Source organism: Orcinus orca, chromosome 8 (genome assembly GCF_937001465.1).
Source record: "Orcinus orca chromosome 8, mOrcOrc1.1, whole genome shotgun sequence".
In the NCBI taxonomy this organism is placed as follows: domain Eukaryota; kingdom Metazoa; phylum Chordata; class Mammalia; order Artiodactyla; family Delphinidae; genus Orcinus; species Orcinus orca.
Genome location: NC_064566.1, coordinates 91,419,672 through 91,708,029, shown reverse-complemented (window position 1 = coordinate 91,708,029; position 288,358 = coordinate 91,419,672). Strand labels below are relative to the sequence as shown.

The window sequence follows — 288,358 nt, the reverse complement described above, 5'->3', positions numbered from 1 at the left end:
TCTGCTTTCCTAGCCCATGCTCTGCCTGCTCTGTCCACAAACTCTTAGGCAGCCTTCCTCCAGCAGATCTTCTTAGACTTCACTTTTCTGAGTGATGCTCTCTGTTATACGTCCGCATATCACAGTCAGCACTTAACCACACTGTAACGTAACTGGCTTGTTACTTGTCTGTTTCCGCCTACTGGACTGTTTGCTCTGTGAGGAAAAGGACCAGGAATATTTGTCCATCCTTGCCTTCCCAGCAAGTAGCACAAAGCCTGGCATAAATTAGGTTCTTAGGGGATATTTGTTAGATAAATAAATAGACAGGAATTTTATACAAGTCAGTGGTTCACTATGTCTTCAGGTTACTAGTGTTGGATATTGGACACAGAAAAGGGACACAGAGATTTATTTGAATCTCAGAGGAAAGGGTCGACCACTTCTTCATTCCACTAGCTTCTAAATTTTTCTAAGAATTTCCCTCTAAGTCATTCCCTGATATTTATTTTCAGTTTCTAAGCTGTAAGGTAATAACTAATATACATAAAATGTTACCCCTCCCTTGGATATTTGAAATTAAAATGTGGTTCTGAAAGGTAAAAAGTCTTCCAAGGCTGAATTAATGAAGAACAATAATAATTAATATGTGCACAGAGCTTTAGGATTTTCAAAAAGAGTCCAACTTATTTTTATTTGCTTCCTACAAGAAAATGAGGCCCAGAAAGCTTAATGAGCTCTCCGAGGTCACAAAGACAGAAAGAACAGAGCCAGGGATCAAAGATGGGTGGATCTTTCCAATCTAAATTCTACACCCTTTCTTCCACAATCACAACTTCCTCTAGACACTGAACAGAAGTGTGAGAGAGCTATTTGGAGATAGGGTAGGTCTGCATGGTACCATCCAAATCACACCATGTAAGTTACTTCCTCCTCTGCCTACTGTGAAACTGTCCCTGGGGAGAAGATACGGCAATGACCCCTCTTTCTTGAAAATTCGCTAGTGAATTCCAACCTAGGGTCAATGCTAAGCTGGTTGAGTGGGTGCAGGACACTACACTGAAGGTTTATGCCCTAAGATGAGTACAAGACAAGCACAGGTACATGGTTGCCAGAGATAGAACAGTTTACATGCCAGGGCATCAACCTAACTAGAAAAGAGTGGTCTCACTCAAGGGCTGTCTTGGATGCCAATTGATGGCAGATGTGAACTCATGTCCTGGCAGGATGAGGTCCCTTCAGGATATTTATGCTGCCGGGGGAGTGCCAAAGCTAAGTTGGGCATTGGGGCCTGAAGAGATGGGGAGAGATGGATCAAGAGTTAATCCAAAGTTGGAAACCAGGTATTATTTAAATGTAAGAGACATACTATATCTAAGAGACTGGGACCAGTGAATGAAGGGGAATTATGAAGTAGGCAGGCAAGGGCCAAATGAAGGGGTATAGGCAGGATTCTGTTGTGCTGGGATTCTTTGGGAAAGTTTAAACCTTATAAACCTGAAAGGCATCTGTTCTGATCAGAGCCTCAGACAGCTGACTGGGCTGTCTGAGAATGAGAAGGTAGCCTTCTCCATTACTAATGACTCCAAACTCTAAAAAAATTCCTGGAGTCTTTTCCTGGGCCCCCTGCACAGACTAGACCCAGCCTTCCTCCGCTTCCCATTTCATACATTTGCAACCTGGAAGGCTCTCTCCTCCTTCCTTCAGCTCCTGGGATTGGCAACACACGAGAACTTGCTCTTCTGTCTGTCACTTACCCTTCCCCTACCTCGGGGAGAAAACTGCCATTGATTACAACCTTCCAAATTAAAGCTTCAGGAGACTTAAGTGAGCAATTATTATCAGCTACAAAATGCTGGGAATTTGTTATTAGGCAGCATCTCGTTGTACTCTGACGGCTTCTCAGCTACTCTGTGAAAGAGGAGGATGATGCCAAACCAGTCTGATGGGTTTCCTGAATTTGCAGAGTTCACAGCTGAGATGGAGTTACCCCTTAGAATTCAGGACAGTCAATTCTTTCATCCTCCTGTCTCAAAGCAGGCTCTGAATTAAGAAAGTAGGAGTCTGGAAAATAAAAGAATATAGGAATCCCCTAATTTAAAGTTGCCTATGCGGAATAGAAAGGCAGACGTAGAGAATGGACGTGTGGACACAGCGGGGTAAGGGGAGGGTGGGATGAATTGGGAGATTAGGTTTGACATAAGTACACTACCATTTGTAAAACAGATGGCTAGTGGGAACGTGCTGTATAGCATAGGGAGCTATGCTATGTTCTGTGATGACTTAGATGGGTGGGATGGAGGGAGGAGAGAGGGGGTCCAAGAGGGAGGGGATATATGTATACATATAGCTGCTTCACTTCACTGTACAGCAGAAATTAACACAGCATTGTAAAGCAATTTTACTCCAATAAAAAAATAAAATAAAAGAGAAATCATAAGAAAAATAAATAAAGTTGCCCATGAATGGGAATTCCTAAATATCTTTGTGTCATGGTGTGAACACTTGGAGGTCAAGTCCATCCCTGTGGCTGCACACATGACAGATTGTGTCTAGAGCATGACCTTTCCTATGGTCCTGCAGTCAAACTCCTGAGTTTCACTGGATTCCTGCTTATTTCTCCAGCCTTGTTCCCCAGGTTGATGCAGTGAGTCTCTGTCAGCTTTTCAATAAAGATGAGACAACCTAACTGGCTTCCATCGCCTCTTGCCCAGTGTGGTCAGGGCACATTCATGCCCAGTGTCCTGAGTGCTCATGAAATGCCCAAGATGCTCATTCAGCTCGAGTGGGCCAATGAGGTGTCTTCCGAGGTCACACAAAGCTGGATCTTGAAGGATATTATTGCAAGGAGAATAAGGGGGGAAGGGTGTCCTGTGGAGAATGAGCAACGAGTGCAAAGCCAGGAAAATGAGAGAGAATTCGGTATGATGAAGCAATTAAAATGTTTGAGGCACTCCTGAGCATAGGGTTAATAGGTGGAGTAGTTGGAAATGAGACTGGAAAAGTGGTCAGGAGGCGTGAATCCATTGAGAGCCAATAGGAGGGACTAAGCAGGAAGTGCTACGTTAGGTGCTCAGAAGTAGAGGCAGGAGGCGGGCAGGTATCTCAGAGCAGTCATCCTGGCAGGAGGACAGGAGGAGTCTGACTGCAGGCAGACAGCACTTTTCAGGTGAAGTGGCAAAGGTAAAGAAAAAGGAACAGGCTCTAACTGAAATCGACAGGGACAGAGAAGCCAGCTGGGGGTAGATTGGAATGGTGATAGAAATTAGAATAGGTGCCCTGCAGAGAAATCCTGAGGCTGCAGAAGTGAGATATATGAAAGACTGGACTGAATGAAATGCCCTTACAATAACCTCCTTCTCTTGCCCTGATTCCACATTCACATACGTATAAATCCTGGAGCTTAATAGTCAAGATTTCTCCATCTTTATCCTCATTTCCATCTAAACTTTCAATCTTCCCTATCCTCATTTCCCAGATTCTCTCTGCAGAGCCATTCTTCCTCTTTCCTCCAACACACAACCTGCAATTTTTCCATGCCATTTACCACCTGGAATCCCCTCTGTTCTGCTGTTCATTTAGCTCCCACTGACACCCAGGTGAAGCCACAAATATTCCAGAAAGACTCCCCCGATGGCTCCTGCCTTCTCCTGTCCCTCTTACTGGATGTTTCATCTGTCTATAGTCAGATGCACACAATAAACAGTTTACTAAATATACTTCCTTATTATTTCTCATCCAAGAAAACAATAACATTTTAGCTTGAGGGCAAGGACTTTGTCTTCTATATGTTTTGCTGAGCCTGTAAATTTAGCACAGGAGAGAAAAAAATAGTGGTAACCCAGAAAATACAATAGAATCTATCATTAGTATCTACAATACAATTATTAGGGCCTTATCTTGGGTACCACAGTTGAAGGCAAATTGGAGCAAATGGACAGCATCAAAAAGTCATACGAGAGAAAGTTGAAGAGAAACGTGCGGGATGTGGTGTTTGGAGAGCTGTCATGTGGTGGAGGCATTTAGACTTGTTCTGTCTTACTAAGGTGTAAAACTAGGGCATGGTTGAAAATGATAGGAAGAGGGTTTTTAGGTCAACATAAGGGGGTACTTTCTCAAGGTCAGAGCTGTCAAAGAGAGAGCTAGATGCCCCAAGAAGTTGTGAGTTCCTCTCTACTGGAGGCATCTAAGCAGAATCTTCAGGACCAATAGGAAGGGGTGTCAATATGGGATACTGGTTCAGAGCATGGGCTTTGTTTCCTGAACTATACAATGAGGATGACAGTGTTTTTCCTCAGAGAATTGATGTCAGGACTAAGTGAGATAATATATATAATGTGTTTAGCAGAGTCCATTAATGGTAGCTCTTATTATTTTGAAACAATTAATATAATAAGGAAATTTGCACAACTAATAGGGAGACATCAGATTAGATACCCTTGGAGTCTCTCCCAAACCTAAATGTTTATGACTGTAACATAAGGAGTACTTACTGGTGAATTTGGATTCACAGAGATGATACATCTTCAGTGCGGGCTGGTATCGCACAGCTTCCACTTCCCCAGTGACTTACAATGATCATTTTGGGCCCCAAGTACTAGCAAGGCAAGAATTACCAGAAATACACTGGATCTAGAAGAGCTGATCTGTAGCTTGGAGCAGGGTTATTATAATATACATACAGGTAAGAAACCAGAAATCAAAGTTACCAAGTCAAAAGCCTAATGTCAGGAATAGATTTGGGGTCAGAATCCAGACTGGTAAGACACAGATTTAAGAGCATCCAGAAATAAGAGTTTCTAGGAGACCAAATGTAAAAACCAGGCAGATAGGGCTGGTGGAGTCAGTAATGATCATTATGATAAAAATAGAAACTTCATTATGAGCAAGAGTTGCTCTACCCAGGACCCAGTGACATATTTCCGGATAGAACAGGGTTCTGGGTACCCCAGTTTAATTTGCTGATGTGCTTACTCTCCCTAGTCTGACCTTGACTCAGCCCCTGATTTTTGTTTCTCCACTCCAGTAGAAGCACTGACATCTTGAAAGGGCATGACATCTGCCACTCTGCCTGAGTTACACCTACCAATCCGGGGGCACAGAAAGCTCTTCCGACAGTAGTGCTTGGGTGGCCCAGTCACCCAAGGCAGCTCCCCAGAGTGGTCTCATTTCAGCCAGAAGAGTGGCTTGGATACATGTACATCCTGGACCTTTCTATCCCACAGCTGCAAACAGCAGAGGATTTGGAAGAGTTCATGAGAAGACATGGCCTGTATCAGCTCAGTGAAATGGGAACCCTGTTAATAGCCCAAGGTTTCTTCCCACCTTCTCTCACTTATTTTTTTTTTTGAAGTGAAATCACCCTGTTATCAACGTTGGTGAGGGTTAGCCTGTTTGACTGAAGTGGTAACTTGACAAGACATGTCTTCACTGTCATTCAAATTGTGGAATAGAGCTCTTAGCATATGCTGGGTTCATTCTCTCTGCCACCTCCATCTCCTCTTTGTGAAACTTTGCCTACCCCTTGGATATATGCCTCCTTAAAGATTAAGAAGAAGATGGGGCTTCCCTGGTGGCGCAGTGGTTGAGAGTCCGCCTGCTGATGCAGGGGACACGGGTTCGTGCCCCGGTCCGGGAAGATCCCACATGCCGCGGAGCGGCTGGGCCTGTGAGCCATGGCCGCTGAGCCTGCGCGTCCGGCGCCTGTGCTCCGCAACGGGAGAGGCCACAACAGTGAGAGGCCCATGTACCGCAAAAAAAAAAAAAAGATTAAGAAGAAGAAGAAAAAAACCATAATCCTGAAAGTCAAGAGGGCACGTGCTTAAATCTACAATGAGTTGGTGAGTTCCTAGGAGTCAAGACAATCTTCAGTGTCAGCAGGAGCTCTCTGGGGACAGGAAGGGGCAAGAAATCAAGACAGAGTAGCACACATTCTGCTGGCAGAGGCCCCTGCCTATTTCTATAAATCAATTCCAAAGAGTTAATTCCTCATTGAGAATGATTACTGAAAGGCCCATAGACCTGGCACGACACTGGCTGATGAGGGACCAAGTCTGCTAAAATGTTTATATGATTTGTCCCAAAGGTTGAAAGCAGGGGATCAAAAACAGGGAAGACTCCTTTGTGCACTTCTGGCCGTGGGTGCTGCCCTGGCCACCCAAAACCCCAGACAAACATGCTGAACTCCAGACATTCTGGGAAACTGGGGCCAGCCAAAATCTGGATTTTGTACCAATAAAACTTAGTGATAAAGAGTATGAATTTTAAGATGATGTGGTGTGTGTGTTTGTGTGTGTGTATATATATATATACACACACACACACAAACACACACACACACAATAGAATATTACTCAGCCATTAAAAAGAATGAAATAATGCCATTTGCAACAACATGGAAGGACCTGGAAGTTATCATACAAAGTAAAGTAAGCCAGACAAAGACAAATATCATATGATATGACTTATATGTGGAATCTAAAAAAATGATACAAATGAACTTATTTGCAAAACAGATATAGACTCACAGACATAAAAATCAAACTAATGGAGCATGAGAGGTGGAGCCCTGGGTGCTCAAGGATTGTGATGAGTTGTGGCAGTGATAGGGGAGGATGGGGGTGTCAGCTGCTTCTTCTAGATGCTAGGGAATGCAGCTGGACCTGGATCCAAAGCTTTCTCTCCATATCAACAAGGCCCAGAGGACAACACCTGGCTGGAGGACCAAACAGAGTGCAGAAGGCCAGCCACCCTGTGCCTTTGGATTGGGGAATTTAACACATTTACATGTAAGCCGTGTGGCTGACGGGGTCTTGGTACTCCTGTCAGGTGTCAGATCTAAGCCTCTGAGGTGGGAGAGCTGAGTTCAGGATATGGGACCACCAGAGAACTCTGGACCCCAAGTAATATCAATCAGTGAGGGCTCTCCCAGAGATCTCTGTCTCAGTGCTAAGACCCAGCTCCACCCAATGGCCAGCAAGCTCCAGTGCTGGACACCCCATGCCAAACAAATAGCAAGACAGGAACACAAACCCACCCATTAGCAGAGAGTCTGCCTAAAATCATAATAAGTTCACAGACACCCCAAAACACACCACCGGACATGGTCCTGCCCACTAGAAAGACAGGATCCAGCCTCATCCACCAGAACTCAGGCACTAGTCCCCTCCACCAGGAAGCCTACACAACCTACTGAATAAACCTTACCCATTGGGGGCAGACACCAAAAACAATGGGAACTACAAACTGCAGCCTGTGAAAAGAGACCCCAAACACAGTAAGTTAAGCAAAATGAGAAGACAGAGATATACATAGCAGATTAAGGAGCAAGGTAAAAATCCACCAGACCAAACAAAGGATGAAGAAATAGGCAGTCTACCTGAAAAAGAATTCAGAGTAATGAGAGCAAAGATGATCTAAAATCTTGGAAAATTTTCTCCAAAATACAAGAAATGTTTAACAAGGACCTAGAAGAACTAAAGAGCAAACAAACAATGGTGAACAACACAATAAATGAAATTTAAAATTATCTGGAAGGAATCAATAGCAGAATAAATGAGGCAGAAGAATGGATAAGTGACCTGGAAGACAAAATAGTGGAAATAACTACTGCAGAGCAGAATAAAGAAAAAAGAATGAAAAGAATTGAGGACAATCTCAGAGAACTCTGGGACAACATTAAATGCATCAATATTTGACTTATAGGGGTCCCAGAAGAAGAAGAGAAAAAGAAAGGAATGGAGAAAACATTTGAAGAGATTTTAGTTGAAAACTTCCCTAATATGGGAAAGGAAATAGTTAATCAAGTCCAGAAAGCACAGAGATACCCATACAGAGTAAATCCAAGGAGAAACACACCAAGACAAATATTAATCAAACTATAAAAAATTAAATGCAAAGAAAAAATATTGAAAGCAGCAAGGGAAAAGCAACAAACAACATACAAGGGAATCCCCATAAAGTTATCAGCTGATCTTTCAGCAGAACCTCCGCAAGCCAGAAGAGAATGGCAGGACATATTTAAAGTGATGAAAGGGAAAACCTATGACCGAGATTACTCTACCCAGCAAGGACCTCATTCAGATTCAATGGAGAAATTAAAACCTTTATAGACAAGCAAAAGCTAAGAGAATTCAGCACCACCAAACCAGCTTTACAACAAATGTTAAAGGAAATTCTCTAGGAACAGACCTACAATAACAAACCTAAAACAGTTAAGAAAATGGTAATAGGAACATACATATCAATAATTACCTTAAATGCAAATGGATTAAATGCTCCAACCAAAACACATAGACTGGCTGAATGGATACAAAAACAAGACCCGTAAATATGCTGTATACAAGAGACCAACTTCAGACCTAGTGACACACACAGACTGAAAGTGAGGGGATGGAAAAGGATATTCCATGCAAAGGGAAATCAAAAGAAAGCTGACATAGCAATATTCATATCAGATAAAATAGACTTTAAAATAAAGACTATTACAAGAGACAAAAAAGGACACTACGTAATGATCAAGGGATCTATCCAATAAGAAGATATAACAATTGTAAATATTTATGCATCCAACATGGAGCACCTCAGTACATAAGGCAAATGCTGACAACCATAAAAGGGGAAATCGACAATAACACAATAATAGTAGGCGACTTAGCACCCCACTTTCACCAATGAGCAGATCATGCAAAGTGAAATAAACAAGGAAACACAAGCTTTACATAACACATTAAACAAGATGGACTTAATTGATATTTATAGGACATTCCATCCAAAAACAACAGAATACACTTTCTTCTCAAGTGCTCATGGAACATTCTCCAGGATAGATCATATCTCAGGTCACAAATCAAGCCTTGGTAAATTTAAGAAAATTGAAATCATTCAAGTATCTTTCCCAACCACAACGCTATGAGACTAGATGTCCATTACAGGAAAAAAACTGTAAAAAATACAAACACATGGAGGCTAAACAATGTACTACTAAATAATCAAGAGATCAGTGTAGAAATCAATGAGGAAATAAAAAAATACATAGAAACAAATGACAATGAAAACACGACAACCCAAAACCTATGGACTGCAGCAAAAGCAGTTCGAAGAGGGAAGTTTATAGCATTACAATCCTACCTCAGAAAACAAGAAAAATCTCAAATAAACAACCTAACCTTACACCTAAAACAATTAGAGAAAGAAGAAGAAAAATACCCCTCAAAGATAGCATAAGGAAAAAAACATAAAAATCAGATCAGAAATAAATGAAAAAGAAATGAAGGAAACAATAGCAAAGATCAATAAAACTATAAGCTGGTTCTGTGAGAAAATTAAAAAAATTGATAAACCATTATCCAGACTCATCAAAAAAAAAAAGGGAGAAGACTCAAAGCAACAGAATTAGGAATGAAAAAGGAGAAGTAATAACTGACACTGTAGAAATACAAAGGATCATGAGAGATTACTACAAGCAACTATTTGCCAATAAAATGGACACCCTGGAAGAAATAGACACATTCGTAGAAAAGCACAACCTTCCGAGACTGAAACAGGAAGAAATAGAAAATACAAACAGACCAATCACAAGCACTGAAATTGAGACTGTGATTAAAAATTTTCCAACAAACAAAAGCTCAGGACCAGATGGCTTCACAGGCGAATTCTATCAAACATTTAGAGAAGAGCTAACACCTATCCTTCTCAAACTTTTCCAAAATATAACAGAGGAAGGAACACTCACAATCTCATTCTACGAGGCCACCATCACCCTGATACCAAAACCAGACAAAGATGTCACAGAAAAAGAAAACTACAGGCCAATATGACTGATGAACATAGATGCAAAAATCCTCAACAAAATACTAGCAAACAGAATCCAACAGCACAATAAAAGGATTATAGACCATGATCAAATGGGGTTTATCATAGAAATGAAAGGATTCTTCAATATAAGCAAATCAATCAATGTGATACACCATATTAACAAACTGAAGGATAAAAACCATATGATCATCTCAATAGATGCAGAAAAAGCTTTCGACAATATTCAACACACATTTATGAAAAAAACCCACCAGAATGTCGGCATAGTGGGAACTTACCTCAACATAATAAAGGCTGTATATGACAAACCCACAGCCAGCATCATCCTCAGTGGTGAAAAACTGAAACCATTTCCTCTAAGATCAGGAACAAGACAAGGTTGTCCACTCTCACCACTATTATTCAACATAGTTTTGGAAGTTTTAGCCATAGCAATGAGAGAAGAAATAAAAGGAATCCAAATCAGAAAAGAAGAAGTAAAACTGTCACTGTTTACATATGACATGATACTATACATAGAAAAACCTAAAGATGCTACAGAAAACTAATAGAGCTAATCAATGAATTTGGTAAAGTAGCAGGATATAAAATTAATGCACAGAAAGCTCTTGTATTCCTGTACACTAATGATGAAAAATCTGAAAGAGAAATTAAGGAAACACTCCCGTTTACCATTGCAACATATAGAATAAAAAAATACCTAGGAATAAACCTAGCTAAGGAGGTAAAAGACCTGTACTCAGAAAAACATAAGACACTGATGAAAGAAATTAAAGATGATGCAAACAGATGGAGTGATATACCATGTTCTTGGATTAGAAGAATCAACATTGTGCAAATGACTCTACTACCCAAAGAAATCTACAGATTCAATGCAATCCCTATCAAACTACCAATGGCATTTTTCAAAGAACTAGAACAAAAAAGTTTCAGTTTATATGGAAACCCAAAAGACCCCGAATAGCCAAAGAAATCTTGAGAAAGAAAAACGGAGCTGGAGGAATCAGATGTCCCTGACTTCAGACTATACTACAAAACTGCAGTAATAAAGACAGTATGGTACTGGCACAAAAACAGAAATATAGATCAATGGAAAACGATAGAAAGCTCAGAGGTAAACCCACATACATATGATCACATTATCTTTGATAAAGAAGGACAGAATATACAATGGAGAAAAGACAGCCCCTTCAATAAGTGGTGCTGGGAAAACTGGAATGAAATTAGAACACTCCCTAACAGCATACACAAAAATAAACTAAAAATGGATTAAAGACTGAAATGTAAAGCCAGACACTATAAAACTCTTAGAGAAAAACACAGGCACAACACTCTATGACATAAATCACAGCAAGATCCTTTTTGACCCACCTCCTAGAGGAATGGGAATAAAAACAGAAGTGAACAAATGGGACCTAATGAAACTTAAAAGCTTTTGCACAGGGCTTTCCTGGTGGCTCAGTGGTTGAGAGCCCGCCTGCCGATGCAGGGGACACAGGTTCGTACCCTGGTCCAGGAAGATCCCACATGCCACGGACTGGCTGGGCCCGTGAGCCATGGCCGCTGAGCCTGTGCGTCGGAGCCTGTGTTCCCCAACGGGAGAGGCCACAACAGTGAGAAGCTCGCGTACCGCAAAAAAAAAAAAAAAAAAAGCTTTTGCACAGCAAAGGAAACTATAAACAAGATGAAAAGTCAACCCTCAGAATGGGAGAAAATATTTGCAAATGAAGCAACTGATGAAGGATTAATCTCCAAAATACACAAGCAGCTCATGCAGCTCAATATCAAAGAAACAAACAACCCAATCCAAAACTGGGCAGAAAACCTAAATAGACATTTCTCCAAAGAAGATATGCAGATTGCCAACAAACACATGAAAGGATGCTCAACATCACTAATCATTAGAGAAATGCAAGTCAAAACTACAATGAGGTATCACCTCACACCGGTAAGAATAGCCGTCATCAAAAATTTATGAACAATAATGCTGGAGAGGATGTGGAGAAAAGGGAACCCTTTTGCACTGTTGGTGGGAATGTAAATTGATACAGTCACTATGGAGAACAGTATGGAGGTTCCTTAAAAAACTAAAAATAGAACTACCATACGACTCAGCAATCCCACTACTGAGCATATACCCTGAGAAAACCATAATTCAAAAAGAGTCATGTACCACAATGTTCATTGCAACACTATTTACAATAACCAGGACATGGAAGCAACCTAACTGTCCATGAACAGATGAATGGATAAAGAAGATGTGGCACATATATACAATGGAATATTACTCAGCCATATAAAGAAATGAAATTGAGGTATTTGTAGTGAGGTAGATGGACCTAGAGTCTGTCATACAGAGTGAAGTAAGTCAGAAAGTGAAAAACAAATACTGTACGCTAACACATATATATGGAGTCAAAAGAAAACCCAAAAAGGTTCTGAAGAACGAAGGAGAAGGACAGGAATAAAGATGCAGACGTAGAGAATGGACTTGAGGAATGGGGAGAGGAAAGGGTAAGCTGGGACGAAGTGAGAGAGTGGCATGGACATATATACACTACCATATGTAAAATAGATAGCTATTGGGAAGCAGCTGCATAGCACAGGGAGATCAACTCCGTGCTTTGTGACCACCTAGAGAGGTGGGATAGGGAGGGCATGTGGGAGTCACAAGAGGGAGGAGATATGGGGATATATGTATACGTATAGCTGATTCACTTTGTTATACAGCAGCAACTAACGTAACAATATAAAGCAATTATACTCCAATAAAGATGTTAAAAAAAAACACAACTTATGGTTACTAAAGGGGAATAGGGGAGGGATAAATTAGGAGTTTGGGATTAACATATACACATTAGTATATATAAAATAGATAACCAACAAGGTCCTACTGTATAGCCCTTGGAACTATACTCAATATCTTGTAATAACCTATAAGTGAAAAGAATCTGAAAAAGAATATATATATATATACACACATATATATATAAAACTGAAATACTTTGCTGTACACCTGAAACTAATACAACATTGTAAATCAACTCTACTTCATTAAAAAAAAAAAAGTATGGGTTTTAAAACCAGAACCACCAGGAATTTTAGCTTGTAACCTTGGGCAAGGTATATGTCTTCTCCATCTGTAAAATGGGGATGATAATACCTATCTTGGAGTGCTCAGTGAATGGTAGCTGTTATTAATGAGCATATCAGGCATCTTCCCGGTCCCTATGGGAGACAACTGTATGAACTGGAATTGAGGGTTTATGTAAGAATCGTGTTGACCAGCCAGGGAAACAGGAAACGAAAAAAAGGATTCGACTATTAATGCTTATTTGAAATTGTGATCCTCTCCTGGGACTCATCCTCCTTAATGCTTGGCTCAGCCCTGTTGGACCCTATCCTCTAGAGCCCTTGTAAGCACACAGGTCCCTTGGTGGGGAGGCTGGAGAGCAGGTGCATATCTGCCTCTGAGAAATCTTTGAATTTGTTGTTGGAATTCACTGCATGGTCTTCTCTGTATACATTCCCAACAAACATTTGAGTAAACAGTGTGTCAGGCATCACTCTGCACAGAAGGATACAAAGATGAAGGTGAGGTGACCCCTGTCCTGAGGACCTGCCCAGGGTGTAGGATGGATACAGACAGGGAAATGAATAGCAGGGAAGCCAGGTGAGGAGTGCTGTGATGGAGGTAAGCAGAGTGTGTACTCCATGGGACAAAGGAGGGTGTACCTCATGTGACGTAGGCTGACTCCAGAAGCCTGCCCTTCAGGGCTGGCTGAAGCTCACCTTCATTATGAAGCCTTTACCAGCCAAATAAGACTTTTTTCCCATCCCACTGTCCCCACAGTACCACCCACCTTAGCATTTAAATATTTTGTTTCTTTTATGTTTATTTTTTTCTTCTGAACCAGAATCAAATGAGGAGTAAACTAAATGAGATGATATTCATAAAGTACCTGACACCCAGCTGATGTGCAACAAAAGCTAGTTTCCTTTTATTCCTTCCCTCCTTGAGGGCGGTGTCTATGTCATAGATTTGGTTGAACCATATGAAATTACCATTTTTGTAGGTCTAAGGTAGTTGAATGTTGGTAGTTTCATATGGTTCAAGTTCATATTTTAATCATTGACCCAAAGCTGCTTGATGGATTAATGGATTTAGCTTAGAAGAAAAAGTTTCTTCCTGGCAATGACTGAGGGAAGATGAGCGGCCTTGTTCTATATATCCAGCATGATATGAACATCAAATACATGTGAGGTATACTCCAATAAAGATGTTTAAAAAACAAAACAAAACAAAACAAAAAAAAACCCCAACTACTTACATAACTTACATAAAAAAAAAAATACATGTGAGGCACCATAAAAGGACCTGGGGGTGTAGAGACAGAAGGTGCCTGCTCTGCAGAAGCTGACCATCCAAAGAAGAGATAGGCAAGGAAGGTTGCAGTTCAACATGGTGACTAATGTATCCAAACTCCAAATAATGTGCTATGGAAATGCAAGAAGGGGAGCTTGATCTTGGGAAAATCTTACAGAAGGGCAGGCAGGGGGGTGTGGGAACTGAGCCTAAGAGCTGCAGAGGCATCCTTCTTAGCAAAGCTGGGCATCCGGGCACAGGGAGTAACAGAGATGGGAGAGCCACAGGCAGCAGTGTTAAGGAACAAGTGGACAAATGTCTCCAAAAAAATATGAAATCACAAATCCAAGTATGCTCTTATAGATCTTTAAAAAGAAACCAGGGCTTCTAACTGGAGAAACTCAGGATCCGGCTTGCTAGGAAGATGAAGATCCCTCTCCCACTTGCAAAGGAGTTGATGTGCCCTCCCCCCAGGCAGAGAGTCTTCGAGGAGCTCCAGGCTGTCAGTGGCTGGAATTTCCACAGGGCCACCCTTTCCCTCCACCCTCCCATTAACTGCAAGCAATGAGCTCTGCTCCTACAGGAAAGAGGTAGTTTCTTTGTTCTCCTTCTCATGGCCACACTGCAAGCCCAGGCTCGGGATAGCAACTCTATGTCTTATTGATGTTTCCCTGGGTGGGCGAGGCAGGGGACTGGTGGCGTTCTGTCGGACACAGGCTGGATAAACCATAAATTGCTCTGGGTCATTTGTACTGGCTTCTGCCCTCCCTGCATCTCACCTCCCATCTCCAAGGGCTTCGTTAATGCAGGCAGGCTATCCCTCATCCTGACTGTCCTGGGGCCGGGCTGCATTCCTCCAACCAGGCTGAGGTTGCAGAACCTCCAAGGCGGTGACTGGAAAGGCACAGATATAGGGAGAAATGTAGAAACTGGGAGAGTCAAGTCCCAGGGAAGAGGGGTCCCAGGCAACCCCTGGAGCATATGCATTTCCTGAGTGTGGGACAGAGTTGGGGAAGAGGCCTGAGAAAGGAGGCAGGTCTCTTTATAAGTTCCTCCTGTGTGGCTGACTCTTGGAATTTTTGTATAGAATAACTACATATATACAAAATAGCATCTGTATTTTCCTAATGAAGCATTTTGTCAAAGGACTTTTAGCCCGAGCTGAACAGTCCATTGCTTCTCAGCCCCTCCTCTTCCCCACCACCCTCATCCCAGATGAATATTTCAGCAGGGTGCCCGTGCTCTCAGTAAATATACCGGGATCAATTGTTTGCTATAGCCCCTGCTCAAATCCACCTTACATGGTAATATTTTAAAGTTGATTGGATCTTAAAATTGTAAGAGGTTCCTGGTGTCATGACTTTGCTGGCATTATCAGCTCAGCCATTGTCTTACCAAGCAATCTCTTACTGAAGCACAGGGCTCCCAGACCCCACCCCAAGCAAAGGCTGCCCAGAGGGAGCTGCACCAGGCACCCACTGGGCAAGGCTCACTTAAGAATCAAGAAATGGTAAAGAATGAGGCTGCCTCTCGTAGCCCACACGCGTGACCTTGGGAGTGCAGAACTCTCCTTGCAACATCAAAGGATGCTCCAGGCATTTTTCCTCCTCTCCCTCCTTTTTCCTTTCTTTTTTTTTTTTTTGGATATGCCCATTGACAGTGTCATCTCTCAACTTGATAAACTTGTCAGAAGAGGAGCTCTGGGAAAGTGTGACACGGAGGTTGGAGTGATTGCAGAGTATGCAGGGAGAAGGGGCTGGGGAGATGTGGGAGGCGCCGGGACATTAACCCGGGGACAGGCAGCTGTTCTGGGGTGTTCCTGGGCTGGAGGGCAATGCACTTCACCCCCATGGTGCACTCTTAGCAGGCCAGGACGAGGGAAAGAGAGCTTCAGGGACGAAAATGTGATGGGAATGAAGGGAGGTGTGGGTGGACAGTGCCCGCCAAAAAGCATGTGAGCCTGCATGTGCAGGCTCCGGTGTTGTGACACTGTGTGTTGCGTGTGGGGGGCATGCAGAAGACAGGCCATGTGAGGCTGTGGGGAGGTAGCTGGGCATAAAGGCAGGATGGAAGGTGAAAGGCAAAGGGCAGTAGAACTCTCTTGATAAAGCAAACTGGAAACTATGACTTGGGTGTCTTTTTGGAACCCTTCTACTAATTTCTCCCTGAAAGATCTTTTCGGATACCCACCTGGAATCCATAATCTTCCATAATCGTGGAAGTTTACACTAAAAATTCTCCTTTGAGTATAGAGTGTAAGGAAGCTAGTGATCGCTGGACTTCCGAGCCTTACACGTTGTTTTATGTCATGGCATTTTGTTGACATTAATCGAAGAACAAAGGTTGATTCAATGAATGAAACTAACAACCTCACTTTTGCCTGACCTAATGTGCCAGGACGTGGGAAAAATCCACACTAAATGAGTAATATGGGGGAGGGGGTAGAAAGATCTGAATTTGAATACCAGCTTTGTCCAAATTACCTCTCCTCTTCAGTCCTCAGTTTTCTCATCTGTACAATGGGAGATCTGAAAATTCATCACAGAGGACATTATCCAATACTCTAACTAGTCGATAAAAATCCCAAATGCTGTCCTGGGGATCAGTGCAACAATGCAAATGAAAGACACTTGTAAATTGCAAGCACCGTACAAATTCAGGAAGACAGTCCGATCTCCTCCACTGGGATGGATTCCCCTTATTATGGGCTCTTACAGCACCCTGTACTAACCCCCTCATTGCACTGACAACCCACCCCACCTTCACTTTTTTCTCTCTGGAGGGAAGGACCTGGAGATCTGTCAAAAGAACAGGTGCCCTCTTTTCTCCTGTACACTTTAGTAGTATTAAACTTCTGCCCCAGTGCCTCCAAGTGATTAGAACACATCTCAGAGGCTGCCTTGAAGAGTCGAGGTCAAGTAATTCACCTCACCTGGGAAGTGCAATAATTGCTCTATGATGCTCTGCCTAGAGTGTGATATTTATATTATAAGATAGGATTTAGGTCTAAAAATAAGGGAAGTTGTCAGAGTTCAGGATTATTGATACAAGTGTGAGTGACAACACTGACAGCTAATGTGAAGAGCTTTAGTTGTGTCCAGGTTTCTAAATTGGGAGGGAGGTAAAATTAATAAATTAGGTCACTGACAAAACCCCGGGATGGAAGGAATCCTCATCCCAGCTCACTGACTCACCTTTTTGGCCTTCGCATAAAGAGAACTGCATTTTGGAAGCACCATGGAACTAAATACACACACCTAACACACAGGGATAAAGTGGCTACTGTCATTAATATATTAAAAGTCATTGATGAGTTCTACTTAATCTATATGGTTCAATCAATAATATGGTTTAAGAAAAGTGACCCCATTATTCTCTGGAGATAACCCATGTGCAAATTATTATAACACCACGGAGTCTGGGTTGTCAGTGTGCTGTAACAGGAAACAGCAGTCAGAAGGTGGAGACTTGGGACCGTGTTCCCACTTTTGATCAACCAGTCTCGTGACCTCTGTGCCTCAGTTTCCTCAACCGCAAAATGAGGAGGTTGGACCAGAGGACCTCTAAGGTCCCATCCAGTTTTGAGATTCTGAGGTTCAATTTTGAGTATGATTTCACTGGCCTTTTTGATGCAGACGGCATTTCAGGATCCTGCGGTGCATGTGGTCGCCATTTTGAACATCAGTGGCCTTTGTCTGGGAGACTGTCAGCTGATGGAGAGGACTGATTAATAGGACGAGAGATCACAGGGCTGACTGTTGTCACTTTCTTCTTTTCTGCAGCACTTCTCTCCTTGGGGAGCTAAATAAGACTGGTCAGTTTGGCTTTCTTTTTCTTTTTTTTTCTTATTTTCTAGTTTTTATCGACACCTCCAGCAGAGATTTTGGTTTTTCATTTCCTTTCACTGCAGGTTTCAATCTTCCCCACTCCCAAAACAGTATTTCCTATCCTATTGCATTTAAAAAAAAGAAAAAGAAAAAGCTTCAAATTGGCTCTGCCTCCTTAAGCTTTTGGAAACTTTTACTGTGCATGTCTACAAAACCTAAATTTGGAGACTGCACTATTTGGTGGTATCTCTTTGCCTCAGAGAAATCTTCTAGCTTTTTTCCATTTCAAAGCCCTTGGGTCCATACAAATTCTCTTGGAGAGAGAGTTTTTTTCCCCCCTTAGCAAAAATTCAGGTTTGTCACCAGGAGAGAAGAGGGTTTTCAGTGGAAAATCTTCCTCATGCTGGTTATAAAGTCACTCACATCTCAGTGTGAACTCTGCTAACTTGCCCCCGTTGTCTTTGTGAGTGAGAAGTGAAATCCACACAAAGGTATAAAGAGCTGATCCATATAAAGATTGTTCTCTGGATTTCCATTGGGCAGCAGCTTTCTGATGACTGCATCTTTGCTGCAGACAGCTGTGTAATTTAGACAACAGCAGGGCTCCAGATGTGCTGGGACTTGCTAGGCAACAGACTTAGAAGTTTGGCCAAATCAGCCCCAGATCATCACCAGAGAAGGGGAAAATAATGCGGGGCTGGTTCAGAGTTTTTGTGGCATTCAGGGGCTGGAGGATTAACCCAGTGGACAGAAAGGCAACGAATTGGGATAGAAAGTCTATTTCTCATCCAATGTGTGAAGTATCTTCTTTGCCTGTAAGAAACTCTCATTGGAGGATAGAGCTGAAAGGGCCCACCTAGAGAGGTAGAATAGCACAATGGTTATAAGTCTGGGCTCATGAGTCCAGCAGACCTCAGTTTGAATCTTGGCCCTGCCTCTGACTAGTTGTGTGACCTTGGGCTACTTTCTAGAGTTGATGCTTACAAGGCAATTAGATCATGCTTAACACATTTAATCATAGTAGCCCCTTCTTTTACAAGGAGGAATTTAACAACCAGCAAGACATTGTGTCTAGATGAAGATGAGCTAGTAGGAAGTAAAGATTGGTGTAAAATCCAGTTCTCCTAACTCCCCATTCAGTGTTCTTCCACTATACCAGTCTCCAAAATGGTTGAGTAACTCTCCTGAGGCATCTGGAATTGGTCCCAAGTGAGTCTTAAGATGGAAAAGACAAATTCAAGAAAGACCCTCACTGCACTACAGTACCCAAGATGGAATTTCTCCAAGTAAGGCTCTTGTTCCTTCTGTATCTCTTCTATCCATACAGAGGATGGGAATAAAGGAACCACTAATCTTGAGAGGTAACAAGGATCCCAGAAAGAGTCATCTAAACAGTTCTCGGTGGTGTTTTTGCATAAACAAAGTAACTATTCACAGAAGTTCAGGAGAGAAAATCTGTGTGTCCTTCTTACATGAGATCTCTAACAGGGATGGTTGAGAAGATGTGTAATGGTTCTCTCTTGGGCATATTTTAGTGAGATCAGTCTGCTTCAGGGTGACCTGGCTTTTCCTTGGACTTTGCTAGAAATCAGGGAGCTATTTGGGGCTTGTACAATTCCGGCATTCAAAGGGGAACACAGGAAAAGAGCCCCTCAGGTGGGAACAGTAGAGGAGCAGATGGTAAAAAGTGTTCTTGGTGTCTCTTGAACATTAACACCCTGGAAACTTTGTTTTAACTTGGGTTTTTATGGTTACTTTGGGCAACCACAAAGGATAACAGAACGGTGGCAGCAGCAATGCTCGGAGAGAAGAAGCACGTGTCCTAAAGCACTTTAGGTACAAAGGCAGGTGGCTTCAGATCGACTGCAGGTTACGAAATGGAAAAACCCATTGTCGTTTTGGACTTTGCGGGGAGCCAGGAGTAAATAATACTTCTCATATAGCTTTAGCCCCATGCTATCTTAATTGCAATCTCTGGTGAGATTTGGAGTTATGCGTTTTTAACAAGCAAACCATAAAATAAGGTTTAATCTCCCCAGAGCCCTGGAGTTAATTTATCTGCCCACAGGCCAAGATCTTTTTAAAGGTTAAGAATGCTTGGATTTTCTTTCTAGGTCTCTGGGTTGGCTGGAACGCCTGCAGCTTTCTCCTATGGCTGGCAGCTGGAATCTGGCTTTCATCAGCGCTGAAGACCCAGCCCTTAGGAAACCCTGCAATAAGAATCAGGTGTTGGATCCTAGTATCCACAAACTGGCCTGCCTCCGGATACGGAGGAATTGGTATTCATCAGAAATATGTCTGTAGCAGAAAATACATTTGATTTAGCCTCAGAAGGCCAGGGATTATCTTTGCTCTGTAATTAGGAGCTGTGGGATGTAGGGGAAATTATTTAACCTCTCTGAGCTTTAGTTTCCTCATCTGTAAAATGGGTATAATCACATCTACCCTAAAATCTTCACGGAAATCTGTGAACGTTAAATGGAACGTGAGTGGCTTTTTCTTTAATAGTAAAGCACAAAATAGTTGTTAAGCTAACTTTCCTGTGTAGCTATTCAAGCAAGTGGAATTTGCTGCTTTCATCAAAGGAAGTATTTTCCATGGAGCCATGCTGCAGAAAGAAGTCCCAGAGTATTCAGAGGACGCCTAAAACACAATCCTGGCTCCCAGCTGGCCAGCATAAGTTCACTGCCAAAATATAAAGAGCACAGGTTATCACACAGCTCTAGGGTCTAACTGCAGAATTAGTACACATATATCATCTCCATCACTCAGCTCGGCAGGGCCACCTTCCCTGGTCAGAACATCTTTCCTGCCCTTCCCAACCTCAGAGGGATGCAATGACTAGTCCGAGGGACTAGAGGGATGGGGATGTACTCTCATCCCTCTGCAAGGCTGTGTCTCAAGGGAACAAAATCAAGGGAGGCTGCCTGCACTCTGGATGGAGGCAGAAGTGGAGGAGCTCTGGAGAATGGGTTGATGTGGCCCATTATTGACAAACCACTCTGGGGTACCCCATCACCCAGAATTCATACCCCGTGGAATATGGCATCTCCACCTTCAAGTCATGTTACAAACTACCCACCTCTCCTTCCTCTCAACACATCCAATTCTTCCCCCCCACCCCAGAAACACCTGCTGTCCTCAGCTCTGATGAATCTTCTTTCTGGACTGCCTCTCTCTTTTTTTTCCTGCCAAATCATTCACTTATGATATCTCGATCACAAGGCCACAGTTTCGGGAAGCCTTCCCAATTAACCACATCCCTCTATTGTCCTCATCACCCTTTACGTGCAGGGTCCCCTGGCATCTGTATCTTGAGTTGGGTTATTATGATACCCATGTACTGAAAGTCAGCATGGCCGGGGATGGGAATGGGATGGTGCTTGATCAAGGGTCCTCAGGAAAAGCCATTCTGTAGTCCATGCCATGCTCGTTGGAGCTTTGCTGAAATTGTCCACAGGGCCAGGTGCAGGAGGTAAAGAAGTTCATGCCATGGTTCTGGATTTCTCCTAAGTCACACACTGTAGTTTGTTTAAGTGTTCCTAGCTTTTTTGATGGCAAGCCGTGTGGTGAGGATAAAGGATTAGGGAGCATGTGCCGAAAGGGAGCAGAGCTGTTCCTCTAAAATATCTGTCTAATCCCATCACTCCACGTCTCGTAAGTCTTCCATGATGCCCTGTGACACAAAAAAGAAAGGCTGGCTCTTCAGCCTAGTAGACCAGGTCTCGCTCTGCTGCGGCGGCCTCTCTGCAGGGCCTCTCTGTCCCTCCCCTCAGCTCCCCTTGGCCCCCAACAATACTTTCAGGGTTAAAGTACCCCAGACTTGCTGCTACACGAGGCATAGCCCCCATCAGCAACTTCCGCCTGTTGCCTCTCTGTCTGGAACATTCCTCTTGCCATCTTTCCAGCCTCCCAAATGTCATGCAGAAATGACACATCCCCGAGGCTTTTATCAGGCCTCCCCAAGCAGGAATCAGATCTGCCTTCCTGATGCTCCCGGAGCGTGTGGTTTTTTTCTCGTACATTTGGGCACCACCACCGGCGAGGCTGGGAACCTCTGGCATTCAGGGACTCCTTCCCACCTCCCAGCCTGATGCCCGGCACCCAGGAGTCGTCATCACATCCCATGTATGGAGTTGAGTTGCAGTTGCTGAATTAAGCTGCAGGACCTCAGGATAAACCCCGCTACCTGCCCAGCTCTGCTACGCCACCCTGCCCTTCCCATCCCTGTTTCAGCACCTATTTCTTCAGGGATTTGCAGGCCAGGTGGGAAGCTAAGGTCTCCTGTTGGAGACCTGCTCCTGCCTCCTTGGCCTGAGACAGGAGGGGGCAGCTGCTGAAGGAGGGACCAGGAGAAGGGAACCTGCATCCTTCTCTACCTCCTTCTATGCCTCTTCCATTTGCCTTTGTCTGTGGCTTCGGAGCTATTTGAGAGACACCTTGAGACAGCTGGAGAAACAGCAATAATCCAATTAGAGCGTCTGACACTCTGGGCTGGTGGCAGTTTGGTGGGGAGGAAGTGGACATACCAGGGCTGTTTCTGGTTTGGTCTGTGATATGTTTTCCTGGCTGTCGATACCTACAGGGAAAACACCAGCAGTCAGATTCGCAGATAAAAACCAGTGGCCTCTGCTTCCTCCCTGGGGTGTTCTCATGAGAAATTGGTTTCTGGGCAAGGAGGAGACAAGATGCCTTCCTTTTCTTTCCCCACCTCCATGGCATTCAGAGGGGCTTGAAAGAGAAACTCTTGGAGGGAGGGAAAGAGTAAATCAGAGGAACCAGCAGGTTTGAAAGTCAAAACTGTCTCCCCGGCTGAGGGAGTTTTTTCAGGGTGAGGGACTGATTCCTCCCTCCTTTCCTGATCATCCCTCTCCACTGCTGCTACCCGTGCTGCACTTTCCCACTTTCTTCTCTTCCTTTCTCCTTACATCTTTGGTCACTGTTCCCTCTCTGAGAATTTCAGGGGGTCCTCTGGGCCCAAACGAAGCACAGGAACTGTCCCCTGGAAATTAGAACAGAAGAACCCACGATCCAACCGCTACACTTTTCATTAAGGATATCAAAGCTCATGGTGAAAAGTCGTTGATGGATTTGTTATCTCCCGGGAGCAGTGTGCTGCCACTCCCCCAATCATCCCCGGCTCCCAGCACCCCTCCCATTCCAACTTATGTCCCCCTCACCCAGCTTTCAGCCCTGTCACCCCATCAACCCCTTCCCAGATGCACCTGAGCTGTCGCCTCCAGCCCCGCAACCTGCCTGCGGCCACGGCTCCCCCACATCCCACGCCAGGCGGGCTTGACTGTGTGGTAGCTGGGAAAAGGGAAATGCTCTTCCCTTCATTATCAGAAAGAGTTTTATTCTGACTGAAGTGAACAATATGAAGAGACACTACAGAGCCCTGGCGGAGGATGAAAAGTTTCTTATATCCACAGAGCCGCACTTCAAAGTGTCCTGTGAGAAGGTTCCACTTTAATTAGGGGGAGGAAATTGCCATGTAACTTAATTAATATCAAAAACATTTTTTTTACTTAAATACAAGAAAAAGAGATGGCTCCATAGAGAGGGAGAAAGGAACTGACAGCAAATCTGGACATGCCTGTGCATGGACAGCATAACAATAAACTTTGTTTTGAATGACTCCACGTACATTTTAGGTTGATTAAGAACTTGAAAACCACAGTGGGTTCTCTGTGGAATGGAGGTTTTCATTTTCTATGCCAGGGCTGGCCTTTGTACAAAATAAAGTGAAGACCTGAGATAGTTATCTGGACATCTCAGAAGAGAAACACAGAGATCCTGTTTTATTTCAATGATTTAAGAAGTACTTGGAGAGAGTGGTTTGGAGAGCTGCGTCATCTGGCTCCTTCATACCCTCCCAGGAGTCTTTTATGGGCACTGCCCCTCCTGCAGGGCTCTGCAGCCCTGTCATCACATCAGACCTTCCTTCCTCCCAACCCTTCTGGGAAGACTTCTGGGCATTTGCCTGGTTTTTCCTCTCTTTCCACAATCAACCCATCATATCCATTCAGGCTCCTAATTACCTCTCAAATCTGTCCTCTTTGCTGTTGCCATCATAGGCAGGGCCACCTCCTATCTCTCCCAAAGGATCTCCAAGTAGGCTCCTAGCTGGTCTTTCTGTTTTCCCTCTTGTCCTCTGGAGTCTATTCTCTACCCAGCAGCCAGAGTGATCTTTTATAAGACAAAGTCATGCCATTCCTCTGCTCAAATCATTTCAATGGCTTCCCATCACTCTTAAGATTCCTTAACAAGGACCACAAGGCATCATATGGTTTGGCTTCTGCCTAAGCCTTTCACCCTTGTTTTCACCGTAGCAGGAGTCTTAGTGTCTTGGTCACAGTGTTCCTTCTGTTTGGAATATTCTCCACACCTCCTCCACCCACTGGACCTTGGCCTAACTTCTTCTATACATCTTTTGAGTCACAACTTAAGTATCATTTACTCTGGGAGGAATTCGAGACACTCACGCCCCCCCAACACACACACACACACACACACACACACACACCCCAAAGTGAAATCCCCATGTGGCAATGCTCACGTGGGCTACTACATTTCTTCTCAACACACATTGGAACTGTAATCAACTAATTGTTTGCACCAACAGGGTTTGATATTTATCTTTTGCCCTGGACTGTAAGCCAGGGAGAAACAGAGATAAAGTCTATCTTGTGACACGTGTTTGGTGAGCTGCCTGCACGTCATCATAGCAGACACTGATCTAATCTCTCTCAGGGCATTTCAATCTCATAACAAACTGATAAAGTATGTAATTCTGCTAAACCCATTTTACAGAAGTAGAATATTAAGCACAGAGGTTAGATGTTAGCCAAAGTCACACATGGTAGCAGATGGTGGGTAGTCTGGCTCCTGGGTCCTGCTTTTTTTTTTTTTTGCGGTACGTGGGCCTCTCACTGTTGTGGCTTCTCCCGTTGCCGAGCACAGGCTCCAGAAGTGCAGGCTCAGCGGCCATGGCTCACGGGCCCAGCCGCTCCGCGGCATGTGGGATCCTCCCGGACCGGGGCACGAACCCGAGTACCCTGCATCGGCAGGCGGACTCTCAACCACCGCATCACCAGGGAAGCCCTGCGTCCTGCTTTTTATCACTGGGGTATGCTCACATGGAGGAGAATATTCATTTGTGGAAAGCAAGGAAGGAGGGAGGGAGGGAGGGTGTTAGAGGGGGAGGGTAGAAGTAAGGAAGGAATAACTGGCCTAGCAATAGTTGCAGAAGTAACCAGTGGTACCAGGCATAATCCTATGGACCCAGTCCTCAACTCATGGAGGTACCCATTCCTACTTAGCACAATATGTCTTTAACATTCCCAGGAAAGATCCCAGCCTCATGAGTTTTCCTAGATACACCTCTTTATAGAATGAGCATAATCTGAGGATGTCTTGAGAAAGTTAAGACGATTTTTCTCAGCAATTTTTCTCTCCCCGTTCTTTGCCTTCATCCCAACTTCTAGCCCACAAATTTCCTCCAACATGAGGAGAGGCAATAAATTTATACAGTTGGACCAACAGTTTCCAAACTGTGCACCAAGGTGTCCTGGGTCACACAGTGAACAGTGAACTCACACAGGATGTCTTAATTTTTGGAGGGTAACACAGAGATACTCAGCACCTGCCAGATGCTGAGCAAATTGCTAATGCAAGGAAGTTTATAGTTTTGGCATTAGATCTCACAATTTCCTTTCAATTGGGTCATATCTTTGGGAGGGCAGGATTTCTGTGGTTGTTGTGATAAAAAGCAAGTACTGCACAAAAATCAATGTACAACAACAAGTAAAGGCAGCAGTGTCCAAGGTTCAAAAAGTTGTGGAGTTCTCAACAAGTACACACATCCCATTAGTAAATAATTATAATTATTTAAGAACAAAATAACCAACAAACAAAAGTCCAGGACCAGATGGCTTCACAAGTGAATTCTATCAAACATTTAGAGAAGAGCTAAAACCCATCCTTGTCAAACTCTTCCAAAAAATTGCAGAGGAAGGAACACTCCCAAACTCATTTGACAAGGCCACCATCACCCTGATACAAAAATCAGACAGGGCTTCCCTGGTGGCGCAGTGGTTGAGAGTCCACCTGCCGATGCAGGGGACACAGGTTCGTGCCCTGGTCTGGGAAGATCCCACATGCCGCAGAGCGGCTGGGCCCGTGAGCCATGGCCACTGAGCCTGTGCGTCCGGAGCCTGTGCTCCGCAACAGGAGAGGCCACAACAATGAGAGGCCCGCATACCGCAAAAAAAAAAAAAAAAAAAAAATTAGACAAAGATACTACAAAAAAAAAAAAGAAAATTACAGACCAATATCACTGATGAATATAGATGCAAAAATCCTTAACAAAATACTAGCAAACAGAATCCAATAAAATATTAAAAGGATCATATACCATGATCAAGTGGGATTATCCCAGGGATGTAAGCATTCTTCAATAAATGCAAATCAATCAGTGTGATACACCGTATTAATAAATTGAAGGATAAAAACCATATGATCATCTCAATAGATGCAGAAAAAGCTCTTGACAAAATTCAACACCCATTTATGATAAAAACTCTCCAGGAACTAGGTATAGAGGGAAACTACCTCAACATAATAAAGGCCATATATGACAAAACCACAGCCAACATCATTCTCAATGGTGAAAAACTGAAAGCATTTCCTCTAAGATCAGGAACAAGAAAAGGATGTCCACACTTTCCACTATTATTCAACATAGTTTTGGAAGTCCCAGCCATGGCAATCAGAGAAGAAAAAGAAATAAAAGGAATCCAAATTGGAAAAGAAGAAGTAAAACTGTTACAGTTTGCAGATGACATGATACTAACAAAAGATCAGAAAGAAATATTAAGGAAATAATCTCATTCATCATTGCAACAAAAAGAATAAAACACCTAGAATAAACCTACCTAAGGAGGTAAAAGACCTGTACTCAGAAAACTATAAGACACTGATGAAAGAAATCAAAGATGACACAAACAGATGGAGAGATATACCATGTTCTTGGATTAGAAGAATCAACATTGTGAAAATGACTATACTACCCAAAGCAATCTACAGGCTCAATGCAATCCCTATCAAACTACCAATGGCATATTTTACAGAACTAGAACAAAAAATCTTAAAATTTGTATGGAGACATGAAAGACCCTGAATAGCCAAAGCAGTCTTGAGGGAATAAAAAATGCAGCTGAAGGAATCAGACTCCCTGACTTCAGACTATACTACAAAGCTACAGTAATCAAAACAGTACAGTACTGGCACAAAAACAGAAATATAGATCAATGGAACAGGATAGAAAGCCCAGAGATAAACCCATACACATATGGTCACCTTATTTTTGATAAAGAAGGCAAGAATATACAGTGGAGAAAAGACAGCCTCTTCCATAAATGGTGCTGGGAAAACTGGACAGCTACATGTAAAAGAATGAATTTAGAACACTCCCTAACACCATACACAAAAATAAACTCAAAATGGATCAAAGACTGAAATGTAAGGTCAGACACTATAAAACTCTTCGAGGAAAACACAGGCAGAACACTCTATGACATAAATCACAGCAAGATCCTCTTGATCCACCTCCTAGAGAAATGGAAATAAAAACAAAAATAAACAAATGGGACCTAATGAAACTTAAAATCTTTTGCACAGCAAAGGAAACCATAAACAAGACCAAAAGACAACCCTCAGGGGCTTCCCTGGTGGTGCAGTGGTTGAGTCCACCTGTCGATGCAGGGGACATGGGTTTGTGCCCCAGTCCGGGAAGATCCCACATGCCGTGGAGCCGTTGGGCCTGTGAGCCATGGCCACTGAGCCTGCGCATCTGGAGCCTGTGCTCCACAATGGGAGAGGCCACAACAGTGAGAGGCCCACATACAGCAAATAAAAACAAAAAACAACAACAAAAAAACAAACTAAAAATTGAATTACCGTATGACCCAGCAATCCCACTACTGGGCATATACCCAGAGAAAACCATAATTCAAAAAGACACATGCACCCCAGTATTCATTGCAGCACTATTTACAATAGCCAGATCATGGAAGCAACCTAAATGCCCATCGACAGACAAATGGATAAAGAAGTTGTGGTACATATATACAACTACAATTACTCAACTATAAAAAGGAACGATTGGAGTCTTTCGGAGAGATGTGGATGGACCTAGAGACTGTCATACAGAGTGAAGTAAGTAAGAAAGAGAAAAAAATGTATCATATATTAAAGCATATATGTAGAATCTAGAAAAATGGTACAGATGAACAGGGTTACAAGGCAGAAATAGAGACACAGAAGTACAGAACAAAGGTATGGACCCCAATGGGGGAAAGTGGGGTAGGGGGGATGAATTGTGAGATTGGGATTAACATATATACACTAATATGAATAAAATAGATAACTAATAAGAACCTGCTGTAGGGGAGACCTTCAATATGGTGGAGGAGTAAGACATGGAGATCACCTTCCTCCCCACAAATACATCAAAACTGCATCTACATGTGGAACAACTCCTACAGAACACCTACTGAACACTGTCAGAAGAACTCAGACTTCCCAAAAGGCAAGAAACTCCCCTGTACCTGGGTAGGGCAAAAGAAAAAATAAAAAACGGAGACAAAGGAATAAGGACAGGACTTGCACCAGTGGGAGGGAACTGTGAAGGAGGAATGGTTTCCACACACTAGGAAGCCACTTCGCAGGCAGAGACTGCGGGTGGTGGAGGGGGGAAGCTTCAGAGCCACAGAGGAGAGCACAGCAACAGGGGTGTGGAGGGCAAAGCAGAGAGATTCCCGCACAGAGGATCAGTGCCAACCAACACTCCCCAGCCTGAGAGGCTTGTCTGCTCATCTGCCGGGGCAGGTGGGGGCTTGGAGCGGAGGCTCGGGCTTCGGAGGTCAGAACCCAGGAAGAGGACTGGGGTTGGCTGCGTGAACACAGCCTGAAGGGGGCTACTGCGCCACAGCTAGCCGGGAGGGAGTCCAGGAAAGTCTGGAGCTGCCTAAGAGGCAAGAGACCATTGTTTCAGGGTGTAGGAGGAGAGGAGATTCAGAGCACTGCCTAAATGAGCTCCAGAGATGGGTGCGAGCCGTGGCAATCAGCGCAAACACCAGAAATGGGCATGAGATGCTAAGGCTGCTGCTGCAGCCACCAAAAAGCTGTGTGACTTGTGTAAGCACAAGTCACTATCCACATCTCCCCTCCTGGGAGCCTGTGTAGCCCACCACTGCCAGGGTCCCACGATCCAGGGAAAACTTCCCCAGGGGAACACATGGTGCGCCTCAGGCTAGTGCAAAGTCACGTCAGCCTCTGCTGCTGCAGGCTCACCCAGCATCCATATTCCTCCCCCCCCACCCCCCGCCTGAGGGAGCCAGAGCCCCCTAATCAGCTGCTCCTTTAACGCCATCCTGTCCGAGCAAAGAACAGATGCCCTCAGGGGACCTACACGCAGAGGCAGGCCCAAATCCAAAGCTGAACCCCAGGAGCTGAGCGAACAAAGAAGAGAAAGGGAAATTTTTCCCAGCAACCTCAGGAGCAGCAGATTAAATCTCCACAATCAACTTGATGTATGCTACATCTGTGGAATACCTGAAAAGACAACGAATCAACCCAAAATTGAGATGGTGGACTTGGGGAGCAAAGATATATATATTTTTTTCTTTCTTCTCTTTTTGCGAGTGTGTATGTGTATGCTTCTTTGTGTGATTTTGTCTGTATAGCTTTGCTTTTACCATTTGTCTTAGGGTTCTGTCTGTCTTTTTTTCTTTTTTTCTTTTTTTTAGTATAGCTTTTAGCACTTATCATTGGTGGATTTGTTTTATGCTTTGGTTGCTCTCTTCTTTCTTTTTTTCCTTTTTTATTGCTTTTTTATTTTTAATAATTACTTTTATTTTAATAACTTTATTTTATTTTTTCTTTCTTTCTTTCTTTTTTTCCCACTTTTCTTCTGAGACGTGCGGCTGACAGGATATTGGTGTTCTGGCTGGGTGTCAGGCCTGTGCCTCTGAGGTGGGAGAACCAAATTCAGGACATTGGTAGACCAGAGACCTCCTGGCTCCACATGATATCAAATGGCAAAAGCTCTCCCAGAGATCTCCATCTCAATGATACGACCCAGCTCCACTCAATGACCAGCAAGCTACAGTGCTGGACACCCTATGCCAAACAACTAGCAAGGCAGGAACACAACCCCACCCATAAGCAGAGAGACTGCCTAATATCATGATAATTTATGTTTGGGGTCACAGACACCCCAAAATACATCTTCGGACGTGGTCCTGCCCACCAGAAAGGCAAGATCCAGCCTCATCCACCAGAACACAGGCACTAGTCTCCTCCACCAGGAAGCCTACAAAACCCACTAAACCAACCTTAGCCACTGGGGGCAGACACCAAAAATAACAGGAACTATGAGCATGCAGCCTGTGACAAAGAGACCCCAAATGCAGTAACTTAAGTAAAATGAGAAGACAGACAAACAAACAGCAGATGAAGGAGCAAGGTAAAAACCCACCAGACCAAACAAATGAAGAGGAAATAGCAGTCTACCTGAAAAAGAATTCAGAGTAATGATAGTAAAGATGATCCAAAATCTTGGAACTAGAATGGAGAAAATATAAGAAACGTTTAACAAGAACCTAGAAGAAGAGCAAACAAACAGTGATGAACAACCCAATAAATGAAATTAAAAATTCTCTAGAAGGAATCAATAGCAGAATAACTGAGGCAGAAGAACGGATAAGGGACCTGGAAGATAAAATAGTGGAAATAACTACCACAGAGCAGAATAAAGATAAAAGAATCAAAAGAATTGAGAACAGTCTCAGAGACCTCTGGGACAACATTAAAAGCACCAACATTGGAATTGTAGGGGTCCCAGAAGAGGAAGCGAAAAAGAAAGAGACTGAGAAAATATTTGAAGAGATTATAGTTGGAAACTTCCCTATATAGGAAAGGAAATAGTTAATCAAGTCCAGGAAGCACAGAGAGTCCCATACAGGATAAATCCAAGGAGAAACACTCCAAGACACATATTAATCAAACTATCAAAAATTAAATACAAAGAAAAATTAAAATCAGCAAGGAAAAAGCAGCAAGTAACATAAAAGGGATTCCCCATAAGGTTATCAGCTGATTGTTCAGCAGAAACTCTGCAAACCAGAAGAGAGAGGCAGAACATATTTAAAATGATGAAAGGTAAAAACCTACAACTGAGATTACTCTACCTAGCAAGGATCTCATTCAGATTTGAGGGAGAAATTAAAACCTTGCAGACAAGCAAAAGCTAAGAGAATTCAGCACCACAAAACCAACTTTACAACAAACGCTAAAGGAACTTCTCTAGGCAGGAAACACAGGAGAAGGAAAAGACCTACAATAACAAATCCAAAATAATTAAGAAAATGGTAATAGGAACATGCATATCGATAACTATCTTAAATGTAAACGGATTAGGGGCTTCCCTGGTGGTGCAGTGGTTGAGAGTCCGCCTGCTGATGCAGGGGACACGGGTTCGTGCCCCGGTCCAGGAAGATCCCATGTGCGGTGGAGCGGCTGGGCCCATGAGCCATGGCCACTGAGCCTGCGCGTCTGGAGCCTATGCTCTGCAATGGGAGAGACCACAACAGTGAGAGGCCTGCATACCACACACACACACACACACACACACACACACACACAAAATATATATATATGGATTAAATGTTCCAACCAAAAGAAATAGACTGGCTGAATGGATAACAAAAACAAGACCCATATATATGCTGCCTACAGGAGACCCACTTCAGACCTAGGGACACATACAGACTGAAAGTGAGGGGATCAAAAAAAATATTCCATGCAAATGGAAATCAAAAGAATGCTGGAGTAGAAATTCTAATATCAGAAAAAATAGACTTTAAAATAAAGACTATTACAAGAGACAAAGAAGGGCACTATAATGATCAAGGGATCAATCCAAGAAGAAGTTATAACAATTGTAAATATTTATGCACCTGACATAGGAGCACCTTAATACATAAGGCAAATGCTAACAGCCATAAAAGGGGAAGTTGACAGTAACACAACCATAGTAGGGGAGTTTAATATCACACTTTCAACAATGGACAGATCATCCAAAATGAAAATAAATAAGGAACACAAGCTTTAAATGATACATTAAACAAAATGGGCTTAATTGATATTTATAGGACATTCCATTCAAAAACAACAGAATACACTTTATTCTCAAGTGCTCATGGAACATTCTCCAGGATAGATCATATCTTGGGTGACAAATCAAGCCTTGGTGAATTTAAGAAAATTGAAATCATATCAAGTGTCTTTTCTGACCACAACGTTATGAGACTAGATATCAATTACAGGAAAGAGTCTGTAAAAAATACAAACACATGAAGGCTAAATACACTACTTAATAACCAAGAGATCACTGAAGAAATCAAAGAAGAAATAAAAAAAAATACCTAGAAAAAAATGACAATGAAAACACGATGACCCAAAACCTATGGGATGCAGCAAAAGCAGTTCGAAGAAGGAAGTTTATAGCAGTATAATCCTACCTCAGGAAACAAGAAACATCTCAAATAAACAACCTAACCTCACACATAAAACAATCAGAGAAAGAAGAACCAAAAACACAAAGTTAGCAGAAGAAAAGAAATCATAAAGATCAGATCAGAAATAAATGAAAAAGAAATGAGGGGAAACAAGAGCAAAGAAAAATAAAACTAAAAGCTGATTTTTTAAGAAGATCAACAAAATTGATAAACCATTAGCCAGACTCACCAAGAAAAAAAAGGGAGAAGACTCAAATCAACAGAATTAGAAATGAAGACATAGAAGTAAAAACTGACACTGCAGAAATACAAAGAATCATGAGAGATTACTACAAGCAACTATATGCCAATAAAATGGACACCCTGGAAGAAATGGACAAATTCTTAGGAAAACAAAACCTTCCAAAACTGAACCAGGAAGATATAGAAAATATAAACAGACCAATCACAAGCACTGAAATTGAGACTGTGATTAAAAATCTTCCAACATGGGCTTCGCTGGTGGCGCAGTGGTTGAGAGTCTGCCTGCGGATGCAGGGGACATGGGTTTGTGTCCCGGTCCAGGAGGATCCCACATGCCGTGGAGTGGCTGGGCCCGTGAGCCCTGGATGCTGGGCCTGCGCGTCCGGAGCCTGTGCTCTGCAACGGGAGAGGCCACAACAGTGAGAGGCAGGCGTACCGCAAAAAAAAAAAAAAAAAAAAAAAAATCTTCCAATAAAAAAAGCCCAGGACCAGATGGCTTCACAGACGAATTCCATCAAACATTTAGAGAAGAGCTATCACCTATCCTTCTCAAAGTCCTGCAAAATATAGCAGAGGAAGGAACTCTCCCAAAATCATTCTATGAAGCCACCATCACCCTGATACCAAAAACAGAAAAAGATGTCACAAACAAAGAAAACTATAGGCCAATATCACTGATCAACATAGATGCAAAAATCCTACTAGCAAACAGAATCCAACAGCACAATGAAAGGATCATAGACCATGATCAAGTGGGAATGCAAGGATTCTTGTGCACCTGACATAGGAGCACCTTAATACATAAGGGAAATGCTAACAGCCATAAAAGGGGGAATTGACAGTAACACAACCATAGTAGGGGAGTTTAATACCACACTTTCACCAATGGACAGATCATCCAAAATGAAAATAAATAAGGAACACAAGTTTTAAATGAAGGAATGCAAGGATTCTTCCATATACGCAAATCAATCAATGTGATACACCATATTGAAGGTTAAAACTGAAGGATAAAAACCATATGATCATCTCAATAGATGCAGAAAAAGCTTTCAAACAAAACTCAACACTGATATATCATAAAAACCCTCCAGAAAGTAAGCATACAGGGAACTTATCTCAACATAATAAAGGCCATATATGACAAGCCCGCAGCCAACATCATTCTCAATGGTGAAAAACTGAAACCATTTCCACTAAGATCCAGAACAAGACAAGGTTGCCCACTCTCTACACTATTATTCAAAATACTTTTGGAATTGTTAACCACAGCAATCAGAGAAGAAAAAGAAAGAAAAAGAATCCAAATTGGAAAAGAAGTGAAACTGTCACTGTTTGCAGATGACATGATACTATACATAGAGAATCCTAAAGATGCTACCAGAAAACTACTAGAGCTAATCAGTGAACTTGGTAAAGTAGCAGGATACAAAATTAATGCACAGAAATCCCTTGCATTCCTATACACTAATGATGAAAAATCTGAAGGAGAAATTAAGGAAACACTCCCATTTACCATTGCAACAAAAAGAATAATATACCTAGGAATAAACCTACCTAAGGAGACAAAAGACCCATATGCAGAAAACTATAAGACACTGATGAAAGAAATTAAAGATGATACAAACAGATAGAGAGTTATACCATGTTCTTGGATTGGAAGAATCAACATTGTGAAAATGACTATACTACCTAAAGCAATCTACAGGCTCAATGCAATCCCTATCAAACTACCAATGGCATTTTTCACAGACATAGAACAAAAAATTTCACAATTTGTATGGAAACACAAAAGACCCCAAATAGCCAAAGCAATCTTGAGAAAGAAAAATGGAGCTGGAGGAATCAGGTTCCCTGACTTCAGACTATACTACAAAGCTACAGTAATCAAAACAGTATGGTACTGGCACAAAAACAGAAATATAGATCAATGGAACAGGATAGAAAGCCCAGAGATAAACCCATGCACATATGGTCACCTTATTTTTGATAAAGAAGGCAAGAATATACAGTGGAGAAAAGACAGCCTCTTCAATAAATGGTGCTGGGAAAACTGGACAGTTACATGTAAAAGAATGAAATTAGAGCGCTCCCTAACACCATACACAAAAATAAACTCAAAATGGATTAAAGACTGAAATGTAAGGCCAGACACTATAAAACTCTTAGAGGAAAACATAGGCAGAACACTCTATGATATAAATAACAGCAAAATTCTTTTTGACCCACTTCCCAGAGAAATGGAAATAAAAACAAAAATAAACAAATGGGACCTAATGAAACTTAAAAGCTTTCACACAGCAAAGGAAACCATAAACAAGATGAAAAGGCGACCTTCAGAATGGGAGAAAATATTTGCAAATGAAGCAACTGAAAAAGGATTAATCTCCAAATTTTCAAGCAGCTCATGCAGCTCAATATCAAAAAAACAAAAAACTCAAACCAAAAATGGACAGAAGACCTAAACAGACATTTCTCCAACGAAGATATACAGATTGCCGACAAACATATGAAAGAATGCTCAACATCACTAATCATTAGAGAAATGCAAATCAAAAGCACAGTAAGGTTTTACCTCACACCAGTCAGAATGGCCATCATCAAAAATCTACAAACAATAAAGCTGGAGATGGTGTGGAGTAAAGGGAACACTCTTGCACTGTTGGTGGTACTGTAAATTGATACAGCCACTATGGAGAACAGTATGAAGGTTTCTTAAAAAGCTAAAAATAGAACTACCATACGACCTAGCAATCCCACTACTGGGCATATACCCTGAGAATACCATAATTCAAAAAGAGTCATGTACCACAATGTTCATTGCAGCTCTATTTACAGTAGCAAGGACATGGAAGCAACCTAAGTGTCCATTGACAGATGAATGGATAAAGAAGATGTGGCATATATATGCAATGGAATATTACTTAGCCATCAAAAGAAACGAAATTGAGTTATTTGTAGTGAGGTGGATTTACTTAGAGTCTGTCATACAGAGTGAAGTAAGTCAGAAAGAGAAAAACAAATACAATATGCTAACACATATATATGGAATCTAAAAAAACAAAAAAACAAAAAAAGTCATGAAGAACCTAGGGGCAGGATGGGAAAAAAGAAGCAGACCTAGTAGAGAATGGACTTGAGGACACAGGGAGGGGGAAGGATAAGCTGGGACAAAGTGAGAGAGTGGTATGTACATATATACACTACCAAATGTAAAACCGATAGCCAATGGGAAGCAGCCGCATAGCACAGGAAGATCAGCTCAGTGCTTTGTGACCACCTAGAGGGGTGGGATAGGAAGGGTGGGAGGGAGGGAGACCCAAGAGGGAAGAGATATGGGGATATATGTATATGTATAGCTGATTCACTTTGTTATAAATCAGAAACTAACACACCATTGTAAAGCAATTGTACTCCAATAAAGATGTTAAAAATCAATCAATCAATCAATCAATCTAAGGACATGAATTTGAAAAGAAAAAACAAAGACCAACAACAAACTTGCTGTATAAAAAATAAAATAAAATTCTCAAAATTTTTTCAAAAAAACAAAAAGAACAAAATAAAAATGTTTTTCCCTTTCTTTTGTATTTTTTCAAATTGTTATTACGTTCTTAGGACATTAATACTTATTACGTTGTTTGACCCTAGCTACTTAAAAAATGGAACTGTTAGTTCTTTTGGCCTCCAGGTACCATAAAAACTAGTGAGACCAAAGATGCTGTGAACCAAGAAAGGATTGTGATCTATGCGGTAGAGGGTCCAAGGAATTGGTGTTGAGATTGACATACTAATATGGTAGAGGGGGAAAAGACCACTCCCCTTACATAGGACCACCTGGAAGAGGACACAATTGTCCTCGAGGGTGACATCATCTTGACAGATTACAGTACTTTACAGTGAGTTAAGGGGGAAGGGAAGAAGTAGGCCTACTGGGGGCCTCGCCCACCTGCTCTGTGCACCAGGCTCCTCTCTGGACATGTGCACACCCATCTGCAGGCAGACCCCACAGCCACCCAGCTCGAGGCTTGAAGGACTGTTTTGTAATTGACACTATCTCCAGTGCCCTCGGGGAGCACTGCCTCGAGCCAGAGGTCTCTCCACAACAGCAAAGAAAAGCCTCTTAATCTCCTGCGCTTCACGCAAGGCCAGTCTGTTATCGGCTCCGATGTGAGGTCGGCCACCTCCCACTCCAGAGTGCTCATTGGAAACAGGCTTAGCAGGTGGACAAAACCGACAAGATGACAAGCGCTGGTAAACTGCAGCACGCAGGTTGTCGTAACACATGCTTAGGACCTTCCTTCTCCTGGGTTCCCCGAGCCGCTAGTGTGGCCGCCAGAGGAGCAACCTTGCACCTCCCCATTCCAGAAGCTGCTGTGCGATCCCCGGTGCTCTGAGGCCTCGGCCAGAATGGAGACAAGGACTGGCGAGTACTTCCGGGTCCTCCAAGGCTCTCTCCTAGTGGGGCTTCTCCTTCAAAGCCTGGGTCCTCCCAGATAGGGAGACAAAGACCCACAAGAGGGAAAGCTTTGGGTTGATTTCAGATGCCTATCCACTCAGGCATTCCCACGTGCCAGGCACTATTCACCTTTCTCAGCACCTCTTCCCCAGGAGTTCAGTGACGCCCTACCCCAGATGCTTGGTTTAAAGCAGCTGTAGTCTCTCAGTTGTTTCTCATGGTGCCCTGCACACCTGAAAGGTAATAAATGGAGAGAAGTGAGTGGTCGGATCCCGTGAAGGTGTCCGCTTAGCCTCCTATAACAGCTTTCTCCCTTCTCCAGTCCAGGAGGGCTTAGAATGAGCTGTTCAGATCCTCATTCTCTCTTCCCCCACCTTGAAGGACCTGGGTCAAGCCGAGGGAGGCCAACCCAGACCAGGATCTCACCCTGCACTGCCCCAAAGCCGAAAGTCTGGTTCTGTTTCCTGCCTGGGAGGCACAGACCTAGAGGGAAGTGGAGAGGAAGGGCGAGACAGACGGGGCAACAGCTGTCAGTGCCCCAGAGGCCTGCATTCAGGAGACCCATAGTTCGGCATCCCACCAGAGTGGACCTACTACCGGGAGAATCTACCTCATTTCATCAGAGCCAGAGATGTCTGTCTCCAGCTGCCATATCGTCATCCTCCCAGCTGTAGGACTTACTATAATTTCATACAGTTCTGTAGACAGATATTGAAAAGGCATCTGGAAAAATTGATAGCATATCAAGGCAAAGATTTCATAAAAGTCATTTTTTAAATATCCAGCCATAGGTACCAGCATGCAGTCCTCGCAGACACACGTTCAAGGTCCCCAAAGGCCTTTTTCCTGATCTCAGAGCGCCCCCTTTGGAAATGAGGCTCCTACTACAACTGGCCTGGCAACCTTCCCTGCACAAGTTTGAGCTTGGGGAAGGCAAGGAGAAAGACCAGGGAGCGGGCAGGAAGAAGGGGGGTAGGGGCAGAGGGAAAGGGACCTGACCTCTAGGGGGCCCCGTGGGTACACGTTCTGCTGTGCTGAGAACACTCAACATACGTAGTCTCATTAAAAGCTCACACACAAAATAAGCCCCTAGTCCCAGTTTAGTAATGAAGGCTAAGGGGCACAGGAGAATCCAAAGGACACAGGAAGAGTGGCTGTCAGGGCCAATGGTCCTGGGAAAACCAAATCCATGCTCTTTGACTAGCTCTATTCTCATCTCCACAAATACTTTTCAAATTCTCCGCTAAAATCACAATGAGAAGAAACAACTGCGTTCAAGGGACTAACACAAGAAGTTTCAGAGGGCTTTGGCTGGAAGTGGAGAGTGCACCTGAAGTAAAAATAGTCAAGGCCAGGTTTCACAAGTGTCCCCTCTCCCCTGTAGTTTCATCTTGTTTTGCTTCCTCCTGGTCTCAGTGATCGAAAACAGGTGGCAGCCGCTGGGGCATGAAAAGAGCCCCGGACTTGGTATCAGAAACCTGCACTGGCACATCGGGCTTGGCCTCAGCAGGGTTTGGTTAGTAAGGAGGGAAACTGCAAGGCTTCAGGTTTGGATGGGCAGCCAGGAGGCAGTTTCAAGGGCTGTAGAGCAGTATCTGGTAATCACACAAAGAGCAACAGGGAGCTAGTCAAAAGTGCAGGGAGAAATCCAGGATCCCAGGGTAAGAGGTCAAGTCAGGGGGTGACCAATATTGGAGCTAGAAACAGGAGAAGAGAAAAAAGGGCAGCTCTCCAGAAGGGAGTCCTTTGTTGAGTCAAGGGCAAAGGGGGAGCTCTTATCTGGAAACATCTTAAAGATACGTTCCTTTGAGTGGGTCTGGGGATGCAGAGAGCCAGAGGAAGATCTGTGAGTGCTCAGGATGCAGTGGGGTACACAGGGTGTGAGCTTGACCTTGAACCCAAAACTCTCTTTTGGAGTCTCTTTTGAAGGAGTCTGGGATGAGAACAGAGGAAGTTGTGCACTAAGGTATCTCTTTGGCAGAAATGTGCTTCCCCGTGGACCTGTGCTTGAGTGGAAGCCCAGCTCCCCTATATTTTCATGGCAGGGAGTGAATCTCAGGATTAGTGAGCCTGAGATCACTTTATTCATTCCTCTGCCTCCATGCCCCACTGCCTTCCAATCCTTTCAACCACACCTAAGTCAATTCTACTTTGAATACGAGAGAGGGCTAGAAAGAGATGTATGTCCTCCCCAAATAGCACACTGAAAAGTCAGGAGAAGAACGAGAGGAGCCCGCTCTGGCTCAGTAATGCCGTGGTGAAGGGGGACAGAAGATTACACTGGTCTACAAGGGGTGAGACCCCTCAACCTCTGCTCTTCAAAGTGCTGAACCCCTGTTTCTGTCTGATGACTATCTTAATGAGCAAACATGTCAGTGGGGTTGGGCAGAGAAGGCAGGTCTGTTTTATAGGGGCAAAGAGTTGGGGTACTTTTTCAGAAGGACCTTGTTAGGGAGTCAGACGTGATAGGAATCAGTGGCCTTCCCTCCCACCCCTGCTTAAACCCGTGAGTTGACATGATCTCTTCTGATAGAATACTGTACCAAATAATAAAGCTAAGGTCACCATTGGAGCCCTATGTGGGCAACTTAACCCTTCACAGAAGAAAACACTATTCTGAAGCCCTGGACGTTCAGCACCTTGCTTGTCAAATGTGAGACAATGTTCAATACATTGTCTATCATGCAACGTCTCCTAAAATAAGCCCCACGTTCTTTCAGAATTTAGAACCAGGACATTTTTTTTTTTATGCCCTAAGAATAAGGGATAGTGGGGAAGTGCACTTCCCTGTTTTAAATGATGAGAGCTATGGTAATTTGCCATGTTTCCTTTTTTGCCTTAGCTACCAGGAAGTTCCAATTAGATTTTCTGTTAATTGCAATAATATGCAATTAATCCTTTGGATTAATATGTTTGATAATGCCCTTCTTCAATCTTGGTTTCCCTCTTTGATTTCTATTATTGTAGGTGTCCTTTGTGCAAGCTGTTCAAACCATCTTTGGAAAGAGGTAGCTATTTCTATAAAGGACAACAGACTCCTTAATGCATGTTCATGGTCACAGCTGGGTAAGCCATGCAAAGAGTACATTTTTTTGGCAGGAACCCACATTATATCAGCACCATCTTCAGAGATAAAGGACAGCCTTCTGTGTTCCTTCCCTGCCTCTTCCCCTGCCACCACCTTCACAAAGACAAAGTGTCGAGGGAATTCTTTAATCTCTTCTCTTTTAATTGGTGAGAGAAAGTAGTGCCACTCATCAGTGCTCTAAGTTGGAGGGATTTAATTAGATCTAATGACCAGATAAGTGGAGAATTCTCAGTAAGGATCTTTGGGGACTGAATGGTATGAAGAGGATTATGTTGTTATATTTCCCTGTACTTGTTGCCATGGCTGAGGCCACAGTGGAAAGAGAAGCAGGGCACTAACAAGCGTCAGATGTGGATGCTGTTGGTGGAATAAGGTCATCTTTGCGCCATGGTGGAGAAGGCACTCAGAGCAAAGTGTAAGGTGGGAGTGAGCCCTCAAGAGGATGAAATATTTGATTATACTGCCTGAGTCATTCTCACTTTCAGGCGATCTTGCCTTCTATTTGGTCTGTTTCCCAGACTTTCTATCTCCCTGTGACCCTGGCATCTTTCTCACCCTTGAGAAGAGCCACCACTTGGCCCTAGAATGGGTGGAAGTGTTCCCTTGTCAGACTTCCCATGAGCTGCTGCTAAAGCGACCTGTCCCCTTTTGACAAGTCGCCTTTATCTAGTCTGAACAGGATCATTTTGAATATCCGTGTGCTGTCACTTAGGGCCTGGAGTGTCAGATTTCTCTCCCCTCCAAGACCATCTGTCACAGTGAGTGGGGTATTCTAGTCCCAAGAGCCCCGCGGGAAAGTTCTGGGGGCTGAAGGGAAACGTGGGGGAGAAAGGGATTGAAGTCAGTCTGCAAATACTCCAGGTCTGACTCATTCTCAAATGGGGGGATGGGGATGAATTCTTCCCTAGAGAAAGGTCAGTTGAAGCCATGAGGCTTGAGAGGAGGAGAAAGAACTTTCATTGAGTTTTCACCGTAAGTTCAGCATTTGGTCAGAAACTCACACCTGTAATATCATTTCATTCTTATAATATCAGAGCCTGGTGCATAATATATCTTTAATAAGCATAAGTAAAGTGGATGAATAATTGAATTATCCTGAGAGGTATCACTGTCCTTATCAAATAGTAGAGAAAACCAAGGTTTAGGAAAAAATGAACAATTTGCTGAAGTTTACTCACCAGTGGAGCTAGGATTTGAACCTAGGTCTTTCTTTCTGATGCCAAAGATCACTCTCTTTCCAGTTCAACATGAGTGCAAGACATTGGCCACAGCCCTCTCTGGGCCCTCTCCAGGCCCTCTCCAAACCAGAGCCCATTCAAACAAGGTTTGTGTGTGGTGACCTCAGTTTGCTCACCGATAAAATGGACTGGCTAGGGCAGTGCTTTTTGATGAAGGAAATGGCCACCATTTTTCTTCTTCTCAGAGATACAGTAAAACTGAGATAATTTGTATGGAGGCCACCTTTCCTCTAAATCCAAACCCCCATGCTTGGTGATAAACAGCATTAATGTGATAACTCTATGTATATGGCTCTCTGTGCCAGGAGATGGATTTGCATATGTGTTAAATATCTTTCACCAGTACCTAAAAGTGATGCTTTATATCAATGTCGCTGGACACCTGGTAGCAGCAGCTCATGTCATTAAGGAAACAAAACAGACACACACACACACACACACACACACACACACAAACACACACACACAAAGCAAGCACTCTGGGAACACAGTAATGATAGGAGATAGATGGGGAGGACTCTGGAAGGAAGGTCCCACTTACAAATATAAATGGCAAATAACCTCTTGTTCCAACTCTCTGTAAGGTTCTTAGAGATGCTGAAAAGGACCTGTCAGGGTTATCTTATCCCTTTACTTCTCAGAATTATTCAAATGGAAGTAGAGTTTAGGGCCAAATTATTTGAATTGGCTACATCTTCTGGTTTCATTTGGCCAAGGAAAGACCTCTGTGGTTTTGAAGCTGAAAAATTCCAGTTGGTGAGCCCTATGTTATAGCCTAGGGGGTTCCTGAAATACACCGATCACCCTTCCCCAGAATAATTGTTAACTTTCATCAAGCAAGTTATTATGTTCCAGGACTTATACCGAGGGCTTCAAATAAATGATCCCACTGACTTCTCACACCAACTCTATGAATTTTATCATGCCCATTTTACAGATGAGGATATTGAAACTTAAGAGATTAACAACTTGTCCACAGATGCTCAACTAGCTAGTAATCAACAGAAGAAAGGTGTGAACCCAAGACTGCCTGAGTCTTAAATACGCAAGACCACAGACTTCAGTGAGTTTTATGTTTTTGAGGATACTGGTCTGCTGGGATAAAGGGGATAGGTAAGGAGATTTAAGAGAAAGAAATTCCACAAATTTTTTACAATCATGTACAATGTACCACGGAGAGTACACAGTCATGTGACATCTTGGACTAAGTTCTCTAAAAAGCAGACAGAAACAGAACAAGCCACAATTCTCTTTCGTTCATGCATTCATTCATTTATGCCTTAATTCAGACATTGAAACAACATGTCCTGTGCTATTCACTGGAAATAAGAAATTAAATAACACCTGGTCTCTACAGTCAGGAAGCTCACAGTCTAATCTGGGGAGGCCAATTTGTAAATTAATGATGACACTGCCATTACATGCTTTGGTGGATGGAAACTATGCAAGCCCAGAGGAGGGACATCCAGACTAGAAAGAAAGTAAAGTGATGGAAGGAGTAAAAGCCTTTGAATTTAAGGGAAAAAAACTGGATTTGAGTTCTGTTAGTGTGATTCTGAGCCAGTTCAAACTCTTTTTTTTTGCTAGATTACAAAAATACCAGTCTAATGATATGACCAATCATAAAAGAGCTAGGTAGAGGATACAATGAGTTAATGTAAATGAAAGCACTATTATTCATCACCATAATCACAAAGATAGAAAATATGGGAAAGGTAAGTATGAAAAGGCATAAAAACAATGTACATGTTTCTATAATACAGGATTAAGTAGCAGTATAATAAAACAGGTATGGATTCTCCAAGGAAATGAGAAATCCCTGGAACTTTGAAATCACCAGCCACCTTTTTAGGGGCCAGAGTTGTCCATTTGGGATTGAAGAGAAAAAGTATTTTCAGAAATTGGCAGGTGTAAGTCTCCCTAGAGTAGGAGGCTGAAAAAACATAATTATATCTCAGAGAAATCCATCAATCAAATCCTAAGTATCTACTGACCACAGCCATATGCCCAGCACTGTGGTGATTTCTGTGTAGAATTTCAAACAGCTAGTGAGTTAGTTGGAAGGAGAAGAATAACAAATATTAAATAATTAACTATTATACCAAACTGCAACTAACTCTGGTCACTGTGGGAGGAGGAAAAATCTAGTGTAAAGTCAAGCAGTGACAGATGCTTTCATGGAAGAGAAGAGAACTAAATTACATCTTAAAGAAAAGCTAGGGACTTCCCTAGTGGTGCAGTGGTTAAGAATCTGCCTGCCAAAGCAAGGACATGGGTTCTATCGCTGGTCCGGGAAGATCCCACATGCCGTGGAGCAATTAAGCCCATGCACTACAACTACTGAGCCTGTGCTCTAGAGCCCGTGAGCCACAACTACTGAGCCCATATGCCGCAAGTACTGAAGCCCACACGCCTAGAGCCAGTGCTCCGCAACAAAGGAAGCCACTGCAATGAGAAGCCTGTGTACCACAATGAAGAGTAGCCCCTGCTCTCCACAACTAGAGAAAGCCTGCTCACAGCAATGAAAACCCAATGCAGCCAAAAATAAATAAATTTATTTTTAAAAAAGAAAAGCTAAGATTTGGAAAAGCAGACAGGAAAGTAAAAGAGGACGAGGAAAAGAATGAAGGGGAAAGAAGGAAGGGGGAGAGGGTAGAAAAAATGGAGAGAAATCATGAAAAGTAGAAACAAAGGGAAGAGAGGAGTGAAGAGAGGGAAAAGCTCAAATAGAAGATTTAGAGCATTTGCAGGAGAGGCTGGAATGGATCTGGAAGGGCTTGGCTGCAAGATTATTGAAGCAGAGTCAGTGACAGCAGAATAGGTTGGATGAAACCAAATTATATTCTGAGCTGAGGCATCTGGATTTGATGCTTCTTGTCAGTTCATACCAGGGATTGTCGTGATAGAAGAAGTTTTGCTTGGTAACAGAATGAGAGGTAGCTTGGGGGTAAGCAAGAACAAGAAGTAGAAAGCCCGAATCACAGACTCAGTGATCCCTGCTCCATTAATGAGGGTGCATCTGCAAGAACAAAGAGGAAAGGGCAGATCTGAGGGAAAATGATAGGGCTGGGAGTATTAGAAATAAAAATGAGAAATGGAGAAGAAGAAAAAGTCAAAGAATCCTGCCAAGAGGCTACGAGGCTGGGAAACCAGAAGAAAAATGGTACTTCTGGGGGGAAAATTAAGCCTTTGGAAATAAGAAATGTGGTGACTTTAAGTTAGGATGTGTCAGTCTGAGGTGATGGGAAAGTCACTCCAATGGAAAAAATCCTATCATATAAGCAGTTGGGATAATGAGATTGAAATGGTAGTGGTGAGATCAGGGCTGGACATGTACACAAGAGAGATGTACTGAAGGTGATAGTCAACAAGCTCTTGGAGAAAGGGGTTAGAGGGACAAAGGAGAAGGGCTAAAAAGGTCCCCAGAGAATCCTCATGTTTAGGAAGACACGATAAAAAGGAAACATTAGAGAAGACAGATAAGGAGCAATTCCAGAGGATGAGAGCAGAACCCCCAAAATCTGATATACAAAGATCAAAGTAGAGGAGAATATTACAAATGAGAGAATTGTCCATAGTGCCACACAGCAGAGATCAAGAATGATGGAGCAGAGAGCTAAAAATGCTATTTTTTCTGCACGAAGGCATTTCAGTCTAATTTGAGAGCAAACACCATCTTGTATGAAAACCAAGATTAGGATGTCAGGAAGTGACAACACCTGAAAAGAACAAAAGCTTGACAAGTTTACCAGGAAAAAGGAAGAGGGGAAATTAGAAGGTATGGTAGGATCAAACACAGGACTTTCTGAGATATGGAGACTATAGCACATGGAGAGAAAGAGACTGAAGCTGTCGGAGATGGAGGAACCAGCGAGATCTCATGGAAGCAAAATTCCACAGGAGACATGGGTCCAGAGTTCACAGGAAGCAGTTATCTTTAAATAAGAGGAAAGAAGCCTTTTCCTTTGAGGATAAAGGGGAAAAGTCCACTTCAGAAACAGAGCTTTTATATTGTGAGAATGAGTACATGAGATGTTCCCAAAGATGGCTTTAATCTCCCGCTGATCTGAAATGACCATGTGACACAAGTGAGGAGGAAAGCTTTGATGGGTTAAGTTACCGAGATCTTCAGATTGTTATTGCAGCATAACCCAGCCCATCCTGGCTGAACACAAGGAGAAAGTTGCCTCCTGAGAATAGAACAGCAGGAGTAATTGGGGTTTTAAGGGGGAAAAGGGTATGAAATTACAACTGCAGTAGTATCCAAGTGATTCCAAAAGATTCTTTTTCCCAACATGTGTTTCCAAAATTTCAAACCTATAGAAAAGTTAGGAAACTGGTATAATGACCACCCATAGACCCTTCACCCAGATTCATCAACTGCTAAAGTTTTGCCACATTTTCTTTCTCTCTTTGTGTACAATGTATGTAGACACACACACACACACACACACACACACACACACACACCTTTTTTCCCTTTCTTTCCTTCCTTTTTCTTTTTTTCTTTAAAAAGAACATTTGAAAGTAAGTAGCAGACATCACACCAGTTCACTCTGAGTATTTCAGCACATGTTTTTCAAGAATAAGGATGTTCTTCTATAGAACTACCATACTATTATTATACCAAGAAAATTTAATATTAATACAATAATTTTATCTAGTATACATCCATATTCAAACTTTCCAACTGTTCTTAAATTTACTTTATAGCTGTCCCCCCACCCCCCAAAGAGACCTGGCCACCCCATTCTTTATGCCACCTTGTTCCCAGAGCAGACATTTTTCCACTGCGAAACTTTCTTCAACTTCTTTGTGTTACACGTCAGTCTTTACCTACAAGATCTTACGTATAATACCTTGAAGGCAAAGGCCTTACCTTCTGTGTTACCAGTCCTTATGAGCCCATTAAGGATCACACATTATATTTGGGACATATATATGTACCCAAAAGCAGTAAGGTTGCCTAGGCAGAATTTGGATAGTCTGACCCTTTAATGAGCCAGATTTGCCCTTTGGGGAAATAGGAGCTATAGTGTGTACAGAAATCTGCTTGGTTGGAGAACACAGGCCTTTGCCTGAAGTTATCTGTAAATGTATCGTTGTAGTGGTGGTAGTGATGAGAAGATGATGATAAGGAAGAAAAGGAAGATGAACGGGCCATAGCATCAAAGGAAAATGATAATTTTTAGACATTAAAGGACCAAAAAAGAAAAAAATTAGAAATATGATTTGGCAATATAAAAATTAATATTAATTAGACTCTTCATATGCTACCAAAAATGTTTAAATACCATGCATTAAATAAGAAATCATTAAATGTATGTGAAATTAATTTGTTCTAAGTTCTCTCCACATATATGCTCAATTTGCAAGTAGCAACACCTCCCAACTTTAATTAGAGTTGACATTGGTGATGGAATATTTATTTATGGACCAGGTACCATTAAAGAAGAATGAGCTATGGGCTTCCCTGGTGGCGCAATGGTTGAGAGTCTGCCTGCTGATTCAGGGGACGCGGGTTCGTGCCCCGGTCCGGGATGATCCCACACGCCGCGGAGCGGCTGGGCCCGTGAGCCATGGTCGCTGAGCCTGCGCGTCCGGAGCCTGTGCTCTGCAAAGAATGGGCTATGTTCATTGTAGGGAATTCTAAGGGGGATTTAAGATATAAGAGATTGAGAAACCTAGAATCTCAGAGCTAGTGTGACCTTTGTGGTTATTTCTTTCAATAGATCCCTTTATATCACAGGGATCTGTAATGGCTATAATACAAGGCTATGTGGTACTCTCAGTATTTCAAGAAGACTAACAGAAATGCTACATATACTCATGATAAGGGTGCACAGTCTAGATAAAATATCAGCGTTTTTTTTATTTTTTTGTTTTATCTTTGCCTGGAATTAGATTAGCTCTTTACAGTAACATCAGTGATCTTCCGCTTACCAAATGTCCAATAGCAGTTAAACATGTCTTTGATGGATAAAAAAGATGGATAACAAATAAACTTTTCTTTAATCAATGAGTTTATTTTGGTAGAAGAGATTTTTTGAAACAAGGGAAAAGGGCAGAGTGCTGAGGGAACTCATAGTATAAGTCCTCAGAGTGAAAAGATAGAAAACCCCTCTTCTTGTTCCCAAACCCTCATTTTATAAGATGACGAGATTGCCCAAGTGACATACATAAGTTCATGCAGTTATTTACCAGAAGCAATTAATAGCAATCCTTCCAGCATATCAAAGGTTAGTTGAGGAATAAATTTAGTGAGCTAAGATGGGATGTCCCTGGTGACAGAAAGTCTCGAGCAGGGAAGCCAGACAGGAAATCTTTGCTTACAAACCAAGCAGGGTGACCGTGTCCTGATTTCAAGCAGCAGATGGATTGTAGCGTTTATGTAGGTGGTACGATCAGTAGGTCTCAGTGACTGAGCAGCTCTTGGCTTGGGGACTTGAGAATGGTGGGGAAGAGAGGAAGCATCAAAAATGACATTCAAAAAAAAAAAAATGACATTCAGATTCTAAATGGCGGCTTTTGTGGAAGTTGCATGAGAGGAGAAATAGAATTGAAGACAAATATTAGAAAATTACCTAAGAAGACCTAGGAAGGCTGAGATTCTAAGATTCACTTCTGGTCCTAAAGGATTCTTGGGTCTTTCTGAAACCAGGGACAGGAAGATTAAGAAGCCTAATATACAGTTCTGGGCAGTTAGAGGCCTCTGCTCAAGGTAGACGCCAGGGGTCAGTGCAACCCCAGATTCTCTATAAGGAGACATTAGTCCCTTTCCTTGAGTGTCTGTTCATTACCAAGAGAATTTAAGAGAACACCAAAAGGCAAATTCGTTTATGATAACAGCATTTACAAGCAGTTGTAATTATAGTGTATAGAAAACAATTATTCCCTCCTAAAATTGCTCTTTTAATTTTCTCTTATTTTTCCCATAGCGAATGTTAAATAAGCCTAATTGTCTCACATAATGCCTTGCACAGGCGCACTGAGGCTCCTGAACATTAGATTAGGAAACACACACCATACTCATGCCCACATTACACAGACTGGCTCTGGGACAGCATGATAGGTGCCCCTGATGGAACCCCCAACCCAGCCCCATCCCGGGCACAGCTCCCAGAGATGCATAACTCAAGTGGAACCCCAAACCCAGCCCCATCCCGGGCACAGCTCCCAGAGATGCATAACTTAAGCCCTGCCCAGCCACGTGGAGAACAACACTCCTCTCCCAAAATCTACCTCAAGAGCCACCTCTGCTATGAAACCTTTCCTTCCCGACCCCGCAAAGATACCTGGCCACCCCATTCTTTATGCAGCCTTGTTCCCAGAGCAGACATTTTTCCACTGCAAAACTTTCATCAACTTCTTTGTTTACACGTCAGTCTTTACCTACAAGATCTTACGTATAACACCTTGAAGGCAAAGGCCTTACCTTCTGTGTTACCAGTCCCCAGTGCCTGGCACCCAAAAAAGCTTAATAAATCAGTTTGGGGTTAATAAATGAATGATTAATTCTGAAGAGGCCTGGATAGTGTATATGGAGAGACAAGGAAGAAAGCAAGGATATAGCACCAATGAAGACCTTTGGTGCAAAGGAAAAATCACGAGGTTCCTGGCTTGGTCTGAGGTCCTTCTCGAGACGTAATAGACACGATGCACAAGATTGCATCGTGAGGTGCTCTGGATGTCAGGCAGAGAAATTTAAACTTCATGAGACAAACGATAGAAGATCATGGTGGATTTGGGTTCTGGTAAGTGTGAAAAATAGCTGACTTTTGATTTCTCTCTCAGGCCATAGCTGACACAATACTCTCCTAACTCATCCAGTTTTGGCCACAAAACTGGATGCATTCCCAAAATGTCGGCTTGCAAATAGCGCAGTTTCCATATTTCCAACCTCTGCCGAGGAAAGTGGGAGAAGCAACGGGAGTCAGGAGTTGAGTGTACCTGCTTCCTGAGGACTTCAGGGACAATCTGGTGCTTTTGCAGAAATGCATCCCATTTCAAAATGAGAGATCTTGATGGGGATGCAGAGAAACTGTGCACAACAGGGTCTCTAATTCTACCTTTCAAGAGAATAGGTGTCCAGAGGAGATGGGCAGGGATGAGAAACAAAACAAGTCTTCACAATCACGAGCAATGACATTTAATAAAGTGATTAGTCAGTGACATTAAGTAAGTTCTCAGGTCATGTTGGAGTGATTAATGTGGGTGGATGGAGGCCAGGATCTGTTAGGGGAGGGATGTGGAGGGCTGTTCTTTTGAATAAAAAGGGTATGTTTGGGGGAGGGCTTGAAATTTCAGGGAAGTGTTATTAATTGGTTGTCCTTGGCCTTAAGATGGTCTTGACTATTAAATAGCTCTCTCTTTTCACAGTGAGAGGGAGGAGTTCCAGGTGAGGGACAGAAGGAAAGTGCTGGCACCAAGAGTCCTTTGCTGGAATCAGATACTTTGTGGTTTGCAGACACTTTGGACTCTTCTCTATCCACTGACGTTTCCTTGTCTTGGCCCAAATGCTAAAGGAGCTTCTTCTGTATTGCTCTTCCCTTATTTTCCCTTTTGCTACCAGTGGATGGACAGTCCTGAGAATCACTGTAGCTTCATATTTGAGTGCCTATCTATAACCCCCCTGCTGTTGAGAATGGAGAAAAGAGGCCCAAGTTTTCATTCTCCATCTGGTTTAGGAGCTCCATGAAAAAATCAAGGGAGATAAAGGAAGATGGGTAGAAGTTTTGTTAAGCCAAGCCTCCAGTACCTCGTTGAAAGCAGTGACCCTTAGAAAAGTGCTTATGTCTACAGACTTTCAGTATTAATGGGAAACCAATGATTCCCAGGATTTGGGATTTCATGAACCAGTGAAAGTTTCTGGATTTCATGAGTCAATAAAATTTTTTTTAAAAAAGGAATGTCAATTCTTTATATCACCAAATAAAGCAATAACAAATAAATTACCATTTACCACTAACAAAATTACATATGATATAAAAGGTAGGAAAAACATAAAATGATTAAAGGAAATTAAATATAATATAATTTGCTTTATGAAAAACTTACTCTTTATGTTAATTTTTCTCATTTTATAGCTTACTTCTTAGAATTTATTTTTTATTGAAGTATAGTTGAATTACAACATTGTGTTAATTACTGCTGTACAAAAAGTGACTCAGTTATACACATATATACATTCTTTCTCATATTCTTTTCCATTATAGTTTATCACAGGATATTGAATATAGTTCCCTGTGCTATACAGTAGGACCTTGTTGTTTATCCATTCTATATATACCAGTTTTCATCTGCCAATCCCAAATTCCCAATCCAACCTGCTCCTACCCTCTTCCCCCTTGGCAACCACCAGTCTATTCTCTATGTCCCTGATTGTGTTTCTGGTTCATAGATAGGTTCATTTGTGTCATATTTTAGATTCCACATATAGGTGATATCATATGGTATTTGTATTTCTGACTTACTTCACTTAGTATGATAATTTCTAGTTGCATCCATGTTACTGCAAATTTCATTCTTTTTTATGGCTGAGTAGTATTCCATTGTGTATATGTACCACAGCTTCTTTATTCATTCATCTGTCAATGAATATTTGGGTTGTTTCCATGTTTTGGCTATTGTAAATAGTGCTGTTATGAACATAGGGGTGCATGTACCTTTTTGAATTATAGTTTTGTCTGGTTATGCCCAGGAGTGGGATTGATGAATCACATGGTAGTTCTATTTTTAGTTGTAGCTTACTTTTTGACCAACAAAATACTCATCCACATAACTGGGAGAAGGCTTAGCATAAACACAAGGTCTGACACACCAGCAGAAGCTGACTTGTTATGCAGACAGCAATAGCTGACACTCCATGAGCACTCACTAGGTGTTGGTAAAATGGAAGTAGTAAAACTTACAATGATTTACTTTATATGGATTTTTACATGTATTAATTCATTTCATCTTCACAACACCCCTAGAAGTGACTATTATTATTACCCTTATTTTACAGAGAAGAAACTGACAAATAGATGCATTAAATAACTTGCCCAAGTCTTACAGCAGGGCCTGGTAGAGCCAGAATTCAAACACAGGCCATCTGGAGGAGGTATAGAGGAGGCATAGAGCACCGCTGTGTGTTACCTGACTGAAGCGGAAACAACCTGCATGGGAAGAGCCAACTAATCAGTGTGAATTCTAGATTGGAATTAGAAAGAGAAGTGTGTGTGTGTGTGTGTGTGTGTGTGTGTGTGTGTGTGTGTACAGGAGATAGGATGTGGACCTGTGTACATGCCCTTCTTCCGGTGATTAAAAGACATCTTCATAGCCATGTAAATGTTATCATCTCATTTGATTCTTCAAAAACCCTTGTGAGTATGAGAGACTATATTTTATGACATCCATTTTAAGATGGGGAAATCTGTAGGAAAATCAGATATTATTATTAATAACTATAATAGCTAATATTTACTATCACTGTCACATGCATCAACATTAGCCCTGACAATAACCTAAGTAGTTTCATAAGATTGTTACACAGATTAGTGCTGCTTTATTATTTAACAGATGGGTGCTGTTTTACAGATCGAACTGGGACTCAGACGGGTAAAGTGAGGTGCCCAAGATCACAGAGTTAGTGAATGGTGCTAGGATTCCAGTCAGAGATGGGTATGAGTTCCTTGGGGCCTGGATCTTCTGGGGTTTTCTGGAAGAAAAAGAATACATAATTTAAAAGACAAAATTAGGTGTCAAAGTAAAGACTTATTTAGAACAAGAAAGGAAATCATAACAAATTTGCACATCTTTAAAAGCTGATACATACCAAGCATCATAAAATCCAGAAAAAATAACTGATTTTTATTAATTAACTCCCTGACACATCTCTATCTCCTCCCTCATTTTTTTTTTTGGTTATCCAGTCTTTGGTTTTGTGGTTTTGCTTTGTGTGTGCGTGTGTGTGTGTGTGTGTTTAATTATACCAGAGAGACTTTTTTTCTTAAGCTTTTTTATGATGTGGACAATTTTTAAAGTCTTTATTGAACTTGTTACAATATTGCTTCTGTTTTATGTTTTGGGTTTTTTTGGCCATGAGGCATGTGGGATCTTAGCTCCCCTACCAGGGATCGAACCCACACCCCCTGCGTTGGAAGGCGAAGTCTTAACCACTGGACTGCCAGGGAAGTTCCCAGAGAGACTTTATTCAATGAAGAGCAACACATATATGGATTTGTAACAGGACTTTGATCTTACACATTTGTGGAAGCTGACTAAGTATTTTGCAAGGTTCATTCTTTACATCTCGGGCTGGAGATTACAGGCCACTGGGGAGACACTTGGGAAGGGACAATGGATGTAAAGAGGGAGATCCAGGACAAAGTGGGGCCAACATAAGGAGTTGAAAACTCATGAGATGGACAGAAAATCATGTTTGTTCTTGTCGCCTCTGACATAGTGGTATGGATATCTGGCAGACCTGAGGTCTTTCATCTTGGAGTTTATCATGCATACGTGCCCCTGGTTGTTGTAGAAGCTGGCAGCATGTCCAGGGCACGGTGGAGTCATTGCAGTCCACCTGCTGCATTAATGCCAAGTTGACTCAGCAGATCACCAACAGCATGCTGCTGCTTCAATTCCACCTTCTAAATCTTCCACAAGAATCTCCCTGTGGCCCATCACAATCACAAATACGTAAGAGTGAATATTCTGGGGAATGTATTTCAGCCTATTCAAGCTGACACACAACAAAGAAGTGTCATGTTTTCTGCTGATGTTGGTTAGCTGTTTGATAAATGGCAAATGTGTCTAGTTGGTTGATAGTGTTAAGTACTTTACATCAACACTGATTATCTGTCTACATACGAAGTCAATTTTTGAGAGAGTGGTGTTGAGTTCTCTAACTATATTTGTATTTTTTTCCTACTTCCCCTTCTCTGTACATTTCAAAATATTTCCAATAAAGATATAAAATAGTGACCTCACTTATATGTGGAGTCTAAACAGCAAAACAAACAAAACAGAACAGAAACAGACTTATAGATCCAGAGAGAAAACTGATGGCTGCCAGAGGGGAGGAGAGCAGGGGATTCAGTGAAATAGATGAAGGGGATCAAGAGATACAAATTTCCAGTTATAAATTAAATAAGTCACAGGGATGTAATACATACTGTAAGGAATAGAGTCAATTATACTGTAATTATACTGTAATAATTTTGTATGGTGATAGACAGTTACTGGACTCGTGGTGATACTTCTGTAATGTATTTGATTGTCGGATCACTATGTTGTACACCTGAAACTAACTTAATATTGTACATTAATTATATTTCAATAAAAAATATATTTGTATATACATATATATATATATATATATATATATATATATAGCCACTTAATGTCTGTTGTTTTAGTGGTTATTTACTCTTTGATTGCCTCTTCACATAAAATCCGGGTGGAAAGAGCCCTTAGGCTTAACTGATTGCAGTTTTATTTATATATATATATATATATATATATATATATAAAATAACTAAATATATATTTATAAAATCTAAGTTTTTATATGATTTGTATATATTTATCTCTATATAAATACATATATAATATATATAGATTTTTCTTTTACTAAAATATATAGCCATGTGACTGTATTGCTAGGGCTTCTCCCAGGGCCTTGGAAGGAACCCATGCAAATGAAGGACCCTGGCTTACACTTTCTCCTGATTCTAGTCCAGGTTTGTCTCCAAAGCCCAACCTCTTGACCACTCTACTGCCTCTTCAGTGAGAGAGTCAGGACCAGAATTCTGGTATGACACAAATACACCTGCTCTCTGCTCTGGTTAAAGAATAACTGTGTATCCCAGACTTCCCCTGTGACCCAGCTAATGCATCAGCATATCTAAGTTCACTCATACTTGTCCAAGAACACGTCCTGCTTATTGCTCAAGAAAAATGTGAACCTTCAACCAAACCTCTCAATCTCATGTTAAAGGAGAAGCAGATGAACATTTGAAAGAAAGCTGAGATTGTGATTCCTGCTTTAAGTAGGAAGTTGGACCAGATAATCCCATATTGCCTTCCAACAGAGTAACTCCACTTTCCTCTACCTTCCCCAGCAGCAAGAATTCTGCCTGAGTGGAATTTGTCCATCTAATTTTCATTCACCTGTGAATTCTGCACACATTAGGTTCATTCAACAAGCATCTATTATATACTTGATACAATAGTGAATTAGACAAGTACGGTTGATGGTAAACTCAAGTGTCTTCTTATACTTTACCACTGGGTTAGAATGTAGAGACAGAGCCCCATGGGTATAAGCTGTTGGTATAAGCTGTCACAAATATTTCCATTCCTCCAGAGGCTTTATCCTCTCCACCCTGTAGCAGGGAGGGGGAGAAGTCTTTTTAATAATCAATGTCATTTAATGCCAAGGACAATCAAACAAAACTTCCCATGAAATTTTTACCACCGTTGCTTGCAATTTTTAGTCAAGAAAAACATCCCTCTATTCCTTCCCCAATGAAGCCTGGCCTCCATCCACGCACATTAATCACTTCAAAATGTCCTGAGAACTTATTTAATGTCAATGCTTAATCACTTTATTAAATGCCACTGCTCCTGAGTGTGAATATTTGTTTTTGTGTTATCTCTGACATCTTCCATAGAGCCCTAATCTAAGAACCCCAACCCTTTTCCAAAATAACATGAGTTTCCCACTGTGCACCCCTTTTGTCACTTTTTGCTGTTAAGACCAAATACTACAATCTGAGGTACATTAGAAAAACAGCTTTTTCTGACATATCTCCCATTTGGTCTTATTGTCTGAAATCTATCATAGAAAATTCTTGTTACAGATTAAGCACAGCCCTTTCCAAATCCCTCCCTTATAGGGGTAACAATATTTTTTTTTCATTTTTAATTAGTATTCTTTGATCTGAGGAGAGAAATTCCCATTTTTAACTAGTATTCTCTGGTCTGAGAAGAAAAAGGGCCATGAAAGTTCTGGAAACTTCAGGAATGAGTGGTTACAGAGGGAAAAAGAGTGAAAAACAGAGAAAAAGCTTCTGTCACCAATAGAAATGTTGCCAAAATAGAGCTTTCGCTCCATTGACTAAAACCAAAATGTTGTCCCATGATTGGCATAAGACATGTCCTGCCCACCCTCAGGAGGAAGGTAGAAACGTGGAAAGACAGCGGGTTACACAGTTGGTACAGGAAGGATCTGCTCTGGAGGGGGAGGATGGTTTCACCATAGTCGATATATTTTTTTTTTCAGAGTCAGTATTATCTTGGAGCAAAAAAGGAAACTACACTCTACTAAGTGTTTCCTATATGTTGTGAAGACAAACTCTCTGGAACAAATATTTTTGTTCCAGGGATGAAACATTGGTTCCCATGTGCAGGCCAATGCCAAGTGATTGGTAATGGCTTGTTGCAGAACTGTGTTGAGAAGGATTCTGAGACCTCATCAAGCAGAGCTGGAAAAAGCTGTGATGCATTAACAAGGTCTATTGTGGAGAGAAAAAAGAATGTCATGACTTCCAAGTACCTGCTAACCCTGTATTGACATACCAGTTAAACCCCATGCTGCTTTGAGGAGAAGAGAAACGCAAGTAGTAGACCATCACCAAGGCCTCACCTTATAGTTCATTCAATGCTTAAATCTCCTTCCTGACGGAAACTGGTATTGTTGGTTGCATATATTTAAAAAGGATCTTAGAAATCCTCTGTATTTCACTCCTCACTTTATGAATAAGGAAACTAAAAGTAGGAGAAGTGGTTTGCTTATTATATCTTTAGGTTCCAGGGTTTTTTTAATGTACCTTTCTGCAAGTAGGGTCATTTCACTGTATAAAATAAAACTGATTTCTGAGAGGGTCACTACAAAATAAAGATTTCAGAATGTTAAGTTTTTCTGTTGACATCCATTATAGCAATACATACGGCTTTCTTGATGGAGAAAAATTATTGGCTGTTGAGAGAATTATACTTATTGTTAAGGATTTAGAAATATGGGAAGAAATCACGTTTTAGAAACTCAAAACTAAGTATGAAACTCATAATGAAGCAGAAATCTTTTACTACAGAACGTAAACAAGGACTTGTTTTAATGCTAAGAACTTTACTTTTTTTTCCTCATTCGGTACACAACCCTAATAAAGCATTATGATTTCATCCCCATTTAACAGGGAACATGCTGCACAGAGCTAGTCAGTACAGGGCTGAGACTTATATGCAGGCTTGTCTTATTCAATGGTTTGGGCTCTTAACTCCTCTGTTATTGCCTCCTTCTGTGACCTTTGGAAAAGAAGCAGCATCTCATCCTCTATGGAATAATAAAGAGAATTCACAAGTATTACAGAGTCTGAGAAATCCACTTACTGGGCCCAGGGAAAAAAGAAACCATCGACTGGAGAGCACGGAGGAAACACTAAATGGTGGATGTGAGAAGTCAAGAGGGGGCTGGCTGTCTCTGGTGCAGACGAATCCACGATGTGATGGACAATAAACAGAATTTATCACTCTTTCATCCCCAACCACTTTAACTCATTCCTGGAAGGATGGAGGTGTGGGACATGGGGAAATACTCTAAAGAAAGGATGTCTTATCATAAAACTATAAAACTTGGGGGTTCAGGTAGGTAGTATTTTTCATTTCAACTAAGATTGGGATTTGAGGAAAGAAATTAGTTCAACAAACAGCCAAGTAGTTTAATTTCTTTCTAGAACTAGATGATAGAGGAGAGATAGATAGATACAGACAGACAGACAGACAGACATAATACATAGAGAGAGATGCAAGGAAGGTAGCTGTCTGCAAAACTAGTATTATGGGATGACATTTGGTTTTGGCTTTCTAGGTTGTGGTTTAAGATACTGAAATGTTGGTCTCTTGGCAGAGAAAAGAGCACACATCCAGTATATGCAGGCTACCTAGGTGCTTATTGATTTATCAAGCAGACTTTACACTAAAAATAGAGGCAGAGAAAGAAAAATTCCCAGATATGAATCAGGGCAGCATCTATAACAAGAGAAGAAAAAATAATAGTGAGAGGGATGCCTGGTACTTCATAATGGAAATAATGGGAAGAAAAGCTGAGCATAATACTGAAAAAAAATATGTGTAGCCTTAGTACATCACACACACAGCTCCTGGGTAATAAACAAAGACAGACATCATCTCTCTGCAAAAGCGTTCTCATCAACAGCAAACATACTATTAATTCTCCTACTTTAAGAAAACCGTCCTTTGATCCCCTCATCCCCAACCCCATTTCTCTACTCCTCTTTATAGCAAAATCCCTTGAAAGAGTCACCAATTTTCCTTGCATTTTCCTCTGTACTTACTCAGTCAAACTCATACCCTTATTGGCTCACCAAAACATCAATGACGTCCACGTTATAAAATCTAAGTCAGTTTTCAGCTTGCTTGAACTAAGAGCAGAGCAAATATCCAACCATATGCATAGCTATAGCCATTCTAGTTGTTAAAATACTAAACTATTCCCACACCATTGATAAATAGTCACATTTCTGAGCTCTCTGAGTGCTCCTGCCAACCATTGCTACTCCCTGGAATCCATTCATTACCTTCTCAAAATCCAGAAATTAAAGACTTCATCCTAGGCACTGGAGGTGGCTCTAGGTCCCTGCTCCAGCACTAAGGCCAGATTCTTTTCTCATTGATCGATAGTGTAAGTGCCACTTATATTCCCCAAGGGTCCTGACTCCCTGGCATTGCCATCCTTCCAACCCCAAGCAGAGTAGACCATGCCCTGCTCACACTGTGCACAGGCCTGAGGATCTCTGAGTGATAATGTTTGGGAGGCTCCTGGAATGCCAGCCCACCCACCATGGCTCCCGTGAGCCAACCTTAGATTCTGGCTCTAGTTGGCCCAGAGATTTGTAGGAAGTGTCCCTGGTGGCACTGGTATTCACGTAAGAAAATGCCTAAAGCTCCGTCTGGCCCCCAAAGCTCTGGCCTAGTGCTGCTGGTGCTTATCCTGGTGTCACTTTCACATCGCTACTAGGACTGTAGTCTCCATGGGACTTTACCTCAGAAAGGATCTGGAATGCAAACTATTATATATAGGATGGAGAAACAAGGTCCTACAGTATGGCACAGGGAACTATATTCAAAATCCTGTGACAAACCGTAATGGAAAATATGAAAAAGCATATATATATGTATGGGCTTCCCTGGTGGCGCAGTGGTTGAGAGTACGTCTGCCGATGCAGGGGACACGGGTTCATGCCCCGGTCCAGGAAGATCCCACATGCTGCGGAGCGGCTGGGCCCATGAGCCATGGCCGCTGAGCCTGCGCGTCCAGAGCCTGTGCTCTGCAATGGGAGAGGCCACAACAGTGAGAGGCCAGCGTACCACAAAAAAAAAAAAAAAGAATATATATATGTATAACTGAAAAAAAATAAAAATAAAACTGAAACACTTAAAAAAAGAAAGAAAGGATCTGGGAGATGCTGGGAGAACAGGTAAGCAGGAAGGAATGGATGGGACACGTGGGGACAGTTTGAGGTCTAGGATACCCAGAGTATAGATCACTGTTGAATTTCACCTTCATCTAATTGGATCAGCTCATTAAAATCCATCAAACACTCACCCATCACAAGAATTAGCAGCAATAATTTTATTAATAAAAATGAGAGCAATCACTTACAATATTTGCTTTGTCTGGTAAATATCAACTCATTTAGGTACTTAATGCTCATTATCATCTCCAGTTTTACAGATAAGATAACTGAGACACAGAGAGGTTATTTAAAACTTAAATGGCAGAACTAAGATTCAAACTTAGTCTGGCACATAGCCAATGCTCTTAACTGCTGTAGTGCTTTGCCTCTTCTTTGGCCGGAAGGATTGCGTTCCACCCAATTAAATGTGACATTCCAAAATGCTTTTCTTGATTTAGTTGATAATACAGATTTTTAATACACAAAATCTCAGTATTATAAGGACTAAAACATTTAGGAGGGTAGAACATTTTTAATATAATTGCATTTCAATAGAAGCTGAGAGGATTCGGCATCATAATCTATATTATCGACGTTAATTTGACACTCTAAGTCACCAATGACTATTAATTTAGCAGGGAAATTTTTGTGTGTTGGATTTAATCTCTTTTATTACAGCATAGCTCACAGACAGAGGCATCATTTAGCTAATGACAACCTCTTCAAATGAAAGATCACACCAACAATTTCTAAACATTAACAAATGATTTGGAATTTATTGTAATGATTTGATGAACAATTTACACCATGACTATTGCACGTGATGGAATTATAATATATTTAGCTTAGCTTTTTGAAGGATAAAGGGGGTTTTCTTTTTGGTTGTTATATATGCACTTTTACATTAATTTATTTTACCCAGGTGATCACCTCACCTTCCACATCTCCAAACCTTAGATGGCACTTGCATTCCTTGAGTCCTGCCCCCTTCAAAGTCAGCCACGTAGCATCTTCATATCTCCCTTCCTCTGACTTCTGCTTCCACTGTCATTGTCTTTTCTGACTCTGACCCTCCTACCACCCTCATATAAAGACCCTTGTCACTTGATCCAACCAACTTAATCCAGGATAATCTTTCCTTTTCATGATCCTTAATCACCTCTGCAAAGTCTCTTTTGCTATAAAAGGTAACACGTTCACAGGTTCTGGGAATGAAATCGTGGACATCTTTGGGTGCCATTATTCAGCCAACTACAGTGACTTTCTTAGTAGACCTTCTCCAACTGAAATATTCAAGCTTACAGATCTCATTCCCCCACCAGAAAGCCCTAGCCTCCTTTTCTGTTTAATTTTTCTCCACAGCATTTATCACCACCTGACACATTGTATATTTAAAATTTGTCTGTCTAGAATAAGGGTAAGTGGGCTTTGTCTCTTCTGTTCACTGCTATATGACCAGTGCCTAGAAGAGTACCTAGAAAATAATAGGAACTCAATAAATATCTGCTGAATGAGTGTGAAGGACACTTCATAAATAATAACCATGTTGGAATGAGACACAACTGAAATCTGCTAGTGAAATGTACATGCAGAAGATACTAGTGTTTGCCAATATCTAGTTCTGCCCCTGTTGGCATATGAAGGGCCACTTTCAGCTTCTTCATGGTTGATTGGGACCCTATGACTAATTCTGGCTATTGAAATGTGGCCATAAGTGATGTATGTCATATCCAGTGTGAGGTGATGGAAAGTCCATGCACTCTTCACCATTCCCCATCACCCTGTTGAGGCAACTAGGGAGCTAGTTGTTTCAGATGGTGTAGATACAGATGGCAGAACATCTGACAGACTGGGTTTCTGAGTGGCTATGCCAAACAGAGCCTTCCCTTTATCCCCACCAACCAGAACAGGACATACGATGTGATCAAGAAATCAACTTTTGTTGTATTAAGACACTGAAACTTTGGATTGTTTGTTATCAGAACATAACCTCACCCATTCCTATTAATGCAGAATTTCCTGCCAGAAATTGGGTGCCTTTGTAAAAAAAATAATAATAATAACTCAAAATACGTGGTGGCCCATGTTTCACAGTTAGATGGTCATTGGCAAGGACACTGATAACAGAGGCTAGAAAGGCTGTAAACCATGGTTTATAGTGACCAAATATTTCGTAGAACTCTCATTCATGTAACTTGAGAAATAGATCGTGATTTGAGTGAACCTACAGCTCTAGGGGGAAATACGTTAGAATGTTTGTTTAGTGATATTTGTCATGTTTGGCTAGGTATTATAATAAAGACATAAGCCCAGGAAAAAATTGCTTAATTTGAAAGCACAAATGAAAGGAAATTGAGAGATTTAGGAATTGGGGCTTTGCAAGGTCAAAAAAACCCAACTGCTTCTAGGTTCCAAATAGTAAAATATAAGAGTCAGAAAGCAATTTTAAGGAAGATGATAAAATCTGTCAACAGATTATATTACCTAAGGGCAAGGATCAGATTACAGATATATTGCTCAGTAAATCTTTTTCAGCTTTATAAAATTACTCATGTCAAATATTAAGGGTAAAACTTGCCCCCAGAAGTGGAATAGAGAAAGAGAGCTTTGGGAAGGAAAATGCAAAGAAACACACCAGATATGAGAAATTTGTCCCAAAAGGAACAATGGGATCTTTCTCTTCTCTTTCCTTTCCTTCTTGAAGAATTTGGCCCTAAAGCCAAATTGGGCAAAGGCAGGTGGGCCATCCATGCCTGGTGCGGGGTGGGGGCAGCCACAGTGGCCCAGAGGAGGGTACTGGAGTCTGAGCTGAATAAGGAGGGCATCTGCATAGGACAGCTGCCCAGGTCTGAGCCTGACTGTGGCGAGGAGGTTGTCCACCTGGAGGAGGGAGTGTCGGCGTCAGAGCCTCAGAATGGTGAGGAGGGTGTCCCTGTGGAGGGAAATGTCCTGGCAAGTGGCGTCAGAGCCTGAGGAGGCTGAAGAGTCTTGCTGGAGGAGTGGGCTGGCGTGGGGTATCAGAGGACATCCCTGTGGGAAGCACACACTAGCAAAGAGAGTCAGAGACCCATGGGAACCGAGGTGACCATCCGTGGTGATGGGGGAGGGGGAGTTGGCACATCAGACACAAGATGGCAAACCCTGAGCTGGGTGCAGAAGACCCCACGTGGAGGATGGCTTGTCATGGGCTTTTGGAGCCCAGAGTGAAAAGGACATTCCAAGTATGGGAGTTAGAGACCCAGCAGGGTTAAGAAGGGGTCTTTGTGGAGTGGCAGCCTAGCATGGGTATCAGCTCTTGAGTTGGCTGAGGGTGGCATCCACACGAGAAGGGCAGATCGAGTCAGGCTGTCAGAGCCTAAGTGCAGTGAGGAGGGCATTTGTGCAGGGAAGGGGCAGTAAAAATGGATGATTACCAAGGGATTGATGAAATAAGGATAATGGGAGATGGGTTTCTCATTGTCAGAGAAGGGCACTTTAAATATGAAAAGGGAGAAAATTAGAATCAGCCCTGTGATACATCATAAGAGCTTGTGGAGATTTTATATATATGTTATATGTAATATTAGATAGATGATAGATAGTTGATAGATTGATAGATAGAGAGATAGAAGTAAATGTGTATGTTTATGTGTGTGTGTGTGTGTGTGTGTGTGTGTGTATACATACATCCACTGATTCCCTAACTCTATCCTCTGAGAGAGCTTAAGAAGAGTGACACTGCAATGAACATACCAGTGCCTAGATCATGGTTTCTACATACTCATTCTCTACCAAGAGGAACCAGGGCTCCTTGGAGAAACATCTGATTCCAGAGCTGGGGCAAGAAAAGTATAAAATGAGCTTGGGTACCTTCTTGTCCTAGAAAACAAGGAGTAGCTCAAAGAATGATAAAGACATGTGAAAAGAACACAGATGCCTGCTTGAAGGGACACTTGCTGATCAAATCTAGGACAATTTAATTATCAAAATAATAATGATGGCAATGGATTATAATTCATTAAATAAAATGGAAAACATATGTATTCTAAATACAAATTAATAAATGAATCAACTGAAAGTTTGATGACAAATGGGGTATACACGTAGTTCCAAAGTGCCTTCCCACGACAGTTATTAGTTACAAATGGAAAAAGAATAGCTTTACAGTGGAGAAGCATGGTAGACATCAACTCATTCAAGTGAGCAAAGTGAAAGAATCAAACTGTCACCCAACGGCACAAACACAGCATCATCTCTGTGATATTCTTGACAAAACGTACAACCTGAATCTGATAATGGGCAAACATGAAACAAATGCAAATCAGGGGACACAGAACAAAGTAATCGGTCTATAATCTTCCAAAGTGTCAATGTAATGAAAATGAAGGGAAGACTGAGGAGCTGGGCCACAGTGAGGGACACTAAGAAGATACGAGAATGGAAAACAACTCATGATTCTGAACTGAATTCTTTTGCTGTAAAGGACATTTTTGAAATATCAGGCAAAATGTGAATGTGTCTGAGGTTTCTTTTTTTTTTTTTAATTGGAGTATAGTCGCTTTACAATGTGTTCATTTCTGTTGTATAACAAAGTGAATCAGCTATATGTAAACATATATCCCCTCCCTCTTGTAGTAACATAGCAATGTTGACTTCCTGATTTTGATGATTATATTTTGGTTACGTAGGAGAACATCCTTGTTAGTAGGAAATGCACACACAAGGGGACGAGGGGGCATCAGATCAGCAACTTGCTGTCAAATGGCTCAGAAAAAAGAACGTTCTTTGTGCCATATTTGCAGCTTTTCTATGTGCTTGAGATTGTTTTAAAATAAAATAATAATAAGCAAAAAAAGAATTGTGAATATGGGTGTGGTTTCTGGCACATGAAGATGACTGGAATCAAATGGCAAGAAGCTCTATACGTTTTTGAAAGATTGTGAGAAATTGTTTGCTCCTGACCTTTTCTAGCTAGAACATGGGCTGTGAAATCTGCATAGCCCTCATAGAGCGCCTATTTCCCAAAGTCATCATCGGCTGTGGCTGAAGAAGAAAACAGTAAAAGAAAAATCTCCCAAAGCCTGGGGCCAAAAAAACAAAGGACTAGGAAGCTTCCAAGGTAGAAGACCCTCACAACGCCTGCCAGTGAGACTGAAGAATTCCCGTAGACCGGGGATTTCTTCCCCTTCCTGTATTTTGGGTCCATGGCAGACAGATGACTTGCCTTTCTCATTCATTATTTCCAGATAAAGAGGAGCCAGGCCTGGATCTGAAGTAGAGGCTATGATCCTTCCTGAAGAGGTCCTGGGCTTTGAGCTCAAAACCATAACTGGCTAACATTTCAGGTTGTCTCCCTTGGGGAGGGTTGTTAGAGAAGAGTGAACTGAATATTTGGTGACTAGAAGAGAGAATGTGGTAGCCATTATTCGTATCCATCAAAATCTAACTTTCCTCCCCTTCTGTGTGTACAAAACATTGTAATTATTAGTCCATGTGACTTGTGACTATTTCAGGCCAAAGAAAGGTGAGCAGAAATAACACATACCACTTCTATACAGATGCAGTGAAGGGTCTAGATGTTTTGCCCCCATCTCTCTTTCCCTGCTGTGGTGATTGAAGAAGGCATGTGCTCAGATGCTGCAGCTACAAGATGACAGATTCTCTACCAGCCTGAATCTGGGCATCACCGTGGAGTCAGACACCTAATGGAACCTAGAAATAAAGGAGGCAAGTAGGGCAAGTAAAAGACTTTTGTGAGGGATTAAACCACTAAGTTTAGAGGTTGTTCATTACTATAGTGTAATCTAGCCTACATAGATACTTCATTCCTAGAAAGAACCTGGGTAGAGGGAAGGGAAAAGACATGAGCATCACTTTGAAGATAAAAGGGGTCAGAGTGATATCTTTGTGGAATACGACTATGAATCAACCAAAGAGATAGGGAATCTGGATTTTCTGATGGACATAACAATGCTAACATAGGAACAAGACATAAAAATTTGCTATCTTTAGACATAGGGTGATAAAAGAGGAAAATGCACTCTTTTGATTCCTAGCCCTTTAAATGCTTGGATTCTTGGCACCTGAAGTGGATCTCCTACTAGTTCTTGGTCTTAGGATTTCTGTCCTCTCACCCATCTCCCGTCTTGGTAACAATCCTCAAATGGTTTATATCTCTGGATTTGGCATACTGAATTTCTTTTTTTTTTTTTTTTTTGCAGTACATGGGCCTCTCACTGTTGTGGTCTCTCCCGTTGCATAGCACAGGCTCCAGACGCGCAGGCTCAGTGGCCGTGGCTCACGGACCCAGCCGCTCTGCGGCATGTGGGATCTTCCCGGACCGGGGCACGAACCCATGTCCCCTGCATCGGCAGGCGGACTCTCAACCACTGCGCCACCAGGGAAGCCCCATACTGAATTTCTTATAATACTTAACTCCTACTAGGAGGTTTGCTTCTAGTTTTGTTTTGTTTTTAGTTTATTTGATATTCTTGACAAAAAATCCTGGCTCAGTTAACAGAAATAAAGATACTATAATAATATCCATCATCATAACTAGTTACCCCACATAGTAGGAATACTCACTTAATGAGGTTCAGCACCCCACTGCTGAGGGTACAACATGGTTGCCAAAATTATACAAGATCGTTTGTAGTAGAAGTTCACCAAATATAGATTTTAGCCAAATGCCCAAAGGTCAAGTGTGAAAACCACTATTCAGCTAAAGCCAAGCCAAATAGACATTATAGAAGGCAGTTGTGGGATGTAAAATATATTACTTTATGTGTACACAAAATTTATATTTATACAAAATCTATTATATTTTTATAATATAGAAAAAATATTATTATTGCAATTTTATCACTAAACTTAAAAGTGAAATTTGACATTTTAAGCTTATCGTGTGACCACAGGAGCAGTATTTGCTTAGCGTGGTCAGCTCCTATATAGCACATTTGTGAGATAAAGTAACTCATTAAAATTGGTGAAAGAGGGCTTCCCTGGTGGGGCAGTGGTTGAGAGTCCACCTGCCGATGCAGGGGACACGGGTTCGTGCCCCGGTCAGGGAAGGTCCCACATGCTGTGGAGCGGCTGGGCCCGTGAGCCATGGACGCTGAGTCTGCTCGTCCGGAGCCTGTGCTCAGCAACGGGAGAGGCCACAACAGTGAGAGGCCCAAGTACCGCAAAAAAAAAAAAAAAAAAAAAAAAAAAAGGTAAAAGAACAAGAAATTGAGAGACATCTAATTTTTCCTTAGTGTTTCCTTCTTGTATTCTACTCTATTATTCTTTATTATAACTAGTTTTTCTATGTGATTTTGGAGTTTTCTCTTCTCGTGAAATTTGAAGGTCACAAAGTTGACATTCGTACTTCATTCTCACAAGACATAAAGAATTCCCAAAAGAAACTTTCCTTGAGAGAATCATGGCCTAAATGGAATTACAAAACTAAGATTTAAATATGGTTCTTAAAGCCTATTTTAATATCTAGTCATGTTATAAATATTAGAACTATGGCATAATCATATTTTTATTATTCTGCTTTGTATTATTTAAATTCTTATAAGTAGTTATTTGCCGACCAAGGATAACTTCCTGAAGTTACCCAGCTTCCCTTAATTTTTGTATTAACTACTAACTTATATCTTTATATTTAAATATTCTTAATTATTTTTGTACAAAAAGTGAAGAGCCTTCATAATTGTTCCATTTTATAATTGCAATAATAAATATGCCTTCATAACTTTAATGGGCTGAAAATGTTCGTATATAAAATACACAGAGATTTTCATTCTACGTAACATCTTGAATGCTCACTTACATTTAAAGGTATCAGCGAAAAATCTGAATAACACGTCATGTTTGTATTACTCACATTGCTAAACCATTTAGACATAATAGTAAACCACAGGACGAAGCTGTTATTGATCATGGACAAGTTAAAGGTGGCAAAAGTTACGTTTAAACATATATCTAGTCTACTCTAACATACAAAGGCTAAGACTAATGATGAAGCCAAGGCTGAATACCAGTTTTTTTGGCCAGATTCCTAGGGTAAAGTCAAACTTTGGTGTATATCTAGTGTGTACAAATGATATTTTGAAGACAAAGTCTCTATCTAGAATTTACAGGAAAGTGAATGCCAAAGACCACATTCACACCAGGCACAATTTAATAGGGGAAGCACTCCTGCTCTCTCAGCAAATCAGCTCATGTACAAAGGGCTCCAGGAGCAGCTAAGAAAGCAAAATCCACAGAAACAAAGAAAGGATGGAGAAACACACTCTTTCCTAGCTTTGGTAAAGAAAAATATTTACACTAACTAAATAGAAAGCATATCTAAAATGCCCAGCCAAAAAGAAAAATAAAAAGGAATAGGAACATTGTAAAGTAATTATACTCCAATAAAGATGTTTAAAAAAAAAAAGGAAATAGATGATGAGGCAAAGGTCTGGACTATCTTTCCACCTCTGCTATGTATTGACTGTTCCACTTTAGCCCACCTAATCCACCTGAGCCTGAGTTTCCCATCTAGAAATTGTAGGTAACAGTATCTACATTACCAAATTGGTAAAGGTATTAGAAAGATGAAAGTCTTGTCAATTCTAAATTTCTGCATAAAATAAATGGATTTTAAACATCCAAGTAAGCTCCTCACTAAAAACTCTTATTCTCTTCTGCTAACTCTCTCACCTTTCCAGTTTGATTGGTACTATTTCAATCATGCTTACATGTTACACTATAAAAACAATATTAGAAAATATGACCATAATTCCCATTTTACAGATAAGGAAACTGAGGCACAGAGCTAAGATTACATAGCTAGGAAGCATCATAACACATAATTTACTGACAAGATCAAATTTTCTTTAGTAATAGAAATAGTATACAAGAAGTTACTCTCTATTTTTCCCATCTCCAACCTACAGTGATATAAGGCAGCAGGCTGGTCAGGTGTGTCTGCCCTGCAGAATCAAACTTTCCCATGATCTTACTTGAGGGGCACTGAGAAGTGGGAAGCCAATTTTTGCTGCATAAGCCATGCCCTCCAGTCCAACTTATATCAGTAAAAGAGCCAATCTTTGATCTCCATCTTTCTGACTATTTTATTCCTCTCGGTTTAGAATTCAAGAGGGAAGCATAGGGGAGCAAATTATTAGAGGCCCTCAAAACCTAGACTTGTGTCCAGGATTCACTGCTCAACAGATGTGTGTGATCATGAGTTAGTGATTTAATCCATCCACAACTCTGTTTCTTCATCCGTAAAATGGAGAAAATAAGAGAAACTACTTCAAGGATTGTTTGGCAGGATGACAAGGTATAAGCCAAAAAAAGGGTTTAGCTGAGTGCCTGGCACATTTTAAGCACTCAAGAAATGTTACTATTATATTTATAATTTAATATTTTAATTCATTTCATACTTTATTATTATAATTTTTATCTTTGCTGCAGAAACGTATTGCTCTATTTCTTTTTTAAAAACATTCTTCCAGCATTGATATCAGCTAACGCCCCAAACCCACCTGCGCCCAATCCATGTGGAAAGGAATTTGAAGCATTAGCTGATATTGGTGAAGATGGGTTTGAGCATTAACTGATGTTGGTGGAGATGGGATTGGGATATTACTGATATCAGCAGAGATGAGTTTGGGGCCTTGGCCGATATCAGTGCTGACAGAACTGGTTTAAAAGGAAAACACAGCACTAAAATTCTGGGGCAAAGATCGAAATCAGACTATTGTCAGAACACAGAAAATAAGAGAAATCCAATTGTGTAAAGGAAGAAACAAGTTTTACCATGTGTATGTCTGTTCTAGGAGGGAGTGCAGGAGTCAGGGAAATCAATACCTTGCAAATTGCTAGCACTCAGAGGTTGGCAGTTTATCACTTCCAGAGAGAGAAGGGAAGAAGTAGGTTTTAGAAGCACGCTTTCCAGGAACACCACAAACAGACACAGATGGTGACCACATACGACCACTTAGATAAAGCTCAAATTCAGAGAGACAGATATTTGTAACAAAGGCCTGTAGGACAGTGTGCCATGGTTACTTTCCTGTTGCAGGTGATCACTCCAGATACCTCTTGCAAGTTTAAGCTGGAGTTTCTGCTTGATATCAGAGGAAAGTAACTGAAATATAAATGGCAACAATGATGATGATTATGACTGACAGTACCACCTAATGTTTATTGATTCCTGTGTGCCACGCTAAGCAATGTGCATTCATTATCTCATTTCATCTTCGCAATAATCCTACGAGATGGAAATAATTTTAACTCCTCCATTTTTCTAAGGAGGAAACTGTGGTCACAGAAATTAAGTGGGTTTGCCTACATTCACAAAGCTAGAAACTCATAGATTTGGACTACAAACCTGGCTTATCAGTGAGGAAGAAAAATTCTCACATAAGATATAAGAAATCCTTTTGTAAAAATACAGTGATAGAAGGAAACAACTCATAAGAAGTGGATTTGGAAAGATCCCAAACAGCAGAGGTAAAAAAAGAGAAACCTTTATATTCTTATAAATATAGAATTGAGGCTCTTTTGTAGAAGATTATTCTGAATATGCTAAAAAAAAAGAAAAACTATACTATGCTTTTAGAAATGCCAAGAAAAGAAAAAACTTCCCAAACACCACAGGAAGATGAGACATGCAAAACTCCCTGCTACACTTCAGAGAAGCGACCATTGAATCACACAGGGACATGTGCTTATTTTTCCTGGAGCGTGTATCCAAGAGAAGCTGAAGAGTCTTAGCAACCCTATGAGGGTACAAATAACCTATTCGAAAGATGATGTAATTGTGAAATGAAGCAAATGGAAGATTATGCTAACAACTTTCATTACTTCCTACTGACAGCCATAACTTTAAAGACGAGCAGTGTATAGGAAAGTGAATTATTAGCCACACACCTGGCATTGGCCAAAGTCTTGGTCTCCTGAACCATGACCAATGCCAGTACAATGAACATTTTGAAAGGGATTAAAAAGAAAACTAAACAAATATATAAAGCCCTGTGCTCGTACACTGTGGAGGAAACAAGATGAATTAGCTTTGCCCTAAAAGTTGCTCATTACACAAGTAAGCAGTATTTGGAAGACATATCTGTAGATACATAGGGGAGTTTTAAAGTTATAATAAGAATTTACTATGTCAAATTTGTATCAGATTAAAAGATCTATGTGAAAAGATGGGTTTTTAAAAAAAATACAAATGATCAAAATTGACCAAGATAAGAATTATTATAGGTAGTCAAAACTCTGCCACTAATTCAGGTTCAGGGGGTTTCTTTAAGATACGTTCTATCAAGACTTAAAATAACAAATAATTCTGGTGCTACTTAAACTATTCCAGAGCATAGTAAAAGATAAAAAATTGGAGAATGGATTGACCACAAACTCCTGTCTCCACTTCCTGACCTAAATCCTTAAAAATGGCATAAAAGATATTATTTAAAGGAATAAATTCATAAACACACTATAAAACAGAAACGTATACCAGTGATCATGAGGAAGCCATGAAAACTAGAATATACACATGGGGTTGGATCAACAGAAGAAATCATTGTCCAAAACATATAAGAGGACTCTTAGGAAAGGTGGCAATGACTTTGGAAGTATCAATACTTCAAGTTGAAGGTGTAGACACAGGGGTCAGGGAGGATCCCTGGCGAAACACCTAGATGATTAAAGAAATATATTTTGAATGTCCAGATGAGTTGACACCATAGGACAATGACATCCCATGTCCATTTATACCAAGGAACAGCCAACAGGACATTAGCCTCTGGGCTAAAACTATGAATATGGGTACCTGGGCAAGAGAGGAAGGACAACATATTAGGCTACTTGCAGCACCCAGGAAGAAGCAGGAAACCCATGTTCCCCAAATAAATATTTTTACCTCCTTGAAATATAGCCTACTGTTTCAGTACCACAATCGCTTAAGGCAGCATTGTTCACCCCCAAAATTAGCAGCCACTGAAATTAGAATAGGGAAACTCTCATACAAGATGAGTATGCAGCAAGAAGCACCTAACATTCTGGAAATTCACTACATAAAACAGCACCAAACTCAACAAACAGGACACTCAATAAGATAATTAAAGGAACCGGACATTTTTTTTTAAATCAAAGTAATATTCTCAGAGGAACAGGACAGAATATTATATCAATTAAATAAGAACAGGCTAAAAAATTAGGAATGAAGAAATAATATTACAGAATTGCTGTAAAGACATAATTGATGGGTGGCATAAACAGTAGAAATTTATTTCTCAAAATTCTGGAGGCTAGATGTCCAAGGTCAAAATGTTGGCAAAGTTGGTTTCCCCTAAGGCCTCTCTGCTTGGCTTGTAGATGGCCGTCTTCTCTATGACTCTTCAAATAGTTTTACCTCTATACCAACCTGTGTCCTAGTCTCCTCTTACAAAGACATCATTCTTTATTACTGGAAATAGAGTCATTAGTGTCTTTAAATCTAATCAGATCAGAGAACCTATTCCAGATACCCCAGAACCAATTCAGAAAACTCATCCTTAAGATTCTGTTCCTCTAGAACCACTGTCAATACAAAAATCTGTATTAGTCAGGATTTTCCAGAGAAACAGAACCAAGAGGATGTGTATATAGCCAGAGGGAGAGAGAGAGAGATTTATTGGCTCACAAGATTGTGCAGGCTTGGAACATCCAAAATCTGCAGGGTAGGCTGTCAGGCTGGAGACCCAGGGAAGAGTTGCAGTTTGAGGACAAAGGTAGTCTGCTGGAAAATTCCCACTTCTTGAGGAAAGGTCAGTCTTTTTCTATTAAGGCCTTCAAATAATTGGATGAGGCCCACCCATATTATGAAGGGTAATCTGCTTTAATCAGAGTCTATGGATTTAATGTTAATTTCATGTTAAAAATATTACAAAAAACATCTAGAATAATGTTTGACCAAATACCTGGGTACTGTGGCCTAGTCAAGCTGACACAAAATTAACCATCACAGGAACTAGTAGTTTACCCAAAGTGTTTGACATATTAAAGAGAGTTTTATTATTCTAACATAGAGTATAGGAAAAAAATGTGTAAGTACATAGAAAATTAAGCAAACAACAAAAGATAATTATCAAAATAAATTATATACGTAATGAAAATTTAATCATAGTATACCACGTGATTCATTTATAGAAAGATTTATATAATCCTAGTATAGTAGGCAAAATTATGCCAAGCCCCTGCCCCAGATGGCCACATCTTAATCCCTGGAACCTGTGAATATATTAACTTACACTGTAAAGGGACCTATAGATGTGGTTAAGTTAAGGATCTTAAAATGGGAGATTTTCCAAGTAAGCCCAAAGTAATCAAAAGGATCCTTATAAGAGGGAGGCAGGAGGGTTGGCATGAGAGAAAATGATGGGCAACTAAAGCAAAGGTCAAAGAGTCAGAGAGATTTAAAGATGTTACACTGCTGGTCTGGAAAATGAAGGAAGGGACCATGAGCTAAGGAATGCAGGTGGTCTCTAGAAGCTGGAAAACACAGGGAGCTTCCAGAAGGAACCAGCCCTGCTAACATCTTCCCTTTACTCCAGTGAGACTGGTATTTTACTTCTGACCTACAGGATGTAAGGTAATAAATTTGTGTTCATTTACGCCCCTAGTTTCTGGTAATCTGTTACAGCAGTAATAGGAAACTAATACACCCAGTAATATGAAATCCTGAGTAATTAATCAAAATCATAGTCTTCTGTGAGGAAGAGAAGGGGAAAGATGTGTGTGTGTGTGTGTGTGTGTGTGTGTGTGTGTATGGGAGGGCAGTAGGGTAAGAGAAATGAACACTTATCTCCCTATCTAATAAGCTAATGAATATATCAAAAATAGATAATAAGTCTAGAAAGCAGAACTTAAGTAGTAAGGATGTAGGGGATTGCTCTTATGCATTACAAGCTTTGTCAGACAAATGCCATTAATCTATGTACCTTTATGTTTAATTAAAAAATTAAACTAAATCAAAAGGGTTACCAACTTCATACTCTGCAAGAATTATTAGAGGATATACTCCAAAAGGAGAAATAAATGAATTCAGAGAAGACACACGTCATAAGAAGCAAGGGCAAGCAAAGAAACTAAAGAAGCCTAAATGTAAAAGGTTAATAATCTATATTGAGAATCCCAGATGATCTCAATATAGATGATGGTGAAGTAAAGAAGATAGAAACAAGCCCTGCTAAGGTTCTTGGTGTTTGTTCTGCTTTTGGCAAGCCACAGATACTGATTAACTCTAGATATTAATGCCTAAATAAAAATTCAAGGTATATTAACATTTTTAGTGTTAATATTAAAATGAGAAATAGAATGCATACTTTTCAAATCACTAGAGGAGGTTCTAGTTCTAGTATGGCTAAGTAAGCTTATAATGAGCAGATTTTCACACAAATAACTATTATAAAATCTAGCGTGGAAGGAAGAGAAACTAAAAGTAGGCAGAGTCTGGAAAGGGGTTGATATTTGAAAAACAAGAACAGTACTGGTGTGTTTCTTGTCTTCACAGCTTTGAGCCTAAGGAAAATTTTAGACTGTACTACACAGGGCATCTAAAACCCCTAAAGCAAATCTTCCACTTTTCTGACTTGAAGAGCCAGAAAAGATAGCCAATAGAAAGAAACTGGAAAGTAAGAGGAGAACCCTAGAAATGAGAGAGATAGAGGGAGATATCCCCCAAATGCTGTGTACAGTCTTTAAACAAATCTCTGGCTGTCCCCAGACCATGCATGTACAAGGCAGATTCCAAGCTGCTCAGCAAAGGATAAAGAACTGAACTGAGATTTGAACTGCTTCCCAAGGAACAGGTTTGCAGTGTGAGTCCAACCAAGTCAAATGAGTGCTAAAACAATAAGAATAAATAAGCAATACTTATCAGAGGAATATAACAGAATCCATAGTCTTTACAACATAATATTTACAATATCTAGAATTCAATCCCAGACATTTCTATTAATGAAAGAACAGGAAAATGTGACTCATTTTCAGGAGGAAAAAAAATTCAGTGGAGACTAACCCTAAGATGACTCAGATGTTGGAATGAGCAGATTTTAAACTATTCTCAATGACATGAAGAAAAAATCCTTGCAATACATAAAAACATAGGAAATACTAGCAGAGAAATAGACACTAATTTTTTAATGTAAATTTTAGAACTAAGATTTGTTTAAAAAGTCACTGATGTACTCAAAAGCAGGATGACGCTTATAGAGGAAAGTCAGTGAACTTAAAGATAAATCAATAGTTATCCAGTACATTAAAAAAAAATTTTAGATGAACCAAGACTCAGGGACAGTATCATAAAGTTTAACATAGATGCAGTTGGAATCTGTCAAAAGTTCAGAAACAGCCAAGGTAAAACCAATGAATCACCAAAGTAGTAATTAGTAAAAGTTTATTATGTACACAGCAAAAAGACAGTTTGTGAACCTGGAGCATTCAAATCAAACATGGGATGAGGCTCCAGGGTAAGGAGACAGTGACTGTTTATTCTTCACATGATTAATTATAACATTAGAATTTTCTTAAATGATAGGGAATTGGTCAGTGGTTACCTCATATCAACAGTTTAAGTTTTGCTTATGATTTCCAGAGTCATAAACAAGAAATGACCTAGGTCAAGTTATTCTTGTAAAGTAAGCTAAATTAAACTTTGCTTGTATGACTAAAGTAGTTTTGTCTGCTCAGGGAATTTCAAGGCTGGTCTCCATTTGCTTTTTATTTTAAAAAGTCCCATAAGGAAAGGAGAGAGTGAATAAAGAAAATAAGGGGGGGGTAAAGAAATCACAACCCAAAATGTCCTAAGCTTAGAAAAAGAAATAAACTTATAGATTCAAGTACTTCATAGAGCCCCAGGCAGGATAGATTTGAAGAAAACCACTCCTAAGCACATTAGAAATAAACTGCTGAAAACTAAAGATAAAGAGAACATCTTCAAAGTAGACAGAGGAAACTGACACAATACATAAAAAGTGAATAATGACTCAAATGATAGCTGACTTCTTATTGTATATAACAGAGGCCAGTAAACAGAGGAACAACAGCTTTGAAATGCTTATGAATAACAACTGTCAACACAGAATTCTATACCAGGCAAAAGATATCCTTCAGGAATGAAGGTAAAATAAAGCATATTCAGGTAAAATAAAGCATTTTCAGGTAAAATAAGCTAAGAAAATTTGTTGTCGGTACACACTGCAAGAAACACTTGTGACTTAACAAGCTTTCCAGGTGATTCTGATACACATTAAAGTTTGAAAACCACTGATTTAAATGGGAATTTGGCACCACGTACGAGGTTAACACAGAAGCTCTTCACCATCCCCTTTAACTCTGAGTCCTATGATTGCATGATTTAATAACATGCAGCAAGGAATTTTGCCTGGCTGAGCTAGACCTCAGATGTTGTCGTGTGGACAAAATACTTTTGTGAGCTATGGCACAAACAATGCTGCTACAGGACCCCAGTGCAAAAGTGTAGCATAGAGTTTTAGGGTATTCTCCTGACCTGTAACCTGAAATCTAGCACAACTGCGGCAAGCCAAGGATCACTAGCTTTATTAGCATTAGGAGGAGACAGTTTCTGAAGGCAACATTACCCAGAGTGTAAAATAAAGCCATGGAAGTCCCAATGATGCTCCTTCAAGTACCTTTGCAAGCATTGCTTGTCAGCAGGCATGAACCAAAACAGAGAGGGGTGGAAGAGGCAAACACAGAAAAGACCAGCAGATGGTTCATAGGCACACATGAGGCACCCATTTGAGGATGTTCAGAAACAGATGGGAAGACTTCTTGTTCAGAGGTAGTGCAATGGAGGATTATGAAGTTCCTGCTTGGGCTAGTAGAAAGTTCAGAGGTACTTAACTATGGTAACAGGGTATGCAAGTCTCTTCATTTGGTGTAGCCAGGTAACATTTGGACTTCAAAGGCCTGTGTATGGCAAAAGACTGGCCGAGTGGTAGGAAAAAGATGGTGGAAAAAGAATGCAAAGATAGACCCTAACTGTTGGCTATAGCATTACAAGCAGAAGTGAATGGAATATTTTCAATGTCAACATGTTGAAGCTCTATGGTGTCACACACTCTGGTGGGATAAGGGGAAAGAGACTTCCACTCTGCAGTTGACTCAAGGTTGAGAGTGTAACTGGGAAGTGGGCTGTCATAATGGCATGAGAAACAGAACAGTGTTGTGGTTAAGATCTGTACAGATTTGGGATTAAATCTCAGGTTACTGATTTACCCTTCATGTGACCTTGACTATTTTATTTATCGTATTTGAATTTTCAGTTCCTCATCTGTCAAATGGAGATAGTAATGGTCTCTCATCCTTAGGATTGTGTATGTTGTCTCCAACCAGTTTGACATTTTATTTTTCTAGAGGAAATTTAGGAAGTTTCTTCATTTCTCATTTTCCCCTTCTATAGAAAGCATTGTTGATAAATTCAGAGCTACAAAGAGATGACAGCTGGGAAGAACTGGGAAGAACTTGGAACCAGTCAGGAGAGGGTTCTGAGCACAAGAGATCTAATGGAAAGGGGCAGTGTCAGCACCAAGGGGTGTCATGTTACTTGTAATTGTTCATGAAATTTCTTTCATATTTACCTATAATAAGATTCATACCATGTATTGTACACTGGAAGGAAACATACATTATCTTCCATACTGATGTTTGTACTAGTTGCCTGGATCATTTTTGTGACCCCTTCCTTGCCCCCCAAAGACTTTGTAAAGCGAGGAAGTGTTTGCTTACTCACTATATTAGATGTTTTAATCCAGTTTCATAACAATCTCTCTGGGCAGGCCAAAGTAAATCACCTTATGAAGATAACTCAGATTTGGGGATATAGCTGGTACATGCCCAGGGGAATTAATAACTGCGTACAAAATCCATTGTGAGACTCTTTCCTTCTGAAGCCCTCAGGAAATTTTGCCATATGATGTAACCTTGAATTGTTCTCCCTCTTCCTGACCAAATGGATCATTTATTACTGTGTTTTTGGTAACACTTTTCCAACTCTATGCTTTCCACACTTTGGGATTTCAAAAATTAGTAATCCTTCCCTCCCTCTCCCCTTCCTTCCATGCTTTCCTTCCTTTTTTTCTCTCCCTCCCTTCCTTTCTTCTTTTCACTTCCTTCTTTCCTTCCTTTCCTCCTCACAATTCTTAAATAAATTGCAAATTTTCTGTAAAGGTTAGGGAATGATGTGTTGTCTCATAAACAGAACTCCTTAAACTATGTAGGAAAATTAAGCTTAAATAGAAGTTTTGCTAATAAATGCAAGAACAGGGATCTTCCAGGTACAATATATAAACAAGGGTTGAAACTGCAGACTTTCTTTCCACTTCCTTCCTATCTCCTCCTCTTTTTAATGCTATCTCCTTCTAGTCAAACTTTTCCTCTATGCTGCTCGCATTTCTGGGATACCATTATTTTGTACCCTCTATTTCCTTTTTCTTTTGGCATGCCTTTCTCTTTTCTACTTAATCCTCTATCCTAATTCTATTCATGGGCAGGAAATACAGTTGTTAAAGGAAAACACTCTAAAGTCAGACCTCTCAAATCTGGTCCAAGCTACTGACCATTGCTGTGATTTTGGGCAGATTATTTAACCTCCTTCTGTGTCCGTTTTCTCATCAGTAAAATGGGATGGTCTTACTACCTCCCTCAGGGGTGATTATGGGAAGAGAAATAATATCAATACTAAAAATCTTTCATAAGTGGTAGGTATGCAGTCAACTCCCCAGACCCCCCATGGCCTGAACTCACCCTGGGCATCCTGGGTAGCCACTTGACCTTGCAGGCTTCCTCCTTTGTCAGGAACAGTGCAAAGCCATGGGGGGTCAGACACGGGGCACAGGCTCACTCATAGCTGTCACAGCCAGGCTGTCTCCAGTGTGTCACCTGCATTAGGGGAGAGCCACTCGGGTACCAATGAGAAGTATGGGGCTTCCAGAAGGACCTGGTGTGGGGGGGATGGCATCAGAGAGGGCTGGGACCACAGACTACTTGTCTTGAGAGGTTCTCAGCTGAGGAACAAGGCCAGGAAACTGCTTGAGAGGAGACGCGTGACATGCACGCTGTGGCCCGAGACCCCCAGCAGCCACAGCCACCGGAAGCAGGCTGAGCCCTGGGTCAGGTGGTCACATGAGGCTCGATGCACTCACTCTGCAGGCCCTCCACCAGATCTGGGGAGGCAGAAACTGTGTGTAACTCTTCTAAACACTTTCCCTGACCAAGTGGATCCAATGGTTCTGACGGGCACTGCCACCCCTGACTCATACCTGGGACCTGTAGTGATGACAGAATGGGCAAGAGTCCACCCAAAGCAATGTGGAGAAGAACAAAGGCACAACCAGACAGCTCCCCCACTCCCCAGGGTCCTTGGCACCCAAGCTTCTCCTGCACTAAGCTGCTGCCTCCCATACCCCTGAGGAGTGACCTTGTTTTCTGACTTTCAGAAAATGCTCAAAAATTTTCCATCTGCTGTTGGTTCTCTTCCTTGTTTCCTAAAATTGTTATTAATTTATTCATTAAAAATATTATTTCTGCCATTTCTTTGGTTGGGTTGGGAGAGAGGTGAAAGGAAGGAAGAAGTAGTGGCGTATTATTATTTATCGTACCTGCTGGCAGTGAAGACATACTGACTACAGGTGATCTAACATGAAATAGAGGTTTGACTGTATTATCTAACGTAATAAAAAAAACAATCCACAGAAGCACTAAAAGTAGTAATATAAGGAACAAATCTTACAGTGGAAGAAAGAAGCTGGAAGTGATCTAGATTCCTCATCTTTCCCAATAACAACTCAATGAATTCCATCTAATGTCAGTATAATCAATAAGAAGTATGAACTTAAATGTATGGTATACCACCTGCCAACCTAAAACAGAAATAATTAACTCTTTGGAGGGAGTGGTATTCCATGTGATACCATTCTATTGTACTTAGCCTTGTTTTTAGCGTATATATGTGTTATATATTTATATATATCTTTATTTCAAATTTTTTAAAAATAGGATTTGTGACATGTAATTTTTGTCACAGATAAATGAAGCCTGAACATCTCAGTTACACTAATGACTATACGTACCTATAATCACAGCAATTTCATTGGAAATTCTGCCAGATTTACTACCTTTATTGTGGATTTCAACTCACCATGAGAAAAGCAATGATGGATGTGACTTCATCCATTTCCTTGTAACAAAGGGATTATGGACCCTCATATTCTTTTTCACTTTTTATTGAACATTTTCAAACATTTATATAAATAGGTAGAATGGACTAATATAATTAATCCTCAGATACCTAACATCTGGTTTTAACAATGATTAGAATTTTACTATATTTTTTCCATCTATTTAGTTTTGTCCCATTTGTTTTCCACTTGTTTTGTTTTGGCAAAAGTATTTTAAAGTAAATGTCAGACAAATGAAACTTAATTTCCAAATGTGTGTGTATGCCTCTCCTTTTTAAAACATGGCATTTCTTACTTAAGATCAATGCCATTATCATTCCCAACAAGATTTACAGTATTATCTTAGTTCTATCAAGTATCCTGTTCATATTCAAAATTCCCCAATTGTCCCCAAAACATCTTTTACAAGTTCAGGCCAGGATTCAATAAATAATCATACATTTTAATAATTGGATCTTACAACTCTTAAATTTTTCTTTCTTTAAACAGTTTTATTGATGTATAATTGGTATACAAAAAACTGTAAATATTTAATGTGTACAATTTGAGCTTGGACATATTGTGACCGAATTCTGGTCTCTGTACACCAGCACCAAATTGAATCTCGGAGACAAAGTTTTGAGTGAAGCAGAAAGGAATAGCTTTATTTCTTTGCCAAGCAAAGGGGGGCCACAGCAGGATAATGCACTCAAAACTGTGTGTCCCAGCCCGGGGAAGGGGGCTGTTTTGAGGAGTCTTATAGTAATGGTTCAGGGAACAGGGTTGTTGATTAGGATCAGGGTACGTGCAGGGCCTGCATTCCTTCCATCCAGAGATCATCTGGAGATCGTCAGGACTTGGTCTTGTGATGGGCTTCTGTGGTTCTCAAGATTATCGAACTGTGACCTTCTCTCTGGAATGAAGAATGCTTACAAAGAAGGGAGTGTAAAGGCGAGTGTTCTTAAAAGAGAAAAATACCAGGTGTGGATATGCAACTAAGCAGAAAAACACGTCGTCTGTAAAAAACAAGTCAGAGTGAATTAGATCAGAGTATAATGGGGGTTGTTTCGACTAGACTTTATAAATTTATCTGGAACAAAATGTGTAACACTCATGAAGCCATCACCACAATCAATGTAATAAACATATCCATTACCTCTAAAAGTTTCCTTGTGCAAATTGGTTATTTTTGTTTAGTTTGTGGTGTGTGTGTGTGTGTGTGTTAACATGAGATCTACTCTCTTAATTTTTTAACTGCACATTGTAGGATTAACTATAGGCATGATATTGTACAGAAGTTCTCTGGAATTTATTCATCTGGTGCAACTGAAACTTTATACCCACTGAACAACTTCACGTTGCTCCACCCCCCACCCCTGGCAACCACCATTCTACTTCTTAAATCTCTTTTAGGCTAGAACAGTTATCTCACAACTTCCTTTGCTTTTTTGACATTGACTTGTTGAAAAATGAGGCAGTTGTTCTGCAGAATAACCCATCTTCTGAATTTTCTTATTGCTTCCCCAAGGTGTTAGTTAATTTGTTTCATTACACTTCTAGGTTTCCTATAAAATAGAAATAGATCTGAAGTCTCAATTAGATTCTGGTTCAACATTTTGGACAAAAACGCTTCATGTTGCATGAAGTGTTCAGAAGGCATGTAGTTGCCTACTGTCCCGCTTATAGTGATGCTGAGTGGGTTTGGGTGGTGGCAGGCTGACTTCCCCATTGTGTAGATGCACTTTCCTCTTACAGCCAGTAAGTAATTTGTGGGGCAATGTTTGGGCACTTTGTGAATATCTGTAATTACTTTAGCATCTATTAATAATTATTATCTAAATAGACAAATTCATTAGGAGCTTAAAAGCTGGTGATTTTCTAATTCTTTCCACATTTGTTCCCTAGAACAATTCTGTTAAGTAGAACTTTCCTTCATCAGTTCAAGCTCTTTGATTTCCCTGAATATAATTCACACAGGAAAAGCAAGATGAATGCGAATTCTTTAACTTTAATTATCAACATTTAGAGTAAGGTGTTTCTGTGCTTCCTACCTCCAGTGATGACAAATGAGATTTCTTCTCTCTCTCATTCCCTCTCCCTCTCTCCCATAAACTCGGAGACTTTTATATATTCAATGTGCTTCAAACAATTGCAGTCATTCTTTTCGGAGTTCACATTGCCCCATATTTGACCAGTGAGAGCCCCTTGAATTCCTTTTCAGACCCCTAAATGGAAGGGGACCTCAGTTTTTATTGTACAATTTCTGTTTATAAAAAGAGTTAAGTATTACATGTGAAAGTTTATTCATGGCTGCTAGAACCCTGCAAAAAAAAAAAAACAGGAGAGAGGTGAACTCAGAATTACCTTCCAACGTAAAAAGAATAGTGTGTGATATTGAGTGTAGGGGACTAGGAAAAAAACTGTTAAGAAATGTCAGTTAGACATTGCAGGGATGGAAAAGTATTGGATATAAGTAAATCAAAAAGCAAACACAAATAACCTCAGGACAATTTTTAGAATGTAGATAAAAATTTTAAAAGTTGGTTTTAGGTTACATTTTGACATTTACATATGCCTGTCCACCAAAAGGGAGGAGAGAGAGAGTCAGAGAGACAGAGACGAAAAGAGAGAAACAGAGAAAGAGAGGGGAGAGGGAGGGAGGAAAGGGGTGAGGGAGAGGGAGAGAGAAAGAAAGAAACAGAGGCAGACTAGCTTGGTTCTTTCAAAAGCTTTTATGTGCGAGTAAAATTGCTACCAAATTCATCCATCACCTGTAACCTATCTGCAAGTCCCAACTCTGAGAGTTACCTTGCCCTTACTTTATTCCATGTCCGACTCTTGATTCATTTCTTAGTTTTGAAATGGCCTTTGATTTCTGTTATACTTTTTTCCACTAGTGACATCAATAAGGATTATTTCTTCTATTTTTATGGATGAAAATTTGAAGAATTATGCCACATTTCCCAGAATATTTTCTACTGTTTTGCTAATGGAGCAAGACAATTGTCCTAAGCCAAAGTGGTTCAAGACATTGGGTATTTTATGGTGCCAGTTGTTACACAAGGTACAGCCCAACTCAAAAGCAAGAAAGCCACAAATTTAAGCCAAAATCTAAATCCAGTTACTTAATTATAAACCAAAGATTAATTGCAGGATTTAACAGCAAGTTGCCCACAATAAAGTTGGCATTAGTAAAATATTTGGACTACGGGTCAGGAATGAGACTATGTCCAGATGTGGGGTGAAGGCTGGCCATCCTGGGAGAAGATTCATTTCTCACATTAGTTACTGAGAGAAATAAAGGCTAAAAGTCGAATGCTACCCCATACTACCGCTTCCACAAAGCATCAAAATGACCATATCATAATATTTACAGAAGAACATTCTGTTTCTTAACCATTATCTCTCCTATATCTTACCCAAGGTATAAAGTCTAAGAATTAAGAATAGTGACATAGATGAGATAAGAGCAGACATGTCTGTGAGGCAGAGAACATTTCAGAGGCAAGAGTGGGCATCAGGATTTAACATCTTTTGCTGCTGTAATTCAGACTTGTTTTGATTTCATCACAGCCTTTGCTTCTTAAATCGGATGAGCATGAGAGACCAAAAGAATAGAAATATTTGGCTACGATGAATCTGTTCTATTAAAATTAGGCATCTTGACATATTAGAGTGGTACTATTGTACTGTGGCCTCCTTTCCTTGAAATGATGAACCGACAAATAGATTAAAAGAAGAGCATGAGGCATAGGGGGTATCAATGAGTGTTAGTTGTTAACATTGACTTTGATGAGAAAGATAATAATAGCTTACATTGTTGAGCACTTATATTGTTCCAGACTTATTTTAGTAAATACTTTAAATCAATTCTTGAAAGTAGATACTATTATCTGTTTTATAGATGATGAAACTGAAGTCCACAGAGGTTAAGTAAGTTGTCCAAAGATACAGAGCTTGTAAGGGACAAAGCTGTATTCAAATTCAGACTGTTCACAGCCCAGTCTCTTAATCGGTATTCGATCAGGATTGCATTCATGTATTGGCAGATACAATCAGCATTCATTCACTCATCCAGCAATTATATATTGAATGGCTCCTATTTCCATGCAATTGTGCCAGCCATGGTAGATACAGAGCAAAATAAGACTGGAACTCAGCCCTTAAAGTGGAATCCAGTGACTATTTTCTCTTTTGAAGGACATCCTCAGGACAACTCACCCAAAGTTTTGTGCTTGTCCCGCTCATAAGGCCCCAGCCAACTCTCTCAGACCTCAAACTTTTCCTGGGGCCCAAACACCTCCACAACAGACCCAGAAGGAGGATCCACTGGACTCCCATCCAGTTCTGGCCTAAGCAGAGTGAGCTGTAGAGAAGATGGAGGAGGGAAGAGGAAACCTCCACCCTACTATGGGGCCAGTGGAGGAAAAGTGGGGAAGGTGTGTCCCAAATGCTGTGTGGTATGTTTGCTTGTACACTCTTCCCAAATCCTTCTCTCTGAGATAATAATGTAGCATTATTTCAAATTTGCACATGAAAAAACAAGCTCGTTGACATTAAGTGAATTTTTGAAGGTCATCCAACTAGTTAAGTAGTGATGACTTGATTTGAATTTAAGAATATTTAACCAGGGAATGATTCTCTTTCCAGTAATCCAGATGCCTCACACCTCTCAGGACTGGGCAGTGGTTGCTGGAGTCAGCTCCTACCATCTAGTGAGATCTGATGTGTGCCTTTCTTCCCAATTCTGTGCTCAGTAACATCATGCTGGTAGCTTGAAACCAGCCGTGGAGGAGAGTATTTACACCACAGAAACCGGCAGATGCTACAAATCAGGGCTTTTTTGTTCTGATTGCTGGTTGTTGAACATTTACTTGCACACCAGAGGGATTTGGTAAATGGAGGACAGGTATGTGAACTAGGTCAGAAATGACTCTCCGTTGGTCTTCATGGTAGATCCAGGGAGAGTCCAATTAAGAGGAGGGCCAGCCAGGAAGTTACCAGGTACACCAGTCTCAAAGGACTCTAAGCCAAAGGTCAGCAAATTTTTCGGTAAAGGGCCAGATGGTAACTATCTTAGGTTTTGTGGGTCATATATTCTTCTTTGTTTTATTTTTACAAACCTAAAAAGGCAAACACCATACTTAGCCCCTGTCCCCCAGGCTGTATAAATACGGGCTGCAGGCTGGGTTTGGCTGGCAGCCATCAATTTGCTGATTCCTAAACTAGCAGCAGATATGCAAAAAGGCAGAACCTATTTATTTATTTCCATTCTCCTTATTGAAAGTGCTCTTTGCAGGTGGAAGGAATACTTTCACCAACTGCTTAAAGTATGGAACACCACCTACCTCCTCCCTAAGTGTATAACCTAGTGACAATGACCTGATACCAAACAGCCTTCTGAGTAGGGCAGATCTTTTCAATCACAGAGCTCTCATTTGGCTTAGTGAGATTTGCAGCTTGGGGGTCAGAGCTGAATTGCTTAAGACTATAGAAGCAGCACTGACCATTCCCTGCTTGGCCACCAGGAAGCCCTCAGCTTGCATCTCAATATATGCTGGCCAAATCCTTGAAAAGTGCCACTTACTTATTTCTCTGCCCAGGTTGTACTTTGCAGGAAGGACATATTGTGTAATATATCCGAGACCCAGATAATGAAGACAGAGATGAATAGAAGAGACAAGAAACATGTACCCACCTATATTTCAGAGCATTTTTATTTCATCCCTCATCACCCCTCCCCTATTCCTAGAGTAACTTTTATGTAGGAAATGGAGTGACCTTCCTTGAGCACCAGAATTCCTTTCTTCATGAAGTGCAGTAGAAGAAGAGGCATAGACAACTAGTTTTATTGGATCCAGAGCAGGTGAGGGTAAAGACAAACTGCCTGGTGATCAGGCCCCCTAAAGCTGCTTTTCCTTGTCCTACCTGCTGATAAAACTTCCACAAGGATTATGAGTTACCTCTTTGGGGGACTGCTTCCCACAGTATCCTGTGGTGAGGACTCAGCCATGTGATAGGTTTAGATGAGAACCGAGGAGGGATACAGACAGGGCAAATGGACAAGTTAAGTTGCTTGACCTCAGGGAATAGAGTGGAGAGAGAATACTTTAGGGTGTGATTCCTAAATTAATCCCATTGCCAGATGCCAAGATGGGTATGTTACAGTGACTATTTAAAAATAGAGACTTCTGAGCATCACCCAGGAAAAGCCTTATTTGGTTAGTCAGAATTAAGTCTGTCAATCAATGTCTTTTATAAGCTTCACAGATAGTTGTGGTACCCAAGCTCTTGGAGGAGGTGACTTTGAAAATACCCTTGTAGGAGAAAGCACTAATTCTCAGAGTGTGGCTTGTGGTAGTTTAGCAAGAGGTCAGGAGGTGTTTGAGTAGTTCTCAAAGAAAAACACTTAGATATTTTCTTTACTTATATTTCATAGATTTGAAATGAAATGCATTTTATCCTACCCCTCCTTAGGCTAGTTTGAGGTTGATTTCTATCACCCGTTTAAAAAAAAGTCTTGTCTAATAGAGAGGACTAAAGCCATTAAAGACTTGATATAATTATCAGGCAAAATTATGATTTTCCCCAAATTTCTCCATATTCTTAATAAAAATCTCTTACTCAAAGTTGGTGCATGAGTCATAAGGTCTGTTTGGTCACTTAATTTTGACTAATATTCAGTTAGCATGGTGCAGTTTGGGATTCGTAAACATATTTTTATATCATTTCAGAGTATTTTTGTTTATGTTAAATTTATATTTTATTGGTTTCTATTATATAATTTTAGATTCTCACTACACAAATAAATAACTCAAAGGTTTAAGAGTGGATTACTGAAATTAAATGTTGTGGAAAAATTAGTGACAAATACTTCAACTCAAAATAATTTTAGACATAAAGTGAAGAGCTTCTTTCCAAATATCTGTGAATGTGGTGATTTTATGCAATTAAGTAAAAAAGAAAGTACAAAAAAATACAACCACAAATCTCTGATAATTAAATTTTACAGAATCAGTAATCTATTTGCCCCTTGGGTATTATTTTTTATTTGTATTATTTTTTATGAGACTTCATCAAATACATCTGCAGTGGACAGGAATAAAGACGCAGATGTAGAGACTGGACTTGAGGACACAGGGAAGGGAAAGGGTAAGCTGGGACAAAGTGAGAGAGTGGCATGGACATATATACACTACCAAACGTAAAATAGATAGCTAGTGGGAAGCAGCCGCATAGCACAGGGAGATCAGCTCGGTGCTTTGTGACCACCTAGAGGGGTGGGTTAGGGAGGGTGGGAGGGAGATGCAAGAGGGAGGAGATATGGGGATATATGTTTATGTATAGCTGGTTCACTTTATTATACAACAGAAACTAACACACCATTGTAAAGCAATTATACTCCAATAAAGATGTTAAAAAAATACATCTGCAGTAAAAGAAAAATATGTTGTGTTTATATTCTTTCCTTCACTTCTAGCAATAGAATCTGGCCATAAGTGTGGGCATATGGTCTAGGCTTGATAATCAAAATCATTTATACCCTGGGCCACTGTCATTGGGTCCAACATGGGCATGTGACCTAAACAGGACAACCAGAGTCTTCTCTATGTTTTTTATCTATATATAGACACTAGAAGAGGGTTCTATTCTTCTGGGATCCCAAGTCACAAGGATCATGCAACTTTTCAGCTATCACATGTAAACATCCTGCCTGAAAATGAAACCGCCAGAGAAACACAGAGTCAAGAGGTGGTAAGGGAGAGACAGAGTCCTAACAATGCTCTTTAAGCATCGGGAGGCAACATTCCTCAATTTTTCTGCCTTTTCTGTACTTTTTAGTTATGAGTCAATACGTTCCTTCCCACCCTCCTTAGGCTACTTTGAGGTGGATTTCTATCACCTATATAAAAAAAAAAGCTCCTGTCTAACACAGAGGACTAAAGCCATTAAAGATTTTATATGATCGCCAGAGAAAGCAGTCACCTCTCTGCTAAAGCAATCAGATTTTTTCCAGAGTAGGAACAAAATATTGCCTTCCAGTACAAACTTGATGAATTTTATCAATGAAGTCAAAGGAAAGATTAGAATTACTAAGGTACCATTCAGCACTGAACTCCTGATAATGAAAAAAGGTACCTGTCAAACCACTGATGAGAAGTTTATAAAGCCAACCACAAGTTAACGACAAATATGGTTAGTGCTAAATCAGATGGAACTGTTGGCAAAATTCCTTTGTCAAATGATACTGTTGTGCAAACACAATATCAATAGCATATAATGTGAATTGAAAGGTGTATACTGGAACACATTTTGCTTTACAGTAAGTTGAAGGGATTGATATGTAGGGTATGATAAGCTCTTGGCATCTGTGCAACATTTCTAAGAGGCTGAAGCACTTGATGATTTTTTGCTTCTTGCTGTCATTGAAAACGTGCTGTAGAGGAAGAATTTTCATATAAGTTATTTTGTGAGCTGTGGTGTAGAATGGAAAAGGGCATTGGGATTACTCCTACTAAGACAGCAGCTATGTGTGCAGCAAGACTTTACCTGAAGCCAATTCACATGCTGCTTTATGAACAGAACAGTTTTCTTTTTTAACAATATGCCTCCTAGTGTTGACTTATTATGAAAGAAAATTAAGAATTCAAGTCACTAACAGCTACTGAGCAACTGAGACTATTTCATTTTAACATGTTAAGCAAAGAAATGAACTGCTCTGGATCTCAACATTGATGTTTATTTGCTATGAAAGGGAAAGAACATACGTCACGTAAAAAACACATAACATTAAGTTTACCACCTTAACCATTTTTAAATGTTCAGTTCAGTAGCATTAAGTATATTCACATTGTTGTATAACAGGTCTCTAGAACTTCTCTCTTGCAACACCAGAACTCTACACCCACTAAATACTGGTTCCCTCTCCTCCCACCTTGGTAACCACATTTGTACTTTCTGTTTCTATGATTTTGATTACTTTAGATACTTCATATGCGTGGAATCATACACTATGTGTCCTTTTGTGACTGGCTTATTTTACTTAGCATAATTTCCTTGAGGTTCATCCATGTTGTAGCATGTGACAGGATTTCCTTTTTTTCTTAAGACTTCCATTATGTTCCATTGCATGTATATATCACATTTTTCTTTTATTTGTTGGTGCGCATTTGGATTGTTTCCACATCTTGGCTATTGTGAATAATGCTGCAATGAACATGAGAGTGCACATATCTCTTTGAGATCCTGATTTCAGTCCTTTTGGTTATACCCAGAAACAGGATCAGTGGGTCATATGGTAAATCTATTTTTAATTTTTTGAGTAACCTCCATACTGTTTTCCACAATAACTGCACCATTTTACATTCCCACTAACAGTGCACAAGAGTTCCAACTTCTCTCTGCGTCCTCACCAACACTTGTTTTGATAGTGGCCATTCTGATAGGTGTGAAGTGATGTCTCATTTTGATTTTGATTTGCATTTCCCTAATGATCACTGATGTTGAGCATCTTTTCATATGCTTATTGGACATTTGTATATCTTCTTTGGAGAACTATCTATTCAATTCCTTTGCCCATTTTTTTTCTCTGATGCATGTCACTAACCTGGTGACTGACTATGCCATGAGGGCCACAGTCAGTGAATAAGGTCAGCAGCTACTCTTTGAGGACTCTAGCACACTAAGACAATGGCTGATACCCAAGCGTGACTCTAGCCTCGATCCTTTGCCCGCTTTATAATCGGGGTTTTTTGGGTTTTTTTGAGTTGTAGCTATTCCTTATATATTGTGGATATTAACCTTTGTCAGATGTGTGATTTACAATTATTTTCTCCCATTCTTTAGACTATCTTTTCATGCATTGTTTCCTTTGGCATGCATAAGTTTTTAAGTTCGTGGTATAGTCCCATTTGTCTGTTTATTTTGTTATTTGTGCTTTTGGTGTCATATCAAAGAAATCATTGCCAAATCTAAAGTCCTAAAGATTTTCCCCTATGTTTTCTTCTAGACGTTTAATAGTTTAGGTCTTTAGTCAATTTTGAGTTAATTTTTGTATGCAGTGTAAGGTAAGGGTCCAACTTCATTGTGTTGTATGTGGACATCCAGTTTCCACAACACCCTTGGTGTTCTTTCCCTACTGTTTAGGCTTGGCACCCTTGGTAAAAATCATTTGGCCATATATGCAAGGGATTATTTCTATACTCTCTATCTTGTTCCATTGGCTTATATATCTATCTTTATGCCAGTACCACACCACCTTAATTATTACTGCTTTGTAGTATCATTTTGAAATCAGGAAGTCTGAGTCTTCCAACTTTTTTTTTTGCAAGATTGTTTTGGCTATTCAGGGTCCCTTGAGATTCCATATGAATTTTAGAAATTTTTTTCTATCTCCACAAAAAAATACCATTGGAATTTTGATAAGTATTGCATTGAGTCTATAGATTGCACTGGGAAGTATGAACATTTTGATATTAAGTCTTCCAATCCACAAGTATGCGATGCCTTTCCATTTATCTGTAACCTCTTTGAATTTTTTTTTAACAATGTTTTGTATTTTTTAGTGTACAAGTCTTTCACCTCCTTGATTAAGTTTGTTCCAAAATATTTAACTCCTTTTTGAGTCTATAGTAAATAGGACTGTTTTCTTTTTTGGAGGGGTTCACAGGTCTCTCACTGTTGTGGCCTCTCCCGTTGTGGAACACAAGCTCCAGACATGCAGGCTCTGCGGCCGTGGCTCATGAGCCTAGCCGCTCCGCGGCATGCAGGATCTTCCCAGACCGGGGCATGAACCTGCATCCCCAGCATCAGCAGGCGGACCCTCAATCACTGCGCACCAGGGAAGCCTGCAACTGATTTTTGAGTGTTGATTTTTGTATACTACAACTTTGCTGAATTTGTTTATTAGTTCTAACAGGTATTTTTGTAGAATCTTTAGGATTTTCTATATATAAGATCATGTCATCTGGAAATGGAGATAATTTTGTTTCTTCTTTCCCAATTTTTATGCCTTTTATTTCTTTTTCTTATCTAATTGCTCTGGCTAGAATGTCCTGTACTATGTTGAATCTTTGCCTTTTTCCTGATTCTAGAGGAAAAGCTTTCAGTCTTTCCATGTTGAATATGATGTTAGCTGTGGGCTTTTCAAATATGGCTTTTATTATGTTGAAGTAGTTTCCTTCTATTCCTAGTTTGTTTAATGTTTTTATCATGAAATGGTGTTGAATTATGTCAAATATTTTTTCTGCACTGATTGAGACAATCAAGTTTTTATCAATGTGGTACATTACACTGATTGATTTTTGTATGTTGAACTATCCTTGTTTCCAGATATAAATGATGTATGATCATAATGTATGATTCTTTTAATATGCTGTTGAATTCGGTTTGCTACTATTGTGTTTAGGATTTTTGTATTACTGTTCATCAGGGATATTGATCTGTAGTGGTTTCTGTTGTTGTTGTTGATGTTGTTGTGTCTTTGTCTGGTTTTGGTATCTGGTAATGTTGGCTTCATTGAACACTCAAAGGGAATGTTCCCTCCTCTTTTATTCTTTGCAACAATTTGAGAAGGATTCGTATTATTTCTTCTTTAAATCTTTGGTAGAATCCTCCAGTTAAGCCATCTTGTCCTGGGCTTCTCTTTGTTGAGAAGTTTTTGATTACTGCTTTAAAGAACTGTTTGTATTCAGCATAGTTACAGGTCTGTTCAGATTTATTATTTCTTCATGCTTCAGTCTTGGTAGGTTGTATGTTTCTAGGGATTTATTTATTTCTTCTAGGTTGTCCAACTTGTTGGTTGATGATTGTTCATAGCAGTCTCATAATCTTTTTTATTTCTGTAACATCAGTTGTAGTGTCCTCTCTTTCCTTTCTAACTTCATTTGATTCTTCCTTTTTTCTTAGTTAGTCTAGCTAAGCACTTGTCAAATTTTTGATATTTTCAAAAAAAAAAATCAACTCTTGCTTTTGTTGATTTTTTCTCTATTGTTTTCTTCTTTCATTTATCTCTGCTCTAGCCTTTATGATTTTCTTCCTTCTACTCATTTTGGGTTTAGTTTGTTGATTTGAGAACTTTCTTCTTTTTTTAGTGTAAGTATTTACCACAATAAACTTCTCTCGTAGCACTGCTTTCACTGTATCACATAAGTTTTGACATATAGTGGTTTTTATTTCACTTGCCTCCAAATATTTTCTAAATCCCCTTGTGATTTCTTCTTTGATCCAGTAATTGTTTAAGAGTCCATTGTTTAAACTACAATGACATACCATCTCACACTGGTCAGAATGGCCATCTTCAAAAAATCTACAAACAATAAATGCTTGAGAGGGTGTGGAGAAAAGGGAACCCTCTTGCACTCTTGGTAGGAATGTAAATTGATATACCCACTATGGAGAACAGTATGGAGGTTCCTTAAAAACCTAAAAATAGAACTACCATATGACCCAGCCATCCCACTACTGGGCATATACCCTGAGAAAACCATAATTCAAAAAGAGTCATATACCACAATGTTCACTGCAGCTTTATTTACAATAGCCAGGACATGGAAGCAATCTAAGTGTCCATCAACAGATGAATGGATAAAGAAGATGTGGCACATATATACAATGGAATATTACTCAGCTATAAAAAGGAATGAAACTGAGTTATTTGTAGTGAGGTGGATGGACCTAGAGACTGTCATACGGAGTGAAGTAAGTCAGAAAGAGAAAAACAAATACCATATGCTTAAATATATATATATATATATATATATATATATGGAATCTAAAAAGTGAAAGAAAGAAAGAAAATGGTCGGAAGAACCTAAGGGCAAGACAGGAATAAAGATGCAGACCTACAAGAGAATGGACTTGAGGATACGGGGAAGGGAAAGGGTAAGCTGGGACAAAGTGAGAGAGTGGCATGGACATATATACACTTTCAAACGTAAAATAGATAGCGTGGGAAGCAGCTGCATAGCACAGGGAGATCAGCTCAGTGCTTTGTGACCACCTAGAGTGGTGAGATAGGGAGAGTGGGAGGGAGGGAGATGCAAGAGGGAAGAGATATGGGGACATATGTATATGTATAACTGATTCACTTTGTTATAAAGCAGAAACTGACACACCATTGTAAAGCAATTATACTCTAATAAAGATGTTAAAAAAAAAGAGTCCACTGTTTAATTTCCATGTATTTGTGAATTTTCCTGTTTTCCTTTTGTTATTGATTTCTAGTTTCATTCCTTATACATACATGGGCTTTTGAAAGAGACTTGATAATAGCAGTAAAGAATATCTTTACATTTCAAATGGCTTGCTCAAGTCTTGTAAATACACAAGCAACATAGTCAATATCTGTAATAATCTGAAGCTATCACTTCAAGGCCAAAGAATTATGAACTATATAGGTACCAGGATTTCTTTAAAAGACTGAACCAGAAGAAAATGGCTTAGAAGTCAAGAGTTTAACACTTAGCAACATTTAATAATTTTTTTACTCACCGTAAAAAACTACAATATATCATTGGCCTTATTATTAAAAACACATTCAAATACTACAACAAAACGTTAAAAAATAATCTCCAGAGACAAATGTAAGTAAATATTGTGCTGTCAGTACAGTGCCACTAGCCACATGTGGCTACTGAACATGAAATGCGATTAGTGCAACCAAGGAAATGATTTTTAATTTAATTTAATTTTAATTTAAACAGCCACATGTGACTAATGGCTATAATATTGTACAGTTCAGCTTTAGAACAAGTGAAGTAATAGACCCTCATTTTTCGATGCTGATTTATCACATTTAAATTAGAGCATTCAATTTTTTGAGGAGAGAGATGGGGTAGAAACATGCTGTGGAATGACACAGACACACTTCATTGCAATCAGAGAAGAGTAATGGTAACAAAACTGGAAATTCTATCAACCCAGAACTAGGTTAAACGAACTTAAGGTAACTTTGGTGGGACAATGATAAGTCATATAAGCATTTAAGAGTGCAATGATTGGAAGAACGCTTAGGTTTATTTTGAAAGTTTCCTATGCGAAGAATTAGAACCAAAAGAAAAGATTTCTAATGTGTGTTTCCTTATTTAGAGGAGCCTCGTCCTAAGCTGTATGGATTGACCTTTATACTGATGTTACAGTACTATAATTTCACTTCCTCTCCCTAAGAAACACAGTCCAAACAAAGAAATCACCCTGGAGTAACAATATTTCCACTCATGTGACCTCAAGTATATTAATAGAAATGGAGGATACTTTTATTCTGAGAGGACAGTTTAGAGACAAAGCTTATAAAGTCATTTGAGGTCCTCTGGAGAGGATCTCATCTCATACTTTTAAGATCAGCAAGAACCAGGGTTGTAGGGTCTGTACATTGACATAATACTAGTTGGTTTGTCTCAATGAGTTTGTGGGTTTGGACTGTGATCTCCGATTCTTACTGAAATCTAGAGAAAAACTGTTTACCAAATTTCAAATAATTATCTTAAGCACAAAGACTGTTATTATGATTTCACTAAGTTTTCTCCTACATTTCACATTTTCTGTAAACTTGAATCATTTAGACTGCTCCTTTCCAGGCCTTACATTTCTTAAAATCAAACTATGAATGATGATGTTTTGCTGTTCTGTCATCATACTCAGTACTGGAAACAATCTTTCAAATTTGGTTTCCTCTTCATAGTAGCATTATTCACAATATCCAAAAGATGGAAACAACCCAAGTGTCCATCAACAGATGAATGGATAAACAAAATGTGATATACACATAATGCAATGGAATATTATTCAGCTTTAAGAAAGGAAGGGAATTCTGACATATGCTACAACATGGATGAACCTTAAAGACATTATACTAAGTGGAATAAGCCAGTACAAAGGACAAATACTATACAATTCCACTTATATGAGCTACCTAGAATGGTTTAATTCATAAAGACAGAAAGTAGAATGGTGGTTGCCTGGGGGGAGGGGAATTGTTGTTCAATGGATACGATGTTTCTGTTTGGGATGATGAAAAATTCTGGGGATAGATCAAGATGGTGGTTGCACAATATTGTGAATGTCATTAATGCCACTGAATTGTACACTTAAAATGGTTTAAATGGTAATTTTTATGTTACGTATATTTTAACAATAATTATTTTTATTTTGTTTCCTCCTACCTTGGATTTCATTAAACCATCCTTGCAGTATAAGTGAGGTCATCTATAGAGAATGGCTGGTACTGGCTTTTTTTGTATTTTTCCTCTAGCAAATGTAGTTTAAGAACATGTTAATCTGATTTCCAATCACATAATCAGGTGGATGAACATTATCAGTGTTATATGCAATAGTCATGTCCCAGGCATCAATAATACTCACGTTGAGATCCACAAAAACATCCCTCATGATAAGATTCTGAATATAACCATGAAAGTCACTAAACATCTCTGCATTTTGAGACATCCCCCCTGGTGTTTTCAGTTTTCAGGATCATCTTGGTCTCTGGGCTTCACAAGAATAGATGTTCAATGGCCTTTTGAACATTGATGGCCCTACGGATCAAGATTTTGATGGGGAGGGGTCTGAAGTGCTGACCGAGAGTGATGACAATGGCTGTGTCATTGTCTCCTGCTACCCGGTCAATTTCCAATGGGATATAATTTTCATCCTTCACTAAGAACAGATTTTTGGTTATAAATGGATGACCATGCTTTTTCCACTGAATCAAAATATGTCTTTCAGCATCCAGATGCACATGTGTTTTAAAGATCCCAGCTCCATGACGATCAAAACATTTTAAGGCTGATGGGGAAAAAAATCAATAAATCTTTTAGCAAAAGGAAAATAATGATATAATTTTTAAATGCACGTATTTGTAAAATTCTAGCCAAGATCACTTCTAACTCTAAGAGCACTGCTGCCTGTGGGAGGAAGGGAACTTTAACAGATGCATTCAAATCTTAACAAAATTTTGAACTTATTATCAGCATAGAGAAAGAGGAAGAAAATGTTAATATTTGTGAATGAAGAAAATAAAATTTAACTTTTTATTAAAAGCCCAAATCCAAATACTTGGCAAATTTTGAAAAATAATAAACGTCAGAAAAGGGAAGCAAAGAATTCTATAAAAATAACCTCTGAAGGCAACTATAGTTTCAAAGTAAAAATAAAATACATACTTTTTAACCACTTTTGGTAAGTAGTGAATCCACTGACGCAGTGTTGAATCTCCCATGAGGTAAATAAGTTTTCTCTTCAAGCAGTCATTTATATTTTTTGTTTCATTTAACTCGATCTGTTTGCAAAATGCTGCAATCCACCTTCTTTTCACAGTATAACCGCTGGGAAAAGGAGTCTTCCTGCCAAGCTGACAGTTTGTTTCTATGTTCTCACTCTCTGGCAATAAAAACTCCCACAGTCAGCAACTTTTATTATCACAAATTATTTCAGCAACACTTTCCTCATTTTCTTCCTCTTTTTCCCCTTTTCCCTCCACCCTTCTCTGTCTCTGCCATCCTCTCTTCCCAAATATTTATTTAATAAGTTCATGTTAAGGGATGAGTTAAAATTTCTCACTTTTGAATAATCCCAATAATGAATGGTATTTCCTAGACTGGGGTTAAATTTTTTTCTTTGTGCATTTGCAATGTTTCCCAGGGCTTCATCTTGTCCCTAATGTCACTCAGTTGTGAGACAGCTAGCCAAAATCAGGGGGAAATGTGTGGTGGCAAAAGAGCAGGACTCGGTAGCCCAGCTGAATATCATACCCATGACACTGGCCAGGGGGGACTGGACATCTTCTCCTCCTCAAACTCCTTATCCATGGAGAAAGCTTGAACACCTTTACAAAATGACTATTACACATTGTTTATTTTTGTATATATCAGAACCATGTTTTCTAGTTAATAGGAAAACTCCTTCAATGTTTCTTTCTTGTGCCCAGAACTGAACTTAATATTCTGTGTGGTCTGATTAGTGCAGAAAAAGAGAGAAACATTATCTGCTTATTCCGAATATTCCACTTTGAAGTGGCCTAAGCTGAATTCACTGACTCATATCAAGCTTTCCATCCATGTGTGACTCAGGCCATTTTTTATTTTGCCACTTAAAAAACACATCTTTTTGTCATCAACCTACATTGTTCAGATTTGAGGTATATGTTTAGGGACTTAAGTTTATCCATATTGAATTATATCAGGTTTATAAATGGCTCCTAAAATAAGTCTGGCACTGTCTTATAAGAAACTGCCTGACTTTACTAGAAATGACTGTCCAGGCAAGAGAGAAACCACAGGGGTGTTAAGAGGACTCAAGTGGCTTCAAGGGTCAAAGAACTTTCTTTGGTGTAAATGTTGGGTATGGACAATGGTTGCCATGGCAGAGAAGGAATCTGTCTTTCCCATAGACTGTGAGCTTTAGGTCTGGGTTCCTGATCCATTTATATCTCCACAGGATTTAGCAAAGTTCTTTGCCTATAGTAGGCCCTCAATAAACATGTGCTAAAATATATGAGAAAAGGGCAATGGATAAATGCATATCCCATTGACTGTTAAAACAGAAGTAATTTGCTTTTCTGAAGTTGACTTTACTTTCAGGATAGCAGAAACATCACTTTGATAAGTGAGATGGCTTTGTATTGACCACTGAAGTTTATGTGATAAAATTTAAAATATTCACAGGAATTGCTAGTTCATAGAACTTTAACTGAGATGGTTTGGCTGAAAGAGAGATTTTCTAGCTCTGTAGTTCATTTGAGACATTTTCACCAGTATCCAATTATTGGCTTTTCAGGAACAAATCCCAAATTGAAATACAAGTACAAATAACCTGTACATTTTGAGAGAAGGCAGCTGAAATGAAGGGTTACCTAGACTTTTATATCTGACTCAAGATGAAAATTGGTTTAAATTGATATGAAAATATTTCCAAGAATAAAACCCCTTCTGCAAAACCCAAGATGATTAATATTATTTATTCCAGGAAATGAAAGATTGAAATGGTTAATGTTCAAGAAATATCTCTTAAAGTAAGAATGTCCTTTAAATGGATAAATTATGAACACAATAGACTTGTTACATGGCAAGACCTCAATGGAGGTAAAGTCCTTCATTATTTCAAGCCCCATGTTGGAACTTCAAGAAATGGGAAAGTAAAATAGCCTGATAGCTGTCCAGACGTTAAAGTAAGAATGAATCATGGGGGACTTAGAGGGATCAAACCACTCTCAATTCTCTACAAATACTTTTTTCTTTATTTTGATATATTTTAGATATTTTGCAGGAAATAGACGGGCCAAGATTCTATAAAACTGTTCTCCTACTGATGACAAGAATGCAGAGATCCAGAGAGTCACTCACCTTCTTTGTGCAATTAATCAAATATATATCTCTTTGATTTTACCTTCCAAATGATTTTCTACCACAAGCCACCCTTTCCACATTTACCACTCGTAGTAATTCAGTCCTTCATGGACATTTTCCTAGGCAGGTACTTCTCTAACTCGACCGTGCATCAAAATCATCTAGAGTGCTTGTTACGACTCAGATTGCTGGGTTTCATCTTCAGAGCTTCTGATTCGATAGTTCTGGGCACTTGAAGAGATCTCTGTACTTCAATGGTCATAGCAGCATTATTCGCAATAGCCATGATATGGGAACAACCTAAGTGTCTATCAATGGATAAATGGGTAGAGAAAAATATGGTTTATATATACAATAGCCTTAAGAAAGAAAGTCCTGGCATTTGCAACAATATGGATAACCTTGGAGGACATTTTGCTAAATGAAATAAGCCAGATATAGAAAAACAAATACTGCATGATCTCACTTTTATGTGGAATCTACAAAATTTGAACTCAGAGAGTAGAAACGGAGAGTAGAATGGTGGTTGCGAAGAGTTGAGGGTTGGGGAAGTGGGGAGATGTTGGTTAAAGGGTACAAACTTTCAGTTAGAAGATGACCAAGTTCTGGGGATCTAACATACAGCATGGTGGGTATAGTTAATAATAATGTATTGTATACTTGAAATCTGCTAAGAAAGTAGATATTAAGAGTTCTCACCACACACACAAAAACGCAAATTATGTGAGGTGATGGATATGTTAATCAGCTTGATTTTAGTAATTGTTCTACAACGTATATGTGTATCAAAACAGCATGCTGTACACCCTCAATATATACAATTTTTATTTATCAATCATACCTCAATAAAGCTAGAAAAAATTAGTTCTGGGGCGGGGTCCACAAATTTGGGTTTCCAACAAACTGTCAAGTGATGCTGAGGCTGCTGATACAAGGACATTACTTTGAGAACTATGTCCTAGATTGTTATAATATTGTCTTTCTGCCCATTTGGGTTATCCCACCTAAATACATCCTCTGTGCTGCCTGTTTTATTCCCCTACACCAAATCTTTCCATGACTTTCCATCATCAACCTGCAGGATAAGGACCAAGGTCCTCAACTAGCATAACACTTCCTATGAGTATCTACTTCTCCAGCCTCTCCTCCCTGCACTCTCCTTCACAAATCCCCCCAGGAGTCTATTTTCTGTTCTCTGTTATCTCCTTGAGACCTCACTGTGCCAGGGCCTTGAAATATTATAGTGAATAAGTAGGTCAAATTTTATTCACTATAATATTTCAAGGCCCTGGCACAGTGAGTTTCACCTCAAGGTATAGGTCTTACCAATTAAGATGGTCACTTTACTGATCAATCAAATTCATTTCATCAGAATGAAATCCATCTGGGGGAAAGAAGGACTTCCAGGCCCAGAGCCACAGAGATCTCCAGGAGGGACAAAGGACACATTTTCAAAAACTGAGAGGGATTGCTGGAATCACAGGAAAGGATTTTTTTAGGTCAAGTGAAAAATATTTTCTTTATCAAGGGCATCTGAGGGCTGGAGAGCAGAGAGGCTGGGGTATCTGGACAGTGATGGCTGCATAGAGCGATGGAGTCATGAGAGACTGTGCTATAGCCTACCGACTTTGGAATAGGGGATAGAGGTATTCCAGTTCTGACTCTGCCACTTACTAGACGCTACCTACTCTGGCCAACCATAGTCGCTCCAGAGTATCTTACTGAGGCGCTTATCAGACCTCTATTTGGCACAAATTAAAATTTGTCTCAGTGGAAAACTTGAACTTTAAAACTTGAAACACTGATTCTTCTACATCCGTTCCAGGTAAGGTTGAAGTTGACAAAAGAGACCAATAGCCAGCTACCTCGTAAATTTTGTTACCAAAGCCAAACTTTGATGGGACCTTAAAATTAGGATTAAAAATATGTACTCATGGGGCTTCCCTGGTGGCACAGTGGTTGAGAGTCTGCCCGCCGTTGCAGGGGACACAGGTTCGTGCCCCGGTCCGGGAAGATCACACATGCTGCGGAGCGGCTGGGCCCGTGAGCCATGGCCGCTGAGCCTGCGCATCTGGAGCCTGTGCTCTGCAACAGGAGAGGCCACAACAGTGAGAGGCCCGCGTACCGCAAAAACACAAAAAAAAAAACCCTAAAAAAACAAAAAAAAATATGTACTCATGGTATAAAGGCATTCATTTCAATGTGTCTTGTCTTAGTATTGAGTGTGCTTGTGTATCACATTTCAGAAGGGGTCCATAGTATTAGAAACATAACAGAAACGGAAAGAATTGTCAACAACTTATTGCCTGTGTGATGTGTTCTCATGTGATGCCCCTTGTTTATTTTCCCATCATGATTTTCAATAAAACTCTTAAATTAAGAAGAAAAAAGACTTTTTTAACTTTGAAGAAGTGAGTATCTGAGGAGGTAACATCTGATTCTGCAGCTAGGGTTGGGAGAGAGAACCCTGGTAGGAAAATGTATTTACTTTGTGACAAATGAAAGAGAAACAGGCTTAGTCCCTGGACTTGTGGGAAAGAAGGATGCCACAGAACCTGGCGTGGGCCTAAGAAGGGGCACTAGAGCTTAGTGATAGTGAGAGTTCTTGGATCCAGAATCACCAATGAAGCCAACTGTTCCTTGTGTGGGCACTAAATCACCTTTGAGAAGATTGAGATATCTACTTCCATGCATTGGGGGTGGGGGGCGGGCAGGGGGGATGGAGGCGGGGGAGAATAGATGGTTTGAATAGAGCAGGGGATCCAGGAAGTAAATGTGTCTTTGGGGAAGTAAAATGGGGTCAGGAAGATTATTGTCATGAACATAGCTCACTTGAGAAGCATGATTAGACCCAAAATACAGATCTGCAGATCTGCCAGACCAGGGACTTAGCATTTCCTGAGAGCAGCCAGGAGAGTGTGCAAGGAGAGCTCCTCCAACCCAAGCTGCAAGGAGGACCATCTCAAGAGGGAGCAGATGTGGCCAACAAGGAATATGGAATCAGCACAGGTAGTCTCTGCCCATAGAGTTAAGACATGGTTCTCAGACCTTCAAGACAGGGAGGTCTCTGTCTTTGCAATTATTTAGGCCTTTATGTCTCCATGATTATGTCTCCTTTAGTTTTCAGTAAAATATTTATTTGAAAAAGTCCAGCCTCTTTTGGCTGAGCCATAGGATAAATGGATTTTTTCACAGCTTGACCAAGAAAACAAAAAGAAGTAAAGGTGACCTAGGAGTGGAAAGGAAATCCTGTAGCCAGGTAAGGTCTCTTGTATCCTACCCCCTCCCCTTGTGTCATCATAATGTTTGAATTGCATTTGAACTTGAATTTCCAGGATATTGTGATATCCAACTTGCTCTTCTCGAAAACCAAGACCTTTCTACAGCAGCATTTACCAAACTATGGAATCACAATCCCTGAAAATGATCCATTAAATAGGTGGTCCAGGACTTCCATGGCAGTCCAGTGGTTAGGACTCTGTGCTCCCAATGCAGGGAACACAGGTTTGATCCCTGGTTGGGGAACTAAGATCCTGCATGCCGCGCGGTGCAGCCAATAAATACATAAATAAATAAGTGGTCCACAGTCAAGTAATTCTGGGAAATGTTTTGTGTTCCATCTCACTTGAAGGAATAGAGACTAAAGTTAAGGGATACTCTAAGGCTCTGCCTACTCGCCTGACTTCCTTTCTCCCTCTCTTATTGCATTCCAGCCTCCCTGGTCCTCCTCATGGTTCCTGGAACATTCTAGCATGCCATTGCTTCAGGTTCTATTCCTCTTCCTGAAATAGTGTTCCTCCCATAATTCACAAGGCTCTCTTCTTCACTTCATTCAGGTTACTGTTCAAGTGACCCATCCTCAGATTGGTGCTCAAGACAGGTCTTACCTGACCACGCTTTTAAAATAGCATTCACCATCACATTCAGATCTCTTATTCTGATGACTTTATATTACAAATCTATTTGTTTATTGGTTTGTTGTCTTTCTACCCAACTACAATGTTAAATTCTCAACACCTAGAGCTGTGTCTGGAATATAGAATGTGCTATTTATAAATTGAATGAATGGTGAAAAAATAGTTACAGTTATTGCCTCACAGAGCTTACAATTTAACAGAGGGTATAAAATATATATCTGAAATTTAATAGTGTAATGAGTATTATGATTGGGGAAGAATAGAATGCAGTGGAAGAGTATGAGACTAGCATTTTACCCAAACATAGAGGAAATGATGTTTAGATGAAGGCTTGTGAAATGCCAGAGCTGAGAGACACCACAGTCCGTTTGTGAAATTAAAGGAGTTCAATTTGACTGACAGAGAGCAAGGCAGCAGAAAGGTGAGATAAGGGGCTTCAGAGCTAGGTAAGTCCTTGTAAACATATTAAAGGGTTTGGATTTCATCCTTAAAGCAATGGGATCACATTAAGTGTTTTGAGCAAGTAAAAGTAAACATTAGTCTGGGTGTGGAGTGGATAGGAAGGAAACAAGGCTGTGAGAAAGTAAACATTTCTGGAGATTGTTGTAATAACCTAATTGAGGTAGAATGATAGTTTATACAAGGATAGAGGCAACAGCAATAGAGTGAAATGGCTTGGTTCAGGAGATACTTGGGAGGTACAATTCACAGGATTTGGTGATTCATTTGATGTAAAGGGTGAGGTAGACTAAATAATGATAGCATTTCTTCCCCTTGGGTTTGTTGTTTGTTTTATTTTGTTGTTGTTGTTCTTTTTTTTTGTTTTTGCATAGCATCCATTAACACTCTATAGGATTGGTATTCCATGGAACACATTATAGAAAATACTGGTCTCCAGAAAATTCCTATCTGGAAGTATTACAAACTCTGGAGAACTATAGACCTACATGAATTGCTTCATTGGTTGTACTCCTTTTAGCAAATAGTTCAGGATGAATAAAACCACAGTTGTAGAGGTGACCTGTATGGGACCCTGTGAATATATTACCATCTGCACTGAATCTCTGATTATAAACTAGTCAACATAAGGGAGCTTGATTAAGAAAAGTTATTAGGCAGTGTTGTTCTGAAACTAAGTCTCCCTCTTTGTATTGATGATTGTGTTTGAAGGCCCGTTTACCTGCGGAAAATGATCCATTCTTTCCCTCTAAGATAGGAAATATTTGCATTCCTGGTGGTCACGTGGGTCAGTGCCTCACAGGGAACACGTGGAGGCTTCACGCAGTAGAAGGCTTCCTGGTCGCGATAGTGCAGGTTCTCACACAGTTCAGCACTTGAATTTAAAACCAGGGCGCAATCAGTATTGACATGGGAGGTGCCATTGGCAAACTGGCCTGTGAAGATCACCCTGTCATAGCCTTGGTTCCTTGCCCTCCAGAGAGCCGACACCCCTTCACTGGGGAGGATGAGCAGGACAGACAGAGACACCCGGCCCTCCCAGAACAGGGTGAAGCTGACAAGGTAGGTGCCATTGTTGAAGTCTGTCACCTTTCCCGAAGTGCCTGCCTTCAGGGCTGGGGAGGACATCCTGGCCCTCAGGAAATCCCCGCCATATTCCTTCCTGAGTCCCAAGTGGTCCCTCACCTCCAGCAGGACGTCTAGCTGATCCCCCCTGCAGTATGTGTCTTGAGGGCTGAGGAGGGTGGCTTTACTGTGTGTGGCGCTGGTGGTAGAGCTCACGTGGGAGAAGGGTCTGGGTGGGATCAGCTGGTCTAGCTTCTCCATGATCCCCTTTATTCTCAGCTCAGTCTCTGTTGGTGAAAATTCTGGATCCAGTGGTGCTTCTGGGTAGAAGGACTTTCTGAAGGTGTTCCAATGATTCAGAGAGATAGGGTTTCTCAAGCTGAACAAGAACTGAAGTACTAAGAGAAAAGGGTTATATTATCAGCAAATAATATGGCTTGTTTTTCAACATAAATTATTATGGTTTAGTTTACATACATTTCAGTAGATGCAATCACATATCAAAAATGGATTCTAACCAGTTTTCAGTTTTGGAATCACAGGATTAATTTCCATGAAATGTGACTTCCTGTGCTGCCAGCTGATGATTTCTTCTAGAAGTCATTGGCTTAAAAATTAAATATATAGAATAATTATATACTATTTAATGATTGGATTTTTGTGTTTCCCTTCACCATCTCCTTATCTGGCCTATTTTTCTTTATGCAAATCATATAGCCATATTATAGACAATACGGAAAACAGCATATTTTAAAAAATATGATCCTACATAAGCTTTGCTATCTTTATAGTATTTTTTAATTATTATGTCCTTTCTTTTTCCTTCTATACATATATTTTATCTAGTTGTAATCACACTAAAAATATAGTTCTAATACTTTTTTTGCAGATAATATACCATGGTTTATAAACGTTTTAATATTGTTACATACGTTTCATGATCATTTTTAATGATTACATGATACTCCATCAAGAGGATGTAAAATGGGTTGTGTGGCCAATGATATTGGACAATTGGATTATAGCTATTCATCTCCATTTTACATCACATTTGGATATTTTCCAACTTTTCATGTACAGGATTACTTCCTTATGATGGATTACTTCCTTAGGATGGATTCCTAGGGATGGAAGTACCAGATCATATATTATTGAATTAAGTTATCAATCACCCAAAGTAAAAATATAAACATTTTTATTCTTCTTGACTGTCAATTGTATTCTCAAGAGTTTATATTGCCACCAGCAATATGTAAGACTAGCTGTCATGCCACACCAGTGTCTCTTTTATCATTGCAGCAAAGTGTAAGAGTTATGTATAATGCTCCTTAACAAGAGTACTGAGAGACATATTTAGTCATATCCAAAGTTTGTTTAGCTGACAATGAATGCCATGAATTCACCTGGACAATGAGGTAATTGGAGGAAATATTACTACCAATTTAAGTCTGTTCAGGTCCCAGGATCTCTCAAGCTCCATGGAAGTACATTTAGCCATGGCTTAAAATGACATAGGTGAAGCTGGGTCTGGAAACCACCCCTGTTTGTTTCTTAATTGGCTTGTTTGTGTTTTGCTTTGTTTTGCTTTTTAAGTCGACTGCTGTTTAATATTTATACAGAAAGGCTTGAAGCCCAGGTGTCTTATTTCCCCTGTCATAACTATAGTCAAAGATTTTTCTGGAACAAGATATTTCGTTATGCCAAAACAATTATATAACATCACATATATCATATTCTAATAATTGGATTGTTGCCTGAATAAAAGAGTCATACAAAATCCGTTTTCTGACTGAGGAGTTTGGATAGCTGTCTGCTCACCAAGAGAAAGGAGTTGGATATCTCAATTAAGTCTCCCTTACAAAATTCATCACTTTAAATACTGGTGGTTAAATTATAAAACATTGTCATTAAAACTATTTGCAAGGGCAGGACAGGAATAAAGAAACAGTCGTAGAGAATGGACTTGAGGACACGGGGACAGGGAAGGGTAAGCTGGGACAAAGTGAGTATCATTGACATATATACATTACCAAATGTAAAATAGATAGCTAGTGGGAAGCAGCCACATAGCTGAGGGAGATCAGCTTGGTGCTTTGTGACCACCTAGAGGGGTGGGATAGGGAGGGTGGGAGGGAGATGCAAGAGGGAGGAAATATGGGGAGATATAGATATATATATATATATATATATATATATATATGTATAGCTGATTCACTTTGTTATAAAGCAGAAACTAACAAACCATTGTAAAGCAATTATACTCCAATAAAGATGTTAAAAAATAAAATAAATTATTTGCAAATGTGACAGGTGAAAATGGAGACATACTATTGTTTTAAATTACATTTATTTTAATACTAGTGTGTTTCAACTTTATTTTCCCTCAAATACTGGTTTTACTAATATATCTCTTCTCTTCAATATGGTGTATTTCCTTTGTTGATTTTTTTATTTTGATTTCAATGTTTTTTAAATTTCTCGGTTGACATCAATTCTTTATATAACAAACATCTTAACATTTAGTCTCTCAATTTTGCAGAAAATATTTTATCAGTTCATATCCTGACATTTTTAAAAGTATTTAAATTTATAGTTAAACCACTGAAAAATTCCTTTGTGACATAATTCTATTGCTTCTAATCTTAGACGGTTCTCCAAAATTTCATTATCTAAATATTCAATTCTATTTTTTTAAACAAGAAAATGTTTATTTAGTGGATAAAAATACACCATCAATTTTGAGAAAATATTGGAGAAATATTTTGAGAAAATATTTGTTCTATAGGAATTAGCATTACTGGAAAATCATGAAAATACATCACTTCAAATTATAAACACATACATTTGTACTAAGTTTATCAGGTACAAAGTGAAGAGAGAAATCGACTATTTTATTAAGGAAAAATCTGGTCAGCCAAACTAGATCACTTAGACTACCCAAATTCATTCTAATTAGATTTAGTTAAATTAGCAGGATAATTACATGTTTTGAATTTATTTTTACATTTTATTACATTATTGTCATCCTTTTTTATTATCATGTATGATCATAATTTCACTATCTGGTAAATAATTGCTTCCAAAAAATTTTTTTCTCTTAAATAGAATAACAATTTTGTTACTTCTTGTTAAGATCATAGCATATTTAAATTAACAAATTAAACACCTAATGGTTTGGTTAATATCTACCTATGAATTTTTTTTTTTAAATAACTGGGTTGCCAGTGCACTTAATGAACTGGTTGACTTCAGGACCGATAAAGCAGACCTTGTCAGAGGAGTCATGAAACTGACTGTTGGCAAAGTACTCAAAGGCAAACCCAATAATATGGTCACTGAGCCAGGTTGGAGGATCCAATAGTGAGACATCTGTTTGCCACAGCAGACTGTCCATGTAACTGAAGACTACTGGAGCAATCTTGTACTGACTAGAGCTGCTCAGAAATTCCAGAAGCTGCCTCAGTCCTCACCAATCCAACCAGCCTTCAGGCACCTCTGTATTGGTCGGAAAGCCGGAAGTGGGTTTTAGGGTAAACAAGTCTAAAAGCTTAACTTTGAATTAGCCTGTGTACATGAATTTATGCTTCATTCTGTGTTTTTCCTCATACCTTTCAATGTGTGTGTATAAACCAAATGAACTAAATGCTTTAAAATATTGGGAAAGTTAACCAGAAAGCACACTTGTAATGTATTCAAACAGTTGTGATCGTACATATATATCAAAAGTATTAAGTAAGTAGATTTAGATAAAGAACAATCAAGTTACCTGTAAAATTATTAAGAGAGTTCTACTACCAAACGTGAACTCATGCCATATTACTATTGGTTTTCTACTCCTGACTATACATTTTCAGTTTTACTCCTTTATTTTCTCTCCTCTCCTTTCTTCTCCTTTCCCCTCCCTTCCCCTCCTCTTTTTTCCCTCCTTTGCTCCCTCCCTCCTTCATTTCTCTTTTTTTCCTTCCCTCCCTTTCTTCTTCCATAAAATATGTAGTGAATCCATGCTATGCACCCTGTATTGTGTTAGCTGTGGAGACATGTGGAGACAAAAGCTAGACACACCCAATCTACACTTAACAACAATTTTTTATATTTTAAGTTGGAAGACTTAGATGGAAATTGGGAAATAAAATGAAAAATTACTGTATTATTAACAATAATGATTAGCAAATGTTTTCTATGCGTTGATGCTGTTCTAACCATTTTAATTGTATTTTCTAATTTATCCTCACAACAACCCTATGAAACTAGTAGGACTGCTTCCCCTCTTCTACAGAAAGTGAAACTGAGGCCCTGAGAAAGTTAAATAACTTGGCCAGGGATGCAGAGCTAGTAAGTGGTGGGAAGTGTGATTCAAAAGCAGGGAGGTGGGCTCCAGAACCTGTAGTCTTAACCACTAAATTGTACTACACACTAGAGAAGTTCTTTGGTTGACAAGAAGGGAATAAATTAAACAGCTTAGCTGGTTTATTTTGACCATAAATTTTTAATATGTATGTATTTTGTGCCTTTTACATAAGTATAATTTTGACGTAGCTTAGCAGTGAAATTTTCATCTTGATGTGGTTACTGTGGGTTGTTTTACTAAGTTTTAGTTCATATTTATCTTTTAACGTATGGAATCCAGTTCTGCTTGAAAATATGCTCCAAAATTTGACTGCAGGACTAGAAGGTGTTTTGGCTACAAAGTAGATTGATCAAATAAACCTTCCAAATAAATAGCTTTTCAGATGGGTTTGGCAAAGGATATGTGTGTAGTAAAGATAAATTTCATGTTTAAGCAATGGTAGACTCTTCCCTCGGGAGAAGATGGTTAGTATTGCACAGCTAGCATTTCCCACGGCAATTTTGAGATAAATAAGGGAATCTTTCAGTGTGGGAACTGATGTGCTATCTACAGCTACAGCCCTATCTAAAAGCTCATATTTCAGATTCTACAGATAGATGCTTCAGTTTCCATGTGTGTGTGTGTATTATATATGTATCAAGTGGTTTCTAATTTTTTTTCACATGAAAATGTGCCAGATTATCCTAGAGGGGAAAAAAAGGGTTCTTTGTATATTTTGGATAACAGTTCTTTGTCAGATATATCTTTTGCAAATACTTTCTCTGTCTGCAGCTTTTCTTCTCATTCCCTTGCCTTTCATAGAGCACAAGTTTTTAATTTTAAAGATGTCCAGATTATGAATTATTTCCTTCATGGATTGTGCCTTTGGTATGATATCTAAAAAGTCATCTCCATACCCAAGGTCAGTTAGGTTTTCTCCTTTGTTATCTCCTAGAAGTTTTATAGTTTTGCATTTTACATTTAGGTCTATGATTCATTTTTAGTTAATTTTTGGAAAGGGTGTAAGCTCTGTGTCTAGATTTATTTATTGTTTTTGTATGGGTGGGTGACCAGTTGTTCCAGTACCAGTTATTGAAAAGGCTGTCTTTGCTTCATTGTCAAGCATCAGCTGACTTTATTTATGTGGGTCTGTTTCTGGAGTCTCTTTTCTGTTCCCTTGACTTGTTCATCATTCTTTCACCAATAATATCATACTGCCTTGATTACTGTAGCTTTATAGTAATTCTTGAAGTCAGGTAGTGTCAGTCCTCTGACTCTGTTCTTTAATATTGATTTGCCTACCCTGGGGGTTTTGCCTCTCCATATAAACTTTAGAATCAGTTTTTCATATTTTATATGACTGGATTTTGTCATTCTTTTGTCTATCTAGATTCAATCAAGTGGATAGAAAGATCTACTCTACTGGTTCTTATGGTAAAGATACTCTTTGCCCTCTTTACTGATCTTAATAATAATTTTAATTTAACTAATTATTTCTGATTAATTATGAAAGGAAGTACACAATTATTATTTGCAGCTGATATGATTATATACCCATAAAAACCAATCTAGTGAAAGGAACAAATGTGTAAACTTATTATTACAAAAAGTGAATAATTTGAAAGATATATAAGTAGAACTCCATGGGCATCTAAAAGAGATTGCTGCAAACTTGGCCTCAGACTGTTAAAAATGGCTTCGTGAGGGGAAAATGAGAATTATTGTTTAATGGTCACAGAGTTTCTATTTGGAGCAATGAAAATGTTTTGGAAATAGATAGTGGTGATTATAAATGTTATTAATGCCATTGTACTATACACTTTAAAATGGTGAAAATGTTGAAGTTTTATGTCATATTTAACCACAATTTTTACAATTAATAATGTAATGTACCCAACATCATTGAATTATATACTTTAAATAGATGAATAGTATGTTATGTAAGTTATATCTCAATAAAGCTTTTTTTTTCCTTAAAGAATTGCTTCACAGGGACTTCCCTGGTGGTACAGTGGTTAAGAATCCGCCTGCCAGTGCAGAAGACACGGGTTTGAGCCCTGGTGTAGGAAGATCCCACATGCCGCGGAGCAACTAAGCCCATGCGCCACAACTACTGAGCCTGCACTCTAGAGCCCGTGAGCCTCAACTACGGAGACCACGTGCCACAACTACTGAAACCCGCATGCTTAGAGCCGGTGCTCTGCAACAAGAGAAGCCACCACAATGAGAAGCCCATGCACTGCAATGAAGAGTAGCCCCCGCTCGCCACAACTAGAGAAAGCCCATGCACAGCAATGAAGACCCAACACAGCCATAAATAAATAAACAAATAAATAAATAATTTTTTAAAAAGAATTGCTTCACACAGCTGACGACATTTGATTCTCAAAAGATGAGAGGAAGATTACTAGATAGAGAAGAGGAGGATTTTTAGGGAGAGCTATTCTTGGCACTGAGATTTTTTTCCTTTCAGAAAAAAAACTTTATCTTTACTACATATCTGTAAACTGTGGCCATACGTCCAGAACCATTAACCTTCCATCAAAAACAATTCTTTGAGTCAAGAAGGAAATTAATGTCAAAAAGAAAAGAAAAAAGAGCAAAACGTCTAACCTAAATATTTAAAGGGCTTGGAGCAGCTCTGAGGAACAAACTAATAAGCAGAATCAGTCATCCTGGTTTCCTTCTTTCTGACAATGGTTTTCATTAATTATAGCTATGCAATTCTGCTTCCTGATTTCTTTATAAAAACAAATATCCTAAAGTTCTTATGTTAAAAAGATCCCAATAACAACCAAATTAAAGGAGAGTCTAGGCTAACAGATGATAAAGACATTGTGGAAGATTTTGAAGAACTGTAACTTATTCTTCTTGACATGGGACTTCCAGAGCGGAGTTTTCATCTGATTACTCAGGGCTAAGGTGTGTTTATTCTTGGTTTTATTAGGATTCTTGTTTTCAGGATTCACTTCCCAACACTGGGTGCTTAATGATTGAGGAGACAAACTCTGAAGTTAAAGAGGTGGGGATCTTCTCCACTAGCCAGAGGTCATGCCTGAGACGCTGGAACCCAGGCTTAGTATTATTCTGAGAGTGAGGTTGCTGAGGACTCAGGATAGATAGCTTAATAAGACATGAGATATTCCTAGAATATAAAAACGTCTCCTTCAACCCTGATACAGTGATTACATACTACCGTAAAAAGAGCAGTAAGTTTTGATTCCTGGTATCACCATTTACTATTTTTGTGATTATGCATTCGATGAAGCCTCCTTTCCTCACTCTTAAAGTAGGGTTCATTACACATGGGACATTTGTGTTGAGAGATAATAATAGAATAAACTTATTTAGTTTCAGGTGTGCCTTTTAAAAATAGCAAATCACTGGCTCTTTAAAAATTTTTTACTCCAGAATGAGAACCTTACCTACCCCTAACTATCATCTCTTTGGAAATTGGGATACAATTTCTCTTTTTAGTTCAAGCATACCTTGATATTTTGCATAAGGCATTGGGGTAACAAAGGAAGTGTTAGAGGCAAGAGTCATGGAAAGGCATGATGTTGAGGGACAAGGGCAGATTCTACACCTTTGTCTTGTTTCCAATCACCTCATTTTCAAGTACATCCTGATTCTAACTAGATTCACCAAATGTAGGTAAGACAGGAACTGGTGTGAGCAGACCTCAGGTATATATGCTGTTTTTGTTTTGTTTCATTTAACTAAAATACAGTAAAATTGACTTTGTTTAATGTACAATTCTATGAGTTTCAACACAGTCTAGATTTGTGTAAGCACCATCACTATCAGAAAAGAGACCAGTTTCATCATCCCCAAACACTGGTCCTTTGTAATAACATGCTCCCTCCTCCCCTAACCTTTGGCAACCACTGATCTATTCTCCATAGCTATAGTTTCACCTTTTTTCCATAAATGTCACATAAATGGAATCATGTATGTGATCTATTTTTTTTTTCGGCTGCAGTTGGGTCTTCGTTGTTGTGCGCGGGTTTTCTCTAGTTGTGGTGAGTGGGGGCTATTCTTCGTTGTAGTGCATGGGCTTCTCATTGCAGTGGCTTCTCTTGTTGTGGAGCATGGGCTGTAGTCACAAGGGCTTCAGTAGTTGTGGCACACAGGCTCAGTAGTTGCGGCATATGGGCTTTAGGGAGTGCAGGCTTCAGTAGTTGTGGTGCATGGCCTCAGTAGCTGTGGCTCGCAGGTTCTAGAGCACAGGCTCAGTAGTTGTTGCTCACAGGCTTAGTTGCTCCACAGCATGTGGGATTTTCCCAGACCAGGGATCGAACCTGAGTCCCCTGCATTCCCAGGTGGATTCTTAACCACTGCGCCACCAGGGAAGTCCCTATGTGACCTTTTGAGACCAGCTTCTTTCCATCAGCATATTGCCCTTGAGATTTGTCCATATTGCTGTGTGTCAGTAGTTTGTTCATTTGCATTGCTGAGCAACATTCCATTGTATGGATGTATGAGTTTGTTTATCAATTGACTTACTAAAGAACATTTGGGCTGTATCCAGTTTGGGGCAATTATGAATAGAGCTGCTATGAACATTCATGCACACGTTTTGTGTGAATATGAGTTCTCATTGCTCTATGATTTTGCCCTGAAGGGAAGCTTTGGCAATGCCTGAGGGACATTTTTGGGTTTGGGGAATTTTGCTGGGGGAGTTTTTTTTTTTCTTCATTTTATTTTTTTTAAATTTTATTAGAGTACAGTTGATTTACAATGTTGTGTTAGTTTCAGGCATACAGCATAGTGATTCAGTCATACATATACATATATTCATTCTTTTACAGATTCTTTTCCCATATAGGTTATTACAGAATATCCCTGTGCTATACAGTAGGTCCTTGTTGGTTATCTATTTTATACATGGTAGTGTGTGTATGTTAATCCCTAGCTCCTAATTTATCCCTCCCCTCCACATTTCCCCTTTGGTCACCGTAAGTTTGTTTTTGAAATCTGTGAGTCTATTTCTGTCTTGTAAACAAGTTCATTTATATCATTTTTTGAAAAAATTAGATTCCACATATGAGTGATATCATATAATATTTGTCTTTTTCCATCTGACTTACTTCACTTAGTATGATAATTTCTAGGTCCATCCTTGCTGCTGCAAGTGGAATTTTTTGGTTCTTTTTATGGCTGAGTAATATTCCAATGTATATATGTACCACATCTTCTTTATCCATTCATCCATTGATGGACTTTTAGGTTGGTTACCTGTCCTGGCTATTGTAGATACTGCTGCAATGAACATTGGGGTGCATTTATCTTTTTGAATTATGGTTTTCTCTGGATATATACCTAGGAGTGGGATTGCTGGACCATATGGTAGCTCTATGTTTAGTTTTTTAATGAACCTCCATACTGTTCTCCATAGTGGCTGTTACCAATTTACATTCCGACCAACAGTGTAAGAGGATTCCCTTTTCTCTACAGCCTCTCCAGCATTTATTGTTTGTAGACGTTTTGATGATGGCCATTCTGACCAATGTGAGGTAATACCTCATTGTAGTTTTGATTTGCATTTCTCTGATAATTAATGATGTTGAGCATCTTTTCATATGATTTTTGGCTATCTCTGAGGGACATTTTTGATTGTCACAACTAAAGCAGAGTGGGAGTTTGTTGGGGGGTGGGGAGGCTGAAGAGTTGCTACTATCATCTAGTGGGTAGAAGTCAAGGTGCATTATCTGACAATGCACAGGACAGCCCCCAACAACAAAAACTGATTGGACCAAAATATCAATAGTTCTACACTTGAGAGACCTGCTCTACAGGAAATACCTGAGTGGGAATTACAAGGGTGTATGGTAAGTAGGTGTATCTTTAACTTTACAAGAAACAGCCAGACTGTTTTCCAGAGTGGGTATATTTTTTGGCATTCTCACCAGCAATGAGAGTTCCAGGAGTTCCACATTCTTACCAGCAGTTGATATTGCAGGGTTTTCTTTAGTTGCATTTTTTGCCATTCTACTAGGTACATAGGGACAGCTCGTCAGTTTTTATTTGGATTTCCTTAATGGCAAAGCATATTGATTATATATATTTAAATTTGCTTATTTGCTAGCCATATATCCTCTTTGGTAAAGGATTTATTCAAGTTTTGGGGCCCAATTGTTAATTGAATTGTTTGCTTTCTTACTGTTGAATTTTGAGAGTTTCTTATACGGTTGACCCTTGAACAATGCGGGGGCTGGGGTACCAACCTTCCACACAATCCAAAATCCGAGTATAACTTATAGTCAGCCCTTGGTGTATGCAATTCCTCCATATCCTTGGTTCCACATCCATGGATTCAACCAACAGCAGATCGTGTAGTACTGTCATGTTTACTATTGAAAATATCCTCATGTAAGTGGCCCTGTGCTGTTCAAACCCATGTTATTCAAGGGTTCGCTGTATATTATGGATACAAGTGCTTTGTTGATTGTGTGATTTGCAAATATTTTCTCCCAGTCTGTAGCTTGTCTTTTCATTCTCTCAACAGTGTCTTTCACAAAGGAAAATGTTTTAATTTTGATGAAGTCCCATTTATCACTTTTTAATTTTATGGGTTGCATTTTTAGTTTTATACTTAAGAAATCTAACCACAGGTTGTTAAGATTTTCTGTTTTCCTTAAAACTTTTGTGGGTTTAGACTTTATATTTAGATCTCTCATCCACTTGAGTTAATTTTTGTATAAGCTGTGAGGTTTAGGTTGATATTCATTTATTACCATACAGATGGCTGATTGTTCTAACCATATTGTAAAATTTTCATTTTTCCTTTGAATTGCCTTTCTACATTCATCAAAAATCAAGTAGCCATATTTGTATGGCTACATTCCTGGAATTTCTATGCTGTTTTACTCGTCTTTGTATCCAACCCTTCATTAATTCTGTACTGTGTCAACTATTGTAGCTTTATAGTAAGTCTTGAAATTTTTTAGTGTGGCCTCCAACTTTATTCTTCTTTTTAAAATTTGTTTTGTCTATGCTAGTTCCCTTGCTTTTCCATATAAATTTTAGAATCATCTTGTCTAGATCAACAAGAATTCCTGTGAAGATTTTGTTTCAAATTGTGTAAAATCTGTAGTTTAGAGACAGTTAACATATTAAATATTGAGTCTTCCAATCTGTGAACACAATATGTCTCTCCATTTATATGTCTATAATTTTTTTTCATCAGCATTTTATAGTTTTCAGACTACAGATTCTGCCCCATTTTGTTAGAATTTTATCTCAGGATTTCACTTTTTAATTTCTTGTAAATGGTTTATTTCTAATTTTTCATTGCTGAAAATACAATATATAGATATACAATTGAATTTTATGTTGACTTTATGTCGTATGACCTTGATAAACTTGCATAGTACTTGTAGAAATGTTTTTGTAGGTTCTTTGAGATTTTCTATGTAGACAATCATGTCATCTACAAATAGGGACAGTTTTAGCTCTTCATTTCCAACCTACATGTGCTTTACTTCATTTTCCTTCTCTTACTTCAATGGCTAGCTCTTCCAGTACGACGTTAAACAGAAGTGGTGAAAAGGGACATCCTTGCCTTCTTTACGATCTCAAGAATAAAGTATTCAATCTTTCACCATTAAGAATGATGTTAGCTATATATTTGCTATGGATGTCCTTTAATGAATTAAGGAAGCTCTTTTTCATTCCAAGCTTCCTAAAGGTTTTGTCACAAATGACTGTGAATTTTGTCAAATAATTTTTTCTGTGTAAATTGATATGATCAGGTATTTCTTTTTCTGTAGCCTGTTGACATGGTTGATTATACTGATTGACTTTTTAAAAAATTGAACCAGCAATTGTATTCCTGGAATAAAACCAAGTTGGTCATGGTATATTATTCTTCTTATATATTGTTATGTTTGATTTGCTAGTATTTTGTTAAGAATTTTTGCACCTATGTTCATAAGGAATATTGGTCTGTTATTTTATTTCCTTGTACTGTCTTTGGTTTTGGCATCAGGATAATGCTGGCCTAATAAAATAATTTGAGAGCTTTCCTTTCTCTTCTATCCTTTGGAAAAAGAGATTGTGTAAAATTGGTGTTATTTATTTTTTAAGTATTTGATAGAATTTTCCCATGTAACTATCTGAGCCTAGATACTTCTTTTTCAGAAGAGTTTTAACTATGAATTCTATTTATTTAATTGATTTAGGACTATTCAAAACATCTAGTTATTCTTGGGTGACTTTTGGTAGTTTGTGGTCTTTAAGGTATTCATCCATTTCATCTAAGTTTTCAAATTTATATTCATAAAGTTTTTTGTGGTTTTCCTGTATCATCATTTAATGTCTGTGACTTCCATTTGTCAATTCTGATATTGGTTATTTATGCCATCTCTTTTTTTTTTTCTTTATAGGTTTGGCTAAAGTTTTATCAATTCTAATAATCATTTTAAAGAACCAACTTTTGTTCTATTGATTTTCTCTATTGTATTCTCTATTGTATTCTGTTTTCAATTTTAATGATTTCTACTGTAATATCAATATTTATTATTTCCTTCTTTCTGCTTGCTTTTTATAGTTCTTTAAGGTGGAAAATTCGATTATTGATTTGGTACCTTTCTTCTTTTTTAGAACAACCACTTAATGCTATAAATTTCACTCTAAGTACTGCTTTAGCTGTGTACAACAAATATTAATGTTATATTGCCATTTTTGTTTAGTTCAAACTGTTCTCTAGTGTCCCTTGAAACTTATTATTTGATTCGTTGATTATATAGAAGTGTGTCATTTAATTTCCAAATGTTGAGAGATTTACCAATTATTGTTCTGTTCCTGATTTCCAGTGTAATTTCATTATGTCAAAAAACACACTTTGGGACTTCCCTGGTGGTGCAGTGGTTGAGAGTCTGCCTGCTGATGCAGGGGGTCTGGGAAGATCCGACATGCCGCAGAGCAGCTGGGCCCATGAGCCATGGCCACTGAGCCTGCACGTCCGGAGCCTGTGCTCCGCAACGGGAGAGGCCACAACAGTGAGAGGTCTGCGTACTGCAAAAAAAAAAAAAAAAAAAAAAAACCACTCTGTGTAATTTCAATTATTTTAAATTCTGTTAAGGTTTGTTGTATGCCTCTAGATGTGTTCTGTCTTGATGACTGTTTCATGTGCACTGAAAAAATCATGTGTTCTGCTACTGTGGGGTGAAATGTTATATAAACGTCAAGCAGATCCAGTTATTGTATTCCTTAGTTCTTCTATATTTTTGCTGACTGTATTAGATTCCTAGGGAAGCCAAAACAAGTTGTCACAAACTTGGTGGCTTAAAACAACATAAATTTATTATCTCACAGTTACGGAGGCCAGAATTCTAAAATCAAGATGTCAACAGAGATGATTCCTTCTGGAGGCTCTGAGGGAGAGTATATTCCATGCCTCTCTCCTGGCTTCTGGTGGATGCTAGCAATCCTTGCTATTCTTGACCTATAGATGCATCACTGCAATCTCTGCCATCATCTTCATATCACCTTCCCCTTGTGTGCCTTCTCCCTTCTCCTCTTTTAAAAAGATACTTGTCATTAGCTTTAGGGTCCACCCTAATCCAGGATGACCTCATCCCAGGATCTTTAACTTAATTACATCTGCAAAGAGTATTTTTCTAAATAGGTTAGATTCAGAGGTTTCAGGCAGACATATCTTTTGGAAGGGAGGGCCACCTTTCGACCCACTACACTGACTTTCTGTCTACTTGTTCTATCAATTACTGAGAGCAATGTAGGAGTCAACAACTTAACTTTGGATTTGTCCTTTTTTTCTTTCATTTTTATGTGCTTTTCTTGAAATATTTTGAAGCTATCAGATGTATACAAATGTATGGTGTTTATAAATTTAGGATGAATTTATTCTTTTATCATTATGTAATGATGCTATTTACTTCTGGTAGTTTTTCTTTTTCTGAAATCTACTTTGTTATTAGTAAATCCATACAAGCATTATTTTGGTTGATATTTTCATGGCATATCTATTTCCATCATTTTACTTTTAGCCTACTTGTATTTAAAATGGGTGTATTATAAATAATTTATGGTTGGGTCACTGTTTTTTTAATCCATTCTGAGTCATTGTCTTTAAATTGGTATGTTTGGACTACTTATATTTAATGTATTTATTGATATGTTTTGACTTAGGGCTGCCATTTTATTTGTTTTCTCTCTTTTTAATTCTTCTATAACGATCTTGAAATACACCCGGAATGCTCTCTTCTCCTTAACAAGCTTTGCCCTCAAGGGAAACTATTTCACCAGAACTTAAATTACTTGGGTTTACCAAAGCCTAACCAACCGGAAGGAAGGAAAATACCCAAATCCAGCTACCCAATAGATCATGTCCAACTTTCAATAAAATATTACAAGGCATGCAAAAAACAAAAAAAAGCACACAGTCTGAAGCAATAATATGGACATCAGAGCCAGACTCAGCTATAGTAGAGACTTTGGAATTATCAGACCAGGAATTAAAAATAACAGGGCTTCCCTGGTGGCACAATGGTTGAGAATCTGCCTGCCAATGCAGGGGACACGGGTTCGAGCCCTGGTCTGGGAAGATCCCACATGCCACGGGGCAACTGGGCCCATGAGCCACAACTACTGAGCCTGCACGTCTGGAGCCTGTGCTCCACAACAAGAGAGGCCACGATACTGAGAGGCCCGTGCACTGCGATGAAGAGTGGCCCCCGCTCGCCGCAACTAGAGAAAGCCCTCACACAGAAGCGAAGACCCGACACAGCCAAAAATAAATAAATAAATAAATTTATTTTTTAAAAATCTATAATTAATGTGCTAAGGGTTCTAATGGGAAAAGTGGGCACCATACAGGAACAAATAGGTAATGTAAGCAGAGATATGGAAACTCTAAGAAAGAATCAAAAAGAAATGCTAGAAATAAAAAACACTGTAAAAGAAACAAAGAATGACTTTGATGAACTTGTTAGTAGACTAAACACAGCCAAGAAAAGAACCAGTGAGCTTGAAGGTATGTCAGTAGAAACTTCCTAAACTGAAAAGCAAAGGCAAAAAGGAATAGAACACCTAAGAACTATGGGACAAATACAAAAAGTATAACATACACATACTGGAAACATCAGAAGCAAAAAAAAAGAGAAAAGAACAGAAGAAATATTTGAAATAATAATGGCTGAGAATTATCCAAAATTAATAACAAACACCAAACCATAGACCCAGGAAACTCAGAAAACACCACAGATGATAAATAATTTTAAAAATCTACACCTAAGCATATCATCTCAAACTACAGAAAATCAAAGACAAACAGAAAAATCATGATAGAAGCCAGAGGGAGAAAAAAATCCTACCTATTGAGGAAAAAGAATAAGGTATCTGTGTTTCTATTGCACAAAACTTATGCATCTGTTAGGTTACATGGCAAAAGGAAATTAAAATCAAAGGTGCAGTTAAGGTTGTTAATCAGCTGACCTTAAAATAGGGAATACTGAATTATCCTGAGTTATCCAAGTGGGTCAAAAGTAACCACAAGAGTCCTCAAAAGTAAAAAAGGGAGGCAGAAGAGGGAGAACCAAAGAGATGGTGGTGTGAGAAGAACTTGGCCCAAAGTTGCTGGCTTTGAAGATGGAGGAGTCAGAGAAAACAGACGAGCTCTAGAAGCTAGAAAAGGCAAGATGAACTCTCCCGTAGAGTGTCCAGAAGGGTGTGCACACGGCCAGCACCTTGATTTTAACCCAGTGAGGTTCATTCTGGAATTTTGACCTCAAGAAACATAAGATAATACATTTGTATCATGTGAGCCACCAAGTTTGTGATAATTTGTCACAGCAACAGTAGAAAACTAATACAATTATAACTACTGTTTTAAAGTTTTTGATAATTTCAACATCTACATTATCTCAGGGTTGGTGACTTTGCTTATTCTCCTGCAAGTTGTAATTTTCCTCATATGCTGAATAGTTTTGGCTTATATTTGGATATTTTAACTACTGTGCTATGAGATCCTGGATCTCGTTTAAACCCTAAAGATAATGTTGATTTTTTTAAATCAGGCAATCGATCTAGTTAGGTTAAAGCCATAAATTCCAACCCACCTTTTGTGGGCTCTAGTTTCAAGGTCTGTTCAGTTCTCAAAACCTTTGGCTGTACTGTTTGAATCTGTCCCATGCATGTAACATCCAGTGGTCAATCTGGGACCTGGGCAATGGTCCAGTCTGTAACTGAATTCCCTAAGCCTTCAGTGTGCTCTTTAGGGTAAGAGTGACACATGCTAAACTCAGAGTTGAGCCCAGAAGTTCATCCACCACTTTATGGGATAACTCTTTTGAGCTTTGTCTTTGCAATCTCCCCAAACCTTCCCCATTCTATGGGATCCCTACTTTTGGTCCTTCAGCCAGACAAACGGGGCAAGAAGAAGGTTTCTCAGCCTGAGTGGGAAACCTAATGTGTTTCCCTAGAATTCTTGTGGCACCTGAGATCAGGCAGGAACATTTGGACAAGGTCTGATAAAGGTAAGCTGACCACCACCTGAGGTTCTAAACTCTTAAGGGAAATATGGTTTGTGTAAGATTCAGTGTGTAATGAGATTTTTAACTTGAGCAGTAGTATAGCAATGAGGGACAACCTAAACTTTTTATTTTTAGACAATTGTAAATTCACATGCAGTTGTCAGAAATAATAGAGAGACTCCATATACCCTTTATCCAGTTTCCACAATGATAACGTCTTGTAAAACTGTAGTAAAATATCACAGCCCGCATATTGACACTGAATATAGTCAGATACTGAACATTTCCATCACCACCAGCCTCCTTCATGTATCACTTTTTAGTCACACTTACTTCCTTTCCAGGCCCACCCCTCCTTAATCCCTTAACCCCTGAAAACCATTTTTCTGTTTGCCATTCCTCCATTATTTCAAGAATATTATGCAATGGAACCACACAGTATATGAACCATAAATATGAGTGAAGAAAAACAAATAATTTTGTGCCTGACCCTTAAAATGAGTCATATAAAGGGGAAAGTCTCTTTAAAATAGTAGTAGCAGGATTCAATAATAATTCAATAATAGTAGATCAGGATTCAATGCTCAATTTCTCTTAGCCCAGTTGCCTCATTCTTTTAACAACCTGTTTCAAATATATTTTGTTCAAATATAAATATTAGGGGTATATATATTTCAAATATATATTAGAGATAAATATATAGTAAATATATATAAATATAAATATATAATTCAAATATGTATATATTTCATATGTATAGACACTGATACATACAGTATTTTTCAGAAAACTCTAAGATCTTTTGTTTTCCATGATACATCTGACCAAATATCACTAATTACTACATAATCTTATCCATCATTTTCTAGTCATTGGTACCTTCTACTCATTGCCTGAAAATTTTGAAGAAACTGACTTATAGTCTTCATCATTAAAAATCCTGATATCCTCCAAGTAGTCCTCAATGTCCAGGAGGCAACTCCTCTAATACCTAATTGTTTTTGATCCTTAACCTCAGCTTTAGAATTCTAAAAAAGTAGTCATATGGCAATTCAACTTTCTGTCACCCTGCCCTACTTAATTGTACCATAGCATTTTTTTCTGCTTCCAATTTTTTTCTGTTAACTTCTTTCCATAAGAATTTAAATGCATTCACGTATCTCTCATATTAAAAAAAGAACTGCTCTACTAACTTTTGCTTATTTCCTATCCCTACCCAGTTAAACTTCTCAGGAGTTCTCGTCAATCACTTTCTTTCCTACCACTCACTTCTCAGACCAGTGCTTTTTTTGTTCTTCGGGGCAATAGCACTAACAACTTTTTTTTCTTTTTTAAATTTTTATTGGGGTATAGTTGATTTACAATGTTGTGTTAGTTTCAGGTGTACAGCAAAGTGAATCTGTTATACATATACATATATCCACTCTTTCTTATATGCTTTTCCCATATAGGCCATTACAGAGTATTGAGTAGATTTCCCTGTGCTATGCAGTAGGTCCTTTTCTTTTCATTCTGTAGCTCACTCAAGGAATTGTCACAGACACCAATGAGTTAAGCTGCCATTTATATTCTGATGATTCCTAAATCCATTTTCCTAAACCACGTCTTTCTTAGCTTCAAATTTCTATATTCAAGTCTACTGAAGAAACATTTCCATTTAGATGACATAAAAGTACCTCAAACATAAACTGTTCATATCTAAACTTACTTTTTTTTCCCAAAACTACTTCCCCTACTCTGTTCTATACTTCAGTGAATGGCATCACCAGCCATGTACTTGTACATATCTAGAATAATTCCTGCTTAATTCCACCTCCTCACCCCCTCACCACAGTCAATCTATTTCTGTCAATTCTATCTCAAATTCATTGACTTTTCTCCAACCTCATTGTTAGTACCTTATTTCAGGTCACCATTACCTCTCACCTGGATCACTGAACAGTCCTTATTTTGTAATTTAACAGTTATTTATTAGGCACCTACTATGTGCCAACCATTGTTCTAGGCACTTGGGATATACCAACAAATAAATATAGATAAAAATCCTTCTCTTATGGAGATCACCTTATAGCAGGTCAAGATAGACAATAATCAATGAACATAAATAAGTAAATTATATAGTATTTTAGAAAGTTAAAAGTCAAGCAGAATGAGGGAAACACTAAGAGGTAGGGTGGGGGCTGTTTCTAGTGCTAAATAAAGAGGATGACATTTGAGCAAAAACCTGAAGGAAGAGTGTTAGCCATGTGAAAACCTGGAGGAAGAACGGGCAGAGGAAACAGCCAGTGTAAGAATGCCGTGGGCCAGGCTCTCTGTACCCTTTAATAAAAATGCCTGACCGAGACACTGTGCCAGGAAGTCTGGGCCCTGCCATGTTCCCACTGAAGTGGGGAGCATGGCATTTTTATTTTAGAAATATAATCTTAGACTCCTGAACATAAAGATGATGTCCTATATCTCTGTATCCCTAATACCTAGTTCAGCCCTGACACACAATCTATACTCAACAAATGTTTGCTGAATGAATGATTAGAGCAGGCCTAGACTGGGAGCCAGGGAAATTAATTAGAGGACTATTTCCACACCATAGATGAGAATGACAAAGGACTGGACTAAAGCAAGACTCTGGGGATGGAGATAAACGGATAGATCTGAGAAAGATTTAGGAGGTAGAATTTGTGAGATTAGCGGCTGATTGCTTGTGGAGAGAGTTTTGGCTTGGTTGACTAATGGGCTGTGGCAACAGAGAGAAAGAGCAGAGAATTTGTTTCTGTGTGATCCTGTTTTGCCAAGGAGGGTGTTGAAGAGGAGCATTAACTCAGTGTGCTTTTCTTTGTGTTGGTAACACTAGTGGAACTGAGGTGGAGATAACTGATGAACGTATTGAATAGTGGGGCACAGAAGAGATCTCAGCTCTGGAAGTACATAGGCAGTGATTCTCAAACTTCAGTGGACGTGTGAATCAGCTGGGGGACTTGTTAAAACTTGATCATTTTATTTTTTTATTGAAGTATAGTTGATTTACAATGTTGTGTTTCTGGTGTACAGCAAAGTGATTCAGTTATATATATATATTCTTTTTCAGATTCTCTTCCATTATAGATTATTACAAGATATTGATATAGTTCCCTGTGCTGTACAGTAGGTCCCGCTGTTTATCTATTTTTTTTTTTTGGCTGCGCCACACGGCATGCTGGATCTTTAGTCCCCCGACCAGGGATCAAACCTGTGCCCCCTGCAGTGGAAGCGCAGAGTCTTAACCACTGGACACTCTATTGTATATATAGTAGTGTGCATCTGTTGATCCCAAACTCCTAATTTACCCCACCCCCGACCTCACTTTCCTCTTTGGTAACCATAAGATTGTTTTCTATGCCTGTGAGCCTATTTCTGTTTTGTAAATAACTTCATTTGTATCATTTTTTTAGATTCCACAAATAAATGATATCATATAATATTTGTCTTTCTCTGTCTGACTTGCTAAAGTGAACTTAGTATGATAAACACTAGGTCTGTCCAGGTTTCTGCAAATGGTATTATTTCATTCTTTTTTATGGCTGAGTAATATTCCATTATATAAATGTACCACATCTTCTTTATCCATTCATCTGTGGATGGACACTTAGGTTGCTTCCATGTCTTGGCTATTGTAAACAGTGTTGCTATGAACATCGGGGTGCATGTATCTTTTCTGATTAGAGTTTTCAAAACTTCATTATTTTAGTCTCAAGTCCAAAGATTTCTTTTTAGTAGCTCTGGAGTAGGGCACAGGAATCTGCATTTTACACACACATGCACAAACACAGGTGTTGCAGTGCAGAGAGTGTCCAGACCTCACTTTAAGAAACACTAATATTGTTGGTGGGTGGGACCTGAGCCTATGAATTAAAGGGTACAAGCATGAACGAGAAGAGGATTGATGGAAGAAATCTAGAAAACACATATTTACAGAGAGGGCTCACAGAGAGAAAGCTTCTGAGCTGTGGTTTGAGAGCTCTACTATTTATCAGTTCACATCATTGTCTGAACATCCTAGATTTGTGGTCCTTCTTGTTTGGAGCTGAGGGTTTGTATTAGACAAAGGTGAAATAGATACTTTGAAAAGAAGCTGGGTTCAAATTTAGAGGAAGGTGGAATGGCTAACTAAGGAGTTGATCTCCTCAGCGCTACCATCCGTGAAAGCCATTGGTGAAAGTTTTTGATCAGGTCAAGAAGATGATGAAAGCAGAATTTTCGAAAGATTGGATCTGTACTAAATGGTTGAGAAGAGGAGAAAATAAAGCAAAATCAGTTTTTTAAAAGGACTGCAGAAAGGGAAAATCAAAAAATGTGAACTGAACTATGTAAAGGATTTTTCAAAACCCTGTGAAAAAAGCAGAGGCTGACACAGGGATTTAATTGGCTTTTGGAGGCTCAGAGGCCAAGGTCGGAGAGAGTGTTTAGAAGGGATGGTTAGCAGGGCCAGACACTACAGAGACAGCAGTAAATCCGCCTGCCACTAAAAAAAAATAATAATAGAATACATGGTGTCAAAGGAATAACTGCTGAACAGAGGGCCCTCTCATCCACATCTGTTGCTAAGATAACATGCTTTTAACTTTTAATTCTTGCATTGATCACACTGAGCATTCAAAGTCACCCTTTCTGAAATTCTGAAAAAGGAAACAATTCCTACCTTTTCAAAGTCTTTGGAAGAGAAGTAAATGACCCAGAAAACCAAGATAAACATCAACATCAGCAGTAATTTACGAGCTACAGCATTTGGAAACAAAGCAAGAACCTTGTAAGAGAGGACAGGAGAATAATCACACGTTAAAAAAATCAAATAAATATAACATTGCTGTGTATACCTAGGTTCCTCCTCAGTACTTTTCCAGAATAGGGTTATGTTCTGTACAACTGCTCTCTTCTGGGTTTCCAGGAAATTCCATCATATGTTCTATTAGAAATCAGAAACAACTGTCCTCCCCAAAGCAGAGAGCTGAACTGGGTGAGGCAGGAAAGAACTCCTGGTTCCTGACTCTCAGATGAACTCTTTCGTTTGGAGTCACATCAGGGCTCTGAGCCTCTTCTCTCATGGAGGGCTCAGCAGGTGTAGTAAGGTTTTAGTGACTGTTTACCCTAAGAAACACTTTTTTTCTGTTGCCTTCTGATGAATTCTGGTCTCTAAATCTCTCTCAAATACACACACACGCACGCACGCACGCATGCACACACATATGCATTATCTGGTATCCACTCTCCCTGGTCTTACATGCTTCTGGGGGCTTCCTTCTAAATCTCCCCTTTGTTTTCTTAGACAGCTTGTTTCCACCTCAGGTTTTTAATCACCTCATGCTAAAGTAGTTGAGAAACATTGCCATAAAGGGCAAGAGTGTATTCTTCAGAGAAGGTCATTGTTGAGTGGCCAGAATTTTAGTTTTTGTTTTGCAAACCCAGAATACCAAAAGTATGTGCCAAAGAGTTAAATTACAGCAGTGTTTCCCAAACTTCTTTTTCCTGTGGGACCCACAGTAAGAACATCATATCAAATCTCGTTTCAGGGCACACAGACACACAGACACACAGACACACAGACACACAGACACACACACACACACCAAAGTTTCACAAAACAATCCTTATCCTTACTGCATGCAATGTACTGTGATATTTTCTAGTTATTCTATTTTCTCTATACTACTCTATTCCATTTTTAAATTATTTTCATGCCCAAATAAGATAATTTTACTATCCTCTAAAGGGTTGCAATGCGCCATTTGAAAAGCACTGACTGGTCTATGGTTCTCCCTCCTGTCTGTCAGTACGGTACCTATGGATGAATATCTCCTCCATCATATTCTCATATTTTCTCACAGGTATTACAGCCGGCCAGAGTTTCTTTGGATAAAGCAGTCTTTGCATTTACTTCGGGACTGGAGTCTCCCTATAAGCTTCACTGATCAAAAGCTGAAATGCCATTTGTGGCCAGCGTGTGCCAGGTAGAATCACAGCCCTCCCCAGCGATGAACTGCCCCTGCTCACTCCATAGAGCCAGAGAAAGAAGCCAGGAGGGAGTTCGTTTTAGAGAACGGACATATCTAATCCCAGCGCACGGTCACCTTTGGTTGAGGTCTTACGTAGTTGTTTATTTACTTATTTACGTAGTGAATTTCCTTTGCTTATGCCCTCGTTTCGCTGTCATGTGGAATTAGTCACTTCCACAGTAGCAGAAGTATCAGAAAAACTGGAAAGAAGGAAAACAGAAGTCCTCGTCCACGGTTCTTGAATGACTGAGATTTGATTTGGCTGGTTCTTCTCAACATTTGGAGTGTGGTCTTTTTTTTTTTTTTTTTTTTGCAGTACGCAGACCTCTCACTGTTGTGGCCTCTCCTGTTGCGGAGCACAGGCTCCGGACACGCAGGCTCAGCGGCCATGGCTCACGGGCCCAGCTGCTCCGCGGCATGTGGGATCTTCCCGGACCGGGGCACGAACCCGTGTCCCCTGCATCGGCAGGCGGACTCTCAACCACTGCGCCACCAGGGAAGCCCTGTAGTGTGTTCTTTGTAAACACTTTCCCTTGGTCTAAACAACTGCATCCATTAAGCACTCCAACAATGATGATTTAAATTAAATCTCAGGGGACTTCCCTGACGGTCCAGTGGTTACGACTATTCCGCGCTTCCACTGCAGGGGCCGCGTGTTGGATCCCTGGTCAGGATACTAAGATCCCTCATACGGCGGGGCGGGGCGCAGCCTTGGCATGAATGAATGAATGAATGAATAAAATCAATCTCAGGCCATAAGAGGAGGAGCCATAAGTCTAAATCTCACTGCACCCTGCATCTGTAACAGGATAGGAGAGAATCCAAAAGAGCAAATTCTATGGACGTGGGGAATCATGATCACTAACAGTGGTAAAGTAGTCACAATGCAGCCACCTACCAGGTGGCCTGTTACCACCATATTATATCAGCCATGCTCAATTTGCATTGCTCTGCATGGAGATAGCTATAGAGATAGAGATACAGATACCTAGGTAGAGATATGTATATAGATATGTATATTTCACATATATGATATATGTATGTACATATAACATTTGTTTGTTTGCATCTGTACCAATCTGTCCAGGCATGTATCCATATAACTGTATGGATATCAGGGCTGTGATCACAGCATGCAGAAGATTGGCACAGAGATACAGTAGATAATTTCTAAAGGAATGTATTGAAAGAAAAGAGATATAGATCCCGGCAGTCCTTCCCCACACCTTATAAGGCATGTTTCTCTCTACTGCCTTGTACTACTGTATTGTGACAATGATAACAGTGGGTCCAGTATCCTTAAACTAAACCCTAAAAGCCTTCTCTCTTGTGTAGAACTAAGTGAAAATACTTGGCTCCCTAAATCTTTGATGATAAATGTGTGCTCTGAGCCACAGCATAATTACCACAGCCCCATAGATAATAGCATAGTAAACAGACACATGCTTTGCACCCCTAAAATACATAATTAACTCATTTTGTTTTCATAAGACTTGCTGAGCTAGTCAGGACAAATACTACCACACCAGTGTAACAAAGAGCCTGGGATATGGAGAAGGGCTACAAAAGTGGCCTGAGGTCACCGTGTCAGCAATTGAGCTGAGGCTAGAGCTTCCTTGACTTGTGAGGGCATGCAGCCCACAGGAATGGGCATGATGGTTTCAGGGTATGGCTCCGCATCCTGGAGACTCATTTGAGAAGAAATAAATGTAGTGAAGGAAAGCTGATTTTTGGTTGACATAACAGTCTTGGCTTTTACTTCTCAAATTAAAAATTATTGCCCAAAGGCGTGGGTAGTATGAGGCCACATTTGCGGGAAAGAGGGTACTTAGGTACTCCAAGAGTACATTTTCCAATAGTGTTAATTTTACTCAATGATTTGGTGTGTGTGTGGGGGGGTGATTAAAGCCATTTAATTGGTAAATAACTTAGACAACTTTGTCAATTTAAACTGCAGCATACCCCTTGGGAAATGCAACATTGGCATAAAGATTTTTTAAGATAAAAGAAAAGATGGCCAAGGAATCTTAATCCCTTAGCAGGGTCTTTTTTTAGCCACATGCATAGGTCCTGGGAGGTTGAAATCTATTCTAGTCTGCTTTTGGAATACATTCACAGAGAAGTTTGAGCTAAACTCAGAGAACTTCCCCTGGCACACACTCAGGAAACTATGAGGAAGTGTGAGTGTGCTGCCAACACCCTTGTGGGAGAGGTTGCCTTGACCTCATGAACATAAACCTCCAGTCTGGGAACAGTGGGGGAAGGCAACGAACATTTGCTCTAGGCAGAACATTAAGAACCCACTCCTGATATTTCCATCCATTTGGACGGACCTTAATGACTTTTTATAAGAAGGTAGCCAGTCTCCTCTTCCTGTTCGAGAAAGCCTGACTTGGTCTAGTGCCGCCTGGACGGTGTAGGTAAGCTTCTCTGATTCTGGAGTTCAGTATTAGAAAGGCCGCTTGCCTACAGATATAAGACACCATCTCCAATTACAGCATTCTTATAAGTAACAGTGAATTTTGGGGTGAGGCATTGTTCTCCATTTGCTTTTTTCTAATTCCTCAACTCATTCAGAACTCAGCCTACAAAAAAGACTTTATTGGTACCCCTTTTAAAAAGCATGGATTTCCTGAGTACTGTGTGCTATCGATTACACGATGCTTGTGGTACATCGTCTCATTTAATTTTCATAAACTTGGAGAGTTAGAAAGCATCATCCCCAATACACAGATGGAGAAAGGGAGACTCAGAAAAGTAAAATAATTTGCTTATTCTTTCTTTTTTTTTTTTTTTGCTTATTCTTGTATAAGTCCATGTCTAGGCCTGAGTCTAAGCTCAGAGGAGAGGAATATAAACAATGGCCATGGACCAAATCTGATCTGTGACCTATTTTTGTAAATAAAGTGTTTCTTGGAAGACAGCCATTCCCATTTGCTTACATATTGTCTAGGGCTGCTTTTTCCCTGAAACAACACATTTGAGTAATTGTGACAGAGATCATATGACCCAAAAGACTGAAATTTTTACTATCTGACCCTTGACAAAAAAATTTGCCTATGACCCCCAGTCTAAGCAATCAAATAACTTATTAGATTAGTAAAAGTGAAAAAGTGCGGAGGCTACAGGAAGAAAAGGAGGATGTCCTCACTAACGGGAGTAGTGAAGTGGCAGAGAAATTATGGCTAATGACGAGCTGTTATTACGGTGGTGTAAAGAGGAAGATCACTGGATTGAAAAGACAAGAAACTATGAGGATTTAGATGTCAGAGGTGTCACCCATGTGGCTATTAAAAACACACAGAATGAGAGCAGGATTTGGGGTGGGAAAGAGGGTAGTGAACTCAATACTAAAATCTTTTACAATGTAAGGGAAAGATTGATAGATGGCAAATCAAAAAGAGTGGTGATGGGTATTAGCAGAAGAGAATGATCCTCAAAAAGAGGGGGAACTCCACAGGAGAGGGTGGAGATTTAATTATTTGAAAGCAGCTCTGTTGATGGCAACCCTCATTGTTCGCTGGATCCTTGCCACTTATATTGAAATACCTGATACTCAGTACCCACGTTAGGCCATCAGAGGTCATAGTGACCTACCAGCTGACATGTCCTTTGGTATCACTAACAAATTTCTAGGCATTTTTATTTAAACTGTTGTTAAAAGTTGCTTGCATGTCTTGACTATTCTAAACAGTGCTGCAATGAACAATGAACATTGAAGCATTATTTACAATAGTCAAGACATGGAAACAACCTAAATGTCCATTGACAGAGGAATGGATTAAAGAAGATATGGTACATACATACAATGTAATATCACTCAGCCATAAAAGTGAATGAAATAGGGCTTCCCTGGTGGCGCAGTGTTTGAGAGTCCGCCTGCCGATGCAGGGGACACGGGTTCGTGCCCCGGTCCGGGAAGATCCCACATGCCCCGGAGCGGCTGTGCGTGAGCCATGGCCGCTGAGCCTGCGCGTCCGGATCCTGTGCTCCGCAACGGGAGAGGCCACAGCAGTGAGAGGCCGTGTACCACAAAAAAAAAAAAAAAAAAAAAAAAGAATGAAATAATGCCATTTGCAGCAATATGGATGGACTTAGAGATTATCATACTAAGTGAAGTAAGTCAGACAGAGAAAGACAAATATCATATGATATTACTCATATGTGGAATATAATTTTTAAAATGATACAAATGAACTTATTTACAAAACAGAAACAGACTTACAGATATCAAAAACAAACTTCTGGTTACCAAAAAGGAAACGTGGTGGGGAGGGATAAATCAGGAGCAAGGGATGAACATGCACACACTGCTGTGTACAAGATAGATAACTAACAAGGACATACTGTATAGCACAGGGAACTCTACTCAATATTCTGTGATAATCTATAAGAGAAAAGAATCTTAAAAAATGAATAAATGTATATTTATAACTGAATCACTTTATTGTGCACTTGAAACTAACACATTGTAAATCAATTATACTCTCATAAAATTAAAATTTTAACAATAACAACAAAAAGGCATTTACCAAGCATCACAGCATCTGCTGCTCCACCTGCACAAACTTCAATGAGAATCTGCAAGCAAATAAAAAAGCATGTGTCTAACCAAAAAAAAAAGTGTTGTTAAAGGGAATGTATAGGAAGGAGACCTTTGAGATGACATTTGAGAATCTCCCCATTTCCAAATGCTACTGTCACATACAGCTTTCCACATAAAATATTCACATAACACTATGAGAAAATAACAAAGCAGTGCCAAAATGTGGATTCTGCGCCCTTGGCTCCTACCATCAGCATTTATGTGAACCCCTTCTCTGCACCAACCTCATGGTGGACTGGCTTAAACTCTAACTTTAGAAAGACTACAAGTAATTGTATTTAATGGATTTTGGGGTTGTTCAGGTATAAACAAAACCAAGAATGGTTTTCATTCTATGTTTCATGTTTAGTACCCTTCAACCCCAAACAGAGTGCACTGATTTTCCCTCAATATGTTTCTAGTATGTGATGCATTCCAGTGTTTGAACATATATCCCACATAACAGTAGTTAGTTTTGTTTTAACAGCTTTATTAAGCTATAATATCCATACCATAAAACCCATTCACTGACTTTTAATAAATTTACCTAATTATGAAACCATTACCTAAGATCAATTTTAGAACATTTTTATCATCCCCCAAAGATCCCTTATCTCCATATTCAGTCCCTTCTTATTCCCACCTCCAGCTTCAGGCGACCATTAATCTGCTTTCAGTCACTTGGTCTTTTCTGGACATTTCATATAAATGTAATCATTCAATATATGGTCTTTTATGTCTGGCTTTTTTTTTTTTTTGCTTAGCATAGGTTTTGGAGGTTTTTTCTATGTGGTAGCATGAATCAGTACTTCATTCATTTTTATTTCTGGACAATATACCACTGTCTGGATAGACCACATTTTATTTATCCATTCATCAGTTTATGGACATTCAAGTTGTTTCCCCTTTGGGGCTCTTATGAAATAATGCTGCTGTAAACATTTATGTAAAAGTTTTTGTGTGGACATATGTTTTCATTTTTCTTTCATTTTCATACCAGGAGTGGAATTTCTGGGTATATGGTAACTCTGTGTTTAACATTTGGAGGAACTGTCAGGAAATGCACCACTTTATAGTTTCACTAGCAGTGGATGAGGATCCCAATTTCTCCACATCTTCACGAACACTTGGTATTATCTATCTTTTTCATTATAGCCATTCTAGTGTATCTGAAGTGGTCATTTTGATTTGCATTTCCCTCATGACTAATGCTGTTGAACATCTTTTCATGGGCTGATTGGTTTTTTATGCATCTTCTTTGGAGAAATGTTTATTCATATCTATTGTCTATTTTTTAATTAGGTCACTTGTCTTTTTATTATTGAATTGTAAAAGTTCTTTATCTATTCTATGTACAAGCCCCTGATTGTCTATATTATTTGCAAATGTTTTCTCCCATTCTGTAGATTGTCTTTTCATTTTTAAATGGTGTCATTTGAAACACAAAACATTTTAATTTCAATGAATGTATCTTTTTTTTTCTTTTGTTACTTGTACTTTTGGTCAAATCTAAGAAGGCTTTGTCTAACCTAAGGTCACAAAAATTTAATCATATATTTTCTTTTTTTATTATTGAACTATAGTTGATTTACAATGTAGTGTTTGTTTCAGGTGTACAGAAAAATGATTCATACATATGCATTTCTTTTCAGATTCTTTTCAATTATATACTTTCTTTTTAAGAGTTTTGTAGATTTGTTGTAACATGTAGGTCTATAATCCATTTTGAGTTAATCTTTGTATATGGTGTGAGGAAGTGTTCCAACCTCATTGTTTTGCAAGTGGATATCCAGTTGTCCCAGCATCATTTGTCAAATAAACTATTCAAACTACTCTTTCCCCACTGAATTGTCTCAGCACTCTTGCCAAAAAGCAATTGATTATATTTGTAAGGGTTTAATTTCTGAACTTTGAATTCATTCCATTGATCTATGAGTTTACTCTTATACCAGTACCACACAGGCTTGATTACTGTTACTTTTCAGAACAATTCAAACTGGGAAGTATGGATTATCTGAAGTTATTCTTATTCAAAATTGTTTTGGCTATTCTGGGTCCCTTGCATTTTCATACGAATTGTAGGATCAGCTTATTAATTTCTGCAAAAAAGCTATTTGATAGCAATTGTGTTGAATCTGCAGATCAGTTTGGAAAGAACTGTCATTCTAACAATATTAAGTCCTCGGATCCATGAACATAGGATGTCTTTCCATTTTTTTTTTTTAGGAGTTATATAATTACTTGCAACAATGTTTTGTAGTTTTCAGAATATAAGAATTTCACTTATTTTATTAAATTGATTCCTAAGTATTCTTTTTGATGCTACTGTATATAGAATTGTTTTGTTAATTTCATTTTCAAATTTTTCATTGATAATTTATAGAAATACTATTGGTTTGGGCATATTGATCTTATACTCTGTAACTTTGCTGAACTCATTTATTTTTTCTAATAGTTTTTAGTGAATTGCTTAGGATTTTCTATATGGAGTGTCATATCACCTGCAAACAGAGATCGTTTTACTTCTTCCTTTCCAATCTGAATGTCTCTTATTTTTCCTTGCCTAATTGCCCTGCCTAGAACCTCTAGTATGATGTTGAATAACAGCGTTGAAAGCATGCATCTTTTCCTTTTTCTTTATCTTAGGGGAAGCTTTCAATCTTAAACCACTAAGTACAGTCGTCCCTCAGTATCAGTATTGGTTTCAGCACCCCCTCATCCCCCACTTCCCACGAACACCAAAATCCACAGATGCTCAAGTCTTGTACAGTCAGCCCTCCATATCTGCAAATGTAAACCCATGGCCACCTGTATGACGTTAGATAGATGATAGACAGATAGATAGATAAATAGATAGATAGATAGATAGATATGCTTGTTTTATGGCATAGTACATGTTCTTTCCTGGAAAATATTACCCATGCACTTGATAAGTGTGTATAATTTCCTTTGTTGGATGAAACATTCTATAGATATCTGTGAGGTCTAGTTGGTTTATAATATTGAAGTCTTATATTTCCTTGTCAGTCTTCTGCCTAGTTGTTCTAACCATTGTTAAAGTGGGATATTGAAGTCTCCATTATTGTTGAATTGTCTATTTCTCCCTTTAATTCTGTCAGTTATTGTTCCATGTATTTTGGAGCTCTATTATTAGATGCATATATTTTTCTAATTGCTATATATGCATGATGGATTGACCCTTTTATCATTAGAAAATGTTCATATTTATCTCCATTAACATTATTTGTTTTAATGTCTATTTTGTCTGGTATTGGTATAGCAACTCTAGCTTTCTTATCACCGCTATATGAATGATATGTCTTTTGCCATCATTTTACTTTCATTCTGTTTGAATCATTAAGTGTAGTGTAGCTACTTTGTCAGCACATATTTGGATGTTGTCTTATTAACCAATCTGGCAGTCTCTGTCTTTTGATTGGACTGATTAATCCACTCACATTTAATGTTATCATTGAGATAGTTGCTTTTTTGTTTTGTTTTGTTTTCAGTGTGTCCCATGTCTTTTTGTTCCTCTGTTCCTTCTTTACTGCTTTGTTTGTATTAAATGAATATTTTCTAGTGTAACTCTTAATTCTCTTAATGGTATCTTGACTATATAAAAAAATTTTAATTGTTGTTCTAGCAATTACCATATACAGTAGATTCTCAATATTCATGGTTGTTAAGTTCTATAGTCACCTTTTACGTGTGTGTATCAATTCAAATTATTCTCTGGGTCACCTACTTTTAGCCTGAAGAATTCCCCTTACTATTTCTTGTAATGCAGGTCTATTAGCAATGAATTCTCTCCATTTTTGTTCATCTGGGAATGTCTTTTGTTTCTCAACCTTGATTTGTGAAAAATAGTTTTGCTGGATAAGTCTTGGTTGATGAGTTTTGGGGGTTTTTTTTCTCTTCCTCTTAGCACTTTAAATATTTATCCTACTGTCTTCTGGATCCATTGTTTCTAGTGAGAAGTTGACTGTTACATCCATTGTTTCTAGTGAGAAGTTGACTGTTAATCTTACTGTGGCTTCCTTGCTTCCTTGCTTCCTTGCTTCCTTGCTTACTGTGGCTTCCTTGCACATGACTAGTCATTTTTCTTTTTCTTTTTTCCTTCCAGTTTTATTGATATAATTGATGTACAGCATTGTTTAAGTATAAGGTGAACAGCATAATGATTTGACTTACATACATCATGAAATGATTACCACAAAAAGTTTAGTGAACATCCATCATCTCATATAGATACAAAATTAAAGATAGGTAAAAAAAATATATTTTTCCTGTAATGAGAACTCTTAGGATTTACTCTCTTAACAACTTTCATATATAATGAACAGCAGTATTAATTATATTTATCATGTTGTACATTACATCCCTAGCACTAATTTATTTTTTGACTGGGAGTTTGTACGTTTTGACTGCCTTCATCCAGTTCACTCTCCACCCCCCCCCCCCCCCCCCACCGATTCTGGTAAGCACAAATCTGATCTCTTCTGCTATGACTTTGTTTTTGAAGTATAATTGACCTAAAACACTATGTTAGTTACTGTTGCACAACACAATGATTCGATATTTCTATACATATCAAAATGATCACCATGACAGGTCTAGTTACAAATTGTCACCATAAAAATATATTACATAGCTATTGACTATATTCCCCACACTGTACATTTCATACCCATGACTTATCTATTTTGCAACTGGAAGTTTGTACCTCTTAATCTCCTTCACTTATTTCTTTTTTTTTTAACATCTTTATTGGAGTATAATTGCTTTACAATGGGTGTCAGCCTCTGCTTTATAACAAAGTGAATCAGTTATACATATACATATGTTCCCATATCTCTTCCCTCTTGCATCTCCCTCCCTCCCACCCTCCCTATCCCACCCCTCTAGGTGGTCACAAAGCACCAAGCTGATCTCCCTGTGCTATGTGGCTGCCTCCAACTAGCTATCTATTTTAAGCTTGGTAGTGTATATATGTCCAAGCCACTCTCTCACTTTGTCCCAGCTTACCCTTCCCCCTCCCCGTATTCTCAAGTCCATTCTCTCGTAGGTCTGCATCTTTATTCCTGTCTTGCCCCTAGGTTCTTCTGACCATTATTTTTTCTTTTATTTTTATTTTTTGTTTTTGTTTTTGTTTTTTGCAGTACGCGGGCCTCTCACTGTTGTGGCCTCTCCAATTGTGGAGCACAGGTTCCGGACGTGCAGGCTCAGCAGCCATCGCTAACGGGCCCAGCTGCTCCGTGGCATGTGGAATCTTCCCAGACCAGGGCATGAACCCATGTCCCCTGCATCGGCAGGTGGACTCCCAACCACTGTGCCACCAGGGAAGCCCTCTATTTTTTTTAGATTCATATACATGTGATAGCATACAGTATTTGTTCTTCTCTTTCTGACTTACTTCATTCTGTATGAAAGTCTCTAGGTCCATCCACCTCACTACAAATAACTCAGTTTCATCCCTTTTTATGGCTGAGTAATATTCCATTATATACATGTGCCACATCTTCTTTATCCATTCATCTGTTGATGGACACTTAGGTTGCTTCCATGTCCTGGCTATTGTAAATAGAGCTGCAATGAACATTTTGGTACATGACTCTTTTTGAATTATGGTTTTCTCAGGGTATATGCCCCGTAGTGGGATTGCTGGGTCATATGGTAGTTCTATTTGTAGTTTTTTAAGGAAGCTCCATACTATTCTCCATAGTGGCTGTATCAATTTACATTCCCACCAACAGTGCAAGAGGGTTCCCTTTTCTCCACACCCTACCCAGCATTTATTGTTTGTAGATTTTCTTATGATGGCCGTTCTGACTGGTGTAAGATGATATCTCATTGTAGTTTTGATCTGCATTTCTCTAATGATTAATGATGTTGAGCATTCTTTCATGTGTTTGTTGGCAATCCGTATATCTTCTTTGGAGAAATGTCTACTTAGGTCTTCTGCCCATTTTTGGATTGGGTTATTTGTTCTTTTGATATTGAGCTGCATGAGTTGCTTGTATGTTTTGGAGATTAATCCTTTGTCAGTTGCTTCATTTGCAAATATTTCATCCCATTCTGAGGGTTGTCTTTTGGTCTTGTTCATGGTTTCCTTTGCTGTGGAAAAGCATTTAAGTTTCATTAGGTCCCATTTGTTTATTTTTGTTTTTATTTCCATTTCTCTAGGAAGTGGGTCAAAAAGGATCTTGCTGTGATTTATGTTATAGAGTGTTCTGCCTATGTTTTCCTCTAAGAGTTTGATGGTGTCTGGCCTTACATTTAGGTTTTTAATCCATTTTGAGTTTATTTTTGTGTATGGTGTTAGGGAGTGTTCTAATTTCATTCTTTAAATGATACATTAAACAAGATGGACTTAATTGGTATTTATAGGACATTCCATCCAAAAACAACAGGATACACATTCTTCTCAAGTGCTCATGGAACATTCTCCAGGATAGATCATATCTTGGGTCACAAATCAAGCCTTGGTAAATTTAAGAAAATTGAAATCATATCAAGTATCTTTTCCAACCACAACACTATGAGACTAGATATCAATTACAGGAAAAAAATCTGTAAAAAATACAAACATATGGAGGCTAAACAGCACACTACTTAATAACTAAGAGGTCACTGAAGAAAAAGAGGAAATAAAAAAATACCTAGAAACAAATGACAATGAAAATACAATGGCCCAAAACCTATGAGATGCAGCAAAAGCAGTTCTAAAAGGGAAGTGCATAGCAATACAATCCTACCTTAAGAAACGGGCTTCCCTGGTGGCGCAGTGGTTGAAAGTCTGCCTGCCGATGCAGGGGACACGGGTTCGTGTCCTGGTCCGGGAAGATCCCACATGCTGCAGAGCGGCTGGGCCCGTGAGCTATGGCTGCTGAGCCTGCGCGTCCAGAGCCTGTGCTCCACAATGCGAGAGGCCACAACAGTGAGAGGCCCGCATACCGCAAAAAAAAAAAAAAAAAAGAAAAGAAACAAGAAACACCTCAAATAAACAACCTAACCTTACTCCTAAAGCAATTAGAGAAAGAGGAACAAGAAAACCCCAAAGTTAGCAGAAGGAAAGAAATCATAAAGATCAGATCAGAAATAAATGAAAAAGAAATGAAGGGAACAATAGCAAAGATCAATAAAACTAAAAGCTGGTTCTTTAAGAAGATAAACAAACTTGATTAACCATTAGCCGAATTATCAAGAAGAAAAGGGAGAGGACTCAAATCAATAGAATTAGAAATGAAAAAGTCGAAGTAGCAACTGACACTGCAGAAATACAAAGGATCATGAGAGATTAGTACAAGCAACTATATGCTAATAAAATGGACAATCTGGAAGAAATGGGAAAATTCTTATAAATGCACAACCTTCTGAGACTGAACCAGGAAGAAATAGAAAATATGAACAGACCAATCAGAAGCACTGAAATTGAAACTGTGATTAAAAGTCTTCACCTTTTTTTTTTCATTTTTATCTTTCTGATTTACAGATTTTCACTTTGTGTTTCAGCACTTTCACTGATATGTCTGGATGTGGATCTCTATACTATCCTAGTTGGAGTTGGTTGAGCTTCTTGCATGGGTAGATTAGTGTTTTTCATTAAATTTGAGAAATTTTCAATGACTATTTCTTCAAATACTTTTTCTACTCTTTTTCTCTCTCTCCCCTCTCCTGTTGCTCTCCCAGGATGTGTATGTCAGTGTGCTTAAACTGTGCCACATGTCTATGAGGATCTATCTATTTTTCTCATGATATTTCTCCCTATTCCTCTATTATCTCTATCAATTTATCTTCAAATATAGTAATTTGCCAATTCAAATATACTATTGAGCTTTTCTTTTCAAGTCTACTATTGTATTTTTCAACTCTAAAATTTCTATTTTGCTATTTGTTTCTTTATTTTTTAATAATTTCTCTTTATTGATGATCTCTTTGATGAGATATTGTCATAATACCTTTCTTTAACATCTTTAAGCAGAATTTCCTTCAGTTCTTTGAATATACCGGCATACCCCATTTATTGCACTTCACTTTTTGCATTTTGTAGATATTGTGCTTTTTACAAATTGAAGGTCTGTGGCAACTCTGCATCAAGCAAGTTTATCAGCACAATTTTTCCAATAACATTTGCTCACTTCATGTCTCTGTGTCACATTTTGGTAATTCCTGCAACATTTCAAACTTTTTCAATATTGTTGTATTTGTTATGGTGATTTGTGATCAGTGATCTTTGATGTTACTATTTTAATTATTTTGGGTCACCAAGAACCATACTCATTTAACACAGTGAACTCCATTGATAAATGTGTGTGTTTTGACTGCTCCACCATACTGCTCTCTCTCTTTTTCTCCTCAAGCCTCCCTATTCCCTGAGACACAGCTATATTGAAATTAGGCTAGTCAATAACCTACAATGGCTTCTAAGTGAAAGGAAAATTTGCATGTCTCTCACTTTAAATCAAAAGCTGGAAATGATTAAACTTAGTGAGGAAGGCATGTCAAAAACTGAGACAGGCCGAAAGCTAGGCCTCTTGCACCAAACAGTTATCCAAGCTGTGAATACAAAGGAAAACTTCTTGAAGGAGATCAAAAGTGCTCCTCCAGTGAACACACAGATGATAAGAAAATGAAACAGTCTTATTGCTGATATGGCATAAGTTTTAGTGGTCTGGATAGAAGATCAAACCAGCCACAACATTCCCTTAAGCCAAAGCCTAATCCAGAGAAAGGCCTTAACTCTCTTCAATTCTATGAAGGCTAAAAGAGGTGAGACGGCTACAGAAAAAAAAGTTTGAAGCTAGCAGAGGTTGGTTCATGAGGTTTAAATAAAGAAACCATCTCCGTAACATAAACGTGCAACATGAAGCAGTAAGTGCTGATGTAGAAGCTGCAGCAAGTTATCCAGAAGATCTAGCTTAGTTAACCAATGAAGGTTGCTATACTAAACAAAAGATTTTCAGCGTAGACGTAACAGCCTTATACTAGAAGAAAATGCCATCTAGGATTTCTGTAGCTGGAGAGGAGAAGCCAATGTCTAGCTTCAAAGAACAGGCTGACTCTCTTGTTAGGGGCTAATGCAGCTGGTGGCATTAAGTTGAAGCCAATGCTCATTTACCATTCCCAAAATCCTAAGGCCCTTACGAATTATGTTAAGTCTACTCTGCCTGTGCTTTATAAATGGAGCAACAAAGCCTGGATGATAGCTCATCTGTTTACAACATGATTTACTAAATATTTTAAGCACACTGTTGAGAACTACTGTCCAGGAAAACAAAAGGTTCCTTTCAAAACATCACTGCTCACTGACAATGCACCTGGTCACCCAAGGGCTCTGATGCAGCTGAACAAAATTATTAATGTTTTCATGCCTGCTAACACAGCATCAATTCTGCAGCCCATGGATCAAGGAGTAATTTTGACTTTCAGGTCTCATTATTTAAGAAACACATTTTGTAGGGCAATAGCTGCCATAGATAATGATTCCTCTGACAGATCTGGGCGAAGTAAATTAAAAATCTCTGGAAAAGGTTCACCATTCTAGATGCCATTAAGAACATTGGTGATTCATGGGAAAAGGTCAAAATATCAACATTAACAGGAGTTTGGAAGAAGTTGATTCCAACCCAAATGAATGACTTTGAGGGGTTCAAGACTTCAGTGGAGGAAGCAACTGCAGATGTGGTGGAAATAGCAAGAGAACTAGATTTAGAAGTGGAGCCTGAAGATGTGACTGAATTGCTATAATCTCATGATAATACTTCTACAGATGAAGAGTTGCTTCCTATGGGCCAGCAAAGAAAGTGGTTACTTGAGATGGAATCCACTTCTGGTGAAGATGCTTGAAGATTGTTGAAATAACAGCAAAAGGTTTAGAATATTACATAAACTTAGTTGATAAAGCAGCAGCAAAGTTTGAGAGGATTGACTCCAATTTTGAAAGAAGTTCCACTGTTGGTAAAATTCTACCAAACAGCATTGCATGGTACAGAGAAATCGTACATGAAAGGAAGAGTCAATTAATGTGACAAACTTTACTGTTGTCTTATTTTAAGTTGCAACAGCCATTTCAAGCTTCAGCAACCCTGCTCGGTCAATATCTATCAAGGCAAGGCCCCTCACCAGCAGAAAGATTATGACTCGCTGAAGACTTAGTTGATGGTTAGCATTTTTTAACAATAAAGTATTTTTAAACTAAAGTATGTACATATTTTAGACATAATGCTATTGCACCCCTAATAGATTTTGGTGTGGTGTAAACATAATCTTTATGTGCCCTGGGAAACCAAAAAAAATCATTTGACTCACTTTATTGTGATATGCACTTTATTGCAGTGGTCTGGAACTAAACCCACAATATCTCCAAGGTATGCCTGTATTTACAATTGTTGTTTTGAAGTTTTTGCCTACTAGATCTGACACCTTGGTCCTCTCTAGGGCAATTTCTGTTGTTTGCTTTTATTTTTTTTTCCTGTTTTGGGGTCATAATTTCCTGTTTCCTTGCATGTCTCTTTTTTGTTGGTGTTGTTGAAAACTGAAAAATTCAGATAATATGTTGTAGTAACTGTATACACTGATCTCCCCAACTGGAGCTGGATGTTGTTGTTTGCTTGTTTAGTTTTTTGCTTGACTATTTTAGTAAAGTCTATTTCTCCTGGAGTATGCAGCCTTTAGTGTTACTCCTCAGAAGGTGTAACCCTGGGCATGCACACAATCACCCTGAGTTGACCGTGGTTTTATCAAGGCTCTCTTTGACCATCTTTTATCCTGATCTCTCTGTTAAGCTGTCTGCATCTATTGGTATAACATCCAGCTGTTAGGTTCCAGTAATTGCTGACTGATTGCTCCATTATTTTTGACCAATCCAATTAAATGTGGGCCACTTTGCCTGGGCAATCTTTGAGATGAGTCGTTGAGGTTTGTTCCAACTCCAGAGGGCTCTTAGCTTCCTCTTTCTGTGGGTTCTCTCTGGCAAACTAGTCAGTCTGTGGTTTAGCTTGCTGCTCTCAAGTAACTACCAGCCTCCTCTTAATTGCCTACCTCCAATATCTCCACTGGTTTTTGAGAGTGGCCCTAGGCTTGAACTTCCCAAATAAAGTCAGTTCTCTCAGGGAGACCTTTGAAGCATTCTGTTCTATGTCCTGCCTTTCCAAAACCTCTGCAATTGCTCCAGAACTGAGGCAGGGACAGTGGCCCACTTTTCTCAGAGCGACATGCTAGCTCTGCACACAGATCCTCTCAGCTTGTCTCTCCCAGCACGTAAGCTGGATGGGGGTGATTTGGGCCCAGGATTATTACTCTACCACACCTGGAATAGAATTTGTGCCCTACAAGTAGAGGCTAGGAGGAGGAAGAGAGTCCTCAATTTCTCAGTCATTCTTGCCTGGAATAGAACTTCTACAACATGGAGCTGGAGGGGGTGAGACATGCTGGTGGCTTGACCTTTCTGGGGAATATACCCTCTACTGGAAACTGGGGAAAGGGGAAGCCCTGTGTTCTCGGTTGCACCCACCAGAATGGAATTTCTGTCATCCTGAACTGGGCGGGGGGGTGGGGAATGGGTGGAGGAAGGGAGCATTTCATTTCTCAAATGCCATAAACTGTTCTAACCAAGATTTAGTAGATTTTCTTTTTAAATTGTTTATTCATTTGCTGTATTCCCTCAGGATAACTTTCAGGATATTCCCTTAGGATATTCCCTTAGGATATTCCCTTAGGATAATTTTCACCAGTTATGGTTGTTTCACTGGGAGGAGGGTCCATGTTGCTCTCAAATGACTGTTTCAGCAGTTGTCTCTGGATTGTTACTGTTTCCAAAATCATCCCTGAGGGTAGGGTTTTTCTGTGGATCTCTAAATCAGCTCAGCCCCCTCCAGCTGCCATTCCTCATGGCTACTGCTCCGTGGAGCTGGGAGTAAAACGAGAGCATCCCTAAGTTAAAATGTCAGAGATTCCACTCTTATTATCAAGATTCAGTAGGTTTTTTCTTAAATAAATGCTTCTTTATTTGTTGTATTCATTTGGTTAACTTCTGAGTTCTGAAATAGTTGTTTTTGATAATTTTGGCCAGTAGGTTTTGGGGGGAAGGATTTTCCAAGGTTCTAATTCTACTAATCCAAAAGTCATGTCCTACTAGTCTGATTTTATATTTATAGTGTCCATTGAAAGATTAACAAACATTGATGTTTTGTAAAGAAAAATATAAGGACAAGTCACAGTCCCTATCCACTCCCATTATCTTCCTATCCTGTTCCTTTCCTCACTTGCCCTACATGTCTGACCAGGTTCTAAATTACCTTGTGCTCATTCTTGCCTTCATGGCTTTGTTCTTTCTTTTCCTTCTGTCTGGGGTACCCTTCACTCTCTTTCACCTGGTTAATCCCTACCTGTATCAGTCAGGGCCCATTCAAGAAAACAGAAACCATACACTAGATATTTCAACAGAGAGAAGTTATTAGAGAATGAGTTAAACAGATATTGATGGATTCAAAAAGCCAGAGGGGAAGAACAGCGAGATACATGAGACAGTAACTGCAGGAAACAGCCACCACTCCAGGGCTGGGGAAACATAGGAAAGAGGTGGGGTTATCAAAACCCATAAGCTACAAAGAGGGTCCCAGTCAAGTAGGGCTCAAGAAACTAAGAAGGGGACATTCCCTTATAGATGTTGAAAGTCAGAGGAGAGAGCAATAAGGGTAGTTCCTGAAGAGCCCAAAGAAACTAGATGCCATTGCCAGGATGAAAGGCTATTTATTGGTCTTCACTGGCAGGAACAGAGAGCAGACAGGAAGGAACAGTCCCTTGTCTTCTTTCAGTCTTCAAGCCTTTCTCTAGTGCCCCTTAATGGCAAACCCTAGTAGGAACCCAGCTGAGGTTTGCAAAATCCCAGCCCCAGCATCACAAGGCAGAATATAGAAAGGTGGTTTTAAGCTGAGGAGCAATATTTTAATAATAGGCACACTATCCATCTGCCTAAATTTAGCTCAAAGGTCATTTCTAAGAACACTTCCTCGACCTCCTTCTCCCTAGTCAAGGCTGGTGCCTGTTCTTTGTGTACCCATAGAACACCAACCTCACTTTTATCATAGCGCTTATCACAATGTGTGTGTTTGCCTCTTTCTGTGTATGACCTAAAGTCAAGAACTGTGTCTTTCATTCCCAGGTCCTCTGTATATTAGTTATCCACTGCTGTGTGACTTAGTGGCTTCAAAGGATAAACATGTATTACCTCGGTTTGTGTGGTCAAGATTTCAGGAGTGACTTAGTGGAGGGGTTCTAGCTTGGGGTCTCTCATGAGGTTGCTGTCAAGATGGCAGCTGGAGATGCAATCATCATCTGAAGGCTTTGGGGGGCAGAAGATCTACTTCTAAGATGACTTACTCACATGGCTGCTGTCAGGAGGTCTCGGTTCCTCACTGTCTGTTAGCAAGAGGGCTCGGTTCCTCACCATGTGAATGTCTCCAGAGACTGGGTGAGTGTCCTCATGACATGGCAGCTGGCTCCCCACAAAGTAAGAAAGCAAGGCAGAAATCACAATGCCTTTTAGGATCTAATCACACTATCACTTCCATCAAATTATATTCGTTACAAAGCAAGTCAAGTCCATCCCCATTCAAGAGGTGCAGAATAAGGAAGGCTCCCCTTTTTTAAAAAAATTTTTTTATTGGAGTATAGTTGTGTTACACTGCTGTGTCAGTTTCTGCTGTGGCATGGCCAAAAAAAAAAAAAGAGAGAGAGAAATTTGTCTAGTTGTTAATTATAATTAGGTTAATAAAGAAACACTTTCTCTTTTTACCTTCACTCTGCAACTCTGTTTCTCAGTCTCCTGACTTATAAAGTGAAAAGAATGAATTAGAAAAATCCAGAAAGATTCCTTCTAATTCTAGAAGAGCAAAACCAACTGCATTACTCTCTGTCAATCAGAATCTAGATCTTCATGAAAATACCTGTGGATACTTAGATAACTCACTGGCCCATATGGCTCTCATTACACAAGTAGAACAGCAGCCAGCATATAGTAGATGCTCAATAAAATCTTGTTGAATGAATGAATGAAAGGATGAATAGTGTTTTGGGCTGAATGTGTGTGTCCCCTTCCCCCAAATTCACACATTGAAATTCTAACCCCCAATGTGAAGGTATTAGGAGATGGGGCCTTTGAGAGGTGATTAGGTCATGAAAGTAGAATCCTCATGATGGGATGAGTGCCCTCATGAAAGGGACCCCAGAGAACTCCCTTGCCTTCTTTCTGCCACATGAGGACTTAGCAAGAAGCCAGCAGTCTGCAGCCCAGCAGAGGGCTCTCACCAGAACCCAACCATGATGGCACTCTGATAGCGGACTTCCAGCCTCCAGAACTGCAAAAATAAATTTATGTTGTTTAAAAGCTGCCCAATCTATGGTAATTTGTTATAGCAGCTCAAAAGAACTAAGGAAATAGGTACATAATTTAGAGGTGGGGAGCTTAGGTGTTCTTTAACGTTTGTCAATTGAAAAAAAATGCACAACATGAGAGCTGTGAGTTAAATTTTATTTGGGGCAAAATGAGGACTGTAACCTGGGAGACAGACTCTCAGATAGCTCTGAGGAACTGCTCCGAAGACGTACTGGAGGGAGTGTCAGTATATATATGATCTTGGTGAAGGGGTACGTGCGGTCAAGGACACACCTCAGTAGAATGTTGCTTCTAGTCACGAGAAGCAGATGTCTCCATTAATGACTCTAGTGCTCTTCTAGTTATGAGAAGATGCAAAAACTTGGGCTCATAAATTCTTCTCCTGAAAAATATCTATCTGAAAGCCTGTTCTGCCAGCTTTTCCCAGAGCACAGAGTGCCTCATTCTTGATCTCTTCCCTGAACTCCTTTTAGGGTGTGTTAAAGGTCAGCAACTGCAGTGGCTAATGACTTCACCCTTGTAGACGCAGATGGTGAGTGACAATTTTTAGTTGCCATGTTCAATGCTGTGTTTGTGTGTCTGAGGCATGTACGTATGGGTGTGTTCTGTGCCCACCTCAGCCCATCAATTACCAGTGTTGTAGACCAGCCCTGTGGTTCTTATTGTGAATGCAAGACACCCTTCAGAAATAACCATCAGGAAACTTTGAAAAAATTAAGGTTTATTACTTACAGGACCTGGAAATTACATAACACACCTGGGCCACGAGGTCATAAACAGAGAGAGTGGTGCTGGGGTTCTGTTTTTACTGAGGTCAAGGGTGGGGTCCTAGTGTTTTGCAGACTCACCCTCTGTTGGTAAATTTCAATCTTAAAAGCAGGAACTTAAAGCATGGGAAGACAAAAAAGCACAAATGGCCCAAACAGTCAGTTATCAGACTCAACCAAAGATCTTTAAAACAAAGGTGCCTCAGTTGGGGGAAATGGCCTGGTTCTTTATCTAGCCTTGTGCTGACAGTGTGTTTATCCAAGATGCCATTTTGGAAGAGGATACCTCGGCAATCAAAACTAAAGTCAGACACTTACATTACCAGAAAAAAAAAAAAACTGTCAGGGTGTGTGTCATATGTGTGTGGATGTGCGTAGTCACGGGTTTTATGTGTGTTTTATATAGAGGTGTGTATATTATAAAAGAGGGCTGGGGTTTGATTATCCTTTGGTCATTTTGTCCATCATGACTGAACAAGAAATCAGTTCAAACAAAGGCTGTAAATACAAAGAAAACACCAATACATTAAGAGAGCATTCCAAGATGAGCTGGCATTCTAGCTCGTAAAACTTTATCACATGCATATTTGCACAATCTAGAGTGAGACTTCGGTCTTTAAGACCTATTTAGAAACTATTTGTCAAAACTACGCCTGATTTTTCAGATGAAGAAGCCAAAGTTCAAAGCAATTATCTGATTTACTGAAGGCCATATTGCTGTTACAACAATGGACTTCCTAGAGAACCGATCCTAATTACCAGTCCATTGGATTTCAGTTATACTGTTACTATTTCTGGAAAAAAAAAAAAAAACCACCTATCTTTTGTTTGAGAGTCCATAGAAAATATTTTAAAACAAATCAGAACTGATCTGGGGATACACCTTTTAAACCTTGATAATAATAATCTAATTGAGTTATTTTTAGGGGAAAATTTTCCCCATCCCCTGATTAAGGATAATTATGGCGTTATGGGGCTTTCACTGTAAAGAAGACCCTGACGTTGGCTCCAGGCCAGCAAGAAATGTTATAAAACTGAAAATGGTGACGCGTATCAGAAAGATGATCTTGTAAAAAGGAATGAACATGCTACAGGAGAGAAAACGTGTGGACCTTAGTAAAAAGCAAAGAGTAGGAAACTGTCAGGCAGGGCCTTGGTGCGGAGGGGCGGGGGGGGGGTGCTGGTCCTCTCTGATGTCTAGAACATGCCACAAATCATAAAGAAAGGAGATAGGGTCCGTGGAAAGAGTGGTATAATTGTTCAAAGATGTGGAAAGAGTCTTCAGAAATCTGGAAAATGTGCAGTAGGGCCAAAAAGACTGAATGCTGGGCAGTTCCTCCTAAGATGCAGGAGAGTGTGGAACAGAGTAGGGACACTGGAATCAGAAAGGTGTAAGTTCAATTCCTGACTTTGCCACTAGCTCAGTATCTTTTTCTATAAAATGAGAAGAAAAAGAACTGCACACAGGTTTGTCATGAAGATTAATGTTTCAGTGCAAGGAAAGGTCCTAGTGCATTGTCCACGTGCAAACATGGTAGCTTTAGTTAGAGTGAGGCGGTGTAGGAGGGGATAGTTCCACGGAGGAGCTTCTGACTTTGATGGTCAGCCCTCCTCTGAATCCCTAGATCCTGACCTTGACTTTGTCACCTATACACTCAGTCTTTCTGACTCCAAATTATAAATTCTTTCTAACACGCCAAACAAATTCCCACCTACACTGACTCATAGCAATGCGTTCTGGCTGTCCGTGTCCTGTCTTACTAATTCTCAATGTTAACTATGTGGGCTTCAGAGAAGTTGTTGAAATATTTTAAAAGGTACATGCCTCTTTGCATACTTCGAGATCTTCAGACTTTACAACCCTTTTATTTTTAGAATTGATATATTAAGTACTAATATAACTCCCCATAAAGTACGACTACCAAAGGGACCAAAATCATGTACTATGCTCATAAAATTTTTAAACTTTGAACAAGTTCAGGTCATACATTTTTTGTTAACAGATCATCAAGATGTGATGAGCTTACAACATTCTAATTGGAGAGATTGTTGGAGGAAAGAAATCAGCATTTCAAATTAGTTATCATATAATGGATGAGAAAACATTTTTGAACTAATCTTAAACAGATATTCTATGTTTACCAAGATAATAGCATTATCATAAAGAAAGTGGGAATGGTATGGCAAAGCTATGTTATATATCTATAATGAAACTATGTTTTCATTGGAAAATTAAATATAATAAATAAGATAAAATAAGATAATATATGATGTCATGTATTTAAGTGTATACAAAATTATATGCATGTCCCTTTAAGGACTCTGTACCTTCAAGGAGCCCCTTTCTTCATGGTGTGCAGAACAGTCTGACAGGAGCAAATGTGGAAAATGACACTCTGTCCAGATTTTTAAAATTCAATTTATTGAGTACAATTCATATACAATAAAATTCACCGTATTTAATATGCAGTTTGGTGAGTTTTGACAGTAATAAGACCATTACCACAATCAAGATACGGAACAATTCCATCACCCAGAACACCATCTCATATCCCTTTGTGGTCAATCCTTGTCCCAACCCCCAACTCCAGCAACTCTTAATCTGTTTTCTGTTCCTAAGGTTTTGTCTTTTCCAGAATGTCCTATAAGCCTTTTTAGTCTAGGTTCTTTTTCTTAGCATAATATTGGGTGGGACCAAAAGTCCCTTCGGTTTTTTAAGTAGAAATAAAAGACACGTTTTTCATTTTCACCAAGAACTTTATTGAACAACGTATTCACCCTTTTGTTCCACTACCTTCTGCCATTTTTAGGCAACTTCATAATTCCATCTTCCCAAAACTTTTTATCTTTTTGAGCAAAGAACTGTTCCAGGTGGTGCCTTTTACAGTCTTCTGGGGAACTGAAATTTTTTCCATTAAGAGAATTTTGTAAAGATTGAAATAAATGGAAATCTGAAGGTGCTGCAATGTCTGGTGAATACGGCAGATGGATCAAATCTTCCCAGCCAAGCTGTAATAGTTTTTGCCTGGTCATCAAGGCAACATGCAGTCTTGCGTTATCCTGATGGAAGATTATGCATTTTCTGTTGACTAATTCCTGATGCTTTTCGGCGAGTGCTGCTTTCAGTTGGTCTAATTGGGAGCAGTACTTGTTGGAATTAATCATTTGGTTTTCTGGAAGGAGCTCATAATAGAGGACTCCCTTCCAATCCCACCATATATACAACATCACCTTTGGATGAAGACCAGCCTTTGGTGTGGTTGGTGGTGGTTCATTTCGCTTGCCCCATGATCTCTTCCGTTCCACACTGTTGTACAGTATCCACTTTTCATCACCCATCACAATTTGTTTTAAAAATGGAACCCTGGGGCTTCCCTGGTGGCGCAGTGGTTGAGAGTTCGCCTGCCGATGCAGGGGACGCGGATTTCTGCCCTGGTCCAGGAGGATCCCACATGCCGCGGAGCGGCGGGGCCCGTGAGCCATGGCCATGGCTGGGCCTGCGCGTCCGGAGCCTGTGCTCCGCAACGGGAGGGGTCGCAGCAAGAAAATGGAACCCTTTCATTACGTTTCAGTAGAGAATCGCATGCGGAAGTATGGTCAGGAAGGTTTTTTTCCGCTTAACTTACATGGAATCCAAACATCAAAGTGATGAATACAACCAAGATGGTGCAAATGATTTTCAACACTTGATCTGGATATTTTGAGTATGTCAGCTCTCTCCCGCGTGGTATAACGTTGATTGTTCTCAATTATTGTTTCAATTTGATCACTATCAACTTCACTGGTCTACCCAACCATGGAGCATCGTCCAGCAAGAAATCTCCAGGAGGAAACTTCGCAAACCACTTTTGACACGTTCGATCAGTCACAGCACCTTCTCCACGCACTGCACAAATCTTTTTTTGCATTTTGGTTGCATTTTTACCTTTCTTGAAATAATAAAACATAATACACCGAAAATGTTGCTTTTTTTTTTCTTCCATCTTCAATATTAAAATGGCTACCCCAAAATTCACCAATTTTGATGTCTTTTTTTTAATAGATGCTGATATAACGGTTGTCATATACAATCTAACAAAATTGTTTCAAATGAAGTTAAAGACAACTAAGTGCTACTAGAGCCATCTTACAGAAAAAACAGAATGAACAATTTAGCCCACCCAATACATTTTAGATTCATACACTGTGTATCACTCAGAAGTTTTTTCCTTTCTACTGCTGAGTAGTATTCCATTAGATGGATGTATCCCAGCATGTTTACACAATTGAAGGACATTTGAGTTATTTCCAGTTTTTTGGCAGTTGTGAATAAACCTTCTATATACATTCACATACAGGTTTTTGTGTGAACATCAGTTTTCATTTCTCTTGGGTGGTGATCATGCTGGGTAATATGATAAGTCTATTTTAACATTATAAAAAATTTCCAAACTTTTTCACAGTGTCTTCGCCATTTTTGCATACTCCATCAGCAATGTATGAAAGTTTCAGTTGCTCCACATTCTTCTTAGTACTTGGTACTGTCAGGGGTTTTTTTGTTTTGTTTTGTTTTGTTTTAGGCATTATAATAGATGTATAGTATTATCTCATTATAATTTTAACTTTCATTTCCTAATGTCTGAAGATGTTGAGCATCTTTTTATATATTCATTTGTCATCTGTATATCTTCTTTGGTGAAATGTTTAACATTTGCCCATTTTTAATTGGGTTGTTTATTATCTTATTATTGTGTTTTGGGAGACATATATATGTAAGTCCTGGTCCAAGTCCAAAGGCCAGGGAACCAGAAGCACTGATATCTAGGGGTAGGAAAATATAGGTGTCCTGGCTTAAGCAGAGATCAAATTCACTCTCCCTCCATTTTCTTGTTCTCTTCCAATTGTCATTGGATTAGATGATGCCCACTCACATTGGTTAGGGATGGGGGCAATCTTCTTCACTCCATCTACCTTGAGTCAGTATTCTCTTCTGGAAAGACCCTCACTGATACACCCAGAAATAATGTTCTACCAGCTATCTGGGCATCCTTTAGCCCAGTTAAATTAACACATAAAATTAACCATTAAAGCCATCAAAGACATACTTCATCTCTGTAACTTCCCCTGTCTGAATTCCAGTATCTGGGTTATATTATTGTATATTAGTCTGATACTATTGATTGCTTTCCTCTTTACCATGGATTATTTTTCCTCGCTCTTCCTGTGTTCATCTCATATTTTATTCATTGTCATAAACAAAGTTTAGAAGAGTATAGACTGAAACAAACAGTATTTGTGCATAGAAATGATACACCTCTTCTTCTAGGCCATCAGAATGTGTTGGAGGCCAGGGTTGGGGATGGGGGTGGTTCACTCAATCTAGTCAGTAGCTGAGCTGGGTTTGGGCCTTTTGTCACTATGTTGACCTTGGTTCAACACGAGCTTCAAATTTCTCTGGAGTTACTTTGTGCTTAGGGTGGGTATTGTTTCTATCGTGTTCCTGTTTCACCCTTAGCTTCAACCTTCCCTGTCTATGTCTCCGAGTCTCTCTCCACGGCTTGCCCCTTCTCCTGTGGTAGACTGCAGTTGTCTCTCACTTGGCACTGCCCAGCCTGGTGGGGAGAAGAAATGGCACTCTCTGCTGCTCTGGCTCAGCCTCCATCTTAGGCAAGCCCTATGCCCCTGGATTGGGCAGGAGTTGGGGGGTGGCTTTCTCAGTGGTCCTGTCCCCCTCCCCACAGCATTAGGAAATCTCTAATGGCCTGAGTCCAGGAGTTTCCCCCGCTCCCACAGGAGTCTACAGTTTTCTTCCTTCTCCACTTCCCCAGGCAGAGTCAGTCTTCACGTGTGCTCTGGGAAGTGTTCACTGTTCCTCCCGCAGTGGCACAAGCTTTTGCTCTTAGGGAAGAAGGATGCAGGGGAGACTTGGTGCCTTTCCCATCAAGCAGTTGCCTTCTCTTCCAGGCCTGTGCCACTGAGGGAGACTTCATCCAGCCTCCTGCCCTGTTCCAAGTCTTCCTCGTGAGTGCTTGGTGGAGGCCCAAGGAGACGAGGTGGCAGGTAGGTGCAAAGTCTCTTCATGTCTTCACTCCTAGAAGCTCTCTATCCTTACACTAGCCCATACTCAGCTTTTAGCAAATTATTTTTTTTTAAATAAACTAAATTCTTCTTACCCATCTCCCCCCGCAAAAGTGAGTCAGTGTTTGTGTCCCTTCTCTTCTTGGAAGTACTTTGCTTTTGTCAGATTTTTAAGTTAGATGGTTGGCCTGTGACCCCAGTTTCTGGTAGTTAAACAAAAGTTATCTTTTTGTAGATTATCTGGATTTTTCCTGTGACTGTGGGAGTGATGATATTCCTGACGGCCAACTCCATCCTAGGCTGAAGTTGGAAGTCCTCCAGCATTTATTTCAAAGGGATAAAAAAAAAACAGTTTAGGGAGACAAAGATCCTCGGACCAAAGAAGAAAACTTTTTTTTTTTAAATTTTTATTTATTTCTGGCTGCGTTGGGTCTTCGTTGCTGCACTCAGGCTTTCTCTAGTTGCACCGAGTGGGGGCTACTCTTCGTTGCGGTGTGCGGGCTTCTCATTGTGGTGGCTTCTCTTGTTGTGGAGCACGGGCTCTAGGGCACACGGGCTTCAGTAGTTGTGGCGCACAAGCTTAGTTGCTCCGCAGCATGTGGTATCTTGCCGGACAAGGGCTCGAGCCCATGTCCCCTGCATTGGCAGGCGGATTCTTAACCACTGCACCACCAGGGAAGTCCTGAAGAGAAAAACCTTAATTTAAAGAAAGCACATGTTCAATGAGCTGATTGGACATTGTCTACAACTAAAAGTAAGTAATTGTCTGTTATATTCCCTTTTGATTGAGGAAGATTATGGCATTAAATGAGACGAAGAAGTTTTGCTCAGAATGCAAATTTGCAACTGTAGGCTAATTTTTAACTGAAAATATCATATTTATCTAAATTAGTGGAAAATACACTAGAGTAAGTATAAGAACAGGGGTTCTTAATTTTTTGGGGGTGAGGCATAGAACCCTTTCACAATCTATGAAACTTTTCTCAAAACAATATTAAGTGCATGAATTAAAATATGTAGGATTTAAAAGGAAATTAATTATACTGAATTATAGTTTTCAAAGTATTTTAAAATATGATATAGAAATATATGCCCTTCCAATTTACCACATTAAATAACAACGGTTTACAACAATTTCAAAGTAGTGGTGAGAGTAAATGCTATTTTGCGAAATCTGCAACAACTGTGACATGATATGAAATATTTGTGATTTTTAATGGCTTAAATATTAGATATTACTAATACTATTGAACTTTATTATCTACATACAAAAATTTTAAAATGCTGACTCTCAGTGAGATGTTAGTGAAAATAAAGATGCAACCTTTTTCCCATCTAAATTCACAGACTCCTCTGATTTCCATCTACGGATCTCCCAAGGGGACCATTGGATTAAGAAACCTCTGTGCTAGAAACAGAGAGCTCTCAAAAGCAATCAGAGGTAGAGAGAGGAAAGTCAGAGAAGGCTTTAGGAAAACTCCAGGTGGAGATCACAGCATCTGCAAAAATATGCAGATGAGGATGAATGTAGTACATTCAGAGAACTGAAAGTAATTCAGCATTTTAGGACACAACCCTATCACTACTACTAGTTACCATTTACTGAGGACTTTTTAGACGCCAAGTGCTGTATTAAGTATGTTATAAATTCTTTTCATGTAATTAAGTCCTCACAATATCTCTTTGAGGTAAACATATTGAGGAAATTGGGAGATTTTAAACAACTTTCCTAAGATCAAGCAGCTTGTATGTTGCAAAGCATGTATACAAACCTAGATCTATTTCATTCAAAGCTCATGAGGGGCTTTGGGTGTGTCTTCATCTGTGTAGGAGGGAAGCATTTCAGTCTGGAAATTCTCAGGGATGAACACTCTTGAATGCCATACTAAGGAGAGTGATTGTACCCTGAAAGCCAGTGCGGGGGGTGGTCCCTTCTTTCCAGCTTCATCTCCTGCCTCTTCACATACACCTCAGCCACCTTGTACCACCACCATTCCCAAACATAACTTGATTTTCCCATTTTATGCTTTGCCCATGATTTCCCCTCTGCCTGGAATGCCCTCCTTCCAGGTATGCCTTTGTCTCCTGGCTAACTAGGACTCACCTTTCAAGACTTCATGGGGAGTCCCACTCTAGTTCACAAATGTAGATACCATCCTTGTTTAGGAAAGCAGAATCCTAAGCTTTCTAGAGGTAGGTGGAAAGGAAACCAGGATAGGGGCCATTCTAGCAGGAAAAGAGAATGCAATATGGAATAAGAGCAGCAAAGGGTAAAATATGTTTAAAGCTACTTTCTTGGTGAGGAAAAAAATGTGACAGCAAAAGAGGAATCAAGAGGAAAATTAGATGGTTTATTGTCTGCATAATAAGATTGCTGAGCTTACAGAGAAAATAAAAGTAACATATGCTGACCGAAAAGGCTACCCTTTCCTTGAACAACCCTGGAGTCAGCCCTACAGAGTAAGTTTATATTGTTTGCTTAAGATTACCTTTGCATCTCCAATCTCCAACTGCTAAATCTTGTTTTTTTAACATCTTTATTGGAGTATAATTGCTTTACAATGGTGCGTTAGTTTCTACTTTATAAAAAAGTGAATCAGTTATACATATACATATGTTCCCATACCTCTTCCCTCTTGTGTCTCCTTCCCTCCCACCCTCCCTATCCCACCCCTCCAGGCGGTCACAAAGCACCGAGCTGATCTCCCTGTGTTATGCAGCTGCTTCCCACTAGCTATCTACCTTACATTTGGTAGTGTATATACGTCCATGCCTCTCTCTCGCTTTGTCACAGCTTACCCTTCCCCCTCCCCATATCCTCAAGTCCATTCTCTAGTAGGTCTGTGTCTTTTTTTCTGTCTTACCCCTAGGTTCTCCATGACAGTTTTTTATTTCTTAAATTCAATATATATGTGTTAGCATACAGTATTTGTCTCTCTCTTTCTGACTTACTTCACTCTGTATGACAGACTCTAGGTCTATCCACCTCATTACAAATAGCTCAATTTCATTTCTTTTTATGGCTGAGTAATATTCCATTGTACATATGTGCCACATCTTCTTTATCCATTCATCCGATGACGGACACTTAGGTTGTTACCATCTCTGGGCTATTGTTAAGTAGAGCTGCAATGAATATTTTGGTACATGACACTTTTTGAATTATAGTTTTCTCAGGGTATATGCCCAGTAGTGGGATTGCTGGGTCATATGGTAGTTCTATTTGTAGTTTTTCAAGGAACCTCCATACTGTTCTCAACAGTGGCTGTATCAATTTACATTCCCACCAACAGCGCCAGAGGGTTCCCTTTTCTCCACACCCTCTCCAGCATTTGTTTCTAGATTTTTTGATGATGGCCATTCTGACTGGTGTGAGATGATATCTCATTGTAGTTTTGATTTGCATTTCTCTAATGATTAGTGATGTTGAGCATTCTTTCATGTGTTTGTTGGCAATCTGTATATCTTCTTTGGAGAAATGTCTATTTAGGTCTTCTGCCCATTTTTGGATTGGGTTGTTTGTTTTTTTGTTATTGAGCTGCATGAGCTGCTTATAAATTTTGGAGATTAATCCTTTGTCAGTTGTTTCACTTGCAAATATTTTCTCCCATTCTGAGGGTTGTCTTTTGGCCTTGTTCATGGTTTCCTTTGCTGTGCAAAAGCTTTGAAGTTTCATTAGGTCCCATTTGTTTATTTTTGTTTTTATTTCCATTTCTCTAGGAGGTGGGTCAAAAAGGATCTTGCTGTGATTTATGTTATAGAGTGTTCTGCCTATGTTTTCCTCTAAGAGTTTGATAGTTTCTGGCCTTATATTTAGGTCTTTAATCCATTTTGAGCTTATTTTTGTGCATGGTGTTAGGGAGTTATCTAGTCTCATACTTTTACATGTACTTGTCCAGTTTTCCCAGCACCACTTATTGAAGAGGCTGTCCTTTCTCCACTGTACATTCCTGCCTCCTTTATCAAAGATAAGGTGACCATATGTGTGTGGGTTTATCTCTGGGCTTTCTATTCTGTTCCATTGATCTATATTTCTGTTTTTGTGCCAGTACCATACTGTCTTGATTACTGTAGCTTTGTAGTATAGTCTGAAGTCAGGGAGCCTGATTCCTCCAGCTTCGTTTTTTGTTCTCAAGATTGCTTTGGCTATTCAGGGTCTTTTGTGTTTCCATACAAATTGTGAAATTTTTTGTTCTACTTCTGTGAAAAATGCCAGTGGTAGTTTGATAGGGATTGCATTGAATCTGTAGATTGCTTTGTGTAGCAGAGTCATTTTCACAATGTTGATTCTTCCAATCCAAGAACATGGTATATCTCTCCATCTATTTGTATCATCTTTAATTTCTTTCATCAGTGTCTTAGAATTTTCTGCATACAGGTCTTTTGTCTCCTTAGGTAGGTTTATTCCTAGATATTTTATTCTTTTTGTTGCAATGGTAAATGGGAGTGTTTTCTTGATTTCACTTTCAGATTTTTCATCATTAGTGTATAGGAATGCCAGAGATTTCTGTGCATTAATTTTGTATCCTGCTCCTTTACCAAATTCATTGATTAGCTCTAGTAGTTTTCTGGTAGTATCTTTAGGATTCTCTATGTATAGTATCATGTCATCTGCAAACAGTGACAGCTTTACTTCTTCTTTTCTGATTTGGATTCCTTTTATTTCCTTTTCTTCTCTGATTGCTGTGGCTAAAACTTCCAAAACTATGTTGAATAAGAGTGGTGAGAGTGGGCAGCTTCGTCATGTTCCTGACCTTAGTGGAAATGCTTTCAGTTTTTCACCATTGAGGACAATGTTGGCTGTGGGTTTGTCATATATGGCCTTTATTATGTTGAGGAAAGTTCCCTCTATGCCTACTTTCTGCAAGGATTTTATCATAAATGGGTGTTGAATTTTGTCGAAAGCTTTCTCTGCAACTATTTAGATGATCATATGGTTTTTCTCCTTCAATTTGTTAATATGGTTTATCACATTGATTGTTTTGCGTATATTGAAGAATCCTTGCATTCCTGGAATAAACCCCACTTGATCATGGTGTATGATCCGTTTAATGTGCTGTTGGATTCTGTTTGCTAGTATTTTGTTGAGGATTTTTTTGCATCTATGTTCATCAGTGATATTGGCCTGTAGTTTTCTTTCTTTGTGACATCCTTGTCTAGTTTTGGTATCAAGGTGATGGTGGCCTCGTAGAATGAGTTTGGGAGTGTTCCTCCCTCTGCTATATTTTGGAAGAGTTTGAGAAGGATAAGTGTTAGCTCTTCTCTAAATATTTGATAGAATTCACCTGTAAAGCCATCTGGTCCTGGGCTTTTGTTTGTTGGAAGATTTTTAATCACCGTTTCAATTTCAGTGCTTGTGATTGGTCTGTTCATATTTTCTATTTCTTCCTGATTCAGTCTTGGCAGGTTGTGCGTTTCTAAGAATTTGTCCATTTCTGCCAGGTTGTCCATTTTATTGGCATAGAGTTGATTGTAGTAATCTCTCATGATCTTTTGTATTTCTGCAGTGTCAGTTGTTACTTCTTTTTCATTTCTAATTCTATTGATTTGAGTCTTCTCCTTTTTTTTCTTCATGAGTCTGGCTAATGGTTTCTCAATTTTGTTTATCTTCTCAAAGAACCAGCTTTTAGTTTTATTGATCTTTACTATCGTTTCCTTCATTTCTTTTTCATTTATTTCTGATCTGATTTTTATGATTTCTTTCCTTCTGCTAACTTTGGGTTTTTTTTTCTTCTTTCTCTAATTGCTTTAGGTGAAGGTTAGGTTGTTTATTCAAGATATTTCCTGTTTCTTAAGGTAGGATTGTATTGCTATAATCTTCCCTCTTAGAACTACTTTTGCTGCATCCCATAGATATTGGGTTGTCATGTCTCCATTGTCATTTGTTTCTAGGTATTTTTTGATTTCCTCTTTGATTTCTTCAGTGATCACTTCGTTATTAAGTAGTGTATTGTTTAGCCTCCATGTGTGTGTATTTCTTACAGATCTTTTCCTGTAATTGATATCTAGTCTCATAGCGTTGTGGTCGGAAAAGATACTTGAAACAATTTCAATTTTCTTAAATTTACCAAGGCTTGACTTGTGACCCAAGATATGATCTATCCTGGAGAATGTTCCATGAGCACTTGAGAAAAATGTGTATTCTGTTGTTTTTAGATGGAATGTCCTATAAATATCAATTAAGTCCATCTTGTTTAATGTATTATTTAAAGCTTGTGTTTCCTTATTTATTTTCATTTTGGATAATCTGTCCATTGGTGAAAGTGGGGTGTTAAAGTCCCCTACTATGAATGTGTTACTGTCAATTTCCCCTTTTATGGCTGTTAGTATTTGCCTTATGTATTGAGGTGCTCCTATGTTGGGTGCATAAATATTTACAATTGTTATATCTTCTTCTTGGATCAATCCCTTGATCATTATGTAGTGTCATTCTTTGTCTCTTCTAATAGTCTTTATTTTAAAGTCTATGTTGTCTGATATGAGAATTGCTACTCCAGCTTTCTTTTGGTTTCCATTTGCATGAAATATCTTTTTCTATCCCCTTACTTTCAGTCTGTATGTGTCTCTAGGTCTGAAGTGGGTCTCTTGTAGACAGCAAATATATGGGTCTTGTTTTTGTATCCATTCAGCCAATCTATGTCTTTTGGTGAGAGCATTTAGATTTACAGCATTTACAGAATTTACAGCATTTACATTTAAGGTAATTATCGATATGTATGTTCCTATTCCCATTTTCTTAATTGTTTTGGGTTCATTCTTGGAGGTCTTTTCCTTCTCTTGTGTTTCTTGCCTAGAGAAGTTCCTTTAGCAGTTGTTGTAGAGCTGGTTTGGTGGTGCTGAACTCTCTCAGCTTTTGCTTGTCTGTAAAGGTTTTAATGTCTCCATCAAATCTGAATGAGATCCTTGCTGGGTAGAGTAATCTTGGTTGCAGGTTTTTCTCCTTCATCACTTTAAATATGTCCTGCCAGTCCCTTCTGGCTTGCAGAGTTTCTGCTGAAAGATCAGCTGTTAACCTTATGGGGATTCCCTTTTGTGTTATTTGTTGTTTTTCCCTGGCTGCTTTTAATATGTTTTCTTTGTATTTAATTTTTGACAGTTTGATTAATATGTGTCTTGGCGTGTTTCTCCTTGGATTTATCCTGTATGGGACTCTCTGTGCTTACTGGACTTGATTAACTATTTCCTTTCCCATATTAGGGAAGTTTTCAACTATAATCTCTTCAAATATTTTCTCAGTCCCTTTCTTTTTCTCTTCTTCTTCTGGAACCCCTATAATTCGAATGTTGGTGCGTTTAATGTTGTCCCAGAGGTTTCTGAGACTGTCCTCAGTTCTTTTCATTCTTTTTTCTTTATTCTGCTCTGCAGTAGTTATTTCCACTATTTTATCTTCCAGGTCACTTATCCGTTCTTCTGCCTCAGTTATTCTGCTATTGATCCCATATAGAGTATTTTTTATTTCATTTATTGTGTTGTTCATCATTGTTTGTTTCATCTTTAGTTCTTCTAGGTCCTTGTTAAATGTTTCTTGCATTTTGTCCATTCTATTTCCAAGATTTTGGATCATCTTTACTATCATTATTCTGAATTCTTTTTCAGGTAGACTGCCTATTTCCTCTTCATTTGTTAGGTCTGTTGGGTTTTTATCTTGCTCCTTCATCTGCTGTGTGTTTCTCTGTCTTCTCATTTTGCTTATCTTACTGTGTTTGGGGTCTCCTTTTTGCAGGCTCCAGGTTCATAGTTCCCATTGTTTTTGGTGTCTGTTCCCAGTGGCTAAGGTTGGTTCAGTGGATTGTGTAGGCTTCCTGGTGGAGGGGACTAGTGCCTGAGTTCTGGTGGATGAGGCTGGATCTTTCTGGTGGGCAGGTCCACGTCTGGTGGTGTGTTTGGGGGTGTCTGTGGACTTATTATGATTTTAGGCAGCCTCTCTGATAATGGGTGCATTTGTGTTCCTGTCTTGCTAGTTGTTTGGCATAGGATGTCCAGCACTGTAGCTTGCTGGTCATTGCGTGAAGGTGGGTGCTGGTGTTGAGCTGGAGATCTCTGGGAGATTTTCGCCATTTGATATTATGTGGAGCTGGGAGGTCTCTTGTGGACCAGTGTCCTGAAGTTGGCTCTCCTACCTCAGAGGCACAGCACTGACTTCTGGCTGCAGCACCAAGAGTCTTTCATCCACACAGCTCAGAATAAAAGGGAGAAAAGTAGAAAGAAAGAATTAGTAGAAGTAGAAAGAAAGAAAGAAGGAAAGAAAGAAGTGAGGGAGGGAGGGCCTAAGGAAGGAAGGAAGGAAGGAAAGAAGGAAAAAAAGAAAGAAGGAAAGAAAGAAGATAAAGTAAAATAAAATGAAGTAAGAAAATATAGTAAAGTTATTAAAATAAAAAATTATTATTAAGAAAAATATTAAAAAAAAAAAAACAACGGACGGATAGAACCCTAGGACAAATGGTGGAAGCAAAGCTATACAGACAACATCTCACACAGAAGCATACACTCACAAAAAGAGGAAATGGGGAAAAAATCATAAATCTTGCTCTCAACGTCCACCTCCTCAATTTGGGATGATTCGTAGTCTAAAGGAGGGAAGGAAGGAAAGAAAGAAAGAAGATAAAGTAAAATAAAATAAAGTTAATAAAATAAAAAATAATTATTGAGAAAAAAATTAAAACAATAAAAAAAAGGAAGGATAGAACCCTAGGACAAATGGTGGAAGCAAAGCTATACAGACAACATCTCACACAGAAGCATACACATACACACTCACAAAAAGAGGAAAAGTGGAAAAAATCATAAATCTTGCTCTCAAAGTCCACCTCCTCAATTTGGGATGATTCGTTGTCTATTCATGTATTCCACAGATGCAGGGTACATCAAGTTGATTGTGGAGCTTTAATTTGCTGCTTCTGAGGCTGCTGGGAGAGATTTCCTTTTCTCTTCTTTGTTCTCACAGCTCCCAGGGGCTCAGCTTTGGATTTGGCCCCACCTCTGCATGTAGGTCGCCGGAGGGCGTCTGTTCTTGGCTCAGACAGGATGGGGTTAAAGGAGCCTCTGATTTGGGGGCTCCGGCTCACTCAGGCCGGCGGGAGGGAGGGGCACGGAGTGCGGGGCAAGCCTGCGGCGGCAGAGGCTGGCATTACATTGCACCAGCCTGAGGCACGCCGTGCATTCTCCCGGGGAAGTTGTCCCTGGATCCTGGGACCCTGGCAGTGGCGGGCTGGACAGGCTCCCCGGAAGTGGGGTGTGGATAGTAACCTGTGGTCGCACACAGGCTTCTTGGTGGCGGCAGCAACAGCCTTAGCGTCTCATGCCTGTCTCTGGGGTCCGCACTTTTAGCCACGGCTCACGCCCGTCTCTGGAGCTTCTTTAAGCAGCACTCTTAATCCCCTCTCCTCGAGCACCAGGAAACAAAGAGGGAAGAAAAAGTCTCTTGCCTCTTCGGCAGGTGCAGACTTTTCCCCGGACTCCCTCCCGGTCAGCAGTGGTGCACTAACCCCGCAGGCTGTGTTCACGCCCCCATCCCCAGTCCTCTCCCTGCGCTCCGACGGAAGCCCAAGCCTCAGCTCCCAGTCCTGCCGGCCCCGGCGGGTGAGCAGACAAGCCTATCGGTCTGGTGAGTGCCCGTCGGCCCTGATCCTCTGTGCGGGAATCTCTCCGCTTTGCCCTCCGCACCCCTGTTGCTGTGCTCTCCTCCGCGGCTCCAAAGCTTTCCCCCTCCGCCACCCCCGAAGCTTTCCCCCTCCGCCACCCGCAGTCTCTGCCCGCGAAGGGGCTTCCTAGTGTGTGGAAACCTTTACTCCTTCACAGCTCCCTCCTACTGGTGCAGGTCCCGTCCCTATTCTTTTGTCTCTGTTTTTTTCTTTTTTCTTTTGCCCTACCCAGCTACGTGGTGGGTTTCTTGCCTTTGGGAGGTCTGAGGTCTTCTGCCAGCATTCAGTAGGTCTTGTGTAGGAGTTGTTCCACATGTAGATGTATTTCTGGTGTATCAAATTGCCATGGGAAGGAGTGTGAGGTCCTGGCTCCAGAGTCCGTCAGTATTGGCAGTGGTCAGAATACAAGTGGATAACAAACCTTTTGAGGTCCAGCCCAGTTCCAGTTCCATTCCAACCTACAGAAAGACGGAGGTTGTTGCTATCCTAACAACACCCTAATAACTTTTCCTTATTGGTGTTGTAATTAACCTTCAGTGCACCGCAGGCTTCAAATTCTTGGTTGCCCTGTGCTTACGCTGGGGGTTGAGATGCAGGAGTGTCTTTCCTCAGTGTTCCTGCTTCCCCCTCCACTCTCAGCCAGCTCTGAGGCCAATGTCATGGTGCTTTCCCTCCACAGATTGCAGACTGCTGCTGTGCCATTGTTCCTGGGTACTAGGCCTGGGGTGGGGGCAGGAGAGAGTGTTTTCCTGGTCCAGCCTGTCTTAGGCAGGTCCTCTGTGCCTGGATCTTTGAGAAAGCTTTTTTCAGAGTTCCCGCTCCTCCTTCCCATAGCAACCACAGTCTGCCTTGTATCCAAAGTTGGTCTCGGTGGGAGTTTCCTGCCCTATTCATGGTGGTAGCAGACCTCTACCTACTGTCAGTATAAATCCTGGGTCCATGATGGCTTCCTGTCCCTTCCCTAGAAGTAGGGGTCTTATTCTCCTACCTCCTGTCTTTGCAGGATTGGATCTTTGCTTGTGTCCTGGGAATGAGAAAGTTACATGTCCTACTCTCAAGGCAGGACATGTTGAATTTCTAATCTTCCTTCCTTAGCAACGGAGTTTTGCCTGGGCCCTGAGACGGGTTTGCAGCTTCTCCTCAAGTGATGGAAGGCTTTTGCTGAAGAGCCTTGGAAAGTCTGCAGGGCTTTATGCTTATCCCTTAGCAGCTGCCAATCCCTTCCTTCATGCCTGCACCGAGTAGGGGTACTCTCTCAAACTCCTGCCCTGCCCCCAGTCTTCCTCCTGAGCACCAGTGAAGAGCCATGCAGAAGAGCTTACGGGTGACTCTTCCTACTCTTTTCTGGAATGCCCCACCAGCACATAAACCCACACTTGGCCTTTAACAATTCATTTACATTTTTGCTGGTTTCTTCTTTTCTTTTTCTGTTGCTCTCTTTTTCCCCTGCTCTGCCAAAGATGAAAGGGATTGTGTATCTCATCTCTTCTTGAAGGAGATTGTCCCTCCTTGGAATTTGGGTCATGTGGTTTCTTGCTACTTGAGTTCTCTGAGGTACTCAAGAAAGTTACACTTTTGTAGAGTATCTGGCTTTTTCCCATTGTGAGGGTAAGAGTGCATTTTTTGCAGCTTATTACATTTTCTGTAGTCACAGAAGTCTTAGTTGACTTTTATAAATATTACTTTATTGAGGCGTAAAAATATTACATATCATATAATTCACTCATTTCAAGTGTACAGTTGAACCTTCTTTCCAAATGCACACACCCACCCACCACCCCGCCTCAACTGCTGTAACTGAGAGGAGTGTCGCAACCCTCAGGAGTGTGTTAGAACAGGGACAGTGGTTGGTAAACATTAGCCCAGAGGCAAAAGAACATTCCAGGTGTTTTGTGCACCTGGATTTGTCCCTCCCTTGCGATCTTATAATTGTTTCCTCCTAGCTGCTTCCCTGCCTCCAGACGTCCTCCATTTCATCCTATTTTGTGTTTCATGACTGTGTGCAACCATCACCATAAATCAGTTTTGGAACATGTTCATCACCCCAAGATGATACTTCATGCCGATTTACTCTTAATCCCAATTCTTGTCTCATCTTCATCACAACCCCAAGCAACCACGGATCTAGTTTCTGTCTCTACAACCTTGTCTTTTCTGGACATTTCAAATTTCGTATTGCAAATGGAATCATGAAATATGTGGTCTCTTGTATCCGAGTCTTTCATTGAGCATAATAGTTTTGAGGTTCATCCAAATCCTGGCATGTATTAGCAGTTCATTCCTTTTTATTGCTGAATTCTATTTCAGTGTATACCTATACCTAATTTTGTCTGTACCATATTCACCAGTTAAAAGACATGTAGGTTGTCTCCAATTTGGAAGCCATTATGAATAATGCTGCTATGAATGTTTATGTGCAAATCTCTGTGTAGTTCATTGAATTTTTAGCTATACCTCTGTTTTATCATTAGTGGTGCTCAACTCTAGCAAGCTATGGTCTACAGTCCCCAGATGGTCCACAGCTTGTTTTCCTAAATAAAATTTTATTGGAGCACAGCCCTTCATAGGCTTACATGTGGTCTGTGGTCATTTTCACATTGCACTACAACAGCAGAGTTGAGTACTTGTGACAGAGACACTCTGGGCTACGAAGCTTTAAATATTTACCACCTGGTCCTCTGTAGAAAAAAATCACTCCCCCTGCTCTAGAGTTTATAATGTGCATCTTTAACTTATGATAGTCTATTTTAAAATAATATACTATTCTGCAATTAATGTAGCAACCATACAACAGTATAATTCTACTTACTTCCTGCTACCCTTTGTACTCTTGCTATCATACAGTTTTATTTCTATTTCTGCTACAAACTCAGCAGTGTATAATAGATATACATCCTATAGGTTACGTTTCTCTGGAGAATCCTGACTAATACATCTTGTATGTCATGTGTCTTTTTTCTTGGGCTCCTTATAAGATTTCTCATCTTTGATTCTCAACAGTTTGACTAAGATATGCATAGTTGAGGAAGTCTGTTGCTCTAGGGGTCCATTGAGCTTTGTATATCTGATATCTTTCCTCAGTTTGGGAAAATGCTAAGCCATTATCTCTTCAGATATATCTACTGCTCCATTATCTCTCCCTTCTCCTTTTAGGTCTCTAATTACTTATATATTGGGCCAGATGATATTGCCCCACATATCGTAGATATTCTGTTACTGGGTTTTTGCCTTTTTTCTTTTGGTTCTTCATTTTGTATAACTGCTATTGGCCTGTCTCCAAGTTTATTATTGCTTTCTTCTTCTGAGTCCAGCATGTCATAATTCGAATGAATTTTTCACTTCCGCATTATTTTTTTTTCATTTTTAACATTTTCATCTATAAGTTCCATCAAAATAACTGTTTGGGTCTTTTTTATAATTTTGACCTCTCTGCTGAAATTCCCCCATCTATTTACATTGTCCAATGTTTCTACTAGAGCCTTTAATATGTTTGCCACAGTTATATTAAAGTCTCTGTCTAATAATTCCAACAACAGGACTATCTTTGAGTCTTCCTTATGTGACTTGTAATTTTTTGACTCTGTGTCAAGACATTCTGTATAAACAAATAGTAGATATTGAAGGAAATAATACCCCCCCACCACCAAAGGGTGTGCTCCTTCTTTCAAGGTACTTGAATGCAGGATTGAGTCAATTTACTCTCTCACTGAGCTGTGTCTGGGCTTTGTTACAGTTTTAGCTTGATTCAGTTCATCACTGGCTTTAAAAGTTTTGAAGGCAGATTTGCAGCAACATGGATGGACCTGGAGATTATCATACTAAGTGAAGTAAGTCAGACAGAGAAAGACAAATATCATATGATATCACTTATATGTAGACTCTAAAAAAAATAATACAAATGAACTTATTTACAAAACAGAAACAGACTCACAGATTTAGAGAACGAATTTATGGTTACCGGGAGGAAGGGTAGGGGGAAGGGATAGATTGGGAGTTTGGGATTGACATGTACACACAGCTATATTTAAAATAGATAACCAACAAGGACCTACTGTATAGCACAGGGAACGCTACTGATATTCTGTAATAACCTAAATGGGAAAAGAATTTGAAAAAGAATAGATACATGTATCAATATATGTATAACTGAATCACTTTGAATCACCTGAAACAACACAACATTGTTAATCAACTATGCTCCAATATAAAATAAAAACTTAAAAAATATTTTGAAGGCAGAATCAGAGTACAGCTTGAGTCTGATCATACACAAGACTCCACAGATCCTTTTAGGCTTAAGAGGCTAACCATCAGCTTTCCAATTCATAATGATAGCTTCTTTGGGTCTCTGGGGATCCTTATTTGTTCTCCAGTCTCACTTCTAATTATTGCACCTCAGTAGATACCTTTACGTCCAGCTTCCTTGTCTCTAACCTTTGGAGAATGCTGCAGTACATTAGCTGAATGCAGCCCAAAGTGCTTTGGAGAGATTTCTCTTAGTTCTCCCCTGTTTTCTTGCCTTTAGCAGGCCACTGCAATAAGCTTGGTGAAAGCTTGGATTGCTTCAGAGTCATGGGACAGCTCTCCTACCCTGTCCCCAGCATCAGCAGGCCACTGCCTTTCACTTGTGAAGGAACTGCTTATTTCAAGAGGATTCTCTTAGCCTTGCTCTCAAACCTCAAGGGTAATGTAAGTAAGTGTGGTAAGAGCAGATATCCTTGCCTTGCTCCTGACCTTAGAGAGAATGCATTCTGTCTTGTTCCATTAAGTATGATGTTAATATTGCTTAGTATAGATGACAACAAACTTACTGCATGTCCAAATTTGTAACATACATCTAAACAGAACTGAGGAGGAAATTTACTTAGGATACATTTAATAAAACAAGAAAGTTTTTTTTTAACATCTTTATTGGAGTATAATTGCTTTACAATGGTGTGCTAGTTTCTGCTTTATAACAAAGTGAATCAGTTATACGTATACATATGTTCCCATATCTCTTCCCTCTTGCGCCTCCCTCCCACCCTCCCTAACCCACCCCTCTAGGTGGTCACAAACCACCTAGCTGATCTCCCTGTGCTATGCGGCTACTTCCCACTAGCTATCTACTTTATGTTTGGTAGTGTATATATGTCCATGCCACTCTCTCACTTTGTCACAGCTTACCCTTCCCCCTCCCCATATCCTCAAGTCCATGCTCTAGTAGGTCTGTGTCTTTATTCCTGTCTTACCCTTAGGTTCTTCATGATCTTTTTTTTTTTTTCCTTAGATTCCATATATATATGTGTTAGCATACGGAATTTTTTTCTCTTTCTGACTTACTTCACTCTGTATGACAGACTCTAGGTCCATCCACCTCACTACAAATAACTTAATTTCGTTTCTTTTTATGGCTGAGTAATATTCCATTGTATATATGTGCCACATCTTCTTTATCCATTCATCTGTTGATGGACACTTAGATTGCTTCCATGTCCTGGCTATTGTAAATAGAGCTGAAATGAACATTTTGGTACATGACTCTTTTTGAATTATGGTTTTCTCAGGGTATATGCCCAGTAGTGGGATTGCTGGGTCATATGGTAGTTCTATTTGTAGTTTTTTAAGGAGCCTCCATACTGTTCTCAACAGTGGCTGAACCAATTCACATTCCCACCAGCAGTGCAAGAGTGTTCCCTTTTCTCCACACCCTCTCCAGCATTTATTGTTTCTAGATTTTTTGATGATGGCCATTCTGACTGGTGTGAGATGATATCTCATTGTAGTTTTGATTTGCATTTCTCTAATGATTAATGATTTTGAGCATTCTTTCATGTGTTTGTTGGCAATCTGTATATCTTCTTTGGAGAAATGTCTATTTAGGTCTTCTGCCCATTTTTGGATTGGGTTGTTTATTTTTTTTGATATTGAGCTGCATGAGCGGCTTGTAAATTTTGGAGATTAATCCTTTGTCAGTTGTTTCACTTGCAAATATTTTCTCCCATTCTGAGGGTTGTCTTTTGGTCTTGTTTATGGTTTCCTTTGCTGTACAAAAGCTTTGATGTTTCATTAGGTCCCATTTGTTTATTTTTGTTTTTATTTCCATTTCTCTAGGAGGTGGGTCAAAAAGGATCTTGCTGTGATTTATGTCATAGAGTGTTCTGCCTATGTTTTCCTCTAAGAGTTTTATAGTTTCTGGCCTTACAGTTAGGTATTTAATCCACTTTGAGTCTTCCAATCCAAGAACATGGTATATCTCTCCATCTGTTTGTGTCATTTTTTATTTCTTTCATCAGTGTTTTATAGTTTTCTGAGTACAAGTCTTTTGCCTCCTTAGGTAGGTTTAATCTTAGGTATTTTACCCCTTTTGTTGTGATGCTAAATGAGATTATTTCCTTAATTTCTCTTTCTGATTTTTCATTGTTAGTGTATAGGAATGCCAGAGATTTCTGTGCATTACTTTTGTATTCTGCAACTTTACCAAATTCACTGCTTAGTTCTAGTAGTTGTTTATTGGCACCTTTAGGATTTTCTATGTATAGTATTATGTCATCTGCAAACAGTGACAGTTTTACTTCTTCTTTTCCAATTTGTATTCGTTTTATTTCTTTTTCTTCTCTGATTACAGTGGCTAGGACTTCCAAAACTATGTTGAATAATAGTGGTGAGCATGCACATCCTTGTCTTGTTCCTGATCTTAGAGGAAATGCTTTCAGTTTTTCCCCATTGAGTATGATGCTTGCTGTGGGTTTGTCATATATGGCCTTTATTATGTTGAGGTAGGTTCCCTCTATGCCCATATTCTGGAAAGTTTTCATCATAAATGGGTGTTGAATTTTGTCAGAATCTTTTTCTGCATCTATTAAATGATCATATGGTTTTTACTCCTTAATTTGTTAACATGGTGTATTACATTGATTGAACTGCGCACATTGAAGAATCCTTGCATTCCTGGGTTAAATCCCACTTGATCATGGTGTATGATCCTTTTAATGTGTTGTTGGATTCTGTTTGCTAGTATTGTATTCAGGATTTTTTCATCTATGTTCATCAGTGATATTGGTCTGTAATTTTCTTTTTTGTGGGATATCTTTGTCTGGTTTTGGTGTCAGGGTGATGGTGGCTTCATAGAACAAATTTGGGAGTGTTCCTCCCTCTGCAGTTTTTTGGAAGAGTTTGAGAAGGATGGGTGTTAGCTCTTCTCTAAATGTTTGATAGAATTCACCTGTGAAGCTATCTGGTCCTGGACTTTCGTTTGTTGGAAGATTTTTAATTACTGTTTCAAATTCATTACTTGTGATAGGTCTGTTTATATTTTCTAATTCTTCCTGGTTCAGTCTTGGAAAATTGTACCTTTCCAAGAATTTGTCCATTTCTTCATGGTTGTCCATTTTATTGGCATATAGTTGTTTGTAATAGTCTCATAATCCTTTGTATTTCTGCAGTGTGAGCTGTGATTTCTCCTTTTTCATTTCTAATTTTATTGATTTGCATCCTCTCCCTTTTTTTCTTGATTAGTCTGGCTAAAGGTTTATCAATTTTGTTTATCTTCTCAAAGAACCAACTTTTTGTTTATTGATCTTTGCTATTGTTTTCTTTTTTCTATTTCATTTATTTCTACTCTGATCTTTATGATTTCTTTCCTTCTACTGACTTTGGTTTTTCTTTGTTCTTCTTTCTCTAGTTGTTTTAGGTGTATGGTTAGATTGTTTATTTGAGATTTTTCTTGTGTCTTGAGGTGAGATTGAATTGCTGTAAAATTCCCTCTTAGCACTGCTTTTGTTGAATCGCATAGGTTTGGGGTCATTGTGTTTTCATTTTCATTTGTTTCTATGTATTTTTTTGTTTCTTCTTTGATTTCTTCAGTGATCTCTTGGTTATTTAGTAGCACACTGTTTAGTCTCCTTGTATTTGTGTTTTATACAGTTTTTTTCCTGTAATTGATTTCCAGTCTCATAGTGTTGTGGTCAGAAAAGATGCTTGATACAATTTCAATTTTCTTACATTTTCTGAGGCTTGATTTGTGACCCAAGATGTGATCTATCCTGGAGAATGTTCCATGTGCACCTCAGAAGAAAGTGTAATCTGCTGGTTTTGGATAGAATGTCCTATAAATATCAATTAAATCTATCTGGTCTATTGTGTCATCTAAAGCTTGTGTTTCCTCATTAATTTTCTGTCTGAATGATCTGTCCATTGGTGTAAGTGAGGTGTTAAAGTCCCCCACTAATATTGTGTTACACACAATTGTTTGTGTGTATTGTTACACACATATTGTTACACACTAATATTGTGTTACACACATATTGTTTCCTCGTTTATGGCTGTTAGCATTCGCTTTATGTATTAAGGTACTACTATGTTGAGTGGATATATATTTATAATTGTTATATCTTCTTCTTGGATTGATCCCTTGATCATTATGTAGTGTCCTTCCTTGTCTTTTGTACATTCTTTATTTTAAAGTCTATTTTATCTGATATGAGTATTGCTACTCCAGTTTTCTTTTTTTTTTTTTTTTTGCGGTACACGGGCCTCTCACTGTTGTGGCCCCTCCCGCTGAGGAGCACAGGCTCCGGACGCGCAGGCTCAGCGGCCATGGCTCACGGGCCTAGCCGCTCCGCGGCATGAGGGATCCTCCTGGACTGGGGCACGAACCCGTGTCCCCTGCATCGGCAGGTGGACTCTCAACCACTGAGCCACCAGGGAAGCCCTCCAGCTTTCTTTTGATTTCCATTTGCATGGAATATCTTTTTCCATCCCCTCACTTTCAGTCTGTATATGTCCCTAGGTCTGAAGTGGGTCTCTTGTAGACTTCATATATATGGGTCTTGTTTTTGTATCCATTCAGCTAGCCTGTGTCTTTTGTTTGGAGCATTTAATCCATTTACATTTAAGGTAATTATCGATATGTATGTTCCTATTAACATTTTCTTGATTGTTTTGGGTTTGTTATTGTAGGTCTTTTCCTTCTTTTGTGTTTCCTGCCTAGAGAAGTTCCTTTAGCATTTGTTGTAAAGCTGGTTTGGTGGTGCTGAATTCTCTTAGCTTTTGCTCTCTGTAAAGGTTTAAATTTCTCTCCATCAAATCTGAATGAGATCCTTGCTGGGTACAGTAATCTTGCTTGTAGATTTTTCTCTTTCATCACTTTAAGTATATCCTGCCACTCCCTTCTGGCCTGCAGAGTTTCTGCTGAGAAATCAGCTGATAACCTTATGGGGATTCCTTTGTATGTTATTTTCTGCTTTTCCCTTGCTGCTTTTTATATTTTTTCTTTGAATTTAATTTTTGTTAGTTTGATTAATATGTGTCTTGGTGTGTTTCTCCTAGGGTTTATCCTGTATGGGACTCTGTGAGCTTCCTGGACTTGGTTGACTATTTCCTTTCCCATGTTAAGGAAGTTTTCCACCATAATCTCTTCAAATATTTTCTCAGACCCTTTCTTTTTCTCTTCTTCTTCTGGGACCCCTGTAATTCAAATGTTGGCACATTTAATGTTGTCCCAGAAGTCTCTGAGATTGTCTTCAATTTTTTTCATTCTTTTTTCTTTATTCTGCTCCTCAGCAGTTATTTCCACCATGCTGTCTTCCAGCTCACTTATTCATTCTTCTGCCTCAGTTATTCTGTTATTGATTCCTTCTAGTGTATTTTTCATTTCAGTTATTGTGTTGTTCATATCTGTTTGTTTGTTCTTAAATTCTTCTAGATCTTTGTTAAACATTTCTTGTATTTTCTCAATCCATGCCTCCATTCTATTTCCGATATTCTGAATCATCTTTACTATCATTACTCTGAATTCTTTTTCAGATTGGTTGCCTATTTCCTCTTCATTTATTTGGTCTTGTAGGTTTTTACCTTGCTCCTTCATCTGTGACATATTTTTTGTCATCTCATTTTTTTGATGAGTGGGATTGTGTTCTTGTCTTACTGGTTGTTTGGCCTGAGGCTTCCAGCACTGGAGTTTGTAGGTTATTGGGTAGAGCTCGGTTTTGGTGCCAAGATGTGGATCTCTGGGAAACCTCACTCCATGGAATATTCCCTGGGGTCTGAGGTTCTCTGTTAGTCCAGTGGTTCAGACTCTGAGCTCCCACCGCAGGAGCTCTGGCCTGACCCCCAGCTCGTGAACCAAGATCCTACAAGCCTCACAGCGCAGGAAAAATAAAAGAAAAGAAAGAAAGGAGCAGAACAATAACAAAGAGTAAAAAATAAAATAAGGTTAGAAAACTAACAGATATGTTAGAAAGAATTAAAAAATTAAAATATAGATGAAACAACAACCAGAAGGTAAAATAGAACCACAATAGTAAAAAAGAGGAGAAAAAAAAAGCTGGAAAAGGCCTTGGCTCTGGGGGGTGTGGCTTAGGCAGGGGTGGGGTTTAGGGGGTTGGTGGGGCCTATGCTTAGGACCCACTGGGCAGAAGAGGCCCTGGGGGAGGGCGGGTGCTTTGGCTTAATGCAGCAGGAGGGGCCCAGGAGTGTCTCTGGACTTAGAGGTCAGAGGACCAGGTCCAGGACCCCAGCAGGCTCACTGGGCCTGAGTGGGTGGGGGAAATGCTAGGTGCATTCCGCCCTGTTGCTCCAATCCTGGAGGGCCCCTCCCCATTGGCCTCTCTTCTTCTTCCCCCCTCCCTCCCTCCTATGCCTCTAGGAGCCATGTGGCCAGAGGTGGCCCCAGAAGGCAGGGGACCAGACCCAGAAGCCCAACAGGCTTCCCTAGGAGGAGTGGGTGGAGGAAACACCCTCTGTATCTCCCCTGATCTTCCAATCCTGGAGGGCCCCTCCCTGTCTGCCTCTACTCCTCTTCCCCCCTCCTCCCTCCCTCTCTCCTATGCCCCTAGGACCCCCAGAGCTGGAGGGGGCCTCAGAGAACACAGAATCAGGCTCAGGAGCCCAGCAGGCTTCCCAGGGCCCGAGTGGGTGGGGGAAATGCCCACTGCACCTTCCCTGATCTTCTGGCCCTGGAGGGTCACCCCCCACCATCTGCCTCTCTTCCTCTTCCCCCCTCCTCCCTCCCTCCCATGCCCCTAAGACCCACAAGGCCAGAGGGGGCCCCGGAGAATGAAGTACGAGGCCAGGTCCCAGCAGGTCCCCAGGCCGAGTGGGCAGGGGAAACACCCGCCACACCTCCCCTGATCCTCTGATCCTGGAGGGACCCTCCTGGTCCACCTCTCCTCTTCTCCCCCCACCTCCCTCCTACACCCCTAGGACCAACATGGCCCAGAGGGGGCCATGGAGGACAGGGGATCTGGCCCGGGAGCCCAACACGTTTCCTGGGGCTGAGTGAGTGGGAGAAACACCTGCCCTGCCTCCCCTGATCCTCTGAGCCCCTAAGGGTCCCTCCAGGCATGGGAACCACTCCCCCCTCCCAGCCACCCCTCAGGGGCACCAGTCCTGTCCGGCTTCCACTTCTCCTCCCCGCTCACCCACCCCCCGCATCCTACCCAGTTGCTCACGGGTTCCTCCCATCTCCTTGGGCATCAAGGTTCCCTACCAGTGTCCAGCAGGCACCCTAGTTGTAGGGAGACTCAAACTCCGTGTCTTCCCACACTGCCATCTTGACTCCAACCCCCAATACCAGACTATCTTAATTGCAATTGCTTTTTAATAAAATGTTATCTGGTAGGATAGGCCATTCATTTTAAGCTTCTTCTACAGGTTTGGTTTCCTACTTTTGGCTTGTTGCTCTTCCATATAATAATTAGTCATCATATAGAGGTCTGATAGAATTTGGGGGAGAATTGCAATCCACATGATATTAAACTTTCTTATTCATAAACATGACATACCATTTCATTTATTCAGGTCTTCTTTCAGTGTTTCACAATGTTGCCCATAAAAATGTTTTATATCCTGTTTTAATTTTAGATGTTACTGCAAATAGAAGTTTTTACTGTTATATTTTTAATTGGTCATTATTACTGCTTAGAATACAATTGATTTTATATGTTGATTAGTTTCCTAGGGCTGCCATAACAAAGTACGATAAACTGTGTGGCTGAAACCACATAAATTTATTCTCTCACAGTTTGGGAGGCTAGAATCTGAAATCAAGGTGTCAGTAAGATGACACTCCCTCTGAAGGCTCTAGGGAAGAATCCTTGCTTACCTGCCTCAGCTTCTAGTGGCCCCAGGCATTTCTTGGCTTCCGGCAACAGACTCCAATCTCTGCCTCCATCTCCATATGGCCTCTTTCGCTCTGTGTCCTCTTTTCTTTTTACAAGGACACCAGTCATTGAACTTCAGGCCTAACCTAAATTGAGAATGATTCCATCTTGAGATCCTTAACTAATTACATCTGCAAAGACCCTATTTCTAAATAAGGTCACAATCTGAGATTCCAGGTGGACATGAATTTGGGGTGGACACTATTCAACTCATTTACAATCTTATATCAAACAACTTGACCAAATTTTCTTATTATTTCTAATAGTTTGTGGATTATCATATCTTTTATGTCATCTTCAAACAGACAATTTTCTCATTTTCTGTCTCTTCTGTCATTCCTTTTTTGTTCCCCCTTAGGTCTTCTTACTTTTGCTACAACTCCATGAAAATATTGAACAAAAGTTGTAATGACAAGCAACTTTAATTTGTTACTAACTTGAGTATGAATTCTTCTAAAATTTCACAGGTAAGTGTAATGTAATATTTGATGTAGGGCTTTAATAAACATCCTGTATTATACTAATCCAGTTTCCTTCAATTCCTAGTTTGCTAAGAGGTTGTTTTTACATTGTTGTGTTTTCAAATTATGAATGAGTGTTGCATTTTATTGTCTTACTTTTCAGCATCAATTGAAATGATCACATTTCTTTTATCTAACTGTTAATGTAGTTGTCAGGGAGGAAAAATTGTTCCTCTATCCTCCTACGTTCAGCAGCTGGAGTCCTATATATATTGTCTTTTTCTCTTGATCAGATTTACTAGAAAGTTGCTCATTTTTAGTTTTGTTCTAAGAATTGGCTTTTTATTCTGTTAATCATTTCTATTGTTCCTCTGTTTTATCTCTTATTAGTATCTGCTCCTACATTTGTGAATTCCTTACTTCTACTTTCTTTGGGTTTACTATGCTGTTCTTTTTCTATTCTTGACTTGGACATCTAGCTCATTTAGTGTTAATTCTTATTGTTATTTAATAGCTGCATTTACAGTTATATATTTCCCCCTCAGTACGACTTGGTGGATTTCCACAACATTTGACATAAAGTACTTTCATCGCTATTCACTGTCAAATATTTTATGATTTCATTGTGCTTTACATATAAATGATGAATTTAAAAGTTGTTGAGAGTTCCCTTGTGACTCAGTATTTTTGATTTTCACACGTACTTGAAAATAATGTAGTGTCCCTGTTTGTTTCCTTTGTTTTTACCCTACCTTTCTGGGATTCTTATTAAATATGGATATTGACATTTTTATTCCTTTGCTCCATATCTTTTAACTTGTCTTTCACATTCTTTCAACTTCTTCTTGATGATTTCTGGAGAGTTCTTCAACCTGATCTTCCAGGTTACTAATTTTATTTTTGTTTATATTTTACTCTTGCACTCTACTATTATTTATTTTGGTTATTATATATTGTAGACCGAGACTCTTCCACTAGTTCTTCTTTATGACTGCTCATTTGTGCTTTACAGTCAAGCAATTGGTATCTCTTCTCTCTCTCAAATGATATTTATTATGTTTAATTCTAATTCTCGGTCTATGTGGCCCATTACTTTTCTCCTTTTTTATATAGTGATTGTGCTCTTCGGATGTCTCATTATTTTTTCCTGTGAGGTCACATTTCCCTGAAATTATTGGCTATCAATGGTAATGTCTTCCTAGGAGAACAGGCCAAATTCCAAGCCTTAGCTTGTGCCATTGGTAGTGAATTTGCAGGGGTTCTTAAAAGGATTCTTTAGTACTAAGAGCCTGTTTTGATCTGTCCTCAACAATTTTCCATTCTGTTACTCACACACCCAACCCTAAGTGACTTTTCTGTACCTCGACCCAAGTACAGTTTTCCCAAGAGTTGTCATCCTCTTATGATCTAGTCATCTAAACCAGAGGTTCTCAACCAAAGGAGGTATTTGGAAATGTGTGAGGGAAATTTGGAGGTTGCTCTATTGACATTGGGTTACTACAGGCATTTAGGGCAAGGGGCTGGGGTACTAAGCATGCCTTTTTATAACGCATAGAAAAATCCCACACAATGAAGTACTGTCCCAAACAGAATGACAGTAGTGCCCCCAGTAGTGATGGGGCAGAAGTTAAAGTTTAGGACTAGCTCATTCATTTGCACAAGTAGGTTTCTCCTCTGTACTCTCAGGGTCCCCTAGTGGTGCCTGATGCTGCTACACTGCCCCCAATCAGGTGCTCAGAGAGATGCTATTTCTCTGCCCTACGGTAGCAAGGTGGCAATCATTGTTCTAACCAGGGTATTATAAGGAGATTAAAAGGACTCAGAATGCTCGCCTCAATCTTTATCCTGCCCATGGCTTCCAGCTGTTTCCTTCCCTGGGTTCGCTTCCTCTCCCCAAACCCTCACCTCCATCAGGCACAACAGAACCCAGTTATCTTGGACTTCCTAGGGATATCTCACAGTTTTTATTAATGTCTCAAATACATCACCTCCTCTCACTTCTGTGGCATCTCCAGGGCTGGATCATGTGAGGGAATCACACCCTCTATTAGTATCCCATCCTGCTACCTCACAGGAACACTGATTATTAACAATATATGGAAAAAAAGTACATGGAAAACTAATTTTGAAAAACGAGAGCAACAAAAGGAGATTCACCCCAGAAGATAATAAGATATTGTATCTTTATATTTGTATAAAGCCATGTTTTTAAAAAAAGCAAAATGAAACCCAAAAGAATAACATTTACAGAAAAATAGACCAAACAGGATTATAAAGCCCAGAAATACAGCAGGTATAGATGGCAACATGAAATGATAGAAGTGGCAGCACCAATCTGTGTGAACATGATAGTCTATTTGGTAAGTTATTTAGTAGATGATTTGGGGGGAAATGAACCATTTCATGGAGAAATATTTTCTCCACTTGAGAAAGCTTTTAAACTCTTTCTCTTGAAATAATTTTATAATTACAGAAAAGTTTCAAAAATAGTACATAGAGCTCTCATATACCCTTCAGCCAGCTTCTCTCAATGATAACATCTTGTGTAACCATTGTGCAATGTTCAAAATCAAGAAATTAACATTGGTAGATTAGTAGCTAAACTACAGACTTTGTATGAATTTCACCAGTGTTTCCACATATGCTCTTTCTCTGTTCCAGAACCCAATCTAAGGAAGCCACATTGCATTCAGTCACCGTGTCTCCTTAGTGTCTTCCTATCTCTGAAAGCTGCTTAATTTGGCATTATTTTTCATGATCACTACACTTTTGAATAGTATTGTCAGTTTGTCAAATGTCCCTCAATTTTGTCCTATCTAATATTTTCTCATAATTAGATTGGGGTCATGCATTTTTCTCAAGAATACCACAGAAGTGGTGTGCCCTTCTCGGTACAACATCATAAAAGGAGATACATCTTATTACTGCTGATATTAACCTTGACCACTTGTGTAAGCCGGTGTCCGCTGATTTTCTCCCTAAAGTTACTATCTTTCACTTCGAAATTAATAAATGTATTGGTGGAAAGATATTCTTGTTTCTCCTCAAACTTTCACCCAGTGGTTTTAGGATTCATCAGCAGATCTTGACTATTCCAACTATTCCTGCAGTGTTCTAATGCAGAGAAATGATGTACCTTGACAATGGATCTGTTTATATTAGGAAATGGAATACTTTTCATTCTGAAATGTCTGTATTTAACTTGCTCCACTTCATTCATGTTTTTCATAATAAAAAATGGGCATACACTTGCTTTACAATCATATAACTAAAAGCGTCTTGAGTAGTATAAGCGTTCCAGTCAAACCTGAAGGCCAAGACTTCTTGCAGAATTTTAAAGTAAGTTCCTCTTCATTCTACCTTGGAGGTAAAGTCCCAGCTGGGCAAATCTGTTACTCAATGTTTGGTCAAAAACTGACTAGGTGGTCAGATGTCCGTATTCTCTTGTTCAAGCTGTGCAAATCCATCCGAGTTCTTCAGGAAACCCGACACATCACTGTCTGAACAAGCACATTCATTTACTTATCCACAAAAATCCCTGGACACGTGCTGCTAGGATAACTAAAATATCAAAGTCAAGGGCATTTGAAAAAGATGCTCACAGTTTTCTTGTGTCTCACTTTTTCAACTTCCTGGAAAATATATTGCTTCCTGCTGCCAGTGAATAAAAATCTAATAACTTGTTTTTGCAATATGTGTACTAGCTGGTTTCATGTAATTTGGCCAGTGTCTCACATTTTAGAATTGAATCCTGTCTGAGAATTTAGAGGGTGAGATAAAAGTCTTCCTCCCGGCCCCCCAACATGCTCCAGTGCCTCACAGAGATGGAAAGCACTGCTGAGGACCTAACTGAAAGAGACTTTAGGACATGATGCAGCCCTGGTAGTGAGCTGGAAACAACCCCAGCAGCTGGCACAGGTTTTCGTTGTACTCCACCAGGCAGTGCCTTTCTGCCTCTGCTTCTCCTACTTCTGCTGTGAACATCTAACTAATTTCTACTCTCTGTGTTCTCTGCTTTGTGGATTCTGCTGCCTTGTGTCTTCTGCTATCTCATGCCTGCTGGCAGTACCTTGGAGTGGATAAAAATGCAACTCTGGAGATCTGGCTTCATAGCCTGCCTCTTCCAGGTACTGATTCTGTGAACTTAGTTAATGTTTAAACATCCTGTGCCTCACTGTCCTCATCTGAAAATGGTGATGACCTCACAGTGTAGTTCTGAGGGTTAAGTGGTTTAGTGCATGAAAAGCACTAGAACAGTGCCTGGTAAGTCCTCGAATAAATGAGATCCGTGAGTCTCTTCCATCTACACCCACCAAGCTCTTCCTTCTCCACATGTATGTGTCTCTTTCACATTCCAGCAAATAGGAGATCTGAATGTAGGCAGTCACCATTGAAAGGGAGCATCCATATTTGGCAGGCATCTCATGCCAAGTTTGAAACAGGTGCTCATCTCTGTTATAGGTGGCCAGGTAACAATGACTTAGGCATAATGAAGCAGACTTAAAACTCTGTTTCACCACCCTTTTCAAAGAGAGCTCTGGGCATGGCAGTCCCTCTGAACTTCGTACACTTTCGCACAATACCTGAAAATGGCACAGAGGCCATGGTGATCTGTTACTAGTAAATCTGGGGCCATGGTGAGTTATCTAATCACGTGTCTGCCTCAGCATTGACCTTTCCCCTCACCACCAACATGGCTGAGCTGCTCAGCCTGTGCCCTTCTTCATTACATTAGTGACATAGAGTCCTATGCCAAGTTCTCACTGCTGGAACCTTGAGACTCCTTGCTATTGCATCTTCTTTCATCCTTCCTCTCCTTGTACTCAGATCCCATGGACACAAGACTTCCCACCATTCAGTGCAGCCTCCTTGGCAATGGGGTGCATCTTGTTTGATTCCTGAGGCCACGGCAGCCACTTCCCTAACTTGTGGCTGAGTCCCCACTGCGTGTTTCCTGGACATCTACTCTTTCCTTTGCCCGTTTTGCTTGGGCTCCTTTAGACCCCTGCCAAGGTAAGACTACTCTTACCCTATTCACACCCCCAAAGAATTGATGCTCTCCTGGGTTATATTTTATTGTGTGAACTCATGGCTCTATGTTCCTACTTCTGACTGAGCTCTCATGTTCAGACTACTCATTTAGACCCATAAATGTAAGGGAAAGGAAAGTGCTCAAAGATGATGAGGAAAACATACTAACTGCAAAGAACACATATATCGTGCTCACACCAGGCTTTTGAGCAAACTGAAAGAAAACATGGTTTAAAAAAAAAAAAAGAGCCTTTTCTTTTAAATATATTGAACAATAAATATATGAACCACAGGATCTACCTGAACTTGCTTCTACCATACATATTGGAGTCACGCTGAGTAGTGAAAAGGGCTCTGAATCAGAGGTCAAAGTGGCAGGAATCCTGGTCTCAGCTCTGTTTCAAAGCTCACTGGATGCTCTGTGCTTTGTGACCACCTGGAGGCGTGGGGTAGGGAGGGTGGGAAGGAGGGAGACGCAAGAGGGAAGAGATATGGGAACATATGTATATGTATAGCTGATTCACTTTGTTATAAAGCAGAAACTAACACCCCACTGTGAAGCAGTTATACTCCAATAAAGATGTAAAAAAAAAGCTCACTGGATGACCTGGACAAATCATTTAAACTCTCCTCTGTGCTCTCAGTTCCTCAAGTCAAGCATTTCTATTAAACTAACCCCAGGTTAACATTAAATATCAAGATTGATATGACTAAAGCAAAATTAAAATCCACATGGATTTTAATGTGTCTCAGAGTAGGCTGTGAACTTGTGTCTCAGAGTAGGCTGTGAACTTGGGTGGTTGCTGGCACCGGTCTCCTACGGAGCCGCCAAACCAGACCTACTGCAAATATTTATCTATTATTAGAGACTCCCTAGGGAAGAAGTGAGCAACTTCGACCAGTTGTATAAGGTTAAACAGCTTTTCCAACAGTCATTATGTAAAGACATAAGAAAGTATTGTTAAGGCCAGTTCCATAGAGCATGATGAAGGATGTTGGGAGCATTATCAAAATCCTAAAGATCCTTGTGAAATAGGTCTTGATTTCTTGCTTATACATATGACTGAAAGGATTGGTGTAGATGTTTAAAGATGTTTAACTTCCTGTGTGGGGCAGCACTAATGAAACTGTGGAAGGATCCACAGTGTAATCAGCTACTGCGTCCTATGAGCGCTGGTGCATTTGTCCTGGGCACGTGCTTTTTCTGGCATCATTTCTATCGGTTCAAGAATACAAATCCCAGATGGATTCAAACCCATGACTGTAAGCGGTCACTCTCTTGGTCTCAGAGTGAATCAATATCATTGCCTTGCCTACATTGTATTTGAGGTTCTTTCTTAATTCAGCAAATTTTACCGGGTACCTACTCTGTACTAGATAATACGCACCAGAATCTGGCAACTGGGTCTTGATGACAAGGCTCAGGTGGAGATTAAGTGGTTCAGCTTTTCACAGATGACAATTCATTCAAACTTCCAGATTCATTCACACATTTCCTTGTCAGGTATTTATTGTACACTTACTAAAATTAATAAAGTCTAAGAACATTAAAATTATCTAATTTAACCATACTGAGAATTTCATTTCTCCTCCCCACCTCTGCATGAACTGAGAACTGCAGCTGTGATCCAGGAACCTCCTTAAGGTGGGGCTGGCAAGCCTGATACTCACCTTACCTGAAACAAGCAGAGTATTCTGGATCTAAGCTCAAAGTATGCAGACTGCAATTTACACCTGTGATATGTCTTGGCACAGAGGAGAGGTACACCCGTAATACACCGGTGGCTTCAGAACAAAGCCTTACCACCCAGCTCACCATAGTTCCTGTGTATGGAATTAAGCAGTCTTTAAACTAAAGGTATGAAAATATTTGCAAAGTTGGGGAGGTCAGGGAAAGGAGTAATGTTTATTCTTGGGTGCAGAAACTTCTAATGTCTATGTATAAACTGGGGATCTAGGGTAGGAGGTGCTTCTAGGGGAGAGAAAATTTTGAGAGATGAGAAAATTTTAGAAGGGCAGTGTTTAAGCCATCTGATTTTAAAAGACAGCTTGAAATTCCAGGGCAAAGACAGAAATGAAGATGTAACCATAGAAAACGTTGATAAAGCCTAGAACATTTTTTAAAGAAAGAGAGAAATCTGAATTTTAAAACAAATCTTTTCAAGCTTGAGGGGTGCTAGAAAGGCTGGTAAGACAAGAAAGGGGACTCTATTAACAGATTAGTAAAAAGGAAGCTGGAAAAATCAAGTTACATTAAAAGGGCCCCAGAAGAATGTGATTATCAGAGTCAGTATTTATTGGGATGTTTTGTGTCTGCTCTTCCTGTTTAAGGGAAGAGAATAGGAAACCTGTTAGATGACACATAGCCTGGAAACTTCCTCTAAGCATGAGCAACCCTGCATCCATCAGGCCCTTAGTTGCTCAATTTCTTACAGTCCATGGTGGGCTCCATTCTCAGAAGATGACGAGGAAAACATACTAACTGCAAAGAGCACATATATCGTTTTGTGTACTCTCTTGAGGTACAAGCTAATAAAGGCAGCTGGGAGACAGCAAGAGCAGCAGGAGGACCAAGTTTCAATTCTGGGAGTAACTCATACGAGGACAAAAAGAATCAGGAGGCATAAACTTTTCAAGTATTTCTGCATTTCTTTCCTGGTTTTGTGCCCGTTTTTGTATTGTCTCTTTTAGGATCCCAATCATGACAATGAGAATAACAAATCATAAGTCACTGTTGGTGTTGTTGTTTGTATTAGCCTCCTGGATCACTTTTACAGTTTTCCAAAACTCCACAAAGGTAGGAACTGCTTTCTTTATGTGTTTTACAAAAGTACATTTTACTCGACACTTCATCTGTTCTAGAAAAGTCCAAACAAACAGACCTATAGATTGTAGTAGGGGAGTTTCAACAGCTTACGCACCTTTAAGAGCCAAGGTACTTGAAAATAATCATGCAATATGAGAGAGGATAATACTGCGTGTGTGTGTGTGTGTGTGTGTGTGTGTGTGTGTATACACACATTCTTCTTTTGTCACTTATATTTGCATTGCAACAGTCTTCTCCCAATGCTTAGCTTGTCTTTACACCTTCTCCAAGGAACCTCTGAACAACAGAATATTTTCATGTTTATGTAGTAAAATTTATGTTAATACTGTTACTGTGAATACTGTTAATACTTTTTACTGTTAATACTTTTTACTGTTAATACTTCTTGAGTACTAATAAACCCTTCCCTATGCCGACATCAAATTATTTATCTAAATATTCTACTTAAAGTTTTAAAGGTTGCTTTAGACATTTAGCCCTGTAATGTACTTGGATTTTTTTTTTTTTTTTTTTTGCTGATTTTTCTTTTATTTCCATATGGATAACCACTTTTTCAGCTCTTTTTATTTTGTAATCCTTCCTTTCCAAGCTGATTTATCATGTCATTTTTGTTGTATATCAAAATCTCTAATAAATACAGGTCCCTCTGTGGGCTCTTCGTTCTATTCCATTGAACAATTTGTCTTCCCTGTATCAATACCACATGGCTATAGTTAACAGAGCTTCATAATTAGTTTTGAAAACTTCTTTAGTTTTCGGCCAGTCTTGGCTCTTCACTCTCTCTTATATATTTTAGAATCAGACTGTCAAATTTAGTGAAAAATTCTACTTAAATTGTAAGTCCATGACATTAGCCATATAGATCAAATTGAGAAAACTGATATGTTTATAATATTATTTTGCTGTTTATCAACATGTAATCTCTCTCCATCTATACAGGTCTTCTTCAAGATCTTTCACTAAATTTTATAACTTTTGCATTCAGGTCTTATACATCTTTTGTTAGAGTGATACCACGGTACTTCATAATTTTTCTGTTGCTGTTGTCAATAGTGTCCTTTTAAATACATTCTCTAATTGCTTACTGCTGGTGTAAAGGAATCCAACTGACTTTTGCATAAGGAACAGTAGGATTTTACTTTCCAAGATCTTGAAAGACTCACTAGTTCACAGATCCAATATTGTCTAGATCTCTCTGAGTACAGAAAGTATACTTGTTCTAAAATTTTGATTTTTCTATTAATTCTGTTCCCTTGGATGTCTCCTCTTTGTTGAAGCTGATACCTCTCTCTCATGAGTTACTTTTTTTTTTTTTTGGCCACGCCACGTGGCTTGCAGGATCTTAGTTCCCCAACCAGGGATCCAACCCGTGCCCCCTGCAATGGAAGCATGGAGTATTAACCACTGGACCACCAGGGAAGTCCCTCGCATGAGTTACCTTTCATGAAAACTTTTTGCTAATTCTTGGTTGTGTACTTTCTTACACCTGAGATTCTGTGGTGGCCAGTGTGCAGTGCTGTTACCTGTTTGCTCCAGCATGTTTGTGGCAGAGATGCAAAAAGTGCTGCAGGGCAACAAACGCTCCCCACTTTTCTAAAGGGTTGCCAGGCACACTGGGTCCTACCCACCTCTCCAGCTTAAATATCTGTAGTTTTTACTCTCACCAGAGTACAGAAGTCCCTGTTTCTAGCTGTCTGGCCCAGGCACGGGCGGGGAAATAAGGAGGTGTCAACCTGCCTGGTTTGTCCTCCTGTGAGCCTCCCCTTCACCCCTTTTTATTCCAGTTATCACCCTCCTCCATGTTGGTAATGTCCCTGCAGTGACTTCCTTCTTTTGCCAAAGCCTCATCTACATGCGTTGGAGCCATGGTTTCCTTCTTTGAGCTAATCTCATCTGCATTTCGTTCTTCAGGAGACTGCTTATAAGTTCTGGTCCATATAAGGTATCTCTTCCTATTTCCCAGAACAATTAGAAAATTTTAAGTTCTTTTCTGCCGTTTATACAATTTTATGGTGGGAAATCGAGGCTATAATATGTGCTTACTCCTCCACCTTGAATCAGAATTTTCCTGTTACTTTTCTACTAAAAAAAAATTGTGCAGAGAATATTATTCTACCATACTGAAAATCACTTATAATTTTCATGTGAAGTTGTAGCAGTTTAAAAACATCTGATAATGTACTGTATGGTTAAAAGATGTTACTAAGATAATGTTCAGATCCTCTAGGTACTTACTCTTTTATTTAAAACATCTTTATTGGAGTATAATTGCTTTACGATGTTGTGTTAGTTTCTGCTGTATAACAAAGTGAATCAGCTATATGTATACATATATCCCCACATCCCCTCCTTCTTTCGCCTCCCTCCCACCCTCCCTATCTCACCCCACTGATCTCCCTGTGCTATGCAGGTGCTTCCCACTAGCTATTTTACATTTGGTACTTACTCATTTTTTAATTTAGTTCCTGCAGCAACTACTGAGAGATTTTTTCATTTCTGATCCTGATTGTGGATTTTTCTACTTCTCCCTTTAGTTCTGTCCATTTTTGTTTCACATATAAATACATGGATACGTAGGCACATACACATTTAAGGTTGCTATGTTTTCAGACCAATTGATGCTGTTATCACTAAGAAATGTCCATCTTTATGTCTGGTGATACTCTTTGTCTTGAAATCTACTTTTTTTTTTAACATCTTTATTGGGGTATAATTGCTTTACAATGGTGTGTTAGTTTCTGCTTTACAACAAAGTGAATCAGTTATACATATACATATGTTCCCATATGTCTTCCCTCTTGCGTCTCCCTCCCTCCCACCCTCCCTATCCCACCCCTCCAGGCTGTCACAAAGCACCGAGCCAATATCCCTGTGCCATGCGGCTGTTTCCCACTAGCTATCTACCTTACTACGTTTGTTAGTGTGTATATGTCCATGACTCTCTCTCGCCCTGTCACAGCTCATCCTTCCCCCTACCCATAACCTCAAGTCCGTTCTCCAGTAGGTCTGTGTCTTTATTCCTATCTTACCCCTAGGTTCTTCATGACATTTTTTTTTCTTAAATTCCATATATATGTGTTAGCATACGGTATTTGTCTTTTTCTTTCTGACTTACTTCACTCTGTATGACAGACTCTAGGTCTATCCACCTCATTACAAATAGCTCAATTTCGTTTCCTTTTATGGCTGAGTAATATTCCATTGTATACATGTGCCACATCTTCTTTATCCATTCATCCGATGATGGGCACTTAGGTTGTTTCCATCTCCGGGCTATTGTAAATAGAGCTGCAATGAACATTTTGGTACATGACTCTTTTTGAATTTTGGATTTTTCAGGGTATATGCCCAGTAGTGGGATTGCTGGGTCATATGGTAGTTCTATTTGTAGTTTTTTAAGGAACCTCCATACTGTTCTCAACAGTGGCTGAACCAATTCACATTCCCACCAGCAGTGCAAGAGTGTTCCCTTTTCTCCACACCCTCTCCAGCATTTATTGTTTCTAGATTTTTTGATGATGGCCATTCTGACTGGTGTGAGATGATATCTCATTGTAGTTTTGATTTGCATTTCTCTAATGATTAATGATGTTGAGCATTCTTTCATGTGTTTGTTGGCAGTCTGTATATCTTCTTTGGAGAAATGTCTATTTAGGTCTTCTGCCCATTTTTGGGTTGGGTTGTTTGTTTTTTTGTTATTGAGCTGCATGAGCGGCTTGTAAATTTTGGAGATTAATCCTTTGTCAGTTGCTTCATTAGCAAATATTTTCTCCCATTCTGAGGGTTGTCTTTTGGTCTTGTTTATGGTTTCCTTTGCTGTGCAAAAGCTTTGAAGTTTCATTAGGTCCCATTTGTTTATTTTTGTTTTTATTTCCATTACTCTAGGAGGTGGGTCAGAAAGGATCTTGCTGTGATTAATGTCAGAGTGTTCTGCCTACATTTTCCTCTAAGAGTTTGATAGTTTCTGGCCTTACATTTAGGTCTTTAATCCATTTGAAATCCTTTAACATTAATGTTAGCTTTTTTATGCTTACATGGTATATTGTTTTCCATCCATTCACTTTCAACCTATAGGTATCTTTATACTTAAACTACATTCCTTGTAGATAGCAAATAGTTGGGTCTTGCTGTTTTATCTCTGCCTTTAAAAAAATTTAACACTTCATTTATTAATATGATTCTAGTAAAACTTTCTTTCTAGAATGTATTACTAATCACATAGGTGAAAATATAACAGCTTCACCTTTTTATAAATGAATTATCTCAAATATTGAAACATTGATCACAAATTCATTTAATAAAAATTCTTGAAAAATTTGATAAAACCGTAAATTTTAATGCCAAACTATAACTTTTAATATCAAAATATTTTAAATATTTCAAAATATTAAAATATACATAAATGAATGCATTGACTACAGAACATTATTTTATTTATACATACTGTCTTTTAAAAATCTTCACACTCTAACTATTCCAAAACAGTATTCTTTTTCTTTTGAGTTTGATTACACTACTTTAATCCCAGGAAGAGTATTATCTCTGACTTTTAATGAAGTGTTTAGTCTACTTACTTTTAATGGAATTATTAATATGGGTGGATTTAGGTCCATCATTTTGCTATTTGTTTTCTGCCCAGCCATTCTGGTTTTTATTCCTCTGTTCCCCATTTCCTGCCTTATTTTGGGTTGTTATTTTTGTTGGTTTTTTTTTAGTATTTCCTTTCAGTTTCTCTATTATTTTTACAGCTCTAAGTTGTCTTTCTAAAGTGGTTTCTCTAGAGATTACAATACACATTCTTAACTTTTAGAGTTAATATTGTGCTACTTCATGTAATCTGTAATAACCTTTCAACAATTTATTTCCATTTATTCCCCCCATTCTTTATGCTATAGTTGTCATATTATTACAAAATTGCAGTTCTTAAATAATTGTACGCACTTTAAAGAAACTAGGAGATAAACACACAGTATTTTATATTAATACATATATTTATCATTTCTGGTGCTTTTCATTCCTTCCTGAAGATCTATGTGTCTTTTTGGTGTAATTTCACTTCAGCTTGAAGAACTTTAGTTAGCAGTTGTCTCTTTTTTTCTTTTTGATCCCGCCGCTGGCATGTGGGATCTTAGTTCTCCTACCAGAGATCGAACCTGTGCCCCCTGCAGTGGAAGTGTGGAGTCTTAACCACTAGACCGCTGGGGAAGCCCCAGCACTTTTTAAAATGCAAGTCCAGTGTTGTCCCTTCTGTAGAGCTAATCACTGTTCTCTACAGGAGAATTAGTCCAATACAAGCTACTCTGCCTTTATTGGAAATTTGGAGATATTACTATGACTCACTGAGTTCTCAGAAATAGAGTTATTGATAAATGCAGTGAACATTGTTAAAGGTCTTGTACATATGCTATAGAACTGTGTTCCAGAAATGTGGTGCCATTCACACCTAAACCAACAGTGAAAGAGAATTTTAGTCTTACTGCATGTTTGCCACACTGGGTAGCTCATTTTTAGAGATACTTGCCTGGGATTAAAACCTGACTCTGTTGCTGACTAGCTATACAAGCTTGGCTAAGTCCCTTAACTTCGCTGTGAACCAGTTTCATCATCTGAAAATTGGGTCATAAAAATAAATACCCCATATATTATTGTGAGGATTAATTGGCTAACATATGAAAAACATTTGGCATTGTACCTGGCACATAATAAATGTTTGCTATTACTGTCTCTTATTTGATAAATTAAAATGTTTTTATTTTTTAAAATCTTCACGTGTCAAATAATAAAACAGTAACAATGTTAATCATAGTTAGTCCAGTACAAGCTATTCTGCCTTTATTGGAAATTTGGAGATATTACTATGAAAGATTTATACCAAAAAGTGTTCTTTACAGAATCGTAAGTAATAGAGAAAAGCTGAATGCAATAAATATCTAAAAAGACAGGAATAAGTGAAATATTCCATAGGCTGGAATATTATGTGGTCCTTTGACATAAGGTGGAAAGTTTTTAATTACACTTTTTTTTAAATCAAAATTCATTGGTAAATATTCAGTTTATTCACAATCATGTGAAATTGTTATATAGAGGATGAGATAAAATCACCCAAACGGCAAGAGTAGTTATCAATGGTTGGTGTGACTGAATTTTATTTCCTATAGAATTGTGGCATTCTCTCATTTTTAATAATAAATCAGTGTTATTTTATGATTAGAAAATAAATATTTTATAAGCCTATGCTTCTTATGTGCTGTTAGCTAAAGCAATCTGAAAATTACTAATAAATATCACAATTTAATCAAAGTGTAAAAAGTGAAATAGAAAAAAATAGATAATTGTATATTACATAAAATTTCCATGCTTCTTAAACATTTTCTTAAGGATTTATTTAAATGACTGAATTCTAGTTTTAAGATAAAAAATAATTGAACAATAAACATTTGTTCTCTGCTATGCAATTAAAAAGCATTTTCTCATTTGGTCTCCATGACTGCCCAGTGAAAGTATATTTTATGATCACCACTTTAAGGAAAAAGATCCCAGGGCTCTTTAGGGTGGAGTGGCTCATTCAAAATAGATTAGCCACTGATGGGAGTTCCCTGGCAATCCAATGCTTAGGACTCTGCACTTTCACTCCCAAGGACCTTGGAGTTCAATCCCTGGTCAGGGAACTAAAATCCTGCAAGTCATGCAGTGCAGCCAAAAAAAAAAAAAAAAAAACAGAAATAGTGAAATCTCAATATATTTTTAATTTTTGTACCTCCCATCATTTTATAAAAGAGAAGTTGGCTAACCTACCAAAATTATTACATTAAATAAGCACATTTTCTTTGTTCTTTATTGTATTCCTTGTCATTTCAGTTATGGACTGTACTCAAGTTGCCCATCTCCCTCCATCACAGGAATTTCATCATGAAATCATGTCCTGCAGCACCACTGGATCCAGCAGTTTCACCAACAGAGACTGAGCTAAGAATAAAGGGGATCATGGAGAAACTAGACCAGCTGATCCCACCCAGACCCTTCACCAACGTGAGCTCCACCACCAGCGCCACACACAGCAAAGCCACCCTCCTCAGCCCTCGAGACACATACTGCAGGGGGGATCAGCTAGACGTCCTGCTGGAGGTGAGGGACCACTTGGGACGCAGGAAGGAATATGGCGGGGATTTCCTGAGGGCCAGGATGTCCTCCCCAGTCCTGAAGGCAGGCGCTTCGGGAAAGGTGACAGACTTCAACAATGGCACCTACCTTGTCAGCTTCACCCTGTTCTGGGAGGGCCGGGTGTCTCTGTCTGTCCTGTTCATCCTCCCCAGTGAAGGGGTGTCGGCTCTCTGGAGGGCAAGGAACCAAGGCTATGACAGGGTGATCTTCACAGGCCAGTTTGCCAATGGCACCTCCCATGTCAATACTGATTGCGCCCTGGTTTTAAATTCAAGTGCTGAACTGTGTGAGTACCTGGATAGTCGAGACCAAGAAGCCTTCTACTGCGTGAAGCCTCCACATATACCCTGTGCTGCACTCACCCACATGCATTCCAAAAACAAGGCCGTGTCTTATCTTAGCAAACAAGAAAGAAGCCTCTTTGAAAGGTAAATAGTTATTTCTGGAGACTACCCGGGCAAATATAGTAATGATTTGGCCTATCTGTTGATCTAAAGGAAACTACTATGAGTATATCAACTTCGGGACTCTGTGAAGAGCCATTTTAGAAAAGGTCTGTGAATTCATTTGGGGACAGTGCCCACTCTCCAGTAGTCCCTAAAGGTTTGGGATATTTAACACTTATCATTGAAACAAAAAATATAAATAAAGTAAAAATTAAAAGAGGAGGAGAAATAGACATGTGTGAATATGCATGGGATCTAATATATTTTTTCTGCTTCTCAAAAACTTACCTTGTACACTTTCTGGGGATCTGTACTCCCTGGACTAATAGGCCAAGAAATGTAAATTTAATAAATGGTTTGGAACCGTGGGCAAAGTAGTCAGTTATTATCACAAGAAATAACTGAAGCAATGGGTAATGTGGCTTCTTGTGTTTCCTGATCTTGGGGCCACCTGCAGATTAATTTCTATATTTGTCTCGTTAAGGTCAAATGTGGGTATAGAGATGATGAAAAAGTTTGGCGCCATTACTGTCTCCAAATGCAACAGTAAGTTCTCCCTGTGTTTGATGGGTGGTACTTAGTACTAGTCCCATTTAAAGCATTTCTTCTTTTTGCAGACTTATTCACTATTACCTGTCCTATTGTTACTCTGCTTATCAGGCTGGTCTATGGTAGGTCAAGATGCCAGTTACCTAAGTGAATAAATGAATAGAATCATAAACCTGTTTTATAACTCTCATCCTGAGGGCTTCCCTGGTGGTGCAGTGGTTAAGAATCCGCCTGCCAATGCAGGGGACATGGGTTTGAGCCCCGGTCCAGGAAGATCCCACATGTCACGGAGCCCTGGTCCAGGAAGATCCCACATATCACGGAGCAACTAAGATCCCACATGTCACGTGAGCCACAACTACTGAGCCTGTGCTCTAGAGCCCACGAGACACAACTACTGAGCCCACGTGCCACAACTGCTGAAGCCCGTGTGCCTAGAGCCCATGCTCCACAGCAAGAGAAGCCACCGCAATGAGAAGCCCGTGCACCACAAGGAAGAGTAGCCCCCGCTCGCCACAACTAGAGAAAGCCCGCGTGCAGTAACGAAGACCTAACACAGCCAAAAATAATAAAAATAAATAAATAAATATAACTCTCATCATCAATCTTATCATTATCTATCAGGCAACAGATAACCTGCCCATCAGACACATCAACCTTCAAATGTCAAAACTCTCTCCTAATTTGCACCTAGGTCTTATTCCCAAACCACCACCATCAGCACTTCCCACATTGCTACAAGCACAAGAATCACCATCTAGAGGTTTCTAACCTGCCCTCTATAAGTCAATTCATTACAATTTCCCCCTCTTTGTCTTTGCCGCCTTTCAAACATTTTAACATATAAAATAGCAATTCCACACTTATATTTATTAATTGCTCTTCAATTTCTTTGGCTCAAAACATCCTAGGAAATCATTATCTAAAATGATTTAAGGCAAGAACTTTTGTGTCCCTTTAAATTCGACATTAACAACTTGCTAATTGCTACTGAACTCATTTACACTGAAGTGTATATACGACCTACAGGTAGAAATGGCATTTTTCACCCAGGATACACAAGGATACTCATACCGGTTATTAAAATATTAAACCACTTCCTTTGGTTGGTGGATAATCACTGCCCCAAGACCACCAAGGCTAGATACGTCAGTCCATCAGATTCCCAGACTCTTCACAAACCAGTGACCAACGGGTTAATACCTGGCCTGTTCTGGACCTCCAGGACTCTGCTCCAGCCTACAGCCATATCCATGTGGACTGTCCAGGTCCCAAACCAAATTAGTTGTTAATTTTTTTTATATTTCCATGCACTTAAAGGATTTACAGTTTGATTGTGGCATTTAAGACACTATGACAGTCCTCAGCTGCCGCTAAGGTGCTCCATCCTTCCGAGGAAGCTAAAGCCGCGTTGGGGAGAGGCCCTCACTTCATATGGCGACAAGCACCACACCCGGCAGCCCCCATTTAGCACTCGCCCCCACCATGGCCTCTGTCTCGGAGGTCACCTGCATCTACTTGGCCCTCATCCTGCACGACGCTGAGGTGACGGTCACGGAGGATAAGATCAATGCCCTCATTAAAGCAGCTGGTGTAAATGTTGAACCTTTCTGGCCAGGCTTGTTTGCAAAGGCTTTGGCGAATGTAAACATCGGGAGCCTCATCTGCAACGTGGGGACTGGTGGACCTGCCCCCAGCAGCTGGTGCTGCCCCAGCAGCAGGTCCCGCCCGCCCCACCACTGCTGCCCCAGCTGAAAAGAAGAAAGTGGAAGCAAAGAAAGAAGAATCTGAAGAGTCTGATGATGACATGGGCTTTGGTCTTTTTGACTAAACCTCTTTAGTAACACGTTCAATAAAAATCTGAGCTCTTTGAAAGAAAGAAAAACAGAAACAAAAAACACACTAGGACAGTGTGTGATAAACTTGGGGGTAAAGTGGGATAAAATGACAAGATAATTGAGTTTTCATTACTAAGCAAGAATTGATGTCTTTCCTTTCATAAGAAGGCAAACAAATACTTAAATTTTACCTAGAAGGCCTTTTTCCTGGGAGAAATCTTGTTCTCTATAATGAACATTAATGGGTATCATTTAGAAAATTCTTATCAGAGAAAATTTTTTCTGAAAAATAAGTATTCCATTAAGATAATGATGCTTCAATAAGGCTTTTCCTCCATCCTCACACCCTATTAAAAGGATACTTAGAAAAGACAGTTGGTTCTTAATAAATACTGATGGGTAAAGTGATATTTTAGAAGATCCTATCTTGTTGATTCTTTAGCAGAAAAGACAGCTCCAATGAAAAAGAAATGCAAGTTTGGAATGGCATCCACAATCCCCAGTGGACATGTCTGGAAAGACACATGGAATCCTGTCTCCTGTAGTTTGGCTCCAATCGAAATGAAAGAATGCCTGAGAGGAAAATTCATACATCTAATGGGAGATTCCACGATCCGCCAGTGGATTGAATACTTCAAAAGCAGTATCAAGAGTATGCCTGTCTAAGCTATTACTCATATCCTTTTCAGAAACATCTTTTTCATTTCAAGGGGAGAAATGAATATGGGAAATGCCTCTTCTTTTTCATATTTGTTAATCACAGCACACCAACACTTTTCACAAGACATCATTGTCTTTTCTTTAAAAGAATACATTTATTGACTAGAAGGGAGCCAGTTTAGAAAAAGGTTTACTCCATGCCTATCCCTGCAAAATTCACACTTCAGTATTTATCCAGCATGCTCAGAAAATCATGGACAGAGCAGACAATAATAAGATATTATACTGTCCACCTTCTACAGATGGCATGATGATTAAGGGTGTGGATTCTAAATCCAGATGTCTTGGGATCAAAATATGGCCTCTACATGTCCTAGCTGGATGGGCTTGGGCAAGTTACATAACTACATAGTGATTTTGTCCTTAGTTCCCTCATCTGTAAAATGGAGATGAAAATAGTACCCACCTGGTAAAATGAGGTAATATACGCAATGCATTTAGAATACTGTTTGCTACATACTAAGTTCCCTTTGGTGTAAGCTGTCATCACTATTATTATACCATGGAAGCACAGATGCTAGGAGTAAGATAATGGCTTCACATCAGGTAGGCACAGTGGTTAAAAGTAGGGGCTTTGGAGCCTAACAGACCTAGATTGTGCCACTTAGAAGCCATGACCTTGGGCATAGTACTTATTTTCCTCATCAATGAACTAAAAATAACAACAGCATCTGGCGGTGGTTATAAAGAGTAAATGAGGTAATGGTTATAAAATATTTAACACATTGCAAGACACATGAGCACTCAGAAAGTGCCCAGTAAACAACAGCTATTGCAATGATTATCATTAGTTCACATCAGAGTTGGGGCTAGAATCCATTTGCTAGAATCCTAGTCCAGTTGCTCCTTTTACTAAACCAAGAATGCATCAATACTAATTCAGAATCCACTAGTAGATCTTAGCACTCTTACCTGGAAAACTGTCACTGCCTGTCCTGGACCCTGGCTTTTACCACTGGGGACAGTGCAGCTGGTGTGGCTCCCTGTTGGCCTTCCTGACAGGATGCCACTCTTGTGATCTCCAACTTAGGGTGTAAGCTGATCCTCCCAGTAAAAAGCGAAAATCAGTAGGGCCTTGGATCCCCTCCAACAGAAGGGGAGAGTTTTAAATTGTGACCTCTGGTAAATGACTAAACTCCACCAGACCTCAGTTTCCTCATCTATAAAATTAAGGGTCTGGGGATAACCTCTAGCATCACATCCTATAACTGTGGGTCTCTTAGTTTATAGAAAGTACTAAATTATTGAGCTACCTACCCTCTTGGCTGACCTTTCAAGTTGTGGTAGCAAAACATCTGTTGCACATATTGTTAAAAGTTAAACTGTATGGCTACAGTGTGCTTTGGAAAAGGAAACTGAAATATGTTAGAAGCGGAATGAAGAAAAAATTCTGCCCTTTTCCTCCACCCAACCCTCCAGCATCACTATTTTCAAACCACACTGGTTAAGATTTTAAGTGCAGCCCTTTACTTCTAAGATGATACATGTTACAAAGCATTAATAATCCTTTACTACACATTTTCCTCAGAAGTTCTAGCTACAAAGCAGCTGGCCTTGATAGTTTGACAAGGGTCTAATTAATACGATGAAAAATGAAGGGACTTCATTTTCTTCTATCCATATTATACTTTTCAAAAGTTTTAAGATTGGGTAGACTACTTTCACAAGAATTGTGAGAAACTTCAAGTTTAGGTACAGATTCTGTCACTTACTAGTTGTGTAATCTTGAACAGGTCATTTCATCTCTTGGTTTTCTTTTCTACAATATGGCAATTAAATATATATATGCATATATATTGAGCTTTGAAGTAAATGAATAGATCAGTCCTAATAAATGCTTTGTAAACTGTAAAGTCCTTCACAAATGAGTAGTAATATTATTATTATAGATGATGTATTCAGTGCCATTTAATGCATATGTAAAAGAAACACAGAAGTATAAAATATAATTCCAGTCTTAAGGGAACTTACAGAGGACTTGGGGAAATAGGGCTACTTGTTTTTTGAAATATAAAGACATCAATTGGTATCTTTCTCTATCTTCAAATGAACTTAGTCTATAGTTAGCAAAACGTACAAAACTAATACCCACAAAAGTGACTCCATCATCCTCCAGTGAAGTGATCTCAGTGCTCACCATCGCCAGTCAATTTGGTTCTACATGGTTCTACAGAGGGGCAGATATAATTTCTTATTTGTATAACACTTTTGGTTGCTCAATAATTTTCAAACTATTCTCTCATTTAAACCTATAATAAATTAGTCAGGATTAACTTATTTAATCATAAACACCAAATCTTTTCTTCTATTTTTATGACCTTTGTAACTTTTTTTCCTTTGTCATCAGCCCTGAAGTCAGTGGATCTGCATGAATCTGGAAAATTTCAAAAACAATTTGCTGTGGACTTGGACAAGAATATCAAAATCCAGTGGCAAAAGCATAGTTACCCCTTGGTTGTATCACTGGCCTATTCAGTCAAAGAGATTGAGTACATCGCTCGGGTTATTGACAGAACTGGAGGAGGAAAAAGTACTATCATTGTTATCTCTCTGGGCCAGCACTTCAGACCCTTTCCCATTAATGTTTTTCTCCGAAGGGCCGTCAGTATCCATGATGCAGTTCAGCGCCTTCTTCTGAGAAGCCCAGACACTGTGGTTATCATCAAGGCAGAAAACATCAGGGAGATGCACACTGATGTGGAGAGATTTAGTGACTTTCATGGTTACATCCAATATCTTGCCATAAAGGACATTTTTCAGGATCTCAATGTGAGCATTATTGATGCCTGGGATATAACAATTGCATATGGCACAAATAATGTCCACCCGCCCCAATCTGTAGTCAGAAATCAGATTAATATATTGTTAAACTTTATTTGCTAGATAAAACATATCACTTTAATTTATTCACTTAATTAAAGACATCTATTAAGTGTTTGCTATCATGCCAGATGCTGTTGGCTCTGAACTCTCAATTAACAAGAGAAAATCTGCACTATGGCTGATTTATTAACCAGCAACTCAACCAAATCAGTTATTTCTAATTTGGGCTTCCACTTACAAATAAACACAAAAATACTTATGAAAAGGAGCTACACTTCTTGATCAGAGTCATGCCACTTTTCACAAGCAGGAAGTCAAGACACCTAATGGTTAAAAGTTCTCTGTGATGCATGGAAATTCAGAGCAATAAAGTCATTATAAAATAAATATTTGGAGAAAGTAGTCCTATTTCCTTATTTACGAGACAACTTCAAGATGATTTCCAAGTGGGAAGAGAAGCCTTTTGAGGCAATGCTCCCTGTACATGGTCCTGAAGGAGCAACAGAATTTGAAGCAAGACCCTCTGGATACTGAAAGCCTCTGACATTTCTCTCCCTAGAGGGACTCCCACTGCTAGGAGCTAATCTATTCTATAGAATTTATCCTTTAGGAATACCAGATAAAACAGTTGAAAGCACAGTGCTCTAGGATTCAGAGAGCCGGGCTTCAGTCCTTCTGTTGACAGTAATTACATAACTTTGGATAAGTCACTTCAGCTCTCTGGGCCTCAGTTTCTGAAACGAAGGAGTTAGTCTGAGATTTGTGATTTTCAAACCTTGCTCTGTACAGCTCTGGGTGGTGCTGCAGGTACTGCCTGGAGGGACAGGAGTTAGGAGAAGTGCTCGGTGCGCAGGGTACCAGTTCTTCCACACCACTTCAGCCAGAATATCAGCCATTTTTACCCATGTTTATTGGGCTTCTGGGTAGGCTTTTGATTTGAAAAAAAGGTTCTACCGCTTAAAATGTTTGAAAACCATAATGTAGATAATCAACATTGGTTTCTATAATCTACACATATGGGTTACTATTTTCATCACCCTCACTTGCATTGTAATAGGCCTTCCCAAAATTTGACCGAAAAAGAATATGAAAATTTCAGTTGAATAGGGTGATATAATTATTATAAAGTATTTTGGTATAATATCCTTCTTTAATTTTTCCCTCTAAACCATGCCCCAGATATCACTGGGCCCCTGACGTACTCTTGTTCCATCTAGGAAAAGACAATTATAATAGGAATATCTTAAATCCATTTATCCAGTTTCCTTCAGGAAAGGGATAATAATTTTTCTACTTATTTGCCCATGAACCACAATTCACAGTTCAGTGCCCAGTAAACAGATGGTCAAAAATAGTAAGTCCCTTATCATGTGTCAGGAACTATTCAAGACTTTAGGGATACAGTGGTCCAAAAGGCACATGAATTTTTTGCCATCAAAGAACTTATATTATAATAAAGGAAAAAGATAAACAAAAAAGATATAAAATAATCCCACACTACTAAAGTAGTATGAACAAAGTATATAATAGGGTAATGTGATGCAGAGTGACAGCATGGTGGTGATGGAGGTGACTAGTTAGAGCATTTCAAAAAGGCATCTCAGAGGAGAAGCCATTACAAGCGAGATCAAAATAATGGAAAGGAGGCATCCATGAGACAAACTGAAGACAGCAATCCTTAAGAAAGAATGGCAAGTACCAAACCCCTGAGACATGATGGAGCTTGGTTTATTTAAAGAACAGGAGACCATTATGCCTGGAGTATTGTCAGTGCGAGAAGTATGGAGGGAGAAGAAGTTAGAGAGGAAGGTAGGGACCAGATCACATGTGGCCTTTGTAGTCTATGGCAAGGAGTTTGAATTCTATCCTAATTATAATGGGAAGGCAACTGAGGGAGGGAGAAAAGGAAGGAAAATAAGAGAGAGGGTAGGAAAGAGAGAAGGAAGAAAAGAAGGAGAAAGAGAAGGAAGAAAATAAAGGGAGGGAGGGAGGGAAAGAATAGGGAGGGAGGAAGGGGAGAGGAAGGGAGAGAGAGAAAGAGAAAGGGAGAGCGAGAGAGAAAAGAAGGGAGGGAGGGAGAGAGGGACTGGTAACATAACTCAGGCATCATCACAGACTGCTATAGTTGCTAACGTCAGAATGAACAACAGTTGTGAAACCATGGAACTTTGGAACAGCATCTGTTTTCTTTTATTAATAAAGTGACTTTCCATTACCACTCTCCAATTGGGTAAGGTTGGCAGGGTCACTGAAGGTCTTGCTAAAGGGGCAGATTTTTTTTTTAAAGAACACAGAGGACTATAATTTTAGAAGAGCAACTAAAATTAGAATGTGACCCAGAGATATTTTTTTGAAAGAAAAGAAAAGAGAAGAAGTATTTGTTTGTAATGTGTGAACCCTAAGAGGAAGTGCAAGCTCAGGGTAATGCATTCAGAATGATAGACCTCAGAAGTGAGCACTTTCTAGCGGAAATCCAAAATGATTTCAGTTCTTCCCAAAAATGAATCAGTTTTTCTCAAAATGAATCATTATAAACACAGAGTAACTGTTGCCACGTCTGCTTGATGTTTGGTGGGTCATTTCCTGTCTGAGATGCTTGCGCAGTATGTCTGTAGCAACTGCAAACTGGTCTTCCAATGAGAGAAACAAGTAAAAATTACTGGCACACAGCCTTTTGGATAGAATGGATTCTTAGACAAGATGGATAAATATTTCTAAAGGAAACAAAAAGGTAAATATTTCCAAGGGAAATGATTATTATCAAGAGGTAAGGATGTTAAAGAGTATACTGAGAAGAAACTGACAATATTAAAAATTACAGGACGTCTGATATAAAAAATTATTACACTCTGATAAACGAGTGACTGTAAGATAGAAGGAAACTCTATATTGTACCCTTAGGGAAGAGAGAGGGTATCCAAGGAAGGAGCAACTTGGAAGGAGCCCTCCCCAAGGCTAGAATTCAGACCCTGCTGAGGAAGATGTAGTTCAGCCCACTGGGCAGCGGAAAAGATCACTGGTTTGTCCAGGTCACAGATGGTCTGCAATTGCTGGGCAAGCAGAAAGTGACCCTCTGTAGTGCAGATGGAATACAGGTGATCGGCAAGCAGGGATGGGGGCATGTAAAGTGGGTGGGGGTCAGGACAGCTGACCTGCCCAGGGACCTAGAGAGGGAATCGGGGCCTGTGCAAGCAGGAGGCCTTCACTGGCAGGAAGCCACAGATTGTCGTTTTCTGTGTACGAAAGCCAGGGAAAGTTATTGTTGGGAAAGGACAAGGCTACAAGGTCACTGAGAAATTGCCTGGTTCTAGGAACAAGACAGGAAGAGCTCCACTGGAACTCTCCATACTCACAATGCCCACCCACTGTTGTAGGCAGTGACAGGGGATAGTGCCTTCCTCCTGTACTTTCCCTCCAATGCCCTCTAATGACAAAGCTCGACAACACGCTCACCTTAAGGAGAGGTACTTAAAATAATTCTGTCTGTCACTGCAGAGAATATACTGATGGGTGAATTTGGAGCTGAGAGGCAATGCATTGATAACTGTGACAGTCATCAACCCACTCCTTTTTACTGGGCCATTTCCTTAGGAAACAACAAGATCATGCTCTAATAATAGTTATGATATTTTGCATCTTTAAAAAAAAGTAAACAGAGGCTAAACAATATGTTACTAAATAACCAATGGAACACTGAAAAAATCACAGAGGAAATCAAAAATACCTAGAGACAAAGACAACAAAAACATGATGATCCAAAACCTATGGGATGCAGCAAAAGCAGTTCTAAGAGGGAAGTTTATAGCAATACAATCTTACCTCAAGAAACAAAAAAATCTCAAATAAACAACCAAACCTTACAACTAAAGCAACTAGAGAAAGGAGAACAAACAAAACCCAAAGTTGGTAGAAGGAGAGAAATCATAAAGATCAAAGCAGTTATAAATGAAATAGATATGAAGAAAAGAATAGCAAAGATCAATGAAACTAAAAGCTGGATCTTTGAGAACATAAACAAAATTGATAAACATTGAGCCAGATTAATCAAGAAAAATAGGGAGAGGACTCAACTCAATAAAATCAGAAGTGAAAAAGGAGAAGTTACAACAGACACCACAGAAATACAGAGGATCATAAGATACTACTAGAAGCAAATATATGCCAATAAAATGGACAACATGGACGAAATGGACAAATTCTTAGAAAGGTACAACCTTCCAAGACTGAACCAGGGAGAAATAGACAATATGAACAGAACAATCGTAAGTACTGAAATTGAAACAGTGATTAAAAATCTTCCAACAAACGAAAGTCCAGGACCAGATGGTTTCACAGGCAAATTCTATCAAATATTTAGAGAAGAGTTAATACCTACCCTTCTCAAACTATTCCAAAAAATTACCAAGGAAGAAATACTCCCAAGTTCATTCTATAAGGCTACAATCATCCTGATGCCAAAACCAGACAAAGATATCACACAAAAAAAGAAAATTACAGGCCAATATCACTGATGAACATAGACACAAAAATCTTCAACAAAATACTGGCAAACTGAATCCAACAACACATTAAACGGATCATCCACCATGATCAAGTGGGATTTCTCCCAGGAATGCAAGGATTCTTCAATATATGCAAATCAATCAATGTGATACACCACATTAACCAATTGAGGAATAAAAACCATGTTATCATCTCAATAGCTGCAAAAACAGCTTTTGACAATATTCAACACCCATTTATGATAAAAACTCTCCAGAAACTGACCACAGAGGGAAACTACCTCAGCATATAAAGACCATATATGACAAACCCACAGCAAACATCATTCTCAATGGTGAAAAATTGAAAGCATTTTCTCTAATATCAAGAACAAGACAAAAATATTCACTGTCACAACTATTATTCAACATAGTTTTAGAAGTCCTAGCCACAGCAATCAGAGAAGAAAAAGAATTAGAAGGAATCCAAATTGGCAAAGAAGAAGTAAAACTGTCATCGTTTGCAGATGACATGATACTATACACAGAAAATCCTAAAGATACTAACAGAAAACTACTAGCACACATCAATGAATTTGGTAAAGTTGCAGGATACAAAATTAATGCACAGAAATCTCTTGCATTCCTGTACACTAACAATGAAAGATCAGAAAGAAAAATTAAGGAAACAATCCCAATTACCATTGCATCAAAAAAAAAAAAAAAAAACCTAGGAATAAACCTACCTAAAGAGGCAAAAGACCTGTACTCAGAAAACTGTAAGACACTGATGAAAGAAATAAAAGATGACAAAAATGGATGAAGAGATATACCATGTTCTTGGATTGGAAGAATCAATATTGTGAAAACAACTATGCTACACAAAGCAATCTACAGGTTCAATGCAATCCCTATCAAATTACTAATGGCATTTTTCACAGAATTAGAACAAAAAAATTCACAATTTGTATGGAAACACAAAAGACCCCGAATAGCTAAAGCAATCTGGAGAAAGAAAAACGGAGCTGGAGGAATCAGGCTCCCAGACTTCAGACTATACTACAAAGCTACAGTAATCAAGACAGTATGGTACTGGCACAAAAATAGAAATATAGATCAATGGAACAGGATAGAAAGCCCAGAGATAAACCCACACACCTATGGTCACTTAATCTATGACAAAGAAGAAGAATATACAATGGAGAAAAGCCAGCCTCTTCAATAAATGGTGTGGGAAAACTGGACAGCTGCATGTAAAAGAATGAAATTAGAACACTACCAAACACCATACACAAAAATAAACTTAAAATGGATTAAAACCTAAATATAAGGCCAGACACTATAAAACTCTTAGAGGAAAACATAGGCAAAACATGCTTTGACATAAACTGCAGCAAGATCCTTTCTGAACCTCCTACTAGAGTAATGAAAATAAAAACAAAAATAAATAAATGGGATCTAATTAAACTTAAAAGCTTTTGCACAGGGACTTCTCTGGTTGCACAGTGGTTAAGAATCCACCTGTCAATGCAGGGGACACTGGTTGGAGCCCTGGTCCGGGAAGATCCCACATATCGTGGAGTAACAAAGCCTGTGCGCCACAACTACTGAGCCTGCTTTCTAGAGCCCATGAGCCACAACTATTGAGCCTGTGTGCCACAACTACTGAAGTCCGTGCACCTGGAGTCCATGCTCCACAACAAAAAGAAGCCACTGCAATGAGAAGCCTGCACACCACAATGAAGAGTAGCCCCCGCTCGCCACAACTAGAGAAAGCTCGTGTGCAGCAACAAAGACCCAACGCAGCCAAAAATAAATAAATAAATAAATTACTTTTTTTTATTAAAAAAAGCTTTTGCACAGCAGAGGAAACCATAAACAAAACAAAAAGATGACCCTCAGAATGGGAGATAATATTTGCAAATGAAGCAACCGACAAGGGATTAATCTCCAAAATATACAAACAGCTCATGCAGCTCAATATCAAAAAAATGAACAACCCAATTAAAAAATGGGTGAAAGACTGAAACAGACATTGCTCCAAAGAAAACATTCAGATGGCCAAAAAACACCTGAAAAGATGCTCAACATCACTAATTATTAGAGAAATGCAAATCAAAACCACAATGAGGTACCAACTCACACTGGTCAGAATGGCCATCATCAAAAAATCAACAAACAATAAATGCTGGAGAGGGTGTGGAGAGAAGGGAACCCTCTTGCACTGTTGGTGGGAATGTAAATTGGTAACAGCCACTATGGAGAACAGTATGGAGGTTCCCTGAAAAACTAAAAATGGAACTACCATATGACCCAGCAATCCCACTCCTGGGCACATACCTAGAGAAAACCATAATTCGAAAACATACATGCACCCCAATGTTCATTGCAGCACTATTTACCATAGCCAGACAAGGAAGCAACCTAAGTGTCCATCAACAGAGGAATGGATAAAGAAGATGTGATACATATATACAATGGAAAATTACTCAGTCATTAAATAAAGAACAAAATAATGCCATTTCCAGCAACATGGATAGACCTAGAGATTGTCATACTGAGTGAAGTACAGACAGAGAAAGACAAATATCATATGATATCTCTTACAGGTGGAATCTTAAACAAAAGGGTACAAATGTTATTTACAAAACAGAAGTAGAGTCACAGATGTAGAAAACAAACCAGGGGATAAGAGGGGGAGGGATAAATTGGGAGACTGGGATTGACATATACACACTGCTATATATAAAATAGATAACTAATAAGGGCCTATGGTATAGGACAGGGAACTCTATTCAATACTCTGTAATGACCTATATGGGAAAAGAATCTAAAACTGAGTGGATATATGTGCATGTATAATGGATTCACTTTGCTTTACAGCAGAAACTAACACAACATTGTAAAGCAACTATATTGCAATAAAATTTTTTAATAAAAATAAAATTTCTAAAGATATGGTAAAGAGCTAATATTTTAAGAAATAAATAGGAGACTACAAAGCAAAAAAAAAGTAGAAATTATAAATAGAAATTATATATATCCCGATATTACTTTTCTCTTCAGATATTGACACATATCTTCTCCTCTTTGTACAATACCTTCTTGAAAATGTCCTCACTACCTCCTCTTCTCTGTTACAACATATCACAGTTGGGCTTATGTTCTACATTGCTCTTGTTGAAGTCATCTTCATATTGTTCATCCCAATGGCCGCTTCTCTATCTTCATCCAGTTCAGCCTCTCAGTAGAATTTAACCAAGTTGAATAAACCTTCTTTATTTAAACCCTCACTTTCCTTTTTTGTGAGACATGACTCTTTCTGTGTTTTCCTCCGGCCTCCCTGGAGGCTCCCTCCCACTCTCCTTTGCTAATTCCACCTCTTGGCCTCTAAATTTGGAATACCCTGGGGTTCAGTCCTACCACCTGCTTTGTTCTATCTATGCTGTCATTCTGGGTGATATCCACTCTTGGGTTTACATACTACCTGTATTCAATGACTTCTAAATATGTGTCTCCAGGTCTGATCTCTCCACTGAGTTTAGGACTGGCATATCCCACTGCTTAGGACTTGCATATCCCATTGCTTACTTAACTCTCCATTTGCCTGTCTAGGAAGCATCTCAAACCCAACATGATCAAGATGGAATTCTTGATTTATATTCCAGAACACATTTGTCCCCAGTCTTCTCCAATTCAAAAAATGTTAGTAAAATCCATACAGTAATTAGAAGCTATCCTTGATTCATCCATTTCTTTCACTCATTCCAAAGTCCTGCCATATTTTCTTAAAATATATGTAGAAAATCTGTCTCTTCTTTTCTACTTCCATTGCCACCATCCTAGCCCAAGCTATACCACTTCTTTCCTGGATTTAGGAAATGACTGGTCTTTCTGCTTATAATCTTGACACTTCACAAGTCAATCTCAACAAAGCAGCCAGATTGATCTTTTAAAATGGAAATCAGATTATTTCATATCCTTAGGTGAAATCTTTCAATGGCTTCTAAATTTCCTTCCAATGATCCACAACGCTGTCTTCTTGTCAGTCCAGTTTCCAGTCAACTATCTCCTGAGAGATCATTCTTCCTGACCACACAATACAGAAGTAGCTCTCTCCATCTCTCCATTAGTTAATTACTTGGCCATGTTCTCTTTTCATATGACTATGTATCACTATCCAAAATGCTCTCATTAAGTTAGGTCATATATGTGATTTTTACCTGTTCTACTCAATGCTAGATTCTAAGCTCCCTAACTGTAAGGGCCTTGTGTTGTTCACTAGATGCTTTGCCCACAGCATCTAGAACAATGCCCAGAATATATCAATAGCTCAGTTTATATGAGCTGAATAAAATAAAGATTCCTTTCACATTTGCCAGGGAGGAAGCGAGATGCAATAGCTGCTAGTATCCACCTATTTAGAATTAGGAAGAGGTTTATGTATAAAATGACATGGCATGTAATAGAGACATATTCTCTTTTAGGACAATAAATCCATGATACGACACAGAGCCTCCAAGATTCATCCGATCTGCCAAAGGTCATGAGATGTGTATCCCAAAATATTTTGATGCTCTAACTTAGAAATGAAGAATTTAGGGACATAGATTGTATTTTTCACCTTTATCTATTGATGACTGCAGCCTTAAAAAGGAAAAGAGAATATGGACATATGAGTTGTACCCTTTGTGTTGCCAGAAAAGATTTGCTCCTTTGGAATATAAACAATGATATTGATAAAAGTGGTTACCGTAAAAGGCTTGACAAACTTAGAAAAACAAGAAAGAATAAGATTTGATCCCTGCCCAGAAAGTACTCACAATCCAACCGAAGAGCAGAACATGTATAGAAATACCTTACAGGGGGGACCTTCATGATGGCAGAGGAGTGAGACGCGGAGATCACCTTCCTCCCCGCAAATACATCAAAAATACAACTACATGTGGAACAACTCCTACAGAACACTTACTGAACGCTGGCAGAAGACTTCCCAAAAAGCAAGAAAATACCCACATACCTGGGTAGGGCAAAAGAAAAAAGAAAAAACAGAGACAAAAGAAGAGTGACAGGACCTGCATCTCTGGGAAGGAGCTGTGAAGGAGAAGTTTCCACACACTAGGAAGCCCCTTCACTGGCAGAGACCAAGAGTGGGCAGGTGGGAAGCTTCAGAGCCATGGAGAAGAGCACAGCAACAGGGGTGCAGAGGACAAAGCAGAGAGATTCCCACACAGAGGATCAGTGCTGACCAGCACTCACCAGCCTGAGAGGTTTGTCTGCTCAACCACCAGGACAGGTGGGGGCTGGGAGCTGAGGCTAGGGCTTTGGAGGTCGGATCCCAGGGAAAGGACTGGGGTTGGCTGCGTGAACACAGCCTGAAGGGGCTAGTGAGCCACAGCTAGCTGGGAAGGAGTCCGGGAAAAAGTTTGGAGCTGCCGAAGAGGCAAGAGACTTTTTATTATCTTTTACCACAGCTGACCACTTCCTTTACTGGAACCTCTCACGTCTCTTAGTCTGTATTTTTATTTTAACATCTTTATTGAAGTATAATTGCTTTACAATGGTGTGTTAGTTTCTGATTTATAATAAAGTGAATCTGCTATACATATACATATATCCCCATATCTCCTCCCTCTTGTGTCTCCCTCCCACCGTCCCTATCCCACCCCTCTAGGTGATCACAAAACACCGAGCTGATCTCCCTGTGCTATACGGCTGCTTCCCACTAGCTATATCATAAATATCATTTTATCTAGGCCACACAACTGTTAGAATAAAGAGAGAACAGTTTTTTGTTTTTGTTTTTTCTGCTTTTAAGGCTCTATCAGTACTGTTACTCAGAACTCAGTCAAAACTGAGTCCAGCATTTAAAAACTAACCGAATGCTGGGGGAGACCTTCAAGATGGCACAGAAGTAAGATGTGGAGATCACCTTCCTCCCCACAAATACATTAGAAATACATCTACATGTGGAACAACTCCTACAGAACACCTACGGAACGCTGTTAGGAAACTTCAGACCTCCCAGAAGGCAAGAAACTTCCCATGTACCTGGGTAGGGCAAAAGAAAAAAGAAAAAACAGAGACAAAAGAATAGGGACAGGACATGCACTTCTGGGAGGGAGCTGTGAAGGGGGAAAGGTTTCCACACACTAGGAAGTCCCTTCATGGCGGAGATGGGGGTAGTGGGGAGGCAGCTTCAGAGCCATGGAAGAGAGCACAGCAACAGGGGTGCAAAGGGCAAGGTGGAGAGATTCCTGTATAGAGAATCGGTGCTGACTAGCACTCACCAGCTTGAGAGGCTTGTCTGCTCACCTGCCGGGACAGGTGGGGGCTGGGAGCTAAGGCTTGGGCTTCAGAGGTCAGATCCCAGGGAGAAGATGGGTTGGCTGCATTAACACAGCCTGAAGGGGGCTAGTGCGCCACAGCTAGCCGGGAAGGAGTCCAAGAAAAAGTCTGGACCTGCCTAAGAGGCAAGAGACCATTGTTTCAGGGTGCGCGAGGAGACGGGATTCAGAGAACCGCCTAAATGAGCTTCAAAGATGGGCATGAGCCACGTCTATCAGCTTGGACCCCAGAGACAAGCATGAAATGCTAACACTGCTGCTGCAGCCACCAAGAATCCTGTGTGCAAGCACAGGTCATTATCTACACCCCGCCCCCCAGGAGCCTGTGCAGCCCACCACTGCCAGGGTCCCGTGATCCAGGGACAACTACCCCAGGAGAACACACGGCATGCCCAAGGCTGTTGCAACATCATGCCGGCCTCTGCCACCACAGGCTCACCCCGCATTCCAATTATAACTACCGTACCCCTACCTACCCCCCTGCCTGAATGAGCAAGAGCCCCCTAATCAGCCACTACTTTAACCCCCTCCTGTCTGGGTGGGGAATGGATACTTGAGGGCAACATACACGCAGAGGTGGGGCCAAAACCAAAGCTGAACCCCAGGAGCTGTGTGAACAAAGAAAAGAAAGGGAAATTTCTCTGTGCAGCCTCAGGAGCAGTGGATTAAATCTCCCCAATCAACTTGATGTACCTTGAATCTGCAGAATACCTGAATACACAATGAATCATCCCAAAACTGTAGCGGTGGATTTGGAAGCAACTGGAGACTTGGGGCTAGCTGTTGGCAACTGATTTGTTTCTGATTTTTATGTTTATCTTAGTTTAGTGTTTAGCACTTGTTATCATTGGTGGATTAGTTTATTGGTTTGGTAGCTCTCTTCTTTTGTTTTTTTATTATTTTTTCATTTTAATAATTTTTTTCAATTTATTATTATTTATTATTATTCTTTCTTTCTTTTTTTTCTCCCTCATCTTCTGACCCATGTGGCTGACAGGGACTTGGTGCTCTGGCCTGGCGTCAGGCCTGAGCCTCCAAGGTGGGAGAGCCAAGATCAGGACATTGGACCACCAGAGACTTCCTGAGCCCATGTAATATCAATCAGTGAGAGCTCTCCCAGAGATCTCTGTCTCAACACTAAGACCCAGCTCCACCCAACAGCCAGCAAATTCTACTGCTAGATGCCCCATGCCAAACAACTAGGAAGACAGAAACACAAACCCACCATTAGAAGAGAGGCTGCCTAAAATCATACTAACTTCACGGAAACCCCAAAACACACCACCGGACATAGCACTGCCCACCAGAAAGACAAGGTCCAGTCCCACCTACCAGAACACAGGCACCAGACCCCTCCACAAGGAAGTCTACACAACCCACTGAGTCAACCTCACCCACTGGGGGCAGACAACAAAAAGAAAGGGAACTATGAACCTGCATCCTGCAAAAAGGAGACCACAAACACAGTAAGTTAAACAAAATGAGAAGACAGAGAAATACGCAGAAGATGAAGGAGCAAGGTAAAAACCCACCAGACCAAACAAAAGAAGAGAAATAGGCAGTCTACCTGAAAAACAATTCAGAGTAATGATATAAAGATCATCCAAAAACTTTGAAATAGAAGGGAGAAAATACAAGAAACATTTAACAAGGACCTAAAAGAACTAAAGAGCAAACAAACAATGATAAACGACACTATAAATGAAATTAAAAATTCTCTGGAAGGAATCAATAGCAGAATTACTGAGGCAGAAGAACAGATAAGTGACCTGGAAGACAAAATAGTGGAAATGAGTACTGCAGAGCAGAATAAAGAAAAAAGAATGAAAAGAATTGAGGACAGTCTTAGAGACCTCTGGGACAACATTAAACACACCAACATCCAAATTATAGGGATCACAGAAGAAGAAGAGAAAAGAAAGGGTCTGAGAAGATATTGGAAGAGAGTATAGTTGAAAACTTCCCTAACATGAGAAAGGAAATAGTCAATCAAACCCAGGAAGCACATGGAGTCCCATACAGGATAAATCCAAGGAGAAACACACCAAGACACATATTAATCAAACTATCAAAAATTAAATACAAAGAAAAAATATTAAAAGCAGCAAGGGAAAAGCAACAAATAACATACAAGGGAATCCCCATAAGGTTAACAGCTGATTTTGCAGCAAAAACTCTGCAAACCAGAAGGGAGTGGCAGGACATATTTAAAGGGATGAAAGTGAAAAACCTACAAGCAAGACTACTCTACCTAGCAAGGATCACATTCAGATTCAACAGAGAAATTTAAAAAACCTTTACAGACAGCAAAAGATAAGAGAATTCAGCACCACAAAACCAACTTTACAACAAATGCTAAAGGAACTTCTCTAGTCAGGAAACACAAGAGAAGGAAAAGACCTACAAAAACAAACCCAAAACAATTAAGAAAATGGTAACAGGAACATACATATCGATAATTACCTTAAATGTAAATCGATTAAATGCTCCAACCAAAAGACACAGACTGGCTGAATGGATACAAAAACAAGACCCATATATATGCTGTCTACAAAAGACCCACTTCAGACCTAGGGACACATACAGACTGAAAGTAAGGGGATGGAAAAAGATATTCCACGCAAATGGAGATCAAAAGAAAGCTGGAGTAGCAATTCTCATATCAGACAAATGGACTTTAAAATAAAGACTATTACAAGAGACAAAGAAGGACACTACATAATGATCAAGGGGTCAATCCAAGAAGTAGATATAACAAATGTAAATATTTATGCACCCAACATAGGAACACCTCAATACAGAAGGCAAATGCTAACAGCCATAAAACAGGAAATGGACAGTAACACAATCATAGCAGGGGACTTTAACACCCCACTTTCACCAATCGATGGATCATCCAAAATGAAAATATATAAGGAAACACATGCTTTAAATGACACATTAAACAAGATGGATTTAATTGATATTTACAGGACATTCCATCCAAAAACAACAGAATACATTTTATTCTCAAATGTTCATGGAACATTGTCCAGGAGGGACCATACCTTTGGTCACAAATCAAGCATTGGTAAATTTAAGAAAATAGATATCGTATCAAGTTTCTTTTCTGACCACAACGCTATGAGACTAGATATCAATTACAGGAAAAATACTGTAAAAAATACAAACACATGGAGGCTAAACAATACACTGCTAAATTACCAAGAGATCACTGAAGAAATCAACAGGAAATAAAAAAAATACCTAGAGAAAAATGACAATGAAAACACAATGACCCAGAACCCATGGGATGCAGAAAAAGCACTTCTAAGAGGAAAGTTTATAGCAATACAATCCTACCTCAAAAAACAAGAAAAATCTCAAATAAACAACCTAACCTTACACTTAAAGCAATTAGAGAAATAAAGAACCAAAAAAAAAAAAAAACCCCAAAGTTAGCAGAAGGAAAGAAATCATAAAAATCAGATCAGAAATAAATGGGAAAAAAAATGAAGGAAACAATAGCAAAGATCAATAAAACTAAAAGCTGGTTCTTTGAGAAGGGAAACAAAATTGAAAAACCATTAGCCAGATTCATCAAGAAAAAAAGGGAGAAGACTCAATCAACTGAATTAGAAATAAAAAGGAGAAGCAACAACTGACACTGCAGAAATACAAAGGATCATGAGAGATTACTACAAGCAACTATATGCCAATAAAATGGACAACCTGGAAGAAATGGACAAATTCTTAGAAAAGCACAACCTTCCGAAGCTGAACCAGGAAGAAACAGAAAATATAAACAGGCCAATCACAAGCACTGAAATTGAGACTGTGATTAAAAATCTTCCAACAAACAAAAGCCCAGGACCAGATGGCTCCACAGGCAAATTCTATCAAACATTTAGAGAAGAGCTAACACCTATTCTTCTCAAATGCTTCCAAAACATAGAAGAGGGAGGAACACTCCCAAATTCATTCTATGAAGCCACCATCACCCTGATACCAAAACCAGACAAAGATGTCACAAAAAAAGAAAACTACAGGCCAATATCACCGATGAACACAGATGCAAAATTCTTCAACAAAATATTAGCAAACAGAATCCAACAGCACATTAAAAGGATCATACACCATGATCAAGTGGGGTTTATTCCAGGAATGCAAGGATTATTCAATATACACAAATCAATCAATGTGATACACCACATTAACAAATTGAAGGATAAAAACCATATGATAATCTCAATAGATGCAGAAAAAGCTTTCAACAAAATTCAACACCGATTTATGATAAAAACTCTCCAGAAAGTAGGCATAGCAGGAACCTACCTCAACATAATAAAGGGCATATATGACAAACCCACCACAAACATCGTTCTCAATGGTGAAAACTGAAACCATTTCCTCTAAGATCAGGAACAAGACAAAGCTGCCCACTCTCACCACTATTATTTAACATAGTTTTGGAAGACTTAGCCACAGCAATCAGAGAAGAAAAAGAAATAAAAGGAACCCAGATCAGAAAAGAAGAAGTAAAACTGTCACTGTTTGCACATGACATGATACTATACATAAAGAATCCTAAAGATACTACCAGAAAACTACTAGAGCTAATCAATGAATTTGGTAAAGTAGCAGGATACAAAATTAATGCACAGAAATCACTTGCATTCCTACACACTAATGATGAAAAATATGAAGGCGAAATTAAGAAAACACTCTCATTTACCATTGCAACAAAAAGAATAAAATACCTGGCAATAAACCTAACTAAGGAGACAAAAGACCTGTATGCAGAAAATTATAAGACACTGATGAAAGAAATTAAAGATGATACAGATGGCGAGATATACCATGTTCTTGGATTGGAAGAATAAACATTGTGAAAATGACTATACTACTCAAAGCAATCTACAGATTCAGTGTAATCCCTATCAAACTACCACTGGTATTTTTCACAGAACAAAAAATTTCACAATTTGTATGGAAACACAAAAGACCCCAAATAGCCAAAGCCATCTTGAGAAAGAAAAACAGAGCTGGAGGAATCAGGCTTCCTGGCTTAGACTATACTACAAAGCTACAGTAATCAGGACAGTACGGTACCAGCACAAAAACAGAAATATAGATCAATGGAACACGATAGAAAACCCAGAGATAAACCTATGCACTTATGGTCACCTTATCTTTGATAAAGGAGGCAAGAGTATACAATGGAGAAAAGACAGCCTCTTTGGTAAATGGTGCTGGGAGAACTGGACAGCTACATGTAAAAGAATGAAATTAGAACACTTCCTAACACCATACACAAAAATAAACTCAAAATGGATTAAACACCTAAATGTAAGGCCAGACACTATAAAACTGTTAGTGGAAATCACAGGCAGAACACTCTATGACATTAGTCACAGCAAGATCCTTTTTGGCCCACCTCCTAGAGAAATGGAAATAAAAATAAACAAATGGGACCTAATGAAACTTAAAAACTTTTGTACAGCAAAGGAAACCATAAACAAGATGAAAAGACAACCCGAGAATGGGAGAAAATATTTGCAAATGAAACAACTGACAAAGGATTAATCTCCAAACTATACAAGCAGCTCATGGAGCTCAATATCAAAAAAACAAACAACCCAATCCAAAAATGGGGAGAAGACCTAAACAGACAGTTCTCCTAAGAAGATATACAGATTGTCAACAAACACATGAAAAGATGCTCAACATCACTAATCATTAGAGAAATGCAAATCAAAACTACAATGAGTTATCACTTCACACCATTCAGAATAGCCATCATCAAAAAACCTACAAACAATAAATGCTGGAGAGGATGTGGACAAAAGGGAACCCTCTTGCACTGTTGGTGGGAATGTATATTGATACAGCCAGTATGGAGAAGAGTATGGAGGTTCCTTAAAAATATAAAATTAGGACTACCATATGACCCAGCAATCCCACTACTGGGCATATACCTTGGAAAACCATAATTCAAAAAGAGTCATGTTCCACAATGTTCATTGCAGCTGTATTTACAATAGCCAGGACAAGGAAGCAACTTAAGTGTCCAGCAACAGATGAATGCATAATGATGTGGCACATATATGCAATGGAATATTACTCAGCCATAAAAAGAAACGAAATTGAGTTATTGGTAGTGAGGTTGATGGACCTAGAATCTGTCATACAGAGTGAAGTAAGTCAGAAAGAGAAAAACAAATACTGTATGCTAACGCATATATATGGAATCTAAAAAAAAATGGTTCTGTAGAACCTAGGGGCAGGACCGGAATAAAAATGCAGACATAGAGAATGGACTTGAGGACACGGGGTGGGGGAAGGGTAAGCTGCGATGAAGTGAGAGAGTGGCATGGACTTACATATACTAACAAATGTAAAGTAGATAGCTAGTGGGAAGCAGCCACATAGCACAGGGAGATCAGCTTAGTCCTTTGTGACCACCTAGAGGAACGGGATAGGGTGGGTGCGAGGGAGACGCAAGAGGGACGAGATATAGAGATATATGTATATGTATAGATGATTCACTTTGTTATAAAGCAGAAACTAACAAACAATTGTAAAGCAATTATACTCCAATAAAGATATTAAGAAAGAAAAAAAAAACAGAACAAAAAAGGTACATGCACCCCTACGTTTATAGCAGCACTATTCATAATAGCCAAGACATGGAAAGAACCTAATCTTCCATCAATAGATGAATGGATAAAGAAGCGGTACATATATATCAATACAATGGAATACTAGTCAGCCATAAAAAAAGAATGAAATAATGCCATTTGCAGCAACATGGATACAACTAGAGATTATTACACTAAGTGAAGTAAGTCAGAAAGAGAAAGACATATAACATATGGTATCACTTATATGTGGAATCTAAAATATGATACAAATGAACCTATCTATGAAACAGAAACAGAATCACAGACATAGAGAATAGACTGGTGGTTACCAAGGGAGAGGGATGGAATGGGAGGTGGGGTTAGCAGATGTAAGCTTTTTTATATAGAATGGATAAACAACAAGGTCCTACTCTATAGCACAGAGAACTATATTCAATAATCTATAATAAACCATAATGGAAAAGAATATTTTAAAAAGAATATATATAATATACATATATAATGGAAAAGAATATATATAATATACATATATAATGTACAGTGAATCACTTTACTGTACAGCACTAATTAACACACACTGTAAATCAACTATACTTCAATAAAATTTTTTTTAAAAAATGCCCAGATAGAATTGTGGCTCACACCCCACTGTCCACATGGCTGGACAGAAATGTGGGTTTGCACTCCATTTACAGCTAGGGTACAACCAACTGCTGCCAGCTCTCAGGGCAATTGTCTTTCTTTCTCTTGGTTATCTTTGAATTTGGGGAAAGTAGTATGTTTTGCACCCTCTTTGGGAACACTTCTTACGTCCATGGAGTTGTTCAGTACGGTCAGGAGTAAATACTATTTGTCCTGGCTAAAACCTAACAAGATATTTGAAAGGATTTTTTAAAGTAGCTTTATGGTGAGAAGTTGGCCAATTTTTATTTTATTTTATCTTAAAATAAAGCCACCACGTGGCCTTGCAGGATCTTAGTTCCCTGACCAGGGACTGAATCCAGGCCCAGGGCGATGAAAGCACGGAGTCCTAACCACTGGGAAATTCCCAGAATTTGACCAAATTAAAAGCTGATATTCAGAGCCTAATAGGAACTTTCCTTTTTGGCCATGCCCCTAATCTAAAATGAAACTACATGCCCAGAGGGAAAGAAAAACATTCTGAACCCTTTGTGGGAGGATTTACTGAAACATTACAAAGAGAACCTAGGAACCTTTTCACTTCTATCTTAGTGAAGATCTTCAGCTAAATATAAAGAAGCAAATTGAAGATAATGTACTCTTTTTTTTTTTTAAGATTTTTTGATGTGGACCATTTCTAAAGTCTTTATTGAAGCAATTACAATATTGCTTCTGTTTTATGTTTTGGCTTTTTGGCCTCGAGGCATGTGGGATCTTATCTCCCCAACCAGGGATTGAACCCACACCCACTGCGTTGGAAGGCAAAGTCTTAACCACTGGACCGCCAGGGAAGTCCCTCAACCCAATCTTTGAGGAATTAAAAACTGTCTGACAAACTGAAGACAACTTGTACAACTTGTCTTACAAATTGAGTCTTTAGAAGAACGAAAAATCTCCGCTATCCTTTTTTACCAATCCTCAAACATCCCGTCTTCATCTCAAAAGGCTTGTAGGTATTGAAAAAACTCAGGCTTTAGGAAACAAAAGCCCTTCTTGGAGAAACTTATATTCTTTATCTGTGCCTTTGAGATATATTTAAATGTTCTATCCTGTCTTCTTTAGGAACTGAGGGCCATCTCTTTAAAATGCAAACTTCAGGGAGGTCATTCTTATCAGAAGGGGAAAAAAAAGAGAGAGAAAAAAAGGCTATTTGGAAACTAGGTGAATAAAAAAATCTTAAAAACCTTCACTACCAATATTAGTAAAAAGTTTAAGCCACCTGAGCAAGTAACCTGAACTTATTCTATCTGCCAGATACACAATTTGAATCCAGCTGTTCTTTTATAAACTAGTGAGTTTTGCATTATCATATATGTGTCATGGCTAAAATTTTTAAATGAAAGCCGTAAGATCTCTGCTTGCATCTGTCTGTATGTTTATGTATGTCTATGTATGCATGTTATAGATATGTGATATTTTTCTACCTCTGGGTGGTATTGCCAAAATGAATTTGTAAAGAGCTCTGTTTGATTGACTTAAATTAAATATACTCTCAGGAATACAGAAATTACTGAAATGTTTTTCAGGTTCATGTGATCTAGGATAATCTTTAGTAAATAAAAGCTAGTTTAAGTTTGTTGGTTTAATTAAAACAGGAATTTTTCGTATTCAAATATAATATAGATATACAACTTCTATTCTACCTCGGTTTACTAAAAATTAAATAAGCTCACATTATCTCTTACATAATTTGTCAGCAAGAAAGATAAGATGATGATTAGCATTTAATGTCACGTGAAGCTTTCATAAGTAATCTAAACATGATTAAGAATAAGTAAATTAAATACATATAAAAGTTTATTAATGAAGTTTTCAACAGTAATTATGCTTTATGATAAGTCTACATAAAAATTGTTTCTAAATCTTCTTAAAAACTTGAAATGTTAAAGTTATATTGAGATAAGTTAAATGATGACTATTCATCAAATAGCTAGATCATTTTCAACTAAGATAAAATACTGAAACATTAATTATTGAACATAGGTTTAACCACTTTTGGCTTCCTTTTACAGAGGAACTAAAGATATTTGGGTTTATTAGTAAACATGTTTTTTGAGGCATTGAAAAATTTACTATAAGGAAGAATATACATCCAGAAATTATTAAATGTATTTATAAATTTGGCAATCATCAGAATGCTAGCGTGACCAACAGTCCACAATTGCTAACCTCTTAGTTTCCACTTGGACTTAAGGACTCTAAGGGTTAAGAATTCCAATCAGGGGGAGATCAAGATGGCAGAGTAGGAGGATGTGGAGCTCACCTCCCCCCACCAACACATCAAAAATACATCTACATGTGGAAAAATTCTCATGAAAACAAACTGGAGACTGGCAGAAAGACTCTTGTACAACCAAGGCTGTCAGAAAGATCCACACAGAGTTGGGTAGGAGGGGAAGAGAAGCAATCAGGTCAGGACCGGCACCCCTGGTAGGGGATAAAGATGAGGAGGGGGATTACACAAGCTCAGAGATCCTCCCTGAGGATCGAAGGATCTAAGGTAGAGACACATACTGGGCAACCCAAACCTGGGGGTTTGACACCAGGAAGATGAGTCCCCTTAGCTGGTCTGAAAATCAGTGGGACAAACAAGAGGGCTGTAAGAAACCTAGACTCTGCTCATGAAGAGCACACACACACTTGCTTACTCCCAAAACAAGGTGGAGGAAGCTGACTGAAATTGCACAGGACTCTGGCCAGTTTCCCACAACCACCCCAGCACAAGCCCCAGCCTGAGTCATGCGCCCACTCTAGGCACTCTTGCCCCATGGCAAAGCTCCACACTAGAGCAGCAGCTATAGTGGCTGAGGGGAGTGTGCAGTTGTGAGGGACAGAGCTGGCTCAGACCCAGAATGGCATCTGAATGGGGCAAGAGTGGCCATTGCTGACACTTGTGGAGTCAGCACATAGGAAGTGGTCTGGAACTCTGACTGAGGCCAGGACTACCACAGCTCATGCCTCTACCCACACCAAGTGCCCACAGTAGCCCTTCTTGCTGCAGCATAGCTCACCTCTAGAGCAAGAATGCTTCTGCTGAGAATGGGGAGAGCACACACTTAGAGGGAATGGAGCCACCTCAGACCCAAACCTCAAGGCATCTGCTCTAGTAACTAGGGAACAGACCCCATCCCCAATAGGGAGGTGGTGGCGACTGAGAAGAGGAGAAACCCAGGCTCACACCTAGCTCCAGTTCTAGTCCTTCAGTCTCCAGCCCCACCTCCTACCAAGGCGATAGCCGCCAGCATGCCCTGGGGGAAGACATGATTCATGCTTATGCCAGATCCAGCTCTCCAAACAAACTCACTGGGAACACACAGACTGTGTAAGGATGCTTCCACATAAGGATACTGGTTCAAGATCAAAATAGGTAATATTTGACCTAATGTCATAGAGAAGTTAAGCAAAATAAGAAGACAGAGGAATTTGTTTCAAATGAAAGAACAAGAGAAAACCCCTTTTAAAAAAAAACCCACTAATGAAACAGAAATAATGTACCAGATAAGGAGTTCAAAGAATTAGTAATAAGAACACTAACAGAATTAGGGAAAAGAATAGATGAACACAGTAAGAATTTTAACAAGGAATTGGAAAATATAAAAAAAGAACCAGTCAGACCTGAAGAGTAAATAACTGAAATGAAAAACACACTGGTAAGAATTAACAGCCGACTAGCTCATACAGAAGATGCATAAGTGGTCTGGAAGACAGAATTATGGAAATCACCTAATCAGAACAACAAAGAGAAGAAAAAATTAAGAAAATGAGAACAGTTTAAGGGACCTGTGCCACATCAAGAATACTAACACTGGTACTGTAAGGGGCCCAGAAGGAGAAGAGAGAGAGAAAAGGATCAAAATGCATTTGATGAAATTATGGCTGAAAAGTTCCCAAACATGAAGAAGGAAACATATCCAGGTACAGGAAGCACAGAGGGTCTCAAACAAGATGAACCCAAACAAACCCAGAACACAACATATAATTAAAATGGCAAAAGTGAGAAATAGAAGAACTCTAAAAGTAACAAGAGAAAAACAAACAGTCACATACAAAATCAGCTGATTTTTCTGCAGAAACATGGCACGCCAAAAGAGAGCGCCATGATATATTCAAAGTACTGAAATGGAAAAATCTGTAATCTAGGATACTTTACCCAGGAATATTATTATTTAGAATTGAAGGAGAGATAAAGAACTTCTCAGACAAGCAAAAACTAAAGGAGTTCATCGATACTAAATCTACTTTAAGAGAAATGTTCAAGGGTTGTCTCTAAGTGGAAAAGAAAAGGCTACAACTAGAAGTAAGAATCTATAGCACTGAGGACATTTAAGTCAAGGGTAGAAGAGGAAGAGCCCATCTGAAAAGATGCTATTTTCTCCCCAGGAGAAAAATAATGGGGGAAAAAATTCTTTTGTAAAACATTATCTCTGCCACCTTCAAGCCCCCTCACAAAAAATTTCAAAATGCTTTAGGTAAAATCTCACTAATACAGTCAAAAAAAAGAATCTATAGGAAAAGAAAAATCCCACTAGGAAAGGCAGATATATAGTAAAGCCTGTGGATCAACTACTTAAGTTAGTACAAAGATTAAAAGACAAAAATTTGTAAAATCAACTATAATTAAAATAAAGAATTAAGGGATAAACATGAAGATATAAAATATGGCATCAAAAACACAAAACATGGGTGAAGGGAGTAAAAATTATAGATCTTTTAGAATATGTTTGAACTTAAATGACTACCAGTTTAAAAGATATAGTTATAGGTTAACATATATTAAATCCCATGGTAACCACAAACCAAAAACCTATAATAGATACGTAAAAACTAGACAGAAAGGAACACAAGGATACCACTAAAGAAAATCATCAAACCACAGGGGAAGAAACTAAAACATGAAGAAAAGAACTACAAGAACAACCAGAAAACAAGTAACAATATACCACTAAGTACATACCTTACAATAATCACTTTAAATGTCAATGGAGGGACTTCCCTGATGGTGCAGTGGTTAAGAATCTGCCTGCCTATGCAGGGGACATGGGTTCGAGCCCTGGTCCGGGAAGATCCCACATGCCATGGAGCAACTAAGCCTGTGCACCCCAGCTACTGAGCCTGTTCTCTAGAGCCCATGAGCCACAACTACTGAGCCTGCACACCACAACTACTGAAGCCCACACGCCTAGAGCCCGTGCTCTGCAACAAGAGAAGCCACTGCAATGAGAACTCCGCATACCACAACGAAGAGTAGCCCCTGCTTGCTACAACTAGAGAAAGCCCACATGCAGCAATGAAGACCTAACACAGCCAAAATTAAATCTTAAAAAAATAAAACTCAATGGACTAAATGTTCCAAACAACAGACATAGGGTGGCCGATTAAAAAAAAAACAAAAAACAAAAAACCAAGACCCACACATATGCTGCTTGCAAGAGACTCACTTCAGAGCTAAAGACACACACAGCATAAAAGCAAGAGGGTGGGGAAAGATATTTCATGCAAATGGAAACAAAAAGAAAGCAGGTATAGCAATACTCATATCACAAAAAATACTTTAAAAACAAAGACTATAAAAAAAGACAAAGAAGGGAATTATATAATGATAAAGGAATGAATACAAGAAGAAGATGTAACACTTATTAACATACATGCACCTAACATGGACCACCTAAATATATAAAGCAAATATTTACAGACATAATGGAGAAATTGACAATAATAGCATAATAGCAGGGGACTTTAACACCCCTAATTACATCAATGGATAGACCATCCAAACAGAAAATCAGTAAGGTAACAGCAGTCTTAAATGACACGTTAGACCACTGGAGTCAACACACATCTACAAGGCTTTCCATTAAAAAATAGCAGAATACACATTCTTTTCAAGACCACATGGAACATTCTCCATGACAGATCGCATGGTAGGTCACAAAACAAGTCTCAACAAACTCTGGAGGACAGAAGTTATATCAAGCATTTTTTGCAATCACAGTAGCATGAAACTAGAAATTAACTACAGGAAGAAAAACGGAGAAAACACAACATGGGGTGACTGAACAAAATGCTACTAAAAAACCCATGGGTCAGTGAAGAAATCAAAATGGGAATCAGAAAATACCTCGAGACAAATGAAAATAAAAACACAACTTTCCAAAATCTAGGGATGCAGCAAAAGTACTTCTAAGAGGGAAGTTTACAGCAATACAGGTCTAAGGTCTACATAGAGAATCCTAAAGATGCCACCAGAAAACTACTAGAGCTGATCAATGAATTTGGTAAAGTTGCAGGATACAAAATTAATGCACAGAAATCTCTTGCATTCCTGTACACTAATGATCAAAAATCTGAAAGAGAAATTAAGGAAACAATCCCATTCACCATTGCAACAAAAAGAATAAAATACCTAGGAATAAACCCTACCTAGGGAGACAAAAGACCTTTATGCAGAAAACTATAAGACACTGTTGAAAGAAATCAAAGATGATACCAACAGATGGAGAGATATACCATGTTCTTGGATTGGAAGAATCAATATTGTGAAAATGACTATACTACCCTAAGCAATCTACAGATTCAATGCAATCCCTATCAAATTACCAATGGCATTTTTTACAGAACTAGAACAAAAAATTTTTTAATTTGTATGCAGACACAAAAGACCCTGGATAGCCAAAGCAGTCTTGAGGGAGAAAAACGGAGCTGGAGGAATCAGGCTCCCTAACTTCAGACTATACTACAAAGCTACAGTAATCAAGACAATATGGTACTGGCACAAAAACAGGATAGAAAGCCCAGAGATAAACCCACACACATATGGTCAGCTAATCTATGACAAAGCAGGCAAGGATATACAATGGAGAAAAGACAGTCTCTTCAATAAGTGGTGCTGGGAAAACTGAACAGCAAATGTAAAAGAATGAAATTAGAACACTCCCTAACACTATACACAAAAATAAACTCAAAATTGATTAGAGACCTAAATGTAACACTGGACACTGTAAAACTCTTAGAGGAAAACATAGGAAGAACACTCTTTGACATAAATCACAGCAAGATCTTTTTTGATCCACCTCCTAGGGTAATGGAAATAAAATCAAGAGTAAACAAATGGGACCTAATGAAACTTAAAAGCTTTTGCAAAGCAAAGTAAACTACAAACAAGATGAAAAGACAACCGTCAGAATGGGAAAAAATATTTGCAAATGAATCAACAGACAAAGGATTAATCTCCAAAATATATAAACCACTCATGCAGCTCAATATTAAAAAACCAAACAACCCAATCAAAAAATGGGCAGAAGACCTAAATAGACATTTCTCCAAAAAGGACATACAGATGCCAAGAAGCACATGAAAAGCTGCTCAACATCACTAATTATTAGAGAAATGCAAATCAAAACTACAGTGAGGTATCACCTCACACCACTTAGAATGGGCATCATCAGAAAATCTACAAACAACAAATGCTGGAGAGGGTGTGGAGAAAAGGGAACCCTCTTGCACTGTTGGTGGGAATGTAAATTGATACAGCCACTATGGAGAACAGTATGGAGGGTCCTCAAAAAACTAAAAATAGAACTACCATATGACCCAGCAATCCCACTACTGGGCATAAATCCAGAGAAAACCATAATTCAAAATGACACATGCAGGGCTTCCCTGGTGGCGCAGTGGTTGAGAGTCCGCCTGCCGATGCAGGGGACACGGATTCGTGCCCCGGTCTGGGAAGATCCCACATGCTGCGGAGCGGCTGGTCCTGTGAGCCATGGCTGCTGAGCCTGCACGTCCGGAGCCTGTGCTCCGCAACAGGAGAGGCCACAACAGTGAGAGGCCTGTGTACTGCACACACACAAAAAAGACACATGCACCCCAATGTTCATTGCAGCACTATTTTACAATAGTCAGGTCATGGAAGCAACCTAAATGCCCATCGACAGACGAATGGATAAAGAAGATGTGGTACATATATACAATGGAATATTACTCAGCCATAAAAAGGAACAAAATAGGGTCATTTGTAGAGACATGGATGTATCTAGAGACTGTCATACAGAGTGAAGTAAGTCAGAAAGAGAAAAATAAATATCGTATATTAATGCATATATGTGGAACCTAGACAATGGTACAGATGAACTGGTTTGCAGAGCAGAAACTGAGACACAGAAGTAGAGAACAAACGTATGGACATCAAGGGGGGAAAGCGGCGGGGGGTGGGGGTGTGATGAATTGGGCGATTGGGATTGACATGTATACACTGATGTGTATAAAATGGATGACTAATAAGAAAATAAATAAATAAATACATTTTGTGAGGATGGCCAAAAAAAAAGAAACAATGTGGTATTAGTACAAAAACGTCATATAGATCAATGGAACAGAATAGAGAGCCCAGAAATAAATCCACACACCTGTGGTCAATTAATCTTCGACAAAGAGGCTAGAATATACAATGGAGAAAAGATAGTCTCTTCAACAACTAGTGTTGGGAAAGCTGTACAGCCACATGTAAATCAATGAAGTGAGAACACTTCCTCACACCATAAACAAAAATAAACTCAAAATGGCTTAAAGACTTAAATATAAGACATGATGCCATAAAACTCCTAGATGAGAACATAGGCAAAACATTCTTTGACATAAACCATAGCAATGTTTTCTTAGGGTAGTCTCCCAAGGCAATATAAATAAAAGCAAAAATAAACAAATGGGACCTAATCAGACATATAAGGTTTTGCACAGCAAAGAAAACCATCAGCAAAATGAAAAGACAACCTACAGAATGGGAGAAAATATTTGCAAACGATGCAAGTGACCAGGGCTTAATTTCTAAAATACACAAATGCTCATACAACTCAATAACAAAATACAAATGACATAATCAAAAAATGGGTAGAACACCTAAATAGACGTTTCTCCAAAGAAGACATACAGATGGCCAACAGGCACATGAAAAGATGCTCAACATCACTAATTATTAGAGAAATGCAAATCAAAACCACAATTAGAAATCACCTCACACTTATCAGAATGGCTATCATCAAAAAATCTACAAATAACAAATGCTGGAGAGGGTGTGGAGAAAAGGGAACCCTCCTACACTGTTGGTGGGAATGTAAATTGGTATAGCCACTATGGAAAACAGTATGGAGGTTCCTTAACTCAAAATAGAGCTACCATATGATCCAGCAACTCCAGTCCTGAGAATATATCTGGAGAAAACTATAATTAGAAAAGACACATGTGCTTCAATGTTCACAGCAGCACTATTTACAATAGCCAAGACATGGAAACAACCCAAGTACCCATCAACAGATGACTGGATTAAGAAGAGGTGGTATCTGTATATACAATGGAATATTACTCAGCCATTAAAAAAGAATGAAATATGGCCATTTGCAGCAACATGGATGAACCTAGAGAATATTATACTTAGTGAAGTCAGAAAAAGACAAATTTATATGATCTCACTTGTATGTGGTATCTAAAAAATAATACAAATGAATCTATACACAGAACAGAAACAGACTCACAGACATAGAAAACAAATTTATGGTTACCAAAAGGGAAAAAGAGGCAGGGGGAGGTATAAATTAGGAGTATGGGATTAACAGATACAGACTACTGTACATCAAACAGATAAGCAACAAAGACTTACTGTATACCACAGGAAACGATATTTGATACATTGTGATAACCTATAATGGAAAATAATCAGAAATATGTAGGTAGATAGATAGATATAACCTAATCACTTTGCTGTATACCTGAAACTAACACAATATTGTAAATCAACTATACTTCAATTAAAAAAATAAATACATAGAATTTTTAAATTATTTGAGGGAAAATTAACAAATTTATAATATTAGGCTCTACTACTTTTAAAAATGTTAAAGCTTTTCGTTCAAGGTCTTTTAAAAATGTTCTTCAAAAGAGTTTTCAAAATGCCTCCAACAAGGTCAGAGATCATCTCCTATTGTATTTTCTGGTGATTATTACTGGTATAGATAAATGCTATTTTTACAAGTTTATTTTGTATCCAGCTCCTTTGTGACTCTGTAAATGCTAACAATTTGCTAACTCTGGTAGGGGGTTTTTGGTGGACAATAACAACATCTGCAAAAAATAAAATTAAAAATTAAATTAAAATTAAATTAATTAATTTAATTAATTAAATTAAATTAAAAAAGAAAAGAAAAATGAAAAATAAGACAGTTTGCTTCTTCCCTTACAATTCTCATACACTTGTTTGTTTGCTTGTTTTGTTTTATTGTTCAGGACTTCAAAAGTGGATAACATTTTTGTCTTATTCCTGACCTTGAAAGGAACTTGGGTTCTGTTAATTTTTATTTTTAATTATATCTCATTTTCTTGTTTCTTGTCCCTTTTGATTTACTCTATTGCTTTGTACCAACCACGAGGGTCTTATTGATTTTATTGCTGGGGTGCAGTGGACCTATTTTTTTTGTTTAAGCTTTATGTGTGTTCTAAAGTACAAAAGGGTTGACAACCACCAGTCTATAACCATTGTTCTCACAATTACCTGACTTGACTGCATGTGAGGCTTTTGAAAAACATAAACTCCCGGGCAAGGCATTTAGTGATTATGATTCAGCTGATCTAGGCTGCAGCTTGAGAATCCATATTTTTAGAAAAGTTTGCAGGCACTTCTGACTATCGATAAGATTTGGAAATTACTGAGTTTGAGAACCTATAAAAACATGATCTAGTGCTAAAAGGATAAAAAGGAACCTCTAAGGTTCTAAAGATTTTTCAGTAAGAAGTTAACAGATGTTTAGGTGGTTTGGGGGAAAACGTGGAGGTGGCCAGCCATCCTGGAAGAGGTGTATTAATAAAGAGTGAGAGCTGAAGGAAAGGAAGGTCAGCTCCAGAAAAGAAAAACAGTTACTCATTAAAATGTATCAATAGAATGCAAAAAAGGAGTGGCAGGAACTAGAGAGAGTGAAAAAAGAGGTCATAGCATAAAGCCATATCAAAATTAGACTTTACCCCCAGGGTAATGAGAAGCCATTGAAGGGATTTAAGCAGGGAGGGACGTGAAGAGAGTTTTGCTTGAGAAGGACTGATTTAGCAACAATGGAGAAAATTAATTGGGGAGAAAGCGGAACTGAAGCTTTGACCCTTGGAATGACTTCTACAATTCAGGAAATAAACAATGGTGACTTGAACTATAATACAGTTGGGGAAGAAAAGACTATTAGACAAGGGTAAAAGATATACATAAGTAGAACTAACAGAAGGTAATGATGACTGGTGATAAGATGTATAAGAAAAGGAAGAGTAAATGCAGTGGAATCAATTTATTACTCATAAGTATTCTCTGAGCTCTATATTTTGGATTTAATATATTTATCTACAACTGTTCAGGCATTCTCAAAAACACTGAGGTTAAAGATAAATGTGTAGTATACATTTTATTCAAAATTGTCAGAGTTTAAATAAAATTGATGATAATACGTAAATAAATATTCAAACACAGAATAAGTAAAAATTATTTGGACAGGTTCATCTCATAGTATGTCACATTCCTTGCCCCTTCAGTTTGGTTCACTCTAACTTACCCATTTCCCTCCACCACGGGAACAGCTCCACAAAGTCCCCAAACCCTAAAACATCACCGAGCCTGTGAAAGTCACCAACAGAGACTGAGCTGAGAATAAAGGGGATCATGGATCCCAGCTGATCCCACCCAGACCAGCTGATCCCACCCAGACCCTTCACCCACGTGAGCTCCACCACCAGCGCCACACACAGCAAAGCCACCCTCCTCAGCCCTCGAGACACATACTGCAGGGGGGATCAGCTAGACGTCCTGCTGGAGGTGAGGGACCACTTGGGACGCAGGAAGGAATATGGCGGGGATTTCCTGAGGGCCAGGATGTCCTCCCCAGCCCTGAAGGCAGGCGCTTCGGGAAAGGTGACAGACTTCAACAATGGCACCTACCTTGTCAGCTTCACCCTGTTCTGGGAGGGCCGGGTGTCTCTGTCTGTCCTGCTCATCCTCCCCAGTGAAGGGGTGTCGGCTCTCTGGAGGGCAAGGAACCAAGGCTATGACAGGGTGATCTTCACAGGCCAGTCTGCCAATGGCACCTCCCATGTCAATACTGTTTGCGCCCTGGTTTTAAATTCAAGTGCTGAACTGTGTGAGAACCTGGATACTCGTGTCCAAGAATTCTACTTTCTGACCTCAACACACACTCTGTGAGGCCCTGACTGACATGACCACGAGGAATGGAGAAATTTCTTATCTTACTGTCAAGGAAGAAGCTTTTTTTCACAGCTAAGTATACTTTTAGATACCCTGAGAGGTGCCCACAGGCAGAGCTACATTGCCTACCTCAATTAATATTGAGCATGGGGCTTCCCTGGTGGCGCAGCAGTTGAGAGTCCGCCTGCCGATGCAGAGGACATGAGTTCGTGCCCCGATCTGGGAAGATCCCATGTGCCGCGGAGCGGCTGGGCCCGTGAGCCATGGCCGCTGAGCCTGCGCATCCGGAGCCTGTGCTCTGCAACGGGAGAGGCCACAATGGTGAGAGGCCCGCGTACCGCAAAAAAATATATATATATATTGAGCATGACCCCCTCAGATGCCTCTTTAAGGTCTGATCAGGTATGCGGCATCTTCCTGAGCCCCCTGTTCATGACTCCTACCACCAGGGTTGGCATTCTCACTCAGATGTTCAATAAAAGAGGGCTGCCCAAGGTGAACTATATTATATATGCCTGTCCTTCTCCATGATGACCGGTATTCTCAGATTCAGTCATATCTTTTACTGTAGACCTAGGTTTTACAAAATATGTTCAATGGAAAAGTATTCTGCTGTGTTAGTTAATAGATGTTACACCAGAAAAGGATTCCTTGATAAGTGTATGGTAACATCCATGCTTCTTCATCCCCCATATCATATTCTGTAGATTCTACCTCTTAAATATCTTTCACATTTATCCATCTCTCTCCATGATTACTGCTCTTACCTGAGTTCAGATCATCATCATCATCTCATCTAGATTACTTGTCACAGATTCCTTTCTGCCTAGCCTACCCTCTCTAATCCATTGTCCACACTGCAACCTGAGTCATCTTTCCAACGATCCAACTCCTTCCTACTGGTCATCCCCAATTGATCTCAAGATCAGGTATTCTCAGATATTCTCAGATATCAGGTTGGAGGAGTCCTCCATACTCCCTGAGTTGTGATCTAGTGATTTTCGGAAGCCTCCAGTTGAACAGACCTCCATAAACTGGGGTGTAAGCATGTTTCTCATATCAATCATGGCAGTGTCAATGCCAAGATTTTCTCCCATTCCTCACAAACATACTTACTTCCTGGTCTGCCAGCTCTACCATAAGCTGCAAAACACTTCATGAGTCACTTTGGGAATTTACAAAGGATAACTTATATGCCACCACAAATCCCAGAACCTGTGGGCCAATCCCTGAGACAACCTATCAGTTCCAGACTCTTTGGCTACTTTGCTAACTTTCTGTAAGTCTCAATCCATTTCCTTTTCCCTTTCCATTCTTTTTTTTTCCCCCTAGGGATCCATTTTTTTTTCCTGGGAATTCACTTTCCTTAAGCTTGGCCATAGAGTGGAATGCTAGGTTCTCAGCAACCCCTTTCTCAGCAGTTTTCTAAGTCAAGCTTACAGTCTTTTCCCCTTAAGCTCCCAAAAAATACGCTAAGAGGAAGTAACGTATGGATAGCAAACATGGAAAAATAACATGCATTTCAGATCTTACAGAGTTATCCAAGTGTTGGCTTCTGATCAATAGTCTTTGATTCCCTTCTGAAACAAGTAAAAGCACAGTTGGGTTTCTGTTCTTTCCCTTTGATCTCTGATGGTACCCCTCACCAAATCTCTTCCTACCCAGTAAGTGTCCTTATGCCTAAGTCCCAGTAAGGATGAAAATGTGTTGATCCCTTCCTTTCTCTGGATTGAACCTGAAGAGACATCCATAGTAGCGAATCAGGTACCACTTATATCCGTTGTACTACCTGGCACCTGGGTCCCCATTCCCCCGTGTCCCCTTTCTGCCTGCTACCGCTTACCTACACATGTACACAGGACTGGAACAAAGAGTGAATCAAAGGGAGCGTAAGAGCTTTGAAGTAGGAGAGTCAGAGAGTCTTTCATCAACTGGAGGAAAGAAATGCAGTGTATATTTATTCATGCATCAGACTGAACATGACTTTCTGCCAGCCACTTTGTGAGGTATCAGGGACACAGCAGTGGACCAGGCAAATATATTACCTTCCTTCATAAAGATTACAACCCTCGGAAAGCAAGTTTCTAGGAAAAATGGAAGGTAAACATAGCAGAAAACATATATAAAGAGGGAAGCAGGAACCCTATGAGAAGAGGTCTTCATGCCAGGCTAAGAAGCCTGAACTCCTTAGGTAAGTGATGGGGATTTTAAATAAACAACTTTAAAATAAAGGATTTTAAGCAGTAATGCAGTTGCATTTGCAATAAGAAAGGATGCTCTGGCAGTTGTGTTGAAGAATTTAGATGGGATAAAATTGAGATGGCCTGGCTAGAGGCTGACAGTAATCTAAGAAAAATACTGTATGAACTTGAATAAGTGATGTGTAAGCAGAGAGAGAGGAGGACTTTCAGATTAGATAAATACTTTGAAACTAAAATTCCAGGACACACTGATTGCATGTGACAGAAGAGCAGAGCTGCCCTGGACTTCAAGGTGCTCCCAGAAAGGTAAATAGTTTTCCTAATGCATATACAATGGATATACAATAAAAAATCCTAATTCATATACAATGCCCAATAGATACAATATTTACAACCACCATAATAGCTTGCAGTTGTAGCAAATTTTAAATTATCCTTCACTCACAAGCTTCTATTACTTGTATTGTGTCAACAGACAGCAGGGTAATTTGTTGTCTTATATTTTTGAAGGTCCAGTATAGGAGTTGAAATGATGAAACATCTTAACCACATTGATGTCTCCTGATATAACAGTAAGTTTGCTTTGTCCTGTGGTAGGTGGTGCTTGGCATGGATCTTCTAAGAGACATTCTGACACAGAGGAAACTTTATCAGAATCAACCCTAGCAATCACGATTTTCCAGGAACACCATTCCTAGCAGGGGTCTGTGGTGTCAATCACCTTGGATTTTAAAGAGAGAAATCAATTCAAGGAAATTATTTCAAACTCTTTTTATAACAGATTTCATCTCAATTTATCCCAAAGGGGAAAGTATTCATATCCTACATCCATATTTAAACCCAGGAATGCATCTCCTAGAGTCAGTGATTCTGTCTGGGGGACATTCTGTACAAATCTCTGATGGATACCCACAGCTTCAGAGTAGGAACATTTTGGTTTAGTTAGCCGAATTCTCTGTGGGCATACCTTCCTAACCTTTAGTGGATGCACTTAGCAGTTTTATATGGAGTTTTCCGTTTCATTAAATGTGTTTTAGTGTTAAACACAAAGCCATGTTACTTATGAAAGAACAATGTTTATACTTAGCTTTAAAATAACTTTCTTTAAAGCCTAAGAGTTTACCAATAACAATCATTTTGAGATGTACCTCAACTGATTTATTGCCTAATATTTATTCATTTATTCAGCAAATGTTTATTGAGATTCTAACAGATATGAGGCGTTATGGGCAAATGGAGAAAAATAAATGTTCAGCAAGGCTGCAATCTGAAAGACATTTAACCTACCAATTCTATGAAGGAAGTAAAAAGGCAGAAGGGCTTATGATAAGGTGGTATTTGACTTAGCCCCAAAGGATATCTGTAGACAGGGAATGAGGTGAAAGAGAAAACTCATAAAGATCATGAGTAAGGTTGCCAGGTTTAGCAAATAATAATACAAAGTGTCAGTTCAATTTCAGTAATTCCTAATTTCTTATGCATATGACATGAGATAAAGGGAAAATGTTGCACGAGAAATACTGACACTAAAAAATTATTGCTCCTTAAAAATAATTCAAATTCAATTTAGTATTCTGTATTTTTTTTTTTTTTTTGTGGTATGCAGGCCTCTCACTGTTGTGGCCTCTCCCGATGCGGAGCACAGGCTCCGGATGCACAGGCTCAGTGGCCATGGCTCACCGGCCCAGCCGCCATGGCTCACCGGCCCAGCCGCTCCACGGCATGTGGGATCTTCCCGGACCGGGGCACGAACCCGTGTCCCCTGCATCGGCAGGTGGACTCTCAACCACTGTGCCACCAGGGAAGCCCAGTATTCTGTATTTTTTTAATCTGATAACTCTACTCGGGAGCAAAATCATCATGAACTTTGTTCAACAGCCCAAAGGAGTGAGAGCATTTGGTGCAATGTAGTGAAGCATGAGGCTAAAAAAAGGAAGAAGCTAAATCATGGAAGGCTCTCAAGTACAAAGCTGAGGATTTTAGTGTTTATTCAGTAAGTTTTCGAAAGCTACAAAAAGACAAAGAAGGAAGAGAGTGATGCCATCTGCTTTGTACTTTAAAGAGCTAATTCACAATTTAACAAAATGTGCATGACCTACAGAAAGACAATTTAAATTGCCAGTAAGTGATATAAAATAAAATTTATATAAATAGATGAAAAAATACTGTTTTTTTCTGGGTGGGATGACTTGATACTGAAAAAAATGTCAATCATCTCTGCATTATTTTCTTATTGTTGCTGTAACAAAGTATCTTGAACAACAAAAATGTATCATCTTGAAACAACAAGAATGTATCACCTTGCAGTTCTGTAGTTCAGTAGTTCAACATCAGTCTCACTGGGCTAAAATTAAGGTGTAGCAGGACGGCATTCCCTTCTGGAGGCTCTAGGGCAGAATCAGTTTCCTTGTCATTTCAGGCTTCTGGAGGCTGCCCACATTCCTCGCAGCCCCCTTCCTCCTTTTTTACAAAGCTACAATGGTGGGTCAAGTCCTCACACCACATCTTTCTGACCCATTTTTCTGCTTCCCTCTTCCACTTTTGATGACTAAAGCGATTCAGATTGGTCCCACCCAGATAATCCAGGATAATCTCCCAGCTCAAAACCCATACCCGTAATCATATCTGGAAGTCCCACTTGCCATGGAAGGTAACATATTCACAGGTCTCAGGGATTATAAAGTAGATATTTTTGGAGGGCCATTAGTCTGCCTGCCACAATCCCTAAACTAATCAATAAATACAATAGAATCTTTAAACTATTACTAACATACTCTTAAAAATATTCAAGCCTATTCTAAAATTATCAAGTAAAATAAACATGTAAGACTGATCATAAGAGAATTTGCTATATATTTGAAATAGTCCTGCAGAGCGCTTAGTTTCACACTTGGCAAAAATGAATACCCTGACACATTAATATTATACAAGATATGGTTTATGATAATAAACTCAAAGGCTATCTTTCTCACCAAAGTATGCCAGTGCATTATTAGGATGGGTAGAGCAATGTTAAGTTTCCAGGTTATGATATTCAGCCATCCAGGATGTGATGCTGTCAAACATCATAGAAGGTCAAACATGTCACATGGAAATTCCAACACAGGAATTTCATAGGATTATGAAAACTCTCTTTAGCAGGCCAAAATCTCCAGGACTTAACAACTCCTCCAGGTCATCAAGGAATAGCTAATCCAGAATTTTTCCAGTTCTGCAATCAGCACCATTTTGCCATTTGTCCAAAGGTGACACGCACAGAACAACCATGTTGATGACTATTATGTGGACACTGACAACCAGAGACCACAAGGCCTACATGGGGCTAAGCACGGAAAGTGAAGCAGGTGGTCTCCCAATATCCGTTCCCCTCTCCCTCTTTAGTAATTGAACACCATAATTTTAGCTGGGTCCATTGTCACAAACTAAAGGCCACAGCCTTCTTTCAGCTAGTTAAGGCCATAACTAGATTTTTGCCAGGATTGTGAGTGGAAGTGATAAGGGAAACTTCTAGGTCATGCGTTTAAAAGTAAAACAACTAGCCCTCCCCTTCTTACTGGCTGAACTGTAGATATAATGGTAAGAGATGAAAGAGCCATGTTAGACCGTGGGATTGAAGTCATAGGTTAAGAATAGCACCTTAATTGTGGTGATGGCATCATGGGTTTATGCATATGTTCAAACTCATCAAACTGTACACATTAAGTATATGCCTTTTTTTGTACACCAATTAAATCTCAGTAAAGTTGTAAAAGGAATAATAAAATTAAGAGTATCACACCAGCCCCCCTGAAAAAAGAACAGCAGAACAAGCAGACAGAAGGAACTGGAATCCCTGACACCATGCAACATCATATTAGCCCTGGCTTGCTCACTATATGACTGTTATGTGAGGGATAAATAGGTTTGTATTTTTAAGTCATTATTATTTTCTTCCTATCTAATACAGAATATGATATTAGTACAGAAGTGCTGATGTAAACAAACCAAAATACGATGCACTGGTCTAGTGGTAGGAGAGTGACACAGCAAGTGACGAGGAAGCAGGACAGGTAAGGAATCTGATGATCTCTGTTACCCCATAGCAAAACTCTTGGTGCACTGCTACCTGAGATACATTGGAAGACAGACCATGTGCCAAGAGAGCTTGTAATTCTAATGGAACTCACTGGAAAAATCTAAGAATATTGGTTTGTGTTGCCTGCTGCATGTCACTTTTAGCAAAATCCTATTTAAAAATATGAATTCAAGTTAGATATTTTAAGCTTTTTTGAAGTTTTTAAAATGTGGATATGTTATTTTTAAGCTATTTTTTAAATGTTTAAAAATATTCCTATGAAAAAAACGTTCATAGAAAAAATAAATTATTGCTTCGTTAATTGAACAAGGGTAAGGGATTTTATACAAGGACACCAACTGTCAGACCAGTGATATTCAGGTTAGAGACTAAGGCCTAAGTCAGCACAGCATCAGCAAAGATGGCAAAGAAATGATAGAACTTCAAGATTCAGTTAATACAATTAAGATAAATGGATGTTTAAAAGGAAAACGCATTTACCTCCTGGGAGACTCTACCCTGTGGTAGTGGACGCACTACCTACTCAAAGTTGTAAAAAGTATGTAACTATTTTATATTCTTTTAGAAATTCAGGCTGGTATAAAAATACTTTTAATAAGTATTTAATAAGTATTAAGTATTTAATAAGTATTAAATTCAGGCTGGTATAAAAATACTTTTAATAAGTATTTAATAATACTTTTAATAAGTATTCTCTCATTTTGGCTGTTTTATTTTCAACTTCACTTATCTTTCTAGATTTGAGCCTTTTAATTTAGAATATATTGTATTCCCTCTCTCAGAAGAAATGTTGTTCCTGTTTATAAATTCCAATGAAAACTTTACATTTTGATTGACACTTCACACATATGAACAGGTACTCTACCCTAGAGAGTAGGGAAGATCCAGTCAGAAATAATCTTGATGGGTGAGCATTTGAAATGGTAGGATATTCTTTTTAAAAATATTAATCATGTCCTTCTAGTTAAAAGGTTTATTTATTTTTTTATCAGCACTAAAATTTTTTATCTTCATGGAACTAGAATTTTTAAGAAACAATTCCCTCTGGATACAGAAAGACAGACACATTCCAAGTCAGTGGGGAAAATATAGCTACCCTTTTATCACTTTCCTATTCTGTGAAAGATGAGGATTATATCCCAGGAAACTGACCAGATATCAGCCATCATCATCAAAGAAACACAGCCATCGCCATTTGGCTAGCACTTCAGACCCTTCCGCGTTGACATTTTCATTCGCAGGGCCATCAGTGTCGGAAAGGCTATTGAATGACTATTCCTAAGAAGCCCGGATACTAAAATGATCCTTAAAACAGAAAACATCAGGGAGATACACATAGACACAAAGAGGTTTGGAGACATCCACGGTTAACACTCAATATCTTACCAGGAAGGACATTTTCAAAAATTTCAATGTAGGTGTCATTGATACCTAGGATAGCACCATTGCATATGGCACCAATAGTATCCACACACCTGATCATATGATTGGAAATCAGACTAACATGTACTTAAACTACATTTGTTAAAACAATATACAAAATCCCTAGGGACCAGTCGGCAAATAATCCTATTTGTATTGTCAGAGAAGTTTTACTTATTTTAGGGACAAAGAAAATCAAATTTAAAAGATTCCATCTGGGCAGGGAGGACACTTAAGAACAAAGACAACCAATATAGGCTGCAAAGCCAAAAAAACAGACATGAAGAATGATTATGCCATGCCCAGAGCTTGTCTACATGTGAATGTTTTTAGTCTGTAAGTAAAATTTGGGTCATGATTTCTATTACTTGTGGAGGAAAGCATCCTATCTGATACTTTAGTAGGGTAAAAGAGAATAAAAGTGATCATCATGATGGTCTAAAGCAGGGGTTATCTAACTTTTTCTGTAAAGGGCTAGATAGTAAATGTTTTAGGCTTTGCAGGTCATTACCTCTGTCACAATTGCTCAACTCTGCCATTGTAGCATGAAAGCATAAATGTAGCCAAGACAACATGTAAACGAATGAGTATGGCTGTGTTCCAATAAAACGTCATTTATGGATATTGAATTTTGAATTTCATATAGTTTTATTCTTCTTTTGCCCAACTTTTTAAAAATGCAAAAACCATTTTTAGATGACGGGTCCCCCCGCAAAAAGTGGTAAAACGTACTTGACCTCTAGGCCATAGTTTGCCAGCACCTAGTTTAAAACAAAAATCTTGATAGACTTGAACACAAATTCTTTGGAAGTTGAGGGGAAAACTAGTAACAAACTAGGAAGAGAAGAAAGCTCCCATAACTTAAAATTTATCTACCAGAAAACTACAATAAACATCACTTAGTGAATGAAACATAACAAACGTTTCTTACTAAGGTCAGGAAGAAAACATGAATGCCTGTCACTATTTCTATTCAACAGTGTCCTGGCTGTATGTGTCAGAAGGATTATCTGATCACTCACTTTAAGAAACATTCTCTTTAAAAAAAACATTCTCTTTAAAAAAAGAGCTAAATATAAAAATTTAGAAGGTGACCTAATACAAGCTCAACATACAAAAATTAATAATTCCCCTCATAGTAGCAATAGATGATTAGAAAATATAATTAAAATCCCATGGTATCTTATGTTGTATTATATTTACTTTTAGAAATTTGGGACTTTTGACCTATTGTAAATGCATGTTTTAAAACCATCACTATTGTAAAACATAACAATATATTTAGGAGTGTACACAAAACTTAAAAGTACAACTCAGTGAACTATCAAAAACACTGAGTAACCCAAAAGATAGGAATAAATACAACAATGTGTAAGATACACACACACACACACACACACACACATACCACTCTCCAGCCACAAATTGAAAGACTAAACAGACCTATAAATGCAGCACAATTCCAAACAAAATCTGAACAGGTTGTGTGTGTGTGTGTATCTGTGTGCACATGCATAATTTGACAATATGATTCTAAAATGTCTAAGAAAGTTCAAAGGGCCAAAAATATCAAGATACTTCTAAAGAAAGAAGGTTACAGAGCTTACTTTTCCAGATATCAATACTTATTTTAAAGCTATTTATAGAATTATGACAGTGTGGTACTGGTGCAAAGAGAAACATGACAAATGAAACAGAATACAGAGAACAGAACTCTTGGCTCCTGACAAATAGACCATTGCAGAGCAGTGAGGGAAGCAGTGAGTGAGTGACCCTTTTCAATAGATAGTTCTGGGAAAACAGGGTACCCATATGGGAAAAATAAAATTGGACCCCTACAGTCCTTGGGAGATCATAGACATAAATGCGAAAAGCAAAGCAATAAAGCTTCTCGAAGAATACATCTCACACTCTCTGTAGTAAAGAGCCACGTTTTTGGACCTCCCTGGTGGTGCAGTGGTTAAGAATCCGCCTGCCAATGCAGGGGACACAGGTTCAATCCCTGGTCCAGGAATATTCTACATGCCGCAGAGCAACTAAGACCGTGCACCACAACTACTGAGCCTGTGCTCTAGAGCCCACATGTCACAACTACTGGAGCCCGCGTGCCTAGAGCCGGTGCTCTGCACAAAAAGTCACCGGGATGAGAAGCCTGTGCACTGCAACGAAGATTAGCCCCAGCTCGCCGCAACTAGAGAAAGCCCATCCGCACAGCAACTAAGACCCAATACAGCCATAAATTAATTAATTAATTAATTTTTTAAAAGAGCCATGTTTTTAAAAATATCCAAAATCTCAGATGCCTGACTCACCACATGAGTTCAATCACACCAGAACTATCAGCAAGATGAGTCCTCTTGCACGCTATGTAATGTCACATCACCATAAAAGTTTCTGAATGCATACTCTCAATCTCTGTACTTATCTCATCATGGACCAGTAAAAAAACAGTTCAGAATTAGCACAGGTCCTCAGAGCATAGTTTGATCAGCACAGTAATACATAGTTCCTGGACTGTTGAAGATAATATAAGAAAATACCTTTATGACTTCCAGGTAGAATGTTTTCTTAGACTGAATTCCAAAGACACTAATCAGAAGGGGAAATACTGGTAAGTTTTAGTACATTAAAATCAGGAACAGCTATCAAAAGATACCATTAAGAGAGCAAAAAAAATAAACCAAAAACTGTGAAAAGACATTTGTAATACGTAGAATAAAGTACTTTCTCTTTTCTCTGTGTCCAGATAACTTAAAACCCCAGATTGATAAGTCAGACTATGTAAAAATAAAAACATTTTACATGTCCCCCCCAAAACCATAAGCAGAGTCAAAAGATAAATTACAGGGCTTCCCTGATGGCGCAGTGGTTGAGAGTCCGCCTGCCGATGCAGGGGACACGGGTTCGTGCCCCGGTCCGGGAGGATCACACATGCCGCAGAGCAGCTGGGCCCGTGAGCCATGGCTGCTGAGCCTGCGCGTCCAGAGCCTGTGCTCCACAACGGGAGAGGCCACAGCACTGAGAGGCCCGCGTACCGCAAAAAAAAAAAAAAAAAAAAAAAAAAAGATAAATTGCAAATAGAGAAAAAACACTTGCAACTTACATCCTTGACAAAAAACTATTATGCCTATTATATAAAAAGTTCTTAAAATTGAAAAGAAAAAGGCCCAGATAGAAAAATTAGAAAAAGATAAGAGTAGGCAATTTAGTTGAAGAAATGAAAATGGCCCTTAAACACAGAACAAGAAATATATATCTAAACTACACTGAGATACCATTTCTCTTCTATCAAGATGACAAAAATTCCAAAGTTTGAAAACATATGATATTGAAGAGACTGTGGAGAAACAGTCATTCTCAGACATCACTGATGGGAATTCAAAATGGTACAGCCCCGGTGGAGAGAAATTTGGCAATATTTGGAAAAAGTACATATGTATTTACCTTTTGACCCAGCATTCTCAAAGACACTAACAAAACTATGAAACAACTCTACACAGATTATTCATTGGAGCACTGTTTGTGATAACAAAAAGTTGGAAAACAAACAAAATGTGCATCTATAGGGGACCAAACAGATTATGATACATCTTCTCAAGATAACACAATGCCACCATAAAAAGGAATAGGGAGAACTCTACAAACTAATGTTGTTAGTCTCAGGATATACTGTAAATAAGAAAAGTTGCAGTACATAGTGTGCAACCTCTTAGATAATTAAAAGGGAGGGATAGACACAGCTGTATTTGCTTATAACTGCAATAACAACAACAGAACCACTGGATGAAAAATAAAAAGTTAATCCATAAAGGCATGCAGAATTCAGAGTAGAAGGGACATGTATAGCAGCAAGACTCTTTTATACTTTGTTACATAGTTTTGGTTTTGGAACCATATATATGATTTATGTATTAAAAACATTAAACCAAAAAGAAAAAAATTCCTAAAAATGAAAAAATAAGTAAATAAATAAACCTAGCTGTAAGTTGGTGACACAAAACTATGTTTTTCTGTGTTTCAGAGACTTAAGAACACAGCATTTTGACTGTATTTCCATGGTTGAATATATTCTAAGGATACATAGAGCTAGAAAAAAATCCCAAGTTTCACACAACAGTCTTTTTATTAGAACTAATACTGATATTATTATTTTGTAACTGTTTTTTACATTTTATTGGATAAGGCAAATTTTTATGTTAGTGATATCAGGAAATGGAGTTTTTAGTGAAAAAGAAAAATGCAAGTAAAAAAAATTAAAGACGTTAAAACAAACTTTTCAAAAAATTGAATTGGAAACATCTGTATAAGCTCATGATTCTTTTTATTTTCAAATATGCATATTTCCTAGCTCTATCCAGTGAAAAGGCCCAGAAGCAAAAATAACCCATTAGCAATAATCACTCCTAGCACCTAGACTGTGGTCTCTAAGAAGCCTTCCTCACTAAAAGGAACCAGGGATCCTTGGAGAAAAGAGTTGAGTTTTCTCCAAAAATTTACATGCAGCCACTTGCAATGCAATCACCTTGTCTTTGATTTCCCTCCTTTTGATTATGCTAATGACACATACTGAGAACCTAAAAGATCCCCATCAAGAAGATATTGAGGGACTTCCCTGGTGGCACAGTGGTTAAGAATCCGCCTGCCAACGCAGGGTACACGGGTTTGAGCCCTGGTCCGGGAAGATCCCACATGCCATGGAGCAACTAAGCCCGTGTGCCACAACAGCCTGCATGCTAAAGCCCGTGAGCCACAACTACTGAGCCCGTGCACCACAACTACTGAAGCCCTCACGCCTAGAGCCTGTGCTCCGCAACAAGAGAAGCCACCGCAATGAAAAGCCCACGCACCACAATGAAGAGTAGCCCCGCCTCGTGCACAGCAACGAAGACCCAATGCAGCCAAAAATAAATTAATTAATTAAATTTTTTTTAAAAAAGAAGAAGATATTGAAGCAACTGTAGGAAGAACGAGGTTCTGCTCTGAGAATCATTCATTAAATGAACACTTGTTTACTCAACAACTATTATATGGCGGCCTCGGGGTGTGGACATAATGTTAAACAAGAAAGAATACCAGTCAGTATCAAACTATTGCAATACAGTGTGATACCTGCTACGAAAGGATGCTAGGGGAAACAGAGTCATGCCCCAGCATTGAGTCCAGAGAATGCTTCTGGAGGAAGTAATATCTGAAATAATACCAGAAAAATGAGTAGAATTCAGGGACGCAAAAGAAGGGTTACAAAGGGAGCAACCTAGAGGGAAAGCGTTCTGGAAGGAACAGCATGTACAAAAGGGCTCATCTTCCATGTGCCTTAGTATGCAGGCCCTCCCTTGTCTGCTTTGTTTTCAAATAAGATGATTCGTAAAACACTGCTAGCACCTATATTAGGGCTACATGTATGGATCATCTTTACAACTGAAGGATTCCACAAAGATTTTTTTTTTTAAAGGTTCAGTTTCTCCACTTTCTCAATAAAACCTCTCTCAGAATTCAGCCTATCCCAGGTCAGACCAAGAACATGGCATTAAATTGCCTGGTGATATACTGAGGGTGGGAAAGTTTTTTTAATTGGGAAAGATTTAATATTCCCTCAGTTGTTAACGCCTAATTTTGTAACTTGAGAGACTAAAGTAAATGAGATGGATAGAGTTAAACTTACTTTGCCTTAACCTGTGTCCCCAACTAAATTTTATATTACTCTTGAGTAGAGATCTTGCTTTGAATGCCCCTTACTATGCTTAGTAAAGACAGATTCTAAAATGTCTGTTGAACAAATGGATAAATTGTCCGGTACATTTTAGTGAAATATCACAGTTTCTGAAATGCCTAAGAGTTTCAAAAATTTTTCAGTCTCCTCCCCTTGCGACCCAGCTCAGTCTTAGGGGATGAGGGTAACTATGGAACGGAACAGTCTCCTTCTAAACTATACATGCAAGACAGGCTCCAGAGCTCCCTGAGCTGCCCTATAGGACAGGCTCTGGTTGATGTGACCAAATCTAGGAGTATCATGCTGCTCAGCCTCTGCACCATCCCCTAGGGTCACAGTCACATAAACGAACAACACCTGCCCCACCACCGCCACACACACACACACACACACACACACACACACACACACACACACACACACTTGGAGGTGGGGCTGCACTATGGTCAGATCACAAGCTTGAGAGTCAGATTGCCTGGACTTGTATCTTGACTTTGGCAGTTATTCCTCTTATGGCCATAGGCAAATTAGTTAATATCTTCCTGCTTCATTTCCTAATCTATGAAATAACTATAAGATAGGACTTACCTCATAGAGTTGATTGTTTCCTCATATTCACAAAATAATTATGTAGCTGGTTAAGTCTTCATCGCCTCCCAAAATATTCTTCCATTGCCCAGAAAGAATTTAGATCCCACACACAAATCAATTCAAACCTCAAGCCTTCTGGTGATTTTTTTCTTTCTACATACCAGGGACCTTCATATCTAATATATCTTGACAACACACTTCACAGGCTACACCTGGAACCTTGTTATCACCCAACTGATATCTCACACTTTTTAACCACAGACACTTAATACAGGCATATCTTGTTTTATTGAACTTTGCTTTATTGCACTTTGCAGAGATTGCATTTTTTAAGTTATTTTTTTTTAACGTGGACCAAGTTTAAAGTCTTTATTGAATTTGTTACAATATTGTTTCTGTTTTATGTTTTGGTTTTTTGGCCCCAAGCCATGTGGGATCTTAATTCGCTGACCAGGGATTGAACCCGCACCCCCTGCATTTGAAGGCGAAGTCTCAACCACTGGGCCACCAGGGAAGTCCAGATATTGCATATTTTACAAATTGAAGGTTTGTGGCAACTCTGAGTTGAGCAAGTCTATTGGTGCCATTTTTCCCACAGCATTTGCTCACTTTGTATCTCTGCGTCACATCTTGGTCATTCTTGCAATATTTAAAACTTTTTCATTATTATTTTATTGGTTATGCAATATATGACCAGTGATCTTTATGTTACTCTTATAATTGTTTGGGGGAACCACAAACTGCACCCATATAAGACAATGAACTTAATTGATAAGTGTTGTGTGTGTTCCAACTGGTCCACCCACCAGCTATTCCCCTCTCTTCCTCTCCTCAGGCCTCTCTATTCTGAGACACAACAGTATTGAAATTAGGCCAATTAATAACGCCCCCCCGATCAGTCAGCAGCCATCAACGTCAGGGCAAGACCCCCTACCAGCCAAAAGATGACAACTCACTGAAGGCAAGATGATGGTTAGCACTTTTAGCAATAAAGTCTGGAGCCGCACAGGCTCAGCGGCCATGGCTCACGGGCCCAGCCGCTCCGCGGCATGCGGGATCCTTCCGGACCGGGGCACGAACCTGCGTCCCCTGCATCGGCAGGCGGACTCTCAACCACTGCGCCACCAGGGAAGCCCACAATAAAGTATTTTTTAATTAAGGTATGGACGTTGTTTTTTTAGACATAATGCTATGGCACACTTAAGAGATGACAGTATAGTGTAAACATAACTTTCATATGGAGTGGGAAAACAATTCACGTGATTCACTTTAAGGCGGATATTCGCTTTGTTGCAATCTGGAATTAAATCCGTAATATCTCCAAGGTATGCCTGTACTCTCCCTCTCATTACACCTTGAATTCACTCACTAACCCAGTAAACAAAAATGCCTTGAAGCCTTTTATGTCCCAGGCACTGTTTCCTTGATTCTTTCATTTTTTTCCGACTCATAAGACTCCGCCTGGCCCCAATTTTCCTTTTCTTCCCAACATAGGTTCTGTAGCTAATTACTTGAACTGTTTTCTCCCCTAAATCCTCAAAGTCATTGAACATGTTTTTCTGTTTGAAGTCTCAGTTTCCTAGAAGGAAAGCATATTTTAATTCTTAATTTGTCCCTTGTACAGTTGCGTTTTTCTGAAGGTTAAAGAAATAATAAGCGAAATTGCTTCTCTAGATATCATACACTGCTGGAGATTACAAGTTAATTTGTATTCTCACCTTATACCACGTATCAAATGAATCTCAGGTTATTTATAGATTCAAACTTTTTTTTAAAAAATCTAACTATTACAACAAACACAGGTGATATAGTCCTTATGAACTCTTCTTTTTAAAATGTAGAAGACCAGCCTCAGTTAAACAAGGGATAAATGATGAAAAACTCTTACAAATAGAATGACAACAATTACTGAATCCACTGAACCATAGTACTGACCAAAACCAAAACAAAACTAGGGAGATTATGGTGGAAAACCATAAATGTTGTGTGTTCTGACACACAAATATTATAAACTCTGATAACACAGAAATGTTATAAATAACAAAAGATGGTGGAGGGCAGGTGGAGAGATTTCTTTATCATTTTCAGCCTGGTATTTAAAGATACTTTTTAAAGCTAATAAGTACACACACATATATATACATAAATATTAAAAATATGTGTTTTAATAAACAAGTTATACATAATACAATTATATTTATTACATATAGTACTTATATATACTATAGTATAATATGCTATACATTATAGATAATATATATTATATATAGTATATAGTACTATATATATATCATAGTATATATAGAATACTCTGTATATAGTTATACATATAATACATATAACTTTATTAAAACACACACTTTTAAGGAAATAGGGTGAACACAAAGATAAATAATTTAAAGAACAAAAATACAGTAGTGGAGAGGAGGAAATTGGGGCAAGACAGTGTAAATAATTTTGGTCACTGCTTATGGTAGGGAGTCAACAGATATTGCTGAAAAAAGAATATTAAATGTGTTATGTAAATCTATTGCACATATTTGTTATATTATGTAAAGATAATTACGAGAACGAAAACACAGACCTGGACTTCCTGCTGGTCCAGTGGTTAATACTCTGCGCTTCCACTTCAGGGGGCATGAGTTCCATCCCTGGTCAGGGAACTAAGATCCCACATGCTGCGTGGTGTGGTCAAAAGAAAAAACCCACAAACCTTTCCATATTTTAGAACATACACATTAAAAAATGCCCTTAAATTTCAACCCAGTAATTCCACTTCCGAGTAAATGTACAAGGTTATTAATTTCCATATTAGCAGAAAATGGGGAAAATCTGTACGTCCACCAACAGGTGACTGTTAAAGAATGATACATCCATTCAATGAAATACTTTGTGTCCATCTTAATGGATGACTGAAGCAGCTCAGTATGTGCTAAAATGAAGAGATATTCAGAATATATCCTTACATTAAAAAGCAAGGCACAGAACAATGCATATAATGTTACCATTTACGTAAAAAGAAAAGAGAATATATGTAGTGTGTGTGTGTATGTGCACACACGTGTATATATACATAGGCTCTGGAAAGATATTTATAAAAGAGATAAGAGTGATTAATCCTGGAAGGAAAACTGTGTGGCAGGAGACAGGAATGAAAGAGGGAGGCTCCTTCCATACTTCTTTCCATTTTGTATCTTTTTAATTCTGTACCTTGTTTATGTGGTACCTACCAAAAAAACTTGACATTTCACTATTAAAAATGTTTATTTTTTATTATGATTTTTCCTTTCATTTTATTAGGACATATAGTGAAATATTTCTTAATATTTAATTCTTTCAATGTACTGTTGTAACCACTTCTTAATCAAAAGAATTCTTTTAATATCTTTAAATATTTTTTAATGGGCTTTAATAGCCTATGGAATAGTAGTGGAATAGTAATGGAACAACTGACACACAGGTTTTACCAAAAGCTTTCTGCACTTTAATTATGGAAATTCCTGGACTGGACTCTTTGGTGGTAATATATTAATAAAGATATAAATCCAACCTTAAGGTTAACAGAGACAGGCTCAGCTGTGTACACAGAATATGTCTCAGTCTTTGTCATTTCAAGTTTGGTGTGAATAAGAGATGCCTCCCTTATGCATCACAGAAATACCTTCAAAATGGTCTTACACCATGAAGTACCACTGGATCCAGCAGTTTCACCAACAGAGACTGAGCTGAGAATAAAGGGGATCAAGGAGAAACTAGACCAGCTGATCCCACCCAGACCCTTCACCCACGTGAGCTCCACCACCAGCGCCACACACAGCAAAGCCACCCTCCTCAGCCCTCAAGACACATACTGCAGGGGGGATCAGCTAGACGTCCTGCTGGAGGTGAGGAACCACTTGGGACGCAGGAAGGAATATGGCGGGGATTTCCTGAGGGCCAGGATGTCCTCCCCAGCCCTGAAGGCAGGCGCTTCGGGAAAGGTGACAGACTTCAACAATGGCACCTACCTTGTCAGCTTCACCCTGTTCTGGGAGGGCCGGATGTCTCTGTCTGTCCTGCTCATCCTCCCCAGTGAAGGGGTGTCGGCTCTCTGGAGGGCAAGGAACCAAGGCTATGACAGGGTGATCTTCACAGGCCAGTTTGCCAGTGGCACCTCGCAAGTCAATACTGATTGTGCCCTCATTTTAAATTCAAGTGCTGAACTGTGTGAGAACCTGGATACTCGTGTCCAAGAAGCCTTTTACTAAAGTCTACAAATAATAAATGTTGGAGAGGGTGTGGAGAAAAGGGAACCCTCCCACAATGTTGGTGGGAATGTAAATTAGTACAGCCACTATGGAAAACAGTATGTAGGTTCCTCAGAGTTGCCATATGATACAGCAATCCCACTCTGGGCATACACCCAGACAAAACTATAATTCAAAAAGATACGTGCACCTCAATGTTCATAGCAGCACTATTTACAATAGCCAAGACATGGAAACAATCAACAGATGAATGGATAAAGAAGATGTGGTACACACACACACACACACACACACACACACACACACACACACACACACTGGAATATTAGCCACAAAAAAGAACAAAATAATTCCATTTGCAGCAACATGGATGGAACTAGAGATTATCATACTAAGTGAAGTAAGTCAGAAAGACAAATACGATATGATATCATTTATATGTGGAATCTAAAATATGACACAAATGAACCTTTATGAAACAGAAACAGACTCACAGACATAGCCAATAGACTTGTGGTTGCCAAGGGTAGTGGGTGGGGAAGGGATGGAGTGGGAGTCTGGGATTAGCAGATGCAAACTATTCTATATGGAATGGATAAACAACAAGGTCCTACCGTATAGCACAGGGAACTATATCCAATATCCTGTGATAAACCATAATGGAAAAGAATATGAAAAAGAATATATATATATATGTATAACTGAATCACCTTGCTGTAGAGCTGAAATTAACACAACATTGTAAATCAACTATACTTCAACAAAATTTTGTTAAAAAAGAAGCCTTTTACTATGTGAGGCCTCAACACATGCTCTGTGAGGCCCTGTTCATGTGACCACCAGAGACTCAGTCAAGAAGGGTAGACTTTTACATAGCGCAAGCAAGCTTTCACACTAATGTGCATTGAGACATTTTCCTATAGCAACCACTCCAGTCCTTTTAATTAACAGTGAGCGCTGCACTCTCAGTGTTCAAATACCTGTGGGTTATCAGCGTTATTCTCCTAAAGGCCACAGTTCTGTCAGGTGATTTTCTCCATACAGGTGGTTCAGGCCTGGGGATGGATGGTTCCCTGCCCTTGTAGGCCCCAAAGTACTGCATCATCCCGTGTTGGTTTCCTTAAATCTCGCCTTTATTAAACTCTCCTGGGTCACCAAGTTTGCGCCTGTCATGTTTCCTCCTGGGCTCCTGAATGAGCCAGAGGAAACTTCATGTGCAAATTTACTAAAAGGGCCTTTACAAAATTGAAAGAAGGTAATGCGGCTGGGGGTTAGACGAGGAGGAAGATGATGAAAGATGAGGAGGGAAGGTGGCCGGGGCCAGCCATATCATGAAGAATCTGTTAAAGGAGTTTGGATTTTATTTCAAGTAAAATAGGAAGATATCAAAGTGTTCCATCCAGGAAGATAGTCTTCTTTCTTATTAATATGTTTATTAAACTAATACATATGCATTGTCCAAGACATCAAATTGAGCTCACTGCAGCATCAATTGTACCAAAACCCAGCAGCTTCTACCACACTCTCCCCATCCCCCCATACAATCACTCTGAATTATTTTAACTGTTTTAAACATTATTTACCACCATATTTTTTAGCTATTATGCTTATGTAGCTTGATCAACTTAATTTTCTAAACAAATCTCAATTTTATGAACAATCGACTCAATTTTCTGAATAAATCTCAATTTTCTGAACAAATCAGGGATTTTCTCAGGTAAAAGAAGCCCAGAGGCAAAGCAGGGATGGCACACGACCCAATACGCCATCAAGACCCATCTGAGACCTTTCTGCTCTAACTCCCCTCATTAGCACATGACTTTCTCTCTCATCCTTGTCACCTCAGTGTCTCAATATGGATGCTGCACCTCCAGCAACTCAACTGTATTCCAGGCAAGAAGAGGAAGGGCAAAGGACACATTTCAGCTGTATCTGCCACCCAGTGACTTCTGATCATGTGCCACATGTATCACTGGCTAGATTGATATAAAATGACCACTCTTACTGACAAGAAAGGCAAGGAAATAAAATTTTTTTGCTAAGCATGTTGCTACCGTATGTTCTGTTAGGAGAAGAATGGACCCCAGGTAGGTCTCTAGCAGTGTTTGTAACACTGCTATGTCTTCCTTTTGCCATTTTGGCATTTTATATCAATTCCCTAGGTTGGTTGTAAAAGATTTCGTTCTCTTACATCACACTTGCACCACATTTTCCTTTACTACTTTCTCTAACTATACACAAGGGCTTTACTAAGTTAACTTAGTCGTGTTTTGCATTGCTAATTAAATTTTGCTATCTGCTGAGCCAAGTAGTACACCTTCCTTACCCTCTCCAAAAAAATACAAATTTTTTGGTTTTACTGGAATTTCATTTGCTTTGTTTTCTATGTATTTATCTTTAATTTGTCCACATCCCCCATCATAACTGTCAAAATTCTTCCATTCTTATTTTCCAAAACATTGACGGCATCAGATAAGGTTTCAAGTCTATCTTTATCCCTGCAGAATTCTTGCCCGGAGCCCTTTGCCACCTATTCTGGTTGGGAATGACTGCTTTCCACCTGCTCTACAAGGAAGAAAATGACCTAGGAACTCCTCACCACTTCCCTGTACAGCATCTCCAGTCTCCTGAGTTTACTGCTCATTTGGCTTAAGCATATCTTTCAAAAACTTTCTTAGAAAAGAAAAATTTAATTTTTACTTCTTGCTTATCTAAAATTATCTTTATTCTACCTTGGCACTGTTTGGAAAGTTTGGTTGGGTTTAGATTTCTGAGTTGATTAATGATTCTCCTTCAGAATTTTAAAGTCCGTTATTTTTCAGTTTTCTCTAACTACAGAGTTTGGTGCCATTATGATTCCTAATACTTGCTATGTCATCTGTTTTTCTCCTCATCTCTTTTCTTCAAATCATCTCTATACCCTGGTGTTGTGATTATTCAATTTAAGGTGGGTAGGAGTAGGGATTTTTTTCATTTATTGTGCTGGACACACCCTAGAACTTTTCAAACTGGAGGCTAGTACTCTTAATTTCAGAAATATTGTATTTTCCTGGTATTTTCTCTATTTTCTCCTTCTGGAATTCCTAATAGTCTATTGTATCTCCTGGATTTACCTTGTAAACTTAAGTTTTCTACTGTATACCACTGTATCTTTTGCTATATTTTCTGCCAGATTTTCTTGATCTTATCTTTTGGCACTTCTGTTGTTGATTTTTTTTTTTCAGTCACTATATTTTTTTTCATTTTAGAGCTCCTAATTGTTCTCTGGTTATACTTTTTCACAGCATCCCATTATTTCCTGGATGCAATATTTTCTCTTACATGACGAAAACATTCAGATTATTATTATGATGTGATACATTTTTTGAAATTTTATTCTTTACATTGTCCCTGTTGCTTCTGGGTTTCTTTTATCTGTGTGATTATTTAGTCTCTCTTTCAAGTAGGAGGTATTCATCAAATACCTGAAATCCTTAGATGTCTGCTCATATCTTTTCATTGGGCACTTGAAAATCAACACGGATGCTCTATGTACATGGATGGGGCTGGTCAACAGGAACATCTCACTGTGCAGTGATAAGGTGGCAAAAGGCCTATTCAGTGGACTACACACACACACACACACACACACACACACCAGTACCTGGAAGCTTTTCTCTTGGCCCGTCCAATTTCTCAAGAGAAAAACATCCCCTAATCTCTGAGGAGTCCAGCTCCTGTCCAAAATCCTACGTATGATCTTTCAGGCCTGACCACAGGTAACTGCAAAGGCTTTATCTGACAGGTCTCATGGGGAAAGCTGTCCCACTTCCCACACCAGACCTAGTACACAGCCAGTGTTTGGCAGCTTCTGGAGGTAGTTACAGTCAAGGACTCAGACTTCCAGCCATGCTCTTTTGCATATCTTCACTTAGAAAGGTGCCTGACAAATAGTGAGCACCCAATAATATTAGCTGAACAAATGAAATGTCTGCAAAGTGGCAGGCACCGTGCTAGGCACTGGGGATACAGTGATTGTACCAGCACCTGGCCTCATGGAGCCTATATTCTAGAGGAGGAATCTGAGGCTAACAGAGGAACCCTAAGCTCATCTGGATGTGTGATAGGGGGAAGGGCAGTCATGGAAGCCTTCCTTGAGAAAGCAGTATTTGAGCTGAGATATAAAAGTTGGGAAGGTGATAGAGATGGGGATGGGGCAGAGAAAAAGAAAAGCATCTGAAAATCCATGAGGAAGGGTAAAGCATGGTGTGGCCATATCATAGTGCCGTATTATGGGAGAGAGTGATGTGAAATGGAGCTGGAGATATTGGGGTGGGGGGGGGAGGGCAGGCGGCAGTGTGGAATGAAAGCCACACCAAAGATTTTGGTCTATTGTAAGGAGATAGTAGACCATTGAAGGGTTTTTTTTGTGTAGGGAAATGGGGGACGGGAACATAATCAGATTAGCTTTAAAAAAAAAGATCAATCTAGCTGCAAATTGGATGACAGGTTAGAGTGGGTCAAGAGTATTTGTGATTTGGGATAGAAGAAAAATGTTCTACAGTTAGGTTTTAGAGATGACTGCATATACTAAAAACTACTGAATTGTACACTTTAAATGGGTAAATATATGCTATGTGAATTATATCACAATAAAGCTGGTTTGTTGGGGTAATTTTTTTTTTTAAGTAAAGGAGGAAATAAGTTTTCAGGCTATTCCTGTAACCTGGATGATAGGATGATAATATAAGCCAGGGTGACACTGACAGAAATAAAGAGGAGTAGGGAGATTCAGAAGATATTTAGTAGGCAAAATAAAAATGGACTTGTTTAATGGAGATGTTGACCGAAAAAAAATGCACAACCTAAAAGTTGAGAATTATGTTTTATTTGATGGACAAAACTGAGGACTGAAGCTTGGAAGACAGTCTCTCAGATAGCTCTGAGGGACAGCTCCAAAGAGGTTAAGGGAGGAGCGAGGATATATAGGGGTTTTTGCAACAAAAACCAGGTAGTTGGAACATCAAAAGATTACTGTTGATTAAAGAAAACCAGATATCTCAAGTTAATGAATTTAGTGAGCTTTTTTGTGTATGGGAAGATGCAAGAGTCTGGGCTATTGAAATCATTCCTTTTATATGCACCTTAACCATCTAGGTAGGGCCAGTGCCCTGCTTTCCATCCTGACTTCCCTCAGGGCGCACAGTGGGGGGCGGCTGCAGTGGCCTAGGGCTTTGTTTACTGATATGGCAGGCAACATTTTTCATCCACAGAAAGGAGAGAACAAGAATATATTTCTAACCCTCACATATACGGTCAAATGATTTTTGACAAGGGTGCCAAGACAATTTAATGGATAAAGGACAGTCTTTTCAACAAAAAGTATTGAAAAAACTGGATTCCGTATGCAAAAAGAATGAAGTTTGATCCTTACCTTAGACCATGGAAAAAAATTATTCAAAATGGATCAAAGGCCTAAATTTAAGACCTAAAACTATAAAACTCTTAGAAGAAAACAAGGAAAGCTTCATGACATTGGATTTGGCAATGATGTCTTGGAAATAACACCCAAAGCACGGGCAACAAAAGCAAAATTAGGTAAATTTGACTACATCAGAATTTAAAACTTCTGTGCATCAAAAGACACAATCAACAGAGTGAAAAAGCAACCTATGGAATGGAAGAAAATAATTGCAAATTAAATACCTGATAAGGAGCTAATATTCAGAATGTATTAAAGAACTTCTACAACTCAACAACACAAATCCAAACAACCTGATTTTTTAAATGGGCAAAGGACTTGAAAAGACATCTCTCCAAAAAAGATATACAAATGGCCAACAAGCAAAGAAAAGATGCTCAATATCACTAATCATTAAAGAAATGATTTAAATGACTAATCATTTAAAGAAATGTAAATCAAAACCACAATGAGATATCATCTCACACCCATTAGGGTGGCTGCTATAGAAAATTTTTAAAAACAGAAAATAACAAATGTTCACGAGGAGGTGGAAAAATTGGAACCCTTGTGCACTATTGGTGGGAATGTAAAATGGTGTGGCCACCATAGAAAACAGTATGGCAGTTCCTCAAAAAATTAAAAATAGAATCACCAAATGACCTAGCAATACCACTTCTAAGTAAATATCCCCAAAAGAATTAAAAGCAGAGTGTCAAAGAGAATTTGCACACCCATGGTCATAATAGCTTTACCATACCAGCCAAGAGGTGAAAGCAAACCAAATGTCAATCAACAGACAAATGGATAAACAAAATGTGATTGATACACACACACACACACACACACATAGAGGAATATTATTCAGTCTTGAAAAGGAAGGAAATTCTGACACATGCTATAACATGGATGAACCTTGAAGACATTACGCTAAGTAAAATAAGCCAGTCACAAAAAGACAAATGCTGTATGATTTTACTTATATTAAGTATCCAGAGTAATCAAACTCATATAAACAGAAAGTGGAATGGTAGTTGCCAGGGGCTGGGAGGAATAGAATGGGGAATAGTTATTAATGCACATAGAGTTTCAGTTTTGCAAGACGAAAAAGTTCTGAAGATTGGTTGTACAACAATGTGAATATACTTAACATTATTAAGCTGTACACTTAAAAACAGTTAAGATGATAAATTTTATGTTTATATGTATTTTACTGCATTTTAAAATATATATATACTTTTATTTCTTCTAACACAGTAGAGACAATGTAATCTAAAAATACATCTGCTAGGACTTCCCTGGTGGCGCAGTGGTTAAGAATCCGCCTGCCAATGCAAGGGACGTAGGTTCAAGCCCTGGTCCAGGAAGATCCCACATGCCGTGGAGCACATGTGCACCACAACTACTGAAGCCTACACAGCTAGAGCCGGTGCTCCGCCACAGGAGAAGCCACTTCAGTGAGAAGCCCGCACACCGCGACGAAGAGTGGCCCCCACTCGCTGCAACTAGAGCAAGCCTGCGTGCAGCAATGAAGACCCAAGGCAGCCTAATTAATTAATTAACTAATTAAAACTACATCTGCTCAAAATACCCAGAAATTCTAGGTGATTTATAACATCTTTTTCAAATGAATAATCTTATAAAATCCCATAGAATTTCATATCATATATAACCTGGCAATTACCAAATTTATATATATAATGTGGACATTTCCTCTCATGTCTCCCAGCATCATAAATTCAACTGTCAATCTACATCTCCATTTGTATGGCTTAACAGACATCTCAAGCTTATGATCTAAGTGTCCAAAACCAAATTCTTGATTTTCCTCCACCAAACTGTTCTATCCAGTCTTCCTCATCTCAGCAAATAGCAATACATTTCTTGCCAGTTGTCTAAGCCTAAAACCCTTGAAGTCTCTCCCATATATTCAATATTCAGTTTATTATCAAATCCTATTTTCTCCACCTTCAAACCATACCCAGAATTTTACCACTTCTCACCACCTCCACCATAACCACCCAAGTGTACACCATCATCACCTCTCACCCGCAATACTGCAATAGCCTTCAACTTTGTCTCCCTACTTCCATCCTTGGGCCCCATAGTCTATTTTCTAACTGCAACCAGACAAATCCATTTAAAATACAAATCAGATCACATTCGTGCATGTCATATCTTTGCTCAAAACCCTCCAATGATTTTTCATCTCACTGAGAGTATAAGCAAAAAATCTTGTCCTGACTCACAAGGCCTTACAAGTTCTTGCCTCTCATTACCTCTCTGGCTTCATGTCCTGCCATCACTGTCCCCATTCATTACCCTCCAGCCTCACTGGCTTTCTTATTTTCACTCAGACAGGAAGAAAGGGGCCTGAAATCCCTGCATAAGCCTAAACCTTCAAAGGGCTACTCTCAGAGAAAGGGAGAACTGGAAAAAAATATACCCATGAAAGATGACAAAGAAGTTTGTCTGTCTTGTCCTAGATTCTGATAGAAAAAGGGAAGTCTCCCTTTATGAGTTAGTAAGCACAGACCTGCCTTGATAAAGATCTGAAATTCTAATCCATACTACCTGTTCAATTCAGGAAACCTCAATCCAATAACTAAGTAAATAAATAAGCAAGTAAGCTGGGGCTAATTCCCTAGGGGAACTTGACAGAAACAAATACAAACTCTTTCTGAATTCACACACTCAAACCAAACCACACATAATTCCCATGGTAAATCTCACCAACCATAATATGATTCACAATCCAGATTTACAACAACACAAGAAAACCATCTAGGGGACTTCCCTGGTGGCGCAGTGGTTAAGACTCTGCACTCCCGATGCAGGGGGCCCAGGTTCAATCCCTGGTCAGGGAACTAGATCCCACATGCATGCTGCAACTAAGAGTTCACATGCCACAACTAAGGAGCACAGAAGCTGGGCTCCTTTTTTAACAGTCTCACCAATATAATGAGATCGTAAGTCTCTCCAAAAGCCTTCCCTCTGGTCCTGAACTGTAATGCACTTCATTTGACAGCTCTCTTGGCTTTCTTGGAGCTTCCCTGATCCATTAGCCCTGGAATAGATAAGGCACCTGCCTCCATGCCCCAAACAGTTCTCCCTAAAACTTTAAGTCACCGTACTTGAACAGCAAAACAGTCATCCAGAATCCAATTGTTTCCTACATAAAAAATCTCTTAACTACACCACAACAATAATAGATATTACGTCCTCCCAAATTAAAAAGAAGGTCATTCAAAGATGATGTGAGGTTCATGTTCATTTCAATGCCTGAAGAAGTAACAGGCTAATTTTCTGTTTCCCTTTTTTGAAGGGCTAGTCTATACACTGAAATAATGGAACAGATTGAACCCACTGAGGTCTCAGCATGTAACTATAAGTCTGCTCTTTGTTGTAAGAGGTGGTGCTTAGGGCAATGGTTCTCAAATTGACTGGACGTCTTAGAATCACCTGGAGGGCTTTTTAAAAAGAGATATTCTCCAGTTTTTACGCCGAAAATTAGGTCTGGAATAGGGTCCCCAAATCTATTCTTGTTTGTTAACTCCCTACGTAACACTGCTAAATTTTAGAACTACTGCTTTAGAGGATGACATTATTACTCAGCCTCAGTCCTGATCTGGCTCCAACATAATGGTCTTCAGGGTCATAAGTTAGAGTTGTTGTTAAAGATGGCAGCATATTCCTAAGCAATTCATGGGTCAAAGAGAATACCAAACCTGCAACTACAGAAACAGTCTAGAAAGTCTAGAAATAGACCTACAAGATACATTCAACTGATTTTCTTTCTTTTTTAATTTAATTTATTTTATTTATTTTTGGCTGCATTGGTTCTTCGTTGCTGCTCACAGGCTTTCTCTAGTTGCAGCGAGTGGGGGCTTCTCTTCGTGGCGGTGCGCGGGCTTCTCACTGAGGTGGCTTCTTTTGTTGCGGAGCTCAGGCTCTAGGTGTGCAGGCTTCAGTAGTTTTGGCTCACAGGCTCAGTAGTTATGGCTCGTGGGCTCTAGAGCGCAAGCTCAGTAGTTGTGGCGTACGGGCTTAGTTGCTCTGCGGCACGTGGGATCTTCCCAGACCAGGGCTCGAGCCCATGTCCCCTGCATTGGCAAGCAGATTCTTAACCACTGCACCACCAGGGAAATTCTCAACTGATTTTCAACAAAGGCACCAAGATAATTCAATAGGAAGTGGATAGTTTTTTCTACAAATGGTGTTGGAACAACCAAAGAGCTACTGGGTAAAAAATAATGAATCCTGACTCTACACTTCATCCCAAAAGTTAACTGGAATGAATGATAGGATCAAAAAAAGCTAAAACTGTAAAGCTTCTACATGAAAATATAGAATATATTTGCAATATTCAGGTAGGTAAAAATTTCTTAAATGAAACACAAAAAACAATAACCATAAAAGAAAAAAAATTACAAGAAGGGAATTCATTAAAATTAAAACCTCCTATTCTTCAGAAGACACTGCAAAGAAAAGATAAACCACAGACTAGAAGAAAATATTTAGAATCATAAATCTGACAAAGAACTTATATCCAGAACATATTAATATAAAGAATTCCTACAACTCAAATAACTAAAAGACAATCCAATTTAAAAATAGTCAAAAGGCTTGAACACTTAACAAAAAAAGCTATATAAATGGCCAAGAAGAAGCACACAAAAAGATGCCTAATATCATTAGACAACAGAGAAATATAAATTAAAAACACAATGAGATTCTATTTTATACCCCCCAAAATGACTAAAATGAAAGACTGACAATACCAATTATTAGCAAGGATGTGAACAACTGGAGTCTCATGCATTTCCGGATGGAGTCTGTAATGGTACAACTACTGGAAAAAGATTGGCACTTTCTTTAAAATTAAGCATACATCTATCCCTTGGCCCAGCAATGCCATTAAGTATTTACCCAAAAGAAATGAAAACATATCCACAAAAAGACTTCTACAGGAATGTCCAGGCAGCTTTATTCATTATAGTCCAACATTGGAAACACCTCAAAAGTCCATCCAGAGGACATAGGATAAACTGTGGTACAAACGATACAATTTTTAAAACTCAGTAATTTTAAAACTCAGCAGTTTAAAAAAAATGTGCCGCTAATACAAGCAACAATATGGATTAACCTAAAAGTCATTATGCTGAGGGAAAGTACTCAGACACAGAGAGTACTACTGTATGATTTCATTCATATGAAGTTCGAGAATCAAAAAATGACTCTGGTGATAGAAATCCAAACAGTGGTTGCCCAGTGGGGGACTGATTGGAAGCAGGCAGAAGGAAAGCTCAAGGGAGGGACTCTGCATCTTGCTTGGTGTGTTGGTTACACAGACTTGTCAAAACTCAACAAACGGTACAATTAAGAAATGCATTTCACTGTACATAAATTTTACTTCAATAAAAAACTTATCAAATTGTACTATTCAAATATGTGCATTTCAATGTTTGTAAATTATACTCAATTTTTACAAAAGTTAAAAATAAGTGCAGCTATAGAACATCACACCTATAAAAGCAACAACATCTACAAATCAAAATTGATATGGTGAGGACAACTACATTCAGAAGAAATCTCACAGCCTTAAATATATTTATTTTTAAAAACAGAAAATGAAAATAAATTGGAAAAAATGTCAAAAAAGAAGAGAAACCTGAGAGATAAAGAGAAATGCATTAATAATGATGTAAAAATAATGATGTAGAAATTATCAGAAAACAAAAATAGATATGATAAATAAATCCGAGAAATAATTTCTTTGAAAATATCAATAAAATAGACAAAGCTTACAGATTTAGACAACAGAAAATATATGCAAATCATTAAAAATGAGAATCAGGCTTTATTCACAGATATACAAGTACCCAGTAATGCTATAAGAAATTTAAATGCACCACTCTAAGCTAAAAATTCCAAAAATAAGGATGAAACACACGATTTTCTAAAAAACACATAACCTTCCAGAAATGATTTGAGAAACTAGTCCATGTGGATACCAACAACCGTGGAAGAAATGGAAAATTTTGCCTAGGGAATAACTCCAAATGCAGTACCATGTCTAGACAACTTTACTAGTGAGTTCTAGCACAGCTTCAGGGAAAGATAATTCACATATCACTTAAAGTGTTCCAGAGTACAGAGAAAGATGGCACACTGCCCAATTCATTTTCCCAAACCAGCAATACTCTAATCCCCAAGTCCAACAAATAGAGCACAAAAATGTAAATCACAAACTAATCTCCCTATATAACATGCTAATCCAGTAGCATGTAAAATATACCAGCCAGTTAATTAGTCACTTCAGTACCTCAGAAGATTAAAAATAGTTCTTTTAATAAATGCAAAGATTAAAAAATAAATACAAAAGCTTCCTGACAATAGAGGAAAACCTCCTTAATCAATTAGAGAATAATTATTGTATAGAGATAGCCAATATTAGAGTTAATGATGAAATACTAGAGCCCATTCCCATTAAATTTAGCAACAAGAGCAGTGTGCTGGTTATTATTTAGCACTTTCCTGGAAGTTCTAGCCAATGCAATAAAGGACAGAAGAATTCTTTTAATTGGTAAATTTTAGAAACATGGGGACAAATTACTCTCTATTTTCAGATCATGCTTCTTTAAATGGAAAACCTAAGTAAATCAAATGAAAATTGACTAGTAGAAGTCATTAAGGTAATTAGTTTAAAATTAGTTTAAAATATACAAAAGTCTAGAGAGCTTCAAGATAGGGGAGGAGTAAGACATGGAGATCACCTTCCTCCCCACAAATACATCAGAAATACATCTACATGTGGAACAGCTCCTACAGGACACCTACTAAACGCTGGCAGAAAACCTCAGACTTCCCAAAAGGCAAGAAACTCTCCACGTACCTGGCCGAGTGGCTGACAGGGTCTTGGTGCTCCGGCCAGGTGTCAGGCCTGAGCCTCCAAGGTGGGAGAGCCAAGTACAGGACACTGGTCCACAAGAGACCTCCAGGCCCCATGTAATATAAAACAGCAAAAGCTCTCCCAGAGATCTCCATCTCAACGCTAAGACCCAGCTCTACTCAAGAACCAGCAAGCTACAGTGCTGGACACCCTATGCCAAACAACTAGCAAGACAGGAACACAACCCTACCCATTAGCAGAGAGGCTACCAAAAATCATAATAAGGTCACAAACACCCCAAAACACACCACTGAACACCGTCCTGCCCACCAGAAAGACAAGATCCAGCCTAATCCACCAGAACAAAGGCACTACTCACCTCCACCAGGGAGCCTACACACCCCACTGAATCAACCTTTGCCACTAGGGGCAGACACCAAAAACAACGGGAACTAAGAACATGTAGCCTGACAAAAGGAGACCCCAAACACAGTAAGTTAAGCAAAATGAGAAGACAGAGAAAACACACAGCAGATGAAAGAGTGAGGTAAATACCCACCAGACCAAACAAATGAAGAGGCAATAGACAGCCTACCTGAAAAAGAATTCAGAGTAATGATAGTAAAGATGATCCAAATTCTAGGAAATAGAATACAGAAAATACAAGAAACGTTTAACAAGGACCTAGAAGAACTAAAGAGCAAGCAAACAATGATGAACAACACAATAAATGAAATTAAAAATTCTCCAGAAGGAATCAATAGCAGAATAACTGAGGCAGAAGAACAGATAAGTGACCTGGAAGATAAAATAGTGGAAATAACTACCACAGAGCAGAATAAAGGAAAAAGAATGAAAAGAATTGAGGACAGTCACAGACACCTCTGGGACAACATTAAATGCACCAACATTTGAATTATAGGGGGTCCCAGAAGAAGAAGACAAAAAGAAAGAGACTGAGAAAATATTTGATGAGATTATAGTTGAAAACATCCCTAATATAGGAAAGGAAGTATTCAATCAAGCCCAGGAAGCACAGAGAGTCCCATACAGGATAAATCCAAGGAGAAACATGCCAAGACACACATTAATCAAACTTTCAAAAATTAAATTCAAAGAAAAAATATTAAAAGCAGCAAGGGAAAAGCAACAAATAACATACAAGGGAATCCCCATAAGGTTATCAGCTGATCTTTCAGCAGAAACTCTGCAAGCCAGAAGGGAGTGGCATGACATATTTAAAGTGATGAAAGGGATAAACCTACAACCAAGATTACTCTACCCAGCAAGGACCTCATTCAGATTTGACAGAGAAATTAAAAGGTTTACAGACAAGGAAAAGCTAAGAGAATTCAGCACCACCAAACCAGCTTTACAACAAATGCTAAAGGAACTTCTCTAGTCAGGAAACACAAGAGAAGGAACAGACCTACAATAACAAACCCAAAACAATTAAGAAAATGTTAAAAGGAACATACATATTGATAATTACCTTAAATGTAAATGGATTAAATGCTCCAACCAAACGACATACAGACTGGCTAAATGGATACAAAAACAAGACCCGTATATATGCTGTCTACAAGGACTCACTTCAGACCTAGGGATACATACAGAATGAAAGTGAGGGGATGGAAAAAGATATTCCATGCAAATGGAAATCAAAAGAAAGCTGGAATAGCAATTCTCATATCAGACAAAATAGACCTTAAAATAAAGACTACTGGGCTTCCCTGGTGGTGCAGTGGTTGAGAGTCAGCCTGCCGATGCAGGGGACGTGGGTTCATGCCCCGGTCCGGGAAGATCCCACATGTCGCAGAGCGGCTAGGCCCGTGAGCCATGGCCGCTGAGCCTGCGCATCCAGAGCCTGTGCTCTGCAACAGGAGAGGCCACAAAAGTGAGAGGCCTGTGTAACGCAAAAAAAAAAATAATTATAAATAAAAATAAATAAATAAATAAATAAAATAAAGACTATTACAAGAGACAAAGAAGGACACTATATACTGATCAAGGGATCAATCCAAGAAGAAGATATAACATTGTAAATATTTATGCACAAACATAGGAGCACCTCAATATATAAGGCAAATGCTAACAGCCATAAAAGGGGAAATTGACAGTAACAGAATCATACTAGGGGACTTTAACACCCCACTTTCACAATGGACAGGTCCAACAATGAAAGTAAATAAGGAAACACAAGCTTTAAATGATACATTAAACAAGATGGACTTAATTGATATTTACAGGACATTCCAACCAAAAACAACAGAATACACCTTCTTCTCAAGTGCTCATGCAAGATTCTCCAGGATAGATCATATCTTGGGTCACAAATCAAGCCTTGGTAAATTTAAGAAAATTGAAATCGTATCAAGTATCTTTTCCATTCACAACGCTATGAGACTAGATATCAATTACAGGAAAAAATCTGTAAAAAATACAAACACATGGAAGCTAAACAGTACACTACTAAATTACCAAGAGATCACTGAAGAAGTCAAAGAGGAAATCAAAAAATACCTAGAAACAAATAACAATGAAAGCACAACAATCCAAAATCTTTAGGATGCAGCAAAAGCAGCTCTAAGAGGGAAGTTTATAGCAATACAATCCTACGTCAAAAAAAAGAAACATCTCAAATAAACAACCTAACCTTACACCTAAATCAGTCAGAGAAAGAAGAACAGAAAAACCAAAGTTAGCAGAAGGAAAGAAATCATAAAGATCAGATCAGAAATAAATGAAAAAGCAATGAAGGAAACGATAGCAAAGATCAGTAAAACTAAAAGCTGGTTCTTTGAGAAGATAATCAAAATTGATAAACCATTAGCCAGACTCATCAAGAAAAAAGGGAGAGGACTCAAATCAATAGAATTAGAAATGAAAAAGAAGAAGTAACAATTGACACGGCAGAAATACAAAGGTTCATAAGACATTACTAAAAGCAACTATATGCCAATAAAATGAACGAGCTGCAAGAAATGGACAAATTCTTAGAAAAGCACAACCTCCCAAGACTGAACCAGGAAGAAATAGAAAATATAAACAGATGTATCACAAGCACTGAAATTGAAACTGTGATTAAAAATTTTCCAGCAAACAAAAGCCCAGGACCAGATGGATTCACAGGTGAATTCTACCAAACATTTAGAGAAGAGCTAACACCTAACCTTTTCAAACTCTTCCAAAATATAGCAGAGGCAGGAACACTCCCAAACTCATTCTATGAGGCACCATCACCCTGATACCAAAACCAGACAAAGATGTCACAGAAAAAGAAAGCTACAGGCCAATATCACTGATGAATATAGATGAAAAAATCCTCAACAAAATACTAGCAAACAGAATCCAACAACACATTAAAGGAATCATACGCCATGATCAAGTGGGGTTTATCCCAGGAATGCAAGGATTATTCAATACACGCAAATCCATCAATGTGATACGCCATATTAACAAACTGAAGGATAAAAAACCATATGATCATCTCAAAAGATTCAGAAAAAGCTTTTGACAAAATTCAACACCCTCCAGAAAGTAGGCATAGAGGGAACTTACCTCAACATAATAAAGGCCATATATGACAAACCCACAGCCAACATTGTTCTCAATGGTGAAAAAATGAAACCATTTCCACTAAGATCAGGAAGAAGACAAGGTTGCCCACGCTCACCACTATTATTCAACATAATTTTGGAAGTTTTAGCCATCGCAATCAGAGAAGAAAAAGAAATAAAAGGAACCCAGATCAGAAAAGAAGAAATAAAACTGTCACTGTTTGCACATGACATGATACTATACATAGAGAATCCTAAAGATACTACCAGAAAACTACAGGTGATCAATGAATTTGGTAAAGTAGCAGGATACAAAATTAATGCACAGAAATCTCTTGCATTCCTATACAATAATGATGAAAAATATGAAAGAGAAATTAAGGAAACACTCCCATTTATCATTGCAACAAAAAGAATAAAATACCTAGGAATAAACCTACCTAAGGAGACAAAAGACCTGTATGCAGAAAACTATAACACACTGATGAAAGAAATTAAAGATGATACAAACAGATGGAGAAGTATACCATGTTCTTGGATTGGAAGAATCAACATTCTGAAAATGACTATACTACCGAAAGCAATCTACAGATTCAATACAATCCCTATCAAACTACCAATGGCATTTTTCACAGAACTTGAACAAAATATTTCACAATTTGTATGAAAACACAAAAGACCCCGAATAGCCAAAGCAATCTTGAGAAAGAAAAACGGAGCTGGAGGAATCAGGTTCTCTGACTTCAGACTATACTACAAAGCTACAGTAATCAAGACAGTATGATACTGGCACAAAACAGAAATATAGATCAATGGAACAGGATAGAAAGCCCAGAGATAAACCTACACACATATGGTCACCTTATCTTTGATAAAGGAGGCAAGAGTATACAATGGAGAAAAGACAGACTCTTCAATAAGTGGTGCTGGGAGAACTGGACAGCTACATGTAAAAGAATGAAATTAGAACACTCCCTAACACCATACACAAAAATAAATTCAAAATGGATTAAAGACCTAAATGTAAGGCCAGACACTATAAAACTCTTAGAGAAAAACATAGGCAGAACACTCTATGACATAAATCACAGCAAGATCCTTTTTGACCCACCTGCTAGAGTAATGGAAATAAAATCAAGAGTAAACAAATGGGACCTAATGGAACTTAAAAGCTTTTGCACTACAAAGGAAACCATAAACAAGATGAAAAGGTGACCCTCAGAATGGGAGAAAATATTTGCAAAGGAAGCAACTGACAAAGGATTAATCTCCAAAATATACAAGCAGCTCATGCAGCTCAATATCAAAAAAACAACCCAATCCAAAAATGGGCAGAAGACCTAAATATACATTTCTCCAAAGAAGACATACAGATGGCCAAGAGGCACATGAAAATTTGCTCAACATCACTAATCATTAGAGAAATGCAAATCAAAACTACAATGAGATATCACCTCACACGAGTCAGAATGGCCATCATCAAAGAATCTACAAACAATAAATGCTGGAGAAGATGTGGAGTAAAGGGAACACTCTTGCACTGTTGGTGGGATTGTAAATTGATACAGCCACTACGGAGAACAGTATGGAGGTTCCTTAAAAAACTAAAAATAGAATTAGCATACGACCCAGCAATCCCACAACTGGGCATGTACCCTGAGAAAATCATAATTCCAAAAGAGTCATGTACCCCAATGTTCATTGCAGCACTATTTACAATAGCCAGGACATGGAAGCAACCTAAGTGTCCATCAACAGATGAATGGATAAAGAAGATGTGGCACATATATACAATGGAATATTAGTCAAAGAAAGAAACGAAATTGAGTTATTTGTAGTGAGGTGGATGGACCTAGAGACAGTCATACAGAGTGAAGGAAGTCAGAAAGAGAAAAACAAATACCGTATGCTAACACATATATATGGAATCTTAAAAAAAAAAAAAAAAAGGTTCGGGTGAACCTAGGTGTAGGACAGGAATAAAGATGCATATGCAGAGAATGGACTTGAGGACACAGGGAGGGGGAATGGTAAGCTGGGACGAAGTGAGAGAGTGGCATGCATATATATACATTACCAAATGTAAAACAGATAGCTAGTGGGAAGCAGCCGCATAGCACAGGGAGATCAGCTAGGTGCTTTGTGTCCACCTAGAGGGGTGGGATAGGGAGAGTGGGAGGGAGACGCAAGAGGGAGGAGAAATGGGGACATATGTATATGTATAGCTGATTCACTTTCTTATATAGCAGAAACTAACACACTATTGTAAAGCAATTATACTCCAATAAAGATGTTAAAAATATATACATATATACAAAAATCAACAATATTTTTTTCTATATACCACCAGTAATCAGTTCAGAAATTTAACAGGAAAAATGTCACATTTTAAACAACCATCAGAAATATAAAAGGCCTAGGAAACTTCTAATAAGAAATGTGAAACACCTTATATGACGAAAACTACCAAACTTTACCAAGGTCCAGAAAAGAAAATCTGTTTATTTGAATGTTTAATATCATAAACATTAAGGTAATCTTAATGAAAATACCAATAAAGTGTTTAAGAAGTTAACACAATAATTGCAATGTTCATTTAAAAGAATAAACAAGTTATAATTGGCAGAAATTATTTTAAAAGATGTATAATAAGATAATAAAAGATGTATAATATTTGTTTTACCAAGTATTAAAATGTACTATAAAGATATATAAATTACAATAATAGAGTATTACAACAGGAACAGAAAGGAAGAATCAGAACCAATTGTATATAATAATTTCCCTCTGTGATAAAAATGCCATCTTGAATCAAAACAACCCTCTGCGGGAGGAAGAGAAGGAGTTATTCCCATTTAGCAAAGGAGAAAACTGAGCATCAGATAGTAAAGTAACTTGCTCTAAGTCACCCAGTTAGCACCCAGCTAGAAAACATTAACTGTGATTACTTCCTGGAGATGGGATTACAAATGATGTTTTTCTACTTTGTGATGATCCCTTTCTATAACGAACAGAAATAATAAGGATGATATTTTTGAAATATTAAACTGATGTAAGTTTCATTTCCCATATGCTGTGTTATCCTGCCTAATCAACAGCATTCATTCAACATTTTGGGGAAACAGAGAAGTATTGCTCAGGTTTGATCTTCAGAATTCTAGCACATAGGAACAGAAAAGATCTGAAAGCTAGGTCTGGTTGTTTGTTTTTTGAGGGGACAATACCTCAAAAGTGTATTTAATATCTTTCATATATCAAGAGAGTCAAATCTGGCCAACTTGATCAGAGTCTTACAAAACCCATAGAACAGGCAAAAAAGAAGATATGGCATTCCCATCACATAGAGAGGAAAAGTAGAAAGCCCTTTGGCCACTGGGAAAAGAAGCTGGGAGAGGAGAGAGAGAGGTTATCAAGGAGAGTCCTCAATTCTGTTCCCCTGCCTCCCATATCTCCCACTGTCAAACCTTGGGTAAGGTTTGCAATAAAAATACTCCAGATAGTTTGAGGTCATGACAAAAGCAAAGAGGAGACTTGAATTTCCTTTTCCATTTGGAACTTTGATAAAAGAATGGCTTGCAGGTACCTTGTGCCAACATATAATAGAATGAAAATGAAAGGGGAGGGGAGAAGGGAGCAATGTTGCTGGGTCACATAAGGGCATCAGTATCAGTAGGAGTCAAGTGGGAGCTCAGAAATCAGTGGGTCATCTTGCACTTTCCTTGACTAGAAAACACAAACTACATCAGCCACAAAGGCATCAACAACAGCTGCAGAAAAGACAGAAGCAGGTTCTCAGAGATGAAGTGGCACAAATTACACACGGATCAGAGTTCAGTGGGAACCAGCCAAGAAAGCCCTTTCTTAGGATAGAAATCTTTCCTTCTACCAGGAGGTCATGTAAGTGTCTCTGTGCCCAGATAGAGGTAAAGAATGAGGAAGACAGGGCAATCAAGAGGAATATGGCAGGGAGAGGAATCCTCCAAGATTGTCCATTTACCAGCAAAATGGGGAAATAATCTGAAAGATACCATTTATCTGAAAGATACTAGAAGAGACATTGACCTGTGATGGGAAATTTCACTTTTGTCCCCTCAATAGCAGAAGCAATATTCATCCAGTCACAAAAAAGTTAGAAAGCTATATACTATTTTACATATCTGAGTTTTAGTTTATCAGCTTTGGCCCTGCTGTGTGTTTTTCCTAAGAATATCTAACATGTTTTTCTGCACTTAAAGTGTGCCAGGCACTGTGCTAACTGCTTTACATGCATATCATATTCCATACAATAATCCCAAGAGGCAGGTGCTATCATTATCCTTGAACTGCAGAAGAGCACACTGTGACTTAGAAAGGTTAAGTAAATTTGACCAACATCAGACCGCAAATAAGTGACAGTGAAGATTTGAACCCAATGCCAGAACCCTCTCTATACAACCTGTGTACCACTATTACACTCACTCTCTGGATGCTTAAAGAAACAGAATAAATGACTAACCCAACCAGCAAGAGGCAGAACTGGGGTTTGAACCAACGCAGTCTGCCTCAAGATACGCCAGTTTCTATTTCTTGAATAATTTTCAAACCATTTTAACAAATCTACTTATTGTAAATGTAAATCTTACTCTTGCTTGTATTACTATGGAAAACAGGGAATATACCAATTAGGGAATACATAGATTAGGGTAGTGGGAAATGAAAGAATAAAAAGGTAACAGAATATAAATAAGTTCAGCAAGGTTTTATGAATAGAAACTTGGTGAAAGAAAGACAAACTATAGGAAGGAGTAAAATTACTGGTAGCTGGACATTGGGAACAGTGAGAGGAACCTAACTATTATAATCTAGCAATGCGAGATTATAACTAACAACTGGCTCAGTGAATGGGTAGGAGCCCAAGAAAGAATGCTGAAAAGTCCTTGTGGATTGTACATGCTCAGTTCTCATAAGACAACCACACTTCCTACTGGAAAGAAGCTTCTTATTTATTTTTTTTATTGAAATATAGTTGACTTACAATGTTGTGTTAACTTCTGCTGTACAGCAAAGTGATTTGGTTATACATATATATATATTTTTTATATTCTTTTCCATTATGGTTTATCACAGGATATTGAATATATCAATAGTTCCCTGGGCAATACAGTAGCACCTTGTTGTTTATCCATTCTATATATAATAGTTTGCATCTGCTAATCCCAAACTCCCACTCCATCCCTTCCCCAACCCCTCCCCTTGGCAACAACAAGTCTATTGTCTATGTCTGTGAGTCTGTTTCTATTTCATAAAAGTTCATTTGTGTCATATTTTAGATTCCACATATAAGTGATATCATATGGTATCTGTCTTCTCTTTCTGACTTACTTTACTTAGTATAATAATCTCTAGTTCCATCCATATTGCCACAAATGGCGTTATTTCATTCATTTTTATGGCTGAGTAGTATTCCATTGTATATATGTACCACATCTGAAAGAAGCTTCTTAAAAAATGACACACATGCAGAGGAGTGCTGGACAGCCCATGTCTAAGTGTTCAAGGATTCAAAGTACAAGGGTGGAAGGTATGGGAATGACAGACTGGACAACATGAGAGTATCTGGTATGCATTATGGGGGGAAGATAGCTGTGCAAGACCTTTGTAGTTGTAGACTATTAGCTAAGGCACCTTGCACCTGCTTTCAACAGGGATGAATAACTAAAGAAATGTAATTTGCTGTTATGTAGGGAGGATGGAAGGGAGAAAGAAGATTTGTAAATGTTCAAAGTACAGTTAAAACTAATGGAAAATGCTCCAACATCCCAAATAATCAGCATGTGTTGACTCCTTTGTTTGTAAGGAGGAGATTTCCCGGGAGTTACTGTCTGAAATCTTATCATTAGAACTTAGGTAATGTCCACAGTTCAGAGACAACTCTAGTTGCTTAACTCAGTTCATTAAATCACAATATTGACAAGGCAAGTGTCTTGAGTGTCCAGGTCAGTTAACTGCCTTGTTTCAGAGCTAAAGGCTGCTCTCCTAACCTCAGAGTCAATGGTGAAGAGTCTGTATAGTATTGCCTTTCATACTTGGATTCACACTAGGCTGTAAGCTACTTAAGAGCAGGAGATACTGTTTTCATCTCTGAGCCTTGCAGAACTATGGTGCAGGCCCTTGATAAACGGGTGAGGAAAGAGCAGGAATGCAGCCACCACTTGCCAATGAGCACAAATTGAGAGATTCTTTAATGTCTTTCAGCTGAAACCTGCACATAGCCATCCTTAACAAAGTAGCTGTGCTACGTTCCTCCACGTGCCAAGGTAGGAGAAATGTATGGCTGATGTTTCTGATACTTGCAAGTGTACAGGAAGGTCTGTAACAAAAAAAACAGCAGGGCTTGGCTTCCCTGGTGGCGCAGTGGTGGAGAGTCTGCCTGCCGATGCAGGGGACGCGGGTTCGTGCCCCGGTCCGGGAAGATCCCCACATGCCGCGGAGCGGCTGGGCCCGTGAGCCATGGCTGCTGAGCCTGCGCGTCCGGAGCCTGTGCTCCGCGGCGGGAGAGGCCACAGCAGTGAGAGGCCCGCGTACCGCAAAAAAAAAAAAGCAGGGCTGAACATTGCTTATGAGGGGTATTTGTTTTACCAGAGAGTGAAAAGATGGGGGGAAACAAAAGATTGAGATAAGTTCTCACCTCCCAGTGGTTGCCCTTTGGAAGGAGGACGGATTGCAGAAATTTGCTAACAGAAAATTAAATGTCATCAATGACTCTTTGAAAGGAAAACTGACTTATTCCTCTACACCACAGGATTGACTACTTTCCAACAGTTTCTGAAAGTACGTTTCTTCTATCTTAATTTTAAAATTCAAGCATCATTTTTTGAATCTCTTTAAATGTGATCTTCCTATGCTAATGGTCTTATTTGGTCTCATCAGCCTTTTCAACTTGTGAGTTACTTTTAAAATTTCACTTCTCCTGTCACAAGGAATATTAAAAATATTCTTCCTCTTCACATGTTCTAATAAAAAGTTCTGTCATTGCAGTTTTAATTCATCTGAGCTAGAGATCTGCCCTTTTTAGGCAACATGCTCAAAATTTGATTATCTTGTCATGTGTTTTAAAACCTTACCAAAATCTGGGATGAGTTCCTTTTCTGTGCTGGGCTAACTTTGAAATTTGTTAGGCAATGAGACGGAAATTTCAGGACACCAATCAAAGGTTCACTCATTTCCAAGGCAGGACTACGCAACATTTAATATTACTTTGCAGTTTTCAGCCATCTGCCACAGTGTGACACCATCATCCCACCCCCACTGTAAGCTGGGAACTCACTTAGTACCAAGGGTTGAACAACCAAGTTCTGTGCACACAATAGGGTGAAGTTTCTGACTATTTTTGCTTAGGCCCTGGGGTAGAAATAAATGGTCCTTGGTGAATCCAATCATAACTCCAGAACCTCGTTTGAGGCAGAGTCCCTCACTGCCTCACATCAGTCCCTCACTGATCCTCTACTTAAACATTAAAACAGCAAGCAAGCATCATTTCTAGAGAGAGATTTCTCAAAAAAATTAGCAACTATTGTATATTCTCTTCTCTTGTTGTAATAAATATCATTTATTTTCCTGAAAGGGAGAATACTGTTCTTAACTGACTTAAAATTAACAAGTCACAATTTGATGACCCCTTTTTTGTTGTTGTTATGTTAAGTATAGAGGAATAGGGTAGTGGGCTTCAGGCCCACAAATGATGTTTAATAAATATCTCTGAAAACATTAGAGCGAATACTTTAACCACTGGGTCATTGGATTAATTATGACTCTCAGTTGTTAATGACAACAGTCTACCGCTAATCAGTTTAAGTAAGAAAGGGTATTAAGTGGGATATAAGGATTCAAGTGAGAGCTGGATCCACCACTCACACAGTGTCACCAGAGCTCATCTCTCGACTTTGCTTCTGGTTATGGGCTGGTTTCCTTCTTCAGAGAAGCCCTTCACCATGCAGAAAGAAAGGAGGCTGCCCAAAGACCCAGAGGCACATCCTTCTAGCTCATCCACCGCTACAGGAACAAAGGATTTTCCTCCCCTAACATCCAGGTACCTATTCCGGGCAGAAATCCGTATGGGCAATGTGCCTATCCCCAAACCAATCACTTGGCCCAGGGGACCCCTAGCCATGTGTCCACAACCCATGTGGTGGAAAGACAGGGCACCAGGCCTGACAGGTTGACAGAATGACAGCTCACCTGGTGGGATGAGGGGGGGACTAGTTGCTCGAGAAAGTTAAACTTGGCAGATATATGGCTACTACAGTCAAACGTTTTAAAGTGACAAATTCTATTCTTTTCTTTAAAATAAAAAAATATATATATGGTTTATTTACCATCAGTAACAGGTGTGTGTGTGTGTGTTTCTACCGTCACGGAAGTGGATTACTTAAGAAACGTGTAGGGACTTCCCTGGTGGTGCAGTGGTTATGACTCCACCTGCCAATGCAGGGGACATGGGTTTGAGCCCTGGTCCGGGAAGATCTCACATGCCACAGAGCAACTAAACCTGTGTGCCACAACTACTGAGCCTGCGCTCTAGAGCCCGCGAGCCACAACTATTGAAGCCTGTGTGCCATAACTACTGAAGCCCACGCACCTAGAGCCCATGCTCCGCAACAGGAGAAGCCACTGCAATGAGAAGCCTACGCACCACAAAGAAGAGTAGCCCCCACTCACTGCAACTAGAGACAGCCCGTGCACAGCAACGAAGACCCAATGCAGCCAAAAATAAATAATTTATTTTAAAAAATAAAAGAAGCGTGTACTTCTGATAAGGGGCTAATACCAAAATACATAAAGAACTCATACAACTCAACAGCAAAAAGAAAAACGGAAAAGAAAAAAAAAGAAACAACCTGGTTAGAAAATGGGCAGAGAATCTGAATAGACATTTTCCCAAAGACAACTCAGAGATGGCCTACAGGTGCTGAACAGCACTAATGATTAGGAAAATGCAAATCAAAACCACCATAAGATACCACCTCACACCTATTAGAATAGCTATTATCAAGAAGACAAGAAATAACAAACATTGGCAAGGATATGGAGAAAAGGGAACACTTGTGCACTGTTGGTGGGAATGTAACTGGAGGTTCCTCAAAAAATTAAAAATGGGGAACTCCCTGGCAGTCCAGTGGTTAGGACTCTGCTCTTTCACTGTCGAGGGCACGGGTCCAATCCCTGGTAGGGGAACTAAGATCCCACAAGCCGTGTAACATGGCCAAAAAAAAAAAAAAAAAAATTAAAAATAGAACTACAGGGTACTTCCCTGGTGGTCCAGCTGTTAAGTCTCTGCACTTCCACTGCAGGGGGCCTGGGTTCAATCCCTGTTCAATCCCTGGTCAGGGAACTAAGATCCCACATGCCGCATGGTGCGGTCAAAAAAAAAAACCAGTAGAACCACCATATCATCCATCATTTCCACTTCCGGGTATTTATGCAAAGAAAACAAAAACACTAATTCGAGATGTATGCACCTCTATGTTCACTGCAGCATTATTTACAATAGCCAAGACATGGAAACCACCTAAGTGTCCACCAACAAATGAATGGATAAAGAAGATGTGGTATAAATATAATGGAATATTTTTCAGCCATAAAAAAGAATGAAATCTTGCCATTTGTGACAACATAAATGGAACTTGAGGGTATCATGCTAAGTGAAATAAGTGAGACAGAGAAAGACAAGTACTGTGTGACCTCACTTACATGTATAATACAAAAGCAAAACAAGAAAAAAAACCTGAGCTCATGTATAGATACAGAGAGCAGACTGGTAGTTGCCAGAAGTGGGGGGAGGGGGGAGGGGTTGGGAAAAATGGGTGAAGGGGGTCAAAAGGTACAAACTTCCAGTTATACAGTAAATAAGTCATGGGGGTATAATGCATACCACAGTGACTACGGTTAATAGTAATACTATTGATATATTGCATATTTGAAAGTTGCTAAGAGAATAGATCTTAAAAGTTCTCATCATAAGAAAAAAAATTTTGTAACTGTGTATCGGTACAGATGTTAACTAGACTTATTGTAGTGATCATTTTGCCATATATACAAATATCAAATCATTACATTGCACACCTAAAACTAATATAATGTTATATGTCAAATATAACACAATTTAAAAATTAATTTAAAAAAGAAAGAAAGAAATGCCCTTTCTCTGGTCCCACTCCAGACCCTGGGGATGGAGCCCAGCAATCTGTACCAGAACAAGGCTTCCAGGTGATTCTGACCTATGCTAGTTTGAGAACCACTGGCCTAGTTGCCTTTCCCATTTGAGTGAAAAGATTTTTTTTCAATCTTTGGTAGTTAAGATCAGGGATTGCAAAATGTTTCCATAAAAGGCTAAATAGTTAACATATTAGGTTTTGTGGGCCAAGAGGCAAAATCAAGGTTATGTAGGTATTTATGTAATCCCTTAAAACAAAACAATTCAAAAATATAAAAACCATTCCTAGCTGGTGGGCTGTACCAGAGCAAGTGGTGGGCCTGGTTGAGAGCTCTGGGTCAGGCAGATTTATAAAAAATAATTTTTTTAAAAAAGAAGAGAAATATGTACTTCTAGATGCAGAAAAAACATTCACATTCAGTGGAAAAGATAAGGACTTTATCACGCTGAATTTTTTCTCAGTGAAAGATAAACACATCACCCAGAAACTGACCTGAGAGCAGCAAACAATGCAGTCATCCTCATCCCCCTTGGCCGGAACTCCAGATCATTTCCTACCAGTGTTTTCATTCACAGGGTCAAAAAGCCATTGAGGGCTTCCCTGGTGGCGCAGTGGTTAAGAATCCGCCTGCCGATGCAGGGGACACGGGCTCGAGACCTGGTCTGCAAAGATCCCACGTGCCGCGGAGCACACGTGCCAAAACTACTGAGGCTGCGCCCCAGAGCCCGCGAGCCACAACTACTGAGCCCGCACGCCTAGAGCCCATGCTCCGCAACAAGAGAATCCACTGCAATAAGAAGCCCATGCACCGCACCAAAGAGTAGCCCTCACTCACTGCAACTAGAGAAAGCCCATGTGCAGCAACGAAGACCCAATGCAGCGAAAAATAAATAAAATTAATTTATTGGAAAAAAAAAAAGCCATTGAATGTCTGCTCCTGAGAAGTCCAGACACCAAAGTGGGATGGAAAACATCAGTGATGTGCATATGGAAGGAGAGAGACTTGTGACTTTTGAGGCTGTATTAACTCACTTATCCTGAAAGGTATGTTTTAAGATCTCATTGTGAATGTGACTGATGCCTGGGATAAAACCATTGCATGTGGCACTGAGAATATCCACCCTCCGGATCGTGTGATTGGAAATGAGACTGAAATGTCTTTTAACTTGCTTTTGCCAAATTACAAATATAGAAAAATCACCAAGGGCCACCCTCCATAGATATCCACATGGATACCACACTCTCCCAGTTTCCCTCCCATCACTTTAGCCATTCCTTTCAACATCGACTGCTGGATCCTCTTCCTACCAAAATATATCCTGATATGGCTCATGCTTTGTTCCAGACCGTCTTCCCTTCTCATCTACAGCCTTTCTTTGGGGGATTTCATCCGTTCCATTCAGTTACCATCTATCGGCTGACTGCTCTCAAATCCCCATCTCTAGTATACAACCACCCAGAGCTCCTGAGCTCCAGACTGCTGCATTCAGCTGCCTCCTAAACATCTCCCTGTGGCTGTCCCTGTGTCTAAAAAAATGAACTTCTCATCCCTAACCCTCAGTCCCAATGCTTTTCCTCCAATGTTCATTATCTCAGGAAATGATATCACCATCCTGCCCATTTCTCGAATATGAAATCTGGGAGTCATCCTTGATACCTCCCTCTCCTTCAGAATCTCCTTTCACATTTAAACAATCACAAAATCCTATTCTACCTCCTAAATGTCTCAAAACTGTCCACTTCTCTAAATGCCCACTAATCCAAGCCACCATCATTCTTTCCTTGACTACTGCAGTAGCCTCCTAACTATCCTACCATTCTTGTCCCCTCCCTCCACCAATCCATTCAAATCCAATTATGTCAATCTCTGCCTTTTAAAATTTTCAAAGGCGATGAAGTCCAGAGACTCTCAAAGGGATATGTTGGGACTAACTGCTCCAGAGTCCTACAGAAGAGCTCCTTAAAACCATTGGCTCTGACGTTGCACCAAACCAAAGAATCAAAATCCCTAGGGATAGTCCCAAGACACTGAATTCTTAATCCCAAATCCTCACTAAAGTTTACAGGACCTCCATAATCTGACTTCTTGAGATCCCGGGCTAAGGCAGGCACTTTATTCACTATCCACTCTGTACCTCCCCTGGAGGTGTACTCAGGGCATTGATTCCTATGTGTTAAACTGATTCCCTGCCAGAGAGTAAGATCCAGGAGGGAAAGCACCGCAGCCGCCGTGTTTAGCACTTATCCCTAGTGCGCAGGACAGTGGGGCACATCTGCTGTTTAATATTCATTGCCACTCAAAATCAAAGAGAATTTAATGTAAAGGACTTTCTCTTTAGCATGGTTAGTTGAACATGCCTGAAAACATGTTCATTTGTTGATATAGTTCACAGGCCAAGAAAAGAAAGGGCTCAGATAACAATGACTGGAGTAATTAATTAGTGGCCTAAAGGAGAGAGGATAATCTTCAAAATCAAAGTAATTATTTGGAGGTTGACAACAAGCTCTTCTCCTGTCTCCAATGAGACCATATGAACAGAAATAAGCTTTGGACTATGTTCAAAGACTTTCTGATCCTAAGTACTGTAATGGCACATAGGGAAAGACACCTCCCCCCTCCATTTCCCTTTAGAAAACTTGTAATTATAAATTCTTTCTCTGTCCTTTTGAGAGGTATGTAAATCTTTTTAAAAGCTAAATAAGCTTCTCGCCAGGTTTACAACGCCGGAATGTCTTTCTCAAGGACCTAGGAGCCACCTCTTTGAAATGTAAACATCAACAGAAAGAACAGCCCACTCTTGCAGTCTCTATGAGAGTTTAACTTAGTCCTCTGGCTCCAAATTCTAACTACCTACTGTCATAGAGAGAAGAGAAGCTTCATTATTCTTCCAGATGAAGACAGTTAACAAACACAGATGGTCACCCCAATTACCAAGTGAATCTATGAGGGACTATTTGTGACAAATGGTGCTGTCATGTCCTCTTACCTGAGGACTGGTTACCATTTATCTCGAGAACATGGTGTAGAGGTACGTTTTATCTGCCTGGCTATATGAGAGGGTGAGATTTCCTTCTGCCTTTACATTCTCTTTAGCTGACTGCCTGTGATGTGCATCCCGTTCTGCTCAAACCCTCATTCAGTAATAAAACTGTTTCGTCTTCAACCTTTATGGAGCAGTTTCCTTCGGTGTCAAGAGATGCTGTTTTCAATTCTATTTCCCCAACAGCACCGATCACCAGCAAGACTGACCAAATGAAAGGTAGGGAATTTGTGTCCAAAAAGTTGTTTACCAGCAGAAAAAACAGCTAAAGCTGCTTGAACATTTCATCAGATCCTATTCACCTGGAGGACCCTGCACAGCTGAGTTTGGGTGAGATATCCTGCCCTTAAAAACCAGTCTTTCCGGGCTTCCCTGATAGTGCAGTGGGTGAGAATCTGTCTGCCAGTGCAGGGGACATGGGTTCGAGCCCTGGGCCGGGAAGATCCCACGTGCCACGGAGCAACTAAGCCCGTGCACCACAACTACTGAGCCTGCACTCTAGAACCTACGAGCCACAGCAACTGAGACCACATGCCACAACTACTGAAGCCCGCGTGCCTAGAGCCCAGGCTCCACAACAAGAGAAGCCATCGCAATGAGAAGCCCGCGCACCACAACGAAGAGCAGCCCCCGCTCGCCGCAGCTAGAGAAAACCTGCACGCAGCAACGAAGACCCAACACGGCCAAAAATAAATAAATAAATAAAATTTAAAAAACAACAACAGTCTTTTCCACTTGTACAATACTTGCCCACTGTACTCCTGTCTCCACTGACTTCTCCCTCCTGGTCTCAGTATCCTTTTTTTTTTTTTAACTTTGGCATATTAGCAATAGAAGGCTCAGGCAGGGCACACTCGGACCCAGACCCACAGAGGGGCAGATATGCAGCCTGAGGGACTTAGAGAAGGAGGATTTATAAACATAAATGAGGAAGTGGTTATGATGAAAAGGAGGAGACATCCCAGAGGGAGTAATACCCGCAAAAACGTCACATTAAATCGACTCTCGGAAATATTTCACAACACTGAAAGAGGAAAAGCTAAAATGTTGGAAGCTGATGTACAAACACAGATGAGAAGGCAAGCGCTGTTCAAACTAATCTTGGTATGTTACAGTGAAACAAACACTTTTGTCTTTCATGTTTTTAATGTTTTAAATTACAATGTGCTATAAATATTAGTTTTACTAACTTTTTTCACTTCCCAATACATTAATAAACAACAGAGCTAGTCAAAATAGAGAATGTTTGGGGCTTCCCTGGTGGCGCAGTGGTTGAGAGTCCGCCTGCCGATGCAGGGGACACGGGTTCGTGCCCCGGTCCGGGAAGATCCCACATGCCGCGGAGCGGCTGGGCCCGTGAGCCATGGCCGCTGAGCCTGCGCGTCCGGAGCCTGTGCTCCGCAACGGGAGAGACCACGACAGTGAGAGGGCCGCGTACCGCAAAAAAAAAAAAAAAAAAAAAATACAGAATGTTTTGACGAAAATGTTGAAGGTCACATCTTAATCTTTCTCACTGATTTTCAAGATTGCTTTCCATGGCTTTAGTGCATGTGGTCTTACACTATCATGCAAACCAAGGACCAGCTGTATTTCTTATTCCTCATTAAACAAGTTAATACAAGTGCCTAAAACAGTGTCTGTCACACAGTAAGTGCTCAATAAACGTCACCTATTATTTCAAAGACATTACATACTGTTTATCACTTTGAATGTAAAACTATATTTTTTTAATGTCTATACTTCTTGCTCCTATTTCTCTCCTTCCATTCTCTCTTGAAACCATTCCAATCAAGCTTTTGTCCACTCCTCCACCAAATCTGCTCCCCTCAAAGTCACCAATCACTGCTGAATGGCTAAATCCAACAGTAGCTGTAAATCTTACTTAATATACTAGACAGCGGAATTTAATTCAGTTAATCACAAACTAGTTTGGTTTCTAAAGACACTTTCCTGGTTTCCTCCTACCATGTAGGCTGACCCTTTTCAATTTCCTTTGCTAGTGTTTTCTCTCTCTCTCTCTCTCTCTCTCTCCCTCTCTCTCTCTCTCTCTCTCTCACACACACACACACACACACACACACACACACACACACTCCTTAACAAAGTCATCAGCATATTCTGTCAACCTGGTACTTTCTAGTCATTAGAATTATCCCTATTTTATAGATGAAGAAATTGAGCCACAGAGAATTATGCACTTGTCCCAAGTCATACAATTAATTAGTTGCAGAAATGGGATTTGTACCCAGGTAGACCAGCTTTAAGAGTTTTTAAATGGGAAATTTCCTCAATTCTAGACATCAAGGTTTCCAAAAAAACTGAGGTCTAATTTCAAGAGTGCTTTCGATAAAGACAAAATAATCATTTTCTAACAGTTTCCTCCAACTAGACAATTCAGAAAGGAAATGTACACCTAACACAAAACAAAGCTTTGTAAACCAAAACATAGCTCTAACAGTCTGTAACGAAATTTCCCTTGCAGTTTTCTAACCTTTGTGTTTGTATATACAATTTTTAAAAATTGGAATTTTTTTTAAATTTTTTTTTTAATTCAAATGTATCATAATGTCTTACCCACTGTAATAGAGTGCCCTCAATAAAATTAAACTTCAATTTTTTAGGGAACCCTAAGGACTAGGAATAAGAAAATCTGCCATTTTAAAACTGTAAGAACTTTTTCCATTTCTCCAGAAATAGAGGATTACTTCACTTTTCACACACTGACTGTTTTGACAAAAACACTCTTTGGTTTTGCAAAGATGGGGCAAAGACCCTATTCTGGAAAAGGAAATATTGAGAAAATGAAAAGCTAAAATTGCTCAGTAAGGAGGCAAGAAAACTAGAAACACTTGATCTAATCTAATCTGATTTAATCACTGTCCCATTATTTCTGGGTGTCCCTAGACGAGATTAGCATTTGAATTAGCAGCCTGAGTAAAGCAAGTTGCCCTTTCCAATGTGTGCAGGCATCATCCAATCCATTGAGGACCTGAATAAAATGAAAAGTCATAGGAAGATACAATTGGCTCTCTGCCTGACTGTTGAGCTGGGACATTGGTCTTCTCTGCACTCAGAACTTACTGGGACTTACATCATCACTTCCCTGGTTCTTGGGCCTACAAACTCTGACTGGAACGTAACAACACTGGCTCTCAAGACTTTGGGTCTGGACTGGAACTACACCACAGGCTTTCCTGGGTCTCCAGCTTTCACTCACAGGATTTCTCATTCTCCATAATTGCTTGAGCCAGTTCCTTATATCAATCTCAATCTCTCATATATATCATCAATAAAAGATCTGAACAGACATTTCATAAAAGAAGATATATGGATGATAAATAAGCACAGGGAAAGATATTCAACATCATTAATTACTTACATTAGAGAATACAAGATACTACTACTGCTATGCTCTGAATGTTTGTGTCCCCTCAATATTCATATATTGAAATCCTAACCCCCAGGTGATGGTATTAGAAGGTAGGGCCTTTGGTCATGCTCAGGTCATGAGGGTAAAGTTTTCATGAATGGGAATAGGGCTCTGAGACCCCAGAGAACTCCCTCGCCCCTTCTACCACGTGAAATTACAGGTGAAAATACCGTCATCTATGAACCAGGAAGCAAGTCCTCACTGGAACCCAACGTTGCTGGAGACTTGATCTTAGACTTTCCAGCCTCCAGAACTGTGAGAAGTAAGTTTCTTTTGTTTATAAGCTACCCCGTCTATGGTATTTTGTATAGCAGCCCAAACACACCTATTAGAATGTCTAAAATTATAAAGACTCACCATAACAAATATTGGAGAGGATGTGGAGCAACTGGAACTCTCTTACACAGTTGGTGGGAATGTTATATGGAACAGTAACTTTGAAAAACAGCTTGGCAGTTCTTGAATATTAAACATATCCTTACCATATGATCCAGCCATTTCACTCTCAGATATTTACCCAAGAGAAACAAAAGCATCTGTCCCTACAAAGACTTGTTCATGAATGTTTATAGCAACTTTATTTGTAATAGCCAAAAACTGGAAACAACCAAATGTCCATCAAAAGGTGAACGGGATAAACAAATTGTATTATATCCACACAATGGAATACCATCTATCAGTAAAAAGAATGAACTGTCGATACATGCAACGACATGGATAAGTCACGAAATAAACATCCTGAGTGAAAGAAAACATAACCCCCAAAAAAGTATATATTGTATGAGTTCATTTACATAAAACTCCAGAATATGCAAACTAATCTATGGTGACAGAAAGCAGATCAAAGGTAGATAAGGATTGGAGGAAGGACCAGAAAGTGAGCGGAAGGAAGGATTACACAGTATAAAGGAAGGAGAAAACTTGGAGCGATAGACATGTTCATTATCTTGATTGTGATAAAGATTTCACAGGTATAGACATATATCAAAATTTATGAAATTATATGCTTTAAATTTGTGCAGTTTACTGTATGTCGATTATACTTCAATAAGCCTGTTTACAAAAAAAAAAAAAAACCTACTACTATATTTCAATTACTTCCTACATGTCCAGCAGTTTTTGCTTTATATATTTCAGGGTCATATTACTTAGTGTTCAAAGTTTCAGGACTAAAATATTTTCTTGGGAATTATACCTTTCCTTTAAAAATAAATTATCCTCTCTATAAATCATCTTACCTTAAATTTTATTTAGGCTAGTACTAATATAATTGCTCCTCTCTTTATGCTTGCATTTATCTCCCTTTGGCCTGGTCTCTCCATTAGATAGATGACATTGGGCAAGTTACTTATCTGCCTTAACGGTTGCCATGAGGATTAAATGAGTTAATATTTGTTCAATTATTTAAAATTTTCCAGGATTTTTCAATCTTGGCACTATCGACATTTTGGTCCTGATAATTTTCTGCTGTGAGGGCTGTCCTGTGCATTTTAGCATGTTGGGCAGAATCCTTGGTGTCTACCACTAGATGCTAGTAGCAGCCTCTTCCCAGCTGTGACAACCAAAAATATCTCAGGAGATTTCCAAATGTCCCCTGGGGGATAAAATCACCCCCAGCTGAGAACCACTAATTTAAAACAATGCCTGGAATATAATAAAGGCTATGTAAGTATTTGTTACATAATTGTTCTGTGGCTTTGGCTGTGGCCTTCCTCCTAAGGCCACGGGGCACTACACTCTGGAAAAGCCCAGCTGTATCAATAAGCAGCCCATTGCCCACATACTACTATGTTGATGTTGCCATGTTTATCCTGGGGCCTCTTGGTTTAACTGCTTTAGATGCTGTTGATTCATATCACAGTGTTTACTTTTTGTCCCACAGCCCTCACCTCTAGCCCTCACCTCTAGCTCTCACCCCTCTAAATGAGGGCTCTCAGTAGGGTTCTCCCATAATCTCCCTTCATTTCATGTGATACTGATGATTTTTTAAAAAGCAATATTACAGGCCATTTCTAATGTTTTCTTTCAACATAGTTCCTCCTGTATTACAGCAGATGGTCTCTAGTATCGGGGCATGTGGCTTTCTTCCCTACTTCCAGGGCTCTCTCGGATTTGTCCTCTTTTGGGGTCATCTTAAGTCAGTTTTGGGAATGTGGAGAAGCCTGTGGCAGAGTTTACATATTTCCTAGACCTCTATCCTACATAGATCTCCCCCCCACCAAAAAAAAAAAAAAGCCTCTTTTTTATTTTCCAAAGAGAAAAGATTTAGCTTTTCTCAGTCAAAAATGTAGAACAGATTGGATTTTAGTAGAAAAACAATGTGCTTAGAAACTCTTAGTAGGAATTAAACATGTTTAAAAAGAATCCTGCAGTTTTCTTTTACAACAATATAAAAATACTAGCAGTTCACAGATTTATTAATAAGTTAAATTTCTGAAGCTCTGACCTTTGCCAAATGTCAATGTTATTCTTTCACCATAGATAGCAGAGATGTTTTCCCTAGGATTGTTTGATAAAATGTGCAGTGTATTTATGAAGTCACCTAAGATAAAATTTTGTCAAGGAGTCAGAAGGTCATATTTTCTTGACATGCTTAAATTTGAGGTCACTACTGTATCATAAGGAAGATTATATTTCAGTTATCTATTATCTGAAAGCTGTCTGAATAGATGTGATATTCACTTACTTACAGAATTGGAGAGGATCAGTGCTCACATTCTTTAACCTTCAACTCAATTCTGCAATCTGGGCTACATTATCTCTGCCAAATGATCATCTTCTCCCTGCAATAAAAGACTAAACTGCTCTACATGAAATAAGATGAAAAATGTGGGGATATTTCTTCCTGAAGAAGAGGAAGAAAAGAAAGGTAAAAAGAATAAGTTGAAATTAAAAAGTAAATAGCAAATGGGGTGGGGGGGGATTGCAACAAGGGATGATATCATCCTAAATACATAAATAGGTTTTTTAAATTAATTAAAAGAAAAACATTGCTTCTACAATACAAAATTACATGAACAATTCACACAGAATGACAATTGGATAATGTATGGATAAAAAAGTTAAACGTTAATTATAAAGAATAAAATATAAGTGAAAGATATATAAAGAATAAAATAGGGCTTCCCTGGTGGCGCAGTGGTTGAGAGTCCACCTGCCGATGCAGGGGACACGGGTTCGTGCCCCAGTCCGGGAAGATCCCACATGCCATGGAGCGGCTGGGCCCGTGAGCCATGGCCGCTGGGCCTGCATGTCCGGAGCCTGTGCTCCACAGCGGGAGAGGCCACAACAGTGAGAAGCCTGCGTACCGCAAAAAAAAAAAAAAAAAAAAAAGAATAAAATATAAGTGAAGGATATATATAATTCAAATTGCCAAAAATTTTTTTTGAAAGATATTATTCAATACCACTCACCAAGGGACAAGGAAATGGGCACTCCCATACATTGCTGAAGGTAGTCTAAATTGACACTAAACAATAAGTTAAAACACAAAATATCATAGTCTATTCTGTAATATCATTATGGTTACGGTACTAAGAAACCTCAGCTTAACAAAAATAGAGATATTAAAATCAAGGCTATAATGGGGAAAGAGGGGAATGGACTGGAGAGTTTCAGAACTGCAATACCAAAATTATTTTCACTGCATGAAAAATATCAAAAGATATTTTTATTCACCCAAGTACAATTTGTTATTTCAAGCTACAAATAAATTTATTCAATAAATGTCAAAAAATAAAATAAAAACTACCTTCATAGACTGTTTTCTATAATGCAGCACTGAGAGACTGAACAATCCAATGTACCCAAAAACTATAATCTACTAAATAATATTTGTTTTAAAGAGAACATTATGAGCGAATTTTAAAAAGACTTTAAGCTAGATAAAAGCACTACATGAAAAATTTGTGAGATGCAGCTACAGCTATATTTAGAAGGAAACATTTTGATATTAATAACTAATAAAACAATAATAAATAAAAAATGTAGAGTACTTTCTATACACGATGCATTTGTTAAAGTTTTCCTATTTAACTTTCTAATTGTATTTTGATTGTAAAATATATACTGGTGAAAATAAAACATACATATTTTTCAAAGAATATTCATTTTTAGAATGCAAACACCTAGGCAAAACACACAACTTATAGAAAGAAAATATTGCCAAAACCTTAGAAGCTTCCTGTGTGCCCCTCTTCCAATCACATCCTCTCCCTCCCCTACGAAAGTAGCCCACTGTCTTGAGTCCAACTTCATAGTTGTTCCACGTATGTATATATCACACTGCTTAATCTTGGCTGTTCTTTTAACTTTACCTAAATGGAATCATATTGCATGTATTCTTTTGTAGCCTGAATATTTTGCTCATCACTGTCTTTCAGCCCATCCGTATTGCTGCATGTAGCTATAGATCTTATTTTCACTGCAGTATCACATAAACACACCACAATTAATTACACATTCTACTGATAATAAACACTTGGATCGTTTCCACTTTAGGGCTTTTATGAACACCACTTATACTTGTCTTCTGGTGCATACGTGCAAGATTTTCTCTAGGTTAAAAATCTAGAAGTAGAACCACTGGATTTTAGGATTTGCACATATTTAAATTTACTAAGTAATGCCAAATGAGTCTCCAAAGTAGTTGAACCAATTTACATTCTCACCAATAGTGCCTGAGAGTTCCTATTGCACCATATTCTTTTTTTCCCAGTTTTATTTATTTAAAATGCATTTTTGGGACTTCCTGGTGGTCCACTGGTTAAGACTCCATGCTTCCACTGCAGGTGGCACGGGTTCAGTCCCTGGTCCAGGAAGTTCCAAATGCCGAATGCTGTGCGGTGCAGGCAAAAAAATAAAATTAAATTTAAAAAAATAATAAAATGCATTTTTATTGGGGTAACATTGGTTTATAACATTATATGTTTCATGTATACATCCCTACAGCTGCACCACATTCTTAATCCCAGGTATTATCAGACTTTATAATACTACCAATCTCATAGGAATGTTTTTTATTGTATTTTTAATTTGAATTTCCTAATTAATAAGGAAGTTGAACATGTTTATTGACATTCAGATTTCCTCTTTTGTGAAGTACGTTTTCTCATGTTTTTCTCATTTTTCTATTAGATTCTTTCATTTTTGTTTATTTGGTAGGAATTCTCTATATATACTGGATATCAGTTTTTGTCAATTATATGATTTGTAATTATCTTCACCCAGTTTGCGACTTGTATCTTTACTGTCTTTATGGTAGCTTTCACGAAAAGAAATTCATTTTAACAATCTTTTCTTGTACGCTATGTGTATGTGTGTTTCTGTACACACACGTACACACACACACACACACACACACATGACTGCACGTTATTTTATTTTGCTTTTGGCATGCATGCGTGAGGGTAGTCTTATTTAGGAAATTCTTCCTTATGTGGAAAATACAAAGATATTTTTTCTGGAATTCATTTGTGTATGGTATAAAGTAGGGGTCCTGTTCCATTTATTAGAATATGGGTACCCAATTGTCCCATTAATATTTATTGAAGGAAAAAAACTATCCTTTCAAACTGATTTGAAAACCATTTTGTTATATATCAAGGGTCTTTTAAAGTGTGGTTCTGCTTCTGGATTCTCTATTCTGCTCTTTTGGTCTATTTGTCTATCCCTGCAACAATACCACACTCAACTAAACTCAGTAGCTTTATCAGTCATTATATCTAAGAGGGCTAACTCCCCCACCTTATCATTCTTCTTCAAGAGTGGGCCAGGGGCCTCCCTGGTGGCGCAGTGGTTGAGAGTCAGTCTGCCGATGCAGGGGCCACGGGTTCATGCCCCGGTCCAGGAAGATCCCACATGCCGCGGAGCAGCTGGGCCCGTGAGCCTTGGCCGCTGGGCCTGTATGTCCGGAGCCTGTGCTCCGCAATGGGAGAGGCCACAACAGTGAGAGGTCCGCGCACCAAAAAAAAAAAAAAAAAAAAAAGAGTGGGCCAGTACTTAAGCCTTTGAACCTCAGCATAAATTTGAGAATCATTTTATCAAAGGTCTACAAAATAATAAGGTTGGGAGGCTTCCCTGGTGGCGCAGTGGTTAAGAATCCTCCTGCCAATGCAGGGGACATGGGTTTGAGGCCCGGTCCGGGAAGATCCCACATGCCACAAAGCAACTAAGCCCGTGCACCACAACTACTGAGCCTGTGCTCTAGAGCTCACAAGCCACCACTACTGAGCCCACGTGCCACAACTACTGAAGCCCACGTGCCTAGAGCCCATACTCCACAACAAGAGAAGCCACCGCACTGAGAAGCCCACGCACCACAACGAAGAGCAGCCCCCACTCACCGCCAACTAGAGAAAGCCCGCGCGCAGCAACGAACACCCAACGCAGCCAAAAATAAATAAAAATTAAATTAAATTAAAATTTAAGAAAATAAATAAAATAAAATTCTATTACTATTGGCCTTGAACTAGCAATTTTGGTAGCAATTCACTGCCACTAAGAATAAGCAAAAGAAGAATAAAAAATTAAATTTAATTTTAAAAAAACCTAAGTGGTCAGCCATTCAAATAAACAGTAATGTGTTCCTATGAGTTACTCAACAGCTATTTTCCTATTAGGCTCTATGTTATATCCAAAACGCTATCACTTTGTAACAAAGAGAGGTCCATGTAATAAGACTTTCACACTGTAATCCCTAATCAATTCATCATGTTATATCCATTTCGCTTTATGAAAACATATATGTATCATGAGTAACCTTCTAGCCTTCTGGGGTCATATTTTCCTTAAGATCCAATGAAAGGAAATCAAGCCACTTCTTTTATGATAGGAAATTCAAGTCCCTCCTGTATGTTTGAGGATTCCCGTGAGGGACTTCTACGTTTTGGTTATTGTCACGTGTCACCTTTCACTGGTGACTGCTGTTCTACAGCTGCTCTCTGAGAACCACTGACCAGCTTATTGCTACAGCTTTACCTGCTCACTTCTCTCAATTTTCCTTTGCTAACTAATGTTCATGCCAGACAGAAGGCTTTTAACAAATTTCACGGAAAGTATAAATTACAACACACAAGAAGAAAACCTGAAATTATAGATTCATCATCAGAGCTCCGTCAGTTCATCAGCCAAGGGAGCTCCCTTTGGCCATTTTTTTTTCCCTTACATTCTCCTGGAACATCTATTCAGCTGAGTCCTTTCTTTTGTCTTCTAACTCTTTACCAGACCCAAGGAGACTACCAGGAAAAAATAAATTATTTGACTTCAAAATAATTCTCTGAATTCCACCCCCCTTCTCCAGAAGGTGGAGCTTCATCCTCTCCCTCCTGGAATGTGGGCTGCACTCAGCAACTATCTTCAAAGAATTTTGAGTATGGAAAGGGAAAGAGTAAAAACTCAAATCTAAGTCTCATGCACCCACTAGATACAAATGCAAAATTACATGGGAAACACAGACGGGGAAGCATACACTTGCTATATGATATTAAGAAATCACTGTTGAAATTTTTAGGTATAGTAATCATATCATGGTTATTGTTTTAATTTTTTAATAGATACAAATGCAAATTAAATGGGAAATACAGATGGGGAAGCATACACTTGCTATATGATATTAAGAAATCACTGTTGAAATTTTTGGGTATAGTATCATATCATGGTTATTGTTTTAATTTTTTTAAGAGTCATTACAGAGCTACATACTGAAATATTTACAAAAGAAATGACACACTGTTTGGGGACTACTACAGAATAATCTGTGAGGGAAGAGACCAGATGGGGGTACAGATGACATAAGAGTAGAGCAAACTGTTCAAGCTGGATGAAAGTCTATGGGGGTTCATTATACTAGTCTTTTAACTTGTATTATGTCTTAAATTTTCTATAAAAAATTTAAATAAATTTCTGCTGAGATGTACCCTCCCTCAATGAGAACCATTTACATTATTAAACAGATTACTTTGTATCTCCATTTGACTTATTTGCATTCTGACTGCTTTTCTCACATTATTAAAAAATACAAGGGGCTTCCCTGGTGGCGCAGTGGTTGAGAGTCCGCCTGCCGATGCAGGGGCCACGGGTTCGTGCCCCGGTCCGGGAAGATCCCACATGCCGCGGAGCGGCTGGGCCCGTGAGCCATAGCCGCTGAGCCTGCGCGTCCGGAGCCTGTGCTCCGCAACAGGAGAGGCCACAGCAGTGAGAGGCCCGCGTACCGCAAAAAAAAAAAAAAAAAAGAATATTATAATCGTAAAACCATGAGGCATTTTGATGATCTTACTAAAGCCAAAGTCTGTTCAAAGATGATTTGCTGTCACCTTTGACACAATCTGCTACCAACTTTAAATATTTATGGCAGGAAAAGCACATTTCAAAGTCTGCCTCACTGAGCAGCCTGCTACATATATAAATACAAAGGAAAAAAGGATAGGCATCAATATACCAATGGTGGTCTTCTCTTTACAGTGTGGTTATTTTCTACAGTATTCACTTGTTATTTTATAATCAGAAAAAAAAACTGACACACAAAACAAACAAAAAAAATACATACAAAACGAAAAAGAAAGATTGTGCAAAACAAGATAATGAGAAAGGAAGCCTAGAGGAAGCAAATCAGTGACCCCAAAACTACAGAAAAATCCAGTGTTATTCTAAAAAGATCTAAAAAGTATTCTTCCTTGTGAAGTAAAGATATTTCATTATCAAGCCTCAAATGAACCCATACAGAATATTCCTTGAGACTTTCTTGAGCCTATTCTAAATTTACTGAGTAGGCTTCTGATTACAAACTCATTTTCCCAGTGCCCTGATGCTGGAGAAAGGGCTGCCCCATACAGCACACGTTAACATGGTATTTTAGTCATTAGTAAAGGAAACCCCCATGAAAACTGATCAGCATTCAGAATTACACATCAGTTCCTAGTGTGTTTGTTGGGAATAAGTTCCTCCTTAAGGGACTGGTATAATGCTGATGTACTGATGAAACCAAATTTCTGGGCCCGGAACACGGAACCTAAAGCTTGAGCACCCAACTGAGATCCCGCTCCAGAGTCTCTGAGCTGATCAGTTGACCATCACCCCCAGTGATATCCACCTTTCACTCATGATCACCCTCCTTTAGTCTGCAATAAGGATTTGCTGTAAAAATCTTACAGTCATTCATTCACTCATTCACTCAGCACTTACTAGGGCCCTATTAAGAAGAGCCTAGGGCATCCCTGGTGGCGCAGTGGTTGAGAGTCCGCCTGCCGATGCAGGGGACACGGGTTCGTGCCCTGGTCCAGGAAGATCCCACATGCCACAGAGCGGCTAGGCCCGTGAGCCATGGCCGCTGAGCCTGCGCGTCCGGAGCCTGTGCTCCGCAATGGGAGAGGCCACAACAGTGAGAGGCCCGCTTACCGCAAAAGAAAAAAAAAAATGACTGGGCTATCATGTCAACCTATTTCACGGAAGACTGTAAAAGAATAAGAAGGCAGAAGGATATAATAAGGTACTTTAGAACTCCTGGAATAGTAGAGATGAGAGTGTGTATACGAAAAATAAATGAATGATTTAGAACAGAGAGAACACAACCAAGATGAGTGAAAATATAAAACTATACACAGTCTCTAGTAATGAATTTCACTGCTCAATATGAATTGTGAGCTGGTGAGATGGAATGCAAAGTGGAAAAAGTTCTTCCACAAAAACAAAATAGGACTGGGTTCCAGGACAGCCTAGATTGGCCGTGAACCTAGATTAATCAAGAAGTACCCTTAACTCAGAATTCAGAAACATCTCTCCCCCAACCCACATGGCTAAATTTGGAGAGAAGCAGCAGGCGGCTAGACGCCCCTCAGGGATATTAATTTGTTAAATTTCCCTTGTCTGTAAACAAAACCAGCAATTCCTCATACCACTCTGATGCCGACATAACAGAAAACACCACCCTAAATTACCGGCTTCCTGCTATTCCAAATCAGAGAAACAAAGTAACTCACTTCTCCCAAGGGCACAAACAAGGGTCCCAGATTCAGCTCCTCCAAGCTGGCTCCCATTACTCCTTCGTCCTAAGACAGGATCATTCTGAAAATAAGTCATGGTCAATTACGCGTCCTTTTTTGTGGTAAAATATACATTACATAAAACGTACCATTTCCGCCATTTTTAAGTGTAGAGTTCCGTGGCATTAAGTACATTCACATCATTGTGCAACCCAAATTCTGCAACTTATCCAGGGTCCCCAAGGATTCTTTAGGCTGTATGTTTTCATTTGCACAAGAATATAGTTTTGCTCCACACTCTACAACCTTCCCATTTTCTAGGGCTCATTCCTAATGAGAGACTCGTATTTTCCATACCATAGAATGCCAGTGAATTCCATTATAACCCAGGTGCAAAACTTAACCGATTAAATTATCCTTGAAGACCAAGTTAAGTCTCAGGCCCTATGCATTCAGCTTGGCAAGCTGACAGCAACTATTGCATCTGCCTGCCTTCTAGTGGAATGAAGACTTAAAATCCCTTCTTTTCTGCAGACTTTTTAACGTATATATTAACAACTTTATTGAGATACTGCTGACATACAGAAATGATATATTTAAGGTGTACAACTTAATGTTTATACATATATATAGTGGAAAAATCACCATCAAGCTAAGTAACTTATCCATCACCTCTATATACCTCTACATAGTTACCCTTGTGTGTATGTATGTTGATTTAAGACCTATTCTCTTAGAAAATTTCAAGTATTCCTCTACTCAATAGAAAATACTCAACTAGGAAGGAACTCTTCATTTATATCACCACCATCGCTATGGTTCTATCGGCAGCCATATAAGGCGGGGGGAGGGAGGGGTCAAAAGGTAAAAAGAAAAAAAAAGGAGCCATATAAAATTAAAGACTTCGCTCAAATAACTAAAACTCAATTAATTTTCACAGTAGATATACAGCATCTATCAATAGATATATAGCATAATAGCTTTTGCTTCATCAACAGATACAGAGCATAACAGCTTTTGCATGAACTTGCTACATACGGCTTATCCTTGCAACCACCAACTTTCCACCATCCTTGCCACTTATTAATTGTTCAAGATAGGCATTCGAGTGTACCTAGGACTTCCATAGACTATCACAAGGCAATCAATATGTCAAATTTTATTTAATGACAAAACTGCACTTGACCACTATAACTAGCTATTCCTTATTTTTTCTTTAAGGCCTATACATGTTAAGAACACCAGTTGTGCCAAAGGAAACTATCAATTTCCCCATGAACTTGTCAGCTCGTTTATTAATAAAGGGATATATTGTTTTGTAAATGAGGAAACACAGGTGTCTCAAGTTCCATTCTTATCTCCCATGGCTAAGCTGCCAAAGAGGGTCTCTCTTGCCCACACGCTCAGTACAACAGCTAGATTATCATGAGCACTCAGGGACTACTGACTGGAGATTATCATCACAGTCCTGGTTCATTCACCTCCCGAGTTTAAAGCAGGGGAAGTACATCTGGATGATCCTAAGAACACAGCTTGCAGGATAATTACAGCACAGACAGAAGAACCACCAAATGAAGAGCCCCAGCAGCACGGGAGTGGCAAGCTCTGCTAAACAAACATACTGAGCATTTTTAAGGCTGTAGTTATATTTAAACCGATTTGCATTACAGTTCATTTCACAGAAATTACCTCCTAGACTCAGGACTCCCTTGTGAAATAGTTACCAGCACTACAAATTTAAATTTCTTATTTTGAAGCAGACCAATAAATAATGAACTAATCACTGAACCATCATGTCTTCATACAGACCTACATCAAACCAGACTGGCTTATCTCACAGGTTGCCAATTATTTTACTAAAAATTAACATATGCCCCATTAGGGGATAACAGAGAATTCTGCTAC

At 39.3% G+C, this 288,358-nt stretch overlaps 4 protein-coding genes, 2 long non-coding RNA genes, 1 other non-coding gene and 1 pseudogene across 9 annotated transcripts; 5 read left to right on the top strand and 3 right to left on the bottom strand.

Annotated features, from left to right (window-relative positions):
- Window positions 1–88,834: 88,834 nt before the first annotated feature.
- On the bottom strand, window positions 88,835–88,964 carry LOC117202648 (small nucleolar RNA SNORA3/SNORA45 family). The gene has a single exon (XR_004485126.1). It is a non-coding gene; the product is annotated as a small nucleolar RNA SNORA3/SNORA45 family (small nucleolar RNA).
- A 3,298-nt stretch (window positions 88,965–92,262) lies between these two features.
- LOC101286205 (NXPE family member 2) lies at window positions 92,263–103,416 on the bottom strand. Its single transcript, XM_033434552.2, is given in 5 exon segments — window positions 92,263–94,687; window positions 94,689–95,023; window positions 95,402–95,609; window positions 97,284–97,353; window positions 102,679–103,416. Coding segments are annotated over 5 exon segments (1,419 nt in total). The 5' UTR covers window positions 103,284–103,416; the 3' UTR covers window positions 92,263–94,486.
- A 48,880-nt stretch (window positions 103,417–152,296) lies between these two features.
- On the top strand, window positions 152,297–179,128 carry LOC125965150 (uncharacterized). Its single transcript, XR_007478715.1, has 3 exons — window positions 152,297–152,427; window positions 173,816–173,924; window positions 178,746–179,128. It is a non-coding gene; the product is annotated as an uncharacterized LOC125965150 (long non-coding RNA).
- A 2,492-nt stretch (window positions 179,129–181,620) lies between these two features.
- On the top strand, window positions 181,621–195,427 carry LOC101287141 (NXPE family member 4). Of its 3 annotated transcripts, none has more exons than XM_033434553.2 (5): window positions 181,621–181,746; window positions 188,635–189,365; window positions 189,868–189,929; window positions 192,213–192,422; window positions 194,838–195,427. In XM_033434553.2, the coding sequence occupies exons 1-5, from the start codon at window positions 181,651–181,653 to the stop codon at window positions 195,371–195,373; spliced, it is 1,635 nt and encodes a 544-aa protein (XP_033290444.1). In that variant the 5' UTR covers window positions 181,621–181,650; the 3' UTR covers window positions 195,374–195,427. The 3 variants fall into 3 exon arrangements, with proteins under 3 accessions (XP_033290444.1, XP_049569177.1, XP_049569178.1); XM_049713220.1 differs by having other exon boundaries at window positions 181,639–181,746; window positions 188,676–189,365; XM_049713221.1 differs by lacking the exon at window positions 181,621–181,746 and having other exon boundaries at window positions 188,763–188,901; window positions 189,213–189,365.
- Window positions 188,687–275,614, bottom strand: LOC125965149 (uncharacterized). The gene is made up of 3 exons (XR_007478714.1): window positions 273,793–275,614; window positions 225,411–225,489; window positions 188,687–188,742 (listed from the first exon to the last, which is right to left on the bottom strand). It is a non-coding gene; the product is annotated as an uncharacterized LOC125965149 (long non-coding RNA).
- Window positions 191,268–191,772, top strand: LOC101287562 (60S acidic ribosomal protein P1-like; annotated as a pseudogene).
- On the top strand, window positions 232,660–234,956 carry LOC101286461 (NXPE family member 1). The gene is given in 4 exon segments (XM_049713222.1): window positions 232,660–233,057; window positions 233,059–233,145; window positions 233,147–233,318; window positions 233,320–234,956. Coding segments are annotated over 4 exon segments (513 nt in total). The 5' UTR covers window positions 232,660–232,962; the 3' UTR covers window positions 233,479–234,956.
- On the top strand, window positions 242,987–244,155 carry LOC101286710 (NXPE family member 2-like). Its single transcript, XM_004273455.2, has one exon. The coding sequence runs from the start codon at window positions 243,318–243,320 to the stop codon at window positions 243,918–243,920; it is 603 nt and encodes a 200-aa protein (XP_004273503.2). The 5' UTR covers window positions 242,987–243,317; the 3' UTR covers window positions 243,921–244,155.
- Window positions 275,615–288,358: the final 12,744 nt, after the last annotated feature.

Coding starts and splice junctions, on each gene's coding strand:
- LOC101286710 (XM_004273455.2), top strand. CDS start 243,318: ATGCATCACAGAAATACCTTCAAAATGGTCTTACACCATGAAGTACCA.
- LOC101287141 (XM_033434553.2), top strand. CDS start 181,651: ATGACAATGAGAATAACAAATCATAAGTCACTGTTGGTGTTGTTGTTT. Junction 181,747..188,634: donor TTTTCCAAAACTCCACAAAG/GTAGGAACTGCT, acceptor TTGTCATTTCAG/TTATGGACTGTACTCAAGTT. Junction 189,366..189,867: donor GAAAGAAGCCTCTTTGAAAG/GTAAATAGTTAT, acceptor TGTCTCGTTAAG/GTCAAATGTGGGTATAGAGA.